This window comes from Vipera berus (assembly GCF_964194415.1).
Source record: "Vipera berus genome assembly, chromosome: 1".
NCBI classification, from domain to species: Eukaryota; Metazoa; Chordata; class Lepidosauria; order Squamata; family Viperidae; genus Vipera; species Vipera berus.
Genome location: NC_138202.1, coordinates 105,156,202 through 105,374,866, shown reverse-complemented (window position 1 = coordinate 105,374,866; position 218,665 = coordinate 105,156,202). Strand labels below are relative to the sequence as shown.

The 218,665-nt window shown below is 38.8% G+C and overlaps 7 protein-coding genes across 25 annotated transcripts in view; 5 read left to right on the top strand and 2 right to left on the bottom strand.

Annotated features, from left to right (window-relative positions):
• The first annotated feature begins 10,041 nt into the window (after positions 1-10,041).
• On the top strand, positions 10,042-31,555 carry SPTY2D1 (SPT2 chromatin protein domain containing 1). Its single transcript, XM_081314678.1, has 6 exons — positions 10,042-10,238; positions 19,239-19,353; positions 22,139-23,575; positions 24,195-24,360; positions 25,021-25,098; positions 27,552-31,555. The coding sequence occupies exons 1-6, from the start codon at positions 10,179-10,181 to the stop codon at positions 27,646-27,648; spliced, it is 1,953 nt and encodes a 650-aa protein (XP_081170804.1). The 5' UTR covers positions 10,042-10,178; the 3' UTR covers positions 27,649-31,555.
• Positions 31,556-59,195: 27,640 nt separating this feature from the next.
• On the top strand, positions 59,196-76,528 carry UEVLD (UEV and lactate/malate dehyrogenase domains). 3 transcript variants are annotated; one of them, XM_081314950.1, is made up of 12 exons: positions 59,196-59,379; positions 61,291-61,375; positions 63,065-63,130; positions 64,639-64,802; positions 65,814-65,949; positions 68,290-68,408; positions 69,884-69,989; positions 70,532-70,702; positions 72,815-72,988; positions 73,926-74,004; positions 74,263-74,386; positions 75,246-76,528. In XM_081314950.1, the coding sequence occupies exons 1-12, from the start codon at positions 59,338-59,340 to the stop codon at positions 75,408-75,410; spliced, it is 1,431 nt and encodes a 476-aa protein (XP_081171076.1). In that variant the 5' UTR covers positions 59,196-59,337; the 3' UTR covers positions 75,411-76,528. The 3 variants fall into 3 exon arrangements, with proteins under 3 accessions (XP_081171076.1, XP_081171077.1, XP_081171078.1); XM_081314951.1 differs by lacking the exon at positions 70,532-70,702; XM_081314952.1 differs by lacking the exon at positions 72,815-72,988.
• Positions 76,529-78,017: 1,489 nt separating this feature from the next.
• TSG101 (tumor susceptibility 101) lies at positions 78,018-116,040 on the top strand. 2 transcript variants are annotated; one of them, XM_081339642.1, is made up of 11 exons: positions 78,018-78,170; positions 81,953-82,037; positions 83,598-83,663; positions 84,789-84,824; positions 87,205-87,368; positions 88,312-88,438; positions 94,489-94,555; positions 96,854-96,951; positions 111,257-111,459; positions 113,473-113,712; positions 115,580-116,040. In XM_081339642.1, exons 1-11 carry the CDS (start codon positions 78,129-78,131, stop codon positions 115,667-115,669), a joined length of 1,218 nt encoding a protein of 405 aa, XP_081195768.1. In that variant the 5' UTR covers positions 78,018-78,128; the 3' UTR covers positions 115,670-116,040. The 2 variants fall into 2 exon arrangements, with proteins under 2 accessions (XP_081195768.1, XP_081195769.1); XM_081339643.1 differs by lacking the exon at positions 84,789-84,824.
• Positions 116,041-120,601: 4,561 nt separating this feature from the next.
• Positions 120,602-135,216, bottom strand: LOC308660358 (L-lactate dehydrogenase A chain). Its single transcript, XM_081314695.1, has 8 exons — positions 135,164-135,216; positions 132,173-132,307; positions 130,936-131,053; positions 129,286-129,459; positions 128,575-128,748; positions 124,808-124,925; positions 124,404-124,527; positions 120,602-121,322 (listed from the first exon to the last, which is right to left on the bottom strand). Exons 2-8 carry the CDS (start codon positions 132,296-132,298, stop codon positions 121,158-121,160), a joined length of 999 nt encoding a protein of 332 aa, XP_081170821.1. The 5' UTR covers positions 132,299-132,307; positions 135,164-135,216; the 3' UTR covers positions 120,602-121,157.
• A 2,022-nt stretch (positions 135,217-137,238) lies between these two features.
• GTF2H1 (general transcription factor IIH subunit 1) lies at positions 137,239-173,183 on the bottom strand. 7 transcript variants are annotated; one of them, XR_014024601.1, is made up of 19 exons: positions 173,010-173,183; positions 172,836-172,920; positions 168,177-168,345; positions 166,670-166,862; positions 166,220-166,382; positions 162,912-163,005; positions 161,562-161,711; positions 159,353-159,432; positions 158,267-158,397; positions 155,542-155,629; positions 155,356-155,444; positions 153,609-153,726; positions 152,901-152,991; positions 151,288-151,403; positions 150,395-150,487; positions 149,758-149,824; positions 141,502-141,574; positions 139,367-141,383; positions 137,239-137,378 (listed from the first exon to the last, which is right to left on the bottom strand). XR_014024601.1 is itself a non-coding variant. In XM_081313754.1 (15 exons), exons 1-15 carry the CDS (start codon positions 170,813-170,815, stop codon positions 149,738-149,740), a joined length of 1,686 nt encoding a protein of 561 aa, XP_081169880.1. In that variant the 5' UTR covers positions 170,816-170,884; the 3' UTR covers positions 147,415-149,737. The 7 variants fall into 7 exon arrangements, 1 of the variants encoding a protein (XP_081169880.1); XR_014024605.1 differs by lacking the exons at positions 172,836-172,920; positions 173,010-173,183 and adding an exon at positions 170,792-170,887 and having other exon boundaries at positions 139,367-139,442; positions 141,279-141,383; XR_014024606.1 differs by lacking the exons at positions 172,836-172,920; positions 173,010-173,183 and adding exons at positions 138,396-138,475; positions 170,792-170,887 and having other exon boundaries at positions 137,262-137,378.
• A 209-nt stretch (positions 173,184-173,392) lies between these two features.
• Positions 173,393-214,250, top strand: HPS5 (HPS5 biogenesis of lysosomal organelles complex 2 subunit 2). 8 transcript variants are annotated; one of them, XR_014028088.1, is made up of 24 exons: positions 173,393-173,649; positions 176,713-176,858; positions 178,468-178,578; positions 179,183-179,247; positions 180,162-180,354; positions 181,098-181,231; positions 185,468-185,683; positions 186,998-187,069; positions 187,899-187,987; positions 190,102-190,280; positions 191,559-191,717; positions 192,241-192,400; positions 194,234-194,357; positions 198,966-199,115; positions 199,504-199,575; positions 200,401-201,050; positions 204,039-204,159; positions 205,768-205,923; positions 206,358-206,477; positions 207,403-207,516; positions 209,953-210,059; positions 211,301-211,577; positions 212,607-212,826; positions 213,283-214,250. XR_014028088.1 is itself a non-coding variant. In XM_081340294.1 (23 exons), the coding sequence occupies exons 2-23, from the start codon at positions 176,760-176,762 to the stop codon at positions 212,665-212,667; spliced, it is 3,429 nt and encodes a 1,142-aa protein (XP_081196420.1). In that variant the 5' UTR covers positions 173,393-173,630; positions 176,713-176,759; the 3' UTR covers positions 212,668-214,250. The 8 variants fall into 8 exon arrangements, 7 of the variants coding, with proteins under 7 accessions (XP_081196420.1, XP_081196422.1, XP_081196419.1 ...); XM_081340294.1 differs by having other exon boundaries at positions 173,393-173,630; positions 212,607-214,250; XM_081340296.1 differs by having other exon boundaries at positions 206,373-206,477; positions 212,607-214,250.
• A 3,315-nt stretch (positions 214,251-217,565) lies between these two features.
• The window catches only part of SAAL1 (serum amyloid A like 1), a 20,773-nt gene continuing 19,673 nt past the window's right edge, over positions 217,566-218,665 (top strand). Inside the window, exon 1 of one of the 3 annotated variants that reach the window (XM_081340822.1) lies at positions 217,566-217,708. The gene's annotated coding sequence lies outside the window, so the exon portion shown is untranslated. Of the gene's footprint in view, positions 217,709-218,474; positions 218,649-218,665 lie in introns of those variants that run through there. The other 2 variants (XM_081340824.1, XM_081340823.1) reach the window with 2 other exon arrangements.

Genomic DNA, 218,665 nt, shown 5'->3' with positions numbered 1-218,665 from the left:
ACTTATCCCTGTTTTACAATAGAAGAGAATAAAGCTTTTGCTTTTTCCTTTTGCCAACTTAAAGCAGATTCTGGCCAAGTCTACAGAAAGCTTTCCAAAAGAAGTTGTTGGATAATCCTTGTCTTACACAAAACTCCTTTGTCAGCTTTGCTCTCTGATGCCTATAAATCTGTTTATCTTGGATTTTTTTTATGTGTTGCCGATTCAGATTTCCATTTTTTATTACCTTTGCTTTAGCTAATGTTTTACTAAATCTTTCCCATAAACTTTCTTTGATAGTTCAACTGCAAGAGACAAATGCTTCATTGTAAGCAATGAATGTCTCATTTAGCTGAATGGAGGTTCCAAAGATTCTTACTGTGCCCAGTTTGAGGTGACTCTGCCATGCTATGTATGATAAGAGGCCTGGAGAAAAATTGGATACAATGCTTCTCTGCTCCCGGTGTTTTAATTCTTATTTTATCTTTCTTGTTGGCAAGAATTACATGTAAAAAGAGATGAAAGAAATTTGTGTACTTAGAAGACGGACAGTGCAGTTCTACCAACAGCTATTTAGAAGGCAACTCTCCTTTCAGACCAAGATCAGGACAAACGGGGGGGGGGGGGGTGTTCAAAGTCCTCAATTTATTTGCCTAGGGCAGAGGTCCCCAATCTTTTGAGCACCGGGGACTGGTTACGTGGAGAGAGGTTTTTCCGTGGCCCGGAGGGGGCATGATTTTGCTTGTTTGTGTGGCCCAGTTGCTGGCATGCCGCGGCCTGGTACTGGTCCACGGACCAGGGGTTGGGGACCCCTGGCCTAGGGTACTACAACTACCATGAGAAAAGTAATCTTTCTACCACTGATTCCTTTATTGGCTCTCCTGGGTACCTAATACAAAGCAAATGCAGTGAAGCTCAGGGAGTTTACATGGGTAGGGGGATACTTTCCCAAGCAATTTCAAATCTTCTCTGCCACTTTCCCCATTGACTTCGCTTGTGGGAAGCAAGCAGGGAAGGCTGCAAATCATGATCACCTGACAGTGGGGTGCTGCAACTGTTGTAAATGTGAGCTGGTTGCCAGATCGCATCCCAGCATCCTGGGGTGCTGGGACGGCTGGAACTTTAAGAACTGGTCAAAAGTACCATTCATTTAGTGCTGCCGTAACTGGCAAGTGGTTGTTAACCAAGGACTATCTCTGTGCTGGAGGAAAGAGCCACTTCTCCCTGTACGTATGATGCTGCTGGGGAAGTGGGCACCAGATTTTTAAAGCATCGCTAGCTCCCGATTCTGAAATGACTAGTTTCCCATTTGGGGGAAAAGCAGAAGATGCTAGTTTAGACAATTCCACTACAAAACTGTGGCTATGAACAGAACATTTCTATAATCAGGAATGGACACTTTGCAAAATGAGCATAACTCTTTCATCTTGCAATCTGTATTATGCTGTTATCACGACTATTGCAGATGCAGTTCTCTTAAAACACTTGGGCAAATATAGTTTTAAACAAGAATTTCCGTCTCTACTAGCAGGGAAATTCTGCAATACGTTCTGCTTCAGGAGGGAAAAAATATAGTTGTATGCTACCAAGGATACTTCTACAGCACCAACCTTTCGCTCAGCAAGTTCTATAAAATAATTTTTAGCAGAGCTGCCAGTGTTTTCCCCATTGTCATCCTTGTACTACTTGAGAGAGAGAGAACACTATGCAGCTGAACAACAATGGAACACAAAACAGTACTCCTGCCCCTACCAACTGTGTTATCTTTGGTGTTTTTCTTACAAAATAAGTTGTACGCAGCTTCAGAGCAGAAAAAAAGCAATAAATGGTCTTGTCTATTAGTACTAGCTATGCATTCGTGAAAAATAGGTGTTGATTTGTTTATCTATTCCAGATGGTGCCACTTGAATGTTACAGTCTGCATTCTTCAGCTTTTATCTTTGTCTCGCTTTCAGCCTCAGAGAATATCTAGATACAGAACAAAAATATTTATATAACTTTCATAACTCAGCACATGCAAATGGAGAACTGATAAGTTTTAGTCATGTTTGCCCCGTGATCAGTTAAGATCTGCTGCCAGAAGCAGAAAAAATAAGATGGGATAAGAATTCCTCCCAATAGGAAGACGCCCACTAATCAAAAAATAAACTGGAAAAAAATCTGGTCTATTGTGCACCACAGATCCATCAGAAGTAAGCCAACTCACCTACCTGATACTGGCACCAACTATGTAATGGAATCAATCACGTGATGTGATAACAATCTATCTCCTCTGATGGTGCAACAGACTTCCTGGTTTGGAATGTAGGTTCATTGCGTGACAAATTATTTTGTTCTTTTCAAATTTCTGTAGCTTGTAAGATGTTAGAATCCTGGTAGGTTTGTTACTACAGGGCCAAGTTCCCATAATCGCTTTATATTAATTATTTCAACTGAATAATACATGTATCTGATATGCATTAGGATTTATAGGGACAGAGAATTAATTAGTGGCGCTTTAAAAAAAAAGCTAGACACCTTGTTTGTAGTAGGTGGGGAGAAAGTAACACCCACAGCATCTCCATTAATTCTCTTCACTCTCCTTTCTCTGAACCAAAAGATTCAATTTGCAGTTTCAAGTATCCCAGCATTGGCTGAGATAGCATGATAGGAAAACATTCATACCTCAAAACTTGTTCCTTATTGACACAGATGCTCCCTTGCCCATTCTTGAATTTGAGAAGGTAGAGCTTCCAGTTTTCCACATTTGGCAACGTAGTGCAATTGATAATTGTACTTATAAGTGCTGTAAAAAGATAAAGGTAAAGGTTGCTCCTGCTCATCTCCGTTTTTTGGCTAAGGGAGCCAGCATTGTCCAAAGACATTTCCACGGTCATGTGGCCAGTATGACTATATGCCAAGGCACATGCAATACTGTAAAAATAATTAAAAGCCATTTCTTGTATTTTTGTTCCCTTTCCTTTATTTTCAATTTTTCTTTTTCTTTTTCTTTCTTGCACCTCTTTGATTTTTCGTTTTTTCTACCCTACTCTATATTAGCTTGTATTTCTTATATTTTAAATAAAATCTTTTAAAAAAACCATAGCAACCTAATACAATCGTACTATTAAAACATACATATGCTTGAGAATATGATATTTCTGACTTGCAGGGATGTGGGAAGTTAGAAATGTTTATGTCTGTGTATGAGTAGAACTGAGTTGTAGCATATCCTGCACTTCTCCTATTTTAGTACACTGCATATATGAGATTTCCAGCAATGAATAAACAGTTCTCCACCTTCCTGGCCTATGACTGTCATAATTTGCATCATTAAAAGAGACAAGAAATAAGTAAGTAAGCGAACAAGAAATTTCTTAACTGACACATCTAGTGCCCAAAATGTCAGCCACTGTAGTCCATTTAGGAGCACAGGACTAGCACACAGAAGAACAAAAGCTGTTCTAGAATTTCTCTACAGGACTCAAAATGACTCCCCATTGGAATGTTTTAAAACAGCTCAGCTGTAACTTTCCAGTACATTACTGGCTGAAGCAGTAACATAATCAACTACTGTGACAAAAAAAAACACAACAATAGTATTCCCAGCTTCTAAAAATATGGATTTTGCCTGAGGCCACTTTTCTCACTTTCCTTCATTTTCACAAGGATGATTTTTGTTCATACAATTCTTCCGTAACAAATATAGGCCGTTAAACTATATCTTTCAATTGACGTTGAAAGTTGATTCAGCGATTTTTCAGTAACCTCCACACACTAAGCCTGCTCTGTGGCGAGATCTCTTTGTTGTACAAGTAATTTTTGACATGTCCAGTTGCTGAAAACTAGGCTATTGCTACCATTTATCGACTGCAAAATAGAAAGTGTACAAAAACCCACAAAGCAACTTTTTAGGAAGAGAGGGCAATTCCCAATTCTTGTCTTTAACATTCCCTGTATACTATAAGTACTCCTCAACTTATGACCATAATTGAATTCAGAATTACGGTTGTAGATAGTGCCGGTTGTTAAGTGGATCATGAGTGACCTGATTTTTCTTTGTGTGTGTGTGTGTGTGTGTGTGTGTGTGTGTGTGTGTTGGTTATTAAGCAAAGCTGGCACATTAAGCCAGGGTGTCAAATTGCTGGCCCGCAGGCCGGATACATCATGCCGAAACCATGTCCATCCCATGGCTGGCAATGGAAAAAAAAGTAGCAATACATCGCGACACGTCATGTGACATTGCGAGTTTGACACCCCTGCATTAAGTGAATCCACTGTTTGCAATGGGGCTTTTTTTGCCAGAAGCAAAAAATAAACAGCAGGTCCTGACAAAAAAAAATTATAAATTGTGGTCACATTAACTGCGGGACAGTGCAAACAGCTATAAATGCAGGCCAATTGCTGAGCACCCAAAATGCAATCTAGTGAATGCCATAGGAATTTTTAACCTGGGTCATAAGTACTTTTTTTTGGGGGGGGGGGTTCATCTTAACTTTGAATGGTTACTAAGTGACCAGTCACTGAGGACTACCTGTAAAAACAACATTTCCTCTGTTATAGCTGTGTCCTAATTTAAGCAATCAGGGACGCAGTGGCTCAGTGGGTTAGGACGTTGAGCTTGTCGATCAGAAGGTCGGCAGTTTGGTGGGTCAAATCCCGAGTGCCGCGTAACAGAGTGAGCACCTGTTACTCGTCCCAGCTTCTGCCAACCTAGCAGTTCAAAAGCACGTAAAAATGCAAGTAGAAAAATAGGGACCACTACGGTGGGAAGGTAACAGCGTTCCGTGCGCCTTTGGCGTCTAGTCATGCCGGCCACATGACCACGGAGACGTCCTTGGACAAGTGCTGGCTCTTCAGCTTTGAAACGGAAACAACTAGCATGCATGTGCAGGGGAACCTTTACCTTTTTAATTTAAGCAAATTTGATGGCAATTGTTCACTGGTGGCAGAAGGACCGCTGATACCACTTTGATTCAACCATGGGGAGAAGCATCCCCCACCCCATGAGTGCTCTAATTTTCAAAAGCTGATAAATGATAGATGGTAGCTGTATTTGTGTCAAAGATAGGTAATTTCCTTTTTTCCCCACATAAAAATTGTGCATGAAATGAGAAAAGGAGAGAAGACTTAACTCTGTAAGACGTTTTTTTTCTAAGACGGTGTCAAACTCCCGGCCTGCATGCCGAACGCGTCATCCAGAAGCCACGCCCACCCCATTGCCGGCAATGGCAAAACCGTCCCGATACATTGTACGGTCACATGACGTCACAAGTTTGACATGTCTGTTCTAAGAAATGCTCAAAAGCAGACTGCTGATGTTATGAACCCTAATTTTATGTCTACCCTGAATAGAAATAAATGAAGTCAAAAAATAGAAGTCAAACACTGCAAATCTCCAATCAAGGAAATTAAATGCTAAGCAAGCGCTAGCAGGCCTGAAAGTTCTTACTGCTTGACAGTAGAGCAGATACATACAGCAATATACAAGTAATACAAAGCTACCTTTGAGCTGAACTCAGATCCTGGTGACTTACATAGACCCATCAATTTATTTATTTTATTTATTAAATTTGTAAGCTGCCTATCTATCCGACAAAACTTTGGGCAGCGAACATACCATATAAAAACATCAGCAGTAAAACAAATGAACAACAAAATTAATATAAAAGATACACACCACGATGACAAAGTTCAAGATTTTTTTCTTCACTTCACTGAGAACTGCCATTTGCTTTGGATTTATTGGATTATTAAAATAAATCTTCTCTTTAACATTATTTGACAACTGGCCAGTAAAACAGCTCAATCCACCTCATAGGGTTGTTGTTGTGGGGCAAATAGGAGGAGGAAGTTATGTGAGATAAGTTTGTCGCCTTGAGTTATTTGTAAAAAAATAAAGATGAGATACAAATAAATATATAAAAGTATTTTGGAGAAGGATGCTATCAAAAGTCTTCAGCACATTTTAATGAACAAGAAAAAATTTCTACACTGGAAGAGAGAAATTATAGGAGACAAAGGATGGAACCACAAATCATGACAGCTGTAATGTGGACTGTTACCATTTGGCTTAATGTGGTATGCAAATCTACCCTAAAAAGCATTTGTACAAGTTTTATAGAATGCAGTATCTTTACATATTGCATCAGTAACTTCATTTTAAGACTATAGCAATATCTTTATTGGATCATGCCCAGACCCCCTTTCAAGGCGAATCAGGCACTACCTGGGTGCCCACAAGCAGGAGATATACAGTATTTTCCTCACCACGTGGTAAAGACACAGAACACATAGAGTTTGCTGACATTTAGCGTCTTAGCTACGGACTAAGGGGAGAGTACTAAGGGGAGAGTGCCATCTACTGATTCACCAGTTATTAGTCATCTTTTGGGTTTCATAAAAGTAAAATAACATACTTGATATTGTACCTCTTTTAACAAAATCATTTTAGATGGGGATAAATGATTGAGGAAAATTACTTGCCACTAAAAATCCATATTCAAAATTTATTGATTTGTATCTATAATAAAGATAGCAGCACATTATGGATGTTTTGAAGTAAAAAAGAGCATCTATGTTGTACTTAAACATTTGGCTTGTTTGCTTTTTAAACTAATGATACACATAATACATAGAATCATAGGGCTGAAAAGGACTTTGGAGGTCTCCTTGGCATTTGTTTCACAGGCACAGTGCCATGGACCTACTCCCAGGCCCCTCTCCAGATGCGAGTTCAGAGAAGTAGGGCGAGTTTGAGTCTGCATAGGAAAGTGTGGAGCCGAGTATTGGTCAGGATCGGGGCTCAGAGAATGCTAGCCTTCTGGAGCAACCTCAGCTGGATCAGACCAGGAACAGACTGAGAGGTGAGACACAGCTGCAGCAAGTTGGCCAGGAGGCTCCAGTGTAGGACCCAAAACATCAACAAGGTGGAGTCCATATCGCCTTCTGATCTAAGAACAGGTAGAGTAGAAAGGAGACAGACACAATGCCGGTCAGCAAGACTACTCATGAGGAGGCAACATTGCCTCTCATGAAGATCTGCACTGCGTTGCCGCCTAAACACCACCCTGAGGACTTGAGTGTTGCTAGAGCAACATGCCCAGTTCTGTACCTTGTGTTGTGTATGCTGGCCTGTTTGACTCCTGACCTGCTTCCCTGGACTTTGGGTACACCCACTGGACTCGGTTACCCTGGGACTCTTGCTGCACTGAGCTTGGAATCTGGACCTGTGCAACAGGGGTGCTTTCCAAGGACCTGTTTGGGAGGTTTGAATAAAAACACCTGTGGAACTCTTGCATTATGCTTATGTGGGGGGGAGGGGAGTGGGACAGCGCACAGGATACCATTTTACATGGAATTTTTCTGTGCCAATATTTTAAATCTGTAAAAGATCTAGATTTCACATTTGGGAGGTTTGCATCTTTTCCTTCCTATAACATTCATACACACCAAAAACCTTTTCAGCAAAGGTTACACCACAGTCAGTGAAATGGAACACCTGCTTACTCAAATACTGATGTTAAGCTGCTGAGAAGTTAATAGTAGCTAACAGTATTGGCAACTCCAATCCCATTATTTTTATAATTCTTTGTCATTAAAATTAAAGACATCTTAAGCTGGAGCTTGAGCTTTGATAATGTGAGCACCTCTAATTTTCCTGTAAGTGCAGGATCTACTTTTTTGGGATCAAGCAAGACTTAATTCATTAGTTATGAAAGGAATTGATCAACAGGCTTGTTATCCGAGCCCAACATTGTGGCTGAGAGTGACTGGCCCAAGGTTACCCAGCTAGCTTTCATGCCTAAGGTGCAGGACATGAACTAACACTCTCCTGGTATCTAGCCTGGTGCCTTAACCACTAGAATAAACTAGCTCTTAAAGCTACAACTGACCCTTAAACACTTTTGAGATATTTCATGATAGCTGAACCTTATATCAATGATCACAATATTAAGGTGAAATCTTCTAGTCAGGATAGCATATTGTTAAAACATGTTGGACTAGCATCACAGAAACTCAGATTGTAGTCCATCTTCAGCCACAAAGCTCACTTGGATAACTTTGATCCAGTGACATTTAGGACATCCTATCTCATAGGACTGCAGCAAGATAAGCATGAGGAATGAATGTTGTGAAACTTTAAACTTCTAATAAATAAGATGATCTGATTTTTTCCCTAGACACATCCATTTTGTATTGGCAGCAATACAAAAGTAGTTTACCACTGGTGTCTTTTGTAATGCTTAACCTCTCAGCTTATCATTTCAGTATTCACTGAAAATCTCAAAGATACTCAGACCTAGTTCTGTTTGGCTTCTGACAAGACTAATCAGGTGCTAACACCACTTGAGGCAATTACATAATGATTATATTATTAAATTATAAGTTTATTATTAAATCTGTAAACCTAGTTCCTGCCTTACCACCGAGCACTTGAGATAAGAAGTTTCTGGCTTTATTTTCAATGAACCATATTTTCTCTTCATATGTAAGGGTGAACATACCAAGACTATGGTTTATTAAAATAACATAATGAAGATTAAACAAAACTTGTTGCAATGAACTAGTTAGCCATTCCTACCACAATACCAAGACAAAAAACAAAGGCTTTCAATCTCTCCATAACTGTATCAGAGTCTTCGGAGAAGGGTGGGATATAAATGGAATTAAAATAAAAAAAATATATAATATACAGTGCTCAGGGCTTTTTTTGTCATAGAATGCTCAGAACGGAGTTCCGGCACCTTTTTTGGATGGAACCTTATAGGATAGGCAAGGCGGGTTGTATGACGTGTGTGAGTTCCGGCACCTTTTTCTTTTACAAAAAAAGCACTGACAGTGCTATATGTTAAATGCAAGCATGGCAGGCCAGAAAATCTGTCACTGTCTTTTTACTGATACGTTAGAGAAACTTCACATGGAAATGAAAATGTGAAAATGCACTAATTCCACAATTTAGTGCATGTTACAAATAAGGTCAATCACTCTTATCAAGATGTTTGAAGAGTTCCAGTTTGGTGTGAGGGTGAAGATGCTGGCCCAGAAACCAGGACTTGTGGCATAAGACAGTTGGGGACTCTGGACCTCTCACTTTCTCTCTTAGCCAAAGCCACTCACAGGATTGAGAGGAAAATTAAGCTAAGTATTAGGTACTTTGAACGCCTTCAGTTATTCACAGCAAAGGCGTGATGAAAATGTAACAGAAATTTCTACTTCAGCATACACGCATGATCAAAAGTGAATTTTTTTAAAAAAAAATTCCATTTATATCCCGCCCTTCTCCGAAGACTCAGGGCGGCTTACAAGTTTAGCATGGTGACTTAAACGCAAAAAGCCAGACAAAAGTGAAAGCCGTTAGTTTCAACCTGCAGCGACCACCCGGACACACCCATGCAGCTGTAACAGAAGAGGAATAGCTCCATATTCCCTCCTTCGTGGGCGAATCGTGATCCCCAACCTGGCTAGCGTTATAACGAGCCCTAACCCAGGGGTAGGCAACCTCGGCTCTTTTATGACTCGTGGACTTCAACTCCCAGAATTCCTGAGCCAGCTTGGCTGGCTCAGGAATTCTGGGAGTTGAAGTCCACGAGTCATAAAAGAGGCGAGGTTGCCTACCCCTGCCCTAACCCCAACCCGGCTCGACGCTGCTTCGCTTCCGAGTCCATAGAAGCCCACAGCAAAAGCAACCGACATCCGCACGTATAAGCAGCAGCCCGGCCCCCTCAACCTCCGCAGGGAAACAACCATCGCCGAGAAGGAGCGATGCCCTCAACGCACCCCTCACCGCTGCCACGTGGAACCTTCCGCTCCGAAAGCCTTGCTAAAAAAGCTCGGTCACGTGACGTACAGGCCCTATTTTTAAAAAAAAAAAAACAAAAAAAAATCCGGAAAGGGAGAAAGCGCGTGCGTGCTCTCTTATGGCGTGAGTGACGGAAGTGACGTTTGTCTAAAAAAAAAAAACAACCTCGGTCGAAAACTCCGAGGCGATATAAAAAAGAGAGAGAGAGAGAGAGAGAGAGAGAGAGGAGGGGGCAGAGCGGCCCGCGGGCCGGAAGTGAGGGTAGGGAGGGGCGTGGCGAGCAACTTTTTCGTCAGCTGGGCGAGGAGCGAGTCAGAAGAGAGAGAGAGACGAGACGAGACGAGACGGGAGGAGAGTTGAGGGGCGCTCCTCGCCGCCCGAGCGCCTCGCAGGGAAAGAGCCTCGGAGAGAGCCCGACATGGATTTCCGCGAAATCCTCATGAGGGCCTCGGAACAGCAGGGATCGAGCGCCGTGCCGGTGAGAAGGGAAGGGAAGGGAAGGGGGAGAAAGGGGGATGCGGCGGGCTGGGATTGACGTGGATGCCAGCTGTTGCCCAACTCTTCCTTTGCGGACGCGCTATGGCCCTTCGCCTAAGTCAAGGGGTCTTCCAACTTGGCCCTTTTAGGACTTGTGGACTTCAACTCCCAGAATTCCTCAGCCAGCTTTGCTGGCTGAGGAATTCTGGGAGTTGAAGTCCACAAGTCCTAAAAGGGCCAAGTTGGAAGACCCCTGGCCTAAGTAGCCGGAGTCCTGAAAGAGTGATTCGCCATCCCTCGCGGGAGCGCATCCGCCCAGGCTTTGCGGCATGATTACAGACCCAGGAACCGTCATCATCTCCTGCTCATTCACCTGGCAGCCTGTTTTGGGCCAGGGTTGCGGGAAGAAATATCCGGAAGGTCTTTTTTTTTTTCTTTTCCCCTTCGGATCTCGAGATCCTGACCAGACTCCTCCAACCCGCAGTGCTATTTTCAACCCCAGAAAAGGGGGGTGGTTCAGGGTCCCAGTGAAGTGAAAAACTAACTTCCGCCTACCTACGGTGCTCCTCCTTTTCCCACCGTTTTGCAAAGAAAATTACTCATGAAAAGTATTGCTTTCTCAACTAAAGAAGCGTAGGGTGTTTTTTTTTTTAAAAAAATGGCTTCAGTAGTATTTTTGTTGCCAAGAAGAGAGAAATTAGATTATTATTATTATTTTTGAATTGGTTCCAGAAATGCATTTGGAAGGAGAGAGATAACATTAAATAAGAAAGAGTAGTAAAGGGCCTATAGTCTCAAGAGAGCTGTTCATTGCATTTATTTTACTGTCTTAATTGCATTTGAGCTAAGGGTATTTGATGCAGGTTTTCTTTACTCCAAGTTGAATGTATGGTATATCCAGTTGTACTAAACAGAGTACATAATGAGTAGTAGTCAGGCAGATACTTGTCCGTTCTTTGAAACTTTACTTGCCTTTGTATGCATGCACATGTTTACTGTATTTCACATAACTGAATTACAGCCTTAAAATTGCAGAAATTGTAGCATATGGTAATCAGGTTGTGACTCTTATTTTATCAAAGATTATGGTTATGCTATGGAATTTTACAGCATTCAAGGTACAAACCAGCAATAGAGTATGTTTTTCCCCTTAAAAACAGGGTATAGCTTTCTATACTTATACCAAAACAAGGAACAATGAATTCATCTATTCATCTTCAGCTAGAAATCTGTACTGGTTTTGTTGAGGTGTTGTGAGAAAGGTGGTGTCTGGAGTGCAGTTGAAATTGCCTATTTTATGACTAAAATTCTATTTTAAGTTCAGGTTAATATATTCAGGTGGTCCTTATGATCACTATTCAGTCCAAAATTTCTGTTGCTAAGTTAGACATTTCTTAAGTGAATTTTGCCCCATTTTATGACCTTTTTGCCATAGTTAAGTGAATCATTGCAGTTAGGTTAGTAACATGGTTGTTAAGTGAATATGGTTTTCCCATTGACTTTGTCTGAAAGTTGCAAAAGGTGATCTCATGACCCCAGGACACTGCAGTCATCATAAATATGGGTCAGTTGCCAAGCGTCTAAATTTTGATCACATGACCCTGGGGATGCTGCAATGGTCGTAAATGTGAAAAATGGTCATGTCACTTTTTTCAGTTCCGTTTGAACGGTCACTTAATGAACTGTTGTAAGTCGAGGACCACTTGTATTAAAGTGTTTCATGGGGAAAGCATAGAAGGGGATGAAGAATGCACTTCATTTTAAAGTAACAAATCAATCCTTTGATTCTCCAAAGCTCACTTTTTCATTAAAGCATTGCTTGTAACTCCTCCCTTTTGCTATCTTTAATGGAAATACTAAACAATGCTGTTAGTGTTCAATCCATGTTATTTCTAAGCTTTGCCTCTGCTGTTTTTCGGTTTTTCTTGTTTCTTATGAATATGAGAGATGATGGTTGGGTTCACACATTACACCAAGCAATAACTTGTTTTATCATGTTTTCTTATATAAAGTACAAGCATGCTCTGGTAGCTTTCTGTTAAAGAGTAGCTTCTCCCTATCATCTAGGGAACGGGTCCCTAATCCCCAGTCCATGGACCGGTACCAGGCCGCAGCATGCCAGCAACTGGTCCGCACAAACGAGCAAAGCCCCATCCGTGGGATGCAGGCAGCACACAAACCCAGACACTGGTCCGCGGAAAAACTTTTCTCCATGAAACTGGTCCCTGGTACCCAAAAGGTTGGGGACCTGTGAGTGAGGGACACTTTCTTCTTTCTTTCCCAATTGCCCACATGAGTCAAGTAAGCCTTTCGTTACAGCAATTGATCAAAAGATTTCATTATAGGAGCCAGCATAATCTGTCATTTTTTAAAATTGTTTCTTATATGCATAGGTCATAAAGTTTAAAGTTATGCTGGACACCAAAAAAGATTCCTAGGATCTGGTTTGAAGATCCATGGTCCATTTCCCCCCTTCCCCAGTCATGTGATCACATTTTGGGTCTTTGGCAAGTGTTTGCAAACGTTGCGGCATTTGTGATGTCCTGCGGTCACATGACCACAATTTGTGGCATTTTTGCTGGAGACCAGAGTTTGCTTCCAGTTTTCTGCAAAAAAATGTCCATTGTGAAGAATTTGTTCACTTAATCTCCATGGTGTTTGCTTTACAACTGGGACAAAAGTCATAAAATCAGGTGCAATTATGTGATGATCCATTTAATGACCAGCATGACTTATGATTGTAATTCCTGGCTTAATTACAGTTGTAAAGTAGGACTACCTGTAAACATACTTGTCCATTCCTATATTTAAAATATGTATTGTATTTTGCTCCAATGCCTTTTTTTCCTTCGAACGCTAATTATTTGGAATTAAGGAAATAAAATCAAGTTATGTAAAGAGCCTAACTAGACTCTTCCCATTTTTGAAGATTTTCTGTTGGAGGTTTTAAAGAATGGGGCATAATCCTGGCAACGAGCCAACAAATAGAAGTGAGGATGGAGATAAGTTTATTGTCTTCCTTTCCTACCTAGATTAGAAAGCTATTCATTTAGAATAGCTGAAGTGGTAGTCTATAAGTATTTTATGAGTCAAGAGCATATTATAGGGCTTTGGATCCCGATTTTTTTCTTTCCATATGATTTCTGACCCTCTGTTAATTTTATAACTCTAGCAGTTGGGGAGTAGAAGGATTATGTTTCTGCAGAAGTGTCCTGGTAATACCAGGAATTGATGAGATCTTTCCCCTGGGTGGAGACACACTATTTTTTAACCCTGGGATACTATCCTGGAGCAAATTATTGCAACATAAAGGAACTTCAGATATCATACAAACAAAACTATAATATTAATTTAAAAGTCATAGTACTGTTGGAAGAAAGGTGTTCATCGTAGTTCATCCAAGCTGGGAATCAACATGGCAACTGCTTTGGGAAGAAGGTTGTAGTTTATTGGAGAGGAGAACCAGACAGGAAGATGGTTCTAGCAGAAAAAAGGACTGAGTACATGTAGGGAGTGGGTTTTTATACCCCCTGGAGTCTCTTGTTTGGAGTTATTTCCTGTTTCAGGCTTTGTATTTCCTGTGTCACGTATACTGACCTGAGTCTGGGTGTGTCTTTCTGGTATTCTTGATGGTGGTGGGTCAATCCTATTATGTCCAAAGGTCATATCCTGCTTTCCTGGGGCTGGGGTATGTAGATTTTAGGTCTTTGTCTTCCTAAGCTTCTAGCTCCAACCTTCCTGATGGTTTACATTTCCATGTCTATAAGAACTGGTTTTCTGCTTGGGGAAAGGAGACCTGGGACTATTAAGAAAACTGGGCATGCTTTCCTGGTTCTTCAGTATCTTTTTAGGAAATATATTTTTCTGCCCTTTTAATATTTCCTTCTCTGGGGAGCTGACTTCCCACAGTACAGTCAGATTCATTTCAGCTAGACTGACTTGAGATTTGTGAATTTGCTGCTTTTTAAACTGTGATGTAGCATTCTAAAGTTTGTATTGAAGTTACTGTTGTGGAGAACAAATGACATAGTTTAGGCCCAATCCAATGGATGGAGGGATTCAGTAAAACAGCAGGAGACAACCTGGTAGTCTTTCAAATAATCTGAAGTGTGATTTTTTTTTATGTCTGCCATCGATCACACAGTTCAAAACATGTAGAGATCGTAAAGTTATTTTGCTCTTGCCAGACAGGAATCCAAGAACTCCACTTGTCTAGTTTTCTTACAGTATATCAAGGTGAAGTCATTTTGCTGGGCTGTTAAAGGGAATTTCTTTTTGTCAAGCCCTTTTGTATTGGCCTTCCTTGGCTATATAATCCAGGTGCTTGCTCCATTACATTACATGAAAAAGAAGGAAATCAGAGCTTTGCTGGATCCTTTAAAATGCTGCCTCTCAGTAGATTGGATTATGCCTAAGGTGTATTTGCTTTCTATGAGTAAAATACATTCGGAAGAAAAATCTTTTATAAGAACTGTACCCCATATTCTACTTGTAATTCTATAGCAACAAAGTTGCTGAACATTGCTGTATAGAAAATATAACTTTCTTGTTTTCATTTTGTGTTTTTGTTGACAATCAAGTTACCAATTTTCTCTAAAATTCAGAGAATGGCTTTAAGTAAATAACATAGTAAATATTGTGTATTATGAAAATAAGCAAATGTACATTTCAAATTTTTACAACTCCTGTCATACTTAGCCATTGACCATTTGGACCAAGGGTTGATAAAACAAAAGTACTACAAATGTATTTATGTACTACTTTTTTATTGAAAAGTTTTTCAGTACATTTTATCTTTAACAAAACAAAAACCCCTCCCAACCTCCTCCCCTCTCCCCAACCCACCCCAACACCTCCCTCCCTCCCCTTCCCCCCTCCCCGACTTCCCAGAGCTAAATACAAGGTATAAAAGTAAAAACAATCATAATCTACCATATGCAAACAACAATAAGCTATTAAGTCTATCGCACTTTAACTCTTATAAAATGACTACAAGCAATATAAATATCACATCAATACTTATTCAAATGCTAAATGAAACTTTTTAGTCCCATATTTATTCTGGATGTAATCAATCCATTTTTTCCATTCCACAATATATCTCTGTTGCGAATGGTCTTTCAAATACGCTGAGATCTTTGCCATTTCCGCCAGGTTGGAAACTTTTAAAGTCCATTCTTCTATAGTCGGCAGTTCTTCCTTCTTCCAATATTGCCCTACTAAAAGTCTTGCTGCCGTAATTAAATTCAACATCAACTTAGTGTCCACAACAGTAGTATCAGTAATAATGCCCATTAAGAACTGTACTACTTTTCAGCAAAAGCTCCAAACATTTGAACATGATCAGATTGCTTACCTTTACTACCTTAGCATCGTGAATGCAATGTACCTAATTAAATACATTCATTTTATTCAGATTTTTAAATAATCTCAGGACTATCCATATACCCAACACAACCATTAATATATGTGATCATCAGTTTCTATGGAGTAATGTAGTAGAGAATTCCCACAGATGCCATCAAGTAATATCTTTTTCACATTTTGAATAATTCATGTGTAACTCTGTATTAATACAATGCCCTTAGAATAGCAGTTCCCAACCTTTTCTGTACCCCGCACCCCTAGAACGCTTCTGATATATTCTTTCACCCCTTGCAAAAGTTCAAAATAACGGCAACAAATGATGCATGCACACGATAGTTTTGAAAACCCAAGTTTTCGCACCCTCTGGAATATCGTCTCACGCCCCCAGTGGGCGCGAGCGCCCCTGATTGGGAACCCCTGCCTTAGATGGATTGAGCCCCTCCTGTAAGCTTAAAATAGAGCACAGTGTCTTACTGTCTTGGAATTTCAGCGTGTTAAAATAGCACGGGTGGATGGGAAAATAAATACAAAAGTAATTAAATCCTATTCCAAAATTACTCATAAAGAAGGCTCCACATCAACTATAATGTGGAGCTTTCATTAAAATCTGAGCTTTAGTGTTGTTTTTGGATGGTCTACACTTCACACAGGAGAGCAATGCTGTTTTTTCTTTCCAAATACCAGACAGTAGGGGCAGGTTCGTCAGCCGAAGGAAAACTCCTTTCATAGCACTGGGAACCATCTCATTAATTTTATAATGATAAAAAGAATTTTATAAAATGTATGCGTTGTATTGGAGGCCAGTTTGAATCATTGTTAAGAACTAAGAAAAAGAGTTTAAATTGTTCGGGTTTCTAAGAGACATGTGTTAGATGACATCTGTATTTGACTATGTAAGCAAAAACAATTATAGTATTGCATCATGTGTCACTAAAATGGTTAGCCTATTAGTTCATTTCCCTTGGGAAAAGCTTCTAACAATTAATTAGCTGTTTTTAAACTGAAACGGTTAGTAGACAAGTTCTGTTTTACTGATAGATCATAATAATAGATTGCTATTATTGCTACAGATGTCTCAGAATTTAATATATAGGGGTATATTAACTATATTTAAAATTACTTCCTGCTGTTATACAGTAATCATACACAGCTTAAGTGAATTAGAAATCCTGAAATAAGGGCATATTATATTCATGCACAAACTCATTGCGGCTTAATATGCTCTGATTATTTTGAATATAAAGCCGGCTTCGTCGGGATTAAGAGCTTTCTTCATTGTATTGTTGAATGACTTGTGATAGATCTGAAACCAGGTGCTATTTTCACTCTTAGTATAGGAAGGGTGAAATTTTAAAATATTTCTTTTCTTTTAAAATATATTTTATTATTTTTTTACAATAACAATTTTTAGTGCTTAGTAGAGCACTAAAAATTCTAAAATATGTTAAAATTATTTTATTTTAAAATATTAAAATATTTTTATTCTAAAATATTTCTGCAATCCTTATGAGAAAGGGAATTAATGCTAACTTTACAATGTTAAATTATTTCTGAACCTATACGTAGAGAGCATGTAGTATGTCAGTCAGCTCTTTAAAACATTTCTAAAGGCATTTGGAATTTTTGCTCATTTTATCTCTGTATTGGTACCTTGTAATAAGAGCAATATATAATTAGCACTTTGCTACAAATGATTTAGATACAGAGATGTCGTCCAGTGCTATTGAAAAAGCAAGAATCGGTGTTTCCACTTGTAAAAACCTATCAAGAAAACGCAATCAATGTGTTTTCCACCAAAGGTGCATTTCTGGATATCCCTTTATGAAGTTGCAGTTTAGATGATGCAATGCTGGTACTTCTGTGGTTATATCATTACGCAGATTTACCGTATTTTCCGACGTATAAGACGACCCGGCGTATAAGACGACCCCTTACATTTCCTGTTAAATTATAGGGTTTGGGCTATACTCGCTGTATAAGACTACCCCCTTCCAACGCACACCAAATAAAAATTAAAAAACATCAGATTTGATTTTAATATGGTAATTTTAATTCAAATGCTTATGACATGCAGGTACTTAGTAGGAAAACTGTCACTTATAAACATAAGGCTGTTTGTCATCAAACATGTAAATATAAAACAGTGCAAGTGGATCAAACTTTTCCTAATTCACTCTAAAGCTTTCCCTGAGCAAATGGGAGATCCGCTGCAGGTTTTCCAGCCAGCCCGCCCAGTTCCTGAGTCAAATGTGTCCTTAGAGCTAAGCAGCTGCTCTGGCTGCTGCATTCCCCACCTGCCTTTCAAGTTGGGATAGACTGCAGCTGCTCTTCAACTTTAGAAGGAAAGACGCCCAGACCCCAGTCTGTAAAAAAATCACAGAATGCAGCTTCTTCTCCAATTGGTCCCGCTTTCCCTGCGCAGACGAAATGGGAGATCCACTCCAGGTTTTCCAGCCAGCCCTGTCCCTAAAGTTTCAGCACCCGGTGTATAAGACGACCCCTGACTTTTGAGAAGATTTTCATGGGTTAAAAAGTCGTCTTATATGCCGGAAAATATGGTATATGGGCCTGATTCCACTTAGATTTTTCAGATATATCATAAACTTTCCACCAGTTTTCAGGCTTGATTTGTGTTCAAACTTGAGCCACCCATAGTTTCCTAAGTTCTTTCCAAATATCAGATGATAATTTACCAGAAAAAGAGAATGTGTTATTTTTTTCATCCATTCCTTTGTATGTGAGTAAAAGGTGATAAAGTTATATAGTCTATGGGTTATGACTGCTCATAGTGCCAGACTAATCTGAACTTAATCTACCCAATATTTGGAAGTGAATTGATAGATCGATGTGCCTAAGATTTTATTCTAAAACAGCAGATGCCCTGTCAAGTGTAGGGCTAAGTATATCTGGAAAAGTTATTGTTAAAATGATTCTTTTAATATTTTATATAATCTCCAATTGTTCTAGTTTAATGTTAATAAAACATTATTTAGCACCACAGTATTTTGTAAGTCAAAAGCAGTTGTTTCCCTCCCCCCCCAAAAAATAAAGGGGTAATTAAAATGTCATATTTTGAACTAGAGCATAGAAAAGCTTACATTTTATAACCTAGCAGAAATTGTACCTGTGCAAATATTTTTCTTATTTGATTTGGTATTTGATCCCCAAATATCTCATTTTTTTTATTTGAACATTCAGAAGAATCTCTTTGAAAGAGCTAAGAGTAGTGATTCTTTTCCCAATGTGTTTGATCCTTTTAAGAGAACTTTTTCCTGATAAAATCCCAAACCCTATAAAAAGGAACTCAGTCACTCGTATTAATTACAGTCCAATAGAAATAATGTCCCTGTTTGATTGTCATTTTATGTTATGTTATGTTTTTTTGTTACCTTAGTACTTTGTCTTTAAAAATCTCTTAGATTCCATACAAAGTTGAGATACAGAGCTGAATTTCATTTTTCTTCTGTTAGTCTATACGCTGCATTTCTATTTTTGTTTGTTAATAAAGTAATTCTTACTCTAATGCACAAAGAAATTTTTGCATGCTAATAATCCTTTTGGACATAGCTGAAAACAGTTGCTCAATAAGTTCGTATTTTTTTCTCATCTTTGTGAAACTTTTGTTTCATTGCAGAAGAGGTACAGTTTGGCAGTTGGCCCTCCCAAAAAGGATCCAAAAGTCAAAGGTGTTCAGTCAGCAGCTGTGCGAGCCTTTCTCAAAAGGCAAGAAGAGGAACAGAAGAAAAAGGGTATAATTCAGTATTTTTCTTTCTATAAGGGCTATTATTAGTTATTCTTCAGAATAACTTTTTTTTCTTCCTTCCTTTTGAAAATCATTGTCACGCTTTCCTTACTTTTACATATTCAGTGTCACCTTGACACTGAAGCAGTAACAAAACTGATTTTTTTTTAAAAAAAAATTATTGCTCCTCGGTATCTGTAAGGAATTCTTATTTTAGCTTCCCAGACATTTTGCAATCAGTTGCTACAATATAAGGGGTAATGAAAGCGGCTCGGTCAGTGAAACCCTCAGGAATGGTTTCTCTGATGAAACCCCAAATGTAGTCATGGAAGAAGGTGACTGCATAGAAAAAAGGAACCTGGGGTTAGCAAATGCTGGGAATTGTGTAAGTGATGATTATGCTAAAATATATACACAGTTTGCTAAATATAGGGAATGAAGATGGGTTGATCTTTTGGGTACGATTTACGGAGCTTAAGAGCAAGTAAAGTTATAAAAATATGTTTAAGGTGTGGGCTTTGCACAGGCCTAGTGGGAGTGATCCCCCTTTGTCCTTTTTCTATGCCGAATAAAGTCTTTTGCCATCTCCACCTCGGTGTGTGTTTTCATTGGGCATTGCACACCAGGCAGGACCAGTTTTCTGGGATAACACTTTTAGTTTTGTATCTATATACAGGTAATTAGAAGTGAGTTGATAAGTGTTTTTGATATTATACAGTTAAAAGGAAAAACAAATACAGTTAAAAAAAGAATAGCGTACTGATTTTCTTTTGCCGTCTTGCAAAGAGCTACAGGTAGTCCTTGACTTACAGTCAGAATTGGGACTGGAATCTTGGGTTGTTGAGCAAAGCAGTCATTAAGCAAGATAACCTATCACCACTTTGCTCAACAACCACCATCTCCTGGCCATTAAGCAGATGGAGACCTAGATAAGGAGTGGGAGAGCTGACAGGCCCCCCAAAACCAAAACTCATGATGATTCTTCCAAGTATATTTCATTATTGTTCCACACATCCAGACAGAGTCTTGCAAAATGAAACCACTCTACACAAGCCTAAACTCAGAGACCTGTTAGGGAGGGGCCGTCTTCATCCTCTCTCCCACACAAACTATATGAACTGAACTGTTTCTTATTCTTGGAATGTACTTCCTCTCCATCTTGGGAATCCTGACCAGTACAACCCATCACAGTGGGGAGGCCCGGCCTAGGAGGTCTGTGCAGACCATGTGTGGGTTAAGTGGAGGTGTCCCAATGCAATGCAAAGCTTAAGCTTGCCTGCCATGCAGCAGTTGGCGGCAGTGTCCAGGGCTGGGTCTAAAATAGAGGCCCGGGGCCTTCAGCAGTCTCAGACCACCTGCCAGACCCCTTTGTGAGGTAAGTCACATAAAGCATCGGAGAAAGTACAAGGTGGCTTTGGGAGAGAAGGCCTGGTACTGCCTTGAATAGACTGCACACACCTCTCAGCAGCTGGGGAAAACAGCTGAAGATGAGCAGTGCCTTGCAGATCATGGGGAAGCCTTATACGCGTTGGAGAAGCCCTTCAGTGGAAGCGAAACTGCTAAGGTTGATGTCAACCCTGAGGGCGGGGGCGGTTGGCTAAGACTGCTGAAGACCCACGCCTCTGTCTCAGGCTCAGCCTTGGCACTGCTGCCAAAACTACTGTGCAGGATGGCCCAGATCCACAAGGGAGATGGGTTGTGAAGAGTGGCAGCACCACACAGTCCTAAATGTAGCAGGTGGGCTACCGAGCACCTGAATTTTGATCATGTGACTGCAGAAGCATTGCAAAGCCCTTTTGTTCAGTGCCATTGCTTACTGAATTAATGGTTGTAAAACAAGAACTACTGCATAAAAAAGATGTCGAGAGTCTAGAAAGAGTACAGAGAAAAGCAACAAAGATGATTGGGGGACTGGAGGCTAAAACATATAGGGAACAGTTGCTGGAATTGGGTATGTGTAGTTTAACGAAGAGAAGGGCGAGGGGTGCCATGATAGCAGTGTTCCAATATCTCAGGGGCTGCCACAAAGAAGAGGGAGCCAGGCTGTTCTCCAGAGCACCTGAGAGCAGGACAAGAAGCAACAGATGGAAACTAGTCAAGGAGAGAAGCAACCTAGAACTAAGGAGAAACTTCCTGACAGATAGAACAATTAACCAGTGGAACAACCTGCCTCCAGAAGTGGTGAATGCTCCAACACTGGAAGTTTTTAAGAAGAGACTGGACAGCCATTTGTCTGAAATGGTATAGGGTTTCCTGCCTTAGCAGGGGGTTGGACTAGATGACCTCCAAGGTCCCTTCCAACTTCTTCTTCTCCTTCTCCTTCTCCTTCTTCTCCTTCTCCTTCTCCTCCTTCTTCTTCTTCTTCTTCTTCTTCTTCTTATTATTATTATTATTATTATTATTATTATTATTATTATTATTATTATTATTATTATTATTATTATTATTTATTATCTTCTTGCTCAGAGCAGCAGGTCCTCCCATATCTTAATACAGAACTGTTCCTTAACGGCCCTCTTGGTTTCAAAGTAGAGTGAGACGTTTGTGCTTAATTGAAACCTATGCCTCTTGAACAGGTTTTTTTTTTGGGTACCAGCCCTCTTACTTAAAGAGACGTTTCCGTTAAAATATGTGGTGTTATTTCCTCCTGAAATAACAGATTCCTATATCTGTAGTGTGATAATTTAGATCATATATAGTTAGAATGTAAATGTTCAACCTACATCTGCGAGATACATGTTTCAAAATGCAAAGCCCTTTTGATACACTTAAAGCCTTTTGTTTCTTTCTAGTTCTTACGGAAAAAAGAAGAAAACAAGAACTACTGGCTAGGCGTGTGGAAATGAAACATGACCGAAAAGCCAGAGCTATGGCTTCGCGGACAAAGGATAATTTTCACGGCTATAATGGCATTCCTCTTGAAGAGAAGCCTAAAAAGAAGCAAGGGCATGAAAGCAGAACTCCTGGAAGCACAGATTGTAGGGCACAGGATGAAATGAATGAAGAAGATTATGATCTGTCAGAGTCTGAGCAGGAACCAGACGAGTATGAAGAGAAACCAGCCAGACCTCCAGAAAAGCCAAAGGTGCTAGTCAAAAGTGCACCTCCGGCAATGAATTTTAATGATCTTTTAAAGCTGGCTGAAAAAAAACAGTATGAGCCAGTTGAAATAAAAGTTATAAAAAAGACTGAAGAAAGACCAATGACCGCAGAAGAACTAAGAGAGCGAGAGTACTTAGAGAAGAGAAACAGAAAAGAGATTATGCTAAAAGAAAAGAAATCCGAGAAAGAAATGAAACACGCAACTGCATCGGGTTCTTCCAAAAAGGAAATTTCCCAGAGGGATTTGGTAAACGCCAAAGCTGGCAAGCATTCAGCAGAGAAACCCACCTTTTCAAAAGGAAACATTCCCTCACAAAATAATAAAGATAAGAAAACCCAAGGACACATTTTAAGTGAAAAACCTTCAAAATTGGCCTCTAGTTCCAAAGCAAGCCATGCTGAAAAAGTAAAATCTACACCCAAAGGGCCTTTAAAAAACCCTCCTCCCAATAATCACATTAAACCCGCACCCAGTGGAGGAGGGAAAACTGGATCTAAGTCCCAAACCGTAGTCTTGAAAACAGCTGCAAATGGAACCCTCCGACAATCATCTAATAAAGAACTTAGTTTGAAAAAAAATAGCACCCATATAAAATCAACCAGTGTGGTTTCTGCCCAGCAAGAAACTTATAAAAATTCCAGCTCCAAGCAAGCAAGCAACATTTCAGTCACAGGAGGACCTCCTGCACGATCAAAGACTAGCTTGAATTCAGGCCCCGGGCAGCCAAGCCGCAGTTTGATTACTGGGCATGGATCACGTAGCATGGGACCCAGGAGATCAGAAAACAGCTCAGCACAAGGACAGCAAAGCAGGAGCTCAAGCACAGGACCTAGACTTGCCAGTAATAATTTAAGCATGGGATCTAGTCGACCAAGTATTGCTTCAAGACCAGTATGTTTAGGCAGTAGCCAAGGCATAGGACCTGGTCGGCCAAATTCCAATGTAAACACTGGACTTGGAAGAGATAGCAGCTCAGGGCCAGGTCGGCCAAGTACGACTACAGCTGGAACTCTAAAGCCAAAGTGTACTGTTGTATCGGAAACGATCTCCTCCAAAAATCTGATTCCAAGACAGATGAATGGAATGAGGCCATTTCCTAATCATAGACCTGGGATTACCCCACAAGGTATCTTGAAAGTTTGTCTTTCTGAATGTGTATGTATGTATGTATGTATTTAGAGATGACTTCAACACAACTATTTAAAATTGCATCCTCAAAAATATTCTGCCCTCACAAAATTAAGAATTCTCTTACCCAGATCTTTTCAAACTTGAAAACTTTTAAGATGCAGGCTGTTGGCATTCTGGGAGATGAAGTCCACGCATCTTAAAATAGCCGTTTGAAAAACACCGCTGTAACCTAAAGCTTGACTTGGGTGTAAATTCCGCTGGCTTCAGTAAGTTTTTAGAATGGGTGTTCCCGAACCATCTGACGGGTTGTGTTGTTGCATGCCAACGGCATCTGCCCTGAAGCCTTTCCATGTGCATTGGGGTGATTTTCAGTTTGGGCAGTTGCTGCAGTACAAGCAACTAGGAGTCCTACGCATGCAGCAGAAATTGCAAGCCCCAAATCTCCTTGGCACAGAGAAGAGCAGCCAGTGTGCTTTAGGATTTTCCAGGCTGCAGCAGAGAGAATTTTCTCATGCCCATCATCTGTTCTAGGTATGGACTGTTGTTTTACCTTCAAGTGGGCAATTTATAAAGAATTGAGTCTCTATATAAAATGTCTTAAATTTCTGCCCTAGGTTTTCCAAGACCATCTCTTCCACCTATTACCAGTAGCTATAAAAGAAAGTTTGAAGATGAAGAAGAATATGATTCTGAAATGGAAGATTTTATTGATGATGAAGGAGCGCCTCAAGAAGAGATCTCGAAACATATCAGAGAGATATTTGGTTATGATCGGTCAAAGTGAGAAAATAAGCTTTAACGTAATTTTACTGTTGTCTATTTATACCAATCATATCATTTACATGAATTTCTATAACATAGATAAAAGTTTTTTGAAAAAGTAGCACGCATTTTTAAACTGATGTCATTGCACTATTCTGCCTGCAACGACTGTACAAGAAAATTGTATTTCTGCCAAAATTATCAGTAACTCTTCTATATTGTATTGAGTGAATGCCTCTTTTCAAAACTACAGTCAGAAAGTTCAGGGAATATTATGTGGCTTGCAATAATTTTAGCAGAAAGGAAAGAGATTGTTGTACTATAAGTACAAGATACTTAATTGCTTGCTTTGGAAAAGGATAGATAACTATATTGTGGCTTAACACTGGCTTAGTTTAGCGGTGCAATTAATTGGCATGTTTCTATTTTATTTAAATATACCCAATTCTAGTTCTAAACAAATATTGCAATTAATAATTAACATTGACTACATAGCACCATGTACACTGTTACCTAAAGAAAGCCACATATACAACCGAACTTTGTTCCCCCCCCCCTTTCTATTATGCATGCTCTAAATCTTCTCCCAAGAACTTCAGTCCAAGAAATATCAATATTGTGCAAGGCAAAATAATTCTGCTAGATAAACAGCCTTGCATTTAATTTCATTATTTTTAGATACAAAGATGAAAGCGACTATGCCTTACGTTACATGGAAAGCAGTTGGAAAGAACAGCAGAAAGAGGAAGCCAGAAGGTAAAGATTAAAATTATCTGAATCGTTCATATATTTTTTAAAATCTTTCATTGAAAATGAAACCTGTTAAAATGATTTTAAAGAGTTTAATAGTGTGAGTTTTTTTCATGTTATGTAAAATTATCAGGAGCCTTGGTGGAGCAGTGGGCTAATGCCTCCTTAAGTAACACCAGCTGCCTGCAATTAGTGCAGGTTCGCATCCCACCAGGCTCAAGGTTGACTCAGCCTTCCATCCTTCCGAGGTAGGTAAAATGAGGACCCAGATTGTTGGGGGCAATTAAGCTGACTTTGTAATAATGCCGCTTGGGGGGTGTATGAAAGCCCTAATAAGCAGGCATATACATAGAATGAAGGCTACTGCTAAGCTTGTAAGCCGCCCTGAGTCTTCGGAGAAGGGCGGGATATAAATGGAATTAAAATAAAAAAATTAAATAAATAATAAAATTACATAGCGCTTCAGTGCAAAAACGGCAGTCACAACATACTCATTTTGCAGATCGGTCGGTACTTTTTCATCAGCTATTACAACATTACGTAAGAGTGCTGCCTTTTTTGTCTCTCTTATCCAATCAGTATACCTGTCTACCGCTTGCTCACTCATTTCACCACCACCTACCTATCTGTCTTTATTTCTTCTGTGTACTTTCTGGCCACCCGCCCACCCGATCCTCCTCCTGCTGCAGCTTTTTCACCTCATCATACTCTTAGCTTTCTTCAGCAACAAGAAATAAGCAGTACTGTGGCAATTCAGGATGGGCAGAAAAAGATTGCTCCTTTCCAAACTCTTCTCCCTTCTTGCTTCAGCTGCTTCCTACTTCCTGTCCCTATTGGTAGATGCTCTGGTATTTGCTTTCAGAGATCCAAGAGTTGGCAAGAAACTGCAGGATGAAGAGAAAACACAGGTAGTCCTGGACGTACGACCGCAGTTGAGCCCAGAACTTATGTTGCTAAGTGAGACATTTGTTAAGTGAGTTTTGCCCCCAGGTTAATGACCTTTCTTGCCACCGTTAAGTGAATCGCTGCAGTTGTTAAGTCGGTGACAACGGTTGTTAAGTGAATGTGGCCTCCCCATTGATTTTGCTTGGCAGATCGCAAAATCTGATCATATGGTCCTGGGACACTGCAACCGTCATAATTAAGAGTCAGTTGCCAAGCATCTGAATTTTGATCACATGACCACAGGGATGCTGCAATGGTTACAAGCGTGAAAAATGGTCTTCAGTCACTTTTTTCAGTTCTGTTGTAACTTTGAACGGTTACTAAATGAATTGTTGTAAGTCGAGGACTATCTGTAGAGTAAAAGCAGTGCCTCTCTCTATCTTGAGCAGTCTATTCTTCTTCCTAGAGCAAAATAACTTCATCCCTCAGTCATATCCCTTATAAAACACAGAATATCCATTATGAAACATACTTCAGAATCATAATAATAGGAAATGGAGATTACGTTCACAAATGAGTGAACTAGAATTCTAGTGTCTTTCCCAATCATATTAGTTACAAGTCTGGTTTTCTGTTGCAGGAAAGCAGATATCTGCAAGTAGTTGTTGTAGGTGAAGGAAAGTCTCTTGTTCAGAATGTGTGAATGTTCTAAATGTGTAGGATGAGAAATTTATAATGAAATTACATCGTTCCATATTTTAATTTTTACCATTTATGGTAGAAACCATTCTGTGGTATAGTCCTCACCATAGTTGCCTACACTTGGTATAATACAGTGGTGGGCGTACTTTTAGCGTTTGGGGTGTGCATTTTTTTTTCAACTACTGAGACCCACAAGAGATGTGGTGTGACACAGTGACTTTCTTTGGCTTTTGGGTGGGGTTGAGAGTTAAACCACATATTTTGGTCATTATTGTAATACTAAAAAAAAGTGACCAAAGTTCAAAGCATTAAATAATCACATTTTGCTCGTGAATTTTCATGATGCGATCTGAGTGCACAGGAAGTAGAAAGGAGTCTTTCGGCAGCAAATTACTAAGAGCAATACAGAAGGGGTACACTGGATGTGTTATTAGTAGTAATAGTAATGGTAGTACTGTACTACTGTAGCCACAACTCTTACTATAGCTCTGTTACAAAGGAGCCTTTTGTAGATCAGTAGTGAACTGTTCCTCTCTTTTCTGAATATTGTTCTAACATCAGAATTGAGTCTATTTTGTTATGTAAACATTCTCTATTCCATAGATAAGAACCATCTTTTCTATCTTAACATTTTTTGGTAGCATAATTATATCATACTTGAAACATTGGTTCAATTCCAGGAAAAGTAGTTTCTTTCATAGAATGAAAAAAAACCCTATTCAGATATGAAGGTAAACTAGCAATCATAATAAAAAAAAGAGTTGTTGCTTGGAATTCGTTTTGATAAAAATGTTTAGATCCCACTGTTAGTTTTAAAATTGTTGCTTTTCTTAATTTATAAATTTTATGGTGACTAACACTTTATTTTCTAGCTTGAGACTTGGAGTGCAAGAAGATCTAGAAGAACTGAAACGTGAAGAGGAAGAATTGAAACGCAGGAAGCAAACGAAGAAGTTGAAAACACATTAGTCAATTTGCCACAGTTTTGGTTTACTGTTACTCTACTTTTGTTCCAAAGTTTAGCTTTAGTTGTACTTGCATATGAAAGAATAAGAAATCATGTAGAAAATGGACATATAGAAATAAGGACTTGGTGCCAGATTTTACAGTGTAAAGTTCTGCAGGCCTTGGAGAAGGAAAATTTGGGATATGATTTTCTGCTTTTCCTCCGCACACTGTGGGAATACTGGGATATTTTCCAGGATAATTCCAGGATGGGAATTAGTTACTGGGACTGTCTCAAAAGAGGAAATTGGGAGAAAATGTTGGTCTGGCCTTTTCCTTCAGAAAGTTTTCATTGGAACCCAGTCCCTATCATGAAGAGAAATGATTTTTTCTGTGCTCAGAGGCAATTCTGGATCCAAAATTATGTTCTTTAGTTTGACGCTCAAATACTGACCTTTAATAACTGCCAAGTTTCCTTTTCTGAAACACAAATAAATGCACTAATGGAGAATATTAGTTGGAATAAAAATGAAAATTAATTATACTATGATGTAAAGTAATTCAAGGATGCCAGCAGACTGCTGATTGACTATGCACTGGCTTGCAATTAGTGGGCCCTAATAACAATACAGTCTGTTTTCATTCCATACAAATAGAAAAATCTTTATGTTTTTTATCTTTCAAAAGAGATTGTGTCCTGAGTCAAGATTCTTAAGTCACTTTTACTCTTCCTATAAAGCACAGGTTTAAAAATGTAGCTGAAAATGTTGAAAGCAATATTAACATTTTCTGATTTCTGTTTGACAAGATTATGTAGAAAAAAAACAACCCTAATACTACAAAGCTTTGACATCACAAACTGATAGAAAGATGATGTTCCCTGCAAATAACCATCATGGAAATAAGTACATAGCAACAAACAGTATGAAGAAATGAGACAGAAGCAACATGCCTGCCATTATTAATTTCCTTCTATCCCCTTGAAAAGATGTGTTGCTGACCCTCAACCCAGGGCTATTTCTCCCCACTCTTGAATTCAGAACCCCTTCTGGTTCTGTGTGCATCAGGTTGAAGTATCTCTGAAAGCCAATTATTTTCTCTTTTGCAGTGCAGAAAATCCCTATTAGTGGCGTTCAGACGTTATTTTAGTAAGAAATGTGACCAAATGATTTGTTTGCATATTTGGGGCTAAATCTTCATTGCCAGCCATCATAATAAATCATCTTGGAAAAGATTAGTTTGCCTTGGTTTATAACTCACCTCTACATCTTTGATTTAATTTAAATACTTAGGTTTATTAGGTTAACTGCAAGCTTTATAAAAACTGCAAAGCCTGCCAATAGAGTTTATTTCTGTATTTATTCAGATGCTATCTACGTTTTAGTAAATATAAACATCTTTCTAGTTGCTTCATGTAACTGCTTAACAAGATTGCTTAAAAGATTTCTAACAGAAAACAACATTTCATGGTTTACCAAGTGGTTGTTTTTACTTTTAAAAAGCTTTGGTTACACGGTGGTTTCAAGCTACGCACAATAACAGATGTTCATTTCATAGTTGCTAGAGAATCTCAGATCATTCTGTTCTATAAAAATTGTGGTTTGGAGTTTCAGTTTAATATTTGAATATCCAGTCAATATTTTTTTTAATTCATGAAGAAATTATGGAAAATGCAGTCACTGAAAATAAAAATAGTCTAAATATTTCTTAACACACATCATGCAATCCTACCAAGAAAATTTATTTAGTTAAAAGTTAAGTCTATGAGTTTACACAGAGAATTGGACATTGAATATTCTGGAAAGAATGTACTAAAGACTAATCACATAGAGATAAAATCTTGATCAGGAAAGGATGGTTTTGGCTATTAAAATATGACAAAGAGGTCAAACATCAGAATTAATACAAAGAAATAATGGATATTTTTGTTTATGAAACATATTTTTCTCAATTTAGTAAGGCATTGTATTTGCTGAAATGAAATAGTTTAGCGATTGCTATAATTAGCACGCAAAACAGGAGTTCCTTTTGGTTTACTGTGATCAACTAGTGCTATTTTTACAGAAGTGTATTTTATAAACTACTTTGTTCAGGTGCACTCATGTATCTTTTTATCTAAGATAATGACTGTTGAAACATGACCAAGTTACTGTTCATTTTATAATTTGAATGTGGAAGTATTGAAATCCTTCTCAGCACCTCTTTGATATCTGTGTAGATGATGTCCTCAACAAACCTCTGACTTAGCAAAAATGTGTAATAACAAACTTGTTTTGTGAAAAGAATCTCCCCAATACACACCGCATGCTTTGACTGCAAGTTTAATTCAAGACTACTGTATTTTTAAATATTTGGATGTAATTTGTCATGTAGAAGATAAAGTGGAAAATAATTAACTAGAAGTTAACCTTTAACCTAACCTCTTCATTTTTATCTAATTTATTGCTTTTAGTAAGTATATTGCTTATTAAAATTTACATTAGATATAGTGTGGCAAAGTTATCTGACATTCCAAAGATGGCATCCAAAATTGTATGTTCTTTTTATGATAAATTGTCTATTTGCATTATTTCACTTTAGGAAAATGTTTTTCATTTTTAAAAACTAAACTGAGAGTCATAGAATTGCAGCAGTCTAAAAAACTTATAAAAATTGGCTAGTGAATTTGTAAGGGAAGTAGAATACAATAGGATTCTCTTAAGATGTATGGATGTTAAAGCAAAATGGAACAACTGAAATATGTCATTTTTCATGATATTAAATAATTCTCTACTCTTAAAGCAACTCCCCATATGTTCCTACAATCTACTCTGCAGTCTCTCCTAACGTTAATTCTAGGGGCTATGAAGGGATGGAATGTCCCCCTCGCCCTCCCATTTCAGCTGACAGAAGCCGTTAGGAGGAAGATTTAAATACCATCCATTCTGTGTGATTTCAGAAAACACTAGCTTGAATTGCAGATTTTGATCAATGGTTGGAAGATGTGCCTTTTTTTACATATATAACCTTTCTATGAATGTAGGAAGAAAAAAAATAGAATTCTGCTGTCAAAGTTGCTGTGTTGCAGCTTGATAATATGAAATAAAGTTGTTTTACATCAAGTCCTTCCAGGCCTTGCTTTGCACAACTAGTTAATGTTTATTAAAATTAAATAAAACTTAAGGGCACTTTGTATTATGAAGACTTCATTTTATAAGTTGTCTTCTATATGTTTCAGTTGTACTTAACACTTTTTACAGCAGAAAATTATCAGAAAACAGAAATGTACATCAGGGAAAGCCTGAGTAAATAATTTTGATTTTTCTCTCTCTAAAGTAGAATCTTATAAGAATGTATAAAAACTTATTTTTATAAGCTCCCATTTTTTACTCTCATATAACTACTTATTTGGCTTTTTCACTTATGTATCTTTAATTACCTTTACAACTAAAGTGCATTTCTATAATATGCAGGAGACCAAAACACTGGAAAGAAAATAATCTTAAAGAGACTTAAGTAAATAACTTCTTACAGCTATGTTTGGATTTCTATTTATTTTGTTGAGTCAGAGCGATACAATCAAGTGTTAGATATAACTGAGGATACTTTTAGGGTTTGTCCATCTTATGCTTTTGTTAAATTTATTATATTTAACATGTGACAATTCAGGTAAAAACTGTTAAGCATAACTGTTTTTCCCCGGTTCAATTAAACTGTATGCTTTTGCACCGAATACAGTCCGAAACAAATGATGTATATAATAAAATTGCAGACATTAAATATTGTATTTAGATTGTTGCTTATTTGCTTTAATTTATAGCAGGTGTTGAGATGCCATTGAGCATCTTTCTAAAAGACTAATTTCAAAGTATTTCTGAGAAAAAAGAATGGGACAAACAACTGTAACAGTGTAAAATAACTAATAATGGAGTAATAAATGTTTTACAATGTACTAACCATGTTGATAATTGTTAAAATGTCCAAAATCTTCAAGTGAGCTCCATAAAATATTATGACGTGATTATTTTTTTTCATTTCATGACTCGAGTATTAACTATCTATGGAACTGGATCTATGGGCAGAAGGAGGTTTTAGAAGGTTTCAAAACAAAATATATTTTGGGACCCTTTTGAGAAGGAGATGGTTTTGCAGTTTTCTGAATCTTTTCCAGCATTTTTCTATAAAATAACTTCTCTGGAATTGCCAGTGTTAAAAAGAATTGTGAGACATATAGGCAAATGGGCCTACGTATCTTAAATTCATAGCTTTTTTAGGATGCAGAAACTGCCTAATTAGCTGGAATATTTTAGGGACTTAATAAATAAAGTGCAGAGTATTCTTTGTATGGTAAAAGCACAGTCACTAGTAAAATCAAATTTGTATAATGTAAATGCCATTGTAGGCTTAAATTACATGGCACGGAAAACAATTTCAATTTTAAAAGCAAGTTTACCGATTTCCAAAACAAGTGCCAGGACAGTGCTCACTGTTCATAAAATTCCTATTATACTAGGTGGAGCCAATCACAAAGACTCATGAATTAAGTGATATTGTTGAGATTATGTCTAGCATTTAAATCTCATTTCTTCCCAGGCAATTTTATTTTGATCTAGACATTTTCAGGCTGACTCCAATTAGTACATTGTAATCAAACTATGGTGGCATTAAAATGCCAGACTGATTATAGTATCTTGAAAAAGTAAGCATAAAGAACTGTTTTGAAAAAGATAAATTGTATCATTCCATAGTGAGCATCTGGAAAGTACAATATATCACTTACTCTGTTTATTTTCATTGTGCAGATATAAAGTTGTCTATTGTCTGCTTAGTCTGGACACTAGAGAAAAAGGTTTAAATGGTTTGCTACTTAGATGTCAAAACTAATTTTAAAAAGCAGATGCTCCTGAGCAGTTATGCTGTATTCCTAGGTGGCAACTCTGGAGAAAAAATATCCACAGCTTCACCAAAGACAAAGAAACATATTATTTGTGTGTATAAATAATTTAGTAACTCACATTAGTTTTTCATAGCTTACAGGTTTTCCTGCACACATACAGTACATAAAAAACAGAGGTGTAAACATACTATCAGGGCCACCATCTTGACTTGTTTTAACAAATCTTGTGGGTGACTCTGGAGCAGTGAGATAGTAGAACCTATCTGAAAAAATGGCCTAGTTGTCCTAAGAGTAACAAGCCAGTGTGAAACTGCTGCTTCTTTCTGTCATTTAACTGTCTTGGAATAGAAGGGCTATAGATTGTAAATGTGATTGAAAATAAGAAGGCTAATTAATCATGTCAACTTCTGAGGGAAAAGTAGGCATGTATCTCGGATATTGGTGAATTCTTACTGGGAGCAACCTAATGGACTTTTGAAACTTTTCCTGCCTTCAGATCTGGGTATGGACACCTAATAACTAGATGTTCTGCCATGTGCAAACAAGATGCTAAGTGTGGTTAAAATAAGATATCCCTCTGATTCTGCTTTATAATATAAAACATTTATAAACGGAAAAGGAAAATATTATTTACTGTATTTGTAAGCTAATTGTGTGGTAATAGATATGCAAACAGAAGGCAGGCAGCTTGTATAGCTAATATTTCTCTTACTCCTCTCTTTGCAGCTCTTGGGAACCATTTCCCAGGAGTGGGATTCAGCAGTGTTGGGAAGGGTACTCAAAAGTCAAGGAGGTAGTTATAACCATACAAAGAAAGCCTTACCCCCTTTGTATATGTGCTGACACCATAGGGATGGGATTTGATCACAGGTGCAATCACCATCTTAACTTTTTATTTTTTATTTTTTGTTTATATATCTAATTAAAAACTAACTTTTTTTAACTTTAGGTAGCTTAAAATACAGTGAAAGGAAACAAAACATTACAATTCAGGTCACTATTACAAGCATACCATTATTTGTCTTTTTCATCCAAAGTTAAATATTAAGAAAACAACTGTTTCAACTGAAAGTATTGATTATATGATAATACTTTTGACCTTTAACTAATTAATTAATGTAGTACTCTAGAACGGGTGTCAAACTCACAATGTCATGTGATGTGTTGTGACGTATCGCAACTTTTTTGCCATTGCTGGCAATGGGGTGGGCGCGGTTTCGCTATGATACATCTGGCCCACGGGCCGGCAGTTTGACACCCCTGCTCTAGAAGCTGGAAGTGTGTGTTCTCTAGTCCCACTTTAGGCCTGAAAGCAAGATGGGTGATTTGGGGCCAGACATTTTCTGTTAGCCCAACTTACCTCACTGAAGAGGGAGTATAGAATGTGTTTGTTGGCTTGAGTTATTTACAATAATAATAATAATAATAATAATAATAATAATAATAATAATAATAATAATAATAATAATAATAATAATAATAATAATAATAATTTTATTTGTATACCGCCCTTCTCCCGAAGGACTCAGGGCGGTGAACAGGGCAAACATATAAAAATACAAAAATACAAAAGTTAAGAAAGAATTAAACGAAATGCCCAAGTTATAACAATAGGTTAAATACATTTAAAACAACAATAAAATCCAAACCCATCCCCCATCAGGCCAGGCCGGCTTGTTCGAACAAATAAGTCTTCAGATCGCGTCGGAAGGAGAGAAGGTCGGGCGCCATCCGGAGCTCAACCGGCAAACGATTCCATAAATCCGGGGCGCCCACATAGAAGGACCTCCCCCTGGGGGCTACCAGACGACATTCTCTGACCGGTGGCACCCTGAGGAGGCCCTCTCTGTGGGAGCGCACAGGGCGGAGGGAAGTTGACGCCGGCAGCAGGTGTTCCCTAAGGTACTCCGGACCCATGCCATGTAGGGCCTTGAAAACCATTACCAGAACCTTGAATCTCACCCAGAAGACAACTGGGAGCCAATGCAGCTCACGGAGCAGAGGTGTAACATGGGAGTATCGGGAGACTCCCAACACAACTCTTGCGGCTGCATTCTGTACCAGTTGGAGCCTCTGAGTGGTCCTCAAGGGCAGCCCCATGTAGAGAGCATTGCAGTAGTCTAAACGAGAGGTCATGAGCGCATGAGTGACCGTACGCAGGGCATCCCGGTCTAGATAGGGCTGCAACTGGCGCACCAGGCGAACCTGGGCGAAGGCCCCCCTAGTCACAGTTATTATGTGGTCTTCCAAAGATAGCTGTGAATCTAGGAGGACTCCCAAGTTGTGAGCCCTATCTACAGGGGGTAATAGCTCACCCCCCATAGAAAGAGATGGAATGTTCTGAATATCCCGAGATGCCGGTACGCACAGCCACTCAGTCTTGTCAGGGTTGAGTTGAAGCCTGTTCCTCCCCATCCAGACCCGAACCGCTTCCAGGCAACGGGACATCACGTCGAGGGCATCACTGGGGTGGTTTGGGGTCGAAATAAAAAGCTGGGTATCATCAGCATACTGATGATACCCAACTCCAAAACCACGAATGATCTCACCCAGCGGTTTCATGTAGATGTTGAACAGGAGAGGCGAGAGGACCGACCCCTGAGGAACTCCACAAGTGAGAGGCCTCGAGGTCGACCTCTGTCCCCCTGCCAACACCGACTGTGAACGTCCCAGGAGATAGGAGGAGAACCACTGAAAAACCGTGCCTCCCACTCCCAATCCCCTGAGACGCTGCAGCAGGATACCATGGTCGATGGTATCGAAAGCCGCTGAGAGGTCTAATAGGACTAGGACAGAGGAATATCCCCTGTCCCGGGCCCTCCAGAGATCATTCACCAAAGCGACCAATGCCGTCTCCGTGCTGTACCCGGGTCTGAAACCCGATTGGTACGGGTCTAGATAATCCGCTTCATCCAGAACCAAAGGGAGCTGATGCGCCACCACACTCTCAACAACCTTCGCAAGAAAGCGAAGGTTGGAGACCGGACAAAAGTTATTTAACACAGCTGGGTCCAAGGCAGGCTTCTTGAGGAGAGGTCTCACCACTGCCTCCTTCAAGACGGTGGGGAAACTACCCTCACTCAAAGACGCAGATATAACCGCCTGGAACCAGCCTCGTGTCCCCTCCCGAGCCGCATAAACCAGCCAGGAAGGGCACGGGTCCAATAAACATGTGGTGGAGCTCAACCTCCCCATAATCCTGTCCACTTCCTCCGGAGTCACAGGATCAAACTCCTTCCAGATAACATCGACAAGACCACCCGTGTCCTGATCGTCAGACTCTGCCCAGTCGGAGTCCAAACCGGTCCGAATCCGAGCGATTTTTTCCAACAGATATTGACTAAACTCCTCGGCACGACCCTGCAAGGGTTCCTCCCTCACCTCCTGATTAAGGAGGGAGCGGGTCACCCTAAACAGGGCGGCCGGGCGATTATCTGCGGACGTGATAAGGGTAGCGAAGTGATTAGACCTCGCTGCTCTTATCGCTGCAAGATAAGACCTAATATAGGTTCTTAGTTGCAATCGGTTGGATTCGGATCGGCTGGATCAACAACAGCTCTCTAGGCCCCGTCTCTGACGCTTCATCTCCCGGAGCTCCACGGAAAACCATGGAGCCCGCTGGGATCTGCACTGGGTCAGGGGCCACAAGGGTACAACTCGGTCAAGTGCCTCCGTGGCTGCCCTTTCCCAGGCTTCCACTAAGGCATCCGCCGAGTTGTGAGCAAAGGGAGCAGGTGGGGACCCCAGCGCTGCCTGGAACCTCTCAGGGTCCATTAAGCGCCTGGGGCGGAACCATCTAGTTGGTTCCACACACCCACGGTGGGGAGTGGCAAAACGGAAGACCAGCCGCAGGAGATGATGATCGGTCCATGACAGGGGCGTAACAATTGGGGAGCCCCCACCAAGATCATCTAACCACCGTCCAGATAGAAAAACCAAGTCAAGGGTGTGGCCTCCCACATGAGTCGGTCCATGAATTACTTGCGTCAGGTCCATGGCCGTCATGGAAGCCATGGAAGCCCAATAAAGGTGGGATATAAATGAAAGAATCAATCAATCAATCAAAAATTGTATTGTTGCTTTTGGGGAGGGGTGCCTTTGAGCCAGTGTTGTTTCCTGGCAACTGACCGGCTAAATCCCTGCAGTTTTCTTGGCAAGTTTTTTTTCAGAAGTAGTTTGCCCTTGCTTGCTTCCTAGGGCTGAGAGAAGTGACTGGCCCAAGGTGATAGAGCAAAAGTGAAAGTCCTTTAAACTTTTTTTTAAACAAAGGAAAATGGAAAATAATAAAAATGACGGTTTAATTTCACCCTTTTTATGCATTTGCTAATTTGCAATATTTGTGGATGTTCAGGCCCCCCTAGAAGCTAGACAGTAACTGGCTATATTTACCATGTTGCATGATGTGTTGCATGTATGAGGACCATTTTTGTTTAAATTTAGTTAAACTTGTATTGTGAATATATACTGTTGCTTTTGCCGTTGTTGTGTATGCTCCATGTTGAAGTTCCCAGTCAGATATGGATGGGACTGTGTTTTTCTTCCAGGTTGAGCAAAGTTTATTCTCACAAAATGAGTATGTATCTCATTAAATTATATTTCTTGTTATTTTTTTCTGATATTACACCTAGTAGGAAAAGTTGTGGTTTCATTTCAAATTTAAATTCAAGATTTTCTGTATTATATTTTTTCCAACTGTTTTTGAGTTCTTTTATATCTCCATTTCATATAGTAAAATGTTGCTTCTGTTTTATGGCATTTTCAACAACTATTACTATGTGATTTGTCTATCTTATATAATAAATGAAGTTATATAACATCTATAAAATATTTTGGACCAATTTTCCTTTAAGTTATCACTTGGTGTAAATTTTATAGATTTAGTCCATCCTTTTTCTCATTGACGTATTATAACTGTTTCTTTACAATTTTACATCCACTTTGTCATATACATTTTTTGTTTGTTCTATCTGTGTATTAAATCTAAAAGTCTGTACATGTGCCCTAATAGATGGTGTTGATTTTATCTGAGTGTTTCAAATTCTGTTTTTATTTTATTCTGGATGTTCCTCCATCTTTCTTGAGCTCTGATTTTATCTTGCTGGTTATTTGTAAATAACCATGGCAAGTTCCAACTTGCACCTAAGTAGATCTTGCTGTCTTTTTAATTTGTTCATAGAATTCGAGGTAACCATATCCGGATAAGTAGTTACTTTTTTCTTGTTGTAATTGTAACTATTTCCAACGTGAAAAGCATTTGAGGGAGAACATAGGAGTAAAATCACTGGACTTACTCTTCTATTTGCAGAGTTCCATACTTTTGTCAAACTTTGTCTGATAATATGTCCTTTTAATTTTTTATCCTTTGTATCTCTGTACTATCTTGACTATTTTGACTTTATTGCTGGAGGGGATCTTTATCAAACAGGACTTTAATGGCAACTACATGGAGTAACATCTTACCACCTGAAGGTCGGCAGTTTGGCAGGTCAAATCCCAAGTGCCGCATAACAGAGTGAGTGCCTGTTACTCGTCCCAGCTTCTGTCAACCTAGCAGTTCGAAAGCACGTAAAAATGCAAGTAGAAAAATAGGGACCACTACGGTGGGAAGGTAACAGCATTCCGTGCGCCTTTGGCGTCCAGTCATGCCGGCCACATGACCACGCAGACATCCTCGGACAAGCGCTGGCTCTTCGGCTTTGAAATGGAGATGAGCACCGGCCCCTAGAGTCGGAAACGACTAGCACGCATGTGCGGGGGAACCTTTACCTTTACCTTTACAGCTCCCTCCATGCAATCTCATACAATTTAACTCACATTATTTAGGAGTTGTCTTAACTCTTGGGAGAAGTGAGGGTATTTCAAAGAGCTGCAGGAGAGATTTGGGCCACTGTCTGATTTTTTTTAATCTATTGAATTAAGTTGCACAATTAGCAGAGGGCAAAGAAGGAGTACAAAACATAGCCACTAGTAGTTTGAACTACTTTGAACTCAAATGGTGCCCAATTTTTTAAAACCTTTTCTTCTGAGTAAAGAAGTATTGAATCTTTCTGGGGACCATTCTCTTATTCTTCCTTCTTTGAGAAGTCTGCTCTATTTAATTCCAGTCCAAGATAAAGAAAAAAGAAAAAGAAAAGGTTTAGCCAAACCCCCAAATTATATTTATGTGAAAATGTATGGTTATCAGCCTGAATGGGCATAGGCTGACTAGTAGCAATTCTTATACAACCATATATGGTTTTATAAGCCTGGCTTTTATTGTACATTAATAACATTTGCTAATACCTATGAAATAATGTGCCTGAAGTTTCTTTATGCACTCAGATGCATATAGGAACAATACTAAAATTTGAAAAAGAATTAAACTACATTACTTTGTTCCTATTCTGAAGTGGAGTTTGTGCCAAGAACTTGTTAGTGTTTATTTAAATTCATCATAAATTATATTGTCTTTATTTAATTTTTACTAAATTTATAAATTTGCTCAAGAAATTATAAATTAGGACATTAAATCTTATGCTCATGTACATCCACAAAACTTATATTTTATAACTGTTTATAACTTATAAAGTTATGGATCTTATTATCCTTCTGAAGTCTCAATTTTTTTAAACAGTCACAATAAAATCTCAAAAGCAAACAAATTGAGATGAATCTATTTCAAAAACTGTGTGCTAATTATTGCTTTTGTGAACTATAATGTGTTATCCAGAATTGGGAAGATGAAAATGGAGGTCAGGTTGTCTATTTATTTATACAGATATACAGACACATGTACATAACAACTGTGAGAAATGGAAAGTACCATAAGTTTTATTTATTTTTAATTCACTGAGGCATTTAAAACATCTTAGTCTGCAATCCAAATTACACGCTAATCTGGAATTCATTCCAGTGGAATTTCATGAGTCTTACGTGTAGACAAGAATAGGATTGCAGTCTAAATATTTTCAGTTTTGAGCTGTTTAAATAATTATTCATCATTGCAGTTTTCTTGCTTCACTTGCTCTTTTATTCCTAGCCTTCCTAGTTATAAATTTGTAATTAAGATGGTATTTAACTTTTTTTAAATAAATACTTCTACCAAAAACACCCAATTGTGTTGCAACTTATATTTATGTGAGGATGTCCCCACAAATGATATATTTTTAAATGTTACGTGAATTTTTACCACTGCAGCTAGTAGGCAATTTTTAAAGTATCCATCCATCAAAAGTTGCATCAGCTCTCAAACATTCTCCCATAAGTGATAAGTGTAAAATGAATCTATTCCAAATATACTGTAATACAGAACACTTGAAATGCACTTTGCTCTGTGCCTAGTGGAGCCCAGTAACGTATGTGGAAAGTCCAGGTCATGAACATATAACATGATGCTCGCAAGGGTTTTATGAGTTACCAACAACAGGAACAAAATGCTTCATTGTCTTCAGTACTTCATTAACTATTAGGTCATGAGCAGGAAATCTCCTTTCTTGCTGGTGCCTTAAACTGCGCTTCCAAACTGGACCATCGTTCTTAAAATAGTTGGAAATTCTGTCCTAGGCTACGTTTGCTTAAGGGAGCATGCCAATTAAGGTTTGTTTTCACCTTCGCTCTTTGCTGGTTCCCCCTGCAACCAAATATAGAAGATATCACTCAAGCATTTGAAGAAAGAAACAACATATATTGTTTTATCACTGTTCATACAGAAAAGGAACTGAACTAAGAAGTTTAACTTAGGCCAAGCGGCCATGATACTAACCAGTTTAAATTGGGAAGATGTAAACGTTCAACCATTCTCTTTGTTGCCTGCTTACTTAGCAACTATACAGTAGTAATATTTTATTCTATCCTATTGAAACTGAAATCTAAAGCCTATATGAAACTTTAATATTGTTGCATTGAATCAATTGCTATTATCTGAATCTTGTACTTTTTCCCCTCTTTTATTTCGTTTATTTCCCAGGATAAAAAGGTAAAGGTAAAGGTTCCCCCACACACGCGTGCTAGTCGTTTCCGACTCTAGGGGCCGGTGCTCATCTCCGTTTCAAAGCCGAAGAGCCAGCGCTTGTCTGAGGACGTCTCCGTGGTCATGTGGCCGGCATGACTAGACGCCAAAGGCGCACGGAACGCTGTTACCTTCCCACCGTAGTGGTCCCTATTTTTCTACTTGCATTTTTACGTGCTTTCGAACTGCTAGGTGGGCAGAAGCTGGGACGAGTAACAGGCGCTCACTCTGTTACGCGGCACTCGGGATTCGACCCGCCAAACTGCCCACCTTCTGATCGACAAGCTCAGCGTCCTAACCCACTGAACCACCCCGTCCCTTTTATTTCCCAGGATAAGAAGGCTTAAAAAAAATCCTATACAGGGCACTGAAACCTGTCCTTGACTTCTGGAAACTTTCTCTAAAATCTCCCCAAGCAACGCTCACATACTTTCAAGTTTAATATCCTTACAGATGTGCAGTTTACCAGTGTTCTTTTGAAAAAGCAAAACTTAAATATCTAGTAAGATGGGTTGTATGTCTCAAACTATGAAGAACGTTGTAAAAACTGCAGAGAGAAAGAACCAGCAAGTGTCTCCCTTATGCTGAAAGAAGAGCATCCTGTAAGCCAGAGGTCAGTCCTCTTTTCAGCCAATATGCACCACGATTTTTCATGATACCATAGATACTAAAAACATTTTTTAAAAAACAAACTGAAAATGCTACATATGCAAGATACAGATAATTTGGGAACGACAGATAACAAGTCTTAGCCTTCTTCTCTGTGACACCCTTTCAGATATTCATTTTTTTTCCCCAAATGTGTTTTATAAAGGCATTTTAAAAAAGTTGAGCTCTTTTCTTTTTCTTTCTTCTGCATTGATAGATAAGCAATTTCTGGTTATCGGTGTGTAAAGAAACAACATAGCTGACTAAAGTTAATAGACAGAATGCTATACTTTACCCTCAACAAAACATATTTTGCAGAAATACGTTTTTTAAAAAACAGCAGATAAATGGGAAATGCTTGTCTTAAGATAACCAAGGACAAGTCTGCAAATATTTGCTCATGCTGAAGATATAAATCAGGCTTTTAAATGAATTTTAGATTTATATTATATATCTTCTTCCCTCCATCCCTTAATTTAATCTTTGATTAAAAAATAAGAGGTGCCTCATATACTTTTCTTGTGAAACATCCAATGACAGCCAGACCTCTTTTTCTGGATCAGAAGATGGAGAACATATGAGTCATGGGTGACTCTGTTGATTGCTGTTATCAAAGGTTAATGGCCAGTCTTTCATAGACAAAGCTTTCCCCCCCCCCGCCTCTTCAATTCCAGTTCCATGCTTGTAAAATAAGTACTTTTTATATATTTGTCTTTCCTTTAAAACTGTTTTAATCTCAAAATATTCACCTCAGAAATGGTAGCAACTTCCAGAACTCAGCTTATTTATCTTACTGCACTTCTCACTGCTCATTATGGGAAGATTCAAAAACAGTTTTCTTTTTTCATACAACACACCTAAGCAACAGCGCTGACTCAGCCACTTAAAAAAGTGTTTTGCAAAGAACCCAAGCACGCAGACGCCTCCATGTATACCCAAACCACTACTTGAAGAATCAGAGTGCTCCATTCCCCTGACGTTCAGCATGCCTGCTTTGAGGAGGACTTCCCCACCTTTTGCATGAACATTTGCAAAAACAACTTCAACCACAATTGCCAAGACAATGTCTCTGCTAAACTGGGTCTTATTCACTCTTTCTTGATAGCTCTACCATAATGTCCTACTTGTTCAAAGGCATTGCCTGATCCTCTAACAAGGTTTTGAAGGAAGGGAAAGGGGCTGAAGACAATCACAGAGCAGAAGATGGACAGTGGTCCTCATCTTCCATTCATTCTTTCAAGAGTTAAGAGGATAAAATTTGCTGTGAAAAAGTAACATAACAGCATAAAGAAGTGAATGCTCGGGTGCACTTTGCATTTACATGGAACAGGCTATTTTATTCTTTATTAAGAAGCAATTTTAAAATGTAGGAGAGAGGAACCATATATGTCACTTAATCTGCTTCATGGCTTTGCAAACCTGGAGAAACTGAGAGAGCTTATTTCATAATAAATCTGGTTATTACCTCTCTTTAAAGAACAATGCTTCAGTTTTTAGCAATTTATAAATAACTTGCAATTGTGTTCGTGCCATTACCTATCAAACACTGGTTCAAAAGCCTAGCCTTGATTTATTAATGTTCTGATGCATACTCATAATTCAGTCTTTAATATTTGCAAATCATTCAGATTCTTACAGTATCGGTTTTATACAAAACTGTATGTAAATTCACATTCCCAACCAATATAACTTTAAGATTAGAAGCATTTATTTTGCATTGTTTTGTTTTAATTCTTTAGTTGTTGTTTTATGTTGTACACTGTCAGTATTGAACAATTTGCTAAATCTTTGATTTATTCTCCTATATGCTTTACTTCCAACAGATACTCAGTTGCCATTCTCGTTCTTTCTTAGATCTTGAATGGCCCACTTTTTCTGCATTCTTATCTCATTCCTGCCAATCCACTATCAGAATTTCTTCTTTCTCCTGACTGTGTTCCTTCAGAACACTGCACATTTTTTCTCAAAACTACTTTAAGGTATTTCCATTACTGTTACATAATATGCAACTATCCTCAGTCTATGGTTTGCTACATTCATATGTTCCTATAACAAACATATACCGCCAACATAGGTAACGCCAATTCATATATTTGACACTTAGCCCATCTCATTCTAATTAAACTATACCTTAACTTCCTGCAAATATTCAACTCCTGTCTGCAAGATCAGGGCACCTTACTTTAGATCTATTATACCTTTCTCCTTTCCTATAATTTCAATGATATGTCTATTTTTGTTCCTTTAATTTTGTCTTTTAATATGTGTTCTTTTTATAGACTTTTTTTTACATTTCAAGTTGTAATCTTCCACAAGCACTGAACATCACCAGAGAAGCTCAGAGATTCCAAACTCTACTGAACATCACCACTTTAGTCAATTGCAACTTTCTTATAATGCTTTTTAGTAAGGTAGCTAAGGTATAGACTAGGTCTCATCACAGGGAGTCCACAAAGTCTTGAAGAAGTGTTATGATTTAAATCTTGAGTTAACTCTTGAAGGTCTGTGGCCATGGTCTGTAGCCACAAAAGATATTTAAAGGGGGGTCCATGGTGAAGAAAAGGTTGAGGACCACTGGACTAGGTTGCCAGTCTTAATTACTCCGACACCACATGGAGTGTAGCCTGTGTAACCACAGACCAGATTTGTCTCAAGCATCGTCATGCTATATCATGGAAGCCAAGACCTTTAATTTTTCATACTACCTTCAAGCCAACCTACTGTTGTCTACATTGCAACAACTATTATGTACACATAGTATATTGCCACTCTTGATGCCTTTGTGTCACGGTTTGGGTCACTGTAGGCTTATTTTTCAGAGGTTTTACCAGTGTATAAGCAGCAAAATGGAAAAGGCCAGCATATAGCACAATTCAATATGTGGCTAAAGGAGTGGTGTAAAGGGGAAGGCTTTGGATATATTAGTCATGATGTCTGTAGCTGGTCCAATGAAAAAATGTACAAAAGAGATGGTTTGCATCCTTCAACGAAAGGGACTGAGTTACTTGGCTATAAATTCAAAGATTTTCTGGAGGAATATTTAAACTAAACAGCGGGGACAGTGAGTTAATTGATATAGAACATCCATGTCCCCGCCAATCTAAAAATTATAGGGCTATCAATGCATGTAACATAGATGTGTGTGTGGACAAGAATATCAACCTTGCTGTCAAGCAAAATCAAGCTTCTATTAGCGAATGCCACACAAAGTGCATTAACCAAATAGGTGGTAAGACAATAGGTGAACTCAGGCACCACACAGGTTATATAGAAAGTAAACAGGGTCAGACATAAAGGACTCAAATGTCTATACACCAATGCACAGAGTATGAACAGCAAACAGGGTGAACTAGAAATTCAGGTTAATGAGGGAAGATATGATATTGTTGCCATTACGGAAACATGGTGGGATGAAACCCACAAATGGAACACGCAACTAGAGATTATTTAAAAGAAACAGACCAAATGAAAGAGAAGGTGGAGTTGCCCTCTATATAAGGAATAACTACATCTCTACAGAAATAGAGCACAACAATAATGAAAACTGTAAACTTGAATGCATTTGGGTCAATATAAAAAGGGGAGGGAATGACATTGCCATAGGTGTATACTATAGGCCACTCAACCAAACAGAAATACATGAACTTTTTGCTAGTCAGCTAACTACGGTATGTAGGAAGCACATCACAATAGTAATGGGGGACTTTAACTACCCTGACATCAACTGGGAGACAAACTCTGCACCAAGTGGAAGATCAAACAGATTCCTGACAAACCTAGCAGACAATTTTGTCACCCAAAAAGTAGAGAAGGGAACTAGGGGATTAGCCATTTTGGATCTAATTCTCACTAACAGAGATGAAATGATAGAAGCTGTTGAAGCTACAGGAACCTTGGGAGGAAGTGATCATGCAATATTGGAATTCAACATTATGGAAGCACAAGCAATAGGATACAGTCAAACTAGAGTCTTGGACTTTAAGAGAGCTAATAAACTCAGAGAGAGCTTGGGAAGGATTCCATGGATGAGAATCCTCAAGGGGAAAACAACTCAAGAAGCTTGAGAAATTTTGAAAAGTGAGATAATAAAAGCCCAGTCTAGCACAATACCAACAAAGAGGAAAAATAACAGCTCTCAAAAGAAACCAGTGTGGCTGCATAAAGAACTCTCTGACAAATTGAAAGATAAAAAGGACAAGTACAGAAAGTGGAAAGAGGGGCACATAACTAAGTCAGAATATCAGCAAATAGCCCGAACCTGCAAAGATGAAGTAAGGAAAGCTAAGTCTCAAAATGAACTAAGGCTTGCGACCAAAGTCAACAATAACAAAAAAAGCTTCTTTCAACATGTAAAAAACAAGAAAAAAGTAAAGGAAATGATTGGTCCATTAGTGGGAGAAAGTGGCAAGAAGGTGACAAGCAACAGGGAGAAAGCAGGACTATTTAACTAGTTTTTTGCATCTGTCTTTACAAAAGGGAAAAAACAGACCAACCTATCAAAAATAGTGCCATAAAAACAGAATAGAAACACAAGTTAAGATAGGCAAAAAAATGATAAGTGAGCACCTGTCCAGTCTAGATGAGTTCAGATCACCAGGACCAGATGGATTACACCCCAAGGTTCTCAAGGCAGATGTGATCTCAAAACCATTGAACTATATTTTTCAAAGATCCTGGAGCACTGGGGAACTACCAGAGGATTGGAAAAGAGCTGATGTAGTTCCCATCTTCAAAAAAGGAAAAAAATGGATCCAGGAAATTACAGACCTATCAGCCTGACCTCAATACCTGGGAAGATTCTGGAAAAGATAATCAAACAACAAATCAGCGAGCACCTAAGGCAAACAAAGTTATTACTAAAAGCCAACACGGTTTTGTCAAAAACAGATCATGCCAGACAAATCTTATTGCATTCTTTGACCAAGTGACAAAATTAGTGGATCAGAGGAATGCTATAGATATAATTTACTTGGACTTCAGTAAGGCATTTGATAAAGTAGACCACAACCTACTACTTGATAAGATAGAAAAATGCGGGTTAGACAGAATCACCACCAGATGGATTCATAATTGGCTGACCGGCCGTACTCAGCGTGTGGTCCTCAATGGAACTGCATCTACATGGAGGGAAGTATGTAGTGGGGTGCCCCAGGGCTCTGTTCTGGGCCCAGTGCTCGTCAACATCTTCATCAACGATTTGGACGAAGGGATAAATGGGGAACTTAGTGCAACTTGGTGCCGACGACACCAAGCTGGCAGGAATAGCCAACACTCCAGAAGACAGGCTTAAGATACAGGAGGTTCTGGACAGACTTGAACACTGGGTGCTATCTAACAAAATGAAATTCAATGGTGAAAAAAGTAAGGTTCTACATTTAGGCAAGAAAAGCCAAATTACAGGTATAGTATAGGGGGTACCTTGCTCAATAGTAGTAACTGTGAGAGGGATCTCGGAGACCTAGTAGACAATCACTTCAATATGAGCCAGCAGTGTGCTGCAGCTGCCAAAAAAGCCAACACAGTGCTAGGCTACATTAACAGAGGAATAGAATCAAGATCACGTGAAGTATTAATACCACTTTACAATGCCTTGGTAAGGCCACACTTGGAATACTGCATCCAGTTTTGGTCACCATGATATAAAAAATATGTTGAGACTCTAGAAAGAGTACAGAGAAGAGCAACAAAGATGATTAGGGGACTGGAGACTAAAACATATAAGGAACGGCTGCTGGAATTGGGTATGTCTAATTTAATGAAGAGATGGGGCGAGGGGTGACATGATAGCAGTGTTCCAATATCTCAGGGGCTGCCACAAAGAGGAGGGACTCAAGCTATTCTCCAAAGCACCCGAAGGCAGGACAAGAAGCAACGGATGATAACTAATCAAGGAGAGAAGCAACCTATAACTAAGGAGAAACTTCCTGACAGTTAGAACAATTAACCAGTGGAACAACCTGCCTCCAGAAGCTGTGAATGCTGCAACACTGGAAGTTTTTAAGAAGAGACTGGACAGCCATTTTTCTGAAATGGTATAGGGTTTCCTGCCTGAGCAGGGGGTTGGACTACCGTAGATAACCTCTAAGGTCCCTTCCAACTATTATTATTATTATTATTATTATTATTATTATTATTATTATTATTATTATTATTATTATTATTATTATTATTATTATTATTATTATTATTGCTAGTTACAAGTGGTACATGGACCTAAATGGATGTTTGCATGACTCCAAAACCCAGCAAAAATATAATAGAAAATGTGTTCCAGTAGAAGGACTAAATAGTTAATAAATTGTCAGTTTCACCCTTCTGTCAAATGATCCAGTAATTCATGAAGTGAGGAAATATTTAAAATAGCTTGGCATACTTTTCTCCTCTTAGAAATAAAATTTATGAATAATTTTGCTTCAGATATAAATTCTACACATATTTTCAGTAATATCCTACAAAAAAACAGTCCAGCCAGTTCCTTTGTTTCTGCATCTAAAATAACCTAGGTGAAATTCCAAACAGATTTTAAAATGTACTCACCTTAGCTTTTGGAATTCTGTGTATTAGATGGAAAGTGAGAAGGAATAACAGCCAACCAACGACAATCATTGTATAAATTATCACAGGATTTTCCTATGTGATTTGGTATGAACAGTTTTTAAAGAAAAAAAGAACTGAAATGGAAATTACCGTTCAACTGTTTTTAAGTAGCTCACTACTCTGGCTTGATGGCTGTTTATGATGAACCAGCCTATGCAATGAACTTGACTGTGACATCACTTGTTACAGAACAATTGCTCCAAGCAGACTGACATCAACAAAAGAGTTTCTCTGATGGTATCAAAGGTGTTGTAGGTAAGTATTAGAATCGCCAAATCAGGTAGCAGGTTAACGGTCACTTTTTAATGAAGCTTTTATTTTAATAGCACATAAAATATTTACAAGGAAGTAAACAACAGCAAACATACTGTCCTTCAAAATTAAAGACCTCAAATCTGTATCTGGTCGACAAGTCTCATAGGACAATTCTAGATTTCCCAGTAAAATGTGCAAGCTTTTCATCAGATCAGATTCACAGTAATCAGGCATATGCTTACACCAGACTGTCTGCAGCAGTGTGAAGGCAGTACAGAGATGGAATGGATGGGCAGAGTCATTGTTAGTATTTTTTGATATCAGATCACATGTAATTTTAAGTCATGAAAATATCTGCTTGTACAAATGAAAAGAACAAAGTACATTTCTTGTGATATGGGTTCCTTGGCCTGAAAGGGCAGAGATACATGAATATTTTTGGTATAAAACCAGTTTAATCAAATTATTAGTATTACTTAGTGGTTGGAGGACATTGGTTCCTCAAAATATATAGTCTCTTTTTGGATTGTATAAAATGCTTTCCATTAGAAGGTGGAAACTATACTGGACTATTAAATGGAAGAGGATTTTCACCCAGCCTTTTGGCAAGAGGAGAATTAGGCCCTCACTTCATTGTGCTTCCATCTTTTATCTTTATTTTTTAATTTACTGTAATTTGTTTATTGTGAGTCACCTAGAGTTTAATTAATTGTGATTGGTCATACCATCAGTCAGATATTCAGATTGGATTTGGCATTTTTATCCACCTATCGAGTCCTTTGCAAGAATCTGGGATAGCAGAAGTTGTGGTCTGATGGTATCCCTGCCTTTTGTAGGGTGTTTTTTTTTCTGTGATAAATAAGATATACGTAAACCAGGGCTTTTTTTCTCATAGAACGCTCAGAACGGAGTTCCGGCACCTTTTTTGGATGGAACCTTGTAGGGTAGGCAAGTCAGGTTGTATGACATGTGCGAATTCCAGCACCTTTTTCTTTTACAAAAAAAGCACTGACGTAAACATTATATATAAAATATCCTTTATGTAATATCTTTATTTTTACATGCTTTATTTGTATATACGTATGTGTATGTACGTATCATTGGGGTGTGATGGCTCAGTGGTTAAAGACGCTGAACTTGGAAAGCTGACAGCCTAGATTCGAGACCCAAGTGCCGCACGATGGGGTGAGCTCCCATTACTTGCCCCAGCTCCTGTCCCCCTAGCAGTTCGAAAGAATGCAAATGCAAGTAGACAAATTGGAACCACTTCGGTGGGAAGGTAACAACATTTGGTGCACCTCAGGATATAGACATGCTGTCCCCATGACCATGGAAAGGATCTTTGGACAACACTGGCTCCCTCAGCTAGGAAACAGAGATGAGCACTGCCCCCTAGAGTCAGGCATGACTAGACAGGGGAAGCCTTTACCTTTACGTACATGTCAGATGTACACATAAAAAGAGATCAGGCTCAGTTATGTTAATGCAGGCTTTCACTTTTCTAAACTATTCTCAGATGCTCCTGTATGTCCATCTGTATGTGTCCATCCATCCATCCATCCATCTATACATACATACATACATACATCTATACATACATACATCTTTTTATTGCACTGTTAAGGACTATGACAGGTTGTGAATTTCTGAACTGACAAGTAGAGACATTATAGATACACCAAAACAAAGAGGAACGTGTTCATTAATATAAACAACCATCAAATGATGCTCTGCTATATGTATGTGATGCTGGTGGGGCAGTATGGGTAGAGAACAAAGCCAGGGGCATCTAATTTGTCAATATTAAATATTAAATGAATATTAAATGAATGAATTCTAATTCAAAACTGAAATTAGCCTCCGTTCTTCTCAAGAAATAAGAGCTGATCTTCCTCCTATTCCCTTTTGTCTCACCAATTACAGGAAGAGTTGGGTAGGTACAATGTATGAATAGTGTGTGTGTGTGTGTGTGTGTGTGTGTGTGTGTTGAGTATGCTTTAATAGAATTTAAATCAAGCTTCCAGCTAGTTAAGTGGAATTCTTACTGTGGCATTAGTCTCAACTGTATAAGGTCTTTAAGGATCTATTATAACAGGGCTTTTCAACCTTTTCACCCATTGTACCACTTTTAGGATATGGCAACATCCGAGTATCACCAATCGCCTAGCAAGGTTTCAAAAACTTGACGACCAAAAAAGGAAAAAAATGATAAAGTACAGGTAGTCCTCAACTTACAACAGTTGGCTTAGTGACTGTTCGAAGTCACAATGGCACTGGAAAAAGTGCCCCCCAAGCCACAGCTGAGCAAGACACCTGCCTGCCTGCTTGCCCGGCGGTGCTCTTCCTCCTGTCTGAAGTTTTCATTGTTGTGAGCATTTCTGTTGAGGATTGGCAGCGGGGGTGGGGTGGGGGGGAGTTTGGTTTTTATTCCCCCCCCATCTGCTGGGGGGTTGCAGCAGGTATTGGTCACTTCACATGACCCTGGGACACTGTGACCGTCATAAATATGAATCAGTTGCCAAGCATCTGAATGTAAATCACAAGACCCTGGAGAAGCTGCAACATTCCAGCTGATCGGCACTTTTTCTGGGCTCAGCAGAAGCGCCAGGATCAGCGCCGAGCTCCAGCTGGAGCCTGGCACTGATCCTGGCGCTTCCACTGAGCCGTGACATCCCCGAAGAAGCGCTGATCCTGGCGCTTCCGCTGAGCCCTGACAGGCCTGCAGCTCCAGCCATCTCTCACTCAGGCTTGTGCGATGCTGCCACCGGTTCAGCTCATTCCCCTCCCCCACTACCACTTATCTAGGAGGTCGTGTACCACCTGCCACGTGCCAATGTACCACAGGTGGTACCCGTACCACTGGTTGAAAAGCCCTGTATTATAACACCTCAATCAAGTCTTACATTTTTTGGCTTACTACTTGCTACTCCTTTTCTGCACTTTGCATAACGTTTTCATCAAAAGAAACTAGCAGGATGGGTATGAAAAGAAATGGGCATGGAAAAAATAAAATGAGGCTTATAGGAGAAAAGTTACAGGAGATACTTAGAATCGAATGAATGGGAATCAGGATTTATAGCGCAGTACAGTTTAGTTCAAGAACTGTTGGTTTTGTTGCTTCTAGCACCACATTGAAAGTTATCTGAGCTTTGCCAGTCTGGCCTGAACCATCTCTGCACAAATTCTGGTGTATGTGTGTATGGGGAATGTTGAAAAGATAATATTTTTCCTTTTTTTTTCTTTTTCAAGGCCATTTTTAGGGAAGAAATGTAAAACCATTTTTAGCTCTCCAGCTCAGTTCCCTGCTTTCTGAACCAGAAAACCTTGCCACCTTGCAATGTGTGCAAAAGGACAGACTGTGATTATTCAGTTTATTTTTAGCTTATCATTAAAAGATCAGCGCTTACAATATTGAAGAACAGACAAACCCACAAAACAAACGCAATCTGTATTTCTTTTCTTTTTCTTTTTACTTAGGTTCTGTACAATCGGTACAGAACCTAAGCAAAAAAAAAAAAAGAAAAAGAAAAGAAATCTTAAATCTTAAAACCAGATGAGACAGACAATACAGAAAAATGCTGCCGGAGATACCAAATCTTTAATCTGGAAATAAGATAATATGCAACTCCCTTCCTGGAAAACAGCTTAAAAGGGGTATAATCAATGTCATTAAAAATAATGACAGAACAAGAGGAACCTGTTTCATAATTTCCACCTCACTGGTTCCACAAATGGTACAAACACCTGGCATTAGGGGTCTGGTTTATGATTCACTTTCTGATAAATAAACGTAACTGTTTGCTTGCCTTGACTTTGGCCTTTCATTATGAATCTGTATCTACTTTAAACCCCAAGTGATGATGTTGTGTGTCAAATTGATTCAGCTTTGTAATTCTGCTTTATTTGGCTCCTATTTCCATTTAATTCTCTGCTGTTTCTGCTATGACTAAACGTCTCTTGCTCTTTTCCTTCAGCAACATAAAACTCTTTGTTGCTCTGATTAAGGATATTGGCTTTTCAGTGTTTGTGGAGAGATTTAGGTTTGTTTTATTTTTATTTTTTGCTGATTTAGAGTTCTGTAAAACTCTTCCTTTGCTCCTTATGGATGGCAGCCCATAACCTGAAAATATAATAGCCTCGTAGCCTTTGTCTCTGTGGTAGAAAGCAAGGATCCCCAAACTTGGCAACTTTAAGACTTGTGGACTTCAACTCCCAGAATTCCCCAGCCACAGGACTTAAAGTTGGCAAGGTTGGGGACCCCTGGTATAAAGGATCACATCCCACTTAATCTTGTGCCAATTTTAATATATCATTTCTTCCCAGTTCTTTTCAGCTTGCCTGTTAAGCATTTAGTTCTACATGAGTTTTATCAAAAAATATGTCCAAGACAGGACTATATAAAACTCTAGCTAGTGCGTCAGTTAGTGCTGGTTATCATCTCTATAGCCCTGTACAGGTAGTCATCACTTTTCTACTGTCTTGTTTAGCAACCATTCAAAGGGGGCCTATGGAGCTGCAGCCGGGAACAACGCCTGGAATGGTGGTGTGGCGGAGGAACTGTGGTGGCAATTGGAGTGGCCAGCCATTAACAGACAGGAGTTTACCATTCTATGGCCTATCCAGTTTTTTGCCCCGGATATACATCTGCCTGCTTGACAAACTCTCCTACCTGCCTCCCTCTCCCCATAGGACTCAGATGGACCTGGGTACAAGCCACGGTGAGAGAGTGGCTTGGACTTACATCTGCAGCCCCATAGAGGTGAGAGCTCTATGGGGTATGCCCTACCCAGAGTGTATATTCTGGACCACCCCCGGGAACAGAGTTGCGACCCGTCATGAGAGGATGGGGGTTGGCCTGTTCTGGGGGTTCACCCAGCTTGAGTGGCAGTGAAGCTGGGTGATGGTCCAGATACCCACTTATCCTCTGATTTGATCCTCCTAACTGAATTATTAATTATGGGACTGCCTCTCCTGGATTTTCTCGGACACTCATGCATCTTTGTTATACCAGCACGGACTTGTTCGCCCTCAGGGGTGCCCCCCTCTCCTGGGTGCGACCCGCCTTTCTTTCCACCTCCAACCTCGATGAAGGGCCCGATTATTGGGACCCTGAGAGATGGCTGGGCAGGGGCAGGGGCCTCCAGTATAAATTTAATAAGAGGCCCCTGGTTAATTTTTTAGTAAAATTTTTTGTGGGGTTAGGGAGGGGGGCGGGAGTGTGTTATGGTTGTTTGGAAATGGGGGGTGGTCCATCAACCGTTGTTCAGGCCAGGTCCGGGATTGATCATGTGGGGGGAGAGCGGGGGTCGGTCGCCTCCGGGGCTCTGGAGCGGGTCGTGGGACTACCGATTCCCACGACGCTGGGGAATGGTAGCAGGTGTACGAACAGAGGGCCGCATTGATACCGGGGAGGGCATCTCTGCTATTTACAAGCGGTGAGGTGCTCCGACCCTCTGTTTCTTCCCCGAGGTCCCGGGAGTGAGGATGTGCAGCCACCTGAGCTCTGGCTGGTGTATATGAATGCCAGGTCCGTTGTTAATAAGGCTCCCCTTGTCCGGGATTTAGTTGAGGGTGAGCATGCGGACCTGGCTTGCATCACGGAGACTTGGTTGGGCACAGAGGGTGGTGTTCCTTTGGTTGATCTTTGCCCACCAGGTTTCCGGGTGCTACACCGGCCTCGGGCTCAAGGTAGGGGCGGGGGAGTGGCGGTAGTTATTAGGGAGACCTTGTGTCTGCAGGATACCACCGTTCCCCAGATAGTCGGGTGTGAGTATCTCTTTTTGAGATGTGGTCCTGGGGCACAGTTGGGCTTGCTGCTGTTGTACCTTTCGCCTAGTTGCGCAGCAGCAGCCCTGCCTGAGCTACTCGACATCCTCTCGGGGTTGGTGATTGAGTTCCCCAAACTTATAGTTTTGGGTGACTTCAATCTACCATCCCTAGGAGGATCATCTGAGTTAGCTCGGGAGTTCATGGCTTCCATGACGGCCATGGACCTGATGCAAGTAATTCTTGGACCGACTCATGTGGGAGGCCACACCCTTGACTTGGTTTTCTTATCTGGACGGTGGTTAGATGATCTTGGTGGGGGCTCCCCAATTGTTATGCCCCTGTCATGGACCGATCATCATCTCCTGCGGCTGGTCTTCCATTTTGCCACCCCCCGCCATGGGTGTATGGAACCAACTAGATGGTACCGCCCCAGGTGCTTAATGGATCCTGATAGGTTCCAGGCAGCGCTAGGGTCCCCACCTGCCTCCGTTGCTCACAACTCGGTGAATGCCTTAGTGGAAGCCTGGGAAAGGGCAGCCACGGAGGCACTTGACCGGGTTGTAACCTTGCGGCCCCTGACCCGGTGCAGATCCCAGCGAGCTCCATGGTTCTCCGCGGAGCTTTGGGAGATAAAGCATCGGAGACGGGGCCTAGAGAGCTGTTGGAGGTCCAGCCGATCCGAATCCGACCGATTGCGACTAAGAACCTATATTAGGTCTTATCTCGCAGCGATAAGGGCAGCGAGGTCTAATTACTTCTCCGCCCTTGTCGCGTCCTCAGATAACTGCCCGGCCGCCCTGTTTAGGGTGACCCGCTCCCTCCTTAATCAGGAGGTGAGGGAGGAACCCTTGCAGGGTCGTGCCGAGTTTAGTCAACATCTGTCGGATAAAATCGCTCGGATTCGGACCGGTCTGGACTCCAACTGGGCAGTCTGATGATCAGGACACGGGCGGTCTTGTCGATGTTATCTGGGAGGAGTTTGATTCTGTGACCCCGGAGGAAGTGGACAGGATTATGGGGAGATTGAGCTCCACCACATGTTTATTGGACCCGTGCCCGTCCTGGTTGGTTTATGCAGCCCGGGAGGGGACACGAGGCTGGTTCCAGGCGGTTATATCTGCGTCTTTGAGTGAGGGTAGTTTCCCTGCCGTCTTGAAGGAGGCGGTGGTGAGACCTCTCCTCAAGAAGCCTGCCTTGGACCCAGCTGTGTTAAATAACTTTCGTCCGGTCTCCAACCTTCGCTTCCTTGCGAAGGTTGTTGAGAGTGTGGTGGCGCATCAGCTCCCTCTGGTCCTGGATGAAGCGGATTATCTAGACCCGTGCCAATCAGGTTTCAGGCCCGGGTACAGCACGGAGACGGCATTGGTCGCTCTGGTGAATGATCTCTGGAGGGCCCGGGACAGGGGATATTCCTCTGTCCTAGTCCTATTAGACCTCTCAGCGGCTTTCGATACCATCAACCATGGTATCCTGCTGCAGCGTCTCAAGGGATTGGGAGTGGGAGGCACAGTTCTTCAGTGGTTCTCCTATCTCCTGGGACGTTCGCAGTCGGTGCTGGGAGGGGGGCAGAGGTCGACCTCGAGGTCTCTCGTCTGTGGAGTTCCTCAGGGGTCGGTCCTCTCGCCTCTCCTGTTCAACATCTACATGAAACCGCTGGGTGAGATAATTCGTGGTTTTGGAGTTGGGTATCATCAGTATGCTGATGATACCCAGCTTTTCATTTTGACCCCAAACCACCCCAGTGATGCCCTCGACGTGATGTCTCATTGCCTGGAAGCGGTTCGGGTCTGGATGGGGAGGAACAGACTTCAACTCAACCCCAACAAGACTGAGTGGCTGTGCGTACCGGCATCCCGGGATATTCAGAATATTCCACCTCTTTCCATGGGGGGTGAGATTTTACCCCCCGTAGATAGGGCTTGCAACTTGGGAGTCCTCCTAGATTCGCGGCTTACTTTGGAAGACCATATAGTGGCTGTGACTAGGGGGGCCTTCACCCAGGTTCGCCTGGTGCACCAGTTGCGGCCCTATCTAGACCGGGATGCCCTGTGTATGGTCACTCATGCGCTCGTGACCTCTCATCTGGACTACTGCAACACTCTCTACATGGGGCTTCCCTTGAAGACCACTCGGAGGCTCCAACTGGTACAGAATGCAGCCGCGAGAGTTGTCTTGGGAGTTTCCCGATACTCCCATGTTACACCTCTGCTCCGCGAGCTGCATTGGCTACCAGTTGTCTTCCGAGTGAGATTCAAGGTTTTGGTAATGGTTTTCAAGGCCCTACATGGCATGGGTCCGGAGTACCTCAGGGATCACCTGCTGCCGGCATCAACTTCCCTCCGCCCTGTGCGTTCCCACAGAGAGGGCCTCCTCAGGGTGCCACCAGTCAGAGAATGTCATCTGGTGGCCCCCAGGGGGAGGGCCTTCTCTGTGGGCGCCCCGGACGTATGGAATCAGCTCCAGACGGCGCCTGACCTTCGCTGCTTCCGACGCGATCTGAAGACCTATTTATTTGAACAAGCCGGCCTGGCCTGATGGGGGATGTGTTGGGGTTTTTATTGTGGGTTTTTTATACTATTATTTATTGTTTTAGCTCGGGCTTCTATTTAATTCTCTTTTAACTTTAGTACCGTGTATTTTATATGTGCCCTGTTCACCGCCCTGAGTCCTTCGGGAGAAGGGTGGTATACAAATATAATAAAATAAAATAAAATAAAGTTATGATGGTGTAAAAAAATCCAGCTTTGAAACCAATCCTTCCATTTGCAACCATCATAGCATCCAGGGCACTGGAGGATAAAACATATAAGGAACGATTGCTGGAAATGGGTATGTTTAGTTTAATGAAGAGAAGAACTAGGGGTGACATGATAGCAGTGTTCCAATATCTCAGGGGCTGCCACAAAGAGGAGGGAGTCAAGCTATTCTCCAAAGCGCCCAAAGGCAGGACAAGAAGCAACAGATGGAAACTAACCAAAGAGAGAAGCAACCGAGAACTAAGGAGAAACTTCCTGACAGTTAGAACAATTAACCAGTGGAACAACCTGCCTCCAGAAGCGGTGAATGCTCCAACACTGGAAGTTTTAAAGAAGAGACTGGACAGCCATTTGTCCGAAATGGTATAGGGTTTCCTGCCTGAGCAGGGGTTGGACTAGATGACCAAGGTCCCTTCCAACATCATCATCATCATCATTATCTTTTATTCATTAAACATGAACCTCAGTCAACCGAACATTCAAACTGACTGGTGCTGATGGTTGACACGGGTTTCTGCCAGCATCCTAGGTATCAACCAGGTACCTCCTTAAAATGTAAGATGTTCTGAGTAGCGCAGTTTTTTGTAGCATTGCTGGAGTTATTGCAGGAAGCTGCAGTTTCTTGATGTGTTTTGCAAAGTTTTTGGACATAGTTCCCAGTGCCCCGATGACAATGGGTATCACTGTTACACATTTCATCCATAATCGCACAGTTTCGATGGCCAGGTCGCGATATTTCATAATTTTTTCCATTTCTTTTTCTTCGACTCTGGCATCTCCTGGTACAGCGATATCAATCAGCTGTATGCTTCAGTTCTCTAACAACTGTGATATCTGGCGTGTTGTGTTCCAAATGGTGATCTGTCTGTATTTGGAAGTCCCACAAGATCTTCACCCTCTCATTCTCAACAACTTTTTTCACAACTGTTTGGACACAGGCAAGTTGTATTTTATAATAATAATAATAATGATGATGATGATGATGATGATCCCATGGTCCTGTGACCATTGTGTTCCCAATTGAGATCACTAAACAAGGACAATCTTGTATGGTATAGCACTGGGACATGACAGAGATTGCTTCAAACATGATTCTACCCTTCTGCTCTAATCAGGAGAGATCCTATTCAGAATTCTGCCTTGCAAGAGATCCATGAGGCTGAAATAAGAAAAAAGGCCTCTTCAGTAGCAGCCCCCATTCCCTGGAATATTCTGCCCTCCACCCACCCCCACCAATGGATGGTTGGATGAAGGCCTTGTGATTGGCTCTCCTTTTGTTTCAGAATGGCACCCATTATTTTAGGCCAATGGGTGTTTGTCCCACTATATGATTGTACAGTGAAGTTTATTATGTTAAAGATTATACAGCATTATGGTTTTGTTGTGTATTCCCCAGGTCCTATGGATTAGGGCAGTACCCAAAAACCTATCTACCTATATCAACATTCAGTAAAGATGTAGCATTCATGCTTAATTCCTAAACTGGGGTTTCTGACAAAGATTTATAATAACTGGAAAGTGAAATCCAATTCTTTTGTAAACCTGAGCCTTAAATATATTGCCTAATTGCTCTTTCAGCAGTTTCAAAGCCTGACATAGCAACTATAGTGAGTAGAATTAGAACTTAGCTTGAATCAACTTGTAATTACCCTTCATCTGACAATAGCAATAGCACTTAGACTTATATCCTGCTTCACAGCCCTCTCTAAGCAGTTTACAGAGTCAGCCTATTGCCCCCAACAATATGGGTCCTCATTTTACCAACTTCAGTAGGATGGAAGGCTGAGTCAACCTTGAGCCAGTCAGGATCAAACTACTGGCAGTCAGCAGAATTAGCCTGCAATAATGCATTCTAATCAATGCCCCACTACAGCTCCTATTTAATGGGTTTTAATAAATTTCTCTTGCTGTGCCATTCTGTGCCTGATAATAATTAACTGTACAGTTCACGCCTTGAAATTTCAAGAATCTATGTTGCCATGTCTCCTTATCTCTTTGTGCTCTAAACACAGGGTCAATCCATTAAAATAACAATTTGGACCTTGTCTCAGTTCATATATAAAAGATACTACGTTTCTTTTCTAGGAATAAATAGTTCTATAGTTATTTTTTACCCTGAAACACAGCAGTTGTTAAGTTAGGGACACTATTATTAAGTGAATCTGGCTTCCCCATTGATTTTGTCAGAAAGTCACAAAAGGGGGATGACATGACTCCAGGACACTGCAAGTTATACATATGAGTCAATTGCAGAGTTTGAAGTTTGATCACATGACCATGAGGATGCTGCAAAGGTTGGAAGTCTGCAAAATGGTCCGGAGTCACTTTTTTCAGTGCCATTGTAACTCTGAACGGTCATTAAATGAACTGCTATAAGTTGAGAACTACCTGTATATATTATTTTACAGCTCGGCCAGACTCTTTTAAACACGAGTATCTCTTTCAGGGGTAGCTGTCGCAGGGGAAAATGCTATGCCAATAAATGTCCTTTAATTAGGGCTCATATGCAGTTCGTCTAGCGAAGAATGCCACAGGGGAACGATTCCCAGTTTGACTCGAACAAAGATAGCTCAAAGAGCTGGATCCCCGCTCTGACGTTCTGTACGGCCACCTGAGCCACAGCCTGACTTTTCAGCATTCCCAGAAGGAGATCTGCGCGTAGCTGCTGCTCCTACCTGAGCAGCGCGAAGACGCGCCCCTCAAGCCCTGCCCTGTCCTGGCAAATTGCTCCGCTGCTTGGACCCTGCCGCTTGCCGTCTTCTCTCTCCGGCTGAGAGTAACAGGAAGCGCTGCCGGCGCCTCCGAACCTGCTGGCCGGGCGAGCCATGGAGTTCTCGGAGGAGAAGTTGCGGAAGTGGCTGAGCAAGGCAAGCGGCGAGACTGGGCGGCGGCGTTTTAGGAGCGCGACGCGAGCCAGTGGAAGCTCTGGGTTCGGTGCCCCCAATTTTGGAACGCCTTTCCTGGCTTGAAGGGAGAGGGAGCGTCTACCTTTAATCCATGATTAAATCAGTGTTTTTCAAACTTGGCAGCTTTAAGACGTGTGGACTTCAACTCCCAGAATTCCTCAGCTAACACGGCTGGTTGGGGAATTTTGGGATTTGAAGTCCACACATTTTAAAGTTGCCCAGTTTGAAAAAAAAAACACATTGCATTCGATCGGGCTTCCCTTGCCCTTTCCCGCTTGATCGATTTCTTCCCGTTTGTTGGCGCATAAGCTACTGGATCTGATCTTCCCTGTTCAGCCACTGTGAATGGTGCATGCTTTTGCGCGGTTTCCTCAACCGTGCAGCATTAGGTATTTTTTCCCCCTTTCGGTTTCAAACCTTGTTTATTTCCTCCTTAATAATTTATGCCATCGAATCCCATCACTTTTCTCTTGTTCTGGGAATAGGAAGCGTACATTCATCATTATTATGCTAGGACAGGCATGTTTCATGTACTGTCTCTTCTATTAAGCTGATCCGATGGACCCAGGAATTGATTAGTAATTAATGAGAAAATAGCCTGTAATTCTATTGAATAAATCACAAAGGGGTGTGTATGTAATTCATTATTCATGCTGTTCTTCATGGTCCACAAATCGAAATATGAACATATCACAGAAACAGACTTTTTCTGCTCTGTCCTCATGGGGGTTATCTTTCTCTTAATCCCAGCCTGGAGCTAAGATACCTGAAAGTCCCTAGCTGTTTCTTTTTTAAAAAAAATAGACTCTTCTTAGAACTCCTTCCAAGATAGATCAGGGACATTGCTTGAGCATTATTATCTCCCACTTCATCCTGTGCCCTTTCTTCATGCCCATGCACTCTCTGCTTTGGTACCTGTATAACAGTCAGTCAGAAGAATGGGCCTCTAATCACAAATAGCCTGACTGACTGAAGCATTGAGCTGAGTAAGGGCATGTCACTGCACATTCACAAGCTCTTAAGAGGCAACTGGCCAGATGACTAAATTCACTGTTGTAAGCCCCAACCTCATTTACCTGACTCTCCCCATCTTGTGCTAAGGAGAATGAATGATGGTTGATACCCTACTTGCAAGAGGGAGGGGAAACAAATCTGTGGGAATCCACCAATCCTTTTCCTTAATTTGGCCTGCAGCATGTAAAGACAATGCTCTTCGCCAGCTTTGTTACTATTGCTGAGTAAGGATAGAGAACAGGACAGTTGATGCTGACATACTGTTCTGCCATCTCAGAGACTGGTGGATTGGATAGCATTCTAAAAGTGCTCTAAGCCCAAACCATAAACACTCCTTTATGGTTTAGGATAATGTTTCTTATATAATACAAACTTTGCTATGAAAAGTGTATCTTCTACTGCTTACTGCTGCTTGTAATGTCTACAATCAGAGCATGATTGGTCTGCTCATAATGTTGAAGCAAACGTGCCACAGGGCTGTGCACTGAATGTCATCATAAGAGTCTCACACAAAATAAGCTCCTGCAAGAACTAGCTACAGCACTGACTTTCTCCCTATCTCAATGTGGTCAAGTGTATTGTGACCCCTCCTCATCTCACCTGGAGTCTCCCAATCAACTTAAGTCTGCATTCCTCCTAAATTCTGTTAAAATCTTTTAATCATACAGAGATCCTGATTTTATTATCAAATCAGCCTTTCATGTCCTCTTTCCCACCTTCCCTGGGAATTTTGCTCAATGAAGAATTCCAGATGTGTGTGTTCACGGTCTTGTGCAATCTGAATTTAAACATTTTTCTTTCACGTGGCTCTGAAGTTCATGTTTAAGATGACCGAAATTGTCTTTCTTGTGTCTCCAGTATAAATTCCGAGATCTTACTATAGAAGAACTGAAGCACATAAATGAGTTGTGTCCCAACGTCAGGTTCACAATGAGCACCTACAGTAAGAATTCCTGTCTGGGGATAGATACATTAATTTGCATTTTTTTTAAAATTGGGGGATCTTATAAATCAAGTGAATAAATAAAAACTGAAATAAATGCTGAATATTAATATACTATAGGTGGCTATTATTTAACCACCTAAAGTATGTTCTGCATTAATAATATAGTAGTATAACATGCATATTGATAGTATGTATTAGGATTTACACCCATTGTTTCCTTTGAATTATTTGGGCAGTATGCATGGGATTACAATCTTACTGTATAATTTTCTTAATTTTTCAGCAGTTAATTGATCACTTTTATTATTCTAACTTTTACAGCAATGGCATGGTAAAGCACGTTGTATATTTATATGTTGCTATTTTTTAATATTAGCATTCCTGTAGTTTTTGACTAGATTTTTTATAGCATTATGTTGCCTTAGGCTTAGAAAATGTATGTTTTGCTGAATTTACTTTTTATGTCCTATTGTGATGCTTTGAAATTCTATGTAATTTCTCTCTGTGTGTGTGTGTGTGCACGTGTGTGCACGTGTGTGTGTGTGTAATGCTTTTATTTATAATAATAATAATAATAATAATAATAATAATAATAATAATAATAATAATAATAATAATAATAATAATTTTATTTATATACCGCCCTTCTCCCGAAGGACTCAGGGCGGTGAACAGGGCAAGCATAAAAAATACAAAAATACAAAAGTTAAAAGGGATTAAATATATGCCCAAGTAAAAACAGTAAATACAAATATTAAAATAGCAATTAAAAAAAACCCACCCATCCCCCATCAGGCCAGGCCGGCTTGTTCAAATAAGAATGTCTTTAGGTCGCGACGGAAGGAGCGAAGGTCGGGCGCCATCCGGAGCTCAACCGGTAACCGATTCCATAGCTCCGGGGCGCCCACAGAGAAGGACCTCCCCCTGGGGGCCACCAATCGACACTCTCTGATCGGTGGCACCCTGAGGAGGCCCTCTCTGTGGGAACGCACAGGGCAGAGGGAAGTTGATGCCAGTTTATTTATATCCCGCCTTTATTATTTTTACAAATAATTCAGGGTGGCAAACATATCTATTTTTTTTTTTAATTTTAATTCCATTTATATCCCGCCCTTCTCCGAAGACTCAGGGCGGCTTTACAAACTTAGCAGTAGCCTTCATTCTATGTATATGCCTGCTTATTAGGGCTTTCACACACACCCCAAGCGGCATTATTACAAAGTCAGCTTAATTGCCCCCAACAATCTGGGTCCTCATTTTACCTACCTCGGAAGGATGGAAGGCTGAGTCAACCTTGAGCCTGGTGGGATGCGAACCTGCACTAATTGCAGGCAGCTGGTGTTACTTAAGGAGGCATTAGCTCACTGCTCCACCAAGGCTCTTAACACGCTTTCATCCTCCTGTTTCTCCCACAACAACAAGCCTGAGAGGTGGGTTGGCCTGAGAGAGAGCGCAACTGATCCAAAGTCACCCAGCTGGCTTCCATGGCCAAGGCAGGATTTGAACTCATGGTCTCCTGCTTTCTAGCCCAGTGCCTTAATACACACAGACACACATTTTAAAAAATTAATAAAATGAATGACTGCTTTAACTAATTTGAAATGTTAGGAACAATACATATCACTACTAAAGAGAAATTTAAAAGGAAAGATTAAATCCCTGGTGATATAATGTTTTGAATTTCAGCTTTTAAAGATGGATCCCAGAAAGATCTTCTGAACTTTACTAATATTGTTCCAGTAAAATATCAGGGTGAGTTCAAAGAATGTTTCCTTTATATTTCTTGGTATTTGAATATTTCATTCTGAGTAATATATTATGAAATGTATTTGTATACAAAAGTTATATGTGGCTTAAATCACAGGCTATAAACAGCCTACCACTAGTATAATAAGCAGATATTAAAATAAAGCGGATTTAGTAGCATAATCTGAAGCAAAGGGTCTGGATCAGTATGGGAAGAAATACTTTGCAACCACTCCCATCCCAGTCTACTTATTTAGGTGGATGGCTCTGATAAAATAAAAAGCAGGAATGTATAGTACAGCAGTCTGAAGTAAGAAACAAAAAGTCACATTTTCTGAGTTAGACAACTCAGTGACAGAATAATTAAGACAGTGCTAAGTGACAAAATAAGTAAACTGAATGCTGAAGTTTCTTAGCAAGAAAGTTTAAGCTATAATGGTGAAAATTAAGCAGCGGAAAAAACAAGGAGAAAATCCACAGCTGGCTAAGCGTGAAGCTGAAGTTGCAACAGTGGAAATAGAGGGAGATAATCTCCGTGAAGGTCAGGAGGAGATTCAACAGCAATTGAAATAATAACAGACCTGGCACAATGCTTTAGAAGCAGGCCTTTGAAGAGGTTTGTGGATGGACTTACGCCAGAGAAAGTTCATGGATGGAATCTCAGAAAAGCAGTCCTTGGCTTGTAATTAGTACAGCAGCTATCCCAAAGCTCTAGCAATAGACTTGAGATGAGATCATAGAGCTAGGAAAGGAAAGAGCTATCAAAAAGGTCTATCAGAGGAGGCCTACTGAAGAAGCTACCGTGGTGATGCTCCACCAAAGAAGTCCAGCAGTAGAGAGCTGCCAGATGTTATAGAGGCTGAAGCTTTCTGGAAGAGGGCAGTGGGTGATAAGAAGACCCTCAAGGGAGAGTTCACACTACAGTAGGTCCTCTTAGTTAAATAGTCTGAGTAGCCGGCTCAGTGACAAACCCTAGTGGTTCACAGAGGAACTACAAGGACCCCCACGTCAATCCAGGCTGGTGGGGACAACAGCATACACCCTGCCCCTTAGAATGCAGCCCGGGGAAGGAAGTTTATTCCCACCCCAAATCAAACTACCTTATTCATGGGACCTCCCTGGGCTTGTTATCATCTTAAACTGAATTTACAACAAATAACACCCAGTAATTATCAAGCCGGCAAATCAGTTTTCAGTATCAAAAGTTAAAAATTTAACACAAGTCCAATAGTAAATACTCACTGGATAACAAATCTTACAACTCATACGTAACATGTGCTGCAGTGTCTCTTCAGAAGAGTAGAGTTTTAACTCTCTTCCTGGAAAAATCAAAAGGAGTTAAGGAGCAGCTTTAACTTGGGGAAGGGGGACGGCAAAGCATTTCAAAGGATGGGAACTGATTTTTCCATCCATGTCATGAAGGGTTGTGGACTCTTTCTCTCTGCTAGTTGAAATGAGAAGCATAATATACATGGAATCTTTGCTAAATACATTTTTATTTTGTATTTTGATAGGTAACACTTATAATATTCCAATTTGCATATGGATTTTGGATTCTTATCCTTTTACTCCACCCATTTGTTTTCTAAACCCTACTACTAACATGGGAATTTCTGTAGGAAAACATGTAGATGTCCGTGGAAGGATTTACTTGCCATATCTACAAGCCTGGAGCCATGTAAGAATTAGATAAATGCATTACATAAAGTTATAAAAGTTATTATTAAAATTTATTAGGACGCTGAGCTTGTCGATCAGAAGGTCGGCAGTTTGGTGGGTCGAATCCCGAGTGCCGCGTAACAGAGTGAGCGCCTGTTACTCGTCCCAGCTTCTGCCAACCTAGCAGTTCGAAAGCACGTAAAAATGCAACTAGAAAAATAGGGACCACTACGGTGGGAAGGTAACAGCGTTCCGTGCGCCTTTGGCGTCTAGTCATGCCGGCCACATGACCACGGAGATGTCCTCGGACAAGCGCTGGCTCTTCGGCTTTGAAACGGAGATGAGCCCCTAGAGTCGGAAACGACTAGCACGCATGTGCGGGGGAACCTTTACCTTTACTTTAATATACCTTACCTTTGGACCTCTCAGCAGCATGTATCATTTTCCACATATAATTAAATACATAAATATATGCAATATAAGATAAAATACAATTTATATGAATACAAAATAATTATCTTTATGCACTTAGAATGGATGGTAGGTAGTATTAGTTTTTCAGGTTACTTATCAACAAAGTCAAGTCAACCAATCTGACTCAGGAGTGGATGAAGATTTCATCCCCAAAGCATGTCTTTTTTTTATCCATCCATCCTTTTTTATTTGATTTTTATTTTACTACCATTTAACCAACTGTCAGCAGGTTACAAATACAACAAAATAAAAATACAGAAATACAAAAAAGGACTGAAACTCATAAAACATACAATACGAAAGTGGTGTCACAACTCAGATGCCTCTGGAAGAACTTGGTGTCCGGCATCTTCCAAAAAGTGAAGAAGGCAGGAGCAGATCTAAAGGCGCTGAAGAAGCTTCTTGAATGAGAAGCAAAATGTCTTCAAAAGAAAAACAAGAAAATCCAAATATCTAAATTTAGTTTAGATATCTAAAGGCCTATCTTAAAATTTTACTAGAAAATGTTTGCAAATGGTATATCTGTTAATTCTAATTTCTCCTGTATTTATTACAGCCACAGTCAGAAATTATAGGGTTGTTAAAGGAAATGAGCATAAAATTTGAAGAGGAACTTCCCTTATATGCATTATCATCTTCTGATGAAGTCAGACAGATGGACCTACTTTCTTATATAACAAAAATTGTTGAAGGTATTCATCTTTCCTGGAAACTTCTTATCTGGAATTCATGTGCATAATTCATAATATCTTGCTAATTTTGTTTTGTATTTTCCTGGAAGAGTCCAAATCAGTAAGTTATTACATTATAGCAGCAAAGCGTAGGATCCGGATCAGGTGTATTCAACCCGCAGCCAAAGGGCTGCACGAGACCCTGGACAGCTAGTAATATTGCCCTAAAAGATCATAACTATTAATATTATGTGATTTTTAGTGATAGTTTTATATATAATCTTAACTATATTTATGTGCAGCCCAAAACCATTCTTTTTCACTCAAGGTAGCCCAGGCAAGTCAAAAGGTTGGACATGCCAGATCTAGAACAAATTTGGCACAAAGGAAAGCCTTTCTTTTATTAGACTTTGGTCCTTTTAGTGTGAACTGGAAATAGTTAATCAAGGAATCCAAGGACTCTTGAGTTACTACTGGTATATTTATTAGAAGGAAATTTTAAGATACACAAGAGCTCCAGCAAATACTTTCAAATGACATACCTATGTATAGGCAATCTTTTGAAAGTATGGCAATCTGTGTTTTTTCATTGTTATGGTAATTCCTATTTCTTTATCTCCATGAAAAATATCTCAAAGGCTTCTTGGTCCAACTTCTTCTCTCCATTTTCAAGCTACTACTGAGCCAGCACTTATGAATGCACTGTCCAGTATCAGGCAGGACATTTAGAGAGTTTGTGGATGGCATGTAGGATGGTTGGTGTTCTCTATAAGCTATTTTTAAACACCAGCTGCCTGCAATTAGTGCAGGTTCGCATCCCACCAGGCTCAAGGTTGACTCAGCCTTCCATCCTTCCGAGGTAGGTAAAATGAGGACCCAGATTGTTGGGGGCAATTAAGCTGACTTTGTAATAATGCCGCTGGGGTGTGTGTGAAAGCCCTAATAAGCAGGCATATACATAGAATGAAGGCTACTGCTAAGCTTGTAAGCCGCCCTGAGTCTTCGGAGAAGGGCGGGATATAAATGGAATTAAAATAAAAAATAAAAAATAAAGGCAATGCGAATGTAATCACATAAACAGGATGATGGACACTGAGCATCAAAAGCTTGTTGGTTACCACACCAAAGTTTATAACTGAGCTGCCCAATTTCTTTATTACTAGAGTTACTAGTGGGTTCCCTCGGTATCTTAAGAATTCAAAGGCAGGCAGAGCTTTGGCATATGTAGAATGTTTTATGCATAAGGGTGTAGAGTTGTTTAACTCCCATACCTGTTCATTGTCTCTGCCTGTAATAAAACTATGGTGTAACACCTCAAAAAATTCCTCTGGAAAAATATGCTAATTTAGACATGGAAATCCCAGTTCAGGTAGTCCTTGACCTACAACCACAATTGAGCCCCAAATTCCTGTTGTTAAGTGAGACATTTGTTAAGTGAGTTTTTCCTCATTTTAGGACCTTTCCTGCCACAGTTGTTAAGTGAATCGCTGCAGTTGATAAGTTAGTAACACGGTTGTTAAGTAAATCTGGCTTCCCCATTGATTTTGCTCGTCCAAAGATTACAAAAGTTGATTATGTGACCTTGGGACACAGCAATGGTCACAAGTGTGAACCAGTTGCCAAGCATCAGAATTTTGATCACATAAGCATAGGGATGCTACAAAGGTCGTAAGTGTGCAAAATGGTCGTAAGGCATTTTTTTCAGTGCCGCTGGAACTTTGAATGGTCACTAAATGAACTCTTGTAGGTCGAGAACTACCTGTATTGTGCACTACTAGAAAGAAAGGAACAAATGGCAAATCGCAGAAATGGGTTCTGTAGAACAAAATTCATTAATCCCATATAGTTTCTGAAAAATTAAGAACACGTCAGTTTCCTTTCTTAAATCTGCTGCGCCTAGGACCAAGCTATAAGTGTATTTTTGAGTTTGGCATTGCTTGTATCGATCAAATGTTTGTGTAACGAACAGTTGGAGTGGAATAATAGCCTTTGCCAAATTGGAAACCTACAGAAAGGGAAGTCTTTGCCCTTCCCACAGCTTGGATTGGAATCAGATCTTGTGTGGGAACAAATATGCCTTTAGTTTCAACAATATTTCTCTTTTTGGCTAGGGCTAGGCAAAAAAAATAATGTTGCAATCCTTTGCGTGTTATCTGGGGGATAAGGTAAATAGAACACAGCAAACATACCTTTCAGTAAACATCCATGCATAGGATTTGCTTGGATAACATTTTTTTTTATTTTTCAAATACCATAATTAAAGTTAACCAGACCAAGGAATTTTTAAAAATTATTTTCATTGAGCATCAGCATTTATGATGATGCCTATTTGTTTATATAAATAAAGTGATTCCTTTTTAGGTGAAAACAATGGACAATCAAAGGGAGAAGAAAAGAAAAATGATGGAGATTTACGCAAAGTTACAATAGTTGGGGCTGGAGATCTGGGCCTTGCTTGTATTTTGGCTATTTCAGCAAAGGTATGCGCTTTATACAGACTTACTGCTATGCTCATTTCTTTAATACATTTTTATTGTAATAAAATAATTGGGGGAGGGGAATACTTGGGACCATATTCACAGAATATGTTCACCATAAATGGTCCAGCAAACGGCCCTCCAACGACTGGTAAGCCTCCACCCCCATGCTACCATGAAGGCAGCCACCCTTACTCCCCCAGCATCGCCCTCAGCCCCTGGCCTCTCCGAACATGTGAAGGGAGGCGTGCCATTCCTGTTGGATGGTCCCAGTTCCAACTCCTCTTCCTCCGAACCGGGCTCCAATGGGGCCATGACAGTGTCAATCCATGGAATATCATCACGAAGATTCATCCGTGAGGGGAAAAACATTCAAAACCCAAGTTTTCGTATGAAACTCGTGATTACAGTCTTTTGGTATTATTCACATGGATTTCTGTGAACCTGTCACCATTATTATTGTTGCAACACTCCAGACTTTGAAACAACAGTTAAGTGGAGTTCAGAAGCTCAAGAAGGGAAGTTTTTTGCAACATGACAACTCTAGGCTTCACACCTCACTAGTCACTAAAGAGGCAAAGGTAATTCTCACTCTCATACACAATCCGACATGCAGTCCGAACCTGGTGCCATGCAACTTCACCTTTTCCCAAAATTGAAGAAATGCTTTTATGGACATGTGTTTGATTCAAATGGAAAGAACTGTCAGGATCAAGTTGAACAAAGTTCTTTTGTGACAACTTTAAGAAATGTGTCAAGTATGAAATGAATAGTGGTGATAATGTGGACAAGTAGGTACAGGTAACAAAAGATCTCATTTCGAGTTTATGTTCTTTGTATTAAAATATCTCTATTTAAACTAAAGTTATGAAAGTGGAGACATTACATTTAATTCAACCATCTTCAAAGTATCATTGATATTGAGGTTTATTTATTTAAAATAGAAATTAGATACAAGGCATTTCATTAGTAGTAGAACAGACGTCTCCAACCTTTCTGGGCTTGTGGCCCGGAGGGAAGGAGAGCAGCTTTGCAAATTGGCGAGCATACACATGCACCGCTAACAGGGCCGCGTGGCACTAGTGGCCCCGTTGGCACACAGGTGTATGCTGTAGCACCGTGTGCATGTACAAAAGGCTAGGCACACCTTCCCCCACGGCGGCTAGTGGCCCCAATTTTTAAATACGTGGTTTTGTTGCCAATGGTTAAAAGGTGCTTTTACTGCAGACATTTTTTTCATCTAATCTCAGAATAAATACTTCTGAACTCAGTATAATTTTTGATTAGATGCATTAGGATTTCATTTTTACCTTCTTTTTAGTTTTAATTAGACGTTGATATTTTTTTAAAAAAATAGCTGCTTAACTTTTTGAACTGTTTGTTCTTGTTGGATTGAATCCCACAGAATTCTTCTCGGAAGACAATTCATATTTGCTTTGATAAAAAATATTTTTTTTCTTTCTTTTGAATCAATTTAGGATGTTGCTGACAAGGTGGTTGTTTTGGACTGCTCAGAAGCTACCGTGAAAGGAGGAACAATGGACCTAGAAATCTTTGACTTGCCAAAGGTGGAAATTAGTCGAGGTAGTGTTACAGTATATAGTGTCCTCTAGCAATATTGCAAACTGAAGTATGCGCCTGCTCAGCAGGGTGCAAACATTTTTGGAAGCTTCTTTCACTTCAGTTCTTCAGTCTTGCGCATAGATTGTACTGTGTGGATAATCCTACATGCATGTACTTATCCCAGAGCTCAGCAAATACAGACAAAGCATATTCAGTTAATTACGTATATGAAATATTAATGTGTGCTATATTCTTTCTGAGATTTATATCTACAATCCAAAAAGGGCAGAATGTAGCCAGGGTTATGTATAAAGAGACATTACTACATAATAAGCTGAATTCTCTATGGCTTTTTGCTACTAGTTCAACTTCAGTAGTATTAGTAAAAATTCCTCTATTAACTATATAAGCGGGAAGTGGATGGAAGTGATATGTTTGCCTATTTATCTCAAGTCAGGAAAATGGGCCATGTATTATCATCAATTTATTTTTTTTTAAAAAAATGTCATTCTGGAAAATGAGATGTATTCAACAATGGATGGCGATTCTTTATATCTCTGTAGATTTTTCTGTGTCGGCGGACTCAAAATTGGTGGTGCTTACAGTTAATTTTTTAGGCAATGCTCAATCCTACCTGGAGGTTGTACAGAGCAATGTGGAATTGTTCAGAGGCATTATTCCATCAATAGCTCATTATAGTCAACACAGTGTACTGCTTGTTGCTTCTCAACCAGGTACTGTATGGCAAAGGTTAATATAATTGTATGAGGTTTCAATCACAAGATATGATTTGCAATTGATATTAATTTTTTTGACATCTTCTTAATGAGGATTAGGAGGTATGTTATTTTGTCATAATTCTTAACCATAAAATAACTGTATCAAGCATTAGGTCATTTTTTTAAAAAAAAAATCTGGTTGTTTTATTTTGTTCTACATAATGAACTGGTTATTGGGAATTTCCTTTTAAGCAATTTAAAAACTTTTGTGGTTTTTTCTCATTCCAAATATTGTATAAAGTTTGTGTGATTTGTTGCATGATTCAACTCCGTTGCTTATCTCCAAACAGCAAGGTACCGTAGTAACAGGATTACAAATCTTTTAAAATAACAAAACTACACAAACACAAGCAGGAAAATAAAGAACAGAAACATGGCATACCACTTAGAAAAAAAATCAACCTAATTTGTTAACACCTTAACTATATTGGTATAATCATTCTTTCTGTTATGTTCATATACCAAAAGTGAACACTGACAATCCAAGGCTGTAAAGATGGAGTTGTGCTATTTTTCTAACGTTGAAGAGTAACATTGAGGAGTAATATTTTTGCTGCTTTCCCTGCTTAATAAATCCATAAATCCGTATTACTTGTAGTCAGTCATCAGTTTTGGTTTTGGTACATGCAGTTTAGTACATGCAGTTCAGTTCATATATTTAAATCACGCTGATCTTTGTAATATTATATTAAAAACCTAAGGTTATTAAGTCAAAATAAAACAATAATAGGATAAGCCCATATCTCATCAATATTTTTTTTTACCATTTTTGTACTTACAGCCAGTCTTTTCAAATATTTTCTGGGTGTTTAATATTGTAAAGATGGAACTTTACAATATGGAATTTTGGCAACCATAAAAAATTATTTACATAATTATGTAAATTCTGGAAAGAATAATTTACAAATACAACGTTATAGGAACAGATCTTGCTATTTGGAACCTGACTAGGACCAATTACCATGAGCTCTATTCAGGTCATCCATAGAAGGTAGTATAGATAGATGATAGATAGATAGATAGATAGATAGATAGATAGATAGATAGATAGATAGATAGATATAGCGTTGGTGCGGATCCAAAAGGAGCAGGGCTTTAATTGCATCGTTGTAACAAAACATACTGACTTTTTGACTCCCTATGGATGTTGTTGGCTCTGCTAAGCATATATTGTTGTGCTTGCTTTGGTCTGTGTGTGCAGACGTTTGGGTCAATGTTGACTCTCGGTGACTGACTGCATATGTTCCAACAGTTTCTTGGCAAGATTTTGGAAGAGGTTTTAGGTTGCATTTTTTTGCTTGCTATTGTAGAGGAATATACGGTAATTAAAAACGACTTCCCCCCCCCCCAGTAACAGAAGCAATGGACAAAACATATAATTGCTGTTTTCCAAATTATATGAGATACATCTAATAGTTGACATAAGGGCTGCATTAGCTTCTCAGAGGTCTCCAAGGAGGCTCTCTCTCCAGTTCTGAGTTCAGTAGAAGATTCCCATCTGTAGCTCAGGGTGCAGTCCTAGCTGTTCTCTGAGCTTGGTTGCTTGTTTGCAGATATTTCATTACTTGTCTAGGTACTATCATCAGTGCTGTTTGCTCCCTGTTTAGTTCGCAGAGTCTCATCTGTGTTTTAAATGAGAATGGGTGAGGATAAACCTCAATAGTTTGTCTTATCTAAAGTCTGATAAATAATACTAAACTTTCACATCTTTTCTCCAACACAATCTAATCTTAATATGTGATTAAAGCTTTCCTTATGCAGGAAACCCTGACCTTTTATTAATACCCTGCAGCTGTTCACAGAGAAATAGTAAAACCTCTGATTCCTCAGCAATCATATAAATGAACAGATGTATGTGCTTTACTGTATGGCAACCCATTCCACTTCCATCTAATCCCAAACTGTTGCCCGAACAACAGTGTAGTTTTTCTTCAGCTTAAAAATGGAATTTAAATACCAAAGTTGTTAAAAGTTCAGTAATGTTTACAGGACACTTTATGCCACTATTTTATATTGTTTTAAAATATAATTGTCCATTTTCTTAATATGTTTTTAACACAAGTACAGTAGAAATAATGACCTATGTGTCGTGGAAGCTGAGTGGATTTCCTAAAAGCAGAGTTATTGGAATTGGTTGCAATTTGGATTCAGCAAGATTCCAACACGTTATTACAAATCTGTTGAAAGCCCCAAGCAAAAGTAAAGACAATTGGATTATTGGTGAACAAGGAGAAAATAAAGGTAAAATTGTGAACTACTGTAAGACTTAGGAATCTACTTTTTAGATTTTTTCCCCCCTTTTTGAATTAGAACACAAATGAGCTCTTTTATATTTGTTTGAGAAAACACTGAAATTTATGCTAAAGATACAATTTTAAAAATGGAAAATGTTAAAGTAGTCCTTGTTTAGTTATCACAATTGGGACTAGCAACTTGGTCATTAAACAAAGCCATCACTAAATGGGAATTCATGTGACTGCAACTATGCTTTCGTTTTCTTCACTTCTTCACCCTTTGGAATGCACACCCTGGTCCTGGGATAATTAGCAAGAAGGAATTAACATTTGTATTTACCTTCATTGGAGAGGAGGAGAATACAAGAGAGTAAACAGACACAGCACTGTTTAAACAATCTCTCCTGTGCCTGACCCAGTTTTTCTCTCCTTCCTTCACAAAGAGATTGGAGAGGAGGAGATTACAAGAGAGTAAAAGGCACGCAATGGGAAATACACTGGATGTTTGCCAGCACATTCCTTTTGATGTGTATTCTCTTGCTTACTCTCTTATGATTCTTCCTTAATCTTTCTGCTCCTCAAGGGGGAAAAAGATAAATAATGGGACAGGCACAAAATGACATATTCTGATTATAATGGTGATCACATGACTGAGGGACACTGCAAAGATTGTAAATACAGGATTGCAGAGTTATTTTTTCATCACCATTATAACTTCAAATGGTTGCTGCAAATGGGCAAGGCAATTGGTAAGCGAAGTGTACAAGTAAAACATTTGCCAACTTCTGCTTTAATTAATAGCTAATAGGAGAAATTAGAGGGAGTATTGTACCTCTATTAGCATGACATGATGGACTACAAAGTACATAGGTTAAAAACAGAGTCATGTTATCTAACTATCCAAATGTTTGAAAAAGAAAATTAATTACAATTGTCTTATACAGTGGCAGCATGGAGTTCTAATTCAGTGATAAATCATCCTGGTGATAAGTTAACAAATGATCAACAGATATTGACTAACAGGTAAAACATCTATCCCTCTACCTATTTAGTAGCAAATAACACTTATTTTAATGAGATTTCTATATAGGTTGGTATAGAATTTTAGCCTAAATATAAATGTTCACTTGTATCTGAGTAGCAAAATCTATGCTATTTAACTATAAAACATTTGTACTTGAACATAACAACAGTTCTGGTGAAAATATGTGGTTATTAAAAAGAATATATTGCTGGTTAGAAAAGTCTCTTTTAAGTCTTAAATGTTTTTTTTGTATTTAGAGCCATGGAAATTCTGAAAGGAAAAGGCCAAAGGTCTTGGTCTGTTGGTCTGTCAATAGCTGATCTGACTGACACTATATTGAATGATAAAAGGAAAATACATTCTGTGTCAACCACAGTGAAGGTAAGCAGGAAACTGATTTTACTTTTGAAGTAGACTGAGTATTAGTCTATAGATGACAAAAACCATAAGAAGAATGGAAAACAGATTATGAATCTACAGGTCCCCTTGACTTTGGCAGGAGGATACCTGGCTAACCATTTCTTTTTGTCCTACCCATCCCATAGCAGAGGCCAGCTGATTTTGGGTTTCTCTGATCCAACGTGGAAATATTGTTTTCAACTTTCACTTGACAAAAAAATTGCTATTTTCTTGGTTTGTGTTGCTACAGCGGCCATCATGGTGGCACCAGGAATTAGTCCAGCACCTTTTCATTCCAGGTGTCAAAGCTCTTCTTTGTTGGTTGTTATCAGCTTCCTTTTACAGCTATATTTTTACTTTTTAAAAATACTTAATAAAAGTTGAAAATACAATTCTAACACTTTTAACAGAGTAAATTATATTTCTCAGCAATAAAGGTCAGACACTAACACGATCAAGTCTTTTTGCTGGCTTACTTCAGTCATACCTTTTGATAACTAATATGGTTTAAAAAACCAATGTGATTTAAAGCAGAAAATGTTCACTTTTGTTTTGTGGTTTGTATGCTGTAAAGCACTTGAAATACTGTAATTCCAGACAATCACTAAGTAAGAGCAAAGAATTAGTTTCTCTACCTCTTTGCTGTCATTAGTGTCAATCTGGGATTTTACAGCTCAGATAAAAACACATCTATATTGTGCAATTACTTGCAAGCTGATTTAATCTTACAAGTATTTATGACTGGCATATGTAGAATATAAGCCCCAAATGCCTTAAACTTTATATACCTTTGGTAAAATCCAGATACATATAAAAGTATTATGTCCATGTTTTTTTCTAGGGGTGTTATAATATAAACAGTGAAGTATTTTTAAGTATGCCTTGTGTACTTGGAATCGGTGGTGTAATTGAAATGATGAAGACTGTGGAAGAAGATAAAGTAGTTGAAAAACTTCAAACCAGTGCTTCATCTGTCAGTGACCTTCAACAGCAACTGAAGCTCTGACTACCAGGGAACCATAGATTTTTGTTCTTAAAATATTTGAGATTTGCAGAAAAAGTATTAATGACCAACTGGGTCCAATATCAAATTCTCAGTGTGGAAACGTCTGTGCATATTGTAACTAAAGGTAGATAAAAACAATTAGGTTAAGGAAGGTATTACTGTTTGGCCATGGTGGTACTTGTAAGATGTTTCCTAATCATGAACTACAGTACTGTACTTCTTTGCCTTTTCCTCATCATGTTGTGCCCTTCAATCCAACTGTTCTCTAAAGTAATTTTTTATTTCAATCAGAGATGTCACGCAGTCAGAGGTAATCTAGATTGTTATATCCCATACACTATTGACTGTATTCAGATAATATACAATTCTTAGAAAGAAGCAGCAGCATAATAATTTGTCTAAAATCATTGTTCACTATTCAACTGATATTTATGTTTTTTAAAAACATTTACACTACCAAATCAGTCATCTTTAGTTGATATTATATTGCACAAATATTACTTTAGGCTCAATATGTCTAAATATAGTTTTCAAAGTGTTCACTATTCAACTGATATTTATGTTTTTTAAAAACATTTACACTACCAAATCAGTCATCTTTAGTTGATATTATATTGCATAAATATTACTTTAGGCTCAATATGTCTAAACAGAGTTTTCAAAGTGTTCTGTATAGATTCTAAAGTTTTATGGAAAACTTGGACGAAGGCTGTTAAAAATATTAGTATATTACATTGCTGCACTATTGACTACCAAGACGCAGAGGGAAAACAGGATTCTCTCTATTTTAGGCATAGGATGTGCTTTGTTTATTCTCCTTTATCACATCCTAAGACTAAGGAGGCCCTACAAAGTACTGTTTCTCTTGATTCATGCTCCTGGAAAACAACATATACATGCACTATTCATTATTATGCAGTAGTTAGGTTTTAATGTTGCTGCTCAGTTCTAATATTGCACTAAGCTTTTAGCAGTACAAAAAGATTTGCTACGCTAAATTTAATAAAATGTTATTGTGTGATTATGTATGCCTATAATGATTTTTACCATTTTTGCTTATTTTTCTAAAAATTACAATATGGAAAAACTTGTCAACAAGATATAAATAAAGCTAATGGTATCTCATGTACATCTTTTGCTCTACATTGTATGTGTCATGGTTCCGATAGATGAAACCCATCAAAAGAAAATGGCTGCATTTTCATCATTTGTTAGAGCAGGAAAATCCAGCTCTAATATCCAATGTTTGCCGCACTGACAGTATGATCTTCAGAGCTAAAGATTTAATGAGGAAGTGATGCACAATTTTATGGGTGCATTACTGGTATTTGAATCAGCAACTTTGATTGAGGAGCTAAAAGTGGCACCCTGTCCTCCATTTTTTCCCTTCAACTCTCTAAAATAGATTAGATGTAGGAGAGAGACTGGCCAAGTTGGGGGTGGGTGGGGGAGAATCAAACAGGGACTTAGTCGAGAGGGTGAAGTCTGACACACAGACACACCTCTTGAATAGATGGATGGATGGATGGATAAACCTTTATTGTCATTTTTTACTGTGGGCATAATGAAATTTAGTTGCTTGTTCTCAAAGTGTACACATATATAACACACATTTAAACATACTATATACAACATATGTACAGAATGCTGTTGAACCTTATCTAATCTCACCCAGGTGCAATCTGAAGTTTCCTGCGTATGGGCCTGAGCAATAAAACAGCTAACTTAACTTTTCAAGTATGGGTCTGGTTGTTTGCGCCTGACAATAAATAAGTTAAGAGAATAGGACCGTCACTAATCAATCAGAATAGAGCTGGAAAGAACCTTGGAGGTCATCTAGTCCAACCCCCCCCCCCCCCGCTCAGGCAGGAAACCCTATACCATTTCAGGCAAATGGCTGTCCATTCTCTTCTTAAAAACTTCCAGTGTTGGAGCATTCACCACTTCTGGAGGCAGGTTGTCCAACTGGTTAATTGTTCTAACTGTCAGGAAGTTTCTCCTTAGTTCTAGGTTGCTTCTCTCCTTGACTAGTTTCCATCCATTGCTTCTTGTCCTGCTTTCAGGTGCCTTGGAGAATAGCTTGGCTCCCTCTTCTTTGTGGCAGCCCCTGAGATATTGGAACACTGCTATCATGTCAGCCCTCACCCTTCTCTTCATTAAACTACACATATCCAGTTCCAGCAACCGTTCCCTATGTGTTTTAGCCTCCAGTCCCCCAATCCTCTTTGTTGCTTTCTGAAGGCAAGCCTTTCCACTGATTAACTGTTCTCACAATTAGGAAGTTCACCGAATAGTTGTTGTTTTCTAGGACTAGAATCTCTTTCTGCTTTTAGTCACCCTTAGTGATTACCATAGCCCATTTCGATCCAGTTATCTACAACCCAGAACAGGCTGTAAAATCGGATCGCCCAGCCATCCTCTCTATGATGTGGCTTTGCAGAGGGGCTAAACTCAAAACTCTATTACTATTTTCGCTGGTCGGCTTGGAGCGGGGGGGGGGGCAGGCAGAGAGAGAGAGAGAGAGAGAGAGAGAGAGAGAGAGAGAGAGGAGTGTGTGTTAGGCGCCGGAAGTGACGTTTCGCGGTATCGCCGAGCGGAAACGGATCGCGGAGGCTTTCGGAAGCGGAGCTTGGCGTCCATCCGGGAGTTAGAGTAGCGGGAGGAGGTCGTAGAGGTAGCGCGACCAAGGGAGGGACCGCCGCCGCCACCACCGCCAGCATGGCCTTGCCCGACAGTCAGCTGAAGAAAATGCTTGCTAAGGTAAACCGCCGGCCTGCTCCTGAACCGTCTTTCTCAAAGCAGCCTTGAGTCGGCTGAGCCCAGTCGCCCCCTTTGAAGGCCTCTGCCCGGTTTCTTTGCGGCAGAGCAAAAAAGCAGAAGCGTCCTCCCTTTGGAGACGGGGGATCCTTCCCAGGCGTTAGCCCAGGGGTAGGCAACCTCGGCTCTTTTATGACTCGTGGACTTCAACTCCCAGAATTCCTGAGTCAGCTAGGCTGACTCAGGAATTCTGGGAGTTGAAGTCCACGAGTCATAAAAGAGCCGAGGTTGCCTACCCCTGCGTTAGCCTTTCACTTTTCTCTCTTTCACTGACAGTGCTTGCCGCTTCCTCGTCAGAGACCAGCTTTTGCACCCACAAATAAAAAGTGACTAAACTTTGGGCGCCTTACCTGTTCCAACAGTCAGCTCTAAATTCAACACGACTAGCCACTGGCCTTTCTCTGCAAGCCTTTGCTTGGTTTGCCTTTTCCAAGTTTTCAGTTAGTCTCCCCTTGTTTTGTTTTGTTTCCTTTCCCCCCACCCCCACCCCCAGAAAATTTTTCCAATTAGCCGCTCCTTATTTTCGATTATTTCTTGGAAATTTGCTGCATAGTAGGGCTTAACTTAAATACAAGGAAGTAAAAATAAACTTTTTTAAAAAACTATTTTTTTCATGCATTTGAAAGGTGAATTTGGTGTAAGAAGTTAGGCTTCTCTAACACTTTAATAAATACGATTTTTTAATATCTGAGGGTTTCCCCCTCTTTTGATTTTCTGCCTTTTATGTGCACTCCGTATCACCTGGATTTGGTAGCGTATAAAAACCCTTATATGCCACTTTGATATAGGCTGAGAAGAGCAAATGACAATGCGTGCAAATGGCATCATGCGAATGCTGCAACTCAATGAATGTTGTCGTTTTGGCATCATCTTGGTTTGTTGTGGATGCTGCATTTTGAAGGGTTGGCAGAGAAATGTATCTAATGTGATTGTTACATATTGTATGTAGACAATGTTTATCAATATTTTATAAAGGTGGTGGATGTTTTTGTAAACCACAAGGTAACAATATGTGCGTGTTTGCATACACATACTTATTTAATCCTGCTTGGTCCACAAATATAAGATTAACTGGTTTTAATATTGAGTGATATTGAGAAAACAGACTGACAAATTTATTAGGAAATTGTTGTGATTCTGTGCCAGCCAGTGGACCGGGCAGCTGAGTCCGGGGAATCAGAGGAGGAGGAGGAGGAGGGGCCTGGAGAGCCATCAAAATCGGAGGAAGGCTCTGATGAGCTCCAGTACTTACAGTCTGATGAAGAGCCTGGCCCCTCCACTTGTGCTCAGGCTGAGACCCAGCTGTGCTGTGAAGCTGAGTCAGACTGAGGACTCACAGCTGGAAGACATCATAGATGCTCACAAACGCGGACAGGCAACAAGAGCAGGACAGAGGGAGGCAATGCGGCGGCTCCAAGGGAGGAGGAGAAGGCATTGAGAAGCCACGCCTTGGGGCTGCATAATAAAAAAGGAAGGTGTGGGCGGTGCTGGTTGCCGAAGGCAACCGTTTGCAAAGGGCTCAAGTTTCATGGAATCATGTACTGTTTGCCCTGCCTGTGAACAATTCTCTGAATCGTGTTCTGTTTGCCTTTGGACAATTCTCCATTTGCATCGTGTTCTGTTTACCTTTGCTTTTGGGACATTTTGCAGGACTGTAAATAATAGGGGTTTGTTTTTCCTGCATTTCCAGCCTACTTGTTAAAAGAGGGGTTTGTCCTTGTGAGTTAATAAGGACTCACATAGGCTGGGACAGAACAGAAATAGTATTTATAGTTTGCTGTCTATCTCTGCAATCAGTTGATCTGTTCAATAATGATTAATAATTACTGCACACATACAGGTTTCTATATGTGTCTCTTCGTATATATGAAATAGATAAACTGTTTCTGATGTTATGGAAATACAACTCTCTGGTCATGTAGCAGGAGTTTTTCTTATTTTTATCCCCACATTTTCTTTCCTGCAAATCACCCAACTCTCCAAAGCAAAGAATGCAGGAAACAAGTATTTTATTTATTTTTATTTTATTTTAATTCCATTTATATCCCGCCCTTCTCCGAAGACTCAGGGCGGCTTACAAGCTTAGCAGTAATAGGCTGAAGTGGTAGAAGCCATTCTCTATGTGGAATGGCCCCATTGGATAAAGCCCATATCCTTCCATCTTAAGAATTGGAAGTCTATGGTCTACATACATCTATCTCCAGAGTCCTTTTCCAGCACCATATAGGAATGAATAGCAATAAGGAGTGCTGGGAATTCTCCAACTTCTGGATTATCCTAAGCACTTAACTCTTTTTTACTTACACATTACATAATTTCAACATGCTTTGCCTAATGTTGATTCAATTACAAAATGTCTTTACCTTCTGGACCTCCATATAAATAAAATCGAATAGGATCATTCTAATTTCAAATTTGTATCATGAGATAACATTTTTTTCCACGTGAAGTGTTTTAATGGAAAGTTTTTCAATACATTTTATCTTTAACAACCCCCACCCACCCACCCCCTTCCCAGCCCTACCCAACCCCCTCCCCGTCCCCGACTTCCCAGAGCTAAATACAAGGTATAAAAGTAGAAACAATCATAAACAACCATATGCTAACAACAATGAACTATTAAGTCTATCGCACCTTAGCTCTTATAGAGTGACTACAAGCAATACAAATATCACATCAATACTTATTCAAATGCTAAATGAAACTTTTTAGTCCCATATTTATTCTGGATATAATCAATCCATTTTTTTCACTCTGTAATATAACGTTGTTGCGAATGGTCTTTCAAATGCGCCGAAATCTTTGCCATTTCCACCAGGTTAGAAACTTTTAAAGTCCATTCTTCTATAGTCGGCAGTTCCTCCTTCTTCCAATATTGACCTACTAAAAGTCTTGCTGCCGTAATTAAGTTCAACATCAACTTAGTGTCCACAACAGTAGTATCAGTAATTATGCCCAGTAAAAACAATTGCGGACAAAACTTTATCCTTTTCTTAAATATCTTCTGCATGTTCCACCAGATTTTAATCCAAAATGCTTTAACTTTTTTACAGGTCCACCATATGTGAAAGTACGTTGCGTCTTCGCCACCACACCTCCAACATTTAGGCTGATAGTTCGGATACATACTTGCAAGCTTTTTGGGATCTAAATGCCACCTATAAAACATTTTATAAAAGTTCTCTCTTAAATTTTGAGCTTGCGTAAATTTTATGTTTCTCACCCAGATCTTTTCCCAAGTATCCATTGTAATAACTTCTTGAATATTCTGAGCCCACTTTATCATGCAATCTTTAACAAGTTCTGTTTCTGAGTCAATTTCTATCAATGCAAGATATATCCGTTTGATATGGGCTGGACCCTGATTTCTAATTTGCTTTACCAGATTTTCATCAGTCATTGAAAAACCAATTTTCTGATCTTCTTTCCACCTGGCCCGTAATTGACCATATTGGAACCAGGTTTGAACAATCTTCTCTTCTCTATGAGATAACATTTTAACTGTCCCTGATAATCATGTTTGCTCTGCAATTCCTGTTGATAATCCAACAGAACAATTTCACAGGTAAAAATGTTTTAAGGGAAAGCTTGTTGTGATAATAGAACTTCATCTGTCATAACCTGAAATAGAAGATCCAAACACTGGAGTTGAAATTCTAGTGAGCTGATTTGTGGGCTTGCTGTTAGTGAGAAGTGTTTTAAAATGTTATTTTTCTTTTCTCTAGTACAAGTACAGAGACCTGGCTGTTCAGGAAACTGTCAGTGTTACTGGCCAGTACAAAGATCTCAAACCTGTTATGGATAACTATGGTAAATTGCTGTCTTCCGTATTTTTGCAGTATGATTTTTCTTAACTTTCAACTACTTTATAGGAATATCTAGTCAGTTTATTGCATTGCATAGAAATAGTTTTGCTGAGGTATTCCTCAGTTAACAACTACCCTGTTTAGTGACCCTTCAAGGTTAAAATTAGTTCTTGTCTTACAACCACATTGGAATTGGGAAATTCATTATTGAAGTCATGCAGTCACTAGGTGAGGCATTAAGTGACTGCACCCAATTTTATACCTGTTTTGCCGTTGTTAAGCGAATCACTGCAATTGTTAAGAAGGCATGTTATTTTGATTTGCGACATTCCCCGTTGACTTTGCTTGTTTGGAGGCCAGATGGAAAGGCACAAATGACAATCATGTAACCCTAGGAGACTGCAGCTGTCGTAAATACACACCAGTTGCCAAGATCCGAATTGCAATCATGTGACCTTGGGGATATTGTGATAATTGTGATAGTGAAAAGACTGGTGTTTTCAGCACCATCATAACTTTGAAAAGTCACTGAATGCTCATAAGTCAATGACTACTTGTACAACAGCGCTGAAAAAGTGACTAGGATTGGTCCTCAAGCCTACGGCCATAGCGGCGTCCCATAGTCACATGATTGTCATTTGCGAGCTTCATAGCTGTCTTCTAATAAGCATAGTCAGTGAGGAGCTACAATGAACTCAAGTCTCAGTCACTTGATGATTCCCTTAATGAGTGCGGCTGATTCTCTTAATAACCACAACAAAACGGACATTGTAAGTCAGGTATAGTGGCATGATGTTTTACTTAACTATTGTATCACTTAGAATGGAGTTGCTGCTTCTCATTGTGGTTGTTAAGTGAGGACTACCTGTACTGAAGGAGTGAAACAAGATTATGCGCTCATCTCATGATTAAGGTATTTTAGTGAGTGATGTCAGGTCATGAAGCTAACACACAATCTTGTTTTACTTTCTAATACTAGAAGTAGTCATTATTTCGACTAGTAGAAGTAGTCGCTCATTTGACGAAGAAAATATTCAAGTAAGGTAGAAAAAAATGATATATTCTTCATTTAGAGTAGTGGTTCCCAACCTTTTCTATACCCTGCACCCCTAGAATGCTTCTGATATATTCTTGCACCACTTAAAAAAGTTCAAAATAACAGCAACAAATTATGCATATACACTATAATTTTGAAAACCCAAGTTTTCGTCTCGCACCCCTGGCTGGGAACACCTGATTTAGAGCACATATTTCACTTGAAATCTGTTTTGAAAATTGCCACAACCGCTTCATTTTTAAAAGAGTATAATTTTCTTGAGTTGCAGTATCTGGCAAACTGCAGTTGCCATAGAATCCATAGTGAAAAATTTATGGCTATCTATAAAAGTCACAAACGGCATGCCAAACCCTTTACACCGTAGTGTGTTTATTTTCCTAGAGAAGCTGTGCGCTTATTTCTGGTCAGAATAAAGTACCGTATTAATACTGAGTTGATATGCTTATTCTTGTTGGTATGCTCAATGTCTGTGATCTGTATGTTGAATAAATCAATGCTTCTTTTCAGTTTTTAATGATGGTTCATCGAGAGAATTGATGAGCCTCACTGGAACTATTCCTGTAAGTTACAGAGGTATGTATATATTTTGAACAGTTTGCATAGATTATTTGAAACCGCCGTCTCTGTATAGGTAATCCTCGCTTAATGATCAGTCACTTAGCAACTATTCAAAGTTACAGTGGACTCCCCCCCCCCAAAAAAAAGACACTGTAACACGGTTCTGGAGTTCTGACAGCCAGGTGTGCATGCCTGCACTGCGGTCACATGATCACATTTCAGCTCACATTTACAGTCTTTTGCAGCGTCTTGAGTTTTGGCATTTTTGCCAGTTTCTGGCAAAACATGCCCATTGGTTAAAATAGATTGGTTTACTGGCTGTGGTGTTCACTTAATGACGACCGCAAAAAAAAGTAGTAAAACCCTGCTTAACCTCTGCATGGCTTACAGTTGTAACTCTGGACTCAGTTATGATCATAAATCGAGGACTGCCATAGTTAATTCATAAACCGTATTTCTTCATTCTGTAACATTGTATTTAGTTTGGGCATTTCAGATACTGTTGTGATTCAGGGTCAGCCTGTGGGTTCGGCATTTGGGTCGGATGATTCAGAGGAGGAGGAGGGGGGTGTTGGAGAGGTTGCTGAGGGGGTTGGAGAGCTTGCTGATGAGAGCCCTCAGCCAGGCCCCTCCCACCTGGTTACAACACAGACCCAGCTGTGTGAGCCTGACAGCGTGGATGAAGATGACCCACAGCTGGCCCTGTTCAAGGACGCCCAACGCAGGAGGCAGTCAATCAGGAGTAAACAGAGGAAGGCATTGGGGCACCTCGGAAGGAGGCAGAGAGAAGCCACGCCCTGAACTGTATAAAAGGGGAATGCGTGGGAGGGCTGGTTTGCTGAAGGCAACCGTCTGAATAGTTCCTGTTTCATGGTTCGTGTTTGCTCTCTTTGCTCTGTTTATGTTTTTATGTTAATAAATTTGGCAGGCTTAGTTCCAGCCTCTTGCCTTCTTGTAAAAGGGGTTGTCCCTGCCTTATCTGCAGGGCCGGTAGCAGGCTGGTACAGAACAGATACCTCTGTAGGTTGCTTTAAATCAGAACGGTGAAAGCAAAACGAAAACACAGACTTATTGCAATCTAAAAATTACTATCTCAAAGCAAAACCATTTATAATGTCCTATCTCTTCTCATGCGGTTAGGTGGCATTACTTTGGAACAGAGCTGGCAAAGTCCAGGTAGATACAAGCCTCTTTAATATAACTATACAAGGCATTTGAATGAGATGGTTTGAAAACAAAGCTATGCATCTGCCATACCCAATGAAAGAGCTTCTCGTGTTTTTTTTCAAAAGATGGGGCTGATGGTGATTCAAAGATATATTATCTACGCTCCCAACTATTTTGAAGCATCTCATTTGAATGTTTTGCATAACCTCTACATATCTGTCTGTTATGATGCTCACAGATACCAATATGATTAACTGCAATAGTATTAAATTAGCTTAAATGTGTTACACTTCATTTAGCACTAACATAACAGAAGAAGCTCAATGACTTAGTGGAATCGGTGATGAGAGACGGCAGGAATTTTGAGTAGAACCCTATTTACAAAGAGGTTTTGAGCTTTCATGGCACAGGGAAATCTTGTAATTGATAGCATATTGTAATTGATAGCATATTCTGCTGGTTGCTATGGTGAACTTGACTATCTTGTTGCAGTTATCCCTGAATCCTGATCAGATAGAAGTTGAGCACAGAATTGGTCAGCTTACCTGGGAGAGTTTGTTCATAAGGTGCTATTAATCTGTATCAACTTTCTGCAATGATAAAGAGTATAAGAACACTTGGACCAGAGATTTCACTACTTCAGTTTTATAGGAGCAGGTTCTTATATAATAACTCTTTTCCAAGATAGCAGTGTATTGGATATCAAAACACAAAAGCAGAATACATTGCAGAATTTAGAAATCATAAACTCATCTGTGTACTTAGCTGGTTCAGAAATATTGTTTCCTAAAGGAATGAGAGCAGAAATTCTGCTGGGTTCAGCTTTACAGTCCAGATCCAAGACATATATCCTAAGCTCTGACTAATAATGCAAGTTTTAGAAGCCACGTGGGAGAGTTAGTTAATAAAGATAATAATTCAAGTCCTGGTTTAGAATATCCCTAATTGTTTAAAATTGCTACGTTGATTCTTTGAAATTCCTAGAAAAAAAGTCATTTTGTAAAGCTTGGAATTTTAAGGTGGGGGGGGGGGTGTCCCAAAATTCTTAGCAAGTGTTTTGTACAAAATAGTACTATTATCCTCACTGCTTTTTAAAATCGTAGTGGAGTCTGTGATAAAAACATTGTATCATTGTCATAATGCTAATATTGCCGAACGCTTATTTGCTAATTTTGAGGGTTGATGTTAATACTTACATATCACTAGAAGTCCCTTGGCTGTTTGTAACCTTCAATCGGGCAAAACTGTGCATCATAGAGCAAAAGTTTTTGAACCAAGACCTCTCAAATGGGCTAACTTACAGAATGCCAGATCCAATTAGTCCCATGAGAGTGATTGTGGCCAATTGAATGAGGCACCAGCTGGGTCAGGAAGGGTGCAAGGGGATCCGTGTGGTGTTGTGCAAGGCTGGGGATGGTGTGTGAGCATTTTTATATGGATCAGGGAGAGTATGGGAGAGGTGCCGTGAGGGTTGGCGAGATTTAGGTTGAGATATCAGTATTAAGACTGAACATTTTTTTTAATAATCTCAATCTCCCGGAACATTCCCTGCCTTCAGACAACTGATCAGCAGAAAATAGATGACAATATGGGCAAGTTACATCCAATCAGATTGGATTAAAAAATTACCCATATATTATTCATAGAAATTGACCTCCTGGGATATGTTAAATGTGGCTATCTGTTCCACATTTGTGTGACTATCTTCAAAGTTAGCTATGTCATAGGCTGCTGCTGTTGCCGTTACCAATTATAACAATTCCAGTTTTCAGGGACATGTTTACAAAAGACATTAGGAGCTATTCCTTTGATTCTCTACAAGCAATTTGATACAGGTTCAATGTTGAACTAGAAGTTTACTCTTCCAGAACAGGTTGCATGCTTATACCTACCTTGCCAGAACTCCCAGCCAGTCTCCGTATTGTGTGTAAATAACATTTCCCCCCCCCTTCTCATCTTCATCCACTCCAAACTAGCTCCTCAAAAACTTTAGCTCTTCATCATTTGTCTGGAATAGATAATGGAAAGTGGGGAGGGGTGGTGAATATCTAAAATTTTTGTTTTGGTTTCTGAGGGCTGAGGAGGATTAGAAGATTCAGTGTGATAAAATGCATATAAACTCACTAGTATTAAAAGTAGACAAATGAGTATTGTTATATGCAGGGTAACTAAGTATCAGATGCTTGGGATAATGGACTTGCTTTCATAATACCTTGTTTATTAATTTCCAGAGCCATGTTGTATGTGCTTATAAAACTGCTTCAGTTTTGTGTTTCAACACATTCCTATGCACTTAAATATAGTAACAAATATGCCACCTGAGTATTTCATCACGGTACCATTTATTATCAACAAGGAAATAGAACATTATTTTTTAAAATCTCTTTAGGCAACATTTACAATATCCCAATATGTCTGTGGCTACTGGATACATATCCATTCAATCCCCCAATTTGTTTCGTTAAGCCAACTAGTTCGATGACGATTAAAACTGGGAAACATGTTGATGCAAATGGCAGGATATATCTTCCTTATCTACATGAATGGAAACATGTAAGTATAATTTTAAGGTTTTTAAGCATTAATCATAAGCCATTTTGAGATATAAATATTAGTTTCATTTCATATTCCTCTGGCTATTGAATATAATGGGAAAATGAACTTGGACACTTGGGGCTCAGTTGAATATAATGTTAGAATCTTACAAAGTTTAAATATTAAAAGTTTTGTGGTGTTTCCTTTGGTGTTATTAAGAATTGCAATTGAAATAACCATTGATGTTGCCTATAATTAGTATAATTCATTGGTGTGAATTCACAGTGTCATGAAGCATGTTCCCAGTGGTGTGTTATTTTTAAAAAATTTTTGACAGCTTCTGTTAATTGAATGACTACTAAGGTGAATGAAACTTTAACCTGGGTCCGGAGTACCTTAGGGAACACCTGCTGCCGGCGTCAACTTCCCTCCGCCCTGTGCGTTCCCACAGAGAGGGACTCCTCAGGGTGCCACCGGTCAGAGAATGTAGATTGGTGGCCCCCAGGGGGAGATCTTTCTCTGTGGGCACCCCGGAGCTATGGAACCAGTTGAGCTCCGGACGGCGCCCGATCTTCGCTCCTTTCGCCGCGATCTGAAAACATACCTGTTCGAACAAGCCGGCCTGGCCTGAGGGGGGATTGGTGGGGTTTTTTATTATCATTTTATTGGGGTTTTTATTAATGTATCAACTGTTTTTATGGGCATGTATTTAATTATCTTTTAATTTTTGTAACTCTTGTTTTATTCTTGCCCTGTACACCGCCCTGAGTCCTTCGGGAGAAGGGCGGTATAGAAATATTAATAAATTAAATTAAATTAAATTAAAACCTAGAAGAAAAGAAAAACCAGCTAATGTTTCAGCAACTGGGGAGATGACGAATCTGTTGGTACAGATAGTGAGCAACCAAACTATTTTTGTAGAAGAAGAAAAAATAACCATCTTCTCTGCTTTAACTTCCAGCCACAATCAGATTTGATAGGACTGATTCAAGTTATGATTGTGGTGTTTGGAGAGGAACCTCCTGTCTTTTCTCGACCAACCATTTCAGCTTCCTATCCACCTTACCAAGCAACAGGGCCACCAAATAGTAAGGATCTTACAACCATTATAATATGTGAATAACCGTGGGTGTAAACATGTATTTTTGGGTTGTTTCACTGAAAGAGTCCTGCTATTATGACACTGTATTTTGGTTATTACAGAATGACAACAGTTGCAAGAATTATTGTCATAATTTTAATTGTTACAGTAGAGCCAGTTTTGGCCTAATGGCTAAGGTACCAAGCTAGCAAGGGATAGGCTGCACCTCATGAAAACAGAGAAAAATGTACTCGGGAAAGAAGAAACTGGCCCAACTCATCAGAAAGGCCTTAAACTAAAATTGGGAAGGGGTGGGGAGAGTGACCAATCTTTAGAATCTCTAGAACACAAAAGCAATCATAAATCTCAAGGAAACAAACAATGAGGTAGGGAGTGATGAGAAAAAAAGAAAAACTCAAAACAACGTAGGAGATGCAGGAAACATACTCATGGGCAGGCATAAAACTCTTAAATGCTTTATTAATGCTCAAAGCTTCGGGGACAAACAGGGTGAACTAGAAGCAATAGTACACGAGGGTAGGCATGATATACCATTACAGAACATTGGTGGGATGAAACCCACGACTGGAATGTACTGATGGATGGATACAAATTGTTCAAAAGAAACAGATCTACAAAAAGACGAGGTGGAGTTGCACTATATGTAAGTGCAACGCTACATATCTACAGAGATGCTCATGATCAAAGATAAAACCCCTCTAGAATGTATTATGGGTCAATATAAAAGGAAAAAAGAGTGACATTGCCATAGCTGTATATTACAGGCCACCCAACCAATCAGAAGAATAGGAATAGAATAGAATGAATAGAATAGAATAGAATAGAATAGAATAGAATAGAATAGAATAGAATAGAATAGAATAGAATAGAATAGAATAGAATAGAATAGAATAAGACCTTGGAGGTCTTCTAATCCAACCCCATGTTCAAGCAGGAGAACCTACACCATTTCAGACAAGTGACTGTCTAGTCTCTTCTTAAAAATCTCCAGTGATGGAGCGCCCACGATTTCTGAAGGCAATCTGTTCCTAACCCTAACTTTAACTCTGCAGCAAGTGGGAGATCAAACAGATTCCTAACCAACCTAGCCAACAACTTTGTCATCCAAAAGGTAGAGGAGAGAACTAGAAGAAAAACTATACTGGGCCTAATTCTTACTAATAGAGAAGAAGTGATAGAGGGAGTTGAAGATGCCGGAACCTTGGGGGAAAGTGACCACGTCATAGTGGAATTAAATATGCAAACACAAGCAATAGAACATAATCCAATCAGTGTCTTAAACTTTGAAAGAGCTGATTATAACAAACTCAGACCCTAGGAAAGATTTCATGGATGAAAATTCTAAAGGGGCAAATAACTCAAGAAGCGTGGGAACTCTGAAAAATGCGATCATATAAAAGCCCAGTCCAGCACAATACCACTGAAAAAGAAAAACAAAAAAAATCAAGAAGAAACAAGCATAGTTGCACAACGATCTCTCTGATAAACTGAAAGACAAAAAGGACACGTTCAAAAAATGAAAAGAGGGACACATAACTAAGGCAGAATATCAGCAGATAGCCAGAACCTGCAAAGATGAAGTCAGGAAAGCAAAGGCTCAGAATAAAGAAAGACTTGCAACAAAAGTCAAAGATAATAAAAAAAAAGTTTCTTTCAACATATTAATATCAAGAAAAGGAAACAGTTGGTCCACTAAAGGGAGAAGATGGCAAGGAAGTAACAGGCAGTAGAGAGAAAACAGAGCTGCTTAACTCATTCTTTGCATCAGTCTTAATGCAAAAAGAAACTATAGCCCAAACTACCAAAAAAACTATTGTAAAAGACAGCCTAGAAATAAAAATTGAAATAAGCAAGAAAAGGGTAAAAGAGCACCTATCTAATCTTAATTAATATAAATCACTGGGACCTGACAGATTACATCCTAGAGTTCTGAAGAAGTTGGCAGATGTTATCTCAGAACAATTGTACCATATCTTTCAAAAACCCTGGAGCATGGGAGAGTACCTGAGGATTGGAAAAGGACTGATGTAGTTCCTATCTTCAAGAAAGGAAAAAAAAAAACAGACCCAGGAAACTACAGACCAATCAGTCTAACATTAATATCTGGAAAGATCCTGGAAAAGATAATCAAAAAACAGATCTGCAAATATCTAGAAACAAAGTTATAACTAGTAGTCAGCACGGGTTTGTTAAAAACAGATCATGCCAAACCAATCTTATTTCATTCTTTGATAAAGTGACTAAATTAGCAGACCAGCAAAATGCTGTGGACAAGGTATACTTAGATTTCAGCAAGGCTTTCGACAAAGTAGACCACAATCTACTTCTTGGTAAGCTAGAAAAATGTGAAATAGACTACATCACCACCAGATGGATTTGTAGCTGGCTGACAAACTGTACTCATCAAGTAGTCCTTAATGCTACTACATCTACATGGAAGGGAAGTAAGCAGTGGGGTACCACAAGGTTCTGTGTTAGGCCCAGTACTCTTCAATATCTTCATAAATGAGTTAGATGAGGGAATAGCAGAGGAACTCATCAAATTTGCAGATGACACCAAACTGGCAGGAATAGCCAACACCCCAGAAGACAAGTTCAGGATCCAAAAAAGATCTTGACAGACTTGAATAACGGCTGCTATCCAGCAACATGAAATTTAATATGGAGAAAAGCAAAGTTTTACTTTGAGGCAGGAAAAACTAAAGGTACAAATACAGATTAGGCGAAATCTGGCTCAAAAACAGTAACTATGAGAGGGACTTTGGAGTCCTAGTGGATGAGCCAGCAGTGCGCAGCAGCAGCTAGAAAAGCTAATACAATCCTGGGTTGTATAAACAGAAGCATAGAATGCAAAATTATATGAAGTATTAATACCACTTTATAAAACCCTAGTAAGACCACACCTGGAATACTGCCAGCAATTTTGGTCACCTTACTACAAAAAAGATGTTGAGACTTTGGAAAAAGTTCAGAGAAGAGCAACTAAGATGACCGAAGGCCCGGAGACTAAAACTTATGAAGAACGGTTGCAGGATTTGGGTTTGGCTAGTCTAGAGAAAAGAAGAACTAGGGGTGACATGATAGCAATATCCCAATATTTGAAGGATTGCCACAAAGAAGAGGGGATCGAATTCTCCAAAGCACCAGAGGGCAGGACAAGAAACAGTGGTTGTAACTAATCAAAGAGAGAAGTAACCTGGAATTAAGGAGAAGCTTACTAACAGTGCAAACAACCAGTGACAGCTTGCCTTCAGAAATTGTAGGCGCTTTATCACTGGAAGAGACTGGGCAGCTGCTTGTCTGAAATCGTGTAGGTTCTTCTACTTGAGCAGGGGGCTAGACTAGAAGACCTCCAAAGTCCCTTTCAGTTCTAATTCTATTCTCTATATTTTATAATAGTAATAAATGGTGTATCAGCCTTTTCCAATACACTGAGTGCTCCTTGGTTCTGCAAATACTAATCCTGCCACAGAGCACATGGATACTTTTTAAAATGCTGTAGCTTCCAGAAATCTTCATTATACAGATAAGCATTTAGCTCCATCTACTATATTATAGGAAAGCTATAAAATTATTAAATTGAATAAATTTCAGAGCCCCCCCCCCCAGGCCAGTTATGAAATAATTATAGAGTGATCTAAGAAAATAGAGAGAATATGCCATACTTTTGGAGTTATATTGAATATCTTATATAAATAAGATTGGGCCAACTTCATAGCTTTAGTTTTAAAGTTTGATAACCTTATCCATTGTAAAATTCTTGACTGATATCTCAGTTATATCTGTGAAGATTATAGAAGGTATTATTTACAATAATCTATCCCATAAAATTGGTTATATAAAAGGTGCCATCTCTCAGATAACATTTTGGCCGATACTAATTTTGTATCTTCATAAACTTGAATCATCAATTTTAGTTTAATTGGATGGAGAAAAATTCTTTGATATAATGCTAATTAAGTTTTTGATGCAGGTAATGCAGAAATTTAGACTTTTAACAGAAGTTAATAATTTAGTATTCTAATGTTTTGCAAATGATAGAATTACATGTTAAATATTCTGGGTGTGAGGTAAAATGAAATAAGTCAAGTATTACATGAATTGGTAAGAAATTCTTAACAGATATATCAACATTATCTCTTGTCCATCATCTGTTAAATACCTGGGGAGTTATTATCCCAGGAAAATATGTTGATTAGGTAAGATTATTTCTGTATCAATAACCAAATGAAAAACAATATTAATAGGTAGCTGAAACTATCTAATTTTGTGGGGAAGAAATAACATGGAAAATGATCATTGCATCACTTTTAAATACATTTTGCTAACATTGCTACTGAAATATTTTAAACAGCTTGTTAAGTTAATGGTGATTTTTTCCTGTGGAAGGAATACGTATGAAACAAGAAGGATTTCTCAGTTGTGTTACAGTTTTTGTACAGTGATGGTGGTTTTCATTTTCCTGAACATACATTAAAAAGGAGTGAGGTTGTGCCTGATATTTTGAAGCCAATGACCATTGCTGTGGATGCTTCTCCTTAACTTATCCAGTCTTCCTTTTCTTCTGATTCTTTCAATTTGGCCAAGAATATTTTTTCCATTTGTATGTCCAAAGTATGTGAGTTTCATGTTTTTTTTTATAAATGTTAGTAGCTTTGTTGTAATTTCTGCTGTAGGGATGTAGGGTTTATTTTCATAATACATTGTATGTTCACTAATTTAATAAAAATTATTTGCAATATGAAAATATGTTTCTATGTTACATAGAGGAGAAATCTATTTTTGTTAGATCCCTCAGGAGTAAAATTTTCAAGATGCATACTGCCAAGCACATGCATAATAAGTTCTTTGTCTCTGCCAGTAGATGTCAGTCAAATATATAGTTTGAAATCCTCTAGTTAATAAATGACTTTGAGTAAAAAAGTAAAGTTTTACTAATTATAGGAATATAATTTGCACATTAATGACCAGATTTTCCAGAAATTTATTCAGGCTAGATGTTAGATAAAACAAGAGTTGGTACAGTAACAAACTATAATGATAAAGGATTAAAATACAGTTTAAGTAGGTTAAATTGGCACATGGGAGGTGTCATTTAAACATTTATCTGTTAAATTTCATTTGTTTTTTCCCAACATCCACATTGTTACTTCCAACATATTAAACTGGATTTTAAGGAAATAGGGGGGGGAGGGTGAAGGGAGGGGGAGGGGGGTTTTTTAAAGAAAAATTGTATGTTAAAACTTTTCAATAAAAAAAAAAGACTACACAAGATAGCTCTCTAACTGGAGGTAGCTATTTATAAAATAACTGCTACCCAGGAAAAAGTAGTGTAACTGCTCCATTTCATTCCTTCCAATCTGCCAAGATAAAATCTATCAGATCCATTTGCCCTTTGACCTTTTTTTCTGAGCAGAGGGACATATTTCCAAGTAAAGCATAGCATTGCAGCCACACTTTTATTTTCTCAGAATTCCTTTAGGCGGATACATTCTTATAAAGTTCGCTAGAGATTGGAACTTGGCTTATCAGCAAGCATCCTACTCTTGTATTAAATCTGAAAATAAGGTCATATGGATGCTAGAAGAGTGTCTCAGAAGGCATCATGTTGTCTATTACTGCTGTAGAATTTGTCATAAACAACTGAAATGTTCGTTTTTATAAATACTGTATTCCCAAATGGAATATTTCGAAACATTAGGTTGTTTGATTATAGTTCTTCTTTTTCATACCAACCTGGCTTTCATCCACAAAAGCATTAATGGGTTCTGCAGGCACGTGGAGTTCTGCTAGGAAGCAGATAAGAAAATCCCAAGAATTGGGTTTTATTACTGGACTGCTTCTAGCCAGTCCTTACTTTGTTCAATAAGGCTTTGTTTGTATGTTATTAAACTCATATTTAATAAAAAAATGGCCTTCCCCAAACTGTTAGCCCATAATCTACTACTATAAAAAAACTTCTGCACTGTAAAAGTAGCATTTTGATATGTTATTATCTCAGACTGATAAAGTTTGCAAAATTGCTTTTGTGCTCAGCTTCCTATATGCCAGGAATGCCAAGCGGAATCTCTCCTTTTCCTCCTGGACCACCTCCTAACCCAAGGTAAAATAAATATGCTTGCTCAGTGAGAAACACAGTGATTTGATTATGCTCTGTTGTGCTAATTCTCAGATGGAATTTTGTTATCTTAGTCTAAGCCTGTGTTTCAAAAATATATACACTCTCAATTGGACCTATGAAGCTTTTCTTTTTGAATTAGTGCCTGTTTAATAAATTTAGATAAAGGAATTGTTTAAATAAATTTAGCTTGATTTTGCTAAATTTTCTTTAGACAAGAATCTTTTTCAGAAATTAGGTGTTGCTTGTTCAGAAGCCTGAATAAGGTGTATTCATTCATACCCAGTAGCTCCACCTTCAGAACTTTACGTATTAGGTAGAAAGTCTGTAGTGAAATCTAAAACCTCATTTGTGTATCACACGTAAAATGTTTAAGCAGCAAGCTGGTGATCTACTTGAGTTTGGTAACTCTTTCTGCAATTATTCAGAGAAAGAAGATTTCCAAGTCAGTTGTGCACAGTTTTGAAATAGCCTTCATGTCATCTGCATCCTAAATTAACCTGCAGAACATGATTTCATTCTGTGGTTTGTCTTAACTAGACATACAGTGGTGCATCTCATGCTGAGCCGATAATCAATAGTTGCTAAGCAGTAGGTAAGTGGTTTGCAAGAAAAGTCAGCAGACAAATAGGCGAGGCATCATTCCCCTTTGAGGAGAGATAGTCTTAGAGCTCAAATGACCAAGCCACCCTTTCTTTCCCTTCTCTCTCCCGTTTTTCTGAAGAAGCTTTCATCACATCCAAGAAAAGTTAGGACAGATTCCTCTGTCCTAACTTAACTCTTGTAGTTGTTCCAGAAGCTAATATCTTCTTTATGTGTGTTTTCTTATATTTTCACTACAAGCCCAGTCTCTTCCAAACCTTCTTGAAGCTTGTATTCAACAGGAATACATTATTTTCACTGCATCTTCATTTTCACCTTTCATGATTATTGTGTTTTGTGATCCTTATTCCCCCTGATCTATTGATTATCGTTCCCGATATATGTTTTTAACCTTCTTCAGTTGTCTTAATAAACTTTCAGAACTTGTCTCTGATTTTGGAGGGATGCCAGATTTTTCCTAAACATGTATATGGTTCAGTGTCAGAAGATTTATGTATGCATGTTGAATTCACATATATGTAATAACTCTGGTGTCTATAAAAATGACTGTGCTCTGTAAGAGATCCTTGACCAGGTTCTGACTGCTGTGCCACACTAACATGCAAATGCATATAACAAGAAGGCAAATGTTCCCATATATGAGCGGTTCTCACATGTAGGTGTAGGGCAGGGGTAGGCAACCTTGGCTCTTTTATGACTCGTGGACTTCAACTCCCAGAATTCCTCAGCCAGCATGGCTGGCTGAGGAATTCTGGGAGTTGAAGTCCACGAGTCATAAAAGAGCCAAGGTTGCCTACCACTGGTCTAGGGATAGAGTCAGCAGTGGACAATATAGGAAATGACATTGGGAAATGCAAGGCTTTTCCTTTCCTTATGAATTTCTCAAATGTATAAAGAAGATCTGAAATTTGTGGCTTTGCAGTAAAACTAGGAACATTTTCGCTAGCAATCATGCTTGATTACATTGCTTAGCCTTCTAATTCAGCAATATCCAAGAACCACAACACAAGGCAAATTTAAAAATATTTTTGAAGGAAGCTAAGGGCTGCATTATTGGCATTCATTTGATTATTCTTTAATTTTAATTATTAATTAATGATTGCACAATTAGTTGAATTACTAGCGTTGTTTTCAGTACTTACCGTCTTGGCAGAAAACCTGCAACATACTCAGTTTATTGGGTTTTTTTTTTTGCCCTGTAGCATTCTTCTGCCTGCTCTTCCGTTAAAAAGTAGTAGTTCATTTTGATCTCTTGTATGTGAAATACTAAGTGCAAAAAGGCTATGGAAAGCACTGTACAGGATGGGAAATGAGACCACAAATTAATGAGAAATATTTATTCAAATTTATTTTCTGAGAGGTATAGGAGCCTGCTTGGTGTCCATGCTATAATTTAAAAGTTTACAAAGTTTTCTTTTCACGAAAGTAACAGAGCAGAATGAAGACCGTTAACAATAGACTAAGCCTTGAATAGCTGGGTTTGGTATTTTCCCTTAAAATGTTTCGAGCACGAGTTTGAAAATGTAATATTAATTTATAAAAATGAAAATAACATGAATTAATGTTCGAACATATAAGCATTAATGAATTTATCACTAGATTCAATTGTAATCTGATCATAGCTGAATTCATTAAGCTTCAATAATCCTATTTTTTCTTCCCTTTCACTTCCTGGTCAAGTGGTTATTCAGGCTACCCTTATCCTGCACCTAGTGGGCCATTTCCAGCAACAACAAGCACACCACATTATCCTTCTCAGCCTCCTGTAACCACTGTGGGTGAGTAATTTCGAATGAGCCATTTCAGAGGTGGAAAATGAGATTTGCATCTGCAAATGTACAAACCAAAATACTTAGTTTTACAGAGATTGTTAATTTGATCATAGCAACAAAAAAGAGACTTATGATAAAAGCAATGTTTATTTTTTTTTACTAATTCATATGTCACACGTATTGTTTTTCTCCAGTATTTGATTTACAAAACAATGAATGATTTCTGCTGTTTCACTCATGAAGAGTGTTTATTTTTAATTTATTGCTTTATGTGATAAAATTTGTATGTGTCTGAAACTGTGATCTTAGCAAGTCATAAATGAATTAAAGCTGAAGAACAGAACAAAATTACGTAATTGTTTTATTCTCTAATCTTATTCTGGGCAGCTAATCTTAGTTTTCACATTTAGATTTTGGGAAGAGTTTTAACATGCTAACAAATACCCAGGCATACCCAGAGTGTAATCATTACAATGCAAAAAGTAATGCTGCAGCTAAATACAGTATAGTAAAGAATATAATTACAGATAAACATAGGAAACCTTGACAGTCAGTGTTGCTAAAAATATGTTTGTGCTTGAAGTTAAGTATCTTCAGTATGTTCTTTGCATTTACAGGCCTCTAGATCTCTATTCATTATATATTATTGAACAGATACATCATATTAGAAGTAAAATATCTAGTTTCACAGGTAGATACTCAATAGATGTATGACTATTGTATGTGAAATTTACTTTCTGTCAGATAAAAATTCAGATCAGCTGTTTTTTATTCCATATATGAGAAAAAATTCCTTACCTGCATTGGACCAAATACTGCATTTACAGTTAAATCCAGTTTTAAAAAAGTCCTAGAAACTTGGAAGCTATGACCACATCTTGGCTTTATCTATTCAACTGTATTGGACTTTGCCTTCCCAATAACTAAACAAAAATCTTGGAAACTCTTGTTTAGAAGGACAGCATCGTTTAGTTCAGAAAGCTGCCCAGGACAAGATTCCCTTGTAATGATATTTAGTCCAACACCAAGTTTGAAAAGCCAGAATATATTTATATCCCTTTTTCCTATTCAGCCAAGATTATCAAGTCAGCTAATGCAGAAAAAAAGAAAACAAATTAAGATTTAATTAAATGCCTAATATTAAAATAATTATAAAATCTTCAAAAAAGTAAATCTTAAGCTAAGATAGACGGAACTAAGTATGGTGTCCAACACAATTTATTCCATAACTCGGGAGCATCATGGAAAAAGCCCCTCTCCTGTATTCTGAACTCATGTCTCCAAAAAAAGGGGGACTTTCTCAATGATCTTTGGGTTAGTCCAACCCTTGAAATTGTGCAGGTTAATCAGTATCTGCCAGAGTTATTTATTTATAGGATCACCATCTTAATGATAACTTCAGCTTAAAAAGTGGTACATTTTGATACTGGTTTCTAATTACACCAATCTTTTGGGTTTAGGATTTTTTAAAAAATTAAAATATCTTGTAATTGCCTCTTTGAAGCAAGAAGATGGTCACTGTGTTTAAGCAAGAAGGTAGTCACACCTTGGCTACTTTAACTAGCAGTGGAAATTCTAAAGGGTCAAGATCATCAAGACCTTCACATCTTCAAGATCTACAATGAATAATCAACTTTATCTGCTGTTGCAAATTGTTCATAGTCTACTATTCCTCTCCACATACTAGAGAAGAAGATGGTATTCAGTATGGAAAAACAACACCAGCTTATCTGGATCTGGCACAATAAGTGGAAAAATACGAATCCTTGGTACTGTCACTTTACAAAATGCAAATAGGTGCTAGTATCTGCTCAGCCTGAGGTTCCTGAGATTTCTTTATCTGTGTTCAAACTGTCATTCCTTCTGCTTCATCATTTTTATTCTCCTACTTAATCAGAAGTCTGTAGGAGAGGGAAGTATTCTTTGAATCAACAGTGTCCACTGCCTGGGATTATTTTGTATTCTACAGATCAAACGGGACTTTTTTTTTTTTACAAGTCACGCTCAGCGCCTGGGGAAAAAAGCAGATGCATTTATGCAGCCATTCAGATCTGTTAACTACCTGGAATAGACACTTTTAACCTACAATACCTACAGAGACTCATTATCTTCTATAAACATTTCATACAGACTCTTCAAACCTCATGTTCCCCAACTCTTCTTGAACTGAATGCCAAATCAAGAATGTATCCTGTTCCATCTATGGCATCTGATATTAGCTGGGACAGGTGTTCCCAAATCAGGAAATATTGTGCTGTTTTTACTGAATGACTTCAGCACATTCACTGAATATTCTTGAGAACCAGAAGCCTAGCAAAATACAGAGACATCCCCCGTTACAGGGGTGTATGAGGTAGTTCAGGAAGAGAAGTTTTTGGAGACTCAAAATCATAATGGGTAATCTGTACTCTCCTCACACATTTTTTATTGTTTTAAAGAGGAACTTAAACATTTAGATGTAATTCAGCAAAACAATATTGATCTTCCTTGGAAAAGTTGTAACATGGCTTCATAGATACATAACTTATAAGGGATATAATAAAAAAAAGTATTTTTATCCGCACTTTCTTAACCACTATCTGCCATGCTTGATCTCGATTACCTCTAGCATTCAATTGCTTTTTGTGTTTTGGGACCTTGAAAATTATATTTTGTTCTTATGTCTGTTAATCTTTAAATGTCTTGGGGTGGAAAATCTAGTACATTATGTCTAGGTTCAGTCTATCAGTAATTGGTCACTCTGAATATTGAAAGCTAACAATGTTAACTGCTTTCTCAAGAGCTAAATGCGTACTAGAATTATCATTTGGCAAAGATATCTCTGAGTTGCTTTGGAAAATATCAGTAGATGGGGGAACGGGGTAAGTGTGGTCTTCTTTTTGTTGTTATATAAATTAGATGCAACCATTTATCCTGTAAACTGAATACATCAACATATTAACAGTTGTTTGAAGTAGTGTTCAAATCAAATTGGCAATATGGAAGGTTTTCATGTATTTATGTCTTAACGTTTTGATTGTTTTTACATGGAGCAATACAGAAAACTGCTCTGGGTAGAGTTTTCAGAAAGGGCTTTGACCACAAAGTTTATGAAGGATTAATGTATGTTTGTTCTCTTAATAGCAGATGGCAGAAGAAAGCAGAAACAGGTATGGATTTGTGGTCATTCGTATGTTTTCTGGGCAGAAAAACGGGCACTTGAAAGAAGCTTTGGTCCACAATTGGGAATTCGACTGGAGGATGCCAAATTACATTGGCTAGGAAAGAGTGGAATGATGTGGGATCAATTAGTACCCACCCTATTGCATACACGACGGAGGCTAACAGATCCTGATATACTGGTAATCCATCTAGGAGGCAATGACTTGGGGATAGCCAGTAATGTGGACATCATAAACCGAATGAAGAAAGATTTTGGACATCTTAAACAAATATTCAAGAATAGCACTCTAGTCTGGTCTAATATCATACCCCGGAAAGTATGGAATCAAGAGGTACCCCATAAAGTGATGGAGAAAAGCAGGAGAAGAATCAATCAGGAAATTGGCTATTTTGTGCAGTATAATGGAGGAACTGTGATCCAGCATGAATTACTTGTACCAGAATCTCCTGGATTGTTCCATCTAGATGGTGTACTCTTATCTCAGAGTGGTACAGATATCTTCAACCTGGATTTACAAAGTGCTTTAGAAACATTGATTTGATTTTTAACTGGAAGAAAAACGATACCATTTATGTATTAACAGCTGTGGACTCTTTCTACAAGTAGAAAGTTCTGAACAGCATGGTAACGTGAATTGATAAATAACAGACTTAGCCTAAGATTTAGCTTGGTGTGGATTACTAATGCAGTTGTCTGTGACATTGCCCTATAATCTGCAGATATTTTTTTGTTAAATGTGTTTAACTATTTTTTGAGAATTCAGTTTATTGGTTTTTCATTTATTTTAATTCACTTCTCATGTATGTTGAATTCTTAATTCATCCCAACTCCCCAAAGCACTCACTGACCATAGCATGATTATATCAATCTACAGTATAGGTAACAGTTTACAAAGCTGTTTTGTGTGAGTCAGATGGGATTAATTATCAAGTGTTATCACTATTGGGGGTAGGAGTTAGTGGTGTCATCTATTGGCAGATGAATGACTTCATAATCCCCACCATATCTACATGCCTTAAGTTCTCCTGCAGAAGTTTGACCAGCCCTTTTGTGTATGCTTGAGGATCATGCACAAGGAAAGGAAAGAAAGGGAAATCTCATTACATCAGCTAATGTATATGGATATAGCCCACTGTTAACCAATTCAACATTGCATGTTAGAACATTTGTTGCACTTTTCAAACAGTGGAGGATTATTTAAATATAATGGGAAGATCAAATGAAGATCTAGTTTCTGACACATTGGTTTTTGAAAATACTTTATTTAGTTAAAAATTTAAACAATTCTGTTTCATAATTGTGAATAGTGGCTGGTTTAAATGTAGTGTTCCCAACTTAATACACATAACTACCGGTAATTAAGCTAGAAATACTATTTTAATCCCACACATTCTTCTCCACTTTTATGCCTTTTGTACCAGCTTTGATCCAAATCACAATATCTGTTACTACTGAACTGTGGTTTGAAATTGTTTCATTTACTGAGCTCTTAATTAATAATATGCCTTGAACCATATCTATTTTTGGCATAATGGAAAATTGGTTTAAAAATGGGGACTAAAGAATTGCTTCTCCTTTGAAATTGGAGAAGTGTTTAAATGATTCATTTTCCTACTGCATGCAAAATAGTATCATATACTTCTTAGAGCAGTTATGATACTTGTAAAAAAGGTATTTTAAATGACAGGGTCTACAAAAATATTGTTGCTATGGTTTTGTTAACTCTGAGTGAGTACATCTTTTGTGATAATTAAAATGAAATTACATTTTTTTCCTGTCCATATTCCCACTAAGATAGCAAAAGCACTTAAGAGTTTTTTGTTTGTTGTGCTTGAAGAAAATCTTTATTTGATTCCAAATGCAGAAAGGTAGATGTTCTGCTTATCCCAAAGGTGTTGTTGAAATGGTTGGCAGTAGCTCTATAAGAGAATTGTGCCACTTTGTGCTTTGGCATCATTGATCTGAACCAGAATTTGCTTTGAAGGAAGGGAAGTACAATTTTAGAAGTAAGGAAGGAAAATTTAAAATACAGAGATGTGTATTTTTCCCCCCCCCCAAAAAACCAAAAAACTGACTGACTGTGCAATAACAATTTAGGTATTAAGGAGGAAACGATTTTGCGAAACAAATTAAAAACAAGACTAATTTTGTGTTTCAATATTGAATTCAATTTACACTGCATTTATATGGTATTGTGACTAACGTTCTTAACAAGCAAGAGGGAATTCAATATTAATCATTTATGTCAATTTCTGAAGTGAATTCCTTACTCAAAAGACTTCCAAGTCTGCTGAGCCTCTAAGAGAGAGAGGAACTTTGAAAGCTTCATTCCGTAATGAACTGTCTGACTGCAAGTAAGACAACAGGGATAGAATGTAGAAGACCGAGCTATGGAGATTGCATCTTTTAAATATTAACTTCATAGAGTGAAACACTTGAGCAGATTTATTTTATGTAATTCATCTTAAATATCTCTGAGGTTTCCAGCCAGATGAGAATTACACTACCTGTGAGAGCAAATAGGACTGTGTTCAAATGTGAATGGCATGCTTAATTTTTTCCAATGAGAGTTTAGCAGCACAACTGTTGAAAACAGCAGTTTTCAGACTACCTTTTGTATCTTTGCTTGTAAAAGAGCGTTTAAGCTCCAGTATTTTGTCAGGGTTTATCTTTCATAAACTATTGACATTGGACACCTGTTTGAATCATCTGGTTTCTATAATTTGGAGGGTTCTGTTTTAAAAATAATAAAACATTAGCCTTTATTTTCTTGTACTGTGTGATATTAGTGGGCATCTAGTAATATCCTGCAACTTCTTTTTCTCCAAATCCTGTTTTGAGGCCATTATAAATCATGTGCTGACATGGCACTTAGTCTAATATCAGTTATACTGGAAATGGTTGCATTTTCAATTATGTTGGATACCATGAAAATAAAGCAACCATATGCTATTACAAAAGCTGAAAGTAAATGTTGGCGCCAGTGTTTAGTGGCCATTATTTATGGCTAAACGTAATGGCTTTGATTCAAACTTGCTTTTACCAGGGCTTGAAAATGCCTTCCATTTGCCTATGGTAGTCTCCTGATTTTTCCCCTCGGAGTATTCATCACTGCGATCCACTCTTGGGATACGTGTTTGCCAAAGTGACTTTGTGTAGGAGGGGCACTGGGCTCTGCAAAGAAGGAAGAGATGGGGGTTGATCTGTTTTACAAATACAGTGGATTACTCTTCTTTGGAGAATAATTTGTTTAAATAATTAGAAGTTGGTGTTTCACAGTCACAACCACTGAATATATATTTACATTTGGTTAATCTGTATAAAATCATTGAAACAACTACAGTGAAGGTGAATGTACATGTCCCAAGATACTATTGCAGGATCCAATCTGGGTCGGTCACCAGGACCAAGGATTTGGTCCTCTGAGCTTTCAGACCCGTTCTGGAGCCCATCTTCAGGAAACTGCTCTCTAGCTCAGAAGACTAAACCTCTGGTCCTGATGACCGACCCAGATTGGATCCTGCAAACAACTACAGTGTTCATTCTTTCTTTGTGAATAAGCAATACTGCCATCAAGTAAAAGACCTATTATTGCATTTAAATATTAGTGAATACTTTCTCTGTTCACAACCAATATGATACTCTAAATATCTAAGATTTCAATAATAGACATATGTTTGGCAGATAATTACCTACCGCAGTTTGCCAGTAGTGTGTTTCATAGGATTTCCTTGGTGAGCAGACTTCCTTACAAATGCCACCATTTTAGTTCACTATAGCACTACTGAGAAACTGGTTTGTACTAGTATTATTTTTTTAAAGATTTCTGTATCCTGTACATAAAAGAAAATGTGATTGTTATATATTGTCCAGGTTCCTAACCTCACAGGACAACTACTTTATATTCTATTGGTGATGGGACGAAAGGAGGAGACGCTGTATTAGTGGTATAGCACATGTTGTGCATGCATAAGGACTCGGGAGAAGGGCGGTATATAAATAAAATTAAATAAATAAATAATGTCTCAGATTCCGTTTCTGGCATTTCTAGTTAAATGTAGCAGGTAGTAAGAGTCGGACTACAGTTTGATAGTTCAAAGAGCCTCTTCCAGGCAATCTGGCCAATGCTGGGATAGATGGAGAAGTGGTTGGGCTTGTCACTGTTTCTCTGTGTTCCTAAATCTCATCTATAAAGAGGTCACGTGTAGAGCTTTTGGTTCAGCCCAAGTGAAAACTTTAAAAATAAAAACCACTGTTTCAAGCTTGAAATAGGTCATGTTGAACTTGAAACAGTTTGGATTTGAAATGTTTGGTGTTATTCATGAAGTTCTTTTAAGTTTTTATTTGAAAGAGGGTGAAGAATAAACTTGGTGGCATTCTGGGATAGATGATGGTATTTAGCTGAAATAAATATTCATATTCCACAAATAGTTTATTTTTAAAAATGTAAGATGATTTTGCATTTGCTAAGAAATTTTGGCAGATGTGGCAGGAAAAGATTGTTGTTTAGTCTTCAGTTCAGGACCACCTTCTTATTAGCTAAATCCAGTAAATATTTTATATCTCCCAAATAGTTTTCTCTCTTAAGAGATGAGTTTTATAAATACTTGAGCTCTTCTGGGCAGGTTAGGAGAAGGTGAAGCAGAAATCAAGATACTGTGTTTTTCCCCCCAGAAAATAATTCCCATTAAAAGAAATATAATTGTTCCTATTTATTTTTTTAGCAAACAGGCAAATAAAAACTTTATTCACCATAATGCTTTAGGTGTTTCTACAGATTAGTTTTGTAGACTGAAAATGCTGCATATGACAGTGGCTGTTAATTTGGATTTATAGATGTTCTCCCTTTCTTAAGGACCAAGGATATTTCAGGCCAGAGCAAATTAATGAAGGAATCAATAGTGATGGCTTGTTGTCAGTCTTCTTTCTTTTAGATTAGAAAAGAGACTTTATTGTACCAAGAGAGTCTCAAGACTATTTCATTCTGAACTTGAATTAAGGAAAGACTTAGCACCATTCTTTGGAACTCAGCAAGTCACCTGTTCAGCAATTCCTGTCTAGATTTACAACTTTAAATGTACTTCACTCTCTTACATAGAATTTCTGCCATGGATAGCAATTTAATCTATTTAGGTTAAATTGAGAAAATAATCGACTGGTGTTAATATTTTAAGAGAAAAAATCTATCTTATGAGTGATACATATTCGCATTCTATTAAATGTCAGTTTATTCAGCAGCCAGGTTCAGTGTTGGAGGCTGTTTTTCTTTCGGGCTTAATTTGTAGTCTCTATACTGTAAGGTCACAGTACCTTAAGGTCACTTCTGAAATCAGATTCCATATGGTAAAGGTTAAATGTTTCAAGTATTCCTTGTAATAAAATGGCTGCGTGCCATAGTATCTTCTTAGTGCGTGGCTAATTATGGAAGAAGGAAGGAGAAAATGTTAAGACTCATATTCTTAAAGGAGTAAACCAAAATATTTTTTTCTTTTTTGGAATATATAATTTCCCTTGTATTTTTGCACTTTCAACCCTTTTTTTAGACATATAAATTACTCTACACACACAAACACACATATAATTTTATATATAATAATTTTTGTGGCCTTCAATTTGAGTTGTATGCAAGGGCTTCATAAATAGGCAATTGTGACTAAAAATTAAATGTGTTTTTGTCCTGACAGTATAGAGATTGCATAGTATAGTACAGCTTTAGATGGTATCTATCTTAAGCTAAAAGGCTGACATTCTCTGATGAGAATTGTTTTTTCACCGTCCTTTGCACTGCCAAGGATGGACAAGAGGAAAATCTGTGAGAGAAAATTCTGACATGCAAGCTGATGTTGTTTAGCTGTAAAAATAGTGTAGTGCAGTTGCTGGGGACAGAAGGTTACTGTGTGTATGTTAGGGGGAAGAGGAATCAGAACGGCATGCTATAAATAAGAGTTGGAATGGTTCTTGCACAGAACAGCCTTGTCTTCTCCAAACTGGTGTGGAGACCTGAAAACTGATGTGCCTGCTTTGGTGTGATATTGTCTTCAGGACCCTGCACGTTCCAAAACACTTCCTCCAAATGACACTATGTGTGAAGCATTTTGTTTGCTGTATGGCTTTTTGGGTAGTGAATTTATTCTCAATCATGAGTGCCCGACTCTTAGGATATTTACAGACTTCATTGCTTGAGATGTTTGGATTTATTTTGCTACCTGTCTTTATTTTGCTGTCTGTCTGATTTATGGTTGCTCTCTCTGAAACATAATTCTGCTTGTTCTAGACCGGGGTAGGCAACCTCGGCTCTTTTATGACTCATGGACTTCAACTCCCAGAATTCCTGAGCCAGCTATGCTGGCTCAGGAATTCTGGGAGTTGAAGTCCATGAGTCATAAAAGAGCCGAGGTTGCCTACCCCTTGTCTAGACTTTGGTGATGTATATAGTTTTTGAGAGTAGAAATTACATCCTGGGTTTACTGGCTTTTTTGTTTTCGTTTCTCGTAGGTAGCTTAGGTTTCTATTAGGTAGCTTAACTGAGGAATGTAAAAGTGATTAAGTAATACCTTCATTTATTCTGTTGCATTTATTGGCAAAATGTGGATATTGTACTAAGAGAGACGTTAGTCTCTGGTGACAATATTAGGGACCTAGTGGCACCTTTTCTGGCGGAAAAGTATTTATTGAAAGGCAGAAGTTTTTATGAGCTACAGCTCACTTCATAGGAGTATTATGTCTGTTTGTATTTATTCTAGTTTTGGTACATTTCATGGATTTGCATTCCATCTGGCTGAACTTGATGCTTTGTTGTCATCAGTAAAACTGGATCAATTCCCAGGAGGAATTATTAAAAGAAAGAAACAGAACTCCGCTGGTTGTTACCTACAGCTCACACCTCAAACCACTCAAATGCATTAGCGACAAGCTACAGTCATTGTAGCCACCCAACATGAAGCAAATTTTCACAAGCAACATAAAAAAACAACATGGGAACCAGACCATGCAAAAAAGACACATGTCTGTTTTGCATCCCCACCCCCCACCCCCATTCTATCCATCACGGGCCCCAAGAAGTATACCTGCCAGACTGAAGGCACTTAAATGCCATCATTTGCTAGCAATACCTTTCTGGATTCTGCCTAGAACAGATGGGGCAAACTTTGTTCAAATGAATTAATGAGCACAAGTTTGTCATTAGAACTGAGAACAAGAACAAAGCATTTCAACCTCTCAGGGCACTCCATAGGCGACCTCTGTGAAAGGGAAAAAAATATCTTAGTAACTCTTTCTGTATAAATCAAACATATTTCTTTGATAGTCAATTAAAATAAAGGCCGGTGTCTGCTGAGAAATACTTAGCAAAAGAAAGAACTGTGACCTTTGCAGTAGGTGGTGAAAGTTGTGGTTGGCACATATTTCCTCATGTAAATGGAATATAGGACAAGAAAATAGAAGAACTGGGTCTTGCTGACGGATAAACCTTTTGCAGTGACACGTGTAGAGACGATAGTCAGGAAAGTAGTGGTGAGAACAAGGACAGGGAAGAACAGGAAACTGGCTTGGTAACCGGGGCAACAGAACAAGAACAAGGAACTAGCCCAGTGGTCAGAAGGAACTAAAAAGGAACTAAGAAAGAAGGAACTAACAAAGGTGCTGTTCCAGAAAGTCATGTGTTGATGGTTTTAACAAGAAAAGGGAAATGGGACAGATGTTGGGGTGGTTCCAGAAGTCAGGGGCGGGCACAGTGCTAAGGTATAAAGCCTTTCTCAGAGATGAGGGCATTGCCATTTGGCCACTAAGCCGTCACACTTAATGACTGCTTGTCCATTTGGCCCTTATTGCAATAAGTTGTTGAAATGTAAATACTGAATTTGCGTGTTAAATTTAAATAAACCTCTGGATCTTAAAAGTGAGACTTTTGCTGTGTGCAGCCTCTTCTTTCAGTTACAAAAGTTTTTCCTCTGATCCCTCAGAGGACCTGTTTTTGGAAAAGTGTGAATTTTAACAGCCACATCAAACGTAATTTTTGAGCTGGGATACATCAAAATGTTTCAGGCAATTTCAGAAGGTCTTAAGAAACACAGTGGTTTTTTTAACACCTTACGATTGTTAACTGATACTGCAATTGTAGTCGTGTCTTCCATGTAACCTACATCCTTCTCCTCTCTTCCCCACACCTTACCTCAGTTTAAACCCTACATTAGTATCTACTCTATACATCTGATTTGTGAGCTACAGCTCACAAAGGATTATGCCTTTCGACAAAAACGGACTTCGTTCGTTAGCAAAAATGTTAGCAGAGTCCAGATTCTCTAAGGCAAAGGGTGGGTGAATTTGAAATACGATTATTACATGCAATTTTGCATTCACTCTGTTATTGTAAATCATGGTGCCCTTTTAAAAATAAGAGAAATTCTATATTGCAACTTTCTTTCCTTTTCTATTCTAATTGAATTTTATTTTTTTGGTATCTAAGCACATTAATATTGTAACTCCAGCCACACTTTCTTGTGTGTAAAAGTGGCTTGTTGAAAACATACACAATTGACCTATATTGTTCTTTTTCTTTATTTGTTTTCAATGTTTGCCATTTGTTAGTCTTTTGCTTGGGAGCTTTAAAAAATTGTTAAAACCAATTTGGATGTCTTTATTTGCCCGTACAAATAGAATGCATCTAGCAGCATTGTCGGCCTCAGTTCCTCCACTTCATTTCATTCTTCAAAATATGCATGTTCTTTAAAGTATTACAATAAAACTGTTAATATCAAGTAGTGTAAAAATGGTGGTTTTTCATGATGAAATTAACTTTATGAGATTTTCAGTATGTTTCCTGGCAAACTGAATGCTCTATCCAATATACTCTGTAACTTGTATTTTTAATACACTGCATAATATTGGTATTTGGGGAAAAATATATTTATTGGTGGAAAATGTCTAGCATTCTTCTAAAAATGTTTAATTGATGTAACATTTATTATGCCGAAGGATTTCTTAGTTTGATACCAATTTTCAGAGTTCTTTGTATATGGCAGGCTTGCTTATTTTCAAGAGAAGAGATTTTAGGGAAAAATGATCAGCATGATGGACATTCAGAATCTCGACTAAACTTTTTTCCTAAGAATCAAAATGAAAGTATGAAAAAGAATAAGAATACTTTGATATCTGCTGAAATTCATAAATTAACTTTAAATGCATTGACAAGAATATAGAAACTGTACTGTTCAACCATCCTTCATTAGATTCCGAACCTGAAGATTTTATATTCAGTTTTGTTGCACACCATTAAAACCTGAATTTAGAAAAGTGAAAGCCAGAAGAAAGAAAATTTTTAAAATGAATCATAGCATATTCTTCAGCATCATGTGAAGTTCAAAATGAAGTAAATAAGAAATTTGGATCAGAATCTGTGGCCCTGAAAGTCGATTTCAATCTGAAGATCAAACCAGAAAAAAACGAAGTTGACAACAAAGAATGGAAATTACAGGAAGAATAGACATTTTCAGTAATTCACTAATTTTTTTGTTGAGTGGACACTTCAAAAATATTGGTTTTGTATTGATAATTGGTATTACTAGAATGGACATATCAGAATCCCTTTCATAATCTGGATGCTGCTTCAACATTGGAAACATCTTAAAAGAAACAAAAAGGACTCATGTTTTTGAAAAAAGGCTGTGATTTAGAAGACATATGTTAATATTAAGAACATTTATGGATGCGGCAAACTCAGACTACATGTGAAACCTGTGGCACTTGTGAGTTGGTGTGTTAAGGTAAAATACAATTTTTATCATAAAGTGCTGTTCCTAATTCTTGCTATTTTGGATACTGTTGTAATACATGTAACTTAACTTTTTAAAAAACATTTAACTGAAAAAAAACCTTTTGTAAATGATACCTATTAAGAAATGGGGCATTTGTTACAAAATCTGATATCTAAGAAAACTCCTTAGTCAATGTTATTGGACAGGAGATGATGGAAAAACGTAGGACTGAAACGTGGTGTGTGAATTTCTAGCCCGAATGTTTGAGAAGAAGAATTAAAATAAGAAAAATCATTTGTGCATGACAAATACCTGGCATCACATGTCAAATGATCATAATATTTGCCCTGTAGTTTTTTATGACTAGTATGGAAACAAAAGAAAATTTGTATAAAAATAAAGTAGTGTTTCTTTGTTTTCATCAAACAATAATTATCAGCAATAGTCTGAGATGGGCACATCTTACATTTTCCTAATAAAAATTTATATTTATGGTGTATCCACCTACATCTGAATAATTCAAGTGCACCAGATGCTTATGAAGTTTGCATTTCTAAGAAAGGCCTGCTATTTTATCACCATAAATTAATAAATATATGGAAGCCTAATGAGTCTTTTTGCTCTAGATGAAATCTCCTAGAGAATTTAGAGGTTTTTATAATTCATTTAAGGGACGCGGTGGCTCAGTGGGTTAGGACGCTGACCTTGTCGTTCAGAAGGTCGGCAGGTTGGCGGGTCGAATCCCCAGTGCCGCGTAACAGAGTGAGCGCCTGTTACTCGTCCCAGCTTCTGCCAACCTAGCAGTTCGAAAGCACGTAAAAATGCAAGTAGAAAAATAGGGACCACTACGGTGGGAAGGTAACAGCGTTCCGTGTGCCTTTGGCGTCCAGTCATGCTGGCCACATGACCACGGAGACGTCCTCGGACAAGCGCTGGCTCTTCAGCTTTGAAACAGAGATGAGCACCGGCCCCTAGATTTGGAAACGACTAGCACGCGTGTGCGGGAGAACCTTTACCTTTACCTTTATAATTCAGTTATAAACTATGATGAGATAAGTAAACCCATGTTAAATTGGCTAGGGATACATTTGTTGTTAAATACATTGAAAGTTCACAGATATACCTTCTAAAGCAGGGGTGTCAAACTCGATCACGTAACATGATGTATCGAGACGGTTTTTGCCTTTGTGGAGTCGGGATGGGCGTGGCCTGAGCGTGACGCATCTGGCCCGTGGGCCGCCAGTTTCACACCCCTGTTCTAAATTATGACTTTTGCAAGTTAGCACAAGGTGGTATTTCTTTTTTTCCCCCTTTAAAGTATGCAGAGGTTATGTCTAAGGGTCTGTTTGAGGACATTGATAGCAGCATTTCTGTGACTATGAATTTTATTCTGCAGGTCCCAGCAGGGATGGCACAATTAGTGAAGATACTATTCGAGCTTCCCTTATCTCAGCAGTCAGTGATAAATTGAGATGGCGAATGAAAGAAGAAATGGATCGTGCTCAGGCAGAGCTGAATGCCTTGAAGCGCACAGAAGAGGATCTGAAAAAGGGTCATCAGAAGCTTGAAGAGATGGTGACTCGTCTAGACCAAGAAGTGGTAAGCAGGAGGAAAGACTCTTTCCTGAATAATTCTGGTTGTGCAAAGTACTTGTACCTTTTTTTTCCTTTATCTACTTCTACTGCTTAGGGCACTTGGTGAGAAAGACAAATTGGAAAAAAAATCATACGTGAATGATACATTTCTATTTATTCCGACTTTTACATTGTAGAGATCTAGTCACTACAGTTACGTATGTGGTATTGACAAGCCCAGTGAAAAGGAAAGATCATTTACTGAGGCATCTGGATAGAAATAAAACACTTGGTCTGGGAAGTAAAGATTCCCTGTGAAAGAGATGCTTTTTCTTATGCTTCGATGCTTTTCCTTTCATATTTCGTCATGTAAATCTATACGTTGTGGTTGCATCTGGAATGCTGTTGCAGATCTTTATCTCATAAGCAGTGATGGACAGGTTGAACCATGCTTAGTAACACCCGTGTTCTGTGAACTGCACGGGTTACCATTTGGCTTTCGGATGTGCTCCAAAGTGCAGGTTGTCATCTGTAAACTCCTTCCTGGCAAAACGCCTAGTCATCTGAGGAACCATCTGTTTCCTTCGGCCTCTGCCCATCCGGTAAAATCTTATAGAGTTAACTCACTCCTGGTCCCATTAAGTAAGCAGTATTACCATCAGAAGCCAGGAGGCAGGCCTTCTGCATTGCAGCACCCATCCTCCGGAACAGTATCCCCTTGACCGCTCTCCTCAACTTTTAAAGATCTTTGAAAAGGGGCTTCTTGTCTGTTTTTTAAGCTTTCCGGCAGAGGAGAGAGTTTTATTTATAGTTAAGCCACCCCAGATTGTTAAAGTTGCATGGCCTGGAAACTGATAATTAATAAATAATAAATACATCTCAAAAATAATATTATGGAGAGGATAGAATGGGGGGAAATTATAGCAAAAATCTCTTTATCACAGTAGACAATTGTTAAGCCCCCTTGAAACATCTATAGGATATAGATGTTAGGTCAAATGGATATTGCACAGTGTTATTAAACAGGGAACTTTTATATACTTAAAAATATATTTTAAAATCTGGGGAATCTTGGAAGGAAGCACGTGAGCATGTGTTGTTGTAAAAAGGTAAGCTGAAATCATTTTTGCTTTATAACATGCATGTGATGTACCCTGAATCTGAAGGAGCAGTTTTTAATTATTTAGGGAGTTCACATATCTATAATGAAAGAGTGATTCCATCAGAGTGGGCAGGCCCAATGGGAAAAACACACTGTTCCTAAACAAGGGACTGAGCAAAAAATGGATCATGACAAATTGATCAAATATTGCAGTGAGGTGAGGCAGTTATGGAAATTAAATCTTACGTTAGGAATTATTAAGAAGGGCATTGAAAATTATTTTTTATAATAATATGCTTTTATAGAAGTATAAGGGCCAGACTGCTGCATTTTAGAATGGCTTTTGTAACATTGGAAAAAAGTAGAAAAAATGCAGTCATACTCAAATATATTTGAGATCTAGAGTAGTATCTAGTGAGTTAAAGGAAAAGTATGAATAAAAGAGTTTATTATAAAGGCTTATAAATTTATGAGGGCATTGAAAAAAATGATGGATATATATTTTATATATAAGAATAGTAGCAATGTGCATGGGGCTATCAGTCTGATATCACTACTGAATCATATAGGAAAATAGTTGATTTAGGAAATACAGGATTTAATTCAAATCTATTAAGTCTCTTCTTAACTCCCTTGGGCTATTTTATATTAGTAATTGTACGTGACAGCCAGTGATTAAAAATGCCAGCCTAGAAATGGGATGACTTTGGGCTAGTAACTCGGTCTCAGCCTTGGGAAAAAGTCAGTGGCAAACCAGTTCCCAGAAGGTTGCCAAGAAAACTGCAGGGACTTGTCTAGTGAAGACTGACTTAAAGGAGCAGCCACTAAAAAAAAAAAAAGGGGGACACTACTCAGCAGCCAAAGGTGAAATTTAGACTGTCAATTTTAAATGGATGTAAAGTCATTTTAAAACAAGTTGTCTGTCTGTCTGTCTAGGCTGAAGTTGACAAAAACATTGATCTCCTGAAAAAGAAAGATGAGGAGTTAAGTTCTGCCTTGGAAAAAATGGAAAGCCAGACAGAAAACAATGACATAGACGAAGTTATTGTTCCTACGGCACCACTTTACAAACAGATACTGAACTTGTATGCGGAGGAAAATGCTATTGAAGATACCATCTTCTATCTGGGAGAAGCACTGAGGCGTGGAGTTATAGACCTTGACATCTTTCTCAAGGTAGCTTTAATGAAATAACCAAAGATACATGACTATACTGGCAGTTCCACTTCTCCACATTAATTCTGAACTTTAATGCTATTTAGTAAGTGTGATATACAAGTGCACTTTTATTTTCCTGATCCAATATTTATTTTATTTATTTATTTTAATTCCATTTATATCCCGCCCTTCTCCGAAGACTCAGGGCGGCTTACAAGCTTAGCAGTAGCCTCCATTCTATGTATATGCCTGCTTATTAGGGCTTTCACACACACCCCCAAGCAGCATTATTACAAAGTCAGCTTAATTGCCCCCAACAATCTGGGTCCTCATTTTACCTACCTCGGAAGGATGGAAGGCTGAGTCAACCTTGAGCAGATAGTAATTTTGGTATGCAGATAGTAATTTTGGACCCACCGTCCACATGGTAACTAGAAAGATATAAGCATATGTAGCAATACCTTGCTCTGCATTTCATCTTCTGTTTGTTTAGTTTCTCTCTCCCATATTTTTCTTTCGGGTTTCCCCCCCCCCCCCCCCACACACACACTAATTTACTTTGTTACTGACTTTTGCCAGCAGTACTCTGCCAGTAATTAATTCTCTGCTCCTGGCTATTCAGATTATAATCTTGCTACTTTTCAGTGGAATACTTAGTATCCATGTGTATACATACACTGAAGTTCCAGAGAGGTATTTTATGAATCTGTCTTAGCTCGGCTTGGCTTGGTGGTTGGCACTTCCTACTAACTTTTGTTAATAAAATAGAAGCTCTCTCAACAGAGATCTATTGAGAGAAGAAAGTGGAATCACCAAAGCAAAATCGGTAGGAACAGTAGTTTATTCATACATCCTTTATAGCAACACTATGCTTTATTAAAAAAAAAGCATCTTCTGTTTCTTTGTGCAGAGGTAGTACAGTCAGTTAAAGACAGGGAAATAATGGATTTAGGTGGTATCTTTATTTACATCTCTCAAGGAGTGTTCTCTAAAATTGGGACTACAACTTCCAGAATTCTGTGATAATATAGCCAGTTATAACTGCTGCTTCATTAAGCTAATGCATGCCAAATTGGTATTTGAAAACACTATAGAACAGGCAATTCTCAACTTAAAAACATTGTTTAATGACCATTTGAAATTACAACAGCACTGAAAAAAGTGACTTATGACCATGCTTACTATTGTTGCAGCATCCCCATGGTCACATGATCAAAATTTGGGCATTTGGCAAATGGTTCATATTTATGACAGTTGCAGTGTCCTGAGGTCACCTTTTGTGACCTCCTGACAAGCAAAGTCAATGAGGGAGCCAGATTCATTTAACAACCCTTCTACTAACTTAAGAACTGCATTAGTTCATTTAACAACTGTGGTAAGGAAGGTTGTAAAATGGGGCAAAACTTGCTTAATTACTGTCTCACTCAGCAACAGAAATTTTAGGCTCATTTGTGGTCGTACGTTGAGGACTACCTGCATAGAAGTGATCCACATTTACATCGTAGAGTTGGTGCCTTGGAATATTGTCCCATTTCTGCTAATTAGAGCAGCTTCCTGTTGATTTTATGGCTTTATCAATATGTAGCTGATAATATAAAATGTCTTTTAGCAAAAACCACGATATACATTGTGCAAAGGTAAACCACCTGAAATCATTGGGAAGTAAACTTAAAATCTATTGGGGAAGGAAAGGTACTAAAAATCAAACAGTTTTTCTTACAGTAGATTTTATTTTGACAAGCTCTTTTCAAAATGAAAATCTGAATTAGTAGTTGTATTTATTTATTTCAATACCGGAGTAATTGATGGTCTCAATTACCTGTACATCATGTTTGCTTTATCACTCTTCTGTGATTCATCCTAGATTTGTTTTACTTCTTTTCAGCATGTCCGTCTCTTGTCTCGCAAGCAATTCCAGCTGAGGGCGCTTATGCAGAAAGCAAGAAAGACTGCAGGACTTAGTGATCTCTACTAATCGATGGCATGAGGAAGTGTAGTGGGGGCCAAATGGTCATATTTTGAGTTTCCTTTGAATATGTAGGTGGAAAAAAATAAGTTATTACATCATCCAATTGTAAGATATTTTGAATGGATAATATATTTTTCTTTCTCTTCTTTTTGGTAAGGACTAGCTTTCATGAATGCACTTTCAATTTTCTGTAAACCTTTTATATTGGTGGACTGATAGCTAAATAAAATCCATTGCATAGCCTGTTTTGTGTGTGCTATTGACATTTGTGTAGTGTGCATGTCATTGTTTTCTTTAACATCTGCAGAATATAGTTGGAATTGTTATCTGTGAACTTCTAAGATCAACTTGTAATAAAAGCCTAGAAGATAACTGGAGGCTGAGATAAAACGTGTTTTACATTATTTAAAATTGTTTTATGATCTGATCCTTTGCATACATACATGGGAAATAAACCCATTTATGATTAGTAGACATTTCCTTGCATTAAAAAAACACTATCACTTCTCCCCTATTAGCCATAAATATATTTGCTCATTATTAAATCACTTATTTTTTATTAGATTAATTCTTTAAGATGTCTCTTGAAATGTGCCATTAATTTGATGAATTAATAACAAATTTGATGGTGGCAATTAGCTTAAATTACTTTAAATAAAAACTATAAACAAGCAAACCAATGAAAGATTAATTCACTATTAGCTATGATTGAACTGTGAAGCAGCATTCCTATGCAACAGGAATCCTACATGCTTTGATTCTCCCATATTCATCATGGACATTTAAACCCTCAAACTGATTTTGTAAGAGGGAGAATTCATTTTCTTGTCTGATCACACTTTTCGCTCTGAAGATGTATTTTATATATAGCCACCAATTGCACATATTAAATAACCAAATTCAAACAACAAAATATATTAAAATAAAATATATTAAAACCATGGAAAATAATATATCTGAGAGTGCAATTCAATTTACTAACAATGCAACCCTTTAGCAGGCTCTAGCCCAGTACTACCAGACCCCCAAAGCATAATGGCACAACCAAGTCTTCAGGCCCTTCCTAAAGGCCAGAAGGGGTAGAGCTATTTTAAGTTCTAGGGCAGGCATGTCAAACTGCCGGTCTGCGGGCCAGATGTATCACTGAAACCATGCCCACCCCATTGCCGGCAATGGGGAAAAAGTCCCAATACATTGCACGGTGTCACGTGACGTCGGGAGTTTGACATGCCTGTTCAAAGGGTGCGCATCGGCAGGAAAAGCTCTCTTCCTGGGTGCTGTCAGATGACATTCCTTCATGGATAGGATCTATAATATGCATCTCATGCTGGATTTGATGGAATGGGCGTCATTTATTGATGGAGTTGCCAGTCCCAATTGTGATTAGTAAGTGAGGACTACCTGTATAAATCAGGCAGGGAGGGCAAGAATATATGCACCACCCCCATCTTGAATCCTCCAGAAGTCATCCATAAACACAATCTATGCCATCTTGGTGCTATAACTTGGAATGAATGGAACTTCAAACGAATCCACTTTCTTCTGGGTCCTTTGAAGTTGTGCATCTGCCACCTTCTCAACAAAAAGGGAAGGTTGCAGCTGGACGAAATTTAACCAGTACTGTTACATCCAAGGATTATCTCTTGAGAGGATGGATTACTTACTACTGCTTCAAGACAGGGCAAATCACCCTCTCCTGCAAAAAAGCATTCACTACTGCTTGAAACCAACATAAATATAAAAAACAGGTGGTAGCATTCACAGTAGCAACGGCCTTGCCCGCTTCTATGGGACCAACCGGCTGAAATTTCCCAGAAAACCAGGCAAGATCATACCTCAATAATTTCTATAGGTCCTGCCCAGCTGGAGTCCAACTATGACCTGATTTCAGCAACTTTATCTGCTAAATGCCTAGAATAAGTATGAATTACTGGTATTTTGTTTTTAATAACATTTAAATAATGTCCTATTACTGGAAAAACAGTTTCCAAAACCTGAACACTGTTTTTAGACAAACCTTCTATGACTACATTTTGTCAAGGGTGAAACTGGTAGCTACGTGCCTTTGCTTTCAGCTTGCCTTTAGATTAAGGGGGGGGAGGTGTTACTTTCAAGTGGGTAAGAAGGAGAAACGAAACTTCAAGTCAGCTAAAGACCATAGGAGTCTGAAGCCTTGTCAAGGACACCAGAACAGGTGTGGATTTGAAGCAGATGGTTCCCATAACAAAGAGAACTTTTTAAGACATTGGGGATTTGGCTGGGAAAATTATTGTTTATGTATATGAATTGGTGTTAGGACCTCAGAATTAGTTTTACTTTGATATAACCATGTAATGTATCCAATAAACAGTAAACTTTTCAGAAACGGAATGAAATGAGTTTTATTTGGATTCTCAAGCTGAATGTCGACACATTTAATATTTTAGCCTCCCACAATCTCAGATAGGAATAGGAATCAAATATAAAATGTTTTATTAAATTTCCTCAATAAATGTATTGAGATTTGCTTTAACACAAGTCATAATGGTGATGTGTAAATTTTGTGGATACTTATATAGTCTCTTTTCTATTTTGTAAATATTAATGGTTGTATTCACAGTCTGCTGTTCATAGCAATATTCTTTTAAGATCAGTGTGGAATTGTTCACCTATGTATTGCATTGGTCCGTAGTGGCGCAGCAGTAAGAATGCAGCACTGCAGGTGAATTCTGCTGACTGCTAGCAGTTTGGCAGCCTGATTCTCAATGGCTCAAGGTTCACTCAGCCTTTCATGCTTCCGAGGTCGGTAAAATAACAACCCAGATTGTTGGGGACAATATGCTGACTCTGTAAACTGCTTAGAGAGGGCTGTTGTAAAGCACTATGAAGTGGTATATAGTCTAAGTCAGGGGTGTCAAACTCAATTTCATTGAGGCCCGCATCAGTATTGCGGTTGCCCTCGGGGCCGTGTGGGTGTGGCCTACTAGGTGGGCGTGGCTAGAGTGCATATGGCCTACTGGGTGGGCATGGCCAGCTCTACATCGTTCGCAACAAGGGTGCCTATGGGGGCCCGGGCAGAAGTGTGTTCTGTACCAGCCTGCTACCGGCCCTGCAGAAAAAGCAGGGACAACCCCTTTACAAACGGCAAGAGGCTGGAATAAAGCCTGCCAAATTTATTAACATAAAACAGACACCAACCATGAAACAGGAGCTATGAAACAGGAACTATTCAACCGGTTGCCTTCAGCAAACCAGCCCTCCCACACATTCCCCTTTTATACAGTTCAGGGCGTGGCTTCTCTCTGCCTCCTTCCGAGGTGCCCCATTGCCTTCCTGTTTACTCCTGATTGACTGCCTCCTGCGTTGGGCGTCCTTGAACAGGGCCAGCTGTGGGTCATCTTCATCCACGCTGTCAGGCTCACACAGCTGGGTCTCCGTCGTGACCAGGTGGGAGGGGCCTGGCTGAGGGCTCTGCGGAGCCTCAAGGCCATCATCAGCAAGCTCTTCAACACTCCCCTCCTCCTCCTCTGAGTCGTCCGACCCAACTGCCGAACCCACAGGCTGACCCTGAATCACAACAGAGTGGGACAGATCTGAGGGTCTCTGGGCCAGGGCCAAGGCAGTGGGGGCTGTTCCCTCACTGTTTCCAGGATGGCTTCGCGGGCCACATGAAACCACTTCGCGGACCGCATCCGCCCCCCGGGCCTTGTGTTTGACATGTCTGGTCTAAGTGCTGTTGCTATTGGTCGGTCCCTGTTACATAGGTATTCTTTGGATCATGCTAATTTACAGACTGTAGCAGCAGGCAAGTTCCGTTGAATCTTAATACCAGAACTGCCTTTGTAAGGAAGGTATTGTGTTCTGTTTGAGACCACATATATAGAAAACGTCCATTTAACTAGTGGAAAATATTTCTCAACAATCCTAAAAAAGGAAAAAAACAAAGCTTTTTCTTCCCTCTGCCTCAAGCAAATGTGGATTTAGTATATTGACAAAGGTTCATTGAATTCCATTCTGCCAGAAAAGTGTTCACCAGGAACACTAAGGTTATTTACTATAGTACTTAATTTTAAATGGGTTTGTTCTTTCTTGAAGCTTTCTGCTGATAACTGTATAATCTAATTCTTGTTTAATGCTTCAACCAGATGAAACTGTATGGGGAGAGCAGCATGGCTCTGCAACTTCTTAAGACTTAAGAGCATTTGATACCCATCAGCCATGGCATAACATGATTGCCAGCTTCATAGATCATTTTAAGTTTTATTAATTAAAATTTGCCACCCATCTCACCACAAGGCAACTGCTTTCATAATAGAATTTTCAATTGAGCTATATATCCAGAATGTGGCACAGGATTATTTTTGCTGTTGAACAAGAGGATTTCATCTCGTCTTCCCTATTCAGCAGGTACATGAAACTGCTGCAGGCCATCAACATGCTCCTTGGTTTTCAATTGTGGCATAGTTGTTACTCCCCTTCTAAAGTACACAACTGTTATGCCATGGTTACACCCCATGTTGACTATCATGTGTTTTATCTCCATAAGTGTGGCTTGTATTCAATCCCGGCATTAAAAAAAATGCATTGGTTGAAATTTTTTTACAGGACATAATTAAGGTTTGATGTTACTTCTGAAGCCCTAAACATCTTAGGGACTTTCCCATTACAAATGCATTTGACTGCAAGTTCTGCAAGAAGGCCTTTCTGAAGATCCTAGGCTATCTCAGTGAATCGTTTTTTTGGCATGTAGGAAGTGACCTTTTCAGGTAATGCTCCTCGGCAATGGGTATATTCAGTCCACACCCCTAGCATTCAGAAGGGTTCATCCATTTCATCCAATTTTCAGTTTTAACCGATACTAATTTTGGGCACTAATTTTAGTTCCTTTTTAAAAATGATGTCAGACGTCTTGAGCACTTGGCCAGAACTGTGGATGTGTATTAACTGAATGAAGACAGACAAAAGTAATTGATGTTTATTTTGCTCTTTTGGGCTGGTACCAAAGCTAGACAATTGCATCAATTCTAAATGTTGCATACACGATTCCCACAGGAGAGTACAAAGAGTTCTCTTGAAAAATATACACAAACACCTGAAGCAGTGATGTCAGGAAAAATACATTTACCATTGCTTAGTAGTGGAAATTTAAGTCACCTGTCAGCAGAAAATATTGGTCAGTGAATTTGCCACAGCAAAGTCTTTGGAAAACCAAGTAACTTATTTTCTGATTTGATATCAACTGGGGAAAAGCAGGAGAATTTCATTTAGCAGTGTTTTAAGTAAATGCTGGATCGACTGCTATGTCCCTTCATAAAACCACATTATATTCCTATTCTGGTCACCGATCAAGATAGGAATCTTGAAGCTTCTGTTTCTAAATGAGGAACAGGGATTTTGTTGTAATTTAACCACTGAGGCTTTAGATACATACTGTAAAGGAATTGTCTCATTTGAAAAGTGCAAATAACCATCAACTAAGACCTGTTTCACCTTAGTAAACAGCAAAGAGACAGACTTAAAACTGAAGCTCCTTCTGGATCCCCCACAGTGTATCAGCACTCTTCTTCAATTTATCTTCTTCTTCAGCCTTCAAAGTCATTTTGATCACATCTGTAATGCCTGAAGAGCCCAGAATGCATGGAACGCTTAGGAAGACGTCATCTTTGATTCCATGCATACCCTGGAAAAGTAAAATATTTAGGTCCATGAAATTCCACTTTTCTTTAAACTTAATAGACGTTTTTATCATCACCGGAAGAAATTAGAGAAAGACACATAATTTATGGGTAGATGGAAAAAGCATGTGAGCATTGATTGGACTAAAAACTCCCTCTATTAAGGGAGAGGGGCAGTTAAGAAACTTGATACACATACACACACACACACAAAATTGATCGCACTGGTGAATGATCTCTGGCGGGCCCGAGATAGAGGTTATTCCTCTGTCCTGGTCCTATTAGATCTATCAGCGGCTTTTGATACCATCGACCATGGTATCTTACTGCGTCGTCTTGAGGGGCTGGGAGTGGGAGGCACCGTTCTTCGGTGGTTCTCCTACCTCTCGGACCGTTCGCAGACGGTGTTGGCAGGAGGGCAGAGATCAAGCCCTAGGCCTCTTAATTGTGGAGTGCCTCAGGGTTCGGTGCTCTCGCCCCTCCTGTTCAACATCTATATGAAGCTGCTGGGAGAGATCATCCGTAGCTTCGGGGTGAAATATCATCAATATGCTGATGATACCCAGCTATTCATCTCCACCCCGAACCAACCCAGTGATGCCCTCGATGTGATGTCCCGTTGCCTGGAAGCGGTACAGATTTGGATGGGAGAAAACAGGCTTCGACTCAACCCGGCCAAGACTGAGTGGCTGTACATACCGTCATCTTGTTTAGTCCAAGAGGTTCCATCTCTGACTATAGGAGGAGAGATGTTATCTCCCATTGATAGAGCACGCAATCTGGGCGTCCTCCTAGACTCACGACTCAGTTTTGAAGATCATATTGGAGTCGTGGCTAGGGGGGCATTTGCACAGATTCGTCTTATATACCAATTGCGCCCCTTTTTGGACCGAGATGCCCTACGTACAGTCACCCACGCACTCGTCACCTCCTGTATTGATTACTGTAATGCTCTCTACATGGGGCTGCCCTTGAAGACCACCCGGAGGCTTCAGCTGGTGCAGAATGCAGCTGCACGGGTTGTGATGGGAGCACCCCGATACTCCCATATTACACCCCTCCTGCGTGAGCTGCATTGGCTACCAGTTGCCCTCCGGGTGAGATTTAAGGTGCTGGTACTTACCTTTAAAGCCCTACATGGCTTAGGTCCGGGATACTTGCAGGACCATCTGCTGCTGGGAACGAATTCCCATCGTCCAGTACGCTCACACAGAGAAGGCCTCCTCAGGGTACCGTCAGCTAGGCAATGTCGGCTGGCGACCCCCAGGGGAGGGCCTTCTCTGTGGGAGCGCCAGCCCTATGGAATCAGCTCCCCCCTGAGCTTCGGATGGCCCAAAACCTCCAATCCTTTCGCCGCGGCCTCAAAACACTCCTGTTCCACCAGGCTGACCTGGACTGACAGGCATTTTAATTAATTTATATTTAGAATTTTTAATTTATTTTTTAATTTCTTTAATTTTAATTTATTGCACAGATGATTTCAATTTATTTTTATCTTGATTTCTGTACTTATTATATGCTTTGTTGTTAGCCGCCCTGAGTCCTTCGGGAGATAGGGCGGGATATAAATCCCATCAATCAATAAATAAATAAATAAATAAAATCACTGATACCAATTAGCTTGAATATAAGAAAAATGGAAGAGCATGTGTTTCTAAGATCAGCGGCATGCATACATAGGGGAAGGGATTAAAACAGGATGGTAGCTGTGGCACAGGGATTGAGCTCAGCCCTTTTGCACGTGTGTCAATTTGTACAAAGGAGTGATTGCACTCCTGCAGCTGCAGGATTGCCCGTTTTGAAACCCATACTGCTGACAGAACTATCTGAGATTCATTAAGAAATAGGAAACCCTTTTTGAACTCGTCTCTGAGGGAGGGCAGGAGTCACCTGCCTGCCCCTCTGAATGACTGAACTTGAGAAGACACTATAAAAAATGGACTTTTTGACCAGAAAGAGAAACAATGGTAAAGGGCTCATATTGAGCTCTTCTCTCCATCTTTAGCTGAACTTTCTTGAGGGGGAACCACTATTAGCTTTCCTCACCTTGGAAAGTTATCCTTAATACCAGGGAACATCTTTTGAAGATGGGGCTCCTTAATGAGTGGCCTTTGGGAAAAAAGCAGATAATGCTGTCGGGATTGTCTGATCAACTGGGTTTCCACTTACAGCCACAAGACGACTATTGAGTATCCCAGGAGCAAACTTGGGCTTTTTGCTTTATTGCCCCCTTTATTGCACAGTCTTCCCAGATCCCTAGAGCTGCCCTTTCAGAATTGAGTTTTGCAGCTCAGACAAACGAACAGAATGCCAAGAACCACCTTCTGAACTGGCCTGAACCCGGGCTAGGAGAATCATGGCTTCAGGACTGAAAGGGAATCCACTCCCTTTTCTGAAGACTTGGTTAACCCTTCTTGAGAACCACAATCGTGAGTGGTTCTAATCTCTAATCTTCTCTCTAATCTTTCTTTCTAATCTTTCCTGCCCCTCCACAATCTATTGTGATTAAATATGAGCTATCTTTTCAGTCCCTCTTTTCTCTTTCTGAAATCGCAAAGCAAGCACAGTACGCCCTCCCTCTACATATTCAATAAACATACACTGCAAGACAAAAAAGAGCTTCTTCCAAAAACCTGCATGCTACCCATTCTTATTCCTAAGGATTTTTTGCTATTTTTTCAGCACTGCTTAAATGGCTTTCCCCACTGAATGTTATGTAGTGATAACTACTTCGTCTTCCATGACTGTTCTTTCCCCCATTAAGTGCTTCATTAATGTTTTCTCCCTTTGGATTGCTGTTCCCTCACCTCTTTGTTATTTCAAAGGCTATTTTCCGCTGCATGTGTATCTTTCATTGCCCTTTCTCTGCCTTCGCTATGCTATTTCTCAACAAAATCCACTCCCTTTCTGAGGTGTGTGGGGCTGGTATTTTTGAGGTCCATATTTCACTCTGGCATGTGTAGAGAATTTCAGAACTTTAAGTCTTGCTTGCATTCCAATTCCTGCTGGATACAGGGTGTTGGAACTGAATCATGGCTAAATACACAAATTACAAAACCATAATGACTTAACAAGTAGTTGTTTACCTTCACCATTGTAGAAATTGGATGTACTCTCCTTAAATTCTTCATCATACTTTCAGCCAGATCAGCCACAGAGAGACCAATTGCCCATGATGTGTATCCCTTCAGCTTGATCACCTCATAAGCACTACAAAAGATTGCAACGTTAGATTGGTCTACAAAACTATATTGCTAGGAAATGATCTAAAATACAATAAACTGATTTGCAAATTAAACCAATGTTTTCAGATTTAGTTCATGTACATATACTTTGGACAGTGCATGTCAATAAATTCCAATACGCCATAATGTTTGAAATTTTATAATACTTGTGGAACTACCTAAGTTAGTGATCAAATTTTATCACAACATTAATGTACTGTACCTGTTTTATATTATTCTTAGCCACATAAATTAGAAGTATTTACCTGTCCACCACTTGCTTGTGGACTTCTTTCCAGTTCTCCTTGTCTCCATCAGTACCCATCTCAGGATGCAACTCTTTCAGGGAGATACCAGCAACATTCACACCACTCCAGACAGGCACTAAATAAAAAGGTTTTCCAGGTTACTCATGTCTTCAAAACACAAGCTCATTATATTTACAAAATTATAGGGTATCATAAAAAAAATTACAACTTTAATTCCCCACACATGAGCTTCAGGAAAGACCCGAAACAAGTGAAAATTGATGAGCTGGTTCCAAATATGGGATACATTCTAGTAAGCAATGAAGATCCATTTCCTGTAAAGGAAGAGCTTGAGCCTTTGACCCGATTAGAAAGAGATACTGGACTAACTCCAGATAATCAGGACCCAAACCTACCCTCATTTTTGGTTGAACAACTTTGGCAGGAAAGAAGTGAGTAAATCTTTAACAACAGCTCCTTTTCATACTGACTTGCTGACAAATCAGTGCCTCTTTATTGTGGACCTTGGATCTTTTTTGGAACACAGCTGGAATTAAATGTGAAGCTCCTCCAGCTTGTATACTCTTTGCGCAAACATATTTTGTTCTCCTGGGATGTTCAAGTACCCTCAATTTTTTTTTGTAAATTCTGTATCCATGTCTCTCAACCTCATTCCAAGGGATGAAACTCAACCTCAGGAATCTCGACCTTAGCCACTCAGCTTGATCTTTTATCCTCAAACCATATTTTAAATATTATCCTTACCTTCAGAACACAAGCTCCTTGTATAATTAATAAGTGACTAGCCTTATGGAATGAGACAAATGCCCGAGGTGCATCCTCCTCAAAATCAAATTAACTTAATTATTTTAATGAAACCCAAACATATTGACATATTGATTTTCTTATGAAGTCACTGCAATTATATATAAAATGGCTTGGACATGGTAAGCAAGCTGTGAATGGTCCTCTTTGCTTCTAGAATTTGGCTTGGACACCATGTACTATGTATAATTTATCCCCCAGGGCTTGTGGAACAGCAAACACTGCTCCTTTCAGACACAGGAAAACTAGGAACAGATTTTAAAAGTTGGGATATTATACTTCATCTTTTTATTTTTGCTCAGTTTCACTACATAAGAGTTTACTGGATGAAACAGAATTTTGTAGCAATTTTATTTTGATACCAAAATGAAAAGGAGACCAAGCAATTAATGCAAATGTATGATATCTGACTAACATTTCCCTGATAATTTTATTGAAATGGAGGACTGGCAAAAACGAACTAGTAGAAGTGAAAAGGATCCAACACTGTACTCCAAAGCAACAATGATTAACTAAGTATTTCCTGTATTATGTGCTTAATTTTTGTCTAGGGTAGATAGCCAAGTATTTTGTAATATATGGCATAGGGGTAGGTAGGTATCACAAAGTGCAAAGTAAAGCAAACCTTTCAGTGTACAAGGCTACACAATTGAAGAATAAACTATCAATGTCTAATGTAACACCAAAAAAATTATTGAGAATAAATATTCCTGGGCACCTGTGAGACACCTCAAATCTCATCAAATGGATTCAACTATGAAAATCCCTCCTCTATAATGAAGGTAGGACATTCTACAAGGAGTAACTCCCTCCTACTCCTGATGCAAGACTAGAAAGTTCTGACTTCTCCTTCAGTGAAGGAGTTCCCTTCCTAGTTTTGGAATGGCAAACTAGAAAGAGAGCTCAAAGGAAGAGGAAAACTTGAAACACATAAGAACAAAGAGACATGACACACTAAAGGCCTTCATGGTAAGTCCACTGTGCTATTTTTCTGTAACAAAGCATTCAGTAGTAAAATGCACTAGAGCCATCTCTCGGCATGGAATCCTAGATCCTTGCCCTGAACTATTTCCTCCAGTTTTGTTCTGCCAAAGGTGACTTAAGCCAAAGCATAAGGACTAAGCTTTTAGTGCTTTATTAAGGAAGATACAAAGCTTCCAACGGAATGGGCCACAATTTTTTACAAGGCAGAGTTGTTGACTATTGTAGGCTATTTACATTTGTATCTTGATCCACCAGGACTTCATGGTCACAAACACCCTGTGGCCCAGGTGGGCTTTTGGAATGGCACAAGATCTGAATTCTTGCTTTGCTCAGATAAGCTCAACAACTTGCCTATTGTGCATTTTTTACCTTAATAACTTGGTTTAGGGAGTGGGACAGAGGGGAGCATTTCTCCCTGGCTCTACTGAAAGATCACGTTCACCTTGTTCATGAACTTTGGGTCTCAGTAGAGTGTGGGAGATGCAGAAATCCTTCCTTGTAGAGTGCCTAGTTGCTGAGATTTTGGTCCCAGGTTATGGCAATTTATAAATATCACTTCCCGTGCCAAGTGCTCCATGGCTGAGTCATGGAAGGATTCAAATAGGCTTGGTCCGTATGGATTTATTGTCCTCAGCTGATGAAACAGTCCTACTCAATTGCCAAGCATGTCCTTCACAACCAAAGTGATTTAATCTCTCTTGACATATAATATGTCTGATGATGCTAAAGGACTCCACAGTTAGGACGTCTAGTAGGCAACGTAGGCAAACAGATTTCAGAACCTGTGTCTCCTGGGCCAATTGAGATCTATTCCTCGTAGCTCCATTATATTGCACTAGTCCAAGGGCCCTAGGGAACTAGTGGGAATGGTAGGAGAGGAAATATACAGATGGTGCCCAGAGTGTTGTTTCCGCTCCTGTAAGTTGAATCAAATATATCTATGGACATCTGCATGCTAGGCAGCTATACTGGGAGGTCTACTTGGAGTTTACAGGAGGTAAGTAAAGAAAAAAGAAAAGTGCTAAGAGGAAAAAAAAAGAAAACAGTTAAGGTGCTGGAGTTCTGCCAAAGTTGAGTGAGTTCTTGACAGGCTAGTGTTCCCTGTGAAGCAATGCAATGATGGAACTGGGAAATTGATATATCTTTCCACTGAAAGCCACGTCAGCATCTTTTCAGCTATTCCATCATGCAAAATGCACTGGCTGTGCTGGAGGAAAATCATCTATCACAATGGGAGTAAAAAGGGCTAGTCTGGACCCTGACATCATGTTAAGAAAAACTGTAACAATTAGATGTTAAGACGACTTTTCCCTAAAGTCTGCAAGTAATTTTTACACAATTTTTTTATACTCCATGTTGTGCATACAGACTGTTAAATTAGTCACTCTCAGCTATTTACATTTAACTTCTGTGTAGGATGGCCAGGGTGTCAGACAGGACAAACTCTAAAAAAACCCAAGCCTTCCTTTATAAAACTCCCAAGAGTCTCTTACAATGAGATTTCTTTTGAACTCCCATGTTATGAGTATAGAATTCTGATTGATATAAGTTTGGCCTACTTGGATTACAGAACTGACCTTTCCTGAACAGAACCAAAGTCAAATATAGCTCATCTAGTGTTACCTTCATAGGGCAGGGGAGATTAACTTTTATATTGAGAAGGGAATAGAGAAAGCTTTCTTTAGGTTTGTTCAGCATGTTAATCTAACATTCAGGAGCCAAATGTACTTCCAGTCCAGCAGTGCTCTAGTTAGATCAAAAGGATTTTGTTAAAATTTTACACACACGCACCAAGAACATGAAAGAAGTCAGAAGATTTCAGGTGTAGGCCAGCAAGTAGATTACACAACACAGGTTTCTACGATCCTGGAAACTTTCGTAAAATGTTGCAAACCTGCAGCTTTTTCCAGAACAATTTGTCCATTCTATTTAGTACATAATTAGGCTTAATGCTAAGAGAAAAAAATATTGCTTACCACTGGAATCTCCATGCTCTCCAATAATCCAACTATGGCAGCTAAGAGGATGGATACCCAGCCTGTCACCCATCAGATGGCGGAAACGGGCAGAGTCCAGATTACAGCCACTTCCAATAACACGGTGCTTAGGAAAGCCACTGATTTTCCATGCCACGTAGGTCAGAATGTCCACTGTAGATTAAAAAATAAATAAATTGAAAAATATCTGCCCTAGTAAGGGCAGAAACTGTGAAGAAAGCTTCCTAATCATTATAAAAAATCTGCAGACTTTGCCTCCGGGTCAGAATGATAAAGTTAGACAGGTTTGTCCATTTATTTTCACTTGTACATAGGAATTTCTCAATAACCAGAAGGCCAAGATAGCAGTAGCAATTAGACTTATATATGACTTCATTGTGCTTTACAGCCTCTCTCTAAGTGGTTTACAAAGTCAGCATATTGCCACCAGCAATCTGGGTCTTCATTTTAGCGACATTCCCAAGACTGACTTCCAGTCTCATTATGAAGAAAGGTATTGCTACATTTGTACTGGACCTGACAGATGTTTGGGAATATGTACAAAAGTGGATTCAGTATTCATAAGTTTCCCTAAGAGAAAAGTCAGATTTACTTTAAATTTCCATCCAAGAGACAGATGCTCCTCCCCCATTAAAAACCCTGGACAATAAACAATAAGACTATAAACATTCAGAAAGGGAGATGGCCAACCTGGATTGGAAACAACAAGCAGCTTGCAGTGAGGGCTGTATTTGACAATGTTGGGAATGATGAATTTGAAGATATTCACATTGCGCTGAACCAGGTTAAGACGAGATTCCCCTTCTTGTTGACGAGCTCCAGCAGTGATGATGACCAATTTAGAGTGTGCAGTCACAGCATAATCTGCCAAACAAGAGATTGTACGTTCAACATACATTTCAGCATCTACCTGTGTGATGGGTGAATCAACTGCATGAAACTTTTCATGTCAGAGAAGAATTGGGCTATAGTACAAGAAATGCAAAACCATGAAAAGGGAATTTACGCCCTTCTTACAGGTTGCAAGTAGCTACATCAGCCTTCCCCATCCTGAAGTCTGTGAATTGGGCGGCTTCACAGTCCAACACTGCTGAAAGTTCATTGAGGATGATTACTTTAAGTGTTTCTAAATGTATCCAAGAGGAAATGTAAACCTGTCTTCAAACTTCCTCAAATTCCCATGATTGCTAAAATGTTCCAAGTTTCCATGCAAAAAAAAACATTTGAGGAAAAAAACCCAGCAAAACAAAAGTTGATATCCTATTAATGTGTTTTACTAATTCTTTTCAAGCAGAGTCAATGAAAAGTCCAGGTTTCTTTTATAGCCTCAGAGACATAATCAACCCAAAACCATAGTTCTTGGGTTTGATAAAAATGATACTGACAAAGATGAGGGAGATGGCTTGCCATGAAATGCTATCACCTACATTGCTAGCACAAGCAAGGCTGTGATTAAATGAAGCAAAAGGAAAACAGCCCTGAAACAGCAATTCAAAATAGTACCCTTGCTCTATCCAGTAGTGAGTTCACAGGCTCTTTAGAATTCTGATTTGTGAATCTGTTTCTATTATCTGCCCCATAAATCCATACATGTAATGGCCACGCATTTTGTTTCTGGGCCAAAGACCATTCTGGGATCAAAATGATCTCACTTTTCTGCATACTTTCTTTTTCACATGACTGTCCCAAAAAATTCTTTTTACTTATCTTTGATAATGTGAAAAAGGTTACATCTGTCTGATTTAGCTACAATCCTTTCCTTTTTTGTAATCATGGCAGTCTGACTACAAAACAATTTATTGAAACAGTGTAAAAATAAACATATTTTGGTTTATGTCTGGCAGCAGAGCCAAATAAGAGCCGAAAAAAATGTAAAGCTAAAAACCTCTGCCATCAAGACAGAGTGATAATGAAGAGTAATCTTTCTGGAAAACCAAGTGAGACGGATCCAAATTTTGTAATGCTGTAAATAATCCCACTAAAATCATTATTAGACATGATTTACTTTTCCAAAACTGTGGCAATAGATATACAATGTGATACTGTTTTGGGATGTGTGTGTGTGGGCGCGCGCGCATGTGTGTGTGAAGTATATTAACAATTAGCTACCACACCAATTTGTAAACCTTCAGGTCTGTGACTGATTAAATTCACTATCTACAGCTCATAATCCATAAGAGAAGCATAATTAAGAAGCACCAACTTTACAGATCTTAGCAAAAAAAAAAGGGGGAATTGTATTTGTCCCCCTGGCCAAAGTCGCACTGACTTCCAAGAAATATCACATATTGCCACTTTCCTAAAACAAAAGTGGGTTTCTATAACATAAAAGATTGTAACCTTTGCCAGAGACAATCTTTGGTGTTCGGAGAAAGAGGCTGCCATGCTGAAGATCCAGCATCTCTCCCTTCAGCTTGTCTTCCACAACATCAACAAGAGCGAGTTCATCAGCCAATTCCTTAAAAAAGGGTCAAACATTAAAAAAAAATAGAGAATGAATGTCATCCCACATTTTTTATTGACCTGAACACTGGTTTATTGACCTGACCTGAGCATTAGACTTTCTCCAGCTCTTACTTAACCTAGGTAGCAAAATGCAACACCAAATGAAATCTATCACTTTCCTGGCAAAAACAGGTTTTCTCATGCATGGCTTATGTTTAGTATGACAGATTGGACTTATTTGTCCATTTACTAGGCTGCCCAAAAGCCATTTTCACAACATTATATTCAAGAAAAACAAGTTAGGCACTGCCCTGAGAGAACAATAAAATAATAATAACCTCCACATTATACCCCCAGCCTCCAGACACCTAAATCAAGGCCTGGGGGAGGGGGGGAGGACAGATGTTTTACGGCTCCTTTGAAGGCAAGGGAACAAATCTCGAAAGGGTTGGATGTCTCAGGGGGGCAGATGCTGCAATAGAGTGGGGGCCCTCTTCTTGGGTCCTACCAGATGACACTGCTCATATGATACCCTCTAAGAAGATTTGTAGTACAAATATTGTTGGTTCAGTTCAGACCCTTCCAATAAGATTAATTCTCGTAACCTAGTATTAATATTTTCAACAGAATGAAAAGCTTTTTCTCTAAGAACTACTTGCGTAGGCAGACAGGACTGGCTTCTTAAAATTGCAAAAATAAATAATACATTTAGTAGTTATGCGAGACCCAAATACACAGGAACCAGAGAGAAATGTAGTTTGCTTACTTCAAAAACATCATATTGTATTTCTACCTTAAAAGAAGCTCGGCAGATTAAAAAAAATCAATTGCCTTAAGTTTTCTCTCTCTCTCTCAGTTGCATTAAAAATGACTAACATGTTATGTTACCACTAGTCTTATTATGTTATGTGACCTCAAAGAGGTCACAGCATCCTGAAGGCAATGGGCAAAAACTGAAAGGAAGGAACAGAGACAAATTAGAAGCAGACATTCTGGTTTAAAGATACTGATCACATCTGTAGTACTCCTAATCTATGCTTTGGATCCACAGCAGCCCTCTATTTCAAACAAATTGCAAGGATCCAAAATATTTCAAGGAACACGCTGCAATTCAGATGGACACAGCAATTACCTTCATCAAAATACTTATGGCACAAGCCATGCCAACTGCACCAACCCCAACCACAGTGATTTTGTTGTGGGCATGTTCTTTTTCTTCTTTATGGATAGTTTCAATCAGTTTTTCTTTGAGAGACATCTTGCAACACTGGAAGAAAGAATGACAAGAAGCTCATTGTCCGATATTTGTCATTAGCTGCATTGTTCTATTAGATTTGCTGTCAGAGTTCATGTCTAGCATTATCTCAGCACTCAGATGTTTTATGTCCCCACATACACACATACCAATTCAATTACGGAAATGTACCAGAATTAGATTATTTTCAATTTGGTTTATGCCAGATTTTCTTTACACAAGAAATGTGGATGGAACAGAACAAAAGGACAAGGAACATTGTCCTCGCTGACCATGGAAGCTGTACAATCTTCCAACAAATTTTTATGAAAATTTGTCCCACAGTCCCTTGAGGCATGCCTTTGATCGCACTGATTTCTCAAGCAGCTGCACAATAATCTGCATAGTCAACATTTTACTTTCTAAACATGGGATCTGGCAAGAACAACCTCATGAGAGGCATCATCCCATAGTCTCTTGCTCAGTGCACATTCAGACACACAATTTAGATGGCAACTGGAAAACTCACAGAGATGGGACCTCTATAAACAAAAGCAGTGAAAACAATGCATGGTTTGCATTGGGCAAACCGCACTATGGACACAAAGATCACAGACAGTATGAAATCAGTTGTTTGAAGCTAAAGTCCAGAAAGTCTGTGGCTATAAAGACAGTCTGGTTCAGGGCACGATCTGATACACACATGGGAACATGAACTCCAGTGACCCTGGACACCGATCAAACTTACATCTTTGTATTGACACAGTTTTGATCACTCTTTGGAAGTTCTACTTTTCTGTAAGGGCCCCTGGGATGGTCAGTGTCTCAGTGCATCTGATGGGGCAGGTGCAATAGTAATATTGGAAAAAGCGGAGACTATGCCTAGCCTCCACTGAGCTTCCTACAGGAAGGACAAGCTAGCCAGTAATAAAATTGGATATTTCTGTAAGTGCCAGGAGCTGGAAAAAAAACACGTTGCCTTATATAGGAAGATTATTCTACACAGCACACGGTTTTTAACCCCTGCAGCCATAAGACCGGCTTCTCCTGCTCAGCATCCATGTGGGGCCATATAAATTGATTACACCATCTCCATCGGCGGGGCGGGACGGAGTGCAACTGGTGAACAATCGCATCTAGCTGTAGGGATGAAAGAATCCCACTTCGCCAGGGGCAGATTCCTATACAGAGCCAACAAAAAACCAAAACCCAACCCGAAAACCCTACCGCCTCCGCCTTTACATTCCCGACTTTCTAAATACCGGTCATTCCGGGACAGACGGTAAATCGATGCAGCTCACTGAAAAACAAACGCCGCCCCCTCCCCCCATTAAAGCAACTAATCAAATCTCTCCACGCTCAATACCTTCAGACATTGTGGGGACTCCATCACCGGTTTTTAAAGAAGAGGCTAGACCAGGGGTAGGCAACCTCGGCTCTTTTATGACTCATGGACTTCAACTCCCAGAATTCCTGAGCCAGCCGGCTCAGGAATTCTGGGAGTTGAAGTCCATGAGTCATAAAAGAGCCGAGGTTGCCTACCCCTGGGCTAGACAGTCACTTGTCTGAAACCTGTATATAGGTTCTCCTGCTTGAGCGGGAGGGGGAGGCTGGACTAGAAGACCTCCAAGGTCCCTTCCAGCTGTATTCCGATTCTCTCCTCAACGCATGCCGGTCACAAAGATGAGGGGAACGACCTTTATCCGGGAGACAAAACGGCCTTCGAGGATGCCATCACGAGCCTCGGAGCCCGAGACGCCAAGTTTGCACAGGAAACCAATTCAAGGAGCGGCGGCGAGGCAGGAGCCAGCCCGACCGCGAGGCTGGGACGGACAAGCCTGAAGCCTGTTTAAGCCCCACCGCGAGGGGCCGAGCTTGAGCTTCGGATGGCCCCGGACCTCCGGCCGTTCCGCCGCGACCTCAAAACTTTTCTCTTCCATCAGGCTGACCTGGATTGATGATGGGTTTTTAAATATGTTGTAATTTTTTAAATTTTTAACTGTGTAGTTAATTCATTTGGGGGCTGTTATTTAATTCTTTTTTTTAATTTTTGTATGGTTGTTTTTTTATTGTTGTTAGCCGCCCTGAGTCCTTCGGGAGATAGGGCAGCATATAAGTCCCAAAAATAGATGATAGATAGATAGATAGATAGATAGATAGATAGATAGATAGATAGATAGATAGATAGATAGCCCCAGGGCCTCGAGTCGACAAACGCAGCTTTAAGAAAAGACGAGCCGGTTCTCGCCAGCCGTCTTTAAAAAGATAGGAGGGCGGGGGGGGGTTAGGGTTTGGGGCGTGATTGTCGTGCAGCAACGAGGAACTCGCAAGCGGAGGCTTCCGACAAGCCGACGCCCCCGCTGCTTTTTCCAGGACGCCGCGAAGTTGCTGCACCCACGCCGCTAGGCTTAGGCAGCCCTAGCAAGCCGCTCGGTTCAGAGGAAGCAACCGCTTGTTCCTCCCTACCGGTCCGGTCCAGGGATTGGCCATCTTCCTCCAACGTCCAGTTCCCAAATCTCGAGACGCGGGGCTCTCTCCGCGGCCCTTTGCAACGGGGGGGGGGGGTAAAGGAAGCCGAGGCAGAGAGCCCTTTAACGGTTGCCCTCGCCAGCCACGCTTTGGCTGCGAAATTCAGCAAGGCGGTAACGAAAGCGGCCGAGCCTCCACATCCCGTTCAGAAGACCCGTGTCCCCGCTTTTTAATTCGCACGCGCGGGGGGGGGGTTATTGATGCCTGGACGCGCATCCCCCCCCTCCTTCTCAAACCTCACAAGCGGCGGAGCCCAGAAAAATAAATTGCTTTTCTTGTGCAAAAAAAAAACACAAAACTCGACCCTCTTTTTTTTTCCTCCCCCCCCCTCCTCTTCTTCCCTCCAGCCCGCTGCCTTACCGGTCGGTCTCTTTTAAGCAAAGCCCCTGCAACCCCGCCAATTGCCGCTCCGGTACCGCGAGGCTGCGGAAGAGGCGGCAGGTCTTTTAATAGGGATTCCCCACGTGACCTCGGAAGGGCGGGCGAGAGGGAGCCGGGAGACGTGCCAAGATTCACGTCTGGGGAGGAGGAGGAGGAGAGGGTCCCGGCCTGCGCGGGTCTTCGCTTTCTCGCACGTGCTTAGTAGTTGCTACTGGGAGGGGGGGGCGCCCGAGCTCCAAAGTCCCTCCGCTCTAACTCTACTACTGCTCCGTCGCCCAATCGCCGAGCAGCCCGGAAAAATCTCTCAGGGTGGCAAAAAGAGGCGGGCTCCCCGTGTCGCCTTCTTTTAGAACGAGGTGCGATTTGAGATGGTAGCCCCTAAATGCATGGGTGGGCAACCTCGGCTCTTTTATGACTCATGGACTTCAATTCCCAGAATTCCTGAGTCAGCATAGCTGACTCAGGAATTCTGGGAGTTGAAGTCTATGAGTCATAAAAGAGCCGAGGTTGCCTTGTTGTTGTTGTTGTTGTTAGTTGCGAAGTCGTGTCCGACCCATCGCGACCCTATGGACAATGTTCCTCCAGGCCTTCCTGTCCTCTACCATCTTCTGGAGTCCATCTAAGCTCACGCCTACTGCTTCAGTGACTCCATCCAGCCACCTCATTCTCTGTCTTCACCTTCTTCTCTTGCCCTCAATCTTTCCCAGCATTAGGCTCTTCTCCAGTGAGTCCTTCCTTCTCATTAGGTGGCCAAAGTATTTGAGTTTCACCTTCAGGATCTGGCCTTCTAAAGAGCAGTCAGGGTTGATCTCCTCTAGGACTGACCGGTTTGATCGCCTTGCAGTCCAAGGGACTCGCAGGAGTCTTCTCCAGCACCACAATTCAAAGGCCTCAATTCTTTGGCGCTCAGCCTTTCTTATGGTCCAGCTTTCACTGCCATACATTGCAACTGGGAAGACCATAGCCTTGACTATACGCACTTTTGTTGACAGGTTGCCTACCCCTGCCCTAATGGACCACGGACCATTACTACCAGGCAGAATAATTATCCTGCGTTTTTCCCCATCGCTCCTCTCAAGTTGATGAAGAAGAAGAAGGAGGACTTGTCAAAGCAGTTAAGGTCGGTTTCCCAAGTGGTATAACCTGCTCTGTTTTGGGTTTTTTTTTACGTGTGCTTCTGAGGTCAAGTTATATGTGGGAATGTCCTGTTCTTCACTATTTATCTTCCAGTTTTGCTCACCATATTATAAAAAAAAGATGTGGAGCAGCTGGAAAAAGTGCGGAAAACAACAACAAAGATGATTAAGGGACTGGAGGCTAAAGCATATGAGGAACGGTTGCTGGGACTGGGTATCTCGTTTAATGAAAAGAAGGGCTAGGGGTGACAACAGTGGTCGGTATCGACCGTTGCCTTGTGAAGGAAAGCAGCTGATGGCCAATTAATACCAGCAAAGGGACTTTCTTGTGCTCCCTTTTGTGGGTGTTGTGGCGGGGGTGGGTGGTGGGTGCGTGGGCTCGGATCTTCCTTTATGCTTCAGGGTGAGAAAATCAAGCAACACCGCTAGGTGGCAGAATACATTAGTTCTGCTGCCATCTAGCAGTCCTGCAGATTTGTGCAATCTCCTAGGTGAGCTCTAACTTTGGTTTCTTGAAATAACTTAATTGATTGGGTTTGCTCACTGAATCATTACTGTGTTTGCTAGGTTCGTGCAACACCCTTATCGGTCACCTTCCCTTTTTAGCCTACTGTGTTATGTGAACTGGGCCAGTATTTTTAATTTGTTTATATGCCACTCTTTTTAATAAGCAATTCAAGGTGGCAAACATATTCCTCCTATTTTCCCTACAATAACAAACCTTTGAGGTGAGTTGGGCAGAGAGCAAGTATAATTAGATTGTGGTTTGGTGCAATGTCCTCTCTAAGCTGCCATCCTTACCTCCCCAACTCAAGGTTACCAAGGCCAGGGGGTCACCAACCTGTGGGCCGCGGCAAAGCCAGAAACATTGGGGAACTCTGACTTAAGCCAAACCAATTGTCATAGGAAGATTTTATTGCATGTGTATCTGCTTCCCTGGCAGATTGGTTTGGTGTGTAAATCCAGGCAATTGGGTTAATAAAAATCATCATTCAGTAAGCAATGGCTTGTTGGATTCTGTTGGATCTTGTTTACACAGCACTCTTAACCATAGGCAACTATGAGGGAGCAAGTGATAAAATGTGTGAGACAATATTATGCTGCAAACATCCAAATAAAAACTATTTACAAGTGATAACAGCTACTCAAAAAATGACAGATGGTTTTAGTAGCTCAGATCTATCAGCATTATTTTCACTTCCATAATCCTTCTACCTGCATGGCCATTAGGATTGTAGGAATTAGGAGTCAGTGATGACTGTGATGCTGTTCTATAACTGCTGGATTGCGTAGTTGCCAAGAGGAATGCAAACTTGCACCATCCCAAGGGCAATGAAAAGGTAGCACATCAAGGAGAAGAGTCTGGCCTGCTCTTCTTTCTGCTTGTTTCTACTCCCTGCTAGAAGTGACTCTTTCTCTAGAGTGGCCTGCTCTTGTTCCTACTGTAATGGACTAATAAACTGGTCTACACAGGTAGTCCTCGACTTAAGATCTTTCATTTACCGATCACTTGAAGTTACAACGGCACTGGAAAAAAAAGTAACTTATGACCATTTTTCACACTTACAACTGTTGCAGCATCCCCAGGGACACATGATCAAAATTTGAACACTTGGCAACTGGCTCGTATTTATGATGGATTATTTATTTATTTGATAATTTATATCCTGCCTTTATTATTTTTGACAAATAACTCAAGGCAGAGAACCTATCCAACACACCTTCCTCCGATTTTCCCCAGAACAACCACCCTATGAGGTGATTTAGGCTGAGTCACTGGCTTTCATGCCTAAGGCGGGACTTGAACTTAGCATCTCCTGCTTTTCTAGCCTGGTGCCTTTAACCACTAGGCCAAGTGTCCTAAGGGCTCATGTGATCCCTTTTGGGACCTTCTGACAAGCACATTCAATGGGGAAGCCAGATTTCCTTTACAACCGTGTTACTACCTTAAAAACTGCAGTGGTTTACATAACAACTATGATAAGGTCATAAAATGGGGGCAAAACTCATTTGACTACTGTCTCACTTAGCAACAGAAAATTTAGGCTCAGTTGGGGTTGTAGGTTGAGGACTACCTGCATTTTGCCTGGCAGGCTGAGCTGTCCTGTCTGTTATCCTGCCACTTTCAATTCTGTCTGCCTTTTCAGGTAGCCAGCTGGAAAACAGAGAACACCAGTGCTGTATCCCCTTACTTAACAAATAGAACAGACCAGAATAACAGAGTTGGAAGGGACCTTGGAGGTCTTCTAGTCCAACGCTCTGATCGAGCAGGATACCCTATACCATTTCAGACAAACGGCTGTCCAGTCTCTTCTTAAAAGCCTCCAGTGATGGAGCACCCACAACCTCTGATGGCAAGCCATTCCACTGGTTAATTGTTCTCAATGTTAGGAAGTTTCTCCTTAGTTCTAGGTTGCTTCACTCCTTGATTAACTTCCATCTATGGTTTCTTGTCTTGCCTGCTGGTGCTTTGGACAATAGGCTGACCCCCCCCCCTCTTTATAGCAACCCTTCAAATATTGGAACGCTGCTTGGTCCAATATTCCAACTTCTTCATGTCTTCTCAAATCACGGATGTAATGCTGAGAAATACTTAACAGTGTTCTCAACAGAGACTGAGTAAGGGCATTTCATCTGAGTTATAACTCCTGTAAGAGATATTGAGCATCCAAAAATAGCATTTTGGAAGGTCAAGAAAGCATTCCCCCTTGCCTTCCTGTCCCTCTGTAAAACCCCTGTAGTCTTAATTTAGTGTTACAGGAGGGCTGTTTTTGTCCAAGCCAATAAACGCATTGGTTGGTTGGTAGGTAGAACTGCTAGATTTCAGCTGCAAATGCCTAGATGATCATGAGATCGTAGCAAAGATTTTGAATGTTCTGAATTTTCTTGCCAGTGTTTGAAGGTCATCCAGAGTTTTGCTGTCTAAATCTAGTAGACCTGTTGCTAAGCTCCACTGGATTCAGTGGAATTTAATCTGAAACATGATATCAGAAAGTGAATGTAAGCAATGATTTTATTCCTTTTTTAAAAATATAATTTGTCTTACTTGTAAAGTACTTGGCATTCTTGAAACAAGTTGGAATCACCCAGTGTACCTGCTGTCTGGGCCTGAGATTTCTTCACTATAATGAGAGAGGATGATTAGCATTATGTTCCGGATGTTAGCTCAAAGGCCTATTTTCTCTTGGAAAATAGGCATGCAGGTTATCCATCGTCCTCGCAGCTGACAGAACTTGGAGGAGCAACTGAATTCATGCTTATCAAGTTGCCACCTCTGCTTTGGTATTGATAGGAAGAGGAATGATGAGGTAGGGCCCAGCTTTTCCTTCAAAAGGCTTTTGTTTTTGGTTTGTTTTACACTTTGAAGGCAGGATTATAGCTGAAATTACAGGTAAGCTTTTTATATTAGTTTTTGGGTGGCCTCATGTTGAGCCCAATCCCTGGCGACTGCACCATCCAGTTAAATCAGCATTTATCATCAAGCAAGTGCATCCTTTATTTGAGTCGGCTAAGAAAATGGGCATCACTTTGGCAGGAGCCACACAGGGAAACAAAGGAGAGAAAAAAGGCTTGAGAGGGAGGGGGAAGTGAGTGCTAAATCTGTGAAATCACAGTCCCTTGGGAAACAAAGAATAGATACAAATTGGTCCAAGTGGTTGGAAGTGACCAATTGTAAGAGGTTATCTGTTTAGTCTCCTACTTGGGGGAAATTCTTTGCATACTAATATAGGCAATCCACAAAAAGAAAACAGCAGGGGAACATTTGCATGGCATGCTAAGACCAAGGGCCATTTGGGGTGGGAACTAAAGATGATGCTTGCAATTGTGCAATTTAAAAGTTGCCCCTTCCCCCCCCCCCCCCCCCCGTGTTGCACAGGGTCTTCTATCATAGAGTTGTGATCCAAACCAGCGTTTCTCAACTTTAGCAAAATTTATGATGTATGAACTTCAACTCCCAGAATTCCCCAGCCAGCACATTTGATTGGCAGAAGCCTTGACTAGACATTCCTATAACAAGCAATTGTGCCCCCATCTTAACCTACTCTTATGAGCATCTCTTTAATCCAACTCTTGGACTTTCGGCGTCATCATTACTCAGATCAGCCACCATTTGATATTACTGAAGGCTTGCCATAAGGTTCTAATTCCTCTTGCTGCAAACCCAAAATGGCAGCTTCTCTGAATTTGGATGATATTAGACACTTTATTTAAAGAGCCAAGTAGTGGTAGAATATGTAAGAAGCTAGCATGCAGAGAACCAAGTTCCTTAACCTGGTCCTAGAACAGTGATGGCGAACCTTTTAGAGACCGAGTGCCCAAACTGCAACCCAAACCCCATTTATGTATCATTGGGTGCCGGGTGGGCATGGCCCATTGGGTGGGTTTGGCCCATTGGGTGGGCGTGGCTGCGGTGGTAACGGCAGACTAGGTGGGACTAAAAAGTTCAATCAATCAATTCCAACTTTGCAAGATCTTTTTTCCCCGCGAGTTGCAATTGATTGATTGATTGATTGAACCTTTTTTTTGCATACAGCGGAGACCTAAAACAATTTTTTTTATAAAACCCAGCTGAAGGCCTAGGACTGGGGCGATGGCGCTCATGCCCACAGAGAGGGCTCTGTGTGCCACCTGTGGTAGATGTGCCATAGGTTCGCCATCACGGTCCTAGAGTGTTGAGATGACACAGAGAAAAGCAAAACTGAACCTGGAAGGTAGCTCCCAGGATAACTAGTCAATGAAGGTGTTCTCACTGGGCTATAAGATAGGTTTTTCTACTTATAACAAGCTATAATTGCTGTGTCTGTACAAGAGGCTAAAGCCCAATAATGGATTACAATTATGTTGGAGTCACATATCCAGAGTATCATATACTAGTGTTTGGTTTTGGCTTATTCTGTCAAACGAGCCTAACAAAAAATAAAAATAAAAAATAGAGTAAGTCTTCCTTAAACCGGTACCCTCCATGTTCTTTGGATTACAACTGTCACTATCTTTCCAAGCCGGTCCTAGCAATGGTGATAGTTATGGTCCAAAACATCTGGAGAAGACCAGAGGGAGAAAATCTGGAAAAGATAAAAAATATTCTCAAAATACACTTTTGAAGCCCTCAAGTAGCACTCATTATTAGAAGCTGATATAATGTCTACTAGCCTTCCTTAACCTTATTTTTACTTTTTTTACCTTAGAGGAAGTGCTGAAATAATTTTCATGGTCTACAGCTCATATTATTTTCAATTATGACCTCCTTGGGTTTCTGCAGAACATCAGATGAGAAAGGTTATGCACTTAATACATAGAATGTGTATGTGTTTTTGTGTGTATGTATGAATGACTGAATGAAATAGCTTGCAAGTTCCTTCTAGGTCTGAGAAGTGACTGGTCAAATTCACCCAGCTGGCTTTGTGCTGAAGCAGGAATAGAACTCACTAATTCCTGGTCTCCAGCTTGATGCCATAACCACAGCCCCAAACTGGCAGACGCAGGTGTACTTATAAGCTTGTTGATGAACTTTGTAGGCGTACAGTCCAATTCTGTGTACAGAATGTTCATTTAGAACTCTGTTTTGCTAAATTCCATGGATTTTATCCCTGAAATTAGTGCATATAAGACTGGAGTCTTAGACAAATTGCTGTTTTTGTTTTAGTTAGCATTCAGGTGTGGGTTTATTCAGAGCTGAGAGTAACTTCTGAGTTTGATTTCACAGCAGAACCTGCATGACAAATATAAATAACAAGTATAAATTCATCACTGATGCAGTTGCATGCGTGAATTACTTAAAAACAGCTTCCAGAATATTGGCAGCTAAATGAACCTCTTGAAAATTTGCCAGACCACCCTTAAAAATAATTTCTTGAAACCAAAGGATCAAGGGAGAAAGTAAGATTTAGCACAGCAAAAAAGTAACATAGATTTGTTTATTAGATTTCAAGGCCATCTGATTCCAAAAGTATATTGGGTAGCTTAAATGTTGAAAATAACAAATAATTTAAGGAGGACAGTTGCCCAGACAAAATCACATAAACAACATCCAGCAAAGAGGCTCTATAAACATTCTAACTTCAGGCCTTGGAATAAATCCATATCTTAAAAGACTTCCAGAACATTTGAAGGGTGGGAAGCATGATCCATATTTTGGGAAGGATGCTGTTCCGGGTCAGGGGGCTATGGCAGAAATGGTACATTTCCAAAGCCCAAGATTTAAATCCAACTGCATTTATTTGATGTGTATTTAATTGAGCAAATAACCAGGGTGTTGGCCACAAAGAGCTTTATAGGTGATGAATAACACCTTGAATTCCACTCACAAACCAACTAGTATGGTAAACACCACAGCTTGTAAAGTTGCAATGACATATGAAGGTAATGAGGAAAATCTATTAGTGCCCATGCTACTGTATTTTGACCCAGCTGTGACTTCTGAGTGGCCTTCAAAGGCAGACCCACATACAGCAAATTGCAGTTGTTCAATTTGGGGGACTGAGTGAAGTGTTAGCCAGTCAAGGAAATAAAATAATGTTATAGTTTTCAGATACAGGCAGCAGACAAAATCTTGTTATAATTTATTTACCTTCTAGAATAACGTCTAATTTATAAAACAATCTATTTCTAGGACCTTTGTATTTGTATAAGCTATAGAAAATATATTTCTATATCTATACTTCCAAAGATAAAATATGCAAACTCTGATATGCCTTGTGATGCTCAATAATAGCAAATGTTGGACTTTGAAGAAGCAGGCTAGGAAGAATATTGAAGCTCTTGAACATTGGTGTTGGAGAAGACTACTGAGAATACCACTCAGCACAAATGACCAGACTGAAATTAGCCTACTTTAGGATACATTATGCAAAGACCCAGCTCTCTGGAGAAGTTCCTAATGCTTGGAATGGTGGAAGAAAGAAGAGGAATAACAGCAAGGTGGATCGGCTCAATGACAGTGGTCATAGATGCACAGTTCTGAAAGACTATGATTGGTATAGATTATCAAGAAAATTGTTGCTGAATCAACATCAAATTGATGGTAGATCAATCTCTAAGACAAAATATTAACTGCTTACTATAGAATGTTATCAACTTGTACTCCATTGTTGCTTATATGAAAAACAAATTTGCAGGAGCAGAATATCCTTGTTAGACCAGGCCATAGTCCATATTGGTTTAGCATTTTGCTTCACATGAAAGCCAGTCAAAAATCCTAGGGTGCTTACAAGCAGAAGGTGGAGACACTTCCTTCATCTGCATTATCCTAGCATTTGGTATTTGGAAGAATACCTCCCCTAAGGTGGAAGTCACTTGCAGTCTTCAAGGTTAATAAATATATTGTAAAAAAAACCAGACTTGTTTTAGGAGAAGCCTGTTTCAGTACTTTGGCAGACAGCCATATACTAAGTGCTACAAGGCTGTCCAGATACCTTGTGCTATTTAGATGATATCATCACTGAAGTGCATCTGCAAAATTTTGAGGGAGTGTTGCAGAGAATGACAGACTACAGTATAACTTTGAATGTGATACAATAAATGTGTGTTCTTTAATAGTAAGTTGCGGCCAGTTGCGGCCCTATCTAGACCGGGATGCCTTACGTACGGTCACTCATGCGCTCGTGACCTCTCGTCTTGACTACTGCAATGCTCTCTACATGGGGCTACCCTTGAAGACCACTCGGAGGCTCCAACTGGTACAGAATGCAGCCGCGAGAGTTGTGTTGGGAGTTTCCCGACACTCCCATGTCACACCTTTGCTCCGCGAGCTGCATTGGCTTCCAGTTGTCTTCCGGGTGAGGTTCAAGGTGTTAGTAATGACCTACAAAGCCCTACATGGCATGGGTCTGTAATACCTTGGGGAGCACCTGCGGCCGGCGTCAACTTCCCTCCGCCCAGTACGCTCCCACAGAGAGGGCCTCCTCAGGGTGCCACCGGTCAAAGAATGCCGACTGGTGGCCCCCAGGGGGAGGGCATTCTCTGTGGGCGCGCCGGATTTATGGAACCATCTTCCGGTCGAGCTCCGGATGGCGCCTGATCTCCGCTCCTTCCGGCGCGATCTTAAAACCCACCTTTTTGAACAAGCTGGCCTGGCCTGATGGGATGGGGTTGGGTTTTATAAATTGGTCTTAACTTTTAATCTGTACTAATTTATTACGGGCATTGCTGTTTAATTACTTTTAATAATTTTTAACTTTTGTATCTTGTTTTTATTATGTATTGCCCTGTTCACCGCCCTGAGTCCTTCGGGAGAAGGGCGGTATACAAATTAATTAATTAAATAAATAAATAAATAAATAAATAAATAAATAAATAAATAAGTGGTCACACCATTGATGTACAAAGCTGGATAATGAAATGTCTCTAAGTAATTAAGCTCAAAGAGTACCAAGGACATTCAAACAGCTCTAAATGCTCCCAAGTCACAAGATGTGTCCTAAACCTTTTAGGAATCATTAATCATACCAAATTCCTGCCAGATGTTAGCTGCTTAAGAAAACTACCCAAATATAGCAAAAATCCATTTATAGTTTTATCATTGTCATGATGAGCTTACATTTGATAGCAATTGTATTATGTGGTTACTGAAAATCATTGTATAGTTCAAACTTGGAGACTGAGTATTAGGTTACATGTTAGATACCTCAGTGGCAATGACAATACTTGTTTGTAATTTTGTTGACTATAAACAGAACAAATCAAACAGCTAGCAAAAAGTTGCTTAATTAGCCAATTTGCCTAAATATCCACCTAAAATACCACAATTTATCCGTAGGAATGGCCTGCTTTGCCATTGCAAAATATTCATATAACTTTTGTAGGGCCCTTTATGGGCACAAACGTTTTAATTATGAAGGAGACATGTTCAAATAGATCAGTTTTTTCTTCAACAAGTTACTTATACTATAGAGATCTCTTTGGTAGGACAACTGTGGCAATACAATTAGTCACAAGGGATCTTAGTTTTTTTTGGTAGCTGAACTGTTTCAGACATTCCTGAAAAGAATGAAATGAACATCCTGCCACCCAGCTACAAAACCATTAGCTGAAAGGTTTGCTCAAAGTTTCAAGAATAGTTTGAAGTAATTTTTGGAGAAAACAACACAGTGAAGTTTATGATCAATCTGATTGGTGTTATCTGTTGGTATTTCTCTTTGAAGCATTTATAGAAAGCAGGTACTGTTAAAATTTTCATTACTCCTAAGGTGAATCATCTGATGCCTGAATCCACCCAAATGTCACCAGACATATTGTTGTTTTGTATTTGGTTATTCCTTGGGTCTGAGTTTCTTCACTGGAACAAGAAATAAACCATGACATTAATGGCTGTCAAAAAATAATAATTATGTAGCCTGCTTTGAAAAGCTCAGTAACCATTTAACATTACTGGCCATCCAAAGATATTTGTGAAGCAACCTGGTTGGATAACATTATCAGCTCACAAGATTGCTCTGAAGACAAGTTGAAGGCGGTACATCAAGCTCCTTGGAAAAAAGATGCATACATATTAATGAATGGATCTAATGACTACAAGAGCAAATTAATGAAGACTGAATCAAATTATAATTTCATCTACAAAAATATGATTGGGGTTCCATCTTTTGTATGATTCCTTTCATTTCCCACAGAAAGTAAAAAGTCACATTGAGCCATGATTTCAGGCCGATTGTTAAGATTTTTGAATAATCTTAAAATTTCAAACCCTGAATCCAATCATGGGTTACTTAAAGGTAAAGGTAAAGGTTCCCCCGCACATGCGTGCTAGTCGTTTCCGACTCTAGGGGCCGGTGCTCATCTCCGTTTCAAAGCCGAAGAGCCAGCGCTTGTCCGAGGACGTCTCCGTGGTCATGTGGCCAGCATGACTAGACGCCAAAGGCGCACGGAACGCTGTTACCTTCCCACCGTAGTGGTCCCTATTTTTCTACTTGCATTTTTACGTGCTTTCGAACTGCTAGGTTGGCAGAAGCTGGGACGAGTAACAGGCGCTCACTCTGTTACGCGGCACTCGGGATTCGACCCGCCAAACTGCCGACCTTCCGATCGACAAGCTCAGCGTCCTAACCCACTGAGCCACCGCGTCCCTTGCATGGGTTACTTACCAGACACATATTTGAAATTACAAATAAGCAGGCAGACTATGATGCTAGCCATAGTGCCCCAATTAAAAATGTTCTGAGACGCTACAGAAGATCCCAAAGCCTACAACTAGACTGCTGTCTAAAGACCATGATTATGCAAAGGCTATGGCATGATTTATCCCTTTTGTTTTACCACGAAGCCTTCAATTCCCAGCCTTGCACTTTATAGGGCAATTCCCACCTTTTATCTAGCCTTTTAGTCCTCACAAGAAGTTTCACACTGTTAAGAGATTAAGCTTTGTCAAGGGGGTTTTGTGATGACTGCCTCTTGAAAGTCTGGGGCTTAGACAAGAGAATATAAAAGCCTCTTAATGTCTTTTCAGAATAGGCTGTTTTCAGGAAGGTCTGCAAAATCTGTCAAGAGCACTTTTTCCATCTCATTCTTTGCTACTGGATAGGTCAAACAATCCCGGCAGCATACAGAACAATAGAAATTAAGGCAAAATGGAATCCAGGCACAATGTACAGATAGAAATACATACATACATACACACATCCACCTCATCCTGAGGTCCAGAACTGAGTCTTCAAGGCTTTACAGAATGCCAATAGGGTGGGAACCACATCGATCTAACGCTAAAGGGCAGATGGAGCAATAACGTAGGCTAGCCTCTGTGTATTAGTGGTACTTTCCTAACTCAAATATTCCAAATCACAGAATGTCTATTCCTAAGTAGTGGCATAGCTAAAAAACTGAAAAATATTTCTTCTGACATAACAATATTTAACTACTGTAGTTCTTGTGATTGCCAATGCAATGTTACTTTTTAAATCTAAAGTAGAAGTTAGAAAATAAAAAAGTTCAATAAGATTCCTAACTTTTTTTGCAATTTGAGTCAGTGATGGATCAATGTATTAGAAACAATCAGCTTTCTAAAATATTCAGATCCATAAAACACTAAGTTACATGATTTTAGAACTTTGAATGTAAGAAAAAATCATAAAATATATCCTAAATCACCAGCAAACACTTGAGTAGAGAATTGACATTTATTCTACAGTTTTTATCAATGCCAGTGATACAAGTTATATAATTTTCTGTTAAATATAAGCTCAGATTTAAATGCTTGTATGGTTAGCAAAAGACATTTCACGGTTAATATTCAAATCATTTATCTATTTTGGACCACGCTTCAGCAGAAATGGAATCAGCAAGTCAGATAGCAAATGTAGAAAAGAGCTGTTTATAAATAGAATGACAAATAGTTGCTGTTGCCACCTTCTGGTAGAATAATCTAATAGTTCTTATTTGTTGAATAATATAGATAAAAATTTAATATTTTTTCAACTGTAGTTATTCTTCAAAGCCTATACATTTAAATAAAAGACCAGGAAGAAGGTAGTACATATTTTGCTAAATGACTATAAATCTAGTTATCTGCCTAAACAAGTTTTGATTAAAACCACATAGCTTGCATCATTTAATTATTGCTCAAAGATATATCAGTGCAAATATGTATGTCTTCACAGATCTAATATGATCTAGAATTTGTTTGTAAAAGTCAATCTAGCTCTCAACCTCAATCAAAACACTTTTGCTTTAGAATCTGTTTCAACTTTCCTTTGTTGCAGAGGTGATGTTTGAGATTTGTGTGTAAAAACTGTAATTGGGGCATAATGACAAGGACACCAGAAATTAACTTATCCAAATAAATTTTAAGTAATCATATACTATCAGAATCATATCTCAGCAAGATGATATTCCCATAGCAGCATCAATTCTTTATTTTTCATGATTAATTTCAGCTTTTCACAAATCGATTTAACTGGGGCAACTGAAGTAAAATACAAAGGAACTTTTTTTTAAAGGACAAGTGGATGCAAGTATCATTTTGTTGTACATACCATGCAGCTTCTCTGAAAACCAAAGTAGTATCAAATTCAAAACTGATGCCTTACATCTATCCCACAGTACAGAATAGTAGCTGCTTAAAGTTTAAATTGTTGCAATGTATCGAAATCACTGGCATAAACTGAGAGCAGGTATATAAGTACATGCTCTTATATAAGGAGTAACTCTTGCAGCTCACAAACTGATCAGTGCTACAGTGTATAGAGATGAGGTAGCAACCCACCCATGTCAATCCACTGTAAATTAGTAATACGACTCTAGTATTCTGATGGAGAGGGGCATGAATATAACAGAAGGGTCCCACATTTCCAATGGCTGCCAGTAAAATTGTTTATGCAATCAAAAGCCTCTGGCTCATCATTTCAATACATCTTATTACATATAAGCTAAGCCATTTGCTTGGTCCAAGAATGAACTGTTAATGAGGAAGACATTAAGACAACAAATATAAGGAGTCTGACTCCACAGATTATGCAAAACAAGTTTACTTTTGCTTCAATAAGTCAAGTACTTAATACACGGCAGGTACATTTTAGGTAAGAGTGAACTGCCTCTCTTTTGTATCTAAATGTTGTAAGGATTCCCAATATATTTAAAGATATGGGGTATTCACTCTTCAATGATTATCTAGTCGCCAAATACAGCGTTAACAGTCATCAGGAAAGAACTAAAGAAAACACAATTAAGATTGTTTTTGTGAAAAGTATAAAAGTTATTATTTTTGTAAGTGTTTACACTTACATTAAAAATGACTCTCTCACTTCCAAACAAAGCTAAAAAAATGCAGTAGCACAAACTCACATTCCAAAGAAAACATGAAAACAATGGCTGGTGAAAATTCTGCATAAAATTCTGCACTGCCTGCAAGTATGTCTCCTTCAAACACTAAGTATTTCTGTGCATTGACTGATTTTATAAGGAAACCATGACAAAAACTTGTCCTCTTGCCTCTAAGTTCATTAAGAACTTGAAACAGTTAATCCATGTAAAATTTTAAACTTGTTTCTAAAAGTACAAACAGAAATCAGTAAAATGCTAGGAGACAGCATTAACAGAAATGTTAAGTTCTACCCTGTGCCATACATTTTAAAAAATTAGATGAACGACCTTGGAGTTTATTAATACACATCTCTTAAAGTTTTTATTTCGGAAAGCAGCTCTTATGAAAATCAAAAGCAGTTCCTGAGTAACTGCAGTAAACAGTGTCTTTGTGTGTGTGTGTGTGTGTATTTGCCACTTGGCTTTTCTGATTTGGTTCCTTTAAACTCCTTTGTTTTCAAGTTTAACCTCTGTTCTCTTCCCAAAAGGTGCAAGCTCAGTTAGCATCATTTTAAAGGGTCCTTATGATGCTGACATCCCCTGCAATTTCTGTAAGATCTACACACAGTTAGTAGTTGTGCTCCTACAGCTATTGCAAATTTGTCCCCTGTTGGAAACACCGTGGTGTTCACGTTTTTTTCAACATACGTCGGGACTGCCATGTATGGAATTTATTGTAGGCTGTTTGAAGCATCTCTTCTATGTGATTTACCAGCTGAAAAGAAAATAGAAACTTTATTACAAAAAGAAATGCTGCTACTACAAAAGAATGTGCCACAATGAATAAGCAACATTAAGAAATATATAAAGGTAGAATTGAAGACTTTTCTCTACCAACCGATGATTTTACTATTTTACCCATTTTAAAGCGATATATTTTCACTGCCTAACGATTGCATATAAGTAGGAAAGGGAACCATATTTATTTTCAACCTATATCAAACATCTCTCTCATGAGGGACAATGGATATATCAAAATCGCCCCCAGACAATCTACAGAAAGCTACCCAGTAAGTAGACACAAGTCATCTAAATTTCAATAGGAAATTTTAGAAATGAAAGGTATAATTATCTTATATCTAATTATAATTATAGAAATGTTCCTATGACTCTGTAGTGATTATTCACTCTAGAGACACTTATTCAATGAAAAGCTTCCAAACCTATAGTCTCACTAATTTAACCATTTTATTTTCTAATAACCATTAAGATTGGCTGATTTATTTATGAACAAAGCAATTTACTAATCTTATACACATTAAAGAAAAGAATGGCTTTTTCTTACATTTGTGCTTAAATACTGCTTTCGAATTTTCTCTTGGAATGGGCAGAGTTTTGTAACTTGAAATCTTTCCAAATTACTCCGCATTTTTACAACCTGAGATAGAAAAAAATAATAATCACATGGGTCTCTTTAGCTTAAAATCACTCAATTCCTTCAAAAATAATATCTATGAATCTAAGAGATACATTTTAATAAGTATCACGGGTATCTAATTAAACAAAGCTGTGTGTTGTTTTGTGCGTAGAACAAAAATGTTATAGCGTGAAAGTTCCAGGTTGGTAGGTGAGTTGTGGTGCAGCCAAATCAAAGCCTGGAAATCTTGGTGGTTCCAGATTTGAGGTCAGCCAAATCTGGAGAGGTCTTATATGGGGAATAGGGGAAGGCTGGCTCACCCTGTTCCCTTCTCTCTTCTCTGCATGGTCTAAGTCAGGGGTAGGCAACCTCGGCTCTTTTATGATTCATGGACTTCAACTCCCAGAATTCCTGAGTCAGCATACCTTACTCTAGAACACCACTGCCTGCTCCGGGTCCATGTTGGGATGAAACATAATCCATGCATATATTGTTTGCCATACCTAATATTGCATTGTGCTTGGCCTACACTGGATATACAGTCCAGGCTTTGTGTCCAATTAAGATAAAATAATTTCTGTAACATATTGCACTTCCAAAATTTTGAAACTTTTGCAATGTAAGCAAGGAACAGCAACTAGAAAATGTGACCAAAAAGCTATAAAATTATTGAAGTTTCTCTTCAGCGCAAACAACCATACATATCAATGCCCATATGCCCTGTAATATTTTTTATATAATCATTATAAGGGGCATGTTTGTTTTTAATTAGCTGCTGCCATTATGAAACACTGATTAATCTTAATGCAGATTCTTCTTACTTTTTCTTCCAGGAATGGTGTATTAACAGGGAAACAGGACCAGAAATGTCGTAGTAACTCTCCCACTGCAACATATAAGTGCTTCAGTTCAGACTGAACGTCATTTGGCAACATCTCTACAATTAACATAAAGAAAGAAAAGTACAGAGTCATAAAAGGTCTGTCATGCGTATTAACAAGATCTCAAAAAATTTAGCTCTCAGGTTAACAGTGCCATTTAAGATCTTCTTTCCATGGACACGGATTCTTTCAGGTCACAAAAAGCTTTTGATTCAGCAAATGGTTTCCAGTGGAGGAAAGGGAAAGAAGGGGACCACCAATTTACTCTGCTCTGTAGGATACACAGCGAGAATTGCAAGACAAAGGAAGGACTTGGCAAAAAGCACCACTATCCCCCATCAGCTAGAGGGACACTTTCCCCAGGCAGGAATAAGTGCTGGCTTGAAGTCCATATTGTATACATCTTGACCAGATGATACTCTATAGCAGGAGTAGGCAACCTTAGCTCTTTTACGACCCATGGACTTCAACTTCCAGAATTCCTCAGTCAGTTATGCTGACTGAGGAATTTTGGGAGTTGAAGTCCATGAGTCATAAAAGAGCCGAGGTTGCCTACCCCTGCTCTATATAGGAAGAAAAACTAGTTAGGGCAGTGATGGCAAACCTTTTAGAGACCGACTGCCCAAACTACAACCCAAAACCCACTTATGTATCGTTGGGTGCCGGGTGGGCGTGGCCCTTTGGGTGGGTGTGGCTGCAGTGTTAATGGCAGACTGGTTGGGACTAAAAAGTTCAACCAATCGATTCCAACTTTGTGAGAACTTTTTTTCCCCCTGCGAGAAGTTGAAATTCATTGATTGATTGAACCTTTATTTTTTGCGCACAGCGGCAGAGGCCGAAAGCGAAAAGGTTTTATAAAACCCAGCTGAAGGCCTAGGACTGGGGTGATGGTGCGTGTGCCCACAGAGAGGCCTCTGTGTGCCACCTGTGCCATAGGTTCACTACCACGGAGTTATGGGGTGGCTCTGAAATTATTTTGGGTATGCTGAAGTAAGTGTGGAGGATTATGTAATAAGGAATGCTTGAAAATTTGAATTTGCTCTCAGTGCCGCAGATTAGAAACTGGAGGAATAGCAAATTGTTTTATTTTATTTTTATTTTTATTTTAATTCCATTTATATCCCGCCCTTCTCCGAAGACTCAGGGCGGCTTACAAGCTTAGCAGTAGCCTTCATTCTATGTATATGCCTGCTTATTAGGGCTTTCACACACACCCCAAGCGGCATTATTACAAAGTCAGCTTAATTGCCCCCAACAATCTGGGTTTTAAATGTGGTCAATGCGTAAGCTAACATTAGACTGTACAATGATGCATTTTAATTCTGTTTACTCTTTCCAACCCAAGAGAATGTTTAAAATACTTTATTAACAGATCTGGTATTCTATTCATCACTCTTAAGAGTGGAGTTACTTTGAAGAAGTTGGAAACCAATTTCAGAAGTCCTGTCCTGTGTATTTTCCCAACTTTGCTTTATCAACTGTACTGACATGACCATCTGAGTTGATTTTGCAAACTGATTAGTCACAAAGAAGCCAAGATATCAAGTTCTTACGATTTATGGCTTGCTTTGTTCCACCCTGCATAAGTGCTCCTCCGGGTGACAGGGCTGTGATAGTACTACTGGCAGCACCACTTGAGAGAACCTGGAAGGATAGTTAAAAAAAATATTCAGTTAGTTTTGTATTACAACAAAACCAAAAAAGTTGACAATGGAGCTTGAATCATAAAGACTTAGCTGTGATAGCTATTATACTACTAAAGTGGCAGGGTTTTTTTGAACCTACATATATTAGAGCTAGAATACCTCATCTCTTAATTATTGCCAAGTTATTTTTCAATATAATCAATTAAAACATACGGCATAACTAAAATCCATCAAATTAAAAGCAAACGTTAATCTGTCTGATTTCAGAACCTAGTCTGGTGCCTTAACCATTAGACCAAGCTGGCTTTCTGCAGTGAAACTTGTTGAGACTGTTATCAAAAAAATATGTGCACTAATGGCGAGTAAATAAATAAGTAAAAATAGGTTATATGTGTAACTACAGAAATCTTGACAGTAACAGTTCCTCTAGCCTGCAAGCCAAGTACCCCATGCTTCTTGAAAATAATTCTGAAACCATTTCACATTCCCTTCAGTCATGTATATAAATAAGCAGTTTCAAGCAATACCTATCTGCCAAAGAATAGGGTACTGAAGAATACCCTAAGGATACTGTTTTGAGTGCTTTTCTTTTAAAAGCAAGAACGTTTATCCTACCTGAGTTAATTTGGGTACATAGCCTTCCATTTCATCTCTAATACTACACAAAGAATTAATAATATCATGGCTCGTTGCATATTGCTGTGACTGAATTGGTGTTGGACCATGGTAATACCTGTTGAATAGAAAAGAGGTTATAATTTAACATTCTGAGAATAAAAAAATAATTTTCAGTTTTTTTCAGATTGTTTTTAAGACTTTAGTATCCTAAAAAACGGGATACAGTATATTCTATGCCAGATATCTGTACTGGAACCAAATAATTGCCTGGCATTAGAAAACCTCCTAGTGGAAGAACAGGCTGGCTCAGGGACCACTGATTCATTGTTGACTGGTTCCTAGTGCTTCAGCATTGAGAAATTGTCCACTTCTTCAGGGCTTCTGTATATACATCTGCTCTTTTCCACCTCTCAGGCCAAATTGTGGGAAAACATTTATGTCTCAACTCAGACAGGGCAGCAAAACTGCACAGATAATGATAAAACTTTTATCATAAATCCCATAATGGGCTGCTTAGAACTTGGATTTTCACCTCTCCTTACTAAATTGATTGAGAAAAGTATTTCGTTAGGGCCTTATGCAGACAATATAGTATAGGTAGTCCTCAACTTACAACGTTTAGTGACTGTTCAAATTACAACGGCACTGAAAAAAGTGACATGACCATTTTTTACACTCATGACCCGTTGTAGCATCCCCATGGTCATGTGATCAAAATCCAGACACTTGGAAACTGACTCATGACAGCTGCAGTGTCCCTGGGTCACGTGATCACCTTTTGCAAACTTCTGACAAGCAAAGGTCCATGGGGAAGCCAGATTCATTTAACTATGTTACTAACTAAACAACTACAGTGATTCACTTAATAACTGGCAAGAAAGGTTGTAAAATGGGGCAACCAAGAGATTGTGAGTTCTAATCCCACTTTAACCATGACAGCCAGCTGGGTGACTTTGGGCCGGTCCCTCTGTCTGAATCCAATCCACCTCTCAAGAGTGGTTGTTGTGGGAAAATAAGAGCAGGAAAGGGACATTAGGTATGTTTGCCATCTTGGGTTATTGATAAAATAAAGAAGATGGGGAATAAATAAATACAAGCATAAATTTTAAAGTTTCTCTCCTTTTAGATTGATTTGTGAGTCAGCCAACTTTATTTTACTACACATAATACATTTAAGACACTCCAAAATGACTTTATCATCCTGACTGGTCTGTTGTTTTCTTACAGATGTATTAGCATTTTCTGACTCAAAATTATGGAAACATTTTCTGAAGGAGGTTGCAAAGATCACTGTACGCTGCCTTTAATTTCCATTCTTCTTCTGATACACAAATAGATAAATACACATAAGAAATTGTCTTATCCACTGCAAGGTATCAAGGGCTACAGCAAACTTTTATAATGAAAATTACTCAGATGTAACTCCTGTTTTTAGTGGAATTTACTACCCATAGGCGAGGAGATTTTTTTTCCAGATTTCTTTTTTCTTATGTGTCTCTTCCACTTTGAGGTATCAAAGGTTATATCAATTTTCACAGACAATATTTAGTACAATATTATCATGACTCTTTTACAGCCTATTTTGCCTGTTAAATTATAACTGTAAATACATGATCTCATCCTTATTTCAAGGGCAGCAATTTATCTTGTCAAGGTGTTTTCTTTGAGATGCTCAAAAGACACCAATGCACACAAGTTTTCCAAATAATATTTTGCTAAAAATGACACAAAGTACAAAACATACCTATCTGATTTTTTTAGATTTAGTGCAATAGTTTTAATGCTGTTGTTGTTTTCTAAATCTTCATATTCAATAGATTCTTGCAGCTTTACCTACAAGAGATGACATAATCAGGGCTCTGTAAAACCTAACATAAGAAACAAGGTCTGCATTATTTAAAAAAAGGATAAATCTGCATGATATTCTTACCTTTTTTACTGGTGGCTGAAAGAGATCTGAATCTCTAGAGTTTCCATCCATACTGTTGGTCTCACTATAGTGATCATTTTGTGCTTCTCTGAAAGCAAAAGGTACTTACAATTGCTTTGTCTCTGAATATGTGACACATATTTAAGTAAATCTGCACAATGAATGAATAAAACCCATTCATTTTTGAATGAAAGCAGAAAACATCTCTAGTTGTAGAATGGGAAAGTTGGGTAAGGGAAGGATTTGTTTTGTTCTAGTTAAAGAGCTTTTTAAGCTTCATGGGGTGCTATTCCAGAATATTTACTGTCCCTGGGAAGAAGGGAGTATGTCTGAAATGCCTCTATGTACATGCAGAACTCAAATATACTCCATGTAAAATGTTTTATATCCACAGGAGGAGATGGAAATGAACACATTCATGCAGAAGAAAAATGTGTGGTAAGAACAAGAGCTACAAATTATCCTCCAACATTTACTCTAAAGTCAACTCCATAGCTCTCTTGGCCAAACACTGTGTTTCCTTTAAAGAACATAACACACTTCACATAGTTTGAATTACCGTATATACTTGAGTATAAGCCGACTCGAGTATAAGCCGAGACCCCCAATTTCACCCCCAAAAACTGGAAAAAGTTATTGACTCGAGTATAAGCCGATCCGCCGTTCTGCAAGCCTTCGCCGCCGCCGGAGGCTGGATCCGCGCTCTGCAAGCCTCTGCCGCCAGCAGAGGCTCGATCCGCCATTTTGCAAGCCTGAATACACAGGAATACCCTGTGTGGCCGCGGCTCTCGGGGAAGCCCTGGCTGTCCGCTTCCTCGCTCCACGCTGCCATTCGGGGCCCGCGCGTTCCCCGGGCAAATCGCGGCGCCCAGCAGGCGAGGAAACACGCCCGCTCCAGTCGCCCCCCCTTCCCTCAGGAGACGCGAAGCAAGTGACCGCCCGGAGCTTACCGAGGACTTGCGCGCGGCCGAGGCTTCGGTGCTTCCAGGATCGCGCGCACCTCTCCCAAGCCGTCGCCGTCCGGAGACCTGCCGAAGTTTGGGGAGGTTTGGGGAGGTGCGCGCGCACCTCCCCAAACGTCGGCAGGTCTCCGGACCTCCGCGCCCTGCCTGCCTGCTTCTTTCCGCTGCGGAAAGAAGCAGGCAGGCAGGGCGCGGAGGTCCGGAGACCTGCCGACGTTTGGGGAGGTTTGGGGAGGTGCCCAAACCTCCCCAAACGTCGGCAGGTCTCCGGACCTCCGCGCCCTGCCTGCTTGCTTCTTTCCGCAGCGGAAAGAAGCAGGCAGGCAGGGCGCGGAGGTCCGGAGACCTGCCGACGTTTGGGGAGGTTTGCGTGCGCACCTCCCCAAACCTCCCCAAACTTCGGCAGGTCTCCGGACGGCGGTGGCTTGGGAGAGGTGCGCGCGATCCCGGAAGCACCAAAGCCTCGGCCGTGCACAAGTCCTCGGTAAGTTTTTTTGTTGACTGGAGTATAAGCCGAAGTGGAATTTTTCAGCCCAAAAAGTGGGCTGAAAAATTCAGCTTATACTCAAGTATATACGGTAGTTTTATACAATGCTTTAAAGCAGGGGTATCAAACTCGCAATGTCACGTGATGTGATGTATCGCGACTTTTCCCCCAATGTCGGCTATGGGGTGGGTGCGGTTTTGGCGTGACGCATGCAGCCTGCGGGCTGGCAGTTTGACACCCCTGCTTTAAAGGGTTACATTTCAAAGATCAAACAAATGTGATTTTTCCCTCAGACTCCTGTTTTAGCCAAAGTCATCATTCAATTTCTGCATAAGCCTGTCTTATACATACTTAACTTGTACATACATGTGTTCCACACTTCTGTCCCTAGAAAAATGTCAAATGAAAATACCAAGCAATCCAGAGCTAAACAATGCTTGTCTGACAGCATGTGACATACTTATTTTAAATATGAATAAGTGGATTTAGATCTATTTGATGCCTGGATCAGCAAATGCCTGGTCTGATTTGAATTACATGAAGCAAAGAAAGATGGGATTACTAATGCAATGCTCTTTTGTTTATATAGCTTGTAAGTCACCAGGAATCATTTGATTGCATGGGGTAAAAGTGTTATAAATATTTTCTGAAATATTTCCTATGTGACAGAATTCATATATAGAGGAATATTTATTGAAGAAATATAACGCAGTTACACAATCCTCCAACTGCAAATTGAAATGCTAAAGTTGAGCAATAGTATTACTTTTATGATTTTCTAAATATTTTCATAAGTTTAAAAAAGTTTCAGCATAAAATAATTTTTAATTAACATATTATTTTAGTTACCGGTACATTAGCAATATTATAATTGTATGGCAGGTTTTGAAAAGGGATGTCTTACATGTTCAATCAATAAAAATAATTTGCCAGTATATACATGACTAAATGCTAGGGTTTTTTCCCCTCATTGCTTTCTTACTACAGGATTGATCCTTCCCCTTGTGCTTTAAAATTTGCTCTGGAAAATCTTCTCTAATCTTCCGTATTTGAGGGGTGTATATTTGAGAGGTGTTTGGAGAAGAATCAATCAACAATGATTTTCAAATGACAATTTAAGGTGTGAGCTGTTCCCCCCCAATTATATCATAGTAAGTATGCCAGTTTAAAACTACATTATTCAATCATTGCTTTGGAGGTTTCATGACAATACAAAGGCAGAAAATTCCCAGCCTCAGAGTCCTCATATCTAGATTTGTTCTGTGCCGAGACTTACGGTTTTCTGAGCCCAGCTGCAAGGACCATGGCACTATGATGATTAAAGCGTTTTATAATAGCCGCATTGCTACTTTCCTTTATTGATTTTGTAGAGTTGGATGTGGATGGTGCCAAGGAAACACCGTAACCCTGTCACAAAGAAATAAGCAAGCCCTAAAAGATATGTTGACTCATGACAGGTGAAGACCTAATTATAATATGGGCTGTACCCATGTATACTTGACAGTTTTCACAGAAATTCATTTTTTCTGCCTTTGAATGAAGATCAAACTGAAACAATTTAAGTCTAACAATATCAACAGCACTGTAAAAGCATATATAATGATTATGGGGAAAAAATCCACTTCTAAAGTTCCTATCTACTACATCTTTTCGATTTATGTGCAATTAAAGCCAAGTTTCCTTAAGTAATATATTATTTATTATTATTCAAAATTGCTCAGTGGGAAATGTTTTCCTGAAGCTATCAAACTGCTTTTAAACTAGTGAATTCATTTAATTCACAGATGTCAAACTCGCCACGTGATGTGACTCTTTTTGCATCGTCGGCAATAGGGTGGGCGCAGCTTTGGTATGATGAAACCGGTCCGCGGGCCGGCAGTTTGACACCCCTGATTTAGATGTTGCAATAAAATTAATGAGAAATGTGAATATGGTTCTTATAAAAATGAAACATAAGCCAATTTGGATTTCATTTACACTGATGCATAACATTTTCTTTGGATCAGCAGTATGTTATAAATTTACCTTATCAGGGCCTTCTAACAACCGGTATCTTTTAAAGATCCATGCTTGAATAAGATGATGTGTGATACCCACTTAGATCAAATCTAGCGTATGTTGGAAAAGCCCCAGTTTCACTGCAAATTCTCCAATGAGCAACTAAGAAGTGAGTGAATATCCCCACAAAATGTAAAGATAATTTCATCTATTTTTGAGGATCCAAATTGATAAGGAAGGCTATCATTTATGAAAGAAGAAAAAATACATTTGTCATGGCTAAATAATTATGAATCTTTTGGAGTATCCTTTCTGCTTACCCTCAGTATAGAATTTATGTTACATTTTTCAAATCTCTACTTACTTCATCCAATGATTTATCTTCCAAGGCAGTTAAATCTAATAAAGGATTTTTCACTCCTTGACAGACCATTGCTTTTAACCCTACGAAAAGAATGAACCAAATTTAAGTCGGGTCAGATAGATAAGGATAAACTATTTCAAAGTCTTAAGCACAGGACATTGCCTTGTTCCAACATACACTTTTCACCCTTAGCTTCATAATATTGTCAGGAAATGGTTCCCCAGAGTCTCAGGGAACTTTTGCAATTCTATCTAAACACTAGAGATTGAACATTAGGGATTAAAAAAATATGGGGTTTATAATTAAGCTATGGCCCCTCACATTAATACCAGAACTTTCCACAGATATTATTACAGGCGGTACTCGACTTACGATCACAATTGAGACCAGGATTACCATTGCTAAGCAAAGCAGTTGTTAAGTCAGTCATGCCTAATTTTACGTTTTTTGTCATGTTTGCTAAGCAAATGGCTGCAGTTGCCGAGTGCGGTGGTTAAGCGAGTCAGTTTTCCCCCATTGACTTTGCTTGCTGGAAGCTGGCTGGGAAGGTCTCAAGTGGTGATCACAAAGACCATGGGACACTGCAGTCATTTGTAAATATATGCCAGGTGCCTGTATGCTGACTGTGGGGATGCTATGATGGTCATTAAGTGTAGAGAACAGCTGAAAATCACTTTTTTGGTGCCACTGTAATTACGGTCACTAAACGAATGGCTATAAGCCGAAGACTGCCCACATTCTAAGAGGTTATTGGCATATATAGGTCCCAGGAACAACTGTCAGAGTATTAGTGTTTCATGAATAATTTAGAATTATTCATGGAATACTATTTCATAATGGTTTATGATATTATAATATACTTAACGTTAAATACTGGGGAGAATCCACTGATGTATTTCTGGGTGGTAGAAATGCTTATGTTCATGGAAACACAAGAGATTTTTCCTCATGCCTGCATCCCAACTCTCACATGAAACAATCAACTGCGAATAACCAAGAATAGAAGATGATTTGAACATTCTCCACCCAGATCCGTGAGAGGATGGAAGCAGCAATAGGCCATTTTCGTCATGACAGACGACAGTCCATCATACACGCAAAGTGGACCAGTGTTTTGTAGACAACTCTAGGGATTAAAGCATCAGGCTAGAAGCCAAGAGATTGTGAGTTCTAATCCCACCTTAACCATGACACCCAGCCGAGTGACTTTGGGCCAGTCAGTCTCTCTGAATCCAACCCACCTCTCAGAGTGGTTGTTGTGGGGAAAATAAGACAAAGGGATATTAGGTATGTTTGCCATCTTGGGTTATTGATAAAATAAAGAGGATGGGACATAAATAAATACATGCATAAATTTTAAAGTTCCTCCCCTTTTAGACTAATTTGTAAATCAGCCAACTTTGCTTTATTACACATAATACAGTTAAAGGTAAATGTTCCCCTGCACATGCGTGCTAGTCGTTTCCAACTCTAGGGGCCGGTGATCATCTCCGTTTCAAAGCCGAAGAGCCAGCACTTGTCCGAGGACGTCTCCATGGTCATGTGGCTGGCATGACTAGACGCCAAAGGCGCACGGAACGCTGTTACCTTCCCACTGTAGTGGTCCCTATTTTTCTACTTGCATTTTTATGTGCTTTCGAACTGCTAGGTTGGCAGAAGCTGGGACGAGTAACAGGCGCTCACTCTGCTACGCGGCACTCGGGATTTGACCCATCAAACTGCCGATCTTCTGATCGACAAGCTCAGCGTCCTAACCCACTGAGCCACCGCGTCCCCCTATATAATACAGTTAAGACACTCCAAAATGATTTTATAATTTTGACTGGTCCACTGTTTTCTTACAGATGTATTAGCATTTTCTGACTCAAAATTATGGAAACCTTTTCTGAAGGAGGTTGCAAAGATCATTGTATGCTGCTGTAATTTCCATTCTTCTTCTGATATACAAATAAATACACATAAAACAAAAGAAATCTGAAAAAAATTAACCTTGCCTACATAAAAATGGGCAGTGAATATCACTAAGATCGGGATTTACAGCTGAGTAATTTCCATTATAACACTGAACTCTTGGCGACATCACAGAACCTACTCACTTGCTTCTAAAGAAGCTGCACCTATGTATTTCTAAAGTCTTATACTACATATAGTTTAGTTCTTTTACAATTAATACAGCTGTCTATAACTACCACTATGCTCGTATACATACCCTTTTCATCCATTTTGGCACATTCTGCAAAAAGGTCCTTTGATCCTGCATTCAATCTATCTCTATGGAAATAGTGAGACTGGAAGAATCGAGTCCAGAATTCTTTTTCTGTCATATTGTGTGGAACGTTTTCTGCATATTTAAGTTTTACTATAATAAACATAAAAAATAAGACTTAATAGTTACCATGTAATCACAAACTCTTTAATCAGCTTAAAACATTGAATTTCAGATGAAAGAGTACATCAAACAAAAAAACATTCAGCACGCAATAAAAAAGATTTTAGCACTGTTCCCTGACGCAAATAGGGTACTTTATTCGACATAAAGAAACTGAGTATTTCGGCACTGAAAATCAGAGCCTTCAATTTAAGGGATAGACAGGCTCTTTTTTCTGACATTTACTATTACCATATGCTCAAAATGTAGTGTGACATTATCATCACTGTACACCACACCAGCAACATTCACTATCTTAAACATACATCTACAGTGCCAGTTGGGGCATATGGTTTGGATAAGTTGCTTCTTGGCCTGATCACTCCAGAACCTTTCCCAATGAGATTGTCTATATGATGGGAGGTGGTATCAAGCATGGGGGAAAAAAACACAGCAGACAAGCCATAAATAAACTGGAATTAGTCCAGGAGAATAAACTGTGTTGCAAGGAATTCTCTATCTGGGATAGAGAATTTCCACTATTGAACCCCTCTTCCAAACTTCAACCGTCTGTGGTGCTTCTACATTCTGCCTAATAATTGTGTGGCTGTACAACTCATGAAGGCTCCATCAATGTCTCTGAAAGCAGTGACCAGGATCCTTACTCAGAGTTTGCCCCACAATGAAACAGAATAAAATTACTCTGGATTAATTCTTGGTCTCCATTTCCATATACACCTGCACCACCTGCCAAATGAATGATTCAGCTGATATAAAAGGAGGTATTTTCTTGTAAAAGGTAATTAATGGATCATACTACTCATTAGGTATGCATCGACCTGTATTTCAAGTGGAAAAGCGAGCTTAAGACCAGACAGCTTTTAAAGAATTTGTTGATAAGGGCAGAGAGGACATGCTCATACTCTCAATTTTCTCTCTTTGAATTCACATCTCCATACAGCCTCATTATTATTATGGGAATTTTAAAGTATTATTAAGCATATATTTAGCACAATATATATATAAAATAAAGCATAATTGGCATATTTAATTGAAGGGATACTTTCAAATCACATTTAAAGTTCAGAAGAGAAGTGGAGTATACGTGTAACAGGAATGTTACAAATGTGTATATTATATATTATATTATATTATATATTATTATATTATATTAATTATAGTTTTGTTTACCTGCTGGATAAGTCCTAAATATTGATTCAATGATATCTGAAGTCAAATTATATCTTAGTCCATTGCATCCATCTGTTTGAGGTCTAACATCAGCCTACAACATAAAAATATCTTCAAAATGGTTGCCCGTTATTTTTGTTAGTTTACAAATACTTCAACAAAAATAGAAAAAATAAAATACAAGAAAAAAAAGTGAGATATTTATAAAAAAAAATTAAATAACAAATAATGAGCACAAAGAAACATTTTTTCTAGTGTTTCCATTGCATTAATGAAGGGTAAATTCAAAAGTTAAGAATACATACATTTTGATGCTGATACACAATTGTCTTTCCAAGAACATGTATATATTTTTGTAACATTCCAACCACAAAGATCCAACGTCCTTCACAGACAAATTATTTATGTTTGGAATATGGTTTAATAATATATCAATAGAATTATATCTTAACTTTTTCCCTTAAAACCTGGCTTACCATATTAAAAATATTCATCCAATATAGAGAAATCACAGGACCTGACCGAATCATGTAGATAAATATGCTTTCAAATCTGTTGGATCAACACAACCAATTTTTTTAACATCTGTTGAGTGTCCAATCAACCCCCAATAAATGCATTTGTTTGGGGTGAATGAGTGAGACTCCCCTGTTGCTACAGTTGAAAGAAAAAGCATGTGAACCCTTTGGGATTACGTGGATTTTTGCATGAATTGGCCATAAAATGCGCTCTAAACATCATGTAAGTCACAACAACAGAAAAACACAGTCTGCTTAAAATAATACCACACAAACATTAGCTGTTGTCATGTTTTAATTGAACGTAAGATGGAAACATTCACAGTGCAGGGTGGAAAAAGTATGTGAACCCCTAGCCTAATGACTTCTCCAAGAGCTAATTGGAGCCAGAGGTGAGCCAACCTTGACTCCAATCAGCGTGACATTGGATGTGTTGCTGACAGCTGTCCTGCCCTTTAAAAACACACACCTGTTTTGGGTTTACTGGTCTCAAGAAGCACTGTCTGATGTGAACCATGCCTCGCAGAAAACAGCTCTCAGAAGACCTACGATCAAGAATTGTTGACTTGCATGAAGCTGGAAAGGGTTACAAAAGTATCTCCAAACGCCTTGATGTTCATGTGTCCACGGTAAGACAGACTGTCTACAAATGGAGAAAGTTTAGCACTGTTGCTACTCTCCCTAGGCGTGGTCGTCCTGTAAAAATGACTGCAACAGCACTGCGCATAATGCTTAATGAGGTAAAGAATAATCCTAGCGTGTCAGCTAAAGACCCTACAGAAATCTCTGGCACATGCTAACATTTTTGTTGACACATCTACAATAAGGAAAACATTAAACAAGAATGGAGTACATGGGAGGACACCATTGCTGTCCAAAAAAAATATTGCAGTATGTTTGAAGTTTGCAAAAGAGCACCTGGATGTTCCACAACACTACTGGCAAAATATACTGTGAACAGATGAAACCAAAATTGAGTTGTTTGGGAAAAACACGCAACGCTATGTGTGGAGAAAAAAAAAGGCACAGCACACCAACATCAAAACCTCATCCCCACTGTAAAATGTGGAGGAGGGAGCATCATGGTTTGGGGCTGCTTTGCTGCCTCAGGGCCTGGACGGATTGTTGTCATTGATGGGAAAATGAATTCCAGAGTTTATCAGGACATTTTGCAGGAAAACGTACGACCATCTGTCCGGCAACTGAAGCTCCGCAGAGGATGGGTGATGCAACAAGACAATGACCCAAAGCATACAAGTAATTCAACAAAACAATGGCTTCAACAGAACAGAATACGCCTTCTGGAGTGGCCCAGTCAGAGTCCTGACCTCAACCCGATTGAAATGCTGTGGCATGACCTTAAGAGAGCGATTCACACCAGACATCCCAAGAATATTGCTACACTGAAACAGTTTTGTGAAGAGGAGTGGTCCAAAATTACTCCAGATCGTTGTGCAGGTCTGATCTGCAACTACAGGAAACGTTTGGTTGAGGTTATTGCTGCCAAAGGAGGGTCAACCAGTTATTAAGTCCAAAGGTTCACATACTTTTTCCACCCTGCACTGTGAATGTTTCCATCTTATGTTCAATTAAAACATGACAACAGCTGTTTGTGTAGTATTATTTTAAGCAGTGTTTTTCTATTGTTGTGACTTACACGACGTTTAGAGCGCATTTTAAGGCCAATTCATGCAAAACTCCACGTAATCCCAAAGGGTTCACATACTTTTTCTTGCAACTGTACCTTAAGGAGCTTTGGTTTGTCCGCTGCCTTCATCCCACTCTGCAGACTTTTGTCAGATGTCTTTGGAAGATGTGACATTGTGTTACTTAAAATGGCAGTTGCTTGGATTGGATTTTTAATTATCTGTCCCATCCCTTTCTGCTTTTGCTTCCGGCTTAGTAGAGATGACTGAGACTCTGCTCCTATTTAGTTCAATTGTTGATCAAATGGAATTATTAGTACACAGGTATTGTGTTTCTCCCGAAATAAGACCGGGTGTTTTTTTCCCCCTCCAAAAGAGGCACCAGGTCTTATTTTCGGGAGGGGGGAATGTCTTTTCCATTCACCTCATGGCGGCAGCAATGACAACCCCACCCAGCCAGCCCACTTCTTCTGCGGCCAAAGGAGTAGCTTCATTCTGCAGCTGAGAATGGAGCTCTGACCTGCATTTCGCAGTTACAGGCCTCCTGGAAAGGCCTCTGCAGCCGAGACCTGAGCTATGGATTGAATCCATAGCTTGGTTCTCAGCTACACAGGCCTTCTGGAAAGGCATGTCAGAAGATGGAGCTGAAAGTTGCAAATCATGATCACATGACCACAAAGTGTTGCAATGATTGTAAATGTGAGCTAGTTCCCAACCACACAAATTACAATCACATGACCCCAGGGTGGTGGTAGTGCAACAATTGTTACTTTGAGGAAATGTTGTCAGTTTTTCACAGCTTTTGTAATTTCAAACCATCATTAAATGGTTATAAATCAAGGACTATCTGCAATACCTTTTAAAAATTGTACACGATATTCAACATGCTAGGAGTTTCCATATTTTTTTAAAAAGCATTTTTAGTAAAACATTCATTCAGCAAGTATTACGCTAGTTAAATTCTTTCTGTAAAGTGTCAGAGGTTTTCAAGTATTACTAACAAGATGATCTAAGAAAGAAATCCCACTTTTAACCCAAACTTACCAAAAGGTATGAGCTGAATTAAAAATAAAATCAATGATTGAAGAGATATAGGAATCTGCATTTATCCTATTAAAAAAATCAAACAAATCAATGAACATACCAGAAAAGCAGCAGAAATGCCAACATCTTGCTTGCTAGGTGCTGCAGAATTATCCGAAGCATTCATATTTAAACGGTTGGCCCAGAATTCCTCAGCACTAATCACCTGACTTACAACAAGATCTTTATAAAGCTGAAACAAAACAGGATCTTCTTGCAGCATTCTGTGAAAAAGATATTTAAAACTTATTGTTAAGCTCATTAGACATTAAGAAGTAGAGTTTATCAAAGAATCAAATGGTCATATCTAATGTACACCAAGCAACCTTCTGTTCTACAATGAAATTTTCCATGCCTAATTGCAGAGAAAATAAGATACACTGGAAAAAAAAGGGTTGTATATTAGTTGGTACAGCAACTCCTGATGCTTAAACTACAATCAATCTTTATTACTACTGCATAATATTAACAGATTACCCAAAATGGTTTATTTTTAATTGAAGGCTCTAACCTGTTTTTTTCCTCTAGTTCCTTATTGGCTTTCCTCTTGAACTTTGGTAGCAGCTGTTGAAGAAGATCTTTAACTGCATCACGTTCTTTTACTGCTGTACTTTCATTAGAAAAATGGAAGTTAGTTGTGTCTCCTGCATGCAATACCAACTGAAGCTGAATCTTAGCTTTTCCTTCAGGGCTGATTTTCTGACCTATAATAAAGAGAACATGTATTACGTAACATCGAATGATTTATTAATCTGCCTTAAAGAAACCACCTTACATATCACTCCCATTTTTTACTGTAAAACTAGTTTTTATGACAATAGCACTTAATTTCCTGAATATCATCCTGAATACTTATTAAACTACAACATAAATCATGTTAATATAACCAAAAGTCAAGTCTGGCCAACTCTGCTATGAAACTGCTACTCTTTAAAGAGCAACATATCAATCCTTTTCTAGTTGCTTTTATGCCCCTACATATTAGGCTTATATGGTCCTACGTTACAGCCTTTCTCTAGGAGAATATATAGCATTTTCCTAACCAGAGGTGAGCAGCTTATAGGCCGCACAGTCCCAAAATTCTATTTATTTGATTTTGATCCCACCTTTATTTTTTGCAGTCACTAGAGCTCCCAGAAAATGGCACTGCTTCTGGGATAAACAAGTCATACATAAATGGAACAATGGCACCATTCAGTTATGTGACATTGTTATGGGGCTCAGCTATCTTGAAATGGTAACTTTCAGAAGTGCAGCTCCCAGTCTTTCTTCTACAGCTCTAACGATTGATGAGTTCTTTAGATAGTCATCCAGTTGCAAACCAAAAAGGCATTTAATTTTTTGCCACAAGAGAGTTATAAACAGCAATGTAAAAAATCAGAATATAACTTTAAAAAAATCTTTTAACTATGAATAGTACATCTCACTGACATAACAAATACCGGTAATACTGAATAGTAAAAAATAAGCAGTGCAATAAACAATGTACATGGAATGACATTTTTACAAAGTATGTCCTGGAGAATGAAGCAGGTCACCAAATTATATTTTAATTTAATGCTTTATATTAATACCACATAAACTAAGCACGAAAAGGAGTATGTTCTTTTCTTATTTAGATCCCTCATAAAAGCAAGAAATATCCATTTCTTCTCTGCTAGTACAAATGGGGTTGACTGTGTTTTATGGCAATGTATGATGCAGGAAGCTGTGGCCTGTTTGAAACCAGGCCATGCAAGCAGCGGGTGACCATGTGTGCAAAGCTCCACTTGCACAAGCGACTGGCACTTGCGCATGAAGCTCCATTTGCACGTACCTGCCACTCGCACGGAACCATCCCCTCTCCCCTCATGCCAGACCACCAAGCCAGAAAGGTTGGGAACGACTGATGTACACCTTCTAAAGCTCCAGAATGAAAGGCAACATATAAATCTAAATGAAAATAAAACTTCCCCCCAAATTAATGTAACTGAATACATATGATTAAAAAAACATCCACTCCAGAAGTTTTCACTTACATTTTATATCTGCATACATATGGCTGATCGTGAACCGGTCTTTGCCCTCAGGTGCCCAAGCTATTCTTTCAGCCATGAGATAAAGAGCCCCATCCTGTTTCTTTTGACGCACTTTCTTCACTATTAATAACACTTCTTCAGATGATGTTGCCATGATGACTTTAGGATACTAAATTAAAAATAATCTTGTTATTTGATTTTCATAGGTAAGTGTTTAAATTTATACTGTGATTCTATACTACTGGTTGCTATTAGTGGATATCATTAAAAAATTAAGAGCAAATACTTCATTTCCATAATTGGAGAAATTTTAATAAATTAAATTAGCAAATCACACTAAGTTACAAGGAGCTTTGTTCGCTTTTGGCTTATGATGGTTAAAAGAAGCCATGATTTAGTATTAGGTGTAAACCAAGCCACCAATGTTAGAAACCACTGACAATGATATTTTATATTTGAGTTGCATGACATTGTAAAAATTTGGATTGTTATTTAAAAGATACCGCATCTATTGTGATGAAACTGCAGACGTCAAATACCGCAATCTGCATAAATGCTGAAAATATTATATTTAAAGGTATAAAGGCATAGATTCCCCTGCTTTTCTGCCACAATATATATATATATATATATATATATATATATATATATATATATATATATGTGTGTGTGTGTGTGTGTGTGTGTGTGTGTGTGTGTGTATGTATATATCCATATTTTTTCATTATATTTAATGCTTTCATTCATAGAAGAAATATTTTCATTCTGTGCTGCAGTTGATTCTCAAAATCTGTTCTCAAAAGTATGTTTCAAAGCAGAACATGGAGATGGTAATCACAAGAACAGCATGAAATGTGTATGCATCTGGGTATTATTAACATATTGGACTACATCCAACAATACATGGGCCACTTAAGACAATGGGAGTGCCATTCCTGCAACAGATTATCGTTAGATTTAAACCAGAGGAATGTGCTTTCAGTACCTACCTTTTTAAACACACAAACACACACACACACTCAAAAGATGGCATGACCTACAATTAAGACAAAGAATGTCTATCTAATATATAGTTGATTCATAAATAAACAGTCCTAAACACAACATAGGCCCAAACATTTCTAAACATAAGCAATACTTCTTTGCTACCAGGTAGAATGTTCTAAAGCTTTCCTCTGACAAATGAAAATTGTTAATAATTCATCTAGAAGTGAGATTAGATGAATACATATTTCTGTAAGAAATGCAATTCTCCTTCCCCAGTATAACTCCTACTCAAAATATCAACTATATGGAGCACATTGGAAGCTGAACAAAAATTAAGAAAACCAAACCTATTGAATGTTACAATTGGCTTGTAAGTATAATTTGGCTGTATCTAACAGTTGTAAATGTAGAAGAAAACACACAGAGCTAAATGTTCCTTCCTCTATCTTTCCAGAGTTCTCAAAAAAATACACTGTTGTGGGAGGGAGAGAACCCACAAAAGTGGGTGCTCTTCAATGGATATACTCAGCTGAATTTCATTAACTTTATCATATCCTTTTGAAAAACAGACCAGCAGCTTTCTCATTTGAACCTGACCATTAAATGTAAACAACTCGCTTGCTAAACACAGATTAAAATCTGTCTGGACAAACTGAGTTGAAGAGAATTTATAAAACTGTTTCGGAAACTGTTAGTTTCATGTTAAGTTCTAATCATTATAGTATATGCAATGAAATCTATCCATGTCTATTACAGCTTGTGAACTACTATGAAGAACAGTTGGTTTTAGGAAAGGTATCAAATTAATTCCACTTGCTTGCAGGGAACTACTTTTTAGTGTGGAGCAAGGAGATAATTTTTTACTCCTTGTTCCTTCAAATTCAGCTAAGTAATTCTGAACATTTTGAAGCTGTAGGGCAATCTTTTTCAGCTGTGATTCAGTGGAACTTTTAGGTTTCACAAAAAATTATAGGGCAGGTATGTCAAACTCGCAACGTCACGTGATATCGCACGATGTATCACAACTTTTTCCCCATTTAGATTTTTTAGATTTTATTAGATTTATATACCGCCCTTTCCCGAAGGACTCAGCAATGGGGTGGGTGCAGTTTCGGCGTGATGCATCTGGCCTGCAGCCCAGCAGTTCAACATGCCTGTTATAGGAGATGCTACAAGAGACTGTTATCAAAGCAACAGAAATCATAGCTTTCAGTACTTCATGTCCCATGTATTCTATTTCACAGCTATTTAATATCAAGGATCAGAAGACTGCACCACATAGAATGCTAAGAATTTTTTTTTATATGCCACTCTCAAGTGCCAGCCTGCCACTGTGCTGTTGTTATAAACACTATAAAATGTGGATTGTATAGGCCAGAAATGAATTTTGGTATGTTTCACTTTTGCTATTTTTATGCAAAAATTCCTTAATGTCTAAAAATTCAAGGATTTCTCCAAGATAAAAAGATAGAAAAAGGCTACTCAAAAGGGAGATATAGATATATAATACATTTGTGCAGATTTTCCCAAAAGAGACCACAATACCAGAAAAATATATGCTCTTGCTGTCATTGTCACATGAGAATAATCTCTTCATGCATAAGACAGTCCAAACAATTTATGCTTACCTTCTGAAACAGACATATATCCATGTTGCTTTAAAAGTATTTATGCAAAGCTATTTTAAGAAGGCATTCTTCTAGTAATCATTTACAACAGCATATGTTGTCTCTGAGTCAGAATTTTGGAGGTAAAATTTTGGATGCTAGTAGAGTATGCAGAGTTGTCTGTATTTTCTTTCTGATACAGGTGAATAAACATTTTTTCCAAAGGAGGAGCTAATACTGCTGTAATGTTTCAAGCATCTTTATTGCTGCTTTTATTCTCTATATTGTTTTATTGTATCTTGTATAATATCTATCAAATGTTTAACTGTTTGAATATTATAAATTGCTTTCAGATTTTAAATGGGAAGAGGCATTTTAAGTGGAAGTGGCTTTTAAAGATAGCTTTAAGTAAATAAACAATACATAACTTCTAACTAATATTAACTAATATTAATATATTCACTTATGGATCTATATTAACTATAATCAATTTTATAATCAAACATTTACAAGGATGAATTAATGTAATACATTTTATTTCACAGAAATTCATCAGGGAGCAAAAATTATTGTAGAAATATTTTTTGCTATAAGTAAATGATTTACACATTCTTATTCTTTACACCAAATGTAGAAAAAAATCAACATGCTATCATATCCATAATGTCATATATCATCCAAGAAAATTCCTTCCCAGCCCAGTAAAAGTACACATCCTATCACTTGGAGTAGAGAATTACTGGAGAAGAAAAATGCTGCAAACTTTACAACTAAATAGACTCCTCATACATACACTAATCAAAATTTGGAGATCCTTAACTGCTCTGAATTAAACAATCCCATAATACAGTAACCAAATATATTTTTAAACCAAGTACAGATTGATTTCTTACTTTTAAAGAATGCATCACTAGCAAGGAGATTCAGTGCCCTAGTTCATAAAGTGCATTAGTTAACCAGTTTATAAAGCAACAGAGTTACAAAATGGATTGTTGTAAACAGACTTAGTATGATGGCGTTTCTTTGTATACATTTTTTATCCATGGCACAAACCCTGTTATCTAATTCTAGATAGTTTTTTTTAAAGTCAGTGCACCTGTAAAACAATAATTCCACCCCCACTTCTCACATCATGCTAGCAAATCTTTTCCTTGCTCTTACTGAAACAATTCCGGAGAATAAGACTGGCCATACCCTTTTCCTCAAGGATCAGATAAAAGAAAAGAAATCCAGAAGAAGAAAGGGGAAAAAGGCTGTATTTCATTAAGACCTCATTTCCCATTAAAGGAAAAAACAAACGCATTCCATTTAGAAAGAAACATTCGGCGAGGTAATGAAAAATTTCCCAGGGCCAGAGGAAAAAAAAGCAGGGTGAATGAAAAAAATGCTCCCTCCTACATTAACCGCATTGCCACCTGCTCGTAAGGTTCATCATGCCCGATCCTGCAAAAAAGGCAGTGTCTGAGGAGGAATCAGGAAGGAAGAGTAACTCTGGCATGAAGGAGTAACTGCTTCACCAGCCCCACCCCAACCTTTTATGCTAAGAGAAAGCGAGGTGGGCCCCAGACCCGGAACCGTTGAAATAAGCCAGGGGTCGGCAACCTCGGCTCTTTTATGACTCGTGGACTTCAACTCCCAGAATTCCTGAGCCAGCATAGCTGGCTCAGGAATTCTGGGAGTTGAAGTCCACGAGTCATAAAAGAGCCGAGGTTGCCGACCCCTGAAATAAGCCAATATTAACAACGTACCGTTAGGGCGACTACTGTGTTTGTGCTCTCACCACCGGCTCCTCCGTTTCTGCTCCCCACACGGAACCCCCCCACAAACTTCGAAAGGAAGACGGTCCTAAGCTTCAACTCCGTTCCGTTCACAACTTGTAAAAAAACTCCGCCGCCGCCGCCGCCTCCTCCTCCTCCACTACCACCGCCGCCGCCGCCGCCGCCTCCACCGGGGCCATGGGGCGGCCAGAGGAGCACGGCGAAGGAGCACGTGACCGGAAACGCGAGCCCACGCACGACAGGAAGAACATGCGTCACGTGACGGCCCGCGCCGCCATGACACTTACCCTCTCACGTGATAACACCTGTCGCTCCCCAGGCCCCTTTTCTGCTCACGTAACGGTCTCTTTGCAGCGTCGCCGCCATGACAGCCTTCCGGGGAGGAGGACAAAAAAAAAAAGAGGGTTGGGGTGGGGTGACAATAGAAGTAACACCGCGGTCGCTCCCGCCTGATTGCTTACGAGCCTTTGGGCGAGTCCCGTAAAACGGATGCCTTCCCGTTTTTTCTTCTCCGCCCTCCTCTCCGGGTCCATCGGATGGATCCGTTCTCGGTTGCCGGCGCCTCCCTGAGGGGGGAGGGGGGATCCTTCCTGAGCCAGGGTTCGAAATGGGGGTGGGAGGGGGGAGAGAGAGAGAGCAGCGAGGGGAGGGGCAAACGTGCGGCGGTCACGTGACGCGGATTGCGCGAGAAGGGGCGGCTGCCAAATGACGCAGGTCTCGGCGAGGGGCGGGTTTGGAGGAGGTTCTTAGGTGGGAAGGGAAAGCGAGAGAGAGAGAGAGAGAGAGAGAGAGAGCCGGGCGCTCGCGCTGTCACGCGCCGGGGTTTCTCTCGAGAGGCGGGGTTGCGGAGCGGCAGAGAGCTTCGAGTCGCTGAGGCGTTTGGGTCGTTGCGTTCGGCTGCGGCGGAGCTCGAGCGGCTCCATCCCGAGGGCTGCTCTGGCGCGGTTGCCCTGCTCTTGTTTCTATTGAAGAGAGAGTTTGAAAAGAAAACGACGACTTGGGTCTTCGGGAGCGGCGAGTCCTTTTCAAGTCCGGACTGTTCCTTCCGAGAGCTTTTCTGGCTCGGACTCGATGTTATATCGGTAGACTTGTCACAGATAGGTATTTTTTTTGGGGGGGTGGGGTGGGGGGCGGGGGAGGAAAACGCGTGTGTAGTTCAGGGGTTCCCAACCAGGGGTGCGAGACGATATGCCAGGGGCTGCGAAAACTTGGCTTTTCCAAATTATACTTCCATGCATAATTCGTTGCCGTTATTTTGAACTCTTGCAAGGGGGGTGCCGGAATATATCGGAAGCCTTCTAGGGGGTGCCGGATACAGGAAAAGGTCGGGAAAACCACTGATGTAGTTAAAGCCGTTTCTCACCGGTTTGATCTTTTTCTTTCTTTCTTTCTTTTCTTTTTTTACGAATCCTTTCGCGAAAGTCTTGTATCCGCGCGGTGGTGGTGGGGGAAGCCGATTGGGACCGCCTATAAGCCCCGCTTTTAATTTGCTCCAATTCATTCATTCATTCATTCATTTATTTATTTATTTATTTATTTATTTATTTATTTATTTATTTATTTATTTATTTATTTGATTTGTATACCGCCCTTGCTCCAATTTATTTATTTATTATTTATTTATTTATTTATTTATTTATTTGATTTGTATACCGCCCTTGCTCCAATGTATTTATTTATTTATTTATTTATTGATTGATTGATTTGATTTGTATACCGCCCTTCTCCCTAAGGACTCAGGGCGGTGAACAGTGACAATTAAGACTTCTTGCATCTGCTGTTATAGCGCGGGGCTCTCTTGATTTGCACGAAAGGAGGTTTTGAAATACAGAGCCGCGTCTTCCGATTCTTAAGCCATTGTCAGACCTATATGTATTGTCTGCAATTTATGTATTTGAGAGTGTCTTGGGGGCCTGTTCTGCGAAAGAGCCCACTCCCCAGGAAGAGAAGTCGCCTAGGCAGGGTACTCAAATTACAGGGATGTCGTTATATATTCAGCCACTATTTAGTTAGCTAGGCTTTTAGATAAGGAAGTAATTTTTTGTAAAAAAACAACAACAACAATAACCCTACAAAGCAGGTTTCTATATTTTTCTGTGAATTGTATTTGATTCATCTAAGGATGAAAGTTTATAAGGTTAATGATACTCTTGTTCTGGAACACCCAGTGACTTAGGGAAAGGCTTTGGAAGTGGAGTTACCGGTAGGTGTAACTTTGTTCAACACAAGGGAATGGAAGAAAAATGTAATGCATAGAAAGCATTCTCGCAGTATATTAGCCACGATGAAGACATTGTGGATTAAGTTGAGAGTTTTAATTGCATTTTGAAACCATAGCTTGCAATATTTATCTCACCTGTGGCTCTGGTCATTTCTCTGAAAAAACGCTGGAGGGTCAGTGATTTAACTTGTACTTTCAGTTCCTGAATATAGAATGATGGAGCAATATAGCAAAATCACTCCTCCATAGTTCCTAAGTCATTCTGCATCTCCTATTCCTCCACTCAAATTAGTGCCAAGAGAAAAGTTAATTATGTCCCCTGATTAATTTAATTAATTAATTTAATTTAATTTAATTTAATTTAATTTAATTTAATTTAATTTAATAATTTGATTTCTATACCGCCCTTCTCCCGAAGGACTCAGGGCGGTGAACAGGGCAATACACAATAAAAATCAGATACAAAAATTAAAAAACCATTAAAAACCAATTAAACATCATGCCCATAAAATCAATACATATTAAGTTAAAAACTAATTTTAAAAAACCCAACCCCACCCCGTCAGACCAGGCCAGCTTGTTCGGAAAAAAATGTTTTAAGATCGCGCCGGAAGGAGCGAAGGTCGGGGGCCATCCGGAGCTCAACCGGTAAGCTGTTCCAAAGGTCTGGCGCGCCCACAGAGAACGCTCTCCCCCTGGGGGTCGCCAATCGGCATTCTTTGATCGTCGGCACCCTGAGGAGGCCCTCTCTGTGGGAGCGCACTGGACGGAGGGACGTTGACGCCGGTCGCAGGTGTTGCCGTAGGTAATCCACCTTATGATTAAGCCACCTTATGATGAAAGTGGTTTATATAAAAACTAAACAGTTGGGAAAGAGCCACCAAACACTGTAAATGTACCTTGGAAACACAGGAAAAAAATAGACTGTTCGGTACCTCATCTATAAGTCTCTTGTATGATATTCTAAACCACAGTTAGGGATTTATATGAACACAAGTAGTTCTGAGCCCAAAATTTCTGTTGCTAAGCAAGGCAGTTAAATGAGTTTTACCCCATTTTATGATCTTTTTTTGCCATAGTTGAGCAACTCACTGCAGTTAAGTGAATTTTGTGGTAGTTAAGCGAATCTGGCTTCCCCCATTGACTTTGGCTTGTCGGAAGCCAGCTGGGAAGGTTACAAATAGTGATCACATGACCCCAGGACAGTGCAACTGTTACAAATATATGTCAGTTACCAATCTCCCAAATTTTGACACATGACTCTGGAGATGGTTCTAAGTGTGCAAACTGGTCATAAGTTAGTTTTTTCAGTGCTATTGTAACTGTAAACAGTCACTAAATGAATGGTTGTAAGTTGACTACCTGTAGTCTCTCTTTCCATGTAATTTGCTAACCAGTACAAATGTGATATACTAGAGTGCAAAGAGTAAAATAAAATTCCCCAGTGGCACAAGGAAAATAGATGTTGAAGAGGCAATTGATCTTGCCATAATCTAACAAGCTTATGTCATCTTCCTGAAGTTGATTATCTCTGGCTTAGGACAATGTATACATATTACAGCTTGTAAAATATAGGTTTTAGCTTAGCTCACTATGTTACAGTAAAATATTGTGGTTTATGGAGCAAAATATAGGTTAACACAGATGAACTAGGTTAACATATCTGCCGTCTGGATGTTGGGCATTTTACACCATGAGTATCAATAGAAAGTTTAGGAAGTCAAATTAACAGTATGAAATCATATTTCACATTTAGTTTAGTTTAGTTTTATTAAATTTTTATACCGCCCTTCTCCCGAAGGACTCAGGGCGGTGTACAGGGCAATAAATATCAGAATATAAATACAAAAGTTAAAAGAAGTTAAAAGAATTAAATAATCATGCCCAATATAATACAATGATTAAAACTATGTTAAAATTAGATCCAACCTTTGTCCTTACAGGAGGAGTAGAAAAATGAAGCAATAACATTTTGTGAGAGGCCATTATCATGGCAGCGATACCTGAATCTTGCAGCCATGTTTTGGCAGAGTTCGAATGCCTTGGTCCCCTGCTTTCTGCTCTCAGGCTGGATTCCAGTCGCCTGAAGGTGTGTGTCAGTCACAACTATTCTTCTGTCTTTTCTCTCTTTTTGATTGTAGTTTGACATCCTATATATCAATAATGTATAATACATTATAATGCAACATTTATAGTTGCTGGTTTATTGTATGTAATCATGCTAGTTGGTGTGCAACAAACAGCTTTGGACAAACAAAAGTAAAAAGCAAATTATAAAAATGGATAACAATGGAATTAAAGAGTGTACTTGCAAACTGCCAGAGAAAGTGAAAGGGTAATATTGTGCTCAGATATAACATCTGTAGTTTAGCCAGATTAAATGTTGCTTCCTGTTTTTCATTTTTCAGCTATGTATTTGATTAATGGTCAGCCAAAATATTTTGAATGTTAGTTTCACTTCTTATTAGGACTTCTCAAAACAGATGGTTACAGATAGTCCTCAACGTATGACCAAAATAGACTGTTGGGTGCCCCATGTGTAAGCCTCTTGTATGTAGTTATTCTAAACCACAGGTATACAAGTATTCCTTGACTTACGACCACAATTGAACCCAAAATTTCCATTGCTAAGCATGGCAGTTGTTAAGTGAATTTTGCCTCATTTTATGACTGGTTTTGCCACAGTTGTTAAGTGAATCACTGCAGTTGTTAAGTGAATCATGCCCTCATTAAGTGACTCTGACTTCCCTCATTGATTTTGCTTGTTGTAAGCTGGCTGGGAAGGTTACAAATGGTGATCAAACGATCCTGGGACAGTGCAACCATCATGAATGCATGCCAGTTGCGAAGCACCTGAATTTTGATCACATGACCTTGGGGATGCTGCAATGGTCATATGTAAAATGATCATGTCACCCTTTTAGAGTTCCATTGTAACTTTAAATGATTACTAAACAAATGGTTGTAAGTCAAGGTCTACCTATACTTTAAGACCATTTCAGACAATTGTCTCTGATCCTTGTTTGTTTTAACCATGCATGTTCAACAAACCTATTTAAAGTTTGGCAGACACAATAGCTTATTTCATGTTAGATCTTTTGTCTGCAGTAGATTTACAATCACAAACACTGTCTTATTAATTTAAAAAGAAAGCAGAAGTATCTGAATTTTGCAGGTAGTAAAGAGGCATGCACAATACAAAGTTCTTTGCTAAAAGTTATTCTTTAACATCAAAACATAGTATGGTGGTGTTTGTGAACTGGACTATTTCTTTGAAGAATACATATACCCTCTTGATTAAGGGCAGCATATAGTCATTGTGGTATGTATCAGGATACACCTGGTGAGATGCAAAGGGAAGGAAATGTCTCAAAGTAATGTGGCTCTCTGCCCATAGGGAGATATTTTTTGTCTTCAAACTCTCTCCATTTTTCATATTGGTTATCTCCATACCCTAGCTCTTCTACTTTAGCCAGTCTTATTACAGTGTTTTTAAATGTAAACTTATCAAAAAAAAAGATGTGTGAAGGGGAGTGGGAACCACACAAAAAGCCTCAAGGAACCACTCGTTTATGGACGATGTTTTATGCTAAACAGATCTCCCCTGCCTGTTTCTTGGAAGTGAAAATATGATTATATGAATCAGAAACAGAGTGAGGTGTTTTAATAACAACTTTCCCCTTTTTCCCCCCCTTAAGTGTACATGTATAGGAGTTTCTCGAAAATGGTTAGCACTAGGCAGCTCAGGTGGAGGCCTAAATCTCATCCAGAAAGATTGTTGGAAACAGAGGCTTTTCCTCACTCATAAGGTAAGACTGAATTAACCTTGCAACAACCTTCGTGTAAGAATGAATTGCAGTGGGCAGGAGCTGGGAAGGATGATTCAGAAAAACAACAATGAAAGAAAACAAAATTAATTTTAGAGGCCTAATACGGGTAGTCGTTGCTTAATGACTTGTTGCTTAACAACTGTTCCAATCATGATGACACCTCCCCTTCGAATTACCTGTGATTCATCCTCAAAGTTTAACTGTTGCACACACACACACACACACACCCCGATCACATTTCATGTGCTTGGTAACTGGCTCACATTTATGATACTGCATATTTGGTTGCAGTTTACCACAGTCATGTGACCACTATTTGTGCAATTTCCAGCAAAAAAAAAGTCCATTTGGGAGAATGGATTACTTTGTTCATTGATAAAGCTGTGTAAAGCTCATGTCTGAGTTTTTTGAGGGTTAAGAGGTTGAAAAATATCCATTTTAGACCTTAGGGTACAAATAGGTAATAGCTGTTATGATTGGAGTGGATAGTTTTTTTTAAAAAAAGTATGTGGTGTAGGGGGTCAGACATTGTGGAAACAATATGCTACCTAGGATAAGTCTGATCATTTTTATCTCCTTGTAGGAAGGTGCCATTTCCTGTGTTGCCTTTTGTTTACAGGATGAGGATTATGTTGCTGTAGCTACCAGGTAAGGACATGTTAACTAAATGATTTTTATGTACTGTGCACCATGACATTTTGGCAAGGGAAGATTTATTTCAGTGATGCAGGCAAGATGTTCATATAAGCTTGTAAGCCGCCCTGAGTCTTTGGAGAAGGGCGGGATATAAATGGAAATAAATAAAATAAAATAAATAAATAAAAATACTTGTTGAGAAAAATGAAAGTGAAATGAATGTTAGAATTAGAGATGTCCTGTCTTTTTTCCAGGCTGCTCATACATTTAGTTAGCCTTTTCAGTTAATAGCACCGTATATTTAGAACTTCAGATGCTCCACTGTCCTACCACTCGTTTGTGTGCATGGGATGAAGAATAAATATGTACACTTATCAGCTTGTCTTGGTATCCAGAAACATTGGATGGTGGGATTAGTTCTGACTTGCAAAATATCATAAGTGGAATATTATGTTCTCTTTTGTACAAATAAGGGGAAAGAGAAGGATGAAATACTTAAATTCAGGTGTCAAACCATAGTTTGTCAGAACAAGGCTAATATTATTTGTCCTTCAGAACAAGCAAGAGGTAAATGCTGCTTAGAAATAAGTCAGCATGTTCACACTGCCCCGTTTTCATGGTATAATGTCCGCGAGTATCTTTTGAATTTTATTAAATATATTGGCTCCAGGGTATTCCATCTGCAAATAACATTCTGTTTGTGTAGTGGGATCCATTGGAGGAGAACTGCTAAGAGAAGAGGCATACAGCTTCCTTTTTTTTTAATGTAAGGGCTAATCTTCAGTGGAAGAATTTGAAATGACTTCATTTTACAATTAACGTTTGACCTCAGTTGTATCTTTTAATATCTAATTAATTTGATATTATAATGAATGCAATGTAATGAATGAATGGTGGCTTAGAAATACCGAACTTTATTTTTACAGTCAAGGCCTTGTTGTTGTATGGGAATTGAATCAAGAACGTCGTGGGAAGCCAGAGAGGATTTATGTCTCTTCTGAGCACAAAGGCAGAAAAGTAACAGCTCTTTGTTGGGATTCTAATGCACTCCGTGTTTTTGTTGGTGATCATGTGGGGAAAGTGTCTGTGATCAAGATTAATTCCTCCAAACAAGGAAAGGTATATTTTCTTACTGGATATTGAACATAAGAGCTAAGCCTACAAACATTAGCCAGTCTTAACAGTCAGGATTTCTGATCTCCAAGGTACCAACATCTTTAAAGAAAGCACAAGCTGCAACTTTGGGAGGTTAATGGGTTAATATGCTTGAAGGATTTCCCCTTTATTCTTCTCAGTTTCAAACCCAGGAAGAGGTTGAGGTCTAATGATAATTGCCAGGGTGAAATAGGTTGCTTCCGTGGTGGAGCACAGGAGGTTAGTTTGTGAGTTGTGATATAATGGGAAATTCTGATTTTTGGTAGACTTTTTGGTCCAAACTCAATGGACCCAAATTTGTCAGTTTGGATTTAAAAAACAACAACAACACAAAATACATTTTGGATTATTGTGGCATCCTTGTGGAGGATCCTTTTGTATTGTGAATTGTGTAAGAAAATAATGTCTAAAGTATGATGCAGATTTCAGTTCAAAGAAGAAACTATCCTGGCACTGCATGCTCTTTTTCCCCCAGTTCATATTAATATTTAGAAGAATGTTTTCACTGATCCTTAGATATTAATATGTGCAGTTCTAGACGTTTCAAGTGTAACATGAAATGTACCTTAAAAATTTTAATTATATGTAAGTTTTCTTTTTGCTTTTGTTTTCTTGAACAATTTAATTTAATTTTGAAACTTGTCTTCTCGATGAATGGATTAATCAGGCACGTAAAATATGAGCACATTTTCATTTTTTTTCTATAGGCTGCTACTGCATTTGTGATGTTTCCCATTCATATTATAACCACGGTTGATTCTCGGGTGGTTCAGCTTGATTATCTGGATGGCAGATTGCTTATCTCTTCTCTTACACGCTCTTACGTATGTGACACGGAGAGGTAATTAAAATATTAATTACTGTCTGTGCAAATTTAATGTCATGCAGATAATCTGTAAGGCACCTTTGAGAATAGTATCTTTCACTTAGAAATGAGGTTATATATTTTTGTCACACATCTAAATTTATATGTGTTAGATCAGACATGTCAAACACAAGGCCCGGGGGCCGGCTCTGGCCCGCGAAGTGGTTTCATGCGGACCGCGAAGCCATCCTGGAAACAGTGAGGGAACGGCCCCCACTGCCTTGGCCCTGGCCCAGAGACCCTCCTTCTGCCAGAGACCCTCAGATCTGTCCCACTCCTGCCCAGGCCTCCATAGGCACCCTTGATGCGAACGATGTAGAGCTGGCCACGCCCACCCAGTAGGCCATACACACTTTAGCCACGCCCACCCAGTAGGCCATGCCCACCCAGGCCACACCCACCCAGCCCCCTGAGGGCAACTGCAATGCTGATGCGGCCCTCAATGAAATTGAGTTTGACACCCCTGTGTTAGATCAAGGATCTCAAACTCAGATTGTCATGAGTTCTGTACAAGGACTAGTTAATTAGCCTGAAAGCTACGATATGAAAATGTGTTGCGTACATTGAGGTGATAGTAACTGAATTAAAAATAAGGAATATCATAATAACCTATAAAGCACAAATTAAATACTTTAAATTGGCAGAACAGAGCTGTAACAGTTTGTGGCTGCTTAGTTGGCAGCAATTTTCCCTAACTAGAACACATGACAGATCTGCTTTTACTTTTCCTCTTGCTGAGCAGGCATCTTTCTTCAGTTATTCCCGCTCTCTCTCTCTGCCTTTTTGTCCCTCCATTGAGAGATTTTGCTTGCCTGCCTGCTTTCCTGCTCCTTGCTCAGATTCTCAGTTTGGGTGGCCAGATCCAGCGCTTCTTCTCCTTGGCTGCCTTATCTTACTCTTTCTCCAGTCTCCCAGCTCATCTCCCCTGGCCAAACCTCATCTCTCTGCTGCCCTGTCGAGAGACTTTGGTTCCATTCCGGAGAAAAGCACCAGTGGCAGATCATGTGAATAATAATTAATTTTATATGCCACCCAACGCCCTAGCAACTCTGGCCAGTTTACAATTCCTGGAAAATTTAAAAACAATAGTACTAAAATAAAACAGCACAAGAAAGAACAATAAACAACAGTAAAATAAACTCAGAAGAGAACAGAAAGGAAGAAAGGGATGTCATTTATCTGGGCTATGAACCAGGTGTTTAAGGCCCTTCAAAATGCTAGCACTGTAGGAGTTGTTTGTATTTTTGGGGGGGAGCCCCATTCCAGAGGGCGATTCTTCTGACGTCCAAATGGGCGGCATTGCTTAATCGATGGAGTTTGAAGTGTCAAGATTGAACTGGTTGAGCATGATACTATGGGAGACAGATGGTCCCTTGGGTGACTAGGCCCTGTGCCATGTAAGGCCTCTGCCAGGTAGGGATTTATAGGTAGTGCCAATACCTTGAATCACACCTGGGAAGAAATAGTTCCTCCCCATCCAAACTTTGATTGTGGCTGTGGGTGGACTGCTCTGCATCTGGGAATTTTATCTTTGGTCGTGGATGGTGTTCCATTACTCCAGACAGACCTGGTGGTAATTTGGGATACCTCCTGGAGCCATGACTTGGAGGGCCTTTGTTTAACTTCATATTAGGTGCTTGTTATGCCCCTTTTCTGGATAGGAAGGCGCTCTGCTCCATCATTCATGCCATGATGATCTCCCATTTAGGCTATTGTGAGATGCTCCACATGGAGCTACCTGTCTGGTCCTGCTCCACCCCCTCCTCCAAGGGTTGAAGTCTTTGTTGGGGCTTCATCAACTCTAAATAGTATTTCCCTGGATTCACCTCCACACAGGAACTAGTGCAAAAGCTAATGAGTCCAATTCTCCCATCTGGGAACACAGAGCAAGTCCATAAAGTTCCCTCATCAGGTTCAGAGTCCAAAGATAAATCCATGGTCCAAGCACAAGTCAAAATCCAACTTCAAAGTCTAAGAAGCAAGTCCAAAGTCCAAATCCAGTAGCAGAGTCAAAGAATCACATGGCAAGGAATTGATAAGTTGTTCCCAGTGATGCTTTGCTCCACGTTCTGGACTGAATTGCAAATGACCGGTGTAGGTCGTCAGGACGGGTGAGGCTGCCACATTGCGAGTGACCTCGCTGACTTCCATTGTGCCTGCCTTCTCTCATCCCTGTGCATTTGCGGATCAGGTAGAGGAGGCAATTCCTCTTCATTCCTGCTGGCCAGCTGCAGCCGAGCACCACCTCCCCTCTGCTTTTCCTGTGGGACCCCTGCTCTCTCTATCTGCAGCTGTGCCTCTCCTTTTCCTCTTGTCAGCCGGCTGTTCACTCTGTCACCCTTCCGGTGACCTTTCCACCGATCTTGGCCTCTCCACTCCTGGAGCTCCACTCCAAGGAACTTCTTGGAGCTGCTCCGTGCCCCCCCTCCGAAGTCCCTGGAGCCAACTCATCTGAGCCATCTCACTGCTCTTGAAAAGTATTCAGAAACTTCAGCTGGTATAGAATATGTGTAGGCAGGCAATCCTGGGCACCCAAAATATGGCACATATAACGTGTATAAGAGTTTGCTTCTGGCTCCAGTTCAAGGTGTTGGTTATGATCGTTAAAACCCTATGTGGCATGGGGCCAAGCTATTCATGGAGCTGTCTTTATTCTATTATATCATCCTGTTCCACCCGGTCAGGTAGGGGAAGTACAGTACGTTGTGGACCTCGTCAGCTAAAGAATTACAATTGGTGGCATCCCGGAAGAGGGCCTTCTCTGCCATTGCCCCCACCCTTTAGAATATTTCTGTCTCCAGAGATGAGGTAGACCCTCCCACTGTCCTTGCCTTCCAGAAAGGTGTGAAAACATAGGTTCTGCGGCTTTGCTTGAGGAGCACAGAGGGAGCTGTGGGGCTGATTAGCACTCTGAAAGCACTCCCTTCACTTTTTAACTAATTTTTAACATTGGTTTTTAATCATCCCTGCCTCTTTTTAAAATTTGATTTTATATACTGTTTGCATGTTTTCATATTTTATTGTTCACCATCCTGGGTCTCTCTGAGGGAGATAGGCGGTTTCAAAATTAGATAGATAGATTAGATAGATAGATAGGTAAAAAAATCAGTGACTTTCTTTATAGCCATCTTTAACAAGGATCATTGTTTTTATACTAGAATCTTTCCTTCATCAGATTAGCTTGTAAGCAGCTTTCAATCAGTGCTTGCAAAACTCTACAAAGAGGGAGCTACAGGCAGTCCTCAACTTACAACTATTTATTTAGTGGCCATTCAAAGTTACCATAGCACTGAGAAAAGTGACTGTATCTCCATGGTCATGTGATCAAAATTCAGACAATTGGCAACTACAATGTATTTATGACAGTTAGCATGTCCTGGACTTTTGCGACCTTCTGACAAGCAAAGCAGTAATTCACTTAACAACTGTGGCAAGAAAGGTTGTAAGATGGGACAAAACCACTGTCATGCTTAGAAACAACGTTTGGGCTCAATTGTGGTTGTAAGTTGAAGATTGTCTATTTTACTTTAAAAGCAGAGTTGAAATTGGAAATTTGCTCTTTATAACATTCCCAGAATACTGTCTAGTTTAAATAGCAAATTTTACAACCTTGTGATATCTTTATGTTCAGTTGTAATCTTCAGAGTGTTAAAGCCTGCACATTTTATAACCCTGAAGTATGCTGGTGCAGTACCTCTACTAACTTTATTTCCAAGGCTTTCAGATAATTTACAAGGCTTTCTATTTCTTTTACTCTGTCCTCTGCTCAATCCAAGATAAAGTTTCATAAATAATTTGCTTTAGAGATTATGCTCCAAAAGAGGTTAAATATAATAAAATTTAAGACTCGAAAAGTTCTGGCTCCTCATCCTTCACATTCCCCAGAAGTCAAGCCAAGATAACACAGACAAGTTTTGATATTGTTCCTGCAACTTCTTCAATTTTTCAGGAGTGGCTTTTGATACTACAGAAAAATGAAGGTCAGGGAAGGAGACGGGAAAACCCTGTTAACATAAAAGACTTCCATTTTTCTGTTGTTGGGTGTAATTTCTTGTATTTTATAAGATAAAAAATAATATCTACTATACACACACACACACACACACACACACACCTTAAAATATGGAGATATGAATAACTTTAAATCTTTGGAGTTTTTAAATAGTGTTCAGTAAATTTTCCTCTAAATTCTCATTGTTTTTGGTTAAATAGGGAAAAGTTTTGGAAGATTGGAAATAAGGAAAGAGATGGTGAATATGGAGCTTGTTTTTTTCCTGTTGGAAAGAGTGGGGCAAATCAACAGTCATTGATATATTGTGCACGGCCTGGTTCACGGATATGGGAGGTGAACTTTGAAGGGGAAGTGCTGAGTACACATCAGTTCAAACAGTTATTGTCATCACCACCTCTCCCTGTTATTACTATCAGGTATTGTTTCTAATGCAACTATGGGATGTGTAAGTTTGAAAACTAGTGGGGTATGTGCCAGGCTTGGTTAATACTTGGAAAAGATTTCATCAGCATTCCAATATGTACGTTAAAGTAAGAAGCTGAAACCTCATTTATCAGTGCAAATTCTGTCTGTGACTTTGACTTTAGTCATTCCAGTAACATATACCGTATTTTTCCGTCTATAAGACGCACCCTTGTATAAGACGCTCTGGCATGCAAGTTTTTCCACGCTGATCAGCTGTTCGGCGGAGTGCCAAACAGCTGGGCTGGCAAATCCGGACATTCGGCCAGCGGACGATCTTGCCCTCTCCCCCCTCCCGTTAGTGGCAAGCACTCAGGGGCTTAACACCTGCACCAAGTGGCATGGCAACCCACACAGGCATGCCCTGGGCTGCGGAGGTTACCATTATTTTTCCGTGTATAAGACGCTGCACTTGTACATGATGCAACTGATTTTTGCACAGGGTGTTTGCAGGAAAAAATAGTGTCTTATACATGAAAAAATACGGTATATGAGATCAGGATGATTATGAAAAGGTGCCTTTAAAGTGATGCCAATTTGAATTGTTTCTGAAATTGCTCTGTTGATCCACATAGGAAGAGATCCACAACAAGTGTCTTTTCAGACTAATGCATTTCATTAAAAGGCAGAAGCTTTTGTGAGAATTGAGCAATTCTCTGGTGAAGTGAGGGGTAGCTTTCAGGAGCTTACACTTTTTAATAAAATGTGTTTGACAAAATACTGTTGTATTCCTCTTCCTTCTTTGTGGTATCTATTCACAGAATCATTTAAAAAAATTGATATGGACAGGCGGCAAAGATACACAGTCTGAGCTAGTTTTAGCGATACATCTTTTTATACAAATGATTATATAGAAAATCCTGACAATATCCAGTTGTAGAAACATTGCAAGAAATAGATTTATGTTGGGTCGATGTGCCAACCTTTCAGATATTTGTCTGAAACTGTTTATAAAGTGTCACTTGTGATACTTATATGGGTAACATTTGTACATAATATTCTTTCTATTGTTATAGACCAATGCTTTAAATTAGAAAAAAAATGTTTAGGTGTTTGGAAACATTCTAAAAAAATAAGGTAAAGTTTGGAGTAAAGAAAGTAAATGAATAGGTTCAAGAAAATAATTTAAAATAAAGTTATTCAAAATTATAAACAGTACCAAATCTTCAGCTTGTTGTGATTTAACAAAATAATCCTGAAGCATGAAATAAAACAGATGCAATTAGAAGAACTAAATTCTAATATACGTAAATCTTATTTTTTTAAAGGGAAGATCCAGAGTATAACATTTCTGCATGCTCTCCTCAGTCCTTGGCATTCCCCAGGCTGCTTTATTTAAGGTAAACGTAAAGCAACATCTCTATTTTTATAAATTGAAAATTCTTAAATTTTTATTTGATTTATCTTTTTTATGTATTTATCTCCAAATATGTTCTGTATTATCCTCAAAACAACACTGTGATATTAAGAGATAGCGACACTTCACAAATTGCGTTAACACATAGTTTGCCTGCAGTGTTTATTGAATAAAGGCAATTGGCTGGGTTTGCAAACTTGCAAGCTATTTAAATCATGGTTTATTTATTGGATTTTTTTAATACCATCTTTACAAAACACAATAAATAAATCCTTGTACACAGCCAAAATCCAAATAAAATCACATTATGGACTTGCAAGTTGTATGAACAGAGATAGTAATTGTTTAAAAGTCATACTGTTTTCTTATCAGAATCGGGATTTAATGGATTTATTGTTTAAGTGCCACATAATAAAGATTTAGAATTGCATTGTTTATGACTCACAGAAACTTTTGCTCCTTTATTTGCTCTAAAAACATTTCTTGCCCTACCAAGTATGATGAGTGCAGTGCTCTGTTTCTCTGCTGCAATGGCTTTTCACATTACACTTTTATCATCTATGTTTCCACATCATTTATGTGGAAACAGATGAGAACCAAACTTAGTCTTTTGGATAAGCCAACCTTGGTCTGTTTGAGAGGAAAGAGTCTCTTTCCCTCCACCTGTTTCTAAGGCAATGAATGCTTCTCATCGTGAGGTGGCGATGTTCGGATTTTGAAAAGTCAGAAATTAAAAATAGTATCGGTGAAAAACAAATACAAAACATTTTGACCACACACATTTTCTTCACAAGCATTGTGTTTCCTTACAGTGAGCACTGTATAATGACATGGACAGAAAGAGGCATTTATATTTTCATTCCTCAGAATGCCCAAGTTCTCCTCTGGAGTGAAGTAAAAGGTAAATGTGGAGAAAATTGCTTTTATGCGCACTTGAAACAATGCCAATGAAGTTTCAGTGTGTCCAAATATCCTCCTACAAAAGTTTTAAGCATTTATTGTATGACAAATCACAGTTTAGTAGAACTCTTGTTTGCTGTTATGACAGGGAAAAGCAACTTTTGTGACCTTTGCAGTATCTCTCTCAGTCATGTGCTTGCCATTAAGTCAGTCAGTATGCATTGTCCCTGTGCCTGACCCATTTTTTTTCTACCTCCCCCAGATTGCCTAAATATACTGTATCTTACTGAACTGCTTTTCTCTTGTGAACAGGAGTCCCTAAAATTTGCTAACCCCAAAACACCTTAATTGATTAGAATTCTGACTGTTTCCTAGTTGTTTTCCAAAATTGACGAGACCCTAATCAGTTTCACACCTTTTTGTTTGGCTCCTAAACAGCTACACTGAGCTACTAGATAAACAGGCTTGCTACCACATTCCTTTCTATTTGTGATTTGTGCCTGCTTACTCTCTTTAATCCCTTCCTCTCCAATGAATGTAAATACAAACATAAATTCTTTTCTTGCTAATTATCCCTGTCCCGGGTGAATATTCCCTAGGGTGGGATTTTGTCCTTTTACCTGGTTCTCTCATGACTCAAATTGTAGGAACCTTCTCCATCGTTTGGGCCCACCTTGCTGTTTGGGTTTGTATCCTTCTGTTGCTGTCAACTAAAGGAGAGCTGAAGTAAAATCATAAGACAGTCACACTGGCATGGTTTTTCACTTAGCGGCTGCTTTGCTTAATGATTGAGTTGCCAATCTTGGTTATCGCTAAAGGAGGACTACTGTACCTCTGTCTTGTAAACTTACATCTTAACAAATGTGTGCAGACATATATTGCGTACACTCAGGACAGAGTGATTTTCAGTTCTTATTTGCGCAGTGTAAGAGCGATTGACTTATTGCTGGTGATCTTCCCTCTCCTTTTGCTTTCTCTTTCATTTATTTGCTTAAATTGGAGATTTATCAATCTCCTTTTGCTTTCTCTTTTATTTGGTTCCTTAAATTATAATTAATTATTGAATTATATAAAGGCGGTGTTAGACACAAAAATAGTCACAAATTGAAATCCATTCTGAGTTACAAGTGGAAAAGAAGTTTATTAGACTTCACAACAAAGTCTAAAAAGTAACGGTTTGCAAAGCTGGTGGATTCAGGAAGGCAAACGGTGTAGCCAAGCACTGAACCACACCCCAAATTCCAAAATCACATATTATTATACATCCTATCGTGACGCCCCATTCCCTCCCCCATGGCCCCATTGGCTTAGGCTTTGGAGGTTACAATCTATCAGAAGCACCTAAACAGAATACATTATCTCCACCCCCTGTTTGCTTACATTATACTCAGGGCTTTTTTTCTCATAGAACGCTCAGAACGGAGTTCCGGCACCTTTTTTGGATGGAACCTTGTAGAGTAGGCAAGGCAGGTTGTATGACGTGTGAGTTCCGGCACCTTTTTCTTTTACAAAAAAAGCACTGATTATACTAATAAGATCCCTCCCCTACTATCCTGTTTATGTACATGCTTATCAATTCTAGAGGAGAGATGTCTCCCATCTTCTACACCTGCCAGGGGTACCAGGCACCAGAAGGTACTTAAAAACAATTCCTAGATGGTGACTCACATTTGGGCCCCATAGTAACTCCTGTTCTCCCCCTCCCTCCACTTGAGGCTTGTATTTTTCCCCATATACTCAAAGCATCTACTCAGGCAATTGATTATAAAACGATTATTATAAAATATGATTACATGATAATACTAAAAGCATATATATATTTATTTTTAAATTTCCTCACTACTTCCAGTTATTTTCCACAGAGGTCCTATAAGGAAAGAAAAAAGCTCAAATTCTGTGTTGAATAACTCTGATAGTCTAGACATCCTAGCTACGCAGTAGAAAATTGGCTGTTTATGATGCAGGACAGATATGCTATCATCTTGTCCTTCACATGCCTGTAAACAACATTTTTAAGAGAAGAGCAAATATATTCTTGATTATGACACACGTGAAGTATTTGAAGCTGGTTTTGAAGTAAAGTTTTGATGAAAGTTGTAATATTTTTCTTTCCAGACATCTATGATATTGCAATATATAAAAATGAACTCTTCTGCTTACATACCAACGGAAAAGTCTCTCATCTCTCCCTTCTGACAGTTGAAAAATGTGTGGAACGATTGCTTAGAAGGAGCTTTTGGACTCTTGCAGCCAAAATGTGCTGTCTTTTCCAGAATTCTATTGTTTTGTGTCGGGTAATAGCTGTTTTTGTTTAATGTTTTTTATTCAATGTTTAATACATTCATTTTATTTAAAACAATTCTGATGTCTTCTTTTTTTTTTTACAATATACATCTGCTGCTATGTTTTTTAAAGTTAACTCCTCTTAAGGTGTGCAGCTGGCACAGTGGCTCGGCGGTTAAAGACACTGAGCTTGTCAGCTGGAAAGCTGCCAGCCCAGGTTCAAGACCCGAGTGGCGCGCGATCGGGTGAGCTGTCGTTACTTGCCCCAGCTCCTGCCCACCTAGCAGTTCAAAAGCATGCGAATGCAAGAAGATAAATAGGTACCACTTTGGTGGGAAGGTAACAGCATTCCGTGCACCTTGGCATATAGTCATGCTGGCCACAGGACCAGCAAGGAAATGTCTTTAGGCAACACTGGCTCCCTCAACTAAGAAACATACATGAGCACCACCACCCTTGAGTCAGACACGACTGGACAGGGGAAACCTTTGCCTTTTACCTTTAAGGTTTACAGACTTGTTTTCCTTCAGGCTTTCTAGGGCAGGGGTGGGGAACCTTGGCTCTTTTATGACTTGTGGACTTCAACTCCCAGAATTCTGGCTCAGGAATTCTGGGAGTTGAAGTACACAAGTCATAAAAGAGCCAAGGTTCCCCAACCCTACGCCAGGGCTTTCAAGATCCTTTTGAACTATATGGGATGGGAGCAGGTGCTATAGAATTTTGTATTTCCTAAGTACATAGTGGATTATTTTTTAATACTTAGAATTTCAACTTTGTAAATTCGGATGATTTAAGATGGTTTGTTTTTGCTCAGTTTGTTACTCAATCTTTCTAATATCAATTTTTAGAAATGCAATTTTATTGTTTCTTTAATTTCTTCAGCATCAGGTACATATTATTTTAATCCTTTTGTTTCCTGTATGTTAACTATAATTTTACTAACAAGGCTATAATTTGTGCTGGACAATTTCTTGGTTTCTCTCTCTTGCAGGAGATTATGAATCCTAGTCCTGCCTTAAACAATAGACCAAACTGACTCCTGGTATATAAATTGGAATTATTAAACTATAATGTATTAAATAATTAAATATTAAATAATTAAATCATAACTAGTAATTTCTTAACAATGACTTATAAAATATAAATTATAAAAAAATCATTCCAATTTATAGATTATTCTTTATAATCAATGAATGTAATATATTTTTCCAAATAAATTTAAAACACTGCTGTAATTTTATAAAGCCTTGAGGTTTTTTTCCTTAGACATTCATTTTGTGCATTGTTAGGCAAGAAAGCTTCTTCCTGCAGATAAGCTGGAACATCTGAAGTCACAGTTGGAACTTTCAACAGAAACTGACCTCATTACTCAACTGGAAGAGCTGATCTCAAAACTTGAGCCTTTAGATTCTGCATGCAGCAGCAGAAGAAGCAGTATTTCTTCACATGTAAATAAATTCCTATACATTTTTTCATTATATGTTACATTGGATATGTTAGAAAGTTGTCAAATATAGTATGTATTACATTTTTAAAAAATTGAAACCAACATTTGGCTTGTATGTTTTATTCCAAGAGTCTCTTGATTTGATAAAATTAGAGCATAACATGGTTCAGAGAAATTCAATATGTATTTTGCCTATAATAAAAATTATCTAGGAACTCTTGTTTTTCCTTCTGCAAATAATCTTTGCCATAATAGCACTAACAATGCACTTGCTATATTTACTTGTGATGTATTATTTGTGTTTGGGATAGTGCTATACTCTTGGGCTGTAGAAATGAATGCTAGCCAATCTACCTTTCATCTGCTTGGAAAGTTAAAAATGTAATTTTTCTTGTTAAAATCTATAGGTCTTTAAAGCAACTTGGGTTTGATTTATCATAAAGTAAATATTTTAATGTACATTTATTTCTAGGTGCTGCTTTATAAGTGGCAATACATAGCTTATATTGTGGTTTTTTTAACAGGAGAGTTTCAGCGTATTAGATTCTGGAATTTATCGTGTTATTAGTAGAAGAAACAGTCAGTCTGAAGAAGATTCTTGTTCCTTACATAGCCAAACCTTATCAGAAGATGAAAGGTTGAAAGAATTTCACATGCAACAAGAAGAAGAACAGCTTGAACATGGTAATTTAAATGTTTGTTGGGTACTTTTATAAACAATGCAGTTGGACATGCTTTGAATACTTGGAGAACAAGATTGCTCTAATTCCAATAATTTGGCATTATTTGGTCTTTATATAAATGACATTGAATTGACATCAAGATAGGATTGCTCTGATTTTGAATACTAATTTCATATTAAGACTAAATAATAAAAATGACAACATTCTGTGCTATTTTCATAAGTGTTCAGCCATATGTTTTGTTCCCTTTTCTTACTTAGCTGTAATTATTTCTGAATTTTAATAAGCTGTCAGAAGTTAGCTGACTAGCTAATTCAGTGATCAGCTTTGCTCATTGTTTCAAAGCAGAATATGCTTTCTTTCATTCTGGCTTAGTGTGTTATGTGAGTCTAGCCATTGTGGCTTGTGAATCACAGTGTGCGTAAATCTGGCTATTTTGGTTTATTAAAAGATGATTTAAAAATTGGACATTATAATCTTTAATATGTTGGAGAATCTTCAATTGGAGCACTTTCCCTTTCTTCTTAATATATTGCTTTCATAAACACGTCTATTATTTATTTCACATGGTGTAACAGAATACAGCATTAATGCATCTTAAAAGAGTCTTTGTTTTTATATTTATGCTGCTGCTTCTCGCTGGGAAATCTTTGTGAGATCCAGCAACCAGAATGTGTAGACTATTTAGCCATGGGGTGGGGGTGTATCATGAGGAGGCTAGTCCACATTGCTCCCTAGTAGGTCTATGCAAAATCCATAAGATTGGTAAAGAACTCGTTGATTCTGAAGAACTCCGGAATATAATGTTCTTCTCTGAACCAGATTAATGCACTGTAGAGTTGTATACATTGTAGGAAGAGAATTGTGTTACTCTACCATGGCCAAAAAAAGGAGTCTAGTAGCATCTTGTTAGTTTAACAAACTTTATTAAAAAACATAAGCTTTCATGAGATCACCTCACTTCAGCAGATGTATTTTATATAGTGAATGGCAGTTCACAAAACTTTTTTAATAAAAATTTGTTGGTCTGAGTGTTGTACTGTTCTGTATACAGTATGTTTGAGTTATTTGCCATATGGCAATCTTAAGTTGCGATTTGAATAACACTATATTTATTTTGTATACTGTGTTTTGTGAGCACTGTGTGGTAACATTGATAATATGTAGCTGTTTATATAATAAGTCAAGAGTCTGTAGGAATTCTGTAGCTTTCCCATCCAAATAATAATTAGATTTGACTCTGATTAACTTTCAAACCAAGATAAGGCCAGGTATGTGCTATCACCTTGTAAACTATAATATATTATAATTAATGTGAAAATTCATTGATAACTTTTAAGTTTTGCATGTTTCTATGTAAAATTATACATACAAATTCATTTAGACCTGCTCCCTTATAAAAGGGTAAAGGAAGTCTTTTCTTTTTTTGTTTCACTTGAAACCCTTTCTTTTAGAATATAAAAAGTATTTTAATAATTGATATGCAGATGGCATAAATTACAATATGAAAAAATTACATTCCTGACATTTTTCATTGTGAGACATCTATAAATGAATGAATTCTAGTAGAAAATCCTGTTGATTTTCCCCCCATTATCGTTTGTCATATTCTAATCGTACTCTTTGGAGATTCAAAATGAGTGACCTGTTTCCATTGTAATTTTAAAAGGTGGCAGTTGTGGATGGAGAATATTTAAAAATCTATTTCAATCTGAAAAAGCTAATGGGGGAATGTCATGTGGCCATTCCTAAACATTATAGACAAATCACTTGACAAAATTCCTAAACGTTATGGTTTTATGTTATGACCTTACATTTTAATTCTGTTCATTAGACAGCATATCTCATTCTTCTCTGGTGGTGGACAATGTTCGGAATGAGACTTTTCTTCCATTCAGTATTCCATTGCCATTCCGTTCCCCATCTCCTCTCGTCTCCCTTCAAGCTGTTAAGGACAGGTAAAATTGTGTGTGATTTTTTTTTAATCCATTACATCATTTTTTTTGTTTAGTTTAATTTAAACATACCATATTAATCCATATCTTTTTTTCCCCAACTACCGGTAACTTTCAATTTGCTCAAAGCTAGCTAACAAAGACTTAAAGATTTCTTTTAAAAAATGTCAGGATGGTGGAATGACCGATGGACCTCTCCAGAAAGTATTTTGCTTGTGAGTTTTCATATATCTCTGAGCGTACTTAAAATATCTTGGGCCTTTGGGAAATGATTGGTTTAGAATCAACAGTTGATCACTTCCTTCACAAGAAGGTGCCTGTACTTTATATCAGTTTCTCTCCCCCCCCCCAGCTTGGTTGTGACAAATCTCAATGGATCGGCTCTGTCCTGAAACTCCATATAGTTTAGCTGGTCTTCTTTGGGACAACTTGGTTAGCTGGCGATAAGGGGAGTTCCCCACTCATACCATGTGCTTGCTCAGTATAAACTTTCCACAGTCACCAACATCGTGATCAAAGGCCTTCGAAGAAAGGACTGTCCTAACCCCAAGCACCTCTGGCTTTTTAGAACAAGCTGCCAGTGGTCTGTGGGCAGCATTAATTCAAATAATGTGATTAAGACACTCCTTCACTAGATTGTGAAAAAGTTGCACGAGTTAGAGAAGTTTGTGTAAACCATATGGTGTGAGCAAAGCAAACTTCCTCTGTCACCAGGCAAGCAAATTGCCTTGAGGAACAAGATCTTCTGCCACAAGGAGGCTGCAGGGAGCCTTGCGACTAGAGTCACTAGACTGACTCAGGAAGATCTGCCACTCCTGATGAAGAGCACATCCCTTGAAAAAGATACTTTATGCATACCAAGAGCCCATCTGGCATTTTGTGAATTTGTAAAGTAATAAGAAAGAGGATTGAAAACACTAACTGTGCAAACTCTGAAGTGAGATCTAGTCTGTGACTACCACAGATATGTGATAACAAAGCTGCAAGTAATGTCCCCTTTCTCTGTTTTTTCTCTGGCATGATATTTTTGGCATGGAAAGTAGTCTGTTTCATTTACTTGGATGGCTAATTTTACGAACAAAGTTATTTAACAAGAACATTTTTTAAATATAGAAATTGTTTTGGAGGTAAGAACCCCATACTTATTTAGGGAATGATAGTTTTCTTTTTTATTGATGAGGCTCTTAAGATATGCTGACTTTTCCACTTACTCTTTATTCTGTACTGCTCGTCTTTCCTTTTTTTATAGTAATTTTACTAAACATTACAATTTAAAAAAATGAAAACTAATACTAAAAGAATAAAAAAACTTGTAAAGTACAGAAAACAAAAAAGGAAAAATAATATAGTAAAGAAAAGAAATGTATAAAGAAATGGCTTCACCCTTTATCACAAGTATAAACAATTTTAGTAATTTATCACCTTCTCTTAAAATACAACAAATGATCTCTTCTTCCCATATGTCATGTCTTATCTATAAACAAATCCTTAAAGCCTCATTGTTCAGTCCTGATCAGGAAAAGTCCATTCAGGGTTACCGGAGATAATATGTCTACTTTATTTGATTATACTTTACAACTGACTCTATATTTCTTCCTTGCACTTTTAACAATTTTGATCTTAATCCCTTCAAATAATGTCCTAGAATTTGATTTTTCATTTTTTCTTTGTCCCTTCTCATAATTTAACAAGTCTCTTTTGTAAATCCAGTATAGGAAAGTTATCTAGGTTACTTTTTTTGGTTTGTTATTTGTATATCCCTTTTAATTATTAAGACATCAACCGGTTTCATTTATATATCTAGTGTAGTATCTTTTATCATATCATGCTTGTAGCCTGTCACTTTTTAAATCTACTTTCAATTAATCTCAAGTCTTATCCAGCAAAATTTGTTCCTCTTCCATAGCAGCTTTTAAACACTGTCTGTCTATAATGGCAGGCACTCTTAAAATTAAGTTCTGGGTCATAGTTATCCTTCTGTATGTCCAATGTTAAAATACTTTGCTCCATTCTGTATTAATAAGTCAAATTTAAGTATTCTCCTTTAATTGTAACTTTTAGTTCCTTCTGGCTCCATCTAATATTCAGCCTTCAAGATCCCACTCTATCTTTCTTTAAAAAAAAAGAATTCAGAACAAAGACATTTTCCACGATAAGGATTCTTATAATTAATTTCAAAATCTTATTTTAAATCCACTTGGATCTTTAGCCTTTTTATAACTTTCCAAAATCAATGTTCTAATAACCTTTTGCTGTTTATTCTGAAAAAAAGATTTTTTAAAGTTCTTAAACTTGTATTTAAAACTTCTTTCACGAAGGATTGAAGAAAATTCACCTAGTGCTGTAAAATATGTTGGTTCAAAGCAATTAAGAAGCGATTTCCAGAAGTGATTAGAAAAGGAAGTATGCAAACTCAGTGTCCATAGAGGTGGCAAATGTAGTTTGAGCAAAGTTGGCTATTTCCTCATCTCCCAGAGCTCTAAATCAGCTGGAGACTGCTGCCTTGTAGTCTTCTTGCGAGGAGCACTTGGGGGCAATCTCAGTTCTTTCCTTGTCTTATTCTCAAGTAAGAATCAAGCTGGCAGGAATAGCCAACCCTCCAGAAGACAGGCTTAAGATACAGAAGGATCTTGAGAGACTTAAATATTGGGCGCTATCTAACAAAATGAAATTCAATGGTGAAAAAAGTAAAGTTCTACATTTGGGCAAGAAAAATCAAATGCACAGGTATAGTATAGGTGGTACCTTGCTCAATAGTAGCAGCAGCTGTGAGAGGGATCTCGGAGTCCTAGTGGACAACCACTTCAATATGAGCCAGCAGTGTGCTGCAGCTGCCAAAAAAGCCAACACAGTGCTAGGCTGCATTAGCAGAGGGATAGAATCAAGATCACGTGAAGTACTAATACCACTTTACAATGCCTTGGTAAGGCCACACTTGGAATACTGCATCCACAAGCAGGTTATCTATGTTGTAGTACTTTATTACTTGGTATGAAGCATTGTTGTCATGACTATTTAATAGAATATTTAATAGAATTATCTCCCAGACATTAAGACTTAAAGCTCGCTGAACTGGTAGCTACTGATAGTATAGAACAATACTTCCTTTTATCTGTTCTGATCTTCCGTTCATTTAGTTTCATGGAGTAATGCCCCACAAACTTTCAAGACATTGAAAGAGGTAATGAGATCTTCTCCAGGCACCAAAGCCTCCCAGAGGTTGACCTTGAAGGTCAGAGGGACCCCAGTATAGTATGGACGTCAGAACAGCAAGGGAGGAACTAGAAGAATTTGGTGATATTTCCTAATGGAAGTTCCTTTTTGTTCACGCATGATCTTTTAGATCTATTCAGTTAGACTAAACAGCTAAAACCACATAGGAAATGAATGTTACAGTTAAAATGAAAGTAAAGTTTTATTACTTTTTTTTGCTCCAAATAGTGTTATACTGTTTTGAGGATAGTAACAAATTACTTTCAGGTTTTGCTGTGTTTTATTATTTATGGTGTTATTTGAAAGAAAACCCCCACCTTTTTTAGTAATAAAAGTGATATCTAATTACCTGCGTGTGCCTAATATTACAGAATTATTTTTTGATATGCATATAGTATATGTTTGTGAGCTCAAGCAGTTATGGTTAGTTCTTTTATTTCTGAAAGCTACAATAAATGCACCGTCCCAGCTTCTTTTTCTTTGAAAAGATAATCACCAACAATTATTTAGATCTGTCTCTGGTATATATGCAAGAAACTGCTGGTGACTTTTTCCAAAGATGAACAGCAGTTTTTTCCCCTCTCCTTTCAAGTAATCCTTGCAGGATGTTTTACGTTCAGCAAATCCAATCAGTGAAGTTTTTATGTTCTTCTATATGTCTAATTGAGCATGCAGGTTGAGATCAGACTTTGGAATAATCCTGTTAGGTCCAGTATTCATTCTTTCTAACCTCTCCCCTCCAACTATGTATGTTGATTTAAATCCTAAGAATAGTTCTGAAAACACCGAAATATTAATCACCACTATTTTAATACTGTTGGTAATGTATATTTTCTTTGTAGGTCAATGCAGTGAACATCTATACATACTTGCAATTTTTGTATATTTTAGAAAATATACATATTTAACAAAACTATATGAGTGGTAGAGAAGTTCACTTAATTGCTTGCAATATTCCATTTAAGTTTGGCTCAGACCCCAAAAATGGTAAAATATGATATTAGAATCAAATTGTAATTAGATTTAATAGATTAGATTTTAAGCAAGTTACTTGAATTGAAATAATGGAAAGTTTTAGTGGCATTTATGTTATAAAAACTTTGGCCAGTATTTTAATTTTCCATTGTGGAGTTTAGGCATTTTGTTAAATATTTGGATGAAACGTAGCAGTCAAGGATGCTAAACATTTTAAGTGTAGAAACAATTCTTTTTTCTGTGTTTTGCTTTAACAATCGAAGATCGGGATGATTTTTAGTGATTCAGAATCTATGCTGATGCTTAACTAAATTCTCTTTCTTCATATTTGCTTAATACTACAAATGTGGTATTAAACCTAACCACTTTCCTTTAGTATTCTGCTCTTTACGAGAATCATACCATTTTTGCTTTGATTTTTAGTGTTTCTAGTTTTGTACGGAAAACCACAGAAAAGATTGAGAAAATCGGTACCCTTCATCTGAATCCTGATCGAATCAGACAAGACATTAAAGATGAAGAGCCACTCTCAGAAGTGCCTGCCAAATTAGAAGCTCAGCTTATGGAAAAAGAGTGAGTCCAATTTCATTTCACCCTGTGCCAAAACATCTTTTTCTTTGAGTATGATAATGAATTAGGCAAACTACTGCTTTGTCAGTTAGCTATGAGAACTTTACTAGACTTCTCATATTGCAGATGCATGCCTAAAAGTTCTTATTTTGATCCATTTTAAAATGCCATTTAAAATTACTATGGGAATTGAACTGGGATAAAAAATACATTGCAATATAAGGTGTAATTTAGATTTTAAAAACTGTTTGTACTGTTGAAATGTGAAAGATTGAATGCAGAAGTAATCACAAGACTAGACTGATCTTTTAAGTGCTCCAGAACTGTACAGAAATGAAACAAAAAAGAGGATTTTTTTTAACATGCACCTATTATTTATTAAAATGTCAAGAGTTGAGCTACAGAGCCAGTCTCCAGAAGAGGATTACTTTAAAGACCTCAAAGCAGTAACTACAGAAACTCTGTAAGTAAATCAAGGTCTTTTAAAATGAAACATGTATACTGTTATGTATTCCTTTGAGTAATGACAGATTAAATATAATAAACTCATTTGTAGGGTATTTTGGGTGTGATCAGACATATGTTCTGCATGTAGATGAACTACATCTTTCTGTGGAAGGAATTCCAATCCAGCAGAGCTGTTTGCTGGAAGAAAAGGGTGGAAAGATAATTTTCACAAAATTCTCTTCACTCAGAGCGGATTGCAGATGGCTGGCATGTATATAGCCTATAGGGAGAAGGTGGAATTGACAAAAAGCATTTTCCCCTTCTGTACAGAAGGACTTCTATTTGTGTATGCAAGTGTATTTTGATGTAATCCAACTTGAATATTCAGTTTGAATATAAAGATTTTTTCAGTTCAATTTCTTATGGAAGTTGAAGGCAGTATGGAAGCTCACCATAACTTTGCTAGATCAGAATATGGAAGTTGCACAGACAGTTCAATGCTGTAAGAAGAAGGAATAAGGTTCTATAGTTTACAGAGGCTTTGAGAATCCATCCATTGAAATTTTACATGTAGTAGCCGGATTGTGCTGAAACTATTAATCATTGCAATTGCAATCATTAAAGTACAAGTAAAATGTCAATGAAAAAAGGTGCCAGGTTTCATAATTGTGTTTATTTGAATAATTTTACATTATGATAAAGAAAATAAAAAAGGGTATTTGAATGTTGTAGTCCATTATAAGAGTCTGAAATAGAATTGCAGTATTAGCTCAACAGAATTCTTTGCCAACAGTTTTGTATTCATTAAACTACAAGTTGAATATCTTTCATTTGTTTAAAGGTCCAGACTCCAGGATCCACTTGTTTTGTTACAACCACAAAACCTGAGGGCAATTTTGCTGGATTGGATTCCATTTCTAGAAGAAGCCTTTGGATTAAAAGCAGCAGTCATTTTAAATAATGAGACAACTGAGGGAGACAAAGAAATGCCTTTGCAACCATCTGAAGACAGAACTTTTCAAGAAAATGTGCTAAAGGATCAACATAATGAGCCTGAAGATAAGGAACTGAACACAGTATTGGAAGTAAATGGTGAAAGTGAAAATCCAAATATAGTACAGGGTGAAACTTGGGAAGAAAATACTAATTCAGTTACAAATTATAACGCTGGTAATATACAATATGAACAGCCTTTGAGGACAGACACTGTTTTAAACCAGCCTTATCAGATTAATCCCCCATTTTTTATAGCACAGAACATTAAAAAAGACCTGACAGAGCTGGCAACTTTATGTTTTGAATTAAATATATATGAAAGTTTACAAGTAAATAATGAGCCATGTGTGTTACCCGATGGTTCATGTGTCCTGGCTTCTAAATTCATTAGGGACTATTTTTTCCTCCTTGATTTAGAAAGGTTGAAGAGGTGTATTATTAACTGTCATAACAATCATCCTGAAGTCTGGGATATCTACATGGAAGGTCTTAAAGGCAAGTAATTTTCAGGATCTTGTATGTTGGTGTCTATCCATTTTGTAGAGTTGTGTCTTCTAGAGAAATTTGTAGAAAATCTTTGGAATTAGATCTGTGGACTGACAGTTTTCCACACTTACCTTGGAGATTTCTTCTGATCTGAATTATAACATTCAGAATTCCTTGGAAAAACCTATTGTTATCCAGTGCATGTAAGGATTGTGAGTGCAAGAAGCCCACATCTAAACTTTCTCATGTCTTTTTTTTCTATGAAATTCATTAAGATAAAGAGAGAATGGCTGCACGTTGATCTGAATGGAATCATTCTGGCAGCAACCTCCCATCTCTAGAATGTCTTTAAAAGTTGCTACTGTCAATAAACTATTAGAAGTTGCTAATAAACAATCAAATTCAAATTGTTAGTGTGACATGAAATTGGGCTTTGAAAAGCTGTCAGTAATATTCTATATTGTGCATATACAAAAATCCATTGACTGATTTGATTGAAGCACCCGATTGAATCAGAGGTTTGATTCCAAGGGATGATCCAGTTGTATTGTCACCTTAAAAGCAAAGATATGAAGGAGACATTAAACATTATAATCATATTAGTTCTTGTATATTTCAGTGTATTTAAATGTTATTCAAGTAATTTCAATTTAGTTTTCTGGTCCCACCCATTTTTTTTGAATCTAGGAATGCCACTCAAGGGCCAAGTGCAGTCCTTAGTCCAAAGAAGATGCTGCTGCCTGCTACAGGTAGTCCTCAACCTACAACCATTTGTTTAGTGACCGTTCAAAGTACTGAAAAAAGTGACTTGTGACCATTTTTCACACTTATGACCATTGCAGCATCCCCATGGTCATGTGATTAAAGTTCAGATGCTTTTGAACTAGTTCATAATTATGCCAGGTGCAGTGTCCCAGTATCATGTGATCACTTTTTGCGACGTTCTGACAAGCAAAGTCAACGGGGAAGCCAGATTCATTTAACAACCGTGTTACTAATTTAACAACTAAAGTGATTCACATCTGTGGCAAGAAAGGTCATAAAATGGGGCAAAATTCATTTAACAACTGTCTCGCTTAGCAAAAGAAATTTTGGACTCGGTTGTGGTTGTAAGTCAAGGACTACCTATACTTCTAATACATTAATTTTCCTTTGTCCGTCCATATTCCCTTATACTTTGGATTAGGAATAATTTAAAATAGATTTGATTAAATGGGGACGGGAAGGAATAAAATTGCACTATGAATGGAAATCCTCTCAAATAATACTGTCTGTTGCCAATGCATTTCGATCAGTAATGCTAGGACTTACTCATCAAGAAACAATCAGTGTAACTGAGTATATATGACCATAATTTAGTTATCATAACTACAAAAATACTTCCTGTATTTCCAAAGTACATATATGTTTCATTGCAAAATAGTTTGGATTTACAATAAAACGTGTGTACTTTGAAAATACAAAAAGTCTTACCTTTTCTGCAAAGTCGGTTTAAGATTGGCACTATGAAAATTAATGTCTTGCCTAATGTTGCTGTTAAGTATAATGAATAATAATAATAATAATAATAATAATAAGAAGAAGAAGAAGAAGAAGAAGAAGTTGGAAGGGACCTTGGAGGTCATCTAGTGCAACCCCCTGCTAAGGCAGGAAACCCTATACCATTTCAGACAAATGGCTGTCCAGTCTCTTCTTAAAAACTTCCAGTGTTGGAGCATTCACAGCTTCTGGAGGCAGCTTGTTCCACTGGTTAATTGTTCTAACTGTCAGGAAGTTTCTCCTTAGTTCTAGGTTGCTTCTCTCCTTGACTAGTTTCCATCCATTGCTTCTTGTCCTGCTTTCAGGTGCTTTGGAGAATAGCTTGGCTCCCCCTTCTTTGTGGCGGCCCCTGAGATATTGGAACACTGCTATCATGTCACCCCTCACCCTTCTCTTCATTAAACTACACATACCCAATTCCAGCAACCGTTCCCTATATGTTTTAGCCTCCAGTCCCCTAATCATCTTTGTTGCTCTTCTCTGTACTCTTTCTAGAGTCTCGACATCTTTTTTACATCGTGGTGACCAAAACTGGATGCAGTATTCCAGGTGTGGCCTTACCAAGGCATTATAAAGTGGTATTAGTACTTCATGTGATCTTGATTCTATTCCTCTGTTAATGCAGCCTAGCACTGTGTTGGCTTTTTTGGCAGCTGCAGCACACTGCTGGCTCATATTTAAGTGATTGTCCACTAGGACTCCGAGATCCCTCTCACAGTTACTACTATCGAGCAAGGTACCACCTATACTATACCTGTGCATTTGATTTTTCCTGCCTAAATGCAGAACCTTACTTTTTTCACCATTGAATTTCATTTTGTTAGATAGCGCCCAGTGTTTGAGTCTGTCCAGATCCTCCTGTATCTTATGCCTATCTTCTGGAGTATTGGCTATTCCTGCCAGCTTGGTGTTGTCTGCAAATTTGATGAGTTCCCCATCTATCCCCTCATCCAAATCGTTGATGAAGATGTTGAAGAGCACTGGGCCCAGAACAGAGCCCTGGGGCACCCCACTACACACTTCCTTCCATGTAGATGCAGTTCCATTGAGGACCACACGCTGAGTACGGCCTGTCAGCCATCTACGAATCCATCTGGTGGTGATGCTATCTAACCCACATTTTTGTATCTTATCAAGTAGTAGGTTGTGATCTACTTTATCAAATGCCTTACTGAAGTCCAAGTAAATTATATCTACAGCATTCCTCTGGTCCACTAGTTTTGTCACTTGGTCAAAGAATGCAATAAGATTTGTCTGGCACGATCTGTTTTTGACAAACCCATGTTGGCTTTTAGTGATAACTTTGTTCGCATCAAGGTGTTCGCTGATTTGTTGTTTGATTATCTTTTCCAGAATCTTCCCAGGTATTGAGGTCAGGCTGATAGGTCTGTAGTTTCCTGGATCTGTTTTTTTCCCTTTTTTGAACATACGATTGTAACATACGATTATTGATTTCAGAACTGACTTTGACTAGCCCTGTGACAGTGGCCCTTGAAAATGGAGATATGTTTAAAACACTGAAGTTGCTAGTTGATTTGGGCCCTTGGGATGCTCCTGTTTTGCTGGCACATGCTGAAAGGTATACAGCATTGGAGTTGTTTGAATGCATATCGTTTAATTCTTAGGTATTGATGCAGAAAAAAAATCATGTTCTTCTCGAGAGCCATCATCAAACACAATGTGCAATTTGTGAAGAAATCTTGTACTTCTGTACTTTATAGTGGAGATCTATAGTGGAGGGAAAAATTATTTGATCCCCTGCTGATTTTGTACGTTTGCCCACTGACAAATGATCAACCTGTAGTTTTAATGGTAGGTTTATTGTAACAGTGAGAGACAGAATAACAAAAAATCCAGAAAAATGCATTTCAAAAAAGTTATAAATTGATTTGCATTTTAATGAGTGAAATAAGTATTTGATTCCCTATCAATCAGCAAGATTTCTGGCTCCCAGGTGTATTTTATACAGGTACCGAGCTGAGATTAGGAGCACTCTCTTAAAGGGAGTGCTCCTACTCACAGCTTGTTACCTGAATAAAAGATACCTGTCCACAGAAGCAATCAATCAATCAATCAGATTCCAAACTCCACCATGGCCAAGACCAAAGAGCTGTCCAAGGAAGTCAAGGACAAGATTGTAAACCTACACAAGGCTGGACTGGGCTACAAGACTATCACCAAGCAGCTTGGTGAGAAGGTGACAACAGTTGGTGCGATTATTCGAAAATGGAAGAAACACAAAATAACTGTCAGTCTCCCTCGGTCTGGGGCTCCATGCAAGATCTCACATCATGGAATTTCAGTGATCATGAGAACGGTGAGGAATCGGCCCAGAACTACACAGGAGGATCTTGTCAATGATCTCAAGGCAGCTGGGACCATAGTCACCAAGAAAACAATTGGTAACACACTACGCCGTGAAGGACTGAAATCATGTAGCACCCGCAAAATCCCCCTGCTCAAGAAAGCACATGCACAGGCCCATCTGAAGTTTGCCAGTGAACATCTGAATGATTCAGAGGACAACTGGATGAAAGTTTTTGTGGTCAGGTGAGACCAAAATCGAGCTCTTTGGCATCAACTCAACTCGCCGTGTTTGGAGGAGGAATGCTGCCTATGATCCCAAGAACACCATCCCCACCATCAAACATGGAGGTGGAAACATTATGCTTTGGAGGTGTTTTTCTGTTAAGAGGACAGGACAACTTCACCGCATCAAAGGGACGATGGACAGGGCCATGTACCGTCAAATCTTGGGTGAGAATCTCCTTTCCTCAGCCAGGGCATTGAAAATGAGTTGTGGATGGGTATTCTAGCATGGCAATGACCCAAAACACACAGCCAAGGCAACAAAGGAGTGGCTCAAGAAGAAGCACAACAAGGTCCTGGAATGGCCTAGCCAGAATTAAAATAAACCTACCTTTAAAATTATAGACTGATCATTTTTGTCAGTGGGCAAATGTACAAAATTAGCAGGGGATCAAATAATCCCCCCCCCCGTACCAATATATTGTGATCATGCATGTTGTTGCATACAGTAGAGTTATTGTCATATTCCTTTTCATTTTTATAAATTAAATTTAAGCAAACTTTTGATCAGTTTTTACGTAAGTAGTATGTAGTGCAAGTAATCTAGGAAAAATTGTATTTTAAATAATTTTATTCTTTTCTGTCTTATTTAACGTAGGTTTTACAAAAAATTTGGAGAAACTTCTCTAAGGCCTTTGACCAGGTTCTACCCTTTGATTGGACCTTCAGATATCAAGCAAATTTGTAAAACTAATCCTGAACATTTTCTAGCATATTTAGACAGCCTTATAAAATCAAAGGATGAGGATGAACGGTATGTATTACGTTTCCTTAATTTGGAGAAGAGATGCAAGGGATAGGATGCAGAGACCAGATAAAAATATTAATCCTATGTTAGTGACATTTGAGGAAAGGAAGTAGTATTAAGTTGGTATTAGTAATTGATAGGAGAAAAAAATTATTCATTAGTTTTATGATCTAGCTATTTTGTCAGCTCAAAAAGATATGCTAAACTAATACTATTGGTATACAATGCATTAAACATTTCTCATTTTCTTTGTTTTTATAAATTCTAGAATTCTTAAAACTAAACATACCTAGTGTGGTAATATTGGCTTCTTTTTGCTATTTAAATATGTAAACACATTGTATTGAATCTAGATTTAAAAATGTGAGGCCTAATTAGATAGTATAACTATGACAAATTAATTAGAGAATTAATTATATATATATATATATATTTTCTAGCTTGTCATTCCTTAGATCTCTTCTCCATCCTGATTCATTACAATTGGAGTGGCTGTGTTTGGCAATGTCTCATGATGCCCCACATAAAACAAGCACAATGGATGCTCAAGGAAATCCACAGTATGTAATTTATAAGCTTTTCTGATTAACTATGTAGCTTCAAAAGTCTTTTTTCCTAGATTTCATCTACAGACTTTTCCTAAGGCCCAGTTTGATCAAATCCTAGCATAAGGAAATTAAATATGTACAAGTTGTATTTTGCTCATTTTTAATTCCTCCTTAATGATAAATGATTATTGTAAAGCTGCAATAAGCCATTGCTTTTAAATATGCATTTAAACTATGCCACTATTTGGAGTAAAAGCTCCCCTATCTTCTCCCAAATATTTTTTTATAGTGCTAATCCAAGTAACTGCACATCCTAGATTGCATGATTCAGAAACCATGCTTAACATTTTCCAAATAATACAGACTTGGAAGCCCATTTTTATCTTCAAACAGATAAAGCCATTTGAAACTAGTTCCCCCAAACTTTGGTATAATTTAAAAAAAAAAGTTCCAATAGAGTATTTCCTACCTGTAAATAGTATGTGTTGTAATCACATGCAATGGGAAGCTGTTAAAAACAAGACTTGCTCTCAAAGGTTTATTGGTACATTTCTTTTTATTTTCTCCCTAAGCCTGTTTCTTCTTTCTGTTCCCCTTTGTAGTATTTTATCTGGTTAATGGTAGTATAAAATATTTCCTCTAATAATATTATGTATTAGTAATATTTACACTCCCTGGTGATTTAGATAGGAGCCAGGAAAACGGGGACCAGAGAGCAGGCCTTTCCAATGGTAGCCCCCTAACTCTTGGCATTTCAAAAACAGCCAATGTAATTATTTCAGTGCGACTATTCCACTGTAGCCCACCCTGTCTGTCTTCTGATTAGAGCTGGGTATTAAAACAGGAAACAGATATTGTCAGTGTAGATTTTGATTACAATTATTTATTGGGCCTTCTTGACAAAAAGCCTAATATAATTTTCAATTATTGTTTTCAGGCCAAATTCGCATTTGTTTACTTGGGGGTATAATCAACTGATTGTACTTTTGCTTAATCTTCCAGCTGATATTGTAAGGAAGGAGAAAATGACTGATATATGTCGAAGCAATGGGTAATATGGAGTATTTTCTTAAAGCATTCTTGAAAAAACTTCATTTTAATCAATAATGTATTTTTTGTTTTGTCCTTTTTTATAATTTATCTCCTCACATATTTCAGCTTCAGTGTATTCTTTTAAAAAATATTTTTTTATTTTTTATAATCACAAATCCTTAATATTTCATCACCAACATGTTGTCTGGATTCCAATATTTAGCTTATTAATACATGTTAAACTCCTTTCTCTCTACCTCTTTTTTTCTAGCCATTGATAAAATGTATCCCATGTTCTAAGTATTCTGAATCTTCTTTCTCTCTCATTTTCAATGTAAGTCTGTCCATTTCTGCCCAGTCCAAAATTTTCTTAATTATCTCTTCCTCCGCTGGTAATTCATCTTTCCAATGTTGAGCAAGTACAATTCTCACTGCAGTTAGTACATGTAACATTAAATATACAAATTCTTTCTCATAATTATCTACAATTATACTTAACAAAAATAATTCTGGGTTAAAATCTACATGTTTTTTATCATTTTCTCTAACCATATATGTATTCTTGACCAAAATCATTTGGCTTTAGGGCATGTCCACCAAAGTTGATAATATGTGCCTGGTTTTTGTCTACATTTCCAACAATTGCTAGACATATTTTTGAACATTTTTGCTAACCTCATAGGTGTTAAGTGCCATCTGTAAAACATTTTCTATATCCATTATTCTTGAACACATTCATGCTCCCTATATATTTGTGATCATATATTTGCTTCTGTGTATTCTGTATTATTATACCTTTCAGATACATTTGCTTTACCTCTCACAATTTATTAAATAAGTTTTAACAAACTTGTCTTTCTTCTTCTCCTCCTCCATTCTTCTTGGTAGATATTTTAAAATCAGTTTATTAGTTCAGCCCATAATTGCCATTGCTAGAATTTCATTTGTAACTGGTGATATAATACATACATTGATTGAATTTACTCAGCTGTCAATTTGTTTTCATTTGGGTCTAATATTTGGACTAGATTGTATCCCAATTAAAGTGATAATGAACTTTGAAAATTTTTTTGTACTGAATCACTCAAAGTGTACAATTAATAGGAACATGTTTTTGGAAGAGAACATCTCCCTAATTTGACTTGTCCTTTTTATAAAGATGTTAGTTACAAAGTGTACATGCTCTAAGTCATTTCCTGATATAACTAGTCAATTTATTCCTTACGTAACGAGGGGCATTTTCACTCTCTTGGATTTTCTTTGTTTTTTTCTTTAAAGGAACTGTCTCTGTCACCACTTGTACCATAATATTCAGCTTGCCTCAGTAAGTTATGGCCAAGACAACTAAAAAGGAAATTTTTCAAGGCTGCAAAATTAAATAAAGTCAAATTATCAGCAGCAAGGATAAAACTCAAAAGCATAGTCCTTTTCTGGAAATTACAAAATACATCTGAGTAAAAACATTCTTTAACATGATCATCATCATTCATATTTAAAATGATGCCTATTTACAAAGACTGTCAGCACATCTGCAATGCTCAGCCTCCTGAGTTGCTATCTTGGAGATCAAAAGCTAGCACCAATTTCTCCCAAGGCTCATTCCAATTTCTTATTTAGTCTTTTTGACCAAATTTCTATGGTTTCTGGCAACTACCTTGTATCCTTTGCTCATATGACCCTCCTTCCATTTTCTAGATGTGTCTTTTCCCTTGCAATGTTTTAGAAGCCTCTTATTGTATCCATATTTGTCTCTAGATTTTTCCTGTTTTCTTTTCTAGTGGGAATTGTTTGTATTTACACTTTAGTGACACACCCTTTCTGGACACTTCCTCTTCAGGATTTCAAGCCACTAGATTTTACCTACCTTCTAAGTTCATCAAACTGCAGTCTTCTGAAATCCAGTATACAATATACAAATCTGACTCCAATATACCAATCTGACTCTCTTCTGTTCTTCCCCTTGATATTATAAACATGGTCATTTTTGTCATCTTTATTTCTTCAACCAATTCTTCTGTTGGTCAGGATTTCATCCAAGATAGCAGACCCCCTTACTCCTTTTTCTACCTTCTGCAAATTTTTGGGATCGCTGTCTTGTGGCAGAATAGATTTCCAGATGTGAGTAAAAATGGAATACTGCAATGGAATACTGCATATTTGAAAACTTGATCATCTGGCACAGTCTTCATCCATATCTTCTGCCTGTCCAGGCAATTTATAATAAACTCCCATGATGATATTGCTTCCCCCCACTTTTATCCTTACGTTAATGTTCTCCAGATGATTTCCATGCTCCAATTCATTAATGTCTGTGCACTTGACAATATATGGTATGATTTGTGATTTGTACTCTGAAGTTATATATACAATTAGTTGAAATAAGAAATTATTTCAACTTGTTACTTAAACTGAGAGTGCCAATTTAGAACTATAATGTTTCATTTTACCGTTATAGCTTCTGGCCTGGATATCTTTCTCTCTGTTTGGAGTTGGATAGAAGATCAGAAGTATTTACAAAAATTGTTCATTTGGATGACATGGAGTTGTTGAATGCCAAAGATGGTTAGTTTAATTTAAGAATCAGTTATGAATATTAAGTATCTAAGGCATGCGTTTTAATTCCATAACACTGAAATAAAACAATTTCATGTAACAAAAACCCCTTCTTTTTGAAATTCTATTTAAGGAGACATTACAACATAAATTTTGCACTCAGTGTAATTTTTTAAAATATAGTTCTGCTGTAAAGTAATTAAAAGGCAATTTGTGGATTTTGAAAACCTATTTTGTTTTGTTTTAGACTTGTTATATCCATATAATTAGAGCAGAGTCAAAGTATTAGGATTTCCTAAACCTGCCCAGAGGCACTTGTTGAAACGGGCAGCTATATAATGAAATCAGATCATCTGCTGGCTCCAGAAGTTGAGTAGTGGTAATTGGTGATGTCCCTTTCTGCCATTCTTCCCTCGAAGCTCCAATATTAAAAAAAGTTACATCCAGTATTCTACTTTTACTTAGTCAACTTTCATTCCACTCTGTTTGTGATGTAAGTTGAGGAAATGTAAGAATGTAGGATTTAATGTATCCTTGGCAATCTAATATGACCCCAAACTACTGAGAAAAGCCCAAAGATCTCCAGAATTCTCACCGTAGAGTTCCTTGTTTGCCAATGGAAAGGATTCTACAGCAACCAATAGCCACTAGAGGAATAAAAATATTATTTTCTTAATCATACTTCTTTTATCTTCCCTTAGATACAGGTAGTCCTCAGAAGGTAGTAACAACTATGTTACTAGCTTAACTACATGATTCACTTAACTGGCAAGAAATGTCATAAAATGGGGCAAAACGTAACAACTGTCTCACTTAACAACAGAAAGGTTGGGCTCAGTTGTGATTGTAAGTCGAGGACTACCTGCATATCTTCTGTGTTAACTTGGAAATTGTGAACAAATTCATTTTAATGTCTCCTTCCAATTTTCAACAACTAATTGTAGTCATTATGATTTGAATGTGGCCTTCCTTCCATCAATTATCTTATATACATGCAAAATGAAATTGAACACATTCTATCTTATTCTATGCATTGGATAAGATGTATAGGTTAACATGTTGCTAGTTTGGCTTTGTATCTTCCACTGATGTGTTGGACTTTATAAATTCATTTACTGCTGTCTAGATCAGAATGTAGTGAGAGAAATGTCCCATAACGCGTAGGTGTACTAAGATATTTGCTGCATATCAAGTAAAATGAAAGTGATTTGCTTCAAATAACTTTTTCCATAAATCAAATCTGTATTTAGGAACAGTTCCGAAGACAATAGAAGAATGGAAGTTCCTTCTTTGCCTTGTGAAGAGTCATCACAACATCCATGTTTCACAAAAGGACACATCTGTCACTAATGGTACTCCTGAATGGTCAAATTCTGTTACTGTTGAAAATGTTGCACTCCTTGCAGCCAGAATAATTGGTCCAGATCGCTCTTTGCAGCTGTTACAAGAATGTGATCTGGTGGCTGAATTATCAGAAAGATTTGCCAAGATTTGTGAGATACTAAGAATTGCTGAAAAACGGCAAAGGTAAGTGTTTTAAGAATTGTTTCTTGTAGACTATCCAGAATACTATGATTTAATTTTAATTTTTAATTTAAAGATGTGAACAGTTACAGTGCTTCAAAATCAATTTTCTTGAATACTATGATTTCAGGGTTTTTTTCTGACAAATAGAACATCAACATGAAATAATAATAAAATACAAAAGCAAAACTTGAAAAAACTGCTTGGTTGCATGACTGTACAATTAAAAAGGGAGATCAAATTTGAATAATATGTAATTAAAGAGTTCAAGTCTCTTGTGTTTTTTTTCTGTTGTTTGAATTGTTTTTCAATTAGAATTTTTCCTACTCTTTTAAGAACATTGAACCAAAGAAAGTTTTTCAGGATTTTAGTATAATAAATCTGCCAATCAAAAAAACTCAACCCTCAACAACTCTGAATAGTTTATAAATTTATGATTTATGTTTTGAGAATACTTGTGGTTCCCTCCCAATTTTATGAAAAACATTTGACCAGTTAACATTTAAACAGGTATTGTCACCAGAGTTGTAATAGGTAACAGCTTCTCCATCAATCTTGAAAGATTTTGACTGATGTGTCATTTTTAAAGGTTACATTATATTTAAACTTTACTATTATACACAGCTTCTGCTGACTCACTAACAATTCTCAAATCCAAGGCCCATACTTTGTAAAGACTTTCAAGATTCCCTACTGTATTTGATGTAATATTGAATGCCTTTGATATTAAACAAAATATGGAAAGTTGCATTTCTTGGCTATAGTTTCTTAAAACTAGGATTAAATAAATAAACCAATCTTGAAGAAAATTAAGGTAGTTTTGTTTTGTGCATCTTTGTGAGTTTTTAAAAATTTATTTTGAATTAGGATTTTTTATTTAGTTTAGCAAACAGGACAATAGAAAGGTCTTACGAGCTCATAAAAAGTTAGAGCTGTAGTAGAGACAAGTATGTTATATTTCTGGATTAATTAGCTTGATGAAGTAACTTATCTCTTTGCCATTTTTTTCTTTATTCTTCTCTTCTGTTGCAGAGCCCTGATCCAGTCCATGCTAGAAAGATGTGACCGATTTCTGTGGTCTCTACAAGCATAAAAGCACCCTGGATTGTAAAGATAATGACAAGAACCACTTTTTCTACATTGCATCATTTTAAAGAAAAACCTTCCTATGTAGAAAAGGCGCAGTATAATAAAGCTTTGTTTTTATTAGATATATGTTCAATATTAGAGAGTATGTTCTGAATTATTTATGGTAAGTGTTGCATAACATTACCAAAAATATGGAAAATCATTTGTAGGCAAAATATTTTTTCAACTAACGGGAATAGGCATGAAGATGGAATTCTTTATTCTTATTCCTATGTACTAAAGTGTTAAATTTGGTTATACTAAAAGAATGAAATATTTAACTTTTCTGTCAAAATTTTTGGATTTTTTTGAATAAGACAGCTTGCAAGTGAATATAATTACAAGTACTTTATAATTAAAAAGCCACGATTTACTTTCTGAATTAAATTGAAATCTTTGGCATGGTGCATTGTCCAGTTAAGCATGGTATGATTGTATCTAACATTCCACAGATGTAAAAATATTGTGAAATTTATATTAAAAAATGAAAGTAATCAATAGAATTAAGTAGCAATACTAATATATAATTCCAAACTGACATTCATGGAACTTACATATATTTAAAACTTGCCTATTTCAGCATTTAATGAGTTGGTACAAATCACTGTGGAATGTAATGAGGAAAAAAAAATCCACCTTTTCCTAAAAACATGTCTGAGAGAGGTAGGAAAGGGGACTGTCTTACTTGGATTTTCAAGAAATTGAAGACATTACTGGTAGATATATGAAACTTTCTTACCCAGCATCTGGTTGCGTTTTTCATGTATGCATTTACAGTGGTTTGAATAGGCATCTAAATTATGCTCATGTATGATCCATGGCATGGACCATGTACTACTGTACTAATTTTTGTTTGTTGCTAAGGTAATTTTTGGTCTGGTAGCTGGGGAAGGGAAAGGTTATAAATTTATTATGATTAATCTTGCATTTTTGTTAAATCAAATTAGAATTGCACCATTTTTATTCTCTAGTTTACAGCATTTCAAGGACAGACATTTCATGCACCTACTTATTCACGTTTTTCAAGGTAGGAAGCATGCAAAAATGTCTCTTTTTTCTCCTTAGGTTGAATAAAGCAAAAGAAAGGAAATTTGTTACAGAGCACTAAATAAAAGACCTTACAACTGTAGGCCACAATCGAAAGAATCCCACTCCCACATGTAGAGGCTGATCTATGTTTCATCTCCATAGATGCATAGCAGATTGTTGTTTTATTTTGGGAAGGTTTTTGATGGAAGCAGGGGGATAGGCTAGAGTCATCACTATTCAACCTTTGACATCTGGGCTCACCCTGTTGTACAAATGAGTACTACCTCAAGTTTGTTTTAAGACTGATTTACATGCACAAGGAGTTCATGAAATAGTACTTACATTTTGCACTGCATTCTATTTTCAAAATTATTATTTTTAGTGTATGTCTTCTATTTTTAAAATAAACAATTAACAAGCATTCAGTATTACTTTGTAAGCATTTTGATATTAACAGAAATCTGGAATTGTTCAGCTTTTGTTACCTAACCTGATGTTTAATAAAGTTAATATAATTTCCTTGTTTCTTTATTTTTCAGGATTTTAAATGATAAAGTTTTACCACTGAATGTTAGATTTATCTCCTTTTTATAATGTTCATAAGGGTTTCTTTGAAAAACATTTCACTTTTCTTAAATATATGACTAATAATCTTTAATCACATAGAAAGCTTAGAATTGTTGAAAACTAAAATTCCTACTTTTCAGCTAAGATTCCCCCAATGAGATAAACACAGAGAAAGCTTTATTTTTACACTTGGACTTTTAATTTAATCTTCCAAATAGACCTGTAATGCCGAAGTTGCTCTTTGTTTTGCTGGGGCAGCTAAATCAAAGACTTTCCTGTGGTAACTTATTGGGGAATAGAAAGAGGAGAATTTAAGAAACCAAGGAAGGATTGCAATCCTTAAAGTTTTTTCTTCCTGTGAGACATGAAAATTTATTTTTATATGTCTTATTATTTTAAATAAGTAGTGTTTCCCGACTCTGGCAACTTTAAAATATGGCATGATTGGCTATGGAATTAGGCCATGCATCTTAAAGTTGCTAATCTGTTACGGATTTTCGTTGATTTGATGCAGTAGCAAGCTTTTATAACATATTTCTAGATTTAATTTATTTATTAAATTATGTATAGGTATATGTGTATACATATACATATACCTGAATCATAAAATACATGCAGATTAAAATAGATAACATTACAAATATTACATAAATAAAATGTGACTGCCATTGTCTGCTTAGTGTTGTCTGGATCTATTTATGCCACACATCCCTAATCTTTCATTTTCCTTGCTTGAAGTGTGTATGTGGATGGGGGAAATGATTTGAAATGCTGACCCTGTGGTCAGTGATAAAATTGATGGCATGTGAAAAATGTAAGAATTTGTGTAGATCAAAACAAGTGTTCAGAAGGGAATTTCCTTACGCTTTGAAATCACATTTTATGTGGAACTCTTATTTCAGAGGTCAACCTTTCCATTATATACTGAACTGATATAGTATATTTAGAGTTCAGCAAGGCATTTGACAAAGTAGATCACAACCTACTTCTTGGTAAGCCCTCTCTGAGCGGTTTACAGAATCAGCATGTTGTCCTCTACATTTTGGGTCTTCATTTTACCAGACTTGGAAGGATGAAAGGCTAAGTCAACCTTGAGCCAGTGAGACTTGAACTGCCAAACAGCAGGCAGCCGGTAGTCAGCAGAAGTAGCCTGCAGTCCTGCATTCTAACCACTGCATCACCATGGCTGGATTTGTAGCTGGCTGACAAACTGTACTCGAGTAGTCCTTAATGGACTACTTAATGGCCCAGTACTCTTCAATATACTTCATAAATGACTTAGATGAGGGAATTGAAGGGGAACTCATCAAATTTGCAGATGACACTAAGCTGGCAGGAATAGCCAACACCCCAGAAGACAAGCTCAGGATCCCAAAAGATCTTGACAGACTTGAACAATGGGCCCAATCCAACAACATGAAATTTTATGTGGAGAAAAGCAAGGTTTTACACCTAGGCAAAGGTACAACTAAGGATTAGGCGAAACCTGGCTCAAAAACAGTAACTGAGAGACCTTGGAGTCCTAGTGGACCATCACTGAAACATGAGTCAGTACTGTGCAGCAGCAGCCAAAATAGTTAATAGAATCCTTGGTTGTATAAACAGGCATAGAATCAAAATCATGTGAAGTATTAGTACTGCTATATAAAGCCTTAGTAAGATCACACCTGGAATAATGCATCCAGTTTTGGCCACATCACAAAAAAGATGTTGAGACTTTAGAAAAAGTGCAAAGAAGAGCAACTAAGATGATGAAAGGCCTGGAGACCAAAACATTTGAAGAACAGTTGCAGAATTTGGATTTGGCTAGTCTAGAGAAAAGAAGGACTAGGGAGGACATGATATCAGTATTCCAGTATTTGAGAGATTACCACAAAGAGGAGGGAGTCAACTTATTTTCCAAAGCACCAGAGGTCAGGAAAAGAAACAATGGAATCTAATCAAGGAGAGAAGCAACCTGGAATTAAGGAGAAACTTCCTAAGAGTGAGGACAATTAACCAGTAGAACGGCTTGCTGTCAGAAGTTGTGGGTGCTTCATCACTGGAGGTTTTTAAGAGACTGGACAGTCACTTGTCTGAAATGGTATAGGGTCTCCTGCTTGAGCAGGTGGTTGGACTAGAAGACCTCCAAAGTCCCTTCCAGCTCTATTCTGACTGAAGTTTAATACTTGGTTGATTACACAGACATGCCCATGTTGGTTTCTTGGAAAATGTATTGAAATTGTTTGTTGTTGTGTTAGTCTGGAATGTTTTTTTTTAAAAAAAAATCCCTATAAGTGATTCTTGGGTATGCAATAAAGGCAGAAACATCTTCCAAGAGTTGTGTTTCAATTGTTCTCACAAGCAAGGGGGAAGGGAAAGGACCAAGTTTGAAAACGGGCTAAATCTAAGGATGCAGAGAAAGAAAAATCACCCACCAAATCCTGAGAGGAAAGATAGTTGAATAGAGGCTCAACAATGTTACCAGCTCCTCCATTGGAAGTCCTCCTTTCTTACCTTTCCTGATCACCTGAACCCAGAGTAGTTACTGCTAAGGGAGTTGAGAAGATTTTTAAAAGCCACAGTCAACAGGCTTTTCCTACTTTATTTGATGTAAAAAAAAAAACCAAGTACAAAAGTAAAAACCTTCGAATTGACCTAGATTCCAGGTGCTTGCCACCATATAGTTTTCCTTGGCAGCTTTACGGCTTACCACTTGCCTTTTTTCCTGGGAGGATTTTTTTTTTAAAAATTCCAGGTGATTTCCCCCCCCCCATCCTCATCCAGATATTTTTTATTTATTTTTATTTTAATTCCATTTATATCCCGCCCTTCTCCGAAGACTCAGGGCGGCTTACAAGCTTAGCAGTAGCCTTCATTCTATGTATATGCCTGCTTATTAGGGCTTTCACACACACACCCCAAGCGGCATGATTACAAAGTCAGCTTAATTGCCCCCAACAATCTGGGTCCTCATTTTACCTACCTCGGAAGGATGGAAGGCTGAGTTAACGGGGCCAAGCAACCTCGCATACCTTTTGAAGGCAGTCAAGGTCGGCCGGGCGCCGTCACGAAGCAAGACACGACATTTGAACGGGCCAAACGTGCGATTCGTTCAACCTCCCATCCGTCCTCCGGCAATCTCGGCGCGTCTCCCGTGGTTTCGCTGGCACCGCCACGCCAACCCTGAGGAAGAAGCTGCGCCGAGAAGCCGGCGGAGGGCGCTAATGTCCGCGGGCTGGGGGTGAGAGGGCGGGCCACTCCGGCGCCGCGTCAGAGCCCAAGGACTGATGCGTGCGAGGACGACGCGTCTTCTCCGAGACGGCGACGCTACCATTTCTGGGCACTGCAAGAGGAAGAGCCCCCTCCCTGCCAGAGAAGAGGCTTCCAGGTTCGACCCCGGGTCCTCTCCGACTGCGGGAGGTAGCCAGGTTGGTCGCCCCCGCCCGAGCAGCCCAGGCTCGGCGCCGCTGTTGATGGGTTGGTTCCCAGCCGAGGGGAGGCGGGAACAGAGGGGAAGCTGGAAGGAGGGGAAGTCATCTAGGTCAGGGGTAGGCAACCTCGGCTCTTTTATGACTCATGGACTTCAACTCCCAGAATTCCTGAGCCAGCCATGGCTGGCTCAGGAATTCTGGGAGTTGTAGTCCATGAGTCATAAAAGAGCCGAGGTTGCCTACCCCTGATCTAGGTGGAAAACAAAACTCGGGCCAATCGGTATCGGCCAGCGGACCGGCGGGAAGGCGAAACTGCAGGGGTTAAGGCAGAAACGGGGAAGCCGTCTTTCGGCGCTGGGATTTGGCGCGAGCGGCGGGAGAAGCAAGCAGGTTCTCCGGGGTCTCGTGGCCGGGGGCAATTGGTTTCTGTGAATGGGGCTTTCCTGAGGGCGAGGGCGAGGCCAACCTTTAACTCGATGAAGAGCTCGCTCCCGATTTGTTTTCGTTTCTAGGGAAACGCTGGGGCTTTTAATTCGCCCCAGAAGTTCAAAACAAAACAAAACAAAAAGATTTGTCTTTCCCTCCGCACAGAATTCCTCTGTTTTCCTTTTCTGGTTTTACTTTATATTTGTTTTGTACAGGTAGCCCTTGACTTACAACAGTTCATTTAGTTGACTGTTCAAAGTTACAATGGCCCTGAAAAAAGTGACTGATGACCGGTTTTTTGCACTTACGATCTTTATAGCATCCCCGTTGCCATGATCATATGATCAAAATTCAGATGCTTGGCAACTGACTCATACTTATGACCATTGCTGTGTCCCGAGGTCATGTGATCACCTTTTGCAACCTTTTGACAAGCAAAATCAATGGGGAAGCCAGATTCACTTAACAGCTGGGTTATTAACATCTACTGAGGTGAATCACTTAAGAACTGGTAAGAAAGGTCATAAA

Coding starts and splice junctions, on each gene's coding strand:
- LOC308660358 (XM_081314695.1), bottom strand. CDS start 132,298: ATGTCTCTCAAAGAAAAACTGATTGAAACTATCCATAAAGAAGAAAAA. Junction 131,054..132,172: donor CCATAAGTATTTTGATGAAG/GTAATTGCTGTG, acceptor CCCTTTTTTAAG/GAATTGGCTGATGAACTCGC. Junction 121,323..124,403: donor CAATTTCTACAATGGTGAAG/GTAAACAACTAC, acceptor TTACTTTTCCAG/GGTATGCATGGAATCAAAGA.
- SPTY2D1 (XM_081314678.1), top strand. CDS start 10,179: ATGGATTTCCGCGAAATCCTCATGAGGGCCTCGGAACAGCAGGGATCG. Junction 23,576..24,194: donor ACCTGGGATTACCCCACAAG/GTATCTTGAAAG, acceptor TTTCTGCCCTAG/GTTTTCCAAGACCATCTCTT. Junction 25,099..27,551: donor CAGAAAGAGGAAGCCAGAAG/GTAAAGATTAAA, acceptor TTTATTTTCTAG/CTTGAGACTTGGAGTGCAAG.
- GTF2H1 (XM_081313754.1), bottom strand. CDS start 170,815: ATGGATATATGTCTGTTTCAGAAG. Junction 166,383..166,669: donor GAACTAGAGGAAAAAAACAG/GTTAGAGCCTTC, acceptor TCTTTTTCACAG/AATGCTGCAAGAAGATCCTG. Junction 149,825..150,394: donor AGCAGTATTTAAGCACAAAT/GTAAGAAAAAGC, acceptor TTTTCTTTTCAG/CTGGTAAATCACATAGAAGA.
- TSG101 (XM_081339642.1), top strand. CDS start 78,129: ATGGCCTTGCCCGACAGTCAGCTGAAGAAAATGCTTGCTAAG. Junction 82,038..83,597: donor ACCTGTTATGGATAACTATG/GTAAATTGCTGT, acceptor GCTTCTTTTCAG/TTTTTAATGATGGTTCATCG. Junction 96,952..111,256: donor GCCTCCTGTAACCACTGTGG/GTGAGTAATTTC, acceptor TTTATTCTGCAG/GTCCCAGCAGGGATGGCACA.
- HPS5 (XM_081340294.1), top strand. CDS start 176,760: ATGGCAGCGATACCTGAATCTTGCAGCCATGTTTTGGCAGAGTTCGAA. Junction 180,355..181,097: donor ATTCCTCCAAACAAGGAAAG/GTATATTTTCTT, acceptor TTTTTTCTATAG/GCTGCTACTGCATTTGTGAT. Junction 187,988..190,101: donor CCTCTGGAGTGAAGTAAAAG/GTAAATGTGGAG, acceptor TTTTCTTTCCAG/ACATCTATGATATTGCAATA.
- UEVLD (XM_081314950.1), top strand. CDS start 59,338: ATGGAGTTCTCGGAGGAGAAGTTGCGGAAGTGGCTGAGCAAG. Junction 59,380..61,290: donor TGCGGAAGTGGCTGAGCAAG/GCAAGCGGCGAG, acceptor TTGTGTCTCCAG/TATAAATTCCGAGATCTTAC. Junction 72,989..73,925: donor TGAACAAGGAGAAAATAAAG/GTAAAATTGTGA, acceptor TGTCTTATACAG/TGGCAGCATGGAGTTCTAAT.